General features: G+C 44.0%; 1 protein-coding gene and 2 long non-coding RNA genes across 3 annotated transcripts; 1 reads left to right on the top strand and 2 right to left on the bottom strand.

Annotated features, from left to right (window-relative positions):
- Positions 1-15474: 15474 nt before the first annotated feature.
- Positions 15475-168625, bottom strand: LOC143998208 (uncharacterized). The gene is made up of 5 exons (XR_013277783.1): positions 168430-168625; positions 114565-114636; positions 102446-102558; positions 29067-29205; positions 15475-15657 (listed from the first exon to the last, which is right to left on the bottom strand). It is a non-coding gene; the product is annotated as an uncharacterized LOC143998208 (long non-coding RNA).
- A 6568-nt stretch (positions 168626-175193) lies between these two features.
- MAP3K8 (mitogen-activated protein kinase kinase kinase 8) lies at positions 175194-223692 on the bottom strand. Its single transcript, XM_077491047.1, has 8 exons — positions 223391-223692; positions 208021-208376; positions 200379-200546; positions 191971-192232; positions 188226-188332; positions 186434-186586; positions 184519-184762; positions 175194-179773 (listed from the first exon to the last, which is right to left on the bottom strand). The coding sequence occupies exons 1-8, from the start codon at positions 223413-223415 to the stop codon at positions 179643-179645; spliced, it is 1446 nt and encodes a 481-aa protein (XP_077347173.1). The 5' UTR covers positions 223416-223692; the 3' UTR covers positions 175194-179642.
- Positions 177038-185094, top strand: LOC143996157 (uncharacterized). Its single transcript, XR_013277510.1, has 2 exons — positions 177038-177171; positions 184574-185094. It is a non-coding gene; the product is annotated as an uncharacterized LOC143996157 (long non-coding RNA).
- Positions 223693-288358: the final 64666 nt, after the last annotated feature.

A 288358-nucleotide genomic window follows, 5' to 3' on the forward strand; every position in this document is an offset into this window, starting at 1 on the left:
GCCGCAGAACGAGCCAATCAGTCCTTGGAGCAATTCCTACGTTGCTATATTTCTGACCATAGTAACAACTGGTCTGACCTATTACCTTGGGCAGAGTTTGCTCAATACAGTGCCTTGAATTCTGCCTCCCGATTGTCTCTATTTATGGCGAATTATGGTTTCCAACCTTCCATGTTGCCTGACTCGTTTGTTCCGCAGAGTATTCCTGCGTTAGAGGAGAATCTCCATGGTCTTCGTTCCATTTGGATACAAGTCCAGGAGGCTTTACATCATGCTAATGATAGGTACAGACTCCATGCTGACCGCAGACGCCTGCCTGCGCCTTCCTACCAGGTTGGGGACAGGGTCTGGCTGTCATCTCGCAACCTCCGGCTTCGTGTTCCCTCACTGAAGTTTGCACCTCGGTTTATTGGGCCTTTCCTTATCCTTCGCAGGATTAACCCAGTGGCTTACGCGTTGGACCTTCCTCCTAGTATGCGCATCTCAAATGTGTTTCATGTCTCCTTATTGAAACCGTTGGTCTGTAACTGATTTACCACCTCGGTGCCACGTCCTCATCCTATTCAGGTTGAGAACCATGAGGAGTATGAGGTACAATCCATTGTTGACTCCCGTAGGTTCCATGGGCGCATACAGTACCTGGTGCATTGGAAGGGGTACGGTCCGGAGGAACACTCCTGGGTTTCATCCTCTGACGTACATGCCCCTGTCCTCCTCCGCGAGTTCCATAGACGTTTGCCTTCAAGCCTGGTGGCCCTCCGAGGGAGAGGGGTCATTGAAGAGGGGGCTGGCTTAGCCCTTCCTTCTCTGGGCTGGCGCTCAGCTGTCGGATAATTGCCAGCTCTCATCTCTCTTCACAGTTACCAGCTGTTCCCGATGATGCTCGTCTGACCTGCCTACTTAAAGCATTCCAGCTCAGTTCACCTCTGCCTTCACTTTGGTCACATCACAAGGAACCATCTCCTGCAGTTTGTTTCAAGACTGGCTTGCTGACATCCCTCCTGGCTCCTTATCCTGCTTGCAGTTGCTCTACTTGGATTCCTGACTTCAGGCCTAGCTGATTACCCCGATCTGGTTATTGAAATTTGGACTGGCTGACTACCCGATCTGGTTACTGGACTCTGGCTATGCTTGAATACACTTTTTCTATTTACCTTTTTGTTTTTTATTAATAAACAAGTGTGATTTAATTGTACTTCTGTCTCAGTCTGATTCATGGTTTCTGACAACACCACAGAGGATCAGATGACAGCAGATCAGGTGAGTATAAAGGGGGGTAGTTTCTTCCAGTTTTTTGTTCCAAGTTTGTGAATGGGTGGGAGGGACTAAGGCAATTGATTTTGTTCTGAGCTTTAAAACCTTTGGTGGTCATAGATTGGAAATTGAATTTCTGAAGCTGATTTTGCTGTTTACATTTATTATAGTTCACTTGAGAAACATTAGAGAACTTTTCAAACACACTTTGCTCTGACCTCTTCTGAAATGCAATGATGAATTTTTAGTGAGAACACATGGAACAAGACCTATTGATTTTATTATATTTTATTGCCATAAAAAAGACAAAGACTGCACTTTTAAAATACCATTCAAACCCTTTAGGCATGACATATTTCACCCAACCTTATGATACAATATTCTTAGTCATTTCTTAACGCACAATTTATGATCAAAGGAAAATAATTACTATTTTTGTGGGTACACATTTGGATTATTACTATTACGTTTACTTGGAAGTAGTTGTGATATGCATTTTACTAGCTTGCTACACCATATCTTCATGTTCATTCAATAGCTTCATACACTTTATTAAAATGAATAGTGAATTTGTGAATGTTTTATTTATTATAGCCATGACCAAACAAATAAAAATTGTAAAAATATTTAGCATTTGTTTTTGTCAGATAAAAATGAAATATTTCCTGAATATTATATAGTCTGCTTACAACCTGTAAAAAAAAAAAGCCTGTTTTTTGCACAAAAAGATCCAAACACAAATATAACAACTTCAATCAAACCACCTCAAGGTATCTCGCATCCCAATGATGAATATTATCAATAAAATAAATTCAGTATAAAATACTAAAAAAAAAAAAAAATACAAACATACAAATGAAATATATGTGTTAAATAAAGTGCATCAGTAGTGCTACCATCTATATATATTCATGATACAAATAAACACCTCACTGGGGTACAAAAACGCCTTTTGCCTAACAACAGTTTATAACAAAGTGAAAAAATAGAGAAAAAATAACATAAACCAATATGTGTTATTACATGTGTATGCAACGATAAATAAACACACCATTGGGGTGTAAACCGCTCAAGGCTACCAAAGATTCCAACAAACTGAATCAAATGAAATTATGAATAATAATAATGTGTTGAAGAATAAGTGACAAAGAAAAGTCCCAATTATCATTCGACTCCTAAACGGTTCAATCAGGTAATCCACTTCCCCAATTCTAAGTGTTCCTTAAAACATTCACCAATGTGTCTTTCCGGCATGGAAGCTCACCTTCATATCGGACCTATGTAGAACATGTCTGTAATCACTTATTTAGATTAGTAATCAGGATCCTAGGTATAGCATATCCCCAAGGGTAGGCAATGTATGTCCCCTTCTGTGTCTTACTCAGATGGATCAGCATTCCAAAATAGGAAAATAAAAATGGCTTTCCATAGAGCAATATATTAATTTATTATCAAAAAAAGGCAAGGTAAAAACTCAATCGCAAGTGCTCCAAAGCCCATAAACAGCATGTATCATGAAGTCAGCCATCCTGGTGCACACAAACTGGGTGTACCAGGATGGCTGACTTCCAAAAGTGACTGGAAGTGACATCACTACATGTTACATCATGCCCCAAGTGACTTCCTCTGATTTTTTTATTAAAAAATTCTTATATTTGATGCATATTGATGCACTTTATTTAACACATACATTTAGTTTGAATGTGTATTTATGTATTTTTAATCTTTCCTAATGAATTTATATTCGTCATCATTCGTCAATTTTAGTCATCATTGGGACGTGAGATACCTTGAGGTGGTTTGATTGAAGTTGGTTAGATTTTTGTTTGGATTGGAGCAGCGCTACACTATCTTTTCACTTGGTTTTTGTTTTAGTGTGGGAACACATTGAGGAGTTAGAAGCAGCAACCTTTACCATTATTAATATTATTATTGTTGGCAGCACATGAGAATCTTCTTTATCTGTTATTTGCACAAGTCAATCTGAAATTCAAACAGAGAGGTGGATTTAGGAAAGGGATAGAGACAAAATCAGGACCAGCAGCAGCATAAGACTACTTAGGCACCAGGATGGGGGTGGGGCAGAAAAATCAGAATCCCCAACCACTTGCTGGGGATTCTGATTTTTAACCCTTTTACTGCCAGGTCTGTGCATTGTACAGATCTGATAGCGGGAGGTTTTACACATAACCAGGAGTATGTACAGTATCTCACAAACGTTAGTACACCCCTCACGTTTTTGTAAATATTTTATTATATCTTTTCATTTGACAACACTGAAGAAATTAAACTTTGCTACAACGTAAAGTAGTGAGTGTACAGCTTGTATAACCCTCTTGGACATGGAGTTCACCAGAGCTTCACAGGTTGCCAATGGAGTCCTCTTCTACTCCTCCATGACGGCATCACTGACCTTGCACTCCTCCACCTTCCATTTGAGGATGCCCCACAGATGAGGTTAAGGCAGTGCTGGAAAATAATGGTGGCCACACAAAATATTGGCACTTTGGACCCAATTTGGACATTTTCACTTAGGGGTGTACTCACTTTTGTTGCCAGCGGTGTAGACATTAATGGCTGTGTGTTGAGTTATTTTGAGGGGACAGCAAATTTACACTGTTATATAAGCTATACACTCACTACTTTACATTGTAGAAAAGTGTAATTTCTTCAGTGTTGTCACATTAAAAGATATAATAAAAAATTTACAAAAATGTGAGGGGTGTACTCACTTTTTTGAGATACTGTATAACTGACAAGCAGATTTTTGGCAGATGGAAGAAATCATGGCCACCAGTGTGTGTCATGACTCTACAGTAGTGTTCTTGTCTGCTCACTTTTCTGCTGTGTTCAGCTTAGAGGCCAGTCCCTGTTCACCTGTATGCTTAAGTAATCTTCCCTCAAGCATGGCTCCACCCCAGCCTCTAATTAGGAACACTATATTACCTGTGCACTGCAAGTCAAGCCTTGCTCATCAATATTGTGTGTTTGACTTCCATGTGCTCAATGCTTTGTGTCCTACGTTTGATCCTGTTTACCGACCTTGGCTTGTTCTTGACTGTCCTCATCTGTTTCATATCCCGACCTTTGATGTGTTTTTTGACTATCCCTATCTGCTTGTTGCCCTGACCTTTTGGCTTATCTCCTGACTATCCTTGTTGTCCCAGGCTTCTGATTCCTTTCTATCCTCCAGTAGTCCACCGTGAGCGTGTGCTGGGAGACCCTGGGGGCCGTAACCTGCAGCCAGATTGCTGCGAATTCCATCCCCACCATCAGGGGACCTGATGGTGGGGGCCCCCACCATGGTCGCACAAAATCCGATCGAGGTGACGTAAAACACGCACGATGGGACTATAAAGAGGCCAGTAGCTATTAGCTTTCATCTCGTAATTTATTCTGAGCATGCGTGGCACTTTGTGCGTCAGAATTGTCTACACACGATCGGAATTGAAACAATCGGATTTTATTGTCGGAAAAATTTAGATCCAGATCTCAAACTTTGTGTGTCACAAATTCCGACAGAAAAAGTCAGATGGAGCCCACACACGATTGGAATTTCCGACAACACAGTCCGATCGCACATTGTCTGTCGGAAAGTCCAACCGTGTGTACAGGGCATTTGATTCCGCACCCTCAGAAGCCTCATGCTTTAGCTCCCAGTCTGATCCGTGTTGGTGCTCCAGAGTACTTGCTTTCCTGAAATACCCAGAGCTCCATCCGCAGCGATCAGCTGTAGGGCCATTACCTCAGCGGTGCAGTCCTGACCCCAATGGGGTGCATCTGTCACCTGGCCTCAGGTGACCTGACAGTGTGCTTCCAAAACCCCCAGTAATGGGCTCCCCCTCATGTGTGAACTCCGGCCACGTATTCTGTACTCCGCTTGCCCATCTGCGGGACCGTCATGGCGGATGCCACCAGGTAAAGGGGAGGGAGCTGAGCGGACATCTGTTCTCCCCCCATCTCCCTGCTGACCCAGAAGCAACATGTAAAACATCACTTCTGGGTCCTTCTTTCACTTTCCCTAGCTAGTATGGCCTGGAAATAGTCAAATGCAGTGCGATCTGCACTGCATTGGATTCACTGGAGCACAGGTGAGCCAGTCAGGGTCTTTTAGACCCTAAGGCTGGGTTCACACGTGTATGACAAATGCTCCAATATTGGGAGCTCATGTCAAATGACATGTGAAAATCAATGTTTCCCTATGAGAGCCGTCTTAACTCGTCCGACACAAGTCAGTCCGACTTTGAAAATGCGCCCTGCACTACTTTGGTCACACATGGGTCCTACTTCAGCGTATTGAATATCATTGAAGTCAGATCAAAGTAGGATCCTTGTCCTAACCATTCAACTTGTGGCATCTGACATGGTGATTACAGCAGCAGTAAAAGGAATTTATGTCACATTGAGATTGTTTTCATTGGTCAAAGGACAAGTCTACTATCACAAAGTCAGATCAAAGTAGTATCCTGTTCATTCAAGTCGGATGGTTGTAGGACCAATGTAGGACCAATGTGGGACTGATGTCGCAGAGCAAAGTAGAATGACAGTGGTATGACTGTCCTGCATGTGAACGCAGCCTGAATTTCATTTCAGTCTCATTGAATTTCAGTCTCATTTAGGAGAACCTATCACAAAAAAAATCTGACTTTTTGCCTCCCATGTGAAAAAATTATTATTTTAAATTGTAAAAAAAGAAAGTTTCATCCAAACACATAAAATCCTCCCTACATTTTTTGAGTCCCTACACCCCTGCATACATGCATGTACAAACGTAAATACTGTTTTGGGGAGGTGGTAGGAGAACAGCGGAGGAGGACAGCACCTTCCTTACACTGGCCCCGCTCACAATGTAAAATTATATTTTGCCAAGGGAATAGGGTGAGCTATAATTACCCAATCATGTGTTAGGAAAGATACAGGACTTTTGCTAGTACTTGAGTGTTTGATTGATTGATCGATTGAATTGAACAAAGCTTCATTCTATTTATTAGGCTCAGTAAGAATTCACTTTGAACAGTCTGTATCCCTTTACTAATTGCAAACTCAGAGCCTAAGCCTTGAGTCATCTTTAGTGTATCAGTAAATAATCCTTTATCGAACAGCCTGGAAGGCTTGCCATACATGCAAAGATTGGCCATGAGGCTGAATGAGACAAATCTATAGATTTTCCCATCCACACAAAACATGAATGGAGGAATCTCAATTGCTGGCTACTGTGTTCTGACAGCTGTCAGAATACCCAAACAGTGAAAGCTAGGCTTCTGAAGGCTAACCATACATGCAAAGATCACCCTTGGGACTGAAGAAAAGAAATCTACAGATTCGACCATCCACGCAAAACAGCGTGAATGAATAATATCCCCTGCTCTTATACTGATGATGTGAAAAGGCATTTAAAGCGTTGCCTATTGATAATTCAGGGTACAGTCATTTTTCACTATTTTGTGGCGGCACACATTTTTGAGGCCATTTAGTATCTATTTACTTGACAAAACCTCATCTTTCATTTTTGAGACAAACATGCAGATTTTAAGCGATAATAAACTGGAAAGCAAACATTTATTATATTGCAATTTACCATATCTTTGATGTGATGGCTGAATTATTTTTTTTTTTTTGCCTTTCTTTCTTTCATTTTCATCTAGTGATAAAGTCAGTAAGTCTGTTGTTTTTCAAAAGAACACGCTATCCAGTAGATGTGTAGGATGAGAGTGATATCCGCGCTTAGTAAAAACAGAAAACGAAGCAGCTAAGCACTATAAAAAGTGCAGCGTTAGAAGTTATCAGATGCAAATATATTCAACTAAATGTAAAGTGCAAAAATGCACATGTAAACCGTAATTATTATGCAATAATTCATGTGAATAAACAACAAAAATAGTGAATAGTGCAACAAAAATTATGACTAAGTTACAAACAAAAAATTTAAAATGTATCTGCAAAAAAAAGAGTTCATTGGTGATAAAAGTTCATAAGAAGGGATCCTCATAAAGCATGGATCCCATAGGTGAAATAATGTGAAATATTGCCAAGTCACAGAACAGCCTGCTGGGTAAACAGATAAAAGGACAGACGTGGCCTGCTTTTGGGCTGTTTGGATGCCATTGAATGACCAGCAAAAAGGCCTGTGTGTGCGTGACCAAAAGACAGTGGCCTACATGGCACCTCTGAGGGACTTCAGAGTACAGCCCTGTCAGTTCAGCAAGCGGATAGGTGTGCAGTGCCAGGATATCTGGAGGTTTCCTGCATCCCAGCCATCCGGAGGAGTGATACAGCGCAGCGGCGCCATCTCTTATCAGACTGAGAAATCAGAAGGAGAGACTGGACGGAGCCTCACAACCTCTGGGTCTATTGTGGTGAGAGGGCACCTGCCCATTTCAGTAAAGTACACCAATTGCTGAGTGAGTTATTTACAGACTGCTGGTGAGACTTGTAGTCCCATGGAAGTGATCCTACATATTCACAGGCTGCATACAGCTGAACTCTAGGGTCTTTTATTCCCTGTGCTATAAAGTCAGTACTGTATTACACTCACAGATAAGGAGGGAGTGTTACAAGTGCCCTATTTCTTCAGCCAAACAGTTATCAACACATCATTTATTCTACAGTTTGCTTTCTCTTTGTTTCCCTGTTGGTTTACAAATACTGCAGTATAAAATACAGGCTAGCTGAAGATACTTGGAGAAATAAGGAACTTTCATCCTCTTCTGCAAAGCATCACAGCCCTAAATTGAAGTTGGGACATTGAATTACAACCTAGGGGGAGCCCTTGAGTACAGTTTAATTATTGCATTGTGTTATTAATTGTGAGAAACATTACCTTGCAATTTGGTGTGTGTGCTAGGGCTTTAGTGGAAAGGTGTTCAATATAGATCTTGAGAATATTGAGCATTTGTCCACTTTGTCCACTCCAGCATTTGTCCAGAAAGAAATCTTTATTGTCATTCAGAGGATTAATTCAAGCCTCTCTCTCAGCATTCATCACATTGTTGTCCATTGTTGGAGAATGATCTGCTGGGGGCCATAATCAGTGGGTAGGAGGCAAGCTCATAGTCTCCTCCAAAAAGCCCCTGTCCCGGTTGGTGTCACAATATCAGTTTCGGGTATTGGAGCATGTGCATGAGTACTCGGTATTGGTGTAACCCTAAAAAAAGCCCCAAAAATTAACACTAATGCAACTGTTACATCTAAGTAATGGTAAATTGAAATGTATTGCTATTTTATATACACTTTATTTATTTTTAGTTTTTTTTGCTCCATGTATCTATTTTTTATGGAGGGGTGTGGGTAAAGACAAATCAGACCCAGCATTTTGATGCAAAGTAATTTTTTATGCACAAACATTTTGTTTTTACTTTGATTGAGAAAATTTTTTAAGTATTATCTTTCTGGGAACAGTACAAACTAGCCTTCTCCTAGGAAGCTTAGGACAACAGGAACTAACAACATATACTTCCCACATACTATATTTAAAGCCAGCGATATTGTCTTTATTCTCTGAATTTTCACAGCAGTAAACATTGTTTAGAAATAGTCACTAAAATTGAGCTTAGTTTTCTATGTCCTGTGAGTGATCGGGGATGGGATTTTTTTCAGCAGCAGTTATCTATTGTTCAATGTCAAATGCCCTTTGACCAGTGTGGGAACAAAATCTTGTTTCTTAAACAATATCCACAAGATAGATAGCTAAACTGCTATCAATATTACATAAAATAATCAGTGAATTGCTTCTTTTATTCAGTAAACCTTGCAGCTGTGCTAAATCTAGAATCTCCATTTGCTTCCCCATTCTAAGTTTTATGCACTCCATTGTAGGCATGTTAAGCAGGTTTCTAACAGTGCTTCTGGGAGACACAGCAGCTGTATGATTGTGTGCTGCTCAGATTTTTTTTCCTTATACGGAATGAACATGTAGTCTTAAAGCGGTAGTTTAACCAGAGGTGCACCGATAGGGGTATAGGTGCAGATACTAAGCATTTACACGAGTATCAGTACTTGTGCAAATGCTTTGATACCTGGAAGCGATATGTTCACTGACAGTTCTTTCAGATGTCAGTGGGATTCCCCTATTGGCAGCTGAAATGTAAAAAAAAAAAAAAAAAAAGTCGGCAATTACGGGTTTTTAGCCGCTTATGGGGGGCGCTTAAACCCCCTCCTTTCCAGACCAATTTTCAGCTTTCAGCTATGTCGTACTTTGAATGACAATTGCGCAGTCATAAAACACTGTACCCAAATGACTTTTTTATCATTTTTTTTCCCCACAAACAGATCTTTCTTTTGGTGGTATTTGATCACCTCTGCGGTTTTTATTTTTTGTTAAAAAATGGAAAAAGCCATAATTAAAAAAAAATATGTTTTTTTTTATATTTTGTTATACAATTTTGCAAACAGGTCATTTTTCTCCTTCATTGATGTATGCTGATGAGGCGGCAGTGATGGGCACCGATAGGTGGCAGTGATGGGCACTGATGGGTGGCAGTGATGGGCACTGATTGCTTACACTGATAGGCAGCACTGCTAGGTGGCACTGATTGGCACCACTGGTGGGCATTGATAGGTGGCCCTTGTGGGTATTGATAGGTGGCACTCATGGGCATTGATAGGGTCACTATGGGCACTGGCAGGTAACAATGACAGGTGGCACTGGCAGGGGGTACTGAATGGCACAGAGACAGATGTGCCTCTTTCCTCTTCGGGACCGATGTCCCTTTAACAAAAGCCGGTGATTGGCTTTTTTTTCTCCTCACGCTGTCAGAAGAGACAATCACCGAGCTTTTGTTTACATCATGTGATCAGCTGTCATTGGCTGACAGCTGATCACATGGTAAGGGGATGGGATCAGCCCCTTACTAGGATCGGTGATCAGCCGAATCTCCGTGACTCAGTGATCACAGAGTACCCAGGGCACGCGGGGGGGCGTGTGCACAGGGGAAAACGTCCTATGACGGCCTCTCGAAAATTGAGGTCCATGCTGTCGCGTCATCAAGTGGTTAAAGAGCGGGGCTGCTGCCTCCTTAATAACCGATGACTCATTCAGCAGTCAGTGGGGTCCCCCTGTTGACAGATGAATTGTAAATAAAGTTATGGCAATTGGAGCTGTCAAAAAAACAAAAACAAAGCAGCAGGGCAATGTTTATCAACAACATTGCTCTGATACAGAAAGATAAATTGGGGTTGATTTACTAAAACGAAAGAGCTCAAAATCTGGTGCAACTCTGCATAGAAACCAATCAGCTTCCAGATTTTATTGTCAAAAGTAAATTGAACAAGCTGAAGTTAGAAGCTGATTGGCTACCATGCACAGCTGCACCAGTTTCTGAGTGCACCTGTTTTAGTTAATCTTCCCCACAGTTTCTTTTTTATCTTTCTGTTTATTCATCTGTAGATCAAAGCGATGAATTTCCATCTGCAGATGAAGTCAGTTTAGAGCAACCTGTCAAGTAAAAAAAAAAAGCATTATTTTTTTATTTTTTTATTAAATGTTCTTCTGCTTACCCCTTTTTTAACCCATAATTTACTCTAACCAGCCTTAATTAACTGCTTATTCTCCTTTTCCATTTAATTATTAATTCCCTGCTAATTTTTGTTCACTTGCATCACCTTACCATCCACACTGGGGTCCCACAAAACGTGCTGCAACCAATTTTTTGTTTTACATCTGGTCTATTTACCTATGTGAGTTAAAGTTGGTGGCCTTGTAGTTTGTGGCTATTTTTATTGCTTTGTAATATGTTTGGATCTATAGATCTATATATTTGGCCAGACTGCTGGTTGGAAGCAAAACAGTAGGGACCTTGAGTGGAGAGTGAAAAAGTTTTGCATTTTGACTGCTGGTGATTGCTGGGTTGCATTTTTAGGTATCTTTTTGGGGCTTTTCCTTGTAGCTTTTAAACACCTTTTTCTGACACTTTTTAAAACTTTTTTTTTTCGTTGCTTCCTTCAGCCTACTAATTAAGGGGAGTGGTTAATTGGTTACAGGTGGTTGAGGCCTATATAACCTTGTGTAGAACTCATTGTGAGCCTGCTCATCTTTGAGCTTGCTGTACCTCTGTTCAAGTGGACTGATTGGGACATGTAAGGATGTTCTTCTGTTTATGCTTTTTTAACCCATAATTTACTCAAACCAGTCTTAGTAGGTCTGCGAGTGCATGTGGGTCTGCGGTGCACGTGGGTCTGCGAGTAAACATGGGTCTGCACGTAGGTCTGCGGGTGCACGTAGGTTTGCACGTAGGTCTGTGAGTGCACATAGGTCTACGAGTGCACGTAGGTCTGCACGTAGGTCTATGAGTGCACATAGGGCTGTGGGTACCTGTGTATTGTCTTGTTGAGTACCTCAGTATTGTCTTGTTGAGTATTAGTGTCAGGAAGCTAGTTGTTAGGTAATTTGGACAGGGTGTGGAGAGGCGACTTGTACATCTTGCGGCATATATGTGCTCCTTGATCATCCGATCGAGGGCGAATACTGCTGTGCAAAATGTAAGCACATTGTTTCCCTGGAAGCCCAGGTTCTGAATCTTGGGAAGCAACTGTCAGCACTGAGAAGTCCCTCCATACTTAAAGAGAACCAGGAATGTACACAGCAGATGTCGGCAGGGGCCAGCACAGAGGCTGGTGGAAACAAAGAGGTGCAGGCCCTAGGAAAGAGTGACAGTCAGGAAGGGTAGAGGGGGAAGTGCCAGGGAGGCCGATCCAGGGCTGGAGCATCCCAATGAGTACGCTCCATTGAGTGACATTGGTGAAATGAGTCAGAGACCAGCACTGCTGGAGCTGTGGGACTCTCCTAGCTGCCTGGGGAAGAACTCCTCCAGTGGGAGTGGGGGAGAAGAGATTCTGGTGGTAGGGGACTCAATTCCTAGGACAAAGAGGCCAATCTGTAACAAAGACCTGAAGCGCGAACTGTATGTTGTCTACCGGGCACTTGGATTTGGTACATAACGGATCTGGTGGACAGATTACTGGGAGGGGCTGGGGAAGACCCAACTGTCATGGTGCACGTTGGCACCGATGACAAAGTCAGAGGCAGATGGAGTGTCCTAAAGAACGATTTTAGGGACTTGGGAGCTAAATTGAGGAAAAGGACCTCCAAGGTAGAATTCTCAGGAATACCAACGGTACATCGAGCCATACCAGAAAAGCAGAGGGAGATTAGGGAAGTAAACAAGTGGCTGAAGAGCTGGTGTAGTAAGGAGGGGTTTGTGTTCCTGGAGGACTGGGCCTACTTCTCAGTCGACAACCAGTACTATAGAAGGGATGGACTGCGCCTAAATGAGGAGGGTGCAGATCAGCTGGGAATGAAGATGGCCAGTTTTTAAACTAGGCAATGGGGGGGGGGGGGGTCCAGAGGTAGAGATAGTCAGTGTGGAACATATTCCAGAGGGTAGTATTGGGAGCATTAGTGATAGGTTGACCAAAGCACATAAACCCAAGGTAAGTATAGTAGCAAGTCCTAGCTGCAATCTAGGAACACCCAATAAGAGGATAACATGTGACCGGTCTAAACTACGTGGCATGTTCACCAATGCCAGGAGCCTGGTGGACAAGATGGGTGAACTAGAGATACTGTTGTATGAGGAGGATTTGGATTTTGTGGGAATTTCAGAGACCTGGTTCAACAGCTCTCGTGATTGGCTGGCAACCATTCAAGGTATACCCTTTATCGCAAGGATAGAGAGGGTAAAAGAGGGGGAGGGGTGTGCCTATTTATCAAGAATAATGTACAAGTGAATGTGAGACATCACTAAGGAAGGGAGGTCAATTGGTTTCAGTATAAATCACACCAACAGGAAACATAAGGGGAATACACAGACACTGAATTTCAAAAGGGCCAACTTCCCTAAACTACAAACCTTGCTAGAAGGCATAAATTGGGATAAAATCTTAGGAACAAAGAAAATGGATGAGAGATAGGTTTGCTTTAAGAGCATATTAAATAAGGGCATTAGCCAATGCATCCCATTGGGTAATAAATTTAAAAGAGCGAACAAAAGTCCTGGATGGCTAAACTCCAAGGTAAAAATGCATATAAAAGCAAAGGAGAAGGCATTCAAAAAATACAAAGTTGAGGGATTATCCTCAGCATTCAGACTTCATAAAGAATACAACAAGAAATGTAAGGGTGCAATAAGGACGGCTAAGATAGGACATGAAAGACACATTGCGGAGGAGAACAAAAAAAATCCCAAGAAATTCTTTAAGTATGAAAACAGTAAAAAAGGGAGGATAGACCATATTGGCCCCATAAAGAATGAGGAAGGACATTTTGTTACAAATGATGGGGAGATGGCAAAGGTATTGAATTTATTCTTCTCCTCAGTCTTCACAAGGGAATCGGGGGGCTTCAGTAACCAAAACTGCAGTGTTTATCCTCATGACACATCACAGGAAGCACCTCCATGGTTAACAGAGGACAGAATTAAAATTAGACTTGGGAAATCTAACATTAAGAGTACTTAGGGAACTTAGTCAAGTATTTGCCAAACCATTGTTCCTAATTTTTACTGACAGTCTACTGACTGGAATGGTACCAGCTGATTGGAGAAAATCCAATGTAGCACCAATATTAATAAAGGGCCCAAAATACATCCCTGGGAATTGACAGACCAGTTAGCCTAACATCAATAGTATATAAACTCATGGAGGGGATAATAAGGGACTATATGCAAGATTAGAGTAATGAGAACGGTATCATTAGCAGTAATCAGTATGGATTCATGAAGAATCGTTCTTGCCAAACCAATCTATTAACCTTCTATGAGGAGGTGAGTTGCCATCTAGATAAAGGAAGGCCCGTATATGGGGTATATCTGGATTTTTTCTAAAGCATTTGACACAGTTCCTCATAAAAGTTTACTTACAAAATAAAGTCCGTTGGCATGGACCATAGGGTGAGTACATGGATTGAAAACTGGCTTCAAGGGTGAGTTCAGAGGGTGGTGATAAATGGGGAGTACTCGGTCAGGGGTGGGTAGTGGGGTCCCCCAGGGTTCTGTGCTGGGACCAATCCTGCTTAATTTGTTCATAAACGACCTGGAGGATGGGGTAAACAGTTCAATCTCTGTATTTGCGGATGATACTAAGCTAATCAGAGCAATAACATCTCTGCAGGATGTGGAAACCTTCAAAAAGATCTGAACAAATTAATGGGGTGGGCAACTACATGGCAAATGAAGTTCAATGTAGAAAAATGTAAAATAATGCATTTGAGGGGCAAAAATATGAATGCAATCTATACTCTGGGGGGGAGAACCTCTGGGGGAATCTAGGATGGAAAAGGACCTGGGGGTCCTAGTAGATGATAGGCTCAGCAATGGCATGCAATGACAAGCTGCTGCTAACAAAGCAAACAGAATATTGGCATGCATTAAAAAGGGGATCAACTCCAGAGATAAAACAATAATTCTCCCACTCTATAAGACTCTACAAGGCACCTGGAGTATGCTGTCCAGTTCTGGGCACCAGTCCTCAGGAAGGATGTACTGGAAATGGAGCGAGTACAAAGAAGGGCAACAAAGCTAATAAAGGGTCTGGAGGATATTAGTTACAAGGAAAGGTTACGAGCACTGAACTTATTCTCTCTGGAGAAGAGATGCTTGAGAGGAGATATGATTTCAATATACAAATACCGTACTGGTGACCCCACAATAGGGATAAAACTTTTTTGCAAAAGGGAGTTTAACAAGTCTCGTGGCCACTCATTAAAATTAGAAGAAAAGAGGTTTAACCTTAGACTATGTAGAGGGTTCTTTACTGTAAGAGCGGCAAGGATGTGAAATTTCCTTCCACAGGCGGTGGTCTCAGCCGGGAGCATCGATAGTTTCAAGAAACTATTAGATAAGCACTTGAACGACCACAACATACAGGGATATACAAGGTAATACGGACATATAATCACACACATAGGTTGGACTTGATGGATTTGTGTCTTTTTTCAACCTCACCTACTATGTAACTATGTAACTATATACTTGTTGTTATTTCTCTATCTATTTAGGAATTTTCCCACCTCACTTATTCCACTGAGGAAGACTGAATACAGTCAAAACGCATTGGGACAGTTTGGTGGTTACTCAACTATCAGACTATGTATATGGTATCTCCACTCCCTGTTAGGAGAGTAGGAGAATATTCAAATACAAGACCAGGAATTTGATTGTATAGAAGACATTTTAATTTTGTTGTACAGTAAACATTTTTTACTTTTACACATAAATATCTACCGTATTTGGGGGCGCATGCGCACGATCGCAGGAGATGGCTGCTTAATCCCCGTGCTCCGCGCCACCGGCCGCTTCACCTTCGGCTGATTGAGCACCACTGCCGAGCTACCGCAGACCACACAGCTCCTGGAACGGCGGACACCATCTGGGGTATCTGATAGACTGTTGGGGGTCCATATAAGCTCCACTGGGGCAGGAGAGATAACAATCACCAGAACCGGTTAGTTTTATATAAATTAAGAAATATTTTCATTTTAAAAATCTATTATTTCAAAGTAATAATTTTAAAGTGAAAGGAGGATGAAAGGGGTTCTATCTGATGCACTCTCTATGCATAGCACAGCTGTGTTTCCTAAATACAGCCAGATATTTCCACCTAATTTAATGGAATCAAAGTTCTCTATGATGGGGTTTCAGCTGTACCAATCTGGCACAAAGTGGGTTAAGAGCTTGAGATGTAAATCACTTTATAAAGCCCCCAAAATGTTAATTGCACCTATTAAGCTCCTCAGGGCTTTCCCAGAGTTTACATTTCTCTTGAGTGCTGGGGAAGAGTTCAGGCCGAAGTCCATTAGGCCAAATTAAAGAGAAGCAGAAAAATAAACAGAGATAAAGGCTAACATTTTATGACTGAGAAAGAGCTCTGAGTTGTGTTTGCCCTGTGCATTGGAAATATCATTATCTGGATTGCAGCCAGCTTCGTTTAGAATGACTTTCAGGACGTTTCCTCGGAGCGGTAAAATCGGCTGAGCTAAATTTCTTCTGACAATGTAATAGTAAGGAATTCTCCTAATGTTTCATTGGATGGTATGACGTACTTTGACTTACAAGAAAGTGACCTCACACTAAAGATCATAGGAGTGTTGGCAACCGTTGTTTTTATACATACTGTATACAGGTGAGATACAGCAATTACACCTTCATATAGCCCAACTTACCTAAAGCAGGGACCCTTCACATTATCAAAGGGCCACACAGAATATTTAGTGAATGTAATGCTAAAAAAAGTTGTCAGACTGCAGATATGTAACAGGAGATGGTCAGAGACTGCAGACATTTAACAGTAGATGGTCAGAGACTGAGGACATGCTACAGGCTATGGTCACAGACTGCAGACATGTAACAGTAAATGGGCAGAGGTAGCCAACATGTAACAGAAGATGCTTAGGTACTGCAGATGTGCTAGAGGAGATGATCAAAGATTGCACACATATAACAGAAGAAGGTCAACGACTACAGAATGTAACAGAGGATGCAGAAATTGGAGTACATGCTAGAGTATATGGTCAGAAACTGCAGACACCTAACAGCAGATAGTCAGGGATGGCCCTCAAATAACAGGAGATAGTCAGAGACTGCAGATATGCAACAAGAGATGGCCAAAGACTGCAGACATGTAAAAGGAGATGGTCAAAGACTGGGAAACGTTACAGGATAAAGTGAGAGACTGAAGACATGTAACAGAAGATGGTCAGATACTGTGGACATGCTACAGGAGATGGTCAGTGACTGCAGAGATGTAACAGAAGATGGTGAGAGACTGCAAACATGCTACAGGAGATAGTTAGACTGTAACAGAAGAGGGTCAGAGGCTTCAGAATGTAACAGTGGATGCAGAAACTGAGGACATGCTAGAGTATATGGTCAGAGACTGTAGACAGGTAACAGTAGGTGGTCAAAGATGGCTGACATGTAACAGGAGATAGTCAGAGAATATGGACATGCTATAGGAGATGGTCAGATACTGTGGACATGCTTTCCTATAGGACAGGGGTAATGAATTAAAATTCAAGGAGGTCCGATCGCCAAAATTTTCTTTGGGCCGAGGTCTGAATCTCAAGTCTGTGCTATGACTCAGAAATATTGTAGTAACTGTATATCTATCAAAAACATGAGAAATGTACAATTTCCTTAGCATTTCAACAATATTTATTGTCAAGTTACATCTAGTGTCCCCAGATAAAGTTAAATCTGGTGTCCCCATCACACTGCCCCTTTACATCAGGTGTCCCCATTACAGTGCCCCTTTACATCAGGTGTCCCCATTACAGTGCCCCTTTACATCAGGTGTCCCCATCACAGTGCTTCTTTAAATCAGGTGTCCCCATCAAAGTGCCCCTTTACATCAGGATGTCCCCCCTCACAGTGCTTCTTTAAATCAGGTGTCCCCATCACAGTGCCCCTTTACATCATGTGTCCCCATTACAGTGCCCCTTTACATCATGTGTCCCCATTACAGTGCCCCTTTACATCAGGTGTCCCCATCACAGTGCTTCTTTAAATCAGGTGTCCCCATCACAGTGCCCCTTTACATCAGGTGTCCCCATTACAGTGCCCCTTTACATCAGGTGTCCCCATCACAGTGCTTCTTTAAATCAGGTGTCCCCATCACAGTGCTTCTTTAAATCAGGTGTCCCCATCACAGTGCCCCTTTACATCAGGTGTCCCCATCACAGTGCCCCTTTACATCAGCTGTCCCCATCACAGTGCCCCTTTACATCAGGTGTCCCCATCACAGTGCCCCTTTACATCGGGTGTCCCCATCACAGTGCCCCTTTACATCGGGTGTCCCCATCACAGTGCGTCTTTACATCGGGTGTCCCCATCACAGTGCCCCTTTACATCGGGTGTCCCCATCACAGTGCCCCTTTACATCAGACATTCCTGTCAGAGTGTCCCCTTACATCAGATGTCCCCATCAGAGTCCCCCTTAACATAAAATGTGCACATCAGGGTGTACCTTAACATAAAATCAGGGTCACACTGATGGGTAAATTTTATGTTAAGGGTCACGCTGATGGGCACATTTCATATTAAGGGGCACTCTGATGGACACAACCAAACGTGCCTCTTAACTTAAAATTTGCCCATCAGAGTGCCTCTTTAATATAAAATGTGTCCATCAGTGTTGCTTTTAAAATAAAATATGCCCATCAGCGTACCCCCATCACAGCGCACCTTTAAATCGGGTGTCCCCATAACAGTGGCCCTTTACATCAGGTTCCTCCATCACAGTGCCCCTTTACATCAGGTGCCTCCATCACAGTGCCCCTTTACATCAGGTGTCCCCACCACAGTGCCCCTTTACATCAGGTGTCCCCACCACAGTGCCCCTTTACATCAGGTGTCCCCACCACAGTGCCCCTTTACATCAGGTGTCCCCACCACAGTGCCCCTTTACATCAGGTGTCCCCACCACAGTGCCCCTTTACATCAGGTGTCCCCACCACAGTGCCCCTTTACATCAGGTGTCCCCACCACAGTGCCCCTTTACATCAGGTGTCCCCACCACAGTGCCCCTTTACATCAGGTGTCCCCACCACAGCGCCCCTTTACATCAGGTGTCCCCATCACAGCGCCCCTTTACATCAGGTGTCCCCATCACAGCGCCCCTTTACATCAGGTGTCCCCATCACAGTGCCCCTTTACATCAGGTGTCCCCATCACAGCGCCCCTTTACATCAGGTGTCCCCATCACAGTGCCCCTTTACATCAGGTGTCCCCATCACAGTGTCCCTTAACATAAAATGTGCACATCAGGATTTCCCTTAACATAAAATAAGTGTCATGCTTAAGGGGCACTCTGATGGACACAACAAAACGTGCCCCTTAACTTAAAATTTGCCCATCAAAGTGCCCCTTTTAATATAAAATGTACCCATCAGTGTTGCTCTTAAAATAAAATCTGGCCATCAGCGTGCCCCTTAACATAAAATAAGGGTCACACTGATGGGCACCTATTATGTTAGGAGGCATTCTGATGGACAAATTTTATTTTAAGGGGCATGCTGATGGGTATATTTTTAATGTGCACATTGATGGGCATATTTTGTAGGGCACATTTTGCTGTACCCATCTGCGTGCCCCTTAACAAAATATGCCCATCAGCGTGCCCCGTAAAATAAAATGTGTCCATCGGATTACCTCTTAACATAAAACCTGTCCCTGTCTACTAACCGTGCCCCTGCATTATCACCTTGTCACACAGCTAGTGATGAAAACTACAAGTTGCTGTTTCAAAACACATTACTTATGTAACAATGTACATTAATACTGTAATGTGACTTTTTGTGACTTCTCTATCTGAGGGTCGCATGCACTCTGGTAAGACTTATGCCACGTACACACGACCGGACTTTCCAGCAGAATAGTCCAATCATGTGTGGGATAGTCTGATAGTTTTTCTTTAAAAAATCGGACATAGAAACAGAACATGTTTCAAATCTGTCCGACGGACTCAATTTCTATCGGGAAAACCGTTCGTCTGTATGCTGGTCCAATGGACCAAATACGACGCAAGGGCAGCTGTTGGCTACTGGCTACTGAACTTCCTTTTCTAGTCCCATCGTACGTCATCACATTCAAAACAAGTCCGACGTAACTCCGTCGAAAGTCCGTCAGGAAGACCGTCAGACCTTTTCTGCCGGAAAGTCCAATTGTGTGTACGCAGCATCAGAGTGATTCTTGGTGGAGGACACGTGTTTTTTTTTTTTTTGGGTTATCTTTTTGCAGATAAAGTTCTGACACTGAAGTTTTAATACAGGAGTGCAGGATGTTGAAAGCAAAATCTTTTGTACAGTTTAGCTGAGATCTAAATTACACAACCCAGGAGCCTGTGCCAGGGTGCGGGAGCATATAAAAGAAAAAGCTCATTAACGGGAGGGGGAGGGAGAGAGAGAGAGACTTGGGTGCTGGAAGGACATGTGGAGGACAGTTTTGTGGAGTCAGGTGGGCCCAGACCGGACCGCGCTGGGCGAGAAAGCCAGAGAGTGCCATCGGAAAGCCGGGTGACCTGAGGAGGCAGACCAGTCAACACTTATCCATTGCAGTCTACCACTCTGAATTGGCTTCTACCCAATACTGCAGGTTATCTGACTGAGTTAACCCAACTATCTACTAGGCAGAACTTGTGTTTACTTTAGCCCAAGTTTAAGCCACCTAAGGAAGGAACTAGTTGCTCAATATCAACTTCTGCATTTAAAGGGACATACATCTTACAATCCTCCCCCTCGCTTTTCTTAAAGTGACCGTTACCAGCAATTTAACAACCAAAGTGTCTCTTGCCTACATATTAACATTCTTCTTGTTTGATCACGTGGTTTTTGATCTTTTAGTTCTCGGTCTGCTCTGAGCAAAGAGTGGTGACTGTCAGTCACCACTCTCTGCTCTGCCCCTCTAGCACTCAGGCTCTCAGTGGTATGCTGAGAGGCTATGCCAGCTGCTTGTAAGGAATCTGGGTGTATCCTAACAGCACGAGTCTGGAGCTGCTCTGTAACTTTAACTCACTGTTGGCTGATAGCAGAAATAAGTGCACTTCTGTGGCCCACATGGAAAGTATGGCCAAAACAGCATTGACCATAATTTTTTTAACGTATTACCTTACCTTTAGTTGAAATTTTGCAAAAATTCCCCTTGGCTTTTAGTGTCTCTCTTCTTGAATTTCTACAAAGCTGCAACGAAGATTATATTGAGTTCAGCCTCAGGTTTGTAGCTATTTAAAGCCATGACAGCCATAAAGCATACCAATTTTAATGGTAGATTAAAAGAATCATAAGCTGGAGGAGCACACAGCTTTCTATTTTATTATACAGTTGGTGCATCTGTTTATCTTACTGGTTTTATGACTTGTCTTCGCCAGCAGTTATCTAAAGAGGTCTTCACATAAGAGTTTCAGATGATTTCAGCCACCATGAGACATCCTTTTCTTTATTATATAAATCCTGTATAATAATAATATTATAGGCCTCATTTTTCATGCAACTAAAGGAAGAATTGTCTCAGTTTACACTGTTCATAGCAACCGATCGTACTTTTCTTTTTCTTCCGCTAATACATTATTAAAGAGTCAAAGGCTGCATGCAACTATATGATACAGACACTGTCAGAAATAATTCATACCTTAGACCAGGGTTTCCCAACTAGGGTTCCTCCTGAGTTTGCTAGGGGTTCCTTTAGCAAATAGACATGTGAGATTAGTTTCGTACAAAATGAAAAAAGGAAATTCGTATGAATCCGAAATACAAATTTTTATATGCATACGAATTCCGTACGAAATACGAAATTTCGTTTACGAATTTCGGATCCAAATTCAATGAAAATTCGTAATTAACGAAAAGTTAACGAATCTAAAAGTTAAAAACCCTAGGAAGTCAGCACAGGGATGGTGGGAACCCTATGGGAATTTCTAGGCTTACAAATTTCATACGAAATTTCGTAAACAAATTTCACAATGGTGTTTTGTTCACCAATCAAAGGAAGTCAGCACAGGGATGGTGGGAACCCCTCATAATGGGCACAGCGGGTGTACACTCAGACTCGGGAACTCAGCACAGGGATCGTGGGATCCCCTCATAATGAACACACAGCAGGTGTACAGACCTGGGAACCTAGCACAGGGATGGTGGGAACCCTATAGGAATTTCTATGCTCACGAATTTCATACAAAATATGAAATTTTGTTAACGACTTTCGGATCCAAATTAACAGAAACATGACTGGTGTTTTGCTCACCAATCAGAGGAAGTCAGCACAGCACAGGGATGGTGGGAACACCTCATAATGATAAATTCATCATAACGAACTTTTGTTATTTTAACGAAAAGTTTACAAATCTAATGAAAATTAAATACGATTTTTTTTCGTATGGAACGAAACGGAACGAAACAAAACAAATTTTTTGACAGCGCCCATATCTATTAGCAATGAGCAATTTCTGCCTCTCAGATAAATTCCCACTGACACCATTGATCTTTTTAGCTATCTGTAGGCCCTTGTACACACGGTCGGACATTCCGACAACCAAATCCGTTGGATTTTGTTCCGACGGATTTTGTCCAAAACTGTTGCATACACACAGTCGGACAAAGTTGTCAGAAAATTCGATCGTACTTAACGTGATGACGTTATTTCGTTAGGACGGGACTACGTTCAGGCTAGTAGCCAATAGCTTTGGTCTAGGAATTTGATCTGAGCATGCGTGGCACTTTGTCCGATCGGAATTCTCTACACATGATCGGACAAAGTCCGATCGGATCATGTTGTCGGAAAATTTTATAGCCCAGCTGGAAAACTTGGTCCGTCGGATACTCCGACAGAAACAATCCAGTGGAGCCCACACACTGTCGGATTATCCGATAACACGGTCCTATCGGACATTGTCCATCGGAATGTCCGACCGTGTGTACAAGGGCTTAGAGGTATAACCTTCATCCCAATGATCACAAGTGCGATAAGCTTTCTTCTCACTGTCCATCACACTAATATATCATGAGTTGTAGATATAGACATTTTTAGTAGGGGTTGCCTGAGACCGGAAAGTTATTTCAAGGATCTCTCTGTGTTTAAAAGTTTGAGAAAGGCTGCCTTAGAAACATAAGGAATGCGGCCTGTGTACTGAGTTAAAAGAAAAATGTAGTGAGTTTTTGTTTATCATAGTGTTGAAGAACTCATGGCAACCAATAAAACTCAAAATTTGGAAATTCAAAAGGACATAACTAAGTGTAGATAATAAGAATGTACAGTTTATTTATCTGGCTACAATAACCTGAAATCTTATTGGGTGATGTAGGCCACTTCTATTAGGCTAAGTGAGCTTTTGTGAGTAAAGTGGAATTAAACCTCTGCATACAAAAAAACAAAAGTGGCCCAGGGAGCTTTGCCATAATGTACTATGTAATATTAGCACATTGCGGTAGACTTAGCTGTAAAACTATCCCGTCAAGCGCTGCAATGTCTCCACTTTTAAGGGTGGTTCCATATTCTCCCGGTCTTTCTTCTGGTTTTGGAGTCTTCAGTTGCTTGATTGGCTGGCCCACGACGATGTCACTCCTGCCAATGCACACAGGAGTCACATCATCACAGCACAGAGGGGGTGTCATAAATATACTCTACTTTTTTTAGTTTAATTCTACTTTAAATAATATTGGTATAGCTAAGGGCTACCCCTACTAAACCCTCAGCATATGGAAAATGAACTAGCTCAGTACACAGAAAATAACATAAATTTATATTAAAAACTTTTTATATTTTATTTTTACAAAGATTGATTAAAAAATATGCATATCCATACACATAGTGCAAGCGACAACATTTATATTGTATATATATTTGCTGGTGTTATGGTATCCCCAGGTAAGTCCTCAGGACCAATCCTCTACATGTTTCGTGGTTAAAACCGTTTCCTCAGGAGGAAATAATTACTACCATTTGTAGTGAAGACAATGCAACAAATAATCAATTGACAAATACATGGTGAACCAGCAGCCAAATGGGGTAAAATGGGGTGTTTGTTCTATGTGTATGCATTTTTTAATCAATCTTTTTACAAATAAAATGTAAAAACTGTTTTATATAAATTTGTGTTACTTTCTGGGTACAAAATAGTAAATTTTCCATATTCTGAGGGTTTAGTGGTAGTAACCCTTAGCTATATCAATATTGCTATCAACAGGATAAGGGTTCCCCTTTACTTTGAAGAGACTTAATCAGCTTGAGGCATACATTTACCTAAAGTAGAAATAGTCTGGAAATAAAAATTTCTGGGAGGTAGAGCATCAGGAATTTCTATTGCCTAAAACCCAGAGAGACTCTACAGCCTAAAAACATTGTCCCCTGGCTAGTAGAAATTATTTACCTTGTGTACACTGCTGTACAGAATATACTCCTCAGGCCATTCCCAGTATCTGTAAAATGCCCAGAATGAATTGGTGGGACAATGGAACTCTGTTGTATATGGATCATTGGTGGCCACTCAATGATCAAAGAGGAGAGACACAGGTTGCCAACCTCCCGCAGCATTTTTTACTGACAAAACATGGAAAATTTACTGGCGGAGCACATTTTTTACACGCAACCTGAGAAATTACAGAACTTCTATTGAAAATGATGAATATTTGAACAGTATAAACATGATATGGAAACACTGAAAATACCTATAACAATGTAATTTGCTTGATTTACACTTAAAAAGCCAACACAGCATGAAATTATCAGCTCCTGATATTTACTGGCAGTTGTAAAAAAAATCACAGATTTTTGAAAACTGTGAGTAAATTTACTGGCAGTTGGCAACCCTGCACCTAACATAAAAGAAGTGGGGAAATGGGGAAGTTTGTAGTGGCAGGGGACAGAGTGACTTCAGCTAACCTGGACCTCACAGCGCTAAAGAAAAGCACACAAATAGCTAGACCCACTATAATGTTTAATTATGTTGTGTATACATGAACATGGACACGTGGAACGTGGAAAAAACCCATACCGAGCTTCAGATTGAAGGGGGAGAATCTGTAATGCTCCTCCACCTTAACCCAATTAGCTTAAAAAAAAAAATCTACAACAGAGGTTTTTCTCCCATTTGTTTCAGGTGATCACTAGGCACCAAAAAGGCCCTCTGATTATGATGGGAGACTCCAACTCTGTTTTTAACTACTCTTTGGACAGGCGTAGTCTCAGGGAAGTGCCTCCGTCCCGTGATGTCTCCCAAGAACAAATATTGCATGATCTCTTCCAGTCATATGGCATGGTGGACGTGTGGCGCGAGCAACATCCGTCACAGGAATTTACCTTTTTCTCTAACCCCCACCAGAGTTTTTGTAGAATAGATCACGTGTTTCTGCAACTTAGCTCCCTGCCGTTGGTACATAAGATCATTATTGCTACCTCTCCCTGGTCTGATCATGATCCCCTGATCCTCGGAATATCCTTGGCGGGATTCTCCCGCCCGGCCTATTTCTGGCGGCTTAATGAATCCCTCCTGAGTACGCAAGCTACATCCTCTCAGAAAGAAACACATATCCAAACCTATTTCACAGAAAATGTAGGCTCAGTTGATTCTCCAGTTGCCTTGTGGGAAGCCCACAAACCGACGGTCAGGGGACACCTAATCCAGATCGCTTCCCGTACAAAGCGGGCCAGGGAGCAGTGGATACGGGAGTTGACCTCTTTGTTAGAAGCGGCAGATGCGACGTGGAAGGCGTGTCCTACGGTAGCCCATAGGCGGACGCGCGACAACTTGGCCACTGAGTTGGACCTGCTCGCCTCTGCTCAGGCGGAGAAAGCTCTGCGCTGGTCCAAATATAAATTTTACAGTTGCTCGAACAAACCTGGTCCTATGTTGGCTAGGAAACTTAATTCAGTGGGATGTCAGGGCAGGCCGGTTCGATTACAGGTGACAGGTGGGGGATTCACGTCAAATTCATCCAAGGTAGCTGCTGGCTTTGCCTCCTTCCTCTCCTCCCTCTATAGTGGACCAGCTGCCTTCAACCGAGACAGGGCCGAGAGTTTCTTCCAATCAATTGGTCTTCCTTTATTGTCCTCAGCGGCACAGGCTAATTTGAATGCTCCCATAACTGAAATGGAGGTCGCCCAAGCCCTAAAGTCCCTTAAGCCATCCAAGGCCCCGGGTCCGGACGGCTTTACCGGTCTATACTATAGGACATTTGCATCCCTGCTCACGCCCCATTTAACGTCTTATTTCAACGCCTTGCGGGAAGGTGCGAGACCCTCGCCGGACTCGCTGAAAGCCCATATTTCTATGATCCCTAAGTCATCCGAGGAAGCCACAGACTCACAGTCCTTTCGTCCCATCTCCCTGTTGAATGTTGACCTGAAGGTTCTGGGAAAGGTTCTGAGCACGCGAGTCAACAGATATCTTCAGGCCCTCATTCACAGGGATCAGGTGGGCTTTGTGCCCGGTCGCCAGGCGGGGGACAATGTCTGCAAGGTGATCCATCTCCTTCATATACTTTGTCAGCGTAAAATACCAGGACTTTTGCTATCCCTAGATATTTATAAAGCGTTTGATTCGCTCTCCTGGGACTACCTTTACTTTCTTCTAACCAAATGGGGATTTGGACCACATTTTCTACAATGGATCCAGGCCCTCTATTCCGCACCGTTGGCGTCGGTAAAATATTCGGGTTTCCTTTCTGAACCTTTCCCGATACTCCGGGGGACTAGACAGGGATGCCCCCTGTCCCCGGCACTATTTATCCTGGCATTGGAGCTGCTGGCGGCGGCGATCAGGGCCAATGGTGATATCTCGGGAATCCCTTACGCGGGCACTTAATACAAAGTGAACCTCTTCGCGGACGACGCCCTTTTGACCCTGTCCAACCCGCTTATCTCCCTGCCCAACCTGCAACTAGTATTAGACCGATTTTCGGCCTTCTCAGGTCTTCAAATTAACCCCTCCAAGACCACAGTGATGAATGTTAACCTCCCTCTGGAACTGGTGCAGCGCCTTCAGGACCATTTTCCATCCCGTTGGGCATCCCACTCGATTGATTATTTAGGTGTCAAATTGACGCCGTCTTATTCTTCCCTTTTTTTGGCCAATTATTATCCCCTGTTGCGAACGGTGTCCACCCTTATGCAAGCCTGGCAATTCCCCACACTCTCATGGGTAGGCAGGATCTCGGCGGCGAAGATGACGATCCTCCCTAAAGTCCTTTATTATTTTTGTACTTTGCCTGTCCGGGTACCCACTTTTTTTCTTCGACTCCTGCAGAATAGGATCCTCCAATTTATATGGGCGCGCAAATGCCCCAGGGTACCTAGAGCAACCCTTTATACCCATAGGCTCCGGGGAGGCTTGGGGGTCCCCAATATCTCTAAATACTACACAGCGGCCCAGATCGCTCCGTTGACTATGCTCCATGCAACCACGGATGTTCCTCTGTGGGTGCTCCTGGAGGTGCCTGGCTGTGACCCTTGTGCACTTCAGGCACTCCTCTGGCTCCCCAGAAATCTGCGCCCTCCCTCCCTAAGCCCCATGCTCCTACATAGTCTGCAGGTGTGGGACTCAGTTCGCTTTTCCAGCAATCTGATGTCCCCCTTTCTACCCCTACTCCCCATCACCCATAACCCTCTTTTCCCCCCGGGTCTGGAGGAGCCCCAGGCATTTTCCTGGTGGTTCTCACGTGGCTACCCATGAGTCCAAAATTTTCTTTCCTCACGCTTATTCCCCTCCTGGGAGAGTATCCGGGAAACAAAAGGGGCGCCGGCTAACGAGCATTATCACTTTATTCAATTAAAGCACTGGATTGCAACGTTGCGCCGCATGTCCACCTACCCCTTCCAAAAAACTTTTTTTGAACATTCATGCCAACACGCCCCAGGGTCCCCAGGCCTTATTTCGGCCATTTATGCCTCCCTGAATAGTCGCCCGCCATCAGCACCCCTCTCTTATATGACTCAATGGGAAAAGGACCTTCAGGCCCCAGTAGACCCAGAGGACTGGAGCAGGGCCTGGAAAACAATCGTCAAATGCTCGTTCAACGCAAATACCCTAGAGGCTGCATATAAAGTAATGCTCTGTTAGTATTGGGTACCTGCCCGCACAGCTCGGGCTTTCCTTGGGTGTACGGACAGATGCTTCTGCAACTGTGGACAGCGAGGTGTTATTATGCATACATGGTGGGCTTGCCCAAGGCTGGTGGGGTTCTGGTCTAGGATTTTTGGTTTGCTGCAGACACTTTTCCACCTAACCATCCGAAGGGACGCTAAGCTAGCTCTCCTACATTGCCCGGTACCTGGTTTGCGGGGCCCTCAACAGAAGTTGGCTACTTATTTATTTATAGCGGCCAAGCGGACCATTGCCCAAGCCTGGAAGTCCCAACGGGTAGATTTTCAAGGTATTAAAACCCGCATGACTGCAATGTTACTTCAGGAACGTATGTCCAGTATTGTTCATGATTCTCATGCTAAATTTCTAAAAATCTGGGAGCCGTGGATCTCCTATGAGTTCCCCGCGCTCCAAGCTGCATGCCTGGGCTTGGTCTAACTCCTCTTGGCGAGGCGACCACACCCGAACTTTCCCCCTCCTTCCTTCCCCCTCTTTTCTATCTTTTCTTCTTTTGTTCCCTATCTCTCTTCACTCTTCTTTGTAATTTCTCCCATTGCTAACGAATACTACTGCCCCCCGTAGGAGGGGGTAGTGGAAGAAGGGCCTGCCCTCCGGAAACGACAAGGGAACAAGTTGCCTGGTTCTGGAGCCAGTCTGGATACCATCCCCTACTCATTTTCCCTCCTTTCCTTGTGTTTATTATAAGTATAATGTGATGGTTGGCCCTTTGGTTTCATATTCATGCTTTGTAGCCCCTGCGAGGGCGCACAAGGAGCAGATTGTAGTCTCTTGTTTATTCCTGTTTATTCAAATTTTCATTAAACATATTGAAACAGAAAAAAAAAAATCTAGCTGTTCTTTCTTTAGGCCATTATTGGGCAAACCAAAAAATATAGTAAAGATGATATAAAATTCCCCGCTGTAGATATCCCAAATCAGAGTAAATAATCACTATATATATATATATATATATATATATATATATATATATATATATATATAGTGATTATATCTATATCATAATCACTATCGATACACCTATAAATTTATAAATAAATAACAATGTAACCACTAACAATATGTCACAACAAGTGAAAATTAAAAATAAAAATGACTGTGTGCTTGGTGCAACATTAAGGGCTCTTTCAGAAATTCTCACACATGAGAACCAGAATAAATAAATTGCATGGTGTGGGTCCTCCAGCAAGATAACCATATCATATTTTAATTTGTGTACTGAAAGACAAACTTACCAGCTCAGTAACTGGGAATCACATACTGGTCTGTAGTCATCACCAAGCAGAAAGACACTGATTGACTGGGGCACGTTACTTTTCTTCCCAAGCTTTCATGGTAGCAAGAATCAATTCCTTTCATTCATTTCTCAGCAACCTTTCAACAAAATTATAGAACAGAAGGAAGACTTTGTATCTTTATCTATTAAATGCACCTTCCCGATGATACTAATCAATATCAATCACATACTCAATACTGTATAAAACAATCGAAACATTCTAAAATCCTTGGCTTATTTTTCTTCAAATTATTTTAAAGTTTTGGACAGGTGTTACCTGGCAAATCTCTAATCCAACATCGGAGAATACCATTGCCTAACTGCCTGCAGTAATGTTATTTCTGGGAAACACGATTCTGGGTATGAGGCTGCAGAGCTAATTTTACATTATACATACTTGTTATACATCAGGCACTTTGAACATTTCAGTAACCTATCAGAAGTTAGCTTTGTTTGGTCTGCCGTTTTAGCTACAAAAAGATTTAGCTGGGTTACCATATATATATATATATATATATATATATATATATATATATATATATATATATATATATATATATATATATATATATATTAGGATAGGATATATTGTAATATACACTATATACAATCACCTGACACTAGTTAGTTGCCACAATCCATGACTTAACTTCACAGTTCACACAAATACGTTTTAAATTCAAACTGTAACACTGACGTAAGTCATTTTTTTTCCACGGTAGCGTGACAATCCCTCCACCTCCGGTCTAACCAATCACTCTCACTGCATGGCATGGACCCCTGTGCAAACAGGTGGTCATGCAAGTGGGTATCAAAAAGGTTAACACGGTTAACAAAGGAGTCTGCCTTAAAATTGTCAGCCAAACAGCAACTGTATCCAATCAAATGCAGCTGCTGTTCGAATATTCTGACAGCTTCTGAGACCAGCCAAAAGATTCATCAATCCATACAATACAGTGTGGATAAAGCCCACAGACTGAGTGAAAAAAAATATCTAACAGTGTATTTTTAACAACATTAATTTTTGCAATCATTAGTTGGGTCAAATTGATGTTTGTTTTAAACTGCAGTGACGAGAAAGTAAAAGAAGCAGAATGGAAATCCTTTTTTCTATGTATGTATTTCTAACAGTGTATGTGGTTTTTCAGTCTGTAAATTTGAGTAAATTCGAATTCGGTAAATTTGATTTATTTCAAAATTAAATGTTGAAAGCAAACACAATCTTTCAAATGACATTTGAATGTTCTAAGAATTTTTGTATGAATTTTCCTGTGAATATTCGTACACATTTTTGTTAAAAAATCTACTAGTGTATACCGCTACTTTAGAGGATCCGAAAAATACAAGAGCCTGCATATGTAACAAATATGGCTGCCCTTATGTAAAGTTATAATTGCACTACAAAAATGTTGACATAAATCTGATATCTTTCACATTCCATAGTATTAAAATCTATTGAAAAAAATAACCAGAAAATAGAAAACACCTTGCAACTTCTTACCTTAGATATGTTCATATTAAATTTCTGTATTACTGTATATAATTAAACCCCATAGTCTGTGTTGCCAAAAGCTACCAGATCTCATCTGGCGCTCTGCATGGCAGCTGAAATCTGATTGGCTGCAATGAATAACAAAAAATATTTTTCTTTACCCACTTTTGCTCAGCTGTGTATTTTTCATGACCTAAATTTTAGAGTTATATACGCATTGGCTGGGCTGGCCAAATGCCAGACTCTGTCCTGTGCGGAAAATAAAAAGTTTACTTTACCATGTAAATCGTTAAAATCAACATAATAATGAGAAGCAGACCACAAAGTGAAATACAAATCATTCTTGTTTTTAGGCGAGCACTGTTTATTCTGCAGAGTTTGCTCAACAGATGTCATTGATGGAAAGTAAGAACATCAGATGTCAGGAGTGCTAGTAAATAGGTTTCGTCCAGAGATCTACTGTGTCTTCTAATCAACATAGACATCAACACCCCCTCTGGGTAATTCACATAGAAAGGAAACTTCATATTCACAGAAGGCCTTCATTACACAGACTTTTAAATGAAGCACTTGGTGTGCACTTCTAAAATCCTCTAGTGCCCCGTACACACGATCGGACTTTCTGACAACAAAACCATGGATTTTTGTTCGAAGGTTGTTGGCTCAAACTTGTCTTGCATACACACAGTCACACAAATGTTGGCCAACAATTACGAAAGAGGCAACGTGGTGATGTACAAGACGTACGACGAGCCGAGAATAAGGAAGTTCGATAGCCAGTGTGCCACCCTTTTGGCACCTTCTGCTAAAAATTATGGAGGTCAAAAAATAAGAATAAATATTATTCAGGAGATCACTATAAATATAAAAAAATCAGTTTGTCAGAACTCTGTGAATATCAGCAGCAAAGCAACTTCATTAGTATAGCATTATAAGGAAGAAGAGAATGTGCTGCATTGAGAGAGTTCATTTCCGCGTGACGAATGTGATATCTCCATTATGAACGCTAGCTTTACAAGACCGAGTGCTTCTGGCTCGTACTTGGTTCCGAGCATGCGTGGACTTTTGCATGCGGACTTGTGGACACACGATTGGACTTTCCAACAATAAACTTTAGTTGGTGGAAAATTTGGGAACCTGCTAGCCAACATTTGTTGCTGGAAAGTCTGACAGCAAATGTTTCCATGGAGCATACACACGGTCAGACTTTCAGTCAACAAGATCACAGCCAACATTTCCGTCGGAAAATTAGTCCGTGTGTACACGGCATAAAGGCCCATACACACAATCGGACTTTTTGACAACAAACATGCAAATTACCTGTTTTAAGGAGAAATCTGACCGTGTGTATGATCCAAACTTTTTCGGGTTTCATTGGACAAATGTTCGCTGTGCAAACAGACAAACTTTCCGGTCTGTCCTATGGTGCAAAATCCTATCCTGTGTACACAAGTCCATAGGACTTTAGTCCAAAGTACAAACACACATGCTCAGAACCGATGCAAAAGATCAGACAACAATATACAGAAGTTGACCAAAGGGTGGTGGTAAAGAGCTGAAAAACCACGTGATTTGGAGAAAGTTGGCTGAAAAAGTCCTGCCGCGTGTATGCATACTAAGTTCACGGCCAGAAATTGGACAGATTGGAAATTTGGACAAAAATCCACAGAAAAATTTGTTTGAAGTCAGATCGTGTGTATGAGGCTTAAGACTTGATTTCAGGGCTGCTGCAGGTCCATCCATTTTAGGCATGCATGTAAGGGGGCTTGTGACTGGCTAAGTGTTGGCGCTAAACTGTGCAAGTCCCTGCCCCATTTTTTCTGGATATGACAACAATCCACCTTCTGTTGATGGAACCTTCCACCATATTGTGTCATATTCCTGGCTATAGGTTCCATGACCTTTCAACATCCTTTGCCATAGGTCTTAAAGCGGGAGTGCACCGGGACTCCGCGTTTTTTTTTTTTTTTTTTAAAAGCCAGCAGCTACAAATACTGCAGCTGCTGACTTTTAAAATAGTGACACTTACCTGTCCAGCGCGCCCGCGATGTCGGCACCCGAAGCCGATCTGTAGATCGTTTCTCGGGTGCTGCCGCCGCCATCTTGGGTATGGGAATCAGGAAATGGAGCCTTTCGGCTTCATTTCCTGGTTCCCTACTGCGCATGCGCGAGTCGCGCTGTGCAATAAGGACAGTCCCTGCTGCCTCTGGGATCCGTGTGTTTCCCAGCAGGCAGCGGGGCACTTGCGGGAAGGGACGGGCACTTGCGGAAAGGGGCGTAATCTACGCCCCTTTCCCGCAGAGAGCTATCCCGGAAGTGGGTGCAGATACCTGTACTGTACAGGTACCTGCACCCCCCTCCCCCCTGAAAGGTGCCAATTGTGGCGCCGGAGGGGGGGAGGGTTCCGATGAGCGGAGGTCCACTTTAGGGTGGACCTCCGCTTTAAGGGAAAGGCCACCCATAAAATGCATACAATGCAATTTACTGTAACTTTGCAAAAGTTCGAAAGCCTTTTGACATATTCTTTACTATGGGAACACCATACACAAGAGTAGACATTCTGTAGCTGTCATTTAAGTGTGGAAAACCACATATTAGTAAGCCTTCCCTTTGCCCCTCCTCTCCTAGGGACCACTTACTCCTTGTACACTAGGTCCATGGCATTCAGCTTCCTTCACCCAGCAGAACCAAGGTGCCATCATTAGTATACCAGTCTTTCCCAATGTCCCTTCTATAATTCTGCCCAGATGGTCACACTCCAGTGTGGCACACTAATTCCCAGGCTTCACCACTACTCAGATCAGAGTACTCTTGCCTGGCCTAAAGGGCTTTTTGCACCCCACTACAAGTCTGTGGTTGCTCTGTCTCCTATGACCTTCTTCTACAGGTCCTAGATGAAGGTCAGTGGAGACAGGGCAACTACAGGCTTCCTTTTATGTTCTGTTCCACCTCACCTGAGACTTCAGCCCTGCAAAGGGCCTTTAGATACGCTCTGCAGGGGACTACATCTTAGCAACTCTGGGGTATGTTGTTCCAATGCCCAGGACTGCTGCGTCCCTCCAACAGCTGTGGGCACTCACTACATCCCTGACATCACAAACAGGAGGGACATCTATAAAAGGGAAGTAAACATCTGCTTTATAACTTTTCCCTTTATCATGCTATAATGGGAAAAGAGCCATCCAGTGGCAGTCAAGCTAACTGCATCTGCTAACATGCAGACAGGCGGGTAAGTTTAGTTGAGAAAGCCCCTCCTCCCCTCTCTAGTTGATAGTAAAAAAATGCCCATGAAGACTCCTGGGATGTATGACATCATTCCATAAACCAGGACGTATCTCTCTCGCCTCCCCCCTCACCCCCGAAAACCTGTGCAAGGTAGCCTCTAAGATGTATTAGCCCTCGCCTCACTAGACAATTATGGTGGTAGTTAGAGGTGGGTGGGGACAGGACAGAGGAAGATTTTCATTAAAAAGAAGAGGAATCAGCACAAGGGATACATCCTACTAACTGTAAGTTATGTCCCTTATGCTGATTTTTTTTTGTTTGTCATTTTGGCTGTACTTAGGCTTTAAACTGTGTTAAAGTGTAATTAGTGGGAATCCTCTCTCAGTGTGAAAGCCACCCTTTTCTGTGTCAGGAGTACTATCCTGCTGTCAAAATGAAAGGGGATCCCCACATTTACACTGGGAGAGCCATTATCCCAGTGCAATCTGCAGAATGCAGAATCTGCTGGGTTGTCCATGCCCTGATCTTCATCCTTTTCATTGTTAATAAATGCTTGGCTATGTTTTACAGTTCTCATTATGACTAAATCACACTTACTCAACCATGTCACAATACTCACCCCCACTTATTTAGTTTTCCATAGACCGAAATGTGGAAACCTAGGAGCCATGAAAAGCAGCTGTCATTTCTGCACCATGCACTGAACTGGCCATCACATGTGAGAGCACACAAACCCATGGGGAGGAGGGGGGTGTGCACTTCGACATCTTCACCTATGTGCAGAGGACCTGGTCCCACATAACGTGGTCTGTACCTGTACTTAATTGTGCTATGGCATTATCTGGTTCTGTACCTCATGGCACTTCCCCTACTCACCTGCTGCATGGTCTTTTCCTGTACTTCATGGAGCTTCACCCATTAACTACTGCATGGTCTGTACCTGTACCTCATGGCAATCCACTCACTTTGTCGTACTCTAGTCAGTGATGCATGATCAGTACCTCATAGTACTCTGTGCAATCACTACTGCATGGTCTACAGCTCTACCTCATGGTATTCCACCAGGTCTCCACTGTGTTGTCTCTACATCGCACTACTCCTCTCACTCACTACTGTGTAGCCATACCTGTAACTCATGGAACTCCTCTTACTCACTAAGTATCTCATGGTACTCAACCAACCAACTCATTCACTCCCTCGTTATCTATTGCCTTGACTATTGCAAATCCCTTCTCATAGGCCTACCTGTTCATAAGCTATCCTTTCTTTTTAGTCTATCATGAATGCTGCTGCCAGACTCATTTATCTTACCAGGTGCTCAGTGTCTGTTACCCCTCTCTGCCAATCCCCACGCTGGCTTCCGATTGCAAATGAAATTCAAAATACTAACAACAACATACAAAGCCATTCACAATTCTGCCCCGAGCTACATCACTAATCTTCTCTCCAAATATCACTAAAACTGTCCTCTCTGCTTTTCTCAAGCTCTGTTGTCTCCTCCTCTCATGCTCATCTCCAGGACTTCTCCAGAGCCTCTCCCATCCTCTGGAACTCTCTACCTCAATTTATCTCCTACTTTGACTGCCTTTAGGCGATCCCTGAAAACACATCTCTTCAGGGAAGACTATCACACTTCCAGCTAATCTTTTATTACTTCCATCAGCTCATATCCCAACCTTTTGTACCAGTTGCCCCACCCTATTAGATTGTAAGGTCTTAGGTAGGGATGAGCTTCGTGTTCGAGTCGAACATACGTTCGACTCGAACATCGGCTGTTCGCCCGTTCGGCGAATTCCGAACGTTATGGGCCGTTCGTGCCAAATTCGTGTGGCGCTCATGGCCCACAATGCACTGCATCATCGCAGTGCATTGCTGGCTCATGATTGGCCAAGCATGCACTGTGACCCTACATGCTTGGCCAATCACAGTGCCAGCAGCGAGGAGAGCCATGATTGGCCACAGGCAGGATGCCTGTGGCCAATCATAGCTCAGGCTGTGTAGTACACGCCCCACACTATATAAGGCCGCCAGCGCGGCGGCTTTGTGTAGTGTGTTGGCGTCTGAAGCAGTTAGTGGGTGTTCTGTGTACCTTCAACACAGTACACACCGATCGTTATCGGCCGATTTTCGATCTTGCTCTTCTGTAGTGGTTGTTGTCTGCTTGCCCTGACCGCAGTATACACCGCTATATTCACCTCACCTATATAGCTAGTGATCTATCTTTTATAATAGAGCTTGCAGTCAGTAGTGTTAGGAGCTTGTGCGTGCTGTCTGCGTGCTCTGTACCCAGTACACACCACTATATCCACCTACATAGCTCTTCTCTATTTGAGCCCACTTGCCATCTGCAGGAGTTATTGGAAGTTGTGTGTGCCTCCAGCACAGCACAGTATACATCTGTATCTACCCCTTTATCTCTGGTGTTCTATAATAAAGGCATCTGCAGGAGTTAGTGGGTTTTTGTGCCTCCAGCACAATATACACCTGTATCTACCATTTATTGCTGTTCTCTAATAGAGCCATCTGCAGGGCTTAGTGGGTGTTGTGTGACTCAATTACAGTATACCCCTTTCTCTCTGGTGTTCTATAATAAATGCATCTGCAGGAGTTAGTGGGTGTTGTGTGACTCCAGCACAATATACACCTGTATCTATCGTTTATTGCTGTTCTCTAATAGAGCCATCTGCAGGGCTTAGTGGGTGTTGTGTGTCTCCATTACAGTATACCCCTTTATCTCTGGTGTTCTATAATAAAGGCATCTGCAGGAGTTAGTGGGTGTTGTGTGACTCCAGCACAATATACACCTGTATCTACCGTTTATTGCTGTTCTCTAATAGAGCCATCTGCAGGGCTTAGTGGGTGTTGTGTGACTCCATTACAGTATACCCCTTTATCTCTGGTGTTCTATAATAAAGGCATCTGCAGGAGTTAGTGGGTGTTGTGTGCCTCCAGCACAATATACACTACCCAACTGCTGTTTTACCCAACTCCCTTCAGGCCATTACCATGTCTGGAAGGCCAGCAAGGAGAGGCAGACAGGCGCGAGCCGATAAAAGAGGGCAAGCAGGCTCTGTGTCTAGAGACAACAGTGCTGGTCGTGGACGCGGTGCATTGTCATCAGCACGTGGCCATGGGACACGCTTGTCCTTCTTTTCGGCAGCTGGACATGTTGAACCGCAACATGCCAATGACTTGGTAGAGTGGATGACCAAGCCCTCTTCATCCTCCTCATCCTCTCTCACCCAGTCTCAGGGTACTAGCAAAGCAGCTGCCAACGCATCGTCTTCCCTCGTCTCAATGTCATCATCAGTGACTCCTTCCCTAGACCCACCACGTCCTCCTGAGGAGTCTCCTGAACTCTTTGAGCACAGTGTTGGGTACATGCTCCAGGAGGATGCCCAGTGTTTTGTAGCCTCTGATGATGACACTCAGCTAGAGGAAGGCAGTAGCGTGAATGCAGAGAGAGGGGATGCTCAAGAAGGACAGCAATCTGGCAGTCATGTTCCACAAGCTGCAGCATATTGCCAGGTTTGCTACAGTGATGAAGAGGGAGGGGATGATGAGGGCGCTGACTCCACGTGGGTGCCTGGTAGGAGAGAGGAGGAGAAGGAGGTGGAGGAGGAGGCACATGTCCAACGAGGCAGGATGCCCTCCGGGGGCCAGCTTAGGGGCAGCACACCGACTGAATCACACCGCAGAGCTCCGCCTGTGCAGGGCGCTGCCTCTGCGCGTTATTCTAAAAGTTCTTTGGTGTGGGCCTTTTTTGAGACGAGTGCATCAGATCGCACCGCTGCTATTTGCAACATATGTCTCAAGCGTATCTCGCGTGGCCAAAACATCAGCCGCTTGGGCACCACATGCTTGACCAGACATATGTTGACCTGCCATGCAGCTCGTTGGCAAGCGTACCTCAAAAACCCACACCAAAGAACAAAGCGGACCTCTCCTTGCTCCTCATCAGCTGGCATCTCCAACCCCACTAGACCTTCAGTCCTCTCTGAAACCTGCTCTGAGAGGAATGAAGGTGTAGAATTAGGTGTGTCACAGCCAAGTGCTTCCAGGCACTCTGCTAGCAGTACACCCACGTCCGATTATAGCAGGCAAATGTCCCTGCCCCAGCTGCTGGACCGGCGAAAGAAGTTCACTCCCAGCCATTCACATGCCCAGCGGTTGAATGCTAGCTTGGCTAAATTGCTAGCACTTCAACTGCTGCCTTTTCAGTTGGTAGACTCGGCCCCCTTCCGTGAGTTTGTACAATGTGCGGTTCCTCAGTGGCAGGTCCCCAAACGCCACTTTTTCTCACAGAAGGCAATTCCGGCTCTCTACCGGCATGTGGAAGGCAATGTCCTTGCCTCGCTGGACAGGGCGGTCAGCGGTAAGGTGCACATTACCGCTGACTCATGGTCTAGCAGGCATGGACAGGGACGTTACCTGTCTTTCACAGCCCATTGGGTCACTCTTCTGGCAGCTGGGAAGGATGCAGGACAAGGTGCAGTAGTGTTGGAGGTTGTTCCGCCACCACGCCTCCAAAATGCTACTATTAGTTGTGACACACCTCTCTCCTCCACCCCCTCCTCTTCTTCTTCCTCCATGGCCTCTTCCAGTGCTCTGTCCTCAGAACCAGCGGTGCTTCGTAGGCGTTCCAGGGGCTACGCAAGTACGCAGGCAAAACGATGCCATGCCGTGCTTGCGCTGGTTTGTTTGGGGGACAGGAGCCACACTGGGGCGGATGTTTTGTCAGCTCTGCAGGGGCAGGCTGAGAGGTGGTTGACGCCACGCCAGCTTAAGCCAGGAATGGTGGTTTGCGACAATGGCACCAACCTCCTCTCCGCCCTCCGACAGGGACAACTGACCCATGTGCCCTGTGTAGCTCACGTCCTTAACCTGGTGGGGCAGCGGTTCTTGGGCAGGTACCCCGGCTTACAGGATGTCCTGAAGCAGGCCAGGAAAGTCTGTGTGCATTTCCGCCGATCATTTAATGCCTGTGCTCGGCTGGCTGAGCTCCAAAAGGAGTTGAACCTGCCCAAGAACGGCCTTATATGTGACATGCCCACCAGGTGGAACTCAACGTTGGCCATGCTGCAGCGGCTGCACACGCAGCAGAGGGCCATCAATGAGTACCTGTGCGACTACGGCACCAGGACAGGGTCAGGGGAGCTTGGTTTTTTCTCACCACGCCAGTGGGGCATGATCAGGGATGCATGCACTGTCCTGTCACCGTTTGAGGAGGCCACAAGGATGGTGAGCAGTGACAGTGCATGCATCAGTGACACTGTACCTCTTGTCCACCTCTTGGAGCATACGCTGTGTGGAATAATGGACAGGGCACTTGAGGCAGAACAGAGGCAGGAAGAGGAGGACTTCCTTGCCTCTCAAGGCCCCCTTTATCCAGACAGTGTTCCTGCTGTGCCACCCATCACACAGGAAGAGGATGAGGAGGAGGAAGAGGAGGAGGAGGATGATTGTGTCAGCATGGAGGTGGAGGCTGGCACTCAGCATCAGCAGCAGCAGTCTTGTAGGGATGATTTACAATCCCAAGAAACACGTGGACTTGTACGTGGCTGGGAGGAGGTAGCTGCGGATCATGTTGCCCTCAGTGACCCAGAGGACTCCGGACCGAATGCCTCAGCTAACCTACGCTGCATGGCCTCCCTGATCCTGCAAAGCCTGCGGAAGGATCCTCGTATTCTTCGGATCAAGGAGCGGGACCATTACTGGCTGGCCACTCTCCTTGATCCACGGTACAAGGGTAAGGTTGCCGACCTTATCTTGCCATCGCAGAGGGAGCAGAGGATGAGACACCTCCAGGAGGCCTTGCAGAAAGGTCTGTGCAACGCGTTCCCAGAGACTGGGAGGCTACAAACTCCTGGTCCTGGACAACGTGTTGCTGAGGCATCGGTCAGAAGGAGCGGTGGAGAAGGTGGCCGTCTGACTGATGCTTTCAGACAATTTTTTAGTCCGCAGCCCCAAGGTATGATCGGTTACAGCAACCATCGCCAGTGTCTGATTTACATGGTGCAGGAATACCTAGGGGCAAGGTCAGACTTGGACACCCTTCCCACCGAAAATCCTCTGGCTTACTGGGTCTTGAGGATGGATCACTGGCCAGAGCTTGCACAGTATGCAATTGAGCTACTGGCCTGTCCTGCATCCAGCGTTCTTTCGGAACGCACCTTCAGTGCTGCTGGTGGCTTTGTTACCGATCACAAGGTGCGCCTGTCCACCTTCATCAAGATGAATCAGTCTTGGATCACCCACAGCTACCAAGCACCTGAAGCTGATGTAACCAAATAATTTTTTTTGAAATATCACATCCCTTCAAGATTGCCTATGCTGATGCTGAGTGACTGTCCTGTTATGTTGATTGTCTATCCTCTTCCTCCTCCGCTGATATGTTGGAAGAACATTTCTGGCTCTGGGTGATGCCATCAGCCCAATTTTTCTGCCCCTGTTTAACAGGGGCGTTTAATTACAATTTTTGATGCAATGCTTTGCAGCAGGGCTAATTCCTGCAATAAAACTAGAGTATATGGGAGAGGTTGCAGTATGGTGGCATCAGCACCAGTGCCTAAGGCCCATTTTTTCTGCCCCTGTTTAACAGGGGCGTTTAATTACAATTTTTGATGCAATGCTTTGCAGCAGGGCTAATTCCTGCAATAAAACTAGAGTATATGGGAGAGGTTGCAGTTTGGTGGCACCAGCACCAGTGCCTAAGGCCTAATTTCTCTGCCCCTGTTTAACAGGGGCGTTTAATTACAATTTTTGATGCAATGCTTTGCAGCAGGGCTAATTCCTGCAATAAAACTAGAGTATATGGGAGAGGTTGCAGTTTGGTGGCATCAGCACCAGTGCCTAAGGCCCATTTTTTCTGCCCCTGTTTAACAGGGGCATTTAATTACAATTTTTGATGCAATGCTTTGCAGCAGGGCTAATTCCTGCAATAAAACTAGAGTATATGGGAGAGGTTTCAGTGTGGTGGCACCAGCACCAGTGCCTAAGGCCCAATTTTTCTGCCCCTGTTCAACAGGGGCATTTAATTACAATTTTTGATGCAATGCTTTGCAGCAGGGCTAATTCCTGCAATAAAACAAGAGTATATGGGAGAGGTTGCAGTGTTGTGGCACCAGCACCAGTGCCTAAGGCCCAATTTTTCTGCCCCTGTTCAACAGGGGCGTTTAATTACAATTTTTGATGCAATGCTTTGCAGCCCGGCTAATTCCTGCAATAAAACAAGAGTATATGGGAGAGGTTGCAGTGTCGTGGCACCAGCACCAGTGCCTAAGGCCCAATTTTTCTGCCCCTGTTTAACAGGGACATGTAATTACAATTCTTGATATAATATTTCACAGGAGGGCCCGTTCCTGTGCCCACCCAGAGTAACTGTGAGGACTTATAGTGTTGTGGCACCAGCACCACAACCACCAAAGGTAAATTTTTCTACCACTGTTCAACAATGGCATGTAATTACAATTCTTGATATAATCGTTCACAGCAGGGCGCTCCAGCGCCCACCAAGAGTCACTTTGAAGGCTTACAATGTTGTGGCAAAACCAACACCTTGTTCCGCCATTTCTGCAGAGCATATAGGGCAGGCCCCTACTTTCAAACATCCAATTTACAAACATCTTCTACTTGCAAACGGAAGGAGACAACAGCAAGTGAGATGAAAAAAGATGGACGACAAAACAAATTATACAGGGGTGATAACCCTTCCCTATGTTTTCCAAAAAGCTTAAAAATAGTTTTTTTGACTGGAGCTACACTTTAAAAATGTACCAGTTGAAAATTACAAACAGATTCAACTTAACACAACAAACCTACACAGTCCCTGTCTTGTTTGCACCGCCTGTATACTGCTGTTCTGAGTATATAGGGCCTGGGGGCCACACGCATTTCCTTTTTTTAATATGGGTACTGGGTTCCCCTTAATATGCGTACAAGACCCAAAGGGGCTGGTAATAGGCAGGGAGGGCTACCCATGCCATTTTTCTCAATGATTTTCAACCATATTGCAGGAACCAGATATAACATTAAAACCGCAAGCAGTTTTAAATGGTGTTATTTCCGTTTAATGTCATTTTGTGCAGGGACTGTTCTAAACACGGGAAACACGTGGCACTTCACAGGCATACTACAGACACCCCCCAGGCACCATATTTAAAGGAATATTTCTTTTTTTTTTCACTTTAATCATCATTAAAATCAGTGCTCCCGCCAAAACTGCCATTTTTAAAAACATTTTAGGCATTGACCCATGTCCCCTGGGGCAGGGGCCAGGTCCCCAAACCCTTTTTAGGACAGTATCTTGCATATTAGCCATTAAAATTAGCACTTTTAATTTCAAACGTTCGAGTCCCATAGACTTCAATGGGGTTCTAAAGTTAGTTCGAATTTGGGGTCCGTTCGAAAGTTCTGGTGCGAACCGGGGGGTGTTCGGCTCATCCCTAGTCTTAGGAGCAGGGCCCTTTTACCCCTCTTTTTATTTTATTGTATTGCAACTGTACTGTCTCCCTTTTTATATTGTAATGCTTTGCACAAACTGTTGGCGCTATATAAATCCTGTATAAAAATAATAATAATAATGCCCTGTACACACGGTCTGACTTTTTGACGGAAAGTGTGCGATCGGATTGTGTTGTTGGAACTTCCGATGGTGTGTGGGTTCCATCAGACTTTTTCCGTCGGAATTTCCGACTCACAAAGTTTGAGAGCTGGATCTAAAATTTTCCAACAACAAAATCCGATCATTTAAATTCCGATCGCGTGTAGACAAATGTGGGGCGCGGCCCCCCTTCCCCAAGGCACCCCCCCATGTTGAGGGCACACGGCCTGGTACGGCTCAGGAGGGGGGGCACTCGCTCGCCCCCCTTTCCTGGCCGGCCGGGTAGCGTGCTCGGACAAGGGTCGGATGTGGACCTGGGGGGACCCTCATGCCGATTTTTTTCGGTGTTGGGGTTCCCCTTTAAGTTCATACCAGGTGGCAGGGCCAGCGACGTCTCCTTCGCGGGCCCCGCCTACCTGGAGACCCGCTCGAATGAGCGGACTTTTCTCCGGGCAGGAAAAGTCTGTTCATTTCAAAAGTACAGCGGACTGGCATACACACGGCCAGATTGTCCGCCGAAATGCGAGTCCGGCGGGAAGATTGGAGTGCAAAACTACTTTCTAAGTCCGCCGTACTTTCGGGTCAAAGAAGTATGCCGGTGGCTACACACGGGGGGGATTGTCCGGAGGACTTGAGTTTGCCGGACTTTTCCACCCGATTATTTGATCGTGTGTACGCGGCATTAGGAATGTCCGACCGTGTGTACAGGGCATAATAATAATAACTCTCTATGGCAAGGTCTCTAGCTGTACTTCATAATACCTCATCCACATGGTCTGTACCTAATTTTTTTCTATTTCTGTTATGACTGAAGTTGCAAAATATCCATAAATGTATATCAAAATCATTTTAGCCCCCTCACCTTACCATAAGAATTGTCCCAGTAATTACCAGAAGTCTGAGTTTCTCATCAAAATATGTTTTTCAAAACACCATTCCCAAAAATAGAACCTTTAATTAAATGCATTCCATTGCATTAGCTGAGGCCTAACCAAATATATTTCTTCATTAAGTATTTCTCTTCATGCTAAATTCCCTATTATTATTATTTTTTATACAAAACTTCCAAATTTTTGCAATTATATTTTTGGATCACATAAAAATTTATAAAAATAAAAAGCTGGACTTTGTTACAAGTTAAAACAAACACGGCGGTTAAAGCCACATGATCTTACAGGAAGATTGTTGGAGATTAAATATTTGTCTAAAAGGAAAGAATTTTGACACAGAGAAGCACCAGACGGAGATGAAAAAAAAAAGGTTTCGAAAAAAAAAGGAAGAAGTATTATCTTCTCTTCGGAATAATGAGCCTCAGATAGGAAAGGAGGAAGTTGGTCATACTGCCCAAGTTACAGAGATCTTGTCGCACCAGTCTGGTGTGATAAACCACGGCAGGGACGAGTTAGCTGTCGCCAGTCTCTAAAACGTGCACTTTTGAACTGTGTAGTTGAGTCTGGCCATAGGAACCCACGGGAAGATGGAATAACTAGGCCTTTGATGTTGCTGGGGTGTAAATAGAAAAGGAGGGGGGGTAAGCGTTCACAGTACTCCACTGTCTTCTGTACTACATCAGCTTGCAACACTGACCCAGCAAATGAAAAAAAATAAAAATCAAAAAACCTTGATAGAGATGACACAAGAGTGGATGAGAGACTGGAGAAAATTGGTTAAAATTACAGCATTCAGGTTTTTGTTGACACTATATCAAAGGTGAATTCAACCTTTTTGATATCTGACGTCTGCGCCATGGAAAAAAGGGCCTTTGATACAAAGGCAACATTATGTAGCCAGTCCTCTGTAATAAGGATTATTTTAGAACTCAAAACACTGTGTGGCCTTTGGAAGACCTGCAAGACCAGTAACATTTGTACAACTTTGTTTCATCTCTACAACTAAAGAGAAAATAAGGGAACATTGATGTGTGCTGACGTTATTTATTAAGAAAATATTCCAGGCACTAAATTGTAGGTAGGCAAGCATGAATGTATACATTTACCTGTATAGATTTCCATAATGAACTAAAAGGGATCCCTAATGGGTTTTCATACTTTAGATGTCAAACATATCTTAACGACTTTATAACAGGGGTTATTAAAGCCTAGATGTCTAGACTACACTTAGCATTATTAGTATGATTAACAATAACTGACTAATTTGCTTACCTAAACCTGGGTTTACATTTTTTTTTTAAAGAATTTATAAGACTTTTGCTTGGTATACTGTTTTAATAAATTCCAAGCTCATGTTTTTAATAGAAGCTGACAATTGTTTGTTAAAAAAAAGCATTTTACACTTAATCGCTTATAAACTATATTTAACCTTGTGCTGCTGTAATTGCACTGTACCAACTGCAGCCTGTGTTACTGTGCCTCTCACAGGTGCACGCTCCTAGTTCTACGGTGGAATCTAGGTTAAATTGGAATTCCAGGATAGCCCTAATTACTCTCAAAACTGTCTTCTCCCCCCTCCTAACATCTATGTTTACTAACCTGTGTAAGAAAGATGTACCAGTATATACTTACCTATTTTCAGCCCACTCCAGTCCAGTCGCATATCCCATTCCCCTGTTTCAGCCAGAGGGGATGCAGGGAGAGCCAGGAGCACCGACAACGGATGGGCCATTGCAGCATATGGCTAAGCCTAGCCATTGTTGGAGCTCTCACTCCTCTCTACTGCAGTCACAGCTGGCTGACACAAAAGATCACGTGATCAGACCAGAGGGATCTAAAAATAGGTAAGTATGCACAATTTGCATAGCGAATGCATTAAGGTAGAAAAAAACATCTACATTTACAATTACTTTAATGTTGATAATTTTATTGGCATTTTTTTTATATTTTTCTGTACAAATGTAGAAATTGACATTCAATGTACAGTACTAGGTTGCTGAATATATATCACATGAAGGATCCAAAGTGATTGTTTTTTTTTTATAATAAAAAATTTAAATTTTTGGAGGTGCCACTTAGTGAGTCTATGCAAATACTAGCTCTCAGGAAGTCAGGGTTGGTATTTTATCTTCTAGTAGCCCACTACAGAAATGCACAGTTCACCTTCCTTAGCCAAGTATCCAGGGGGAGGCTACCAAAGTACTACAGGCTCACCTGCTGGTGGAATGGTGGTTCCCAGAGCTGAAGGGCACAGTTCCAGTGGCGACCGATGTGTGTCTCCCAGCTGCAAGCAGATCCCAGTAATTAAGTTCCACCTGATGCTGGATGCTGAGATGGTATTTAATCTCTCTCTTGATTTGCTTTAGCGTTTTGCATTTTATTCATATACTGTACCTGTTCGCTGATTATCCTGATTCCTGCCTTATCCTATACCTTGCATCCAGATCCCTGTATCCTGTTACCCCATCCCTGTTCCCCTTGTTCCCAGTCCAAGTCCTGGTCATTCCCTGTTTATGTCAGCTTCCTTCCATTTGTATATAGTGTAATATAGTTATGGTGTTGGTTTGGTTTTGCTTAATGGTCATGTTTATTTTTCACTTTTACTTTACTTATGGTTTGTTGGTGATGGATAGGTGTTATATGCATTAATAAACTTTATTTTAATCATACTTAGTCTGATTCCAGATGCCTAAGTACAGCTACACTGAACTGGTCCTTCCCGCTGCCACTGGATATCTGCATTCGATATCCCTTACACTAGTCTTCAGATGCGGTGACTACATTGGGTTTTCTTTTCAGGCCAAAAACAATTTTTGTAAGTACATAAAATACCTATTGATCTTACCGGAGTTCCAGTGTAACTGTAGCTGGAGGTGCAGCGTGGTGTGGCATAAATAACTCACACAGCCAGTTGCAATCGAAGACTTCTATTGAAGTAAGGCAGCAATAGTTCCCAATAACCTGGTGCGACAACTACCCAATCGGGCACACTCACAGTTTCCAGTAATGTGAAGAAATAGGTTCCAGCTGAACCAATAGCATCCCTTGAGAGGGAACAGAATTAGGCCTGGCCTTCTTGGTTCCAATCAGGAAGGTATCCAGAGAGATGCGACCCTACGCTTTCCCTCCTAGTCAGCAAACTTTCCCTACTGCTAGTACTTCCATATTCCATACATACACACTTGCATAGAGTGCTCCAAACCAAAGGTCATAAATAGACTCTGCCACACCTAAGATGGCCACCAGAGTCACATGGGAGGCCAGCATCCAATCAGATCCCTGCCCCAATGACTCAGGGAACCATAGAGGAACCCTGTTCCTCATGACTTCCTCCCAACCTGCATTGTCGCTCCGGTTGAGCTCCACCTGCAGTGGAGACAGCAGACTGCTCCAACATTCCCATAACTGTCCGCTATTTAAACCACAATTCAAACAGTGGTAGTTTTTTCTCCAGCTATCCTCTTTCTGCTTCAACCCCCCCCCCCCCCATGTAATAAAGATAAGGAGAGGTGGAGGTGTTTTGTAGATACTAATACAGTGCAGTAAGTGAGCATTGCCAACCTAAAACAGGAAGTGTTTTACTGGCAGGATCACCAGGTAGAAATAAACGGAAAAAAACAGGGCTGGTTAAAAAAAGTTTAGTTTTGGGTTTGAATATACTTTAAAACATGGAATACTGTAGGTGCCCATGTGTTTTTTAAAGCCTATAGAGACGTGGCCTGAACATACATGGATCACCTATTCTGAGAATTAAGTGGGGGTCCAAACTTTCTCTTTAGACCAGAATCCTTTACAATGTGTGTCCCTGACCTTCCAAGATAATACTATGATCCAAATATGTGCCTGCGTGACTTCTCATCAAACGAGAGATACTTTCATTTCAAGGAATTAGCCAAATCTCATAACATCTTAATAGAAATTTATTTTGCTTGCAAAAAGTATGTTGGGTTGATGACATTTCATCACTCTTGATTCACAGCTCTCAATAAAAGCTTTAATAGACTTCATTCTTGTGGTTTAATGTATGTAAACGTTGCCTAATCCCGGGCTCCATTTATTTATTGTGCTGTGTTTAAAATCCCTCTAAAATATGGATAGGCCTGTTTTATGAAGAAAAGGAGAATAGGAGAAAACAGTGCTAAACTGCTAAAGTATTTTAAGAGATCTAAAGGAACTTGCCTAGTTTATAGGAAGTCTAGGTAGATTTTTAACTAGGCAATTATTTGCTAGCACAAGCTTCCTTGGTGGGTGGCCCTAAGCCATTGGGAAGATGGGATTGTCTCATTAGGGCCTCACAAAACCTGAAGGGAATTTCCTGGGGAAATATTTTGTTTGTGAATCAAGTTATGGCACATAATATACTGTAAGCTCCCGTATTTAAAAGGAACGCCAATGCTAGACTCCAAAAAAGTATACTTAATTGTAAACTATAGAAAAAAACACTAATTCATATGGGTATGTGTCCAATACAAAATTATTAATTGCTTGTATTTTATAAAGCAACCTCAAGTTGACTAAGTATTAGCCTCTTGAATTCCCCTGTTCAGCAGATGACAAACTCAGGTGTGGTTATTGACGAGCACCCAGTAAAAAAAGTTCATATCACTCAGAGGTTTTTTAAAAATGTTTATTGGTGAGGACCATCAAGTAAAGCCAACGCGTTTCAGGGAGAAAGGCCTCCCCTTCCTCAAGGCTGGAGCAGTAGATTCTATTAGAATCACAATGAGATGCAATTGGAAACCTATATTAGGGATTAATAAAGACTGTCAAATCTTAACAACATTACGAACTTCAGGCATGGGTTTACAGCAACACTGGTAGAAGGCAGGGAAGTGCTACAAGCCAATCAGATGCTTCTCAATGCTCATGTGCTAACAAGGAACATGTTCACAGAAGGAGAAGGAAGAGTGACAGACTGATTAGTTGGGGAGGGAGAAGAGCTAGTTGTATTATTTAAAGTAATTTAAATTAAGTTATTTAAAGGTAAAACTTTCTTTTTTTTAGCTTTGTGTCAGGAAAGACAAAATATACCCAGGCGCATAGTTATCCTATTAGCCAGACCCATTTTCAGGAAAGGCCAAATGTGCATAGGCACATAGTTATGCGCAGATGGAGAATTCCTGTTAGCCAGACCTGTGCTCGTACAAATTTGCATGCATGCATATGTATGCGCGCCAACGCGCGTGCCCACCACTAGATTAGCACCAATTGAGTTATTTAAACACCTCTGCTGCACTAGGACTTTGCCTTAACATCTACAGAGTTTTGACACCTGCTACTTGTTCCTGCGCTTGATCTCCTGTTGCCGTTCTGCTATCTGTCTGACCATGCTTGAACTCTGCCTGAACAGACCGATGGTTTGCTCTTTGACCATGTCCCTGCCTGATCCTTCTGCCTATCTGCTTACTATTGCCAACTCCAGCCTGAACCTGACCACTCTTGTGCCTGCTGCTCTCGTCCTGATGTGCCTGCTAGTTACTGACCTGGCTTGCCTGACCCTGCTCTCTGTCCAGCCTGTGGAGGCCATCTTTACTCCTGTAGCCTGCCAAGTACCAGCCGTTTGCCACCTGCCGAGCGATTGCTGCCTGTGACCTGCCAGTTGCCAAGTGCCTGCTGACTGTCTTCCATCCTGCTGTGCCTGCTGCCCTGTGTCACGATCCAGCCTACATCCAAGTGTGCACAGTCCTCTCATCTGCAATCACCAGAACTGCCAGGCACTCGTTCCTCTCCAGGCTCTTGTGCCTCCTGTTACCTTATCAGGGGTACAGAGCCAGAGGTGTAAGAGATCGTCTTCCTGTCCACGTCAGGCTCCATCACTAGGTACGTGACACTTTGGATAGAGTGGAGAGAGATTAGAACACCTGTCCGTTTAATTGCTGTGTGCTCATTAGTCAGATTCGCCCTCTTCAGTTCAAGTTTACCATTACCACTGAAAGTGAAATACAATACCACATTTTGGGATGTCCTCAAAACAGGAAAAGATGAGAAATGTTCCAATGGGTACAAGTTCTGGTAACAACCAGGGATTCCCTCACTTCATGTTTTTGCTCTGGGACAGGAAGTGAACAGAAATCTCACCAAGGGGATACAGACAGTAAAAAAAAACCTGACGGGATTATAACCCTACCTTACTCCATTCAGAAGGGAAAGGGAGTTTTGCCTTTAGTTCTACATTAACTGTAGTAGAGAAAACAGGCTGTCTGTGCTGTTTGGCAGAGTTATGTAAATCAGTAGAGGGAATGGACAAAAATACAAGCCATTTGGCAGATATTACCACTGTCATATATGTATTTCATCTCTGTATTTAGCTGTTTGACTGGAGTTCAGCTGTAACAACTGGTCCTCAGTGTCAATTTTGACGTCAAATTCCGATTAAGTTTTAGTTATAGTCTTTTGACTCAAATGCCATTTTAGTTTTAGTCGCATTTTAGTCGACTAAAATCTCCAGTACATTTTAAGCAACTAAAATGTAATAAGTGTGCACAGGGAAGGACGTCCTATGATGGCCTCCCAGAAATTGAGGTCCACGCTGTAGCCGTCATTCGGCTATGGCCCGGACCTCAAGTGGTTAAACAAATCCTCCTTCATAAGTTGTGCCTGTTTATTGTCAGTCTTCCCTCCTTTATAGCAGTTCAAATTCCAGAATTTATAAAGCTTATCTGAGCTTAAGAGAGTTTGTAGAATAACATATATTCATCTTTACTTTTAATGATCTTACTCTAATGTTAACTGGTGTAGAAAGGATGCGTAGTCTGCAATGATCTCTCTGCAGGTGAAGAGAAAATGGAGAGGAAGGGTGTAGAATAGGGATGAGCCAGTGGTTTGAGTTGAACGTAAGTTCAACGACTGACTCAAAAAAGACGTCAATTTTGTTTGGGTACAGCGTTGCCCGACTGCGCAATTGTCAGTTAAAATGGGGCAGTGCCGTATCGCAAAAAATGGCCTGGTCATCAAGGGGAATAATCTTCCGGTCCATAAGTGGTTAAAGTGTGCAAAGTTCATACGTTTCCTTAGAACCTTGGCTGTTTGGCATTCAGGCAAACACTCAAATATTTAGCTGTTTGCTGGGAGATGAACATCATGTAAAACAGTGGTGATAGGGGGAGGTATCTAGGTGCCCCTATTGGTAAAATGAGCTTCCATATTCTGAGAAGGCCCCCACTCGCAGACTCCTACAACCACTGGACCAGGATTGTGGGGAAGAGGCCCTTGTCATTGACATCAACATGGTGACAAGGTGCTTTGCCTGAGGGATCCTCCTTTGCAAGATATCCCCCCATGTTGTTCAGTAGGGGGGCTGCACGCTTGTCACGCCCCCCTTTTTTTGTCTTGTCACTCCCCCCTTTGTGGATTTTTAGGGGAAATCCATGTCTATTTTTATACAGTAATTGATTGGGGTTCCCACTTAAAATACAAATTAGACCCTTTGGGCATTTTTTTGGCCTTTTTGCGTAAGAGGCCCTTAAAATTTTTAGCGGGGGCTGGCCATTTAAACCAATTTTTATTATTTGTAAATGTCAGTGTTTCTGTGGTAGGCAGTATACATTGCACAGATGCACCACTTCACATGCAGGGTGAGTGCATCCCCCAGGCATCTCATTTTATAGAATTTTGCAATTCTATTGTTTTACTTTAATTATTATTATTAAAATTGCTGCTCCCTGTCAAATTAAATGTTTAACTTTTTTTTTTTGCTTTAGTACATGTCCCCCAGGGCAGTGCTCAGCACCCATATCATTTGTTTGACAATTACTAGCATATTGGCCTGGAAAAGGTCATTACTTTTTTTTTTTTATTCAGCTCCCATTGAATTTAGGAATATACGCTGAGCCTGCCCTGAACTGAACCTAGGTACGTTCAGCTCATCACTTGTTCGGAGATTTACAGAGCTCTGCTACACAGTACAATCTATCTGGAAGGGGAAGGGACCTGTTTTTTTTTCTCTGCTGCTGTTTACTAACACTTACAGGCCTTGCCCCTCCCCTACCCAGTGACTGGACAGTAAAAGAAGAAGTAGCAGGCTGATGAGATCATCTGTCTGTCACCTTGCTTTCTCTGCCTATTCGCATGTTCCTTGCACTGCAGCACTAATGATTGGCTCCTTTTTCTGGTTTCCCTCCCCTATTCTGAGTGCTCTTGTACAGTGGACTGCAAGTCAAAATCAGGTACTTACTCATGTGTATTTAAAGTGATATTAAAGTCTTGTTTTTTATTTAAAATTAACAAACATGTTATACTTACCTGCTCTGTGTAATGGTTTTGCACAGAGCAGCCCAGATCCTCTTCTTCTCCTCCCTCATCGGTGCTCCTGGTCCCTCCCTTCTGCAGCTTGCTATAGGAACACCCAAGCCGAACTGCTGCTCTGTGTGTTCACTCAGACACAGAGCCACAGCTCAGCTCCGCCTCCTTTCTCTCCTCATTGGCTTTGATTGACAGCAGTGGGAGTCAATGGTGCCCCACTGCTGTCTCAGCCAATGACTCTGCTGCAACATTCATGGATTGAGATGGGGCTCAGGTAAGTATAAGGAGGGCTGAGGGGGGCTGCTGAACACAGAAGGTGTTTTATCTTAATGCATAGAATGCATTAAGATGAAAAACCTTCTGACTTTAGAACCACTTTAAAAAAAAAAACATTTAGGGCTATATCATTGCACATACATTAACCACTTAAACGAATTAACCGCTTCAGCCCCGGAAGATTTTACCCCCTTCTTGACCAGAGCACTTTTTGCGATTCTGCACTACGTCGCTTTAACTGAAAAATGCGACATTCTACCCAAACAAAATTGACGTCCTTTTTTCCCCACAAATAGCTTTCTTTTGGCAGTATTTGATCACCTCTGCGGTTTTTATTTTTTGCACTATAAACAAAGAAAGAGTGTAAATTTTGAAAAAAAACACAATTTTTTTTAACTTTTTGCTATATTAAATATCCCCCAAAAATATATAAAAAAAAAGTGTTTTTCCTCAGTTTAGGCCGATATGTATTCTTCTACATATTTTTGGTAAAAAAAAATCGCAATAAGCGTGTATTGATTGGTTTGCGCAAAAGTTATAGCGTCTACAAAATAGAGCCACAGGGCGAAGCGATGTTACATAACGTCGTAGTAAAACTGCGGCAGCTGGTCGACAAGTGATTAAGGACCGCCCCACGAACATTTACTGCAGTAGGGTGGCCTTTAAGCGCAAAACCACGTACTTATATGTGATTTCTGTTGTCGGCCCTGAGGTGGGTGTGCACGCCGCCAGTGTCAAGCTCCCGCTGTGATTGGATGCAGTGGGAGCCAATCAGCGGGTCTGGTGGCCTCGATGGCTGCTGGGACCTTCCAAGCATTCGTGAGAGAGACAGAACGCCGGTCTGCCTATGTAAACAAGGCAGACCGCTGTTCTGTCACAGAGAGAGATCTTGTGTTTCTGCTAATCAGGAACACAGATGTCTCTCTTCCTCCACTCAGTCCATCCCCCACACAATAAGAAAGCACACACAGGGAGCACAGTTAACCCTTTGATTGCCCCTGATCTTAACGCCTTTCCTGCCAGTGTCATTTATACAGTGACACTGCATTTTCTTTTAGCACTGATCACTGTATTGATGTCACTGGTCCCCAAAAGTGTCAGATGTGTCTGCAACAATGTCGCAGTCCTGCTAAAAATTGCTGATTGCCGCCATTACTAGTAAAAAAAAGTCCATAAATCTATCCCATAGTTTATAGATGCAGAACTTTTGCGCAAACCAATCAATATATGCTTTTTGGGATTCTTTTTTTTACCAACAATATATAGCAGAATGCAAATTGGCCTAAATTGATGCAGAAGTTTGATTCTTTACATTTTTTATTGGATATGTTTTATAGCAGAAATTAAAAAATATTAGTTTTTTATTTCAAAATTGACAGTCTTTTTTTATTTAATAGCGCAAAAAATAACAAATAACAAAATGCCACCAAAAGACAGCTCTATTTGTGGGAAAAAAAGGAAATCTATTTTATTTGGCTACAGCGTTGCACGTCCGTACAATTGTCAGTTAAAGCAACACAGTGCCATATCGCAAAAAAAAAAATGGCCTGGTCAGGAAGGGGGTAAAACCTTCAGGAGCTGAAGTGGTTAAATATGTGTCTTTTAAATATGCCTGGAATTCATCTTTCTGTATAGATTCACATTAATCATATGTCAGATTCCAATGAATTATGGTATTTAAATTAGTCCTATGTAGGTTAATGTACTCCATTGAGAATGTCTATTAATTGTACATATCACTCTCTAAAGCATTACAGTGAAAGAACCCATCAAAATAAATTCCAACCGACAGTCCACTGTTTCCTTTTTATTACATAGAAATCCTTGTGAATGTCTCCCAAGACTGATGTGATATGACTGTACAACTGAGACATTTGTTGTGGTTTTGTGGGATGTACGTTGGAGACAAAAAAAGCAATAAAGCTTATTTCCCCTCAGTCCGTGGGAACTGAACACAAAAGATTTTCAACAAATACAATTCTATTCGTTATATCATAAAGAATATGTAACAACTATGTATTTAAAGTGGTTGTATACTCATTTTTGGGACTTTTACCTACAGGAAAGCCTATAATAAGGCTTACCTGTAGGTAAAAAAAATATCTCCTAAACCTGTACGGTTTAGGAGATACTCCCCTCGGTATGCGCCGCTGACTGCAGTGGCGCATGCGCACAAGGGGATTCTCGGCCTGAAAATCCGGCAGTGGCCGACCGGCCGGAATGAAATCTCCCGCGCGCATGCGCGGGAGTGACGATATCGCGGCTCCGGCCACTCACAGCGCCGGAGCCGCGATACCCGGAAGAAACGCCGAGGGAGCATATCGGCTCCCTCGGCGTGGATCGGGCCAGATGTCGGGACATCGTTCTAAGGTAAGTATTTCATAATGAGCTAGTATGCGGTGCATACTAGTTCATTATGCCTTTTGCTTTGCAGGTGTAAAAAAATAAAAAAATAGCGGGTTTACTACCGCTTTAAGGCATTGTTTGTCATCGAGTCATTGGATAAATCGTTAAAATTAATAAATGAAATTTGCATTAAATTAAGCGCCGTGATTCCAGAGACATCTGTGCAGCTTTCTGCAAAAAGTGGTACAGAAATGACTTTTTTTAAATCAGTGCAGCGATGCAGATGTGGCGCCGCACCAATTAGAACGGTGCTATTGACGGCAATTGCTGCCGATTTGACATGACAAAATGCTCCAGTGTGAACCAGGGCTAAATGCAGCTTATTCGTTTTGATAGATTATATCCCATACATAACCAGACACATTAGCCACTACACAGAGAGAATAAATGAGACAATCTTCCCTTTTTTTAGACACTTTAAAAAAAAAAATCCATATTTATTTGAACTTATTCAACGAGGCTTTGGCAAAACAATTGTGATGAGCAAAATCCAGTATTTCTACCAGATTGCCATTTAACATGAATGTATGGCGAAACAACTTTTCTTTATTTAATATGGTAAAACAAACACATAAATAAATAAATAAAAATCAAATACATTTTAGTTTTCTTTTCAAGTCAAGTCAAGTCAAACCTTATTGTCAGATAGGCAGATATACTGTATATTACATATTGCATATGCATTGCATCTTGCATTACTGATTTGTATTTTTTAAGCTTTTTCTATGCTTTTTATGCTTTTCCAGAGATTAATTTGCCCATCTGTTGAAAAAAAGTCTGTAATTCCAGAGCTCAATAGCTCAAACTGAAATTTACACTCACACATTAATTAATCAGAGTGACTACACCCTCTCAACACTCCCTCTAAATGAATTCATCATGCAGTGCTAGTTTGACCAGATATGTGGAAACTACACAGAGAGAAGCAGACTCAAGCCAAAATAAGTTAATACAATTTATCATAAACAAAAGAACAAAAGTGGCATAAGGCATTATCACAGCAATCTGTACACAACCCAGTAAACATAAGAAACCAACCTAACTAATTATGTACAGCAGGGCCGTCTTTAAGGCAGGGCAAAGGGGGAAGCTGCCCTGGGCCCTGCCATTGTTGTGGGGCCCAAAGCAGCTGCCTCATACTTGCCAACTATCCCAGTTAACATTCCCTTGTCCCTTGAAGTTTTAGTCCTGTGCTGCGACTAATGCTGCCCAGCTCTGCCCTATTGTTGTGTACAGATGACTTACCTGCAGACCTGTGTTTACATGTAAATACCAGCATTCATATGTAAATAGCAGTCACATGCATATGTAAATAGCTGAGGTCAACTACATTGATATGTAAATAAAGGCAGCATTCATATGTATATCATGCCCCCCTGCAGTGAGGAGAAAATGTGCTGTAACCTATAGCAACCACTGAGCAGTATTACTTCTCTAGCAGCCAATCAACAAGCAGAAATGTGCTGTAACCTCTAGCAACTAATCAGTGAGCCTTAAGGAGTGCTGTAACCTCTAGCAATCAGTCAGTAAGCAGTAATGATATGCTGTAACATCTGACAACCAATCGCAATCGCTGCCTGATCTGATACAGTAAACTGATTTTAAGTCTAGCTGCTATTTATTGTCTCAGAGAAGGTGGAGAGCGAAATTGCATGGGGGGAGGGGGGCCCTAAGAAAATTTTTGCTCAGGGTCCAATCAATATTAAAGACGGCCCTGATGTACAGAGAAAGGGGAAGGGGAATTAGATTATTCAGCTAGAGCAGAATAAAATAACAGAGTGCAAGAAGGGGGCGCAAAAATGGGGGCAAGACAATGTAGCCGTTTCATGGAGTAACAGATTCTGAGTATACAAATACATAGGTAATATATTGAGGCACTGTGTAACTCCTGAGGTGCGTTTAATACCCTCCCAGCAGCCAGCATCAAGTGGTGATCAATTGCTGGGACCTGCTGACTGCCGGGATACCCCCCTCTGGTAGAACCTAGAACCACAATATTCAAGTCCAGAGACCACAGTGGCACCAGCAGGTGTTCTAGTCCCTGACAGTGTCCCCCCCCCCCCCATCTCCCCCTTTTATGAAGCAGCCTCAGGTTGCTCCAATAAGTTTTGTCCAAATAAGTCCATGTTGCTCCCTGGCACTCCTGTACAACTGATAGTTGCAAAACAGACAGTCTGTAGGAAGTTACTCTCATAAAACAAATCAGTGGTCTATGTCAATATTGCATCTTTTTTCTTCTTCATCCCTATTTCCATGTAGAATATTTATTTCTGTAGGACAGGATATTGCTGGGAAGTCTTGGCTTCAAACCTGTCTGCTGAGATGACAGTAACAGGCAAGTTGCCCAGCTTCCAGGATCCAGTAACAGGCTAGGTTTACAATCACCAGGGTCCAGTAACAGACTGGATGCCCCACCACCATTGTCCAGTAGAAGGCTAATTACCTTACCACTGGAGTTTGATAACAGGCTAAATCCCCATGCTGTACACTGTAGTACACACGTTTGAACGAGAACTTACCCCTTCTTACACTGTGACAAAGCACCCTACTGCCACACCAGTCATTCCTATAGCTATTCAATACAAAAGTGTAGCGCTAAAAAACAAAACTAAGTGACATATCTCATGTGCCACCTATCGAAAATTCAACGTCGTCTATGAGGACGAAACGCGTCAGGACTCTACTGCAGCCGAATTTTTATTGAAACATGGCTTGATTCATTGTATAAATGTGAGTTTATTACTATTCTTTTATTAATATTTTTTTTAAATGAAATTACTCTATAGGGCCCCATTTTCTTATTACATGTATCCAACAATCTTAGCTGGATCATATAGCGGGAGATAACCTATTGTTCAGTATATGAGTGGAATGATCGTTTTTGAAGTTTTCCTGGGGAGTCCAACCTTGTGAATGTGAATCCATTTAAACTACACAAGCCTGTTTGATCCTTCGAATGTACATTCGTTTGGGTCAAATACGTCTGGTAAGCTCACATTGCAAACCGTGGTGGAACTGTCACGTAGTGTCTGCATGTTTTCCATATTCAAGGATGGTGGAATGTGAATTCGACTACACACGTTGGAATTTGATTGTCTTACACAAAGAGACTGTGTTAATTTTTACTTTGATCATTGAACATTCTCATTTTTTGGTTCACATATTAACACAATTATATATATGAATCGTTTTTATTTGTTATGATTTCCAATGATTGGTTTATATAACATAATCCTGGTGTTTATCTAGTTTTATGTTCTTATCACAAAGAACACCGTCGAATTTTCGATAGGTGGCACATGAGATATGTCACTTAGTTTTGTTTTTTAGCGCTACACTTTTGCATTGAATGTTTATGTTTTTCACCTTGAAATATCCTTTTGGGCGTGTTAGCAGCTCTTTCGATTTTATTTTTTTGGATAGCGCAGTGTTCGCTGTTTTTTATTTTTAGATACATATTCCTATAGCTATAAAGTAAGTAATCCTTTAATAAAGTGTAGCAATGATAACAAACGTTCCATAGGAATAAGGGCTTGTGTATATGGCACTGAGCTCCATTGTCAGGGCTGGGCTCAACCCTTCCTTCTCTGAGCTGGCCGCTCAGCTGTCGGCTAATTGCCAGTTCCCATCTCTCTCCACAGTTACTCAGCTATTGATGATATCCTGCTCGTCAGTCCTTCCTACTTAAGCCGTCCAGTCCAGAGGAGCTCTTCCTTCACCTTGGTCAACATCACAAGAAACATCTTGTCAGGGAAATAGGCGCATCCCTATGCACAATTCCGCAAGGTTAGTGAACCAGCATAGGCAAGGTCGTGCTAACGCTCATCAGCACACACGGATGCGCAATGTCTTTACTAAGCGAATGCCTGCCGGCGCGATAGGGCGAATGCACGTGCGCGACAATCCTGCGGTCATGCGAATGTGTGTGCGCAACAACGTCGCGGTCATGCGACGTTGGCGCCTTGTCTATTTAAACACTCCTCTGACAGTGCTGCTTTGCTGGATTATCATCAGCTTCTCCTGTATACCTGTGTTCGTGATTCCTGTTACCTGATCTCCTGTGTATCGACCCAGCTTGTTTGACCTGCTCCTGCTGACCTCCTGGCTCTTCTTACCGGCTTGCATCCGACCCCTCCTTGTCTGCTGCTCCCTGCATCTGACCCGGCTTGGCTAACGGACTCCAAATATTCCTGTCTCCTGTTCCTGGACTTGTGATTCCGATCTGTGGACTGACTTACCGTGTTTGACCCCTGGCCTGGCCTTGACTCTGCTATTGGACTTCCGTTTGTCCTCTCCTTGTACATCCTTAAAGAGGAGGGCCGGTTAAAAAAAAAAAAAATTAAAAGTCAGCAGCTGCGAACACTGTAGCTGCTGACTTAATAAGCCGACTTACCTGTCCAGGGCGCCCGCGATGCCGACCCCCCAAGGCCAACCCGTCCCTTGGCTCTCGGGTCCCGGCGCCGCCATTCGATCTAAGGTAAACAGGCAGTGAAGCCTTGCGGCTTCACTGCCCGTTTCCTACTGCGCATGTGCGAGTCACGCAGCGCTTTGTGAATGGGACGCGCTGTGTTCTGGGACACACGGTTCCCAGAACACAGCGCGACCCATTACCCAGAAGACACCGCATGGAGGAGAGAAGAAAGAAGATCTCCGCGGAGGAGGAAGAGGCAGATTAGGATGATGTGCCTAGCAACAGGCATTTCTGGTAAGTAAAAAAAAAAATTTTCTTCATTTTTTTTTTTTTATGATTTTTTTCTAATTTTTAATGTATTTTTTTTTCAGGGTGGCCTATGATTGACTATGTTTGTTCTTTTACTTTTATTATTAAACAAGTGTGATTTAATTGTACTTCTGTCTTGGTCTGTTTTCATTGTTTCTGACACCCATACAGTGTGGAGCATGAGTCTTCAAACTATGGCCCTCCAGTTGTTCAGGAACAACAATTTCCATCATACCCAGTCATGTCTGTGAATGTCAGAGTTTTACAATGCCTCATGGGATGTGTAGTTTAGCAACAGCTGGAGGGCCGTAGTTTGAGGATCCCTGGGTAGAGAGTCAAGTATTTAACTTTTTGTACCTGTGTGCAGGCAGCTCATATAAGTTATGCAACAGCTGTGCATACTCTCCCCCTTAGCCACGTCTGACAGGTAGGCAGGGATAGGTGCACAGAGCATGTGCATCTGGAGCCATGCACCTATCCCTGCTTACCTGTCAAACCTGTGTGAATGAGTCTGTACAACCAATGCAGATGCATTCACGTAAATGGGCCGCCTGCATGCAGCTCAATAAGAGCACAAAAGGATAAACAAATTGCTCTTCACCCTGTATGGGCTCTATGGCCTTGTGGATGAGCCCTACATATTTTCTTGCAGCAAAGTTCTAGTTAGAATATGTAGAATATGTAATTAAAGAGTGTTTTTTCCTTCTTTATGTACTCCTTCCTTCGTAAAATAATTTTGTACCCTATGAAGTAATATAATGCCTAATCTGCTTGAAGCAAGTAACTTTCACTGGTACTATATACAAAGTGATTTTAATAACACAGAGAACAAGCTAGCACAGTAATAAAAAGTAGAAAAAAAAGTTCAAATATCGACCTTATCTGATCTGCACTCCTCGTCCCTCACAAGCCTTAAACATTTATTATATCCTGAAAAACGATACGCCTCTCAGCCTAAAGAATCTAACATAAATAGATATGTTGAACAAAGCTAAATTCTACAGCATAGTGTTTCTGTTGGCACGAGGTAACGGCATGTGGTATTCTTCAGATAAAGTACAGATTGCTTTAAATCCGAAGTACAATTTATGCGGCCAAAAAGATTTTTATCACCGGCTGAGTGATGTTTTGACTCGGGAGGGCATTGGTTTTCTAATTGCAAGGCAAGTCTCGGAATAACTGTGTCCTCTCTGTGCTTTGTTTCCATACATGCGTATAACTGGTATGTATACACCATGGGAGAAGATCTGATTGTATGAGCTGTCTGAACTACACAGGCGATGTCAGTCGCATGGACCCCACACTTGTATTCCACCAACTATTACTTCAATCAATCCCTGAAAGCCGAGAAGCGATTTTCAGGTGTTTTTACTTGATTGTTTTTGAAAGCATTTTTTATGTGTATTCAAACTTGAGGCAATGTTGTTTTATCCAATGGAAAGCACTAGAGCAGCCTTTCTCAACCTTTTCAACACAGAGGAACCCTTGAAATAGTTCTCCGGTCTCGGGAACCCATGCTAAAAATTAGAAGTCTACAACTCATGATACAAAAGTGTGATGGCCAGTGGGAAGAATGGTCCTTACACTTGTGGTCATTGGGGAGAATAACCTTCTTATGCCGCGTACACACGACCAGACTTATGTCCGACAGACTTTCGAAGGAGTTCTGCCGGAGTTCTGACAGAGTTCTGACGGACTTTCCGAATGAGCGGACTTGGCCACACACAATCACACCAAACTCCGACGGATTCGAACGTGATGACGTACGACTGGACTCGAATAAGGAAGTTCATAGCCAGTAGCCAATAGCTGCCCTAGCGTCGGTTTTAGTCCGTCGGAATAGCACACACACGACCAAATTTTTCGGTAGGAACTGGGTCCGGCAGAGTTCTGGCGGAAAAATTTGAAGCATGTTCCATTTCTAAAGTCTGTCAGACTTTTGCGAATCAAAAGTCCGTTGCAGCCCACACGCGATCGAATAGTCTGCCGGAATCATTCCGTCTGACTTTTGATGTTGAAAAGTCCGCTCGTGTGTACGGGGCTTTACAGATAGCTAAAAAGATCAATGGTGTCAGTGGGAACTTATCAGACAGGCAGAAATTGGCCAATGCTGAAGGAACCCCTAGCAACCTCTGGAGGAACCCTGGTTGAGAATCACTGCACTAGAGGAAGAAGAATAGTTCTTACAGGTGGAGTGTTGAGGTGATTATACTCATGTGGCAGATGCGTTTTTTTCAAGGAGGAGTGCTAATCCAAACTGCACTTTAGGGTGTGGCAATCCACTTTCATTAAACACAAGGGAACAGTTCGCATAGAAATCAGTTGCCCACCATCAACATGAAAAGTCAACTGAAAATGCTGAGCCACCTGGCTTCCTTGTCAGCAGTACCACTGATCTCCTTACCACTCCCTCATTTAAAGTCCCCACCCCCTCTTTCTTTTTGCGTTGCCCAGCTTTCCTGGTTAGCTTGGCTCACTCAGCCTTTAGTCGCAGCGCCCTGCTGCATGGCCCACTCCTGGCCTCTGGATAGGGAATTACCAGACTCCTGAAACAAGACCTTCTGTCTCCTGGTTACTGGCTGAGGCATCTTTGACCATTGGTTGAGATCTCCTTTCTCTTGACTCCTGGCTGGGGCTCCTCTGACCCAAGATTGAGACCTCCTGTCTGCAATATGGGAGCTGTCTCCACATTAGGAGCCCTGAACTACCCTCAGGCTTGAGTATATAATGCATACTTCCCAACGTTCTGAGATGGGAATGAGGGACATCAGCAAAAGTATGCAGGCATAGGACACACTCCTTGCCACACACCCTTAAAGAAGAATTTTACATTGGTTAAACCAACAAGTCTTTTTTTTACCACTACTATTCCTTTATTTTGCCTTTTAAAAATTACAAATGCAGCAATTTAGAAATCAAATGAAAGGTTTAGCACTGGGAAACACTTTTGATAGATAAAAAGTGCATTTTATATACATCTATATAGATCAGACCAAAATGAGGGACAAATCGGGAGGAATGAGGGCCAGAGGGACATTGCTCCGAATCAGGGACAGTCCCTCAAAATTAGGGACAATTGGGAGGTATGTATAATGACCCTGCACACCTGTGTACTCACAGAGGCAAGCATCCAGTAACATCCAGACACACGATTGAAGGTTCCATCCCACCCAAGACACTTTGGAAACTTCAAGCTCCAGGCTCCAATCCAGTTTTACAGAATCCAGAGAAAACTAAAAATACAGCTTTATCTGCTCAGAAACAATAGTCAGGAACCTTGCTTTAAAGTGGTTCTAAAAGTTGGGTTTTTAAAAAGAAAAAAACAAAACATGTTATACTTACCTGCTCTGTGCAATAGTTTTTCACAGAGTAGCCCCGGTTTTCTTCTTTTTGGATCCTTTGCCTTCAGTCCTGGCTCCCACCATATGCCAAGTGCCCCCAATAGCAAGCCGCTTGCTAGGGGGGCACTCGAGCAGGCTTGATCCCAAGCCTAGAATGCATTAAGGTAAATAAACTTCTGCCTTTAGAACCACTTTAAGCCTTAATCACTGATAGAACTCATATACCATAAAAATATAAAACAGTGCCTGATTGGATACAGAGTAATTGGATAGATGGTGTGTCATCCTATTATTTAGTTATGGTAAGTCTAAAGGAGATTGTACAGAGATTGTACAATCAGATTGTTTAGTGTATGTCCACATTTATACACCTAAAATTACCTAGTTTCGCTTTCAGTATCATTAAAGTAGAGGTAAACCTAGGTGGGTTTTTCTTCCTTTCTTTTTCCCTGCAAAGTAAAGGCATAATATACTAGTATGCATCGCATACTAGCACAATTATATGACACTTACCTGCAAATGAAGCCCACATCGTCCACGCTGCAGCCCGCATCCATCTTAGCCCGTCTTCCTTCCAGGGCCGTGGACTCTGGCTCTGTGACTGGCCAGAGCCGCACCACATCACTCCCACGCATGCGCATAGAAGCCGCCGGTCACAGCACATGCTCCTGAAGAAATGGCACGGGGCGGCCATTCATTAAGAGCGCATGCGCCGATTACATCATTGGCGCAGTATACAGTAAATATTTCCTGAATGGTGCACATATAGGAGATATTTGCAGTACCTATAGATACTGTAAGTCTTATTCTAGGCTTACCTATAGGTGAAACTTACACCGGGAGGTTTACAACCTCTTTAATGGTTAACGCCACACCAAACACAGAAGCAAACACACATTTTGCCACAGGTGACAAATGCGGTAAAAAACTAATTACAAAAATGTCCCACGAGCTACTTTTCCGCATGTAGCGCAGCCCATTAAAATCAATGGGCTGCCCTATGTGTGTCACTTGAAAAATGAGCAAAAAACATGCCCTCTCGCTACATTAGGTGTAAATGGGGCCTGAAAGTGAAATTGGTGCATTTACACAAGAACAATGAGGCTCCATTCACATCTGTGTGTTTCCAACTGCATGGAAAACTGCATAGACAATGCGCACTTTGCCATGCATTTCAGAAATGGTACAAAAGTGCATCATGTTTGTGTTTTCATTACATGTTAAAGGCTCACCAAATGCAGCAAACGCACTGAAAACTGCGGTAACGCACCATACGCTGCTCCAAAAAAAAGTTCTGGAGCGCCTCATGAGCAATGTTGGCATAGGGCAGCTCATTCAAGTGAATGGGCTGCTCTATGTGTGGTGAGTGAAAATACTCCAAAACCCCCAAAACAAGCACATGTGGCCTGTCCATTAGGGGCGCACAGGCGCAACCAGCCCCCTGATCTTTATGCTGGATGCATGGATTCCAATGGCGGGGGTGTGTGTTTTTGGAGCACGTGATTAGAGCCAGAGGCTCTAATAACCTTCAAAAAAGGGTGGGTTTAGAGCGCAAAACCCACCCAGTTGTGTGACAATAGCGAATAAATATTTGCTATCGCCACACTGATTCTCCTTCCGGCCAATCAGTGTTGAGACCTGTCACCCAATTGGCTGAAAGGACAGGCAATCCTATTGGACGCCTAGGAGGAGGAGGGAGGAGCCGCACTGAGGAAGCCACCGTGATGCAGAAAAGGAGGTGAGGACACAGGAGACACTGCCTGCCACCCATAAAAGCCCAAAACCCACCTGCCGCCCATAGGAGCCCACAACCCACCAGCAGGAGCCCGCAACCTGCTCGCGCCCATTGCAGTCCGAAACATGCCCGCAGGAGCCCTCAACCCACCTGAGGGAGCCTGCAACCCGGCCACTTCCCGATGCCCGTAGAAGCCCGTGACCTGCCCGCCTGCAACATAGATGGGGTAAGGAGTGGTAGTTTGCCACCCCATCCCAAAAAAAAACACCAGCCACCACTGGAGCCTTCACTACATGAAGATGTGGACAAGACCTGACAACTGAGTGTCTCTGTCCACTCCCTCCTATGTACTTGTATAAAGATAGCCATACACTATGCAATCTGAATGTTCAATCTCTGTACAATTTTATTTAGATTTACCAAAACAATGAAATAGAAGATACACCTGAACAATCCATTCAATTTGTATCAATTCAGACAGGCCCATGAACTACATAGCTGATGGGAGATCTAAAGGCAATTGTACAATCAGATTGTATAGGAAGTGGATGGAAGGTAGTATAGTAATAAGGGAGGTGTTGTCCACAGTGGCTAACAGACACTATCATGCCTTCTTCTGTGATGCAACAAGGAAGTGAAGGCTTCTGGGAGATGACCTAACAAGAAGTGAATGCTGATACAAGCTACAGGAAGTGATGGAATCTGAAAATCCATTCAAAGATACAAAAAGACTGACAAGATTCTAAATATCATGTGAATGAGATAAGTGAGAGAAAAGCACATTGGAGTGACTGGGCCAGTAATGGCATTAGCTTCTATTTATTATGAAAAGTAAAAGTCTGCCTGAATAGGTGAACTTATCCTTTAAAGTGTGAATGTTTTTAAAATGTTGTTGCCAGGGGCGGACTGACGATTCGGGCACTGCCCGAGGGACCCATGCCACTAAGGGGCCCCATCAGGGTTGCCAGCCTCAATAAAACAAGGGACAGTATATAAAAATCTGCGTTTTTTTTTTTTAAATCCCAAGATTATAGCTGCACCACCTCTCACCTGTGTGTGTGTTTATTTCCCGGGGGCCCCATAATCTCCTATTGCCTGGGGGCCCCATAATCTCCTATTGCCCGGGGGCCCTATGACTTGTCAGTCCGCCCCTGGTTGTTGCTATGTATCATTTATAATTACATATATAAAGCTATATTTTTTTCTATATACACAGCTTCGCCGTGCTTCATAATGCTTGAGCTTTACAGATTCATCCGACAAAACAGGTCAGCGAGTCACCCCACTTAATGCATTCAACAGTTGATAAGTAAAAAGGTTAACCGCTTGCAGATCAGTACACACCGATATACATCGGCAGAATGGTGCTGGTAGACAAAAGGGAGTACAGGTACGTCCCCTTTAAGAAGCTGTGTCGCGGGTCCATGCCCCGTGACTGCAGGTCCAGCAGACTCAATGTCCACTGTGTGCCCGCAATCGCGTCACGGAGAGGAAGTGCGGGAAGATGCTTTTGTAATCAAAGCATTTCCCCATTCTGCCTAGTGACAGGACAGAGATCACAGCTCTCCGTCATTGAGAGCATTGATCACTGTCCTGTGTGTTGAAGTCCAACCCCCTAACAGTTAGAATCACTCCCTAGGACACACTTAACCCCTTCACTGGCCCCTAGTGTTTAACCCCTTTTCTGCCAGTGTCATTTACACAGTAATCAGTGCATTTTTATAGCATTGATCACTGTATAAATGGCAATGGTCCCAAAACAGTGTCAAAATGTCCGATGTGTCCGCCATAATGTCGAAGTCCCGAAAAAAAAATCGCACATCGCCGCCATTACTAATAAAAAAATGTTTTAATAAAAATGCCATAAAACTATCCCCTGCTTTGTAGACGCTATAAATTTTGCGCAAACCAATCAATATACGTTTATTGCAATTTTTTTTTTTTTTACCAAAAATATGTAGTAGAATACATATCGGCCTAAACTGAGGAAACACATTTTTTTTTAGATATTTTTGGGTGATATTTACTATAACAAAAAGTTAAAAATATTGTGCTTTTTTTTCAAAATTGACACTATTTTTTGTTTATAGCGCAAAGAATAAAAACCGCAGAGGCGATCAAAAACCACCAAAAGAAAGCTCTATTTGTGGGGGAAAAAAAAGGTCAATTGTGTTTGGGTACAATGTTGCAATTGCCATTTAAAGCGACGCAGTGCCGCTTCGCAAAAAGTGTTCTGGTCAGGAAGGGGGTAAAATCCTCCGGGGCTGAAGTGGTTAAACAAGTGCGAGCCAAATATATAAAATACATATCTAAAGCCATTTTTTTGTTTGTTTGTTTGTTTTGTAACCAGTGGTGAGGGGTTAGAGCCATTGGCAGGTGTTTATTGCTGTTCTCTCTATTTGTACAGGTGACCACTGAAAGGGGCTGAAAGTCAAGTCCAAAATGTTGAGTTCACCAGAACAGGAAAAGTGGGGAAGTATTGCAATGAGGACATTTTTTGGTGACCATTAAAAAGACACTTTCCTTGTTTTTTGTTGTCCTTAGGAGTAGGACAAGAAGTGAAAGAAAATTCCCCATTAGGACACAGTTGCAACTCCCGCTATGTGCAGTATCATTTACTGGAGTACAATGCTGCCATCTGCTGTACATATTTAGTATTTGCTGCCTGCTTTGCCCTTTCTACTCCTTTTTCATTAAATGTCCTGACAATTGTTTTACCATATTAAGGATACACAACATTTTTTTTTTTTTTTTGTTAATTGCAAATGTGTCTGTTTACTGTTTTACATATAGAACATGATTTTAATTTATATAACCCATAACATCACCATAAGAATTAGCAGTGGGCATTGCAGTCTCCAGCTAGTCTGTTAATTTGGAGAAGGGAGGAGGGAGGAGCAGGAGAGTGCATGCCATCCTAGGCTATGGGGCTGTGTGTTTCTTTTGATGTACACAGTATAGGGTGACACAACTCTAGTCCCCACATGTAAGGGTGGCTCCAAAGGATGGTGCAAAAGAAAGGCCACACCCTAAAACAGGAAACCTAGCTTAAACTGGAACATAGGCAAGGATTAAAAGATAAATACGTTGCATACCTATTCAGGGCACAGTGACAGTGTCTGCCCAAAGCGCCCAATGCCCCTGGCATGTATACTTGCTCAGCCACACTCGCTTGCTGCTTCCCTGCTGTTTGAGGACATTGCTAGCCCCTGGCACCTACAGCATGTGCTCCAGGTCTTTTACTGGGTGCCCTGATTCTCTTTTGAGATATGGAATTGATACATTCTATTATTGTACAGTTTTTAATATTATAACTACTTATCAATCCATCTATTGTCTTTTTAAAGTGATTGTAAATCAAACATATTATACTTACCTGCTCTGCACTGCAGGTAATTGCACAGAGTGGCTCCAATCCTGCTCATCTGGGGTCCCCTGTTGGTACTCCTGGCACCAGATTTTCTTGGTGTATCACCATAGGAAGCCGCAACTTATTGTGGCCTACCTACAGGCTCAATCTCTAGCTGTGGTGCCTGTGTCTATAGACACAGACAGTGCAGCTTGGCCTCCGTCAAGAATCTGGCTGATAGCAGCAGGAGCCAATGGCTCCCGCTGCCTCAGCAAAGCCCATGAGAGCCGCTTTATACAAGCACATAGCTGGATCAAGTGAGGGCTCAGTTAAGTAAGGGAGGGAATGCATTAAGGTAAAATACATTTAGGCTTTACAAATTCTTTAAGTTTCACAATGGACACAGTGGTCACAGTTGACCTGCCTAGGGCTTATTTTTCTCATTTAAGTAATAATAAAAGTATTTTTTTTTTTTTTAAATAACAAACATGATACACATATCTGCTCTGTGTAATGGTTTTGCACAGAGCAGCCCTGATCTTTCCTCTTCTCAGGTCCCTGCGGATGCTCTTCCTCTTCTCCAAGTGCTTCCATAGCAAGCCGCTTTCTATGATGGCACTTGTGCATGCTTGCTCACGAGCCCCACTCTGTGCGTCCATAAGACACACAGAACAGAGCTCACCCCTGACCCCCCGCTCCCTCCTCACCGACTGTGATTGACCACAGAGAGAGCCAATAGGATATCTAGAATTTTAAAGTTTTTGCCAAAAAAAGAGGTGCGGGGGAAATCTTCCAATGGAGACACCTGGAGCTGAACATTCCTGCAGTCCAGTCATCCTATTCCAGCCTGGTACATAGCTCCCAACTGTCCCTGATTTCGAGGGACTGTCCCTGAATTGGAGCTTCCCATAGTGTGCATTAGAAGCTGCAGTTCGTCAGATAGACTGTGCCTCATTTCACGGCCGTAGGACAACCAGCATCATCTAAGCCCTTGTACACACGGTCGGATATTCTGATGGAAAATGTCCGATCGGACCGTGTTATCGGATAATCCGACTGTGTGTGGGCTCCATCGTTTCCGTCTAAATATCCGACCGACAAAGTTTTAGAGCTGGGCTATAAAATTTTCTGACAACATGATCCGATCAGACTTTGTCCGATTGTGTGTAGAGAATTCCGATCGGACAAAGTGCCATGCATGCTCAGATCAAATTCCTAGACCAAAGCTATTGGCTACTAGCGTGAACGTAGTCCCATCTCAACAAAATAACATCATCACGTTTCTAATGATCGGATTTTCCAACAACTATGTCCGACCGTGTGTATGCACCAGTTTCGGACAACTGTCGGACAAAATCCGATGGATTTTGTTGTCGGAATGTCCGACCGTGTGTACAAGGGCTAACGCTTTCCTCCCCAGCCTGACAGTCCCTGGTTCATCCCTTTCATATACTGGTTTTCAGTTCCTTCATTCATGGATGGTCCGCAACATAAATAGTGCAAAAATGTCCCTGATTTGGAACAAAGTCCCTCTTTCCTCCTTTTGGTCTGATCTATATACTTGTATATAAAAATGCACTTTTTACCTATCAAAAAGTGTTTTCCAGATCTAAAATTTTCATCTGATTTCTAATTCTGATTTTTAAATTGCTGCATTTGTAAATTCCAAAAACCAATATAAAGAATAGTAGTGGTAAAAAAAAAAAAAGCACTTGTGGGTTTAACCAATCTTGTTTGTTGTACAATTCTACTTTAAGGGGGCGTGACAAGGGGTGTGTCCTATGCCTGCATACTTTTGCTGATAGGTGTCCCTCATTCCCATCTCAAAAAGTTGGGAGGTATGCTGGTATCTTCTTTATTATAGCAGAGCTGAAGTGTGAGATGAAGAAACAGTACAAACAGCCAATCAGTGCATGTGATGACAAGAAGAAAAAAGCATAGTGACAGAGAAATCTAAGCATTACTCTACTGCTTCTCTTTCACTGTCCAATCACAGTCTGAGCTCAAAGTAAATGGATTGAATGATGATGGCCATCAGACTGAGGACATCTAGAGGAAGAAAAAAGCACTGCAGGGAAAATCTAACTATCAGAGCTATCTATATATTGCACCCAAATCTGGTTATATTTTTAATTGTTTATTGATTTTTTTTTTTTTTGTTTTAAGTTCTGCTTTAAAGCGGGATTCCGCTCTTTTTCTATTTTTTTCTTACCTGTCTCACTGGTGGGCGAGTGCTACCTTCGATTGGCATCCATGTCCGGCGTTTATTTGACCCCCGGCGCGACGAATCTTTTCCTCAGGATGACTTATAAAAATCTGCACTGGTGATTTCCATTTTAACTGTGGGCGTCTGAAGCCCACAGGCATTTACTTCCTGGTATATGATGACGTCTGGCTCCCAGCATGCTCTGCTCCATCTTGCACATGCTCAGTGAGAGCAGTGACAAGGAAAGAAAAACTTTCATTGTCCCCCATGGATTCTTGGGAAATTTCCCAGGGACCATTGCGAGGACGATAGCCACGCCTACTCCCACGGGAGGACAACCCGGAAGTCAGCTGAAACATCAGAAATAAAAGGTAAGTAAATAATATTTTTTTTTTTCAGGGTTCGTTTAGGTAAGTATGCTATCTGTTGATTTTAATAACATGAACTTTCATTTTTAGGTACCAAACCACTTTAAGTCAAAAGGCTCTTTTTTACTCTATCCAAAATTAAGAAATATCTGTCTGAAGTTTGTCTTTAAATACTGATAACTGCTATTAGCTGCATCTAAACTCCATTTAGCCGCCCCAATGTATAAATGATATCTCACTGGAAGTGTCACATGACCTCCACAATACATTGTGAGCTTTGTCACACGATCGTGCCATTAATAATGGAATCTAAATACTGGCATTAAAATGGCTCACACTTGAAACTGTTAAAAGTTACTGTTCTCTCATGACCCCACATTCTCCAAAACGTCACATTCCAGGCTGGAGACAGGCTCACGATAAAAGAAGGTTGGGGAGAATTGTAGATTACTATTCATCCACTTGATATACTGGACACTACCCAGCACAGTAAATCTGCATTCCAATCATAGACTCTCACTTATTATATTCTACTGCCACAGGCAAGGCCCCTGTGTGTCATACTTTTCACAGGAACAACAGCCTGGGAAAAAGTTTTTTTTTATTTTTTTTAAGCTTTTAATGTTACAAGAACTTTCATTTAACTATATTCCGCAATAGCCACAAAAGATAAATCTACTTCATGGTCACCAAATGTATTTGCAAACTCAGATATTACCCTATAAAAGTAGCAGTGACATCATCATTGTGCTGTACATAGAGAGCAGAGCTGTGGGAGGGGTCTAGCAGGCTCCACCCATTACAGGCGGCTGGCAGAAAACTACAGGAGGGGGAGGAGACAAGACCAGTCACCCTGCACAAGGAGAGAGAGCAGCAGTGATCGGTCTTTATTACAGGCAGAACCTGAAGAGAGGTAGAGAGTTTCACACTAGATTACTGCACAGATCTGCAAGAAATACACAAAGCACATAGAGATTCAAGTTCAGCTTTGAATATTTAATTCCCCCTTCCCATATAATTTAAACAATGAAAGACTAACATTTAGGACTTATTCACTATGCATTGTATGAATACACATGTATTACCACAATGACATATGATGCTTAAGGGGGAATTGTTTTAAATGTGATGGAAGCCCACTTTAATGCACTAAGGCCTCATTCACACCTATACATTTTTAGAGCATTTTGCAGATTTGCGCTACAGAACGCCTTCCATAGGAAACCATGTTAAATGGACTTTACTGCTAATATGCAAAATGCAAAAGGCACAAAAATATTTATACTGTAGGTGTGACTCGGGTCCAAGGCCTCGTTCACAGGTGCTTTGAGGTGATCCTCATTTTGATCTCTCTTCAGGGAGCATTTGACAGGCTGTAAGAACGTGTCGTATTGCCTCCTTACTAAGACAAGTGTGATGGGGGGTGTTGGATTACTACATTAATATTTGCATAATTCAATTATGAGTAACCATATTCATACAAAAAAAAAAAATGAAATTTTTACCTTAAATAGGTCTATGCCACCTAAGGGACCTATGTGCATCTATATTACATACTGTGTAAAAATAGTGCATACATCAAAAAATAATTCATCAAACATATATTCACTGCTGGACAAAACTATTTTTAAAAGAAAAAAACACAAAAAACAGTCTAATGTGCAAAAAAACAAACATCAAGGAGTGCTTCTTCCACTGTAAAGATGAACCACCTTCACCGACTGTACTGCACACCCAAAGGTGCTCTGTAAGTGGATGTCTGCTTACCAGAAGTTGTTGACCTTATTATTTGGAAAAGGTCAAATACAGCCTTTAGCAAGAGATAACTTGCTGCAATTAGATGGGTGAGCCTTGTGGGAAAACCTTTCCTCTCCCCAAAAAATGGATACCAGGAAATACATATAAGAAGGATACAAAAAAACTGGAATAGTGTAATCCCGTTTATTGAAAAAATGAGTAAAAACAGAGGCCAAATGGCTGCTTACATTTAAAAATGCCTTCGTCCGGCACTGAGGCTGTTCTGCACGTCTATGTATAAAAACTCCGCTCTGCGCGTGTTGTCTCAGCCCTTGTACACACAGTCGGAGAATCCGTCGGAATGTGTCCTATCGGACCGTGTTGTCGGATAATCCGACTGTGTGTGGTATGCAAATATTCGTCGGACCCAATTTTCCAACTTGTTGGAAATATTTCCCGACCAACTGGGCCGATCGGACATACTCCAAAGAATTTTGATCGGACCAAGTGCCACGCATGCTCAGATCAAATTCCTACATCAAAGCTATTGGCTACTAGCCTGAACGTAGTCCCATCGTAACGAAATTACATCATCACGTTCTGAAAGATCGGATTTTTCACCAACTTTGTCCGACTGTGTGTATGCAACAGTTTCGGACAAAATCCGACGGATTTGGTTGTCGAAATCTCTGACCGTGTGTACAGGGGCTTAGCGTGCGTTCCACCGCCAACTGCCAACAACCAGAGGGACCGGAAGTGATCAGAACGCGTAACCAGGCGCGCATCGACGTACGGTTCATATCACGTCTTCAGGAGGTCTCCTTACTGCCTTTTTTTAACCCCCTCAATGCCGGACTGCTCTGCCATAATCGCCTGCATTACACGTGGTTGCAGGATGCTTCCAGAGCGGGTCCATTCACTTCAATTGGTGGTGCTCAGTGGGCGTTATACCACCGAAAGTGACAGGGAGTGTAGTTCCTGCAGCGGCATCGTGGCTGTGGCATGTGTACACCCCCTGCCTCTGCAGCTAAAGGTTGTAGCAGTTGGGGGGCAGTAAACTATGACAGTAACTGATGCTGGGAGGGGGACTGACTAACTGCCACTGACATCACCAGTGTCATTAAAAGGGCATTCCGGTCGCGTTTTTTTGGGTAAAGTCAGCAGCTACATACACCGTAGCTGCTGACTTTTAATAGGAACACTTACCTGTCCAGCAAGCCCGCGATGTCGGCCTCCTGAGGCTGATCCGTCCATCGGATCGACTGCTGGTGCCTCCATCTTAACGAAGGGAAACAGGCAGTGGAGCCTTGTGGCTTAACTGCCTGTTTCCTACTGCGCATGCGCATGCCGCCTGGTGCTTTGTGACTGGCCCCATTGTTTTCTGGGACACACACATATCCCAGAAGGCAACAGGGCCGCTCGCCGAAGAGGAGGAAGCGCCACGGAATAGGAAGAGGCAGATTAGGAAGACTGCCTAGCAACAGCGGTTTCAGGTAAGCTAAAAAAAAGATTTTTTATTTTTATTTTTTTTAAGAATTTTAATGACATTTTTTATTTTAGGGTAGCCCTCCACTTTAATAAGTGATCAGTGCTAATACTATACGGTGTCAATGTACTAATGACACTGACTGGGGCTAACATCCAGGGCGATTAAGGAGTTAAATATGTGCCTAACTATGCATAATGTATGTACTGTTTTTTACTAATGATCTCTACATTTCTCATCCCTGCTTATCAGAGATGAGAAACAGAGATGTTTTCCTGTGTACAGAGCTCTTTGTTGAATGTCAACACAGAGCTCTGGGCTGTGAATGTACACAGGGGATCAGCATGTCCCGGGCCGTTAATCATTGACAGGGGTTGCCAAAAGGCTTCCTCTATGCACAATCACAGTGAGAGTCAGACAGCGGGCGCACATGGGCACGCATTAAACCTGGAAGTAGGCGGCAACAAACCAGTGCGTTACTTTGCAAACAGCAGGCGGCAACAAACCACCTAACTTTTTGAGAAGGGAACCAGCGGCAGCTTAATATTTGGAGGGGGAGGGGGGCGAACAGTGCCCCAAGCCCACCCATTTTTTAAGTCAGTTAGAGCCTCAGCCACACCCCCTTAACCGCTTCAGCCCCGGAAGATTTTACCCCCTTCCTGACCAGAGCACTTTTTGCGATTCGGCACTGTGACGCTTTAACTGACAATTGCGCGGTAGTGCGGCGTTGCACCCAAACAAAATGTTCCCACAAATAGAGCTTTCTTTTGATGGTATGTGATCATCTCTTTGTTTTTTTGTTGTTTTTTTCGTTATAAACAAAAAAAGAGCATACATTTTGAAAAAAAAAAGCAATATTCTTTACTTTTTGCTATAATAAATATCCCCCAAAAATATATAAAAACAAATTTCTTCCTCAGCGCAAAAGTTATAGCATCTACAAAATAGGGGATAATTTTATGGCATTTTTATTATTATTATTTTTTTACTTATAATGGCGTGATCAGAGATTTTTATCAGGACTGCGACATTATGGCGGACACATCGGACACTTTTGACACATTTTTGGGACCATTGGCATTTATACAGCGATCAGCGTTATAAAAATGCACTGATTACTGTAAAAATGTCACTGGCGGGGAAGGGGTTAAAAACTAGGGGGCGATCAAGGGGTTAATTTTGTTCCCTAGTGTGTGTTCTAACTGAAGGGGGGAGGGGACTGTGTAGGGGAGATGACAGATCGCTGTTCATACTCTGTATGAACAGACGATCAGTCTCTTCTCCTCTCAGAGAATAGGAAACTGTGTGTGTACACACACAGATCCTGGTTCTCCTTGTGTCACCAGCGATCGCGGGAGCCCGGCGGTTATTGTGACCACCGGGCACTCGCATTGGCTCCGCGCGCGCTTCTAGTGGCCACAGGGCGAAGCAACATAACAAAACGTTGTTTCACCCAGCCGTGCCATTCTGCCGCAGTAAAACTGCGGCGGCTGGTCAACAAGTGGTTAAAGAAGAATTATACCAAAAAAAATAATAGATTAGTTAAACCCACAAGTCCTTTTTTTCATTTTTACATTTTTTTTTACCACTGCTATTCCTTTTATACTGGCATTTGAAAATTACAAATGCAGCAATTTAGAATTTGGATGAAAGGTTTATCACTGGGAAACACTTTTTGAAAGATAAATAGTGCATTTTATATACATCTATATAGATCAGATCAAAATGAGGGACAAATGAGGAAGAAAGAGGGACCACAGGGACTTTGTTCCAAATCAGGGACAGTTTCAAGCTATGTATGTTGCGGACCATTTGTATATGAAAGGGACGGACCAGGGACTGTCAGGCTGGGGAGGAAAGGGTTGGATGATGCTGAATGTCCTACAGCCGTGAAATGAGGCATAGCCTATCTGACTAACTGTAGCTTCAAATGCACACTATGGGAAGCTCACAGTGTGCGGGGAAATCAGAGTAAGGATTTGAGTACAGGAGAGGAGCCTGTATAACTGTACAAGACTGAAGGTAAGTCTGGAGTTCAGCTTTAAAGAATGGGTAGATGCATAAACTGGCAATTTTTTCTATATGTTTTGTAAATATATACACCTTCCATACTGGTTTGGAATAGGAATGTCAGCAGGCATAAACAAGGAACACTAGTATTACTGTAGCGGAATGTTACAATAACACACATTGTAGGAGAAAACTATGAGCCGTACATTTAGAAAAGCATATGGGCATTTGTATCTCAGAGTTTATATATGGCAGGGGAAAATAAGGATTTTATTTTTCTAAACCCGGAGAACGTTCACTACCTGGAGACTTCTGAGTTCACAAGTTCACTGCGGGCAGTTATCCCTCCAAGTTTCCTTTTTAAATTTTGATATTATTTTAACCTGAAACATCTTCGGGGAAGAGGAAAAGGAGGAGAGCCAAGCACAGCTTAAAGAGGTCCCAAGCTGTCACCAATACTACAGACACACTTAGGGGAGTATTTATCAAATATTCACATAGCAATTCTGCCAGTTAAAACATGCATGTACATTTGTTCTGTGAAAACTGGGCATACAAACAAATGTTAGGCTATTTCCTGTGCTAGTCGAATGTCTTTCGTTGATTTAACATGGAAAATATTGAATTTGGCCACTAGATGGTGCCAAGTACCATATAGAATTCTCATTCTAGTTATCGCCATCAAGTGGCTAAATGCAGTATTTTTTATTGTAAAATGCTGAAAAACCTCCGACCAGCGCGAGCAGAAGCTTAATAACATTTAAAAATAAACAATTGCAGCGCTATGTGATTTATCACTCACCCAGGTGAAAAAATATATATAATTGCCGTGGACAATGCACAAGTGAATGTTGGAGCAACTTGAATTCCAAAACAAAGAATATAAATGGTGCAAAATTTTATAAATTAAATACTTGTTGTCAAGCAAGTGCACAGTAAAAGAAATATAAAAATATTGAAGTAAACATCAAAATATCAAAAAAATTCTTAATTTCAGCAAGTCCACAGTGAAATATATATATATATATATATATATATATATATATATTTATAACTTATTTTCAGCAAGTCCACAGTGAAAAAATATATACACAGTGGAACCTTGGTTAACAAGTAACGCGATTAACAAGTGTTTTGAAAGACGTGCAACGCGCAAGTGGTGTCTCGCAAAACGAGCAGAATTCAAGCTAATGTGGTGTGCAGTACCGCATTTGGGCAGAGGTGAGGGGACACCGGGGAAACTCGGAATAGTTCGGAGCCGTTCGTAAATACTCAGTTACCGATTGTTTCCAAGCCTCTCCAAGGGTTTCCGCGTTCAGCTGAGGTGTCCCCGAGTATTTCGGAGGATCTCCGGCGCCCCTCCCACCTCTGGCCACATGCAGTATTGCATGCAATAGAATTTAATGAATTATTTTTGTTTCCATTGACTTCTATGGGAAAACTCACTTTGATATGCGAGTGCTTTGGTTTACAAACATTCTCCTGGAACGGATTATGCTCATAATCCAAAGTTCCACTGTAATATAATGCCCCATAAAGGGATCCCCGTGACTGCGCTCACCTCCAATTGTGTGACCGCACAATTAAGTTTGGTCCACAGCAGCAACTAAACTACCTCTGGGCTCTAAGTAGCAGCATTTACAGGCTCCCCCCAGGTGTAATCCAAAGATGGTATCCTCAATTTAAAATACAAAAGAAGCCAGATAGTGCATTATCGTTTAAATACAGAAATTTATTGTAGGTAATCAGGGTACTCACACTTTATGGGTGCTTGCAGCGCACCAGGCCATAGAAAACATACAGTGTTAAAATGGTTTGCAGGCATGTGTGAATCAGGCTAGCTCAGCTAGCTCAGAGAGCAGGTCTTCTCCACCATCCTGGCCCCTCCCCTAAGCGTGACGACACAGAGCAATCACGTGTCTTCCTCAGGGGGATTGATGGTGGAAGCTGCTGAACTATATACTGCACCGGCAGCCATTAAAGTGAAGCCACAAAAACACCGACCACGGCTATGATATTGGAGTCGTTCATGCCAATAGTAACACTGGTCACAGGCTCCAAGTGTATATCACGGCGGCCATGATATTGAAGCCCCAACATGCGCCATATTACTGTGGGCAAAAGAAAACCCTAAGCAAACTACTATTCTTTCCTTTAATGAGTACAAGATGGGGAGGACAGATTATGGGAGTGTGAATATGCTTAGCGGCTGTGAATTGGTTCTCTTACGTTTAAAACTTTCTTTGGACACTCTTCATTGGTAGCTCACAAGACATCTATCTGTATCACATAGCTTAATAACATTTGTTTTTTCACACAGAATGAATGTACTAGCACTTTCACTGGGTCCATTGCTAAGCAGATTTTTTTTATAAATACACGTCTGAGGTCTTATTTACATGTGCTTTGCTCTTTGAAGTGCGATCTGCGTTTGGATCCCTCTCTGGAAATCAGTTTTACACGTGACGAGGAGGCGTTGTATCCTGCCTCTTTTAACCAGCTAAATGCCAGACCACCAAGCCATGTGCATTGCAGGGGGTACAATTCCTACCACAGTCATGCCACATGTCCACCCCCAGTAACTGCAGCGAAAGGGGGAGGAGTTGGGGGTTGGCTTTTCGAAAATGCGGCTCAATTGCGTGGTTTTATTGACCCTCAACCACACGTGTGGAGAAGCACCTTTTTCTAGTTTTGTATAGTGTTTTAGGGGGTTAGAACCCTTGTGGGATTTTTATTGCTACCTGTGCCCCCAGTCGGAAGATTCACCCTCCCTATGTGTGTTGGTGACCATTGTCGTTCAGACTGAATATCTGAATACAAAAATGCAAAATCTGATTTGTTATAAGAATAGAAATAGAGGGGGAAATCTTACAACGGGGGGCACTTCTGCTTCAAAGGGAATTGTCCTCTCATTTCCTGTTTTATCCACAGAGCGAAGGAAATCTCTCCAATGAGATACAGATGGCAAATAGAACCTGACACAAGGGTTCTAACCATTTCCTACTCTATTTTAAATGAAAAAAAACAAACACTGGTTTTATATATACTTTAAAATAAATAGAAACAAACACTGTGCTCAATGTGTATTCACCAAAAGATATCAATATATCAAAAGCTGCTCCCATATCTAAAAAAAAATAGAAAAACAATTATAAGTCATCAATAAAGGAAGTGCTTAAAATGTCCAATAATGTTAAATTAATATAATCTAATATCTAATATACAATTGTATGTGTGTGTGTGTCTGTGTGTATATATATATAGAATATATATAAATATAGAATAAATATATATATATATATATATATATATATATATATATATATATATATATATATATATAATGTAGCACTGACCCCCGAAGGAGCGGCTGAATTTAATGGGCTTACCGTTACCTTCTTTCGCTCGCTCCTCGTGTCTAGGTGTTTCCCATGGTAGATGGCCAACAGGGTGTTTGAGTCAAGAACAAGTCCCTGCCACAGACTTTGTTGTAGAACATGAACAAGGAAACTAGAAACTTGTAGAACACTCGCATGGTACCAGTATCTTGCAGCCGGTCCGGCGATACTGCGCAAGATTGTATTCACTTAGGTCCTGCAGCTTTACCAGGCTCTTGCTAAGAAGCCAACCCTTGCGTGGCCTTCTTCCGAAGAGTCTTCCCCTGGATAACTACGAAGTTGCTGGGCTTCTCCACAACTTGAGATGGCACCGGACCACCTTCCGAACCCTTTCTTTAGTTTCCCTGCCTCGGGCTAGCCAGCCCCGAGGCGTAAAATTGGATTGATCCACATCCCAGGCCATACGCCTCTTGGGGGCTGGTCAGGAGGACCAGGACCATGGATTCAGAACATACTTCTGGACTGGAACCCCCGAAACACCTGACATCCGCATCTTAAGTACCCTCTCCCAGAAAGCACAGAAAGAGTGACACTCCAACTGGGCAGGCTCAGAGAGAAAGTAACCTTAAAGCACCCAACCAGACTGTGTTTCCATGCCTGCCAGAAGAGACAGTGCCCCCTATGGCCGGGCCGAACACACTATAGTCCAGTCAGACTGATGCTGAGGTCAAAATTTAGAATAATTATACCCAAACCAAACCGCAGTTAAGTTTCAAAAACACATAGCGCGTGCTCTTCAGGAGCCGGCGCTACATATGATTGAATCGTGCATTTTTCACATGAATTGTTTATATATTGTATGCACCTTTAAGAAATTATGAAATTCTGACTATATGTATTATAGGTTTGTGTAATAAAACAAACACACATATATATATATAGCTATATATATATATGTGTGTGTGTTTTATTACACAAACCCATAATACATATAGTCAGAATTTCATAATTTCTTAAAGGTGCATACAATATATAAACAATTCATGTGAAAAATGCACAATTCAATCATTAAAATCTATTCCATGTGAAGAAAGCTCTTCATCCATCACACAAGAAATGCATCCAAAATATTAGATTTTAACCACTTGCTGACTGCTGCATGCCGATATACGTTGGCACAATGGCAGTGGGCAAATGGGCGTACCTGTACGTCCCCTTTAATTGGTAGGGCTAGCGGGTAAGAGCGCATGGCCGCATACAGCGTGACAGTGCCCACGGGACCAGCGGACTCAATGCCCGCTGGTTTCCCGGCGATCGTGTCACGGAACCGCAGAACGGGTAGCTGTCTATATAAACAAGGCATTTCCCCGTTCTGCCTTTTGGCATGACAGAGATCACTGCTCCCTGTCATCAGAAGCAATGATCGCTGTCATGTGAGTTGAAGCCCATTCCCCCCACGGTTAGAATCACTCCCTAGGACACACTTAACACCATGAGTGGTTAACCCCTTCCCTGCCAGTGTCATTTACACAGTAATCAGTGCATTTTTATGGCATTGATCACTGTATAAATGACAGTGGTCCCAAAATAGTGTGAAAAGTGTCCGCCATAATGTCGCAGTCACAATAAATTTCACTTGGGTCGCCGAGGCGATCTGGGTGAAAATGGGAGCAGATACCTGTCAATACCAAGTAACCACTCCTCCCAAAAACATTTTTAACCACTTCCCACCCGGCCAATGCATATATACGGCCGGGTGGGAGCCGTCTACTCCTGATAGGACGTTCAGGAACGTCCTTCAGGATTAGCGGGATCGCGCGCGCGCGCGCCCGCGCAGCGGCGCGATCCCGATGTGCTCGTGTCACCCGGACGCGACACATCTCAGATCGGCAGGAGGGCTCTGTGATTGGCCCTCCTGATCACATGACGGCCGTGTCCAATCACGGCCGTCATGTGATGTAAACAAACAGCCGGTTGCTAGGCAATCGGCTCTCCTCTCCTCACACGGAAGTCACCGCTGAGGAGAGGAGAGCAGAACGCTGCAGCCGGCTGATGATCAGTGAGTATGGGCTGCTTTTTACAGCTTTTTACTCACTGATCATCAGTGTAGTGTAAACACACAACACACCACACAGTACAAACACAGTCCCCACATATGTCCCCAAAACACACATGTCCCCAAAACATACATGTCCCCAAATAATAAAAACACATGTGCCTAATAATAAAAACATGTCCCCCACATATGTCCCACTAAAATCACATGTCCCAATGATTATCTGCACACATATGTACGTGATCACCTGCACACATATGTACATGATCATTTGCGTACATATGTCCGTGATCACACAAACCAATTATTATACACAAAAAAAACGGAGTCGTGAATAAATAACACCAAAATAAAGCTCTATTTGTGCGAACAAAATGATAACAATTTCATTTGGGTACAGTGTAGCATGACCGCGCAATTGTCACTGAAAGCGCTAGAGTGCTGAAAGCTGAAAATTGGGCTGGGAAGGAAGGGGGTGAAAGTGCCCTGTATTGTAGTGGTTAAAGTGCCTAAAGTAAAGGGGGAGGCAGAAAAGTGGAACATCCCTTTTTGGGTGAAGTTCTACTTAAGTAACAATGACTTCCTCAGGGGCTAAAGTAATTATGACGAGACGTGTTGGGTGGGTCTTTGTCACCACATACACAGATGGACGTTGAGGGATACTCTGTATGACAGACGACTATGTTTTAAATGCTTTTTGAGTTCTTGGTCATGTGACTGCACTCATTTTAAATTATTATAATAAAGTCTCAGATGGCATTTCATTATTGTGAGTTTCACATTTTCCCTGGATGTGATTGTATGAATCCTGACCTATGATATCTGATCGTGTTATCTATGGTCTGCTGAAGGAAGCAGTTTTCCCTTGGATTTATAGTGAAGTGCTGTGAGACCTTCTGTTCTGGGCATAGGTGTGCGCAGCCTATTGCATTAGGGTGTGCACCCCAAAGCTAAAAAGAACATAGCTTTCTCTGCAGCCTCAGCTGCACGGGGCAGTGAACGAAAGGGAAGTGCTCCTGTGTTGAGTGGCTTCCTGTTCATTCACAAACTGAAGCACAGTAAACAGTTTACTATGCTTCCGTTATGAATGGACACAGTGAGTGAGTGTGTTCACTGTGCTCATTTAGAAAAGGAGGGTGGTTTGTAAATTACATATTTACTAGCCCCTTTCCCCTGTTCTCCATCCTGAAACATCCCCCACAGCAGCCAGGAGGAGTGGAGGGAAGCCAAGAGCACTGCAGGGCTGGAGGGCCAATAAGAGGTGAAGCCCAGGCAGTAGGAGGAATCTTCACCACACATAGCGATTCAGGGTGTGCCCAGGCACACCTGGCACACCCCCCTTCACACGCCTATGGTTCTGGGAATTAAGATTAAGGCTGAGCTGCTGTCTTTGGCCGCGTACACACGGGCGGACTGTCCGCCCAACTAGGTTCGTCAAACAGTTTGACAAACAGTCCGTTCAAAATTTGCATGAGCGGACTTGACCACACACGACGAACGAACAGTCCGCTGAAAACTTGCGCGATGACGTGAACGGCACGTACGACGGGACGAGAGATTCGAAGTCCTATACACTGCAATGCAACCTTCGGGGTGTAAATCCTTTCTGAGCATGCGCGGAACTTAGTTTGACGAACAAGCCTACACATGAGCGGACTGTCCGCTCAAACCAAGTTTTAGCAGACAGTCTTACGGAAATTCCGAAAAACTTTGTTCGTAAGACTGTCCGCTGAAACTGTCCGCTGAAGCCCACACACGAGCGGACTGTCCGCTGAAACACTGTTCAGCGGACAAAGTTGGACGAACAGTCCGCCCGTGTGTACGCGGCCTTTAGGTTATGTGCACAAGGTGCTCAATATCACTTTAAATATCAGTTGTGGGTGGACTGGCCCTTGCAGTCAGAACTCCTGACTTCCATGCCGTTTCCATAAAATAAATGTCATTTTTTGGTGCGCTTATCCTCTAAATTTACAGCGATGCACAGCAGGGTTGCAATAACAGTCCTGCTGAACAAAGTCTAATATTTGTAGGAGATTCCACTTAAAGCTCCCCATTCATTCTTGTTCCGTTATTGGAACAGGCTTCTTGCTCACCACTGTGTCTTTGTTGATTATTGTGAAGTCCAGTTCAACACAAAATACTTCCTTTCATGTATCCCAAACCCTTTATTTGCAGAAGCACTTAAACCCAGCTAGAAAGTGGGAAACATTTGAAGTTTGACTTCCTGCTTCTTGTCAAAATGTTTTTCATTTTTAACAGATTGGGCTCCTTCCCAGCCATTGCTGGAGCCGTGCGTTGCTTAATCAAACAAACTCAACCACAGAAGCCCCATTCTGCCGTCTCGGCTGCAGGAAGCTAGCAGGGATCTAAATCTGACCAACAAACACCATGAACTGTGTCTCCTACATTAAACACATTCGACGGGGATACCAGCCTCAGAGCAAAGACTTCATGATAGGAAAGCATAAAAGAAATATACATTCTTCAAGGCAGACACCATTCAGCCGAGCATATACATTAAAGAAATGAACCCTCACGTGTTGCTGAGCTCAAAGCGGAACTAAACTGCTGAATAACCCCTGCCCCTCTTCTGCATCGCCATCTTTAAATCTCTTGTGCATGCGCATATGTGCCGCCGGTGTTTTCCAGGTATCAAGGACCTGGCCAGTGGCAACGGCGGGGGGGGGGGGGGGGGGGGTTGACAGTGGCTGAAGCCCCGACTTCAGGCTGAAGCCCCTGTTTTTTTTGCCACCTAGCAACTCCCCTGGACCTGGCAGAGACAGGCAGCACATATGCGCATGACGTGAAGTCCATCATAGGCGCTGCAGGCTCCAGAAGGAGGGAATTACAATGCGGCCCCACTCGGCGCTTGGGCAAGCAGTTGGCTCTCCTCTCCTCATCATGGTGCTCTCTGGCTGCCTGGACTCTGGGTGCACCACTGAGCTGCAGGAGGACACCTGAAGTCTGGTCAGGTAGGTTGGTGTATGTCAGGTAGGTCAGTGTATGTCGGGTACACTGCCCCCCCCCCCCCCCACCCCGGTGCTAGGATCAGACTTCGGGCTGAAGCCCCTGTTTTTTTTGCCACCTAGCAACTCCCCTGGACCTGGCAGAGACAGGCAGCACATATGCGCATGCATGCCAGGATTTCTGCACATGCGCATAAATGCTGCCAGATTGCCACTATACTGCTGGTGGCATTTGTATGTCCATGCCCATCATGCATGCACACACAGTTGCAGCTTAGTAACATGCTGGGATAGCTGTGAAGTAGCTATCACAGGACGCAGCAGGGCCCAGCCTAGATCAGGAACCCGGAAGTGCTGCTTTACAGGATAAAAAGATATAAAACAGTACATTTATTTTACATTTTTTGTGTGTAAGAGGGAGGGGGGTGTATAAAAAAATTTTTTTTCAATTGTTGGAGTGATTTTAATTCCACTTTAATACATTGAGTGCTATGAATTAAACATTCCTTAGTAAACTATGTGTTAGTTATTACCCCAACACTTGCAATTTGCAGCTTTCAATGCTGCTGGGTCCTGATCTCTCAGTGCTGCTTCCCTGAAATTCCTGTCTTCTTGCAAAAGCGTCAATAGTGGACAATGCAATCACCAAACAATCTGTTAACTTGGAGAAAAAAGGAGATGGGAGGAGGGAGAAGCAGGTGAGTGCTTTGCCATCCTAGGCTATGGGGCTGTGTATTTCTATTGGAGCACACAATTTAGGGTAGGGTCTCCAAACTCTCTAAACCAAGGGCCTGTTTACTGTCCTTCAGGCTTTAGGGCTGCCAGACTGTGCTCTGTGGGAGTAGAAACATCCCTGGCATCAGGGTCAGTGCCCCATTGATGGTGTCAGGGCAAGGGATCGTGCCCCTTCATTGGTGTCGGTTGGAGGAATAGAGCCTCATCGATTATGTCAATGGGGGGAATGGTGCCCCATCATTGGTCTCACTTGGAGGAATAAAACCCCATTGATGTTGTCAGTGGAAAGAATGATGCCTCATTATTGGTGTCAGTTGGAGGAGAAAAGCCCCATTGATAGTGTCAATAGGAGGAATGGTGTCCTATCATTGGTATCAGTGAGAGGAATGGGGTCCCATCATTGGTATCCGATGGAAGGATAGTGCACCAAAGTCCAGATAAAGGCAAGCAAAGGGTAGCATTTGGCCCCCAGCCACAGTCTGGAGACCACTGGTATAGGGTGACACAACTGTAGTCCCTGTGTGCAAGGGTCGCTTCATAGCTTCAACTGGAATATAAATTTATAAAGAAGAAAAAACCTGCAGAGTCAGAAAGTTATTAAATCACCTGCTTAAAGTGCTTAAAAACTTTTAATATCAATTTAAATTCCAGTGCTTCCATATTTATTTATTTATTTATTTATTTTAACTATGAGCAACACAATGGCTTGGTGGTTAGCACTTTTGCATTGCAGCTCTAAGGTCCCTAGCTTAAATCTCAGGCAGGACCTACCTGCATGGAGTTTGCATGCTCTATCTGTGTTTTTCTGAGTTTCCTCCCACAGTCCAAGACATGATGGTAAGTAAGTAATCCAAACCAGCCCAAGTATGCGAGTAAGTAGTGACTGTAGATTGTAAACTCCTCAAGGGCAGGGACTGATGTAAATGTAAAGTGCTATGTAAATTGTTGGTGCTATTTAAATACCTGTAATATATATGGGCAATATCAAAAATTACTTAGATGATGCAATCGGTCACTGGCATTAACACAGTTTTATTTTTTGTCTCCATTATAACAAAGTTTGATTACCTGTTAATCCTGCCAGTAGCTCAGTTATTTTTTCCACTTTCTGTAAGAGGCCAAGCTCTCCAACAAAAGTGACAGTTACAGGGTTTGGGCAAACTGTATAATGCCAACAGTGATGCTTGCCAATATGAGATTTTATTCATACGGCTTAAACTCTTTTTACAAAAGAAAGAAAAAAAATGTAGCTGCCTAAAACCTGTTATCTAGAGTTGGGCTTAATTTGTTTGCCTTGTAATTAAAGTAGACCCAGCATATCTAATTATGCAGTAAATTAAGGTGACCAGATTTTTAAAATGAAATCCGGGGACATATTTACTCTCTGGGCCCTGGCTGCTACTGGGTGGGGAGCAGAGGAAAATCACTCCGCCAGGGAAGGCAAGGAGATAAGCTTGCGGTTATCCGGTTATCCCGGCCAACCGCGGCCAAGCCGGCGGTTGGCCGGGACTTAAGCCAAGGCAGATAAACATGCGAGCAGAGCTGGATGGGCATGCACCCGAAACTAAAGAAACATTCCCTCCGCTCCCATCAGCACATGATCATCAAAAAGGGGCACAGATAATGGAAAAAAATACACTCCATTAATTCTGCACTGACTGTCTTTGAAATTGCCCGAGCCCCTGTCCAAATCCAATCCGGGTACAAAACCGGGGACAGATTTGGTCTGGGGACAGTGTCCTCAATCCGGGGACTGTCCCCGGAAACCGGGGATGTCTGGTCACCCTATAGTAAAGGCATGGTAATTAGGGTGCAGGCATAATACATCCAAGTATGTATTGCCTCCCCTTGACAATGCCTTCATCTGCTTTTCTCTTCAGAAGGATGGCACCATCTTTGTTCAGGCATCATCCAGGGTCACCATTTGCTTTCCGTACTGAGATGCTGGATCAGTGATGACACAATCATATAAATCCTAGTGCACGTGAGAGTCTTGGCAGTGTTCACAAATGTCTGACAGTATGGTCACTTACTGACTTGGCAAAATCTACTGGCAGCTTAAAGTGGTTGTAAACATTTACAGACCACTTTTTGCTACAGGTAAGCCTATAATAAGGCTTACCTGTAGCTACACTGGATATCTCCTAAACCTGCACAGTTTAGGAGATATCCCTGTATTTGCATGTGCCGACATCATCGGCACATGCGCACGGAAGCAAACTGAAGCAATGACACGTAGGTGCCACTGCTTCAGTTAGACTGTGCTGTACTGACTGTGCTGTACTGGTGGCTCCCGCGCGCATGAACGAGGACCGCTGCGGGGGCTTCGACCGAAGGTAAGTAATACATAATAAGCTAGTATGCTATGCATACTAGCTCATTATGCCTTTGTCTTGCAGTTTTTTTTTAATTTATTGTTTATTGGGTTTACAACCACTTTAACTCTCAATAAGACACAAAGGTTGAATCCAACACAATTTTACTATAGCTAATTGCATTAAAGATGAAATTTTTCCAGTCTTCTGAAGTGGCCCTATCTCTGCAAAGAACTAACACTGAATAAAGGAAAATGTAAGAAACAGGGAGGGTCTAGCTAGGACTGAACTAATACTAAACCAGAGGGGAGGACAGAGGGAGAAACCAAAATTACACAAGTAAACAAGCTGTAGTGGTGCAAAACCACTACTAAAGGTCAGCATACAACTGAATAATAATAACCTGATGTAGTGTGCTGCCACTGAAGCACGGTGGTTAAGTGGTTAGCACTTCTGCCTGGCAGTACTAGGCACTACCTGCCTGGAGTCTGCATGTTCTCGCTGTGACTGCGTGGGTTTCCTCCCATGCTCCAAAGACATTCTGGTAGGTTAATTCGCTCCTGTTTAAAATTGGCCCTAATATTTGTGTGTATGTGAGTTGGGGACCTTAGATTGTAAGCTCCTTGAGGGCAGGGACTGATGTAAATGTACAATTTATATGTGTAATGCACTAAATAAATTGATTGCGCTAGTATTTGTAATAAATAAATGTAGTTAAATAAAATACATAAAAGTGGGGCAGAAGTCAGAAAAGGTTACCAACTGGAGCCCAAGGATGGATTTCCAATGATAAAAGATTGAGCTTTTCTGAAAAACCTTACTGTTGGAGTTTATTGTGACATGACAATAATGTATTCATGTAGACTTATAAAGCTACTGAAGTGTGCTGGGTAAAACTACATGTCTTTTTAAGATTACCTTGTCCACAGAGAGGCAATGCGGCTAGGCAGAACAGTGTTGTCATCAGTTACAGGAAGTGTAAAATAAAGGATCTACTGGCAGGATCAGCTGGCAGTTGTAGCAATACACCATAGGAACAGCTAGAAAGATTCCTAGGGTTGCCCCCGCAGCCAGGTACATGATCACAGTCACTCTTCAGCTCAAAGAACAGTCCAGGGGTTTTCTTTTTGATGTTTTTAATTTTGGAAATCTGGGATGGGGGTAGGGAATTGAGTGGAATATGCCAAAAACGATATACAAATGAGGACATCTATCTTCTATAGAACTATGCACCTGTAGCAAACTCGAGAAGAGTCATCTTCCTCTGGTGAACAGTCCAAGCAAAGTCCTTTCATTGGGAATTAATTAGACCAAGCTCTTCAGGACATTGGACACTTTGGGGTTGACTTGCTAAATCTGGTGAACCTGTGCATGGTATCCAATCAGTTTCTAACTTCAGCTTGTTCAATTAAGCTTTGACGAGAAACCTGGAAGCTGACTGGTTTCTATTCAGAGCTGCACCAGATTTTGCATTCTCCAGTTTTAGTAAGTCAACCTCAAAGTGTCCTGAAGAGCTTAGTCCGCCTTACACACAGAGCTGACTCTAACACACGAGGGAAGGCCTCAGCCCAAAGTCTCTAGGATCTCTGTCCAGTCTGTACTCACAAATGTCCTTGGAAAACTGGTAGCCTCCATCCAATATCCTCACAACACTCTCTCATGTGATACCAGACTAGATCCTCAGACGGCAGTCTCTCAGTCAAATCTCTGTATCTTCCAGCAAAGCAGGCCTCCAGGTTGCACTGAGGCCTCGGCACCCTGCAGGCACATGGCAGGGTAAACTAAGGTGCAAGCAGCCCACCCCTTATGCTGTGATCTCCTTTTTGGGGAAAAAGACCTGGAAGCTCTGTGTCCCATAGCATTTATACAGACTCCCAGCAGCCATCTGGGTCAACCTCCCAGGGAATAGCCAGGGTTGTATAAATATCCATGCAGGCATTTGGCTTTCTCCTGACCTATGTTCCAGAACAACCCACAATTCTACAGAAAGCAGAGAGAGCAATCAAACCTGCAGCAGGTGAAACACTGAACAGACCGGAATAAGTAACACAGCCACACTGGTTACAGTGAATCAAAACGACATCTGCCTAACAACAAACTGCGGCTCCACTGGATTCAGTGAGCCAGAATAAAATGTACCTAATCCTAGAATGTATTTAGGAGGGTGCAACATAATGAAACAATGTTACAGGGGGACTTACTTAAAAAAAATAGAATTGTTCTGTGATAATACTAATGACAGACTGCAGCATAAAGTATATGTAATTTTGTATTTTGCCCATATTTGCACTCTATTGTTCCTAAACATGGATGACTGCCTAATGCATAGAACAGAGAGTGTGTGTGTGCGTGTGTGTACACCTCCAGGTATGGAAAGGAAACATTAGCCAATGGTTAGAAAAATGCAGCCTAGCTGAATGACGCTTATTCCAAGCATGCTTGGTTGGGGTTGTTCTACCTACAGAAGAGGCATTCATTTTCAGATATGGCTGAGAATCATTACGCTTTTAGCTGTATTTATCACAAGGTCACAAGGAAGATCTGGAAATCTTTTTCTCCACTGGTGTGAACTCTCCTGCCCTATGACCAAGAGTTTTTAGAACATTACATTAGTGACTGGAGGCCATTGTGGTGAACTGGAGGTGGCAAGTTGAGTAAGCTGAAGAAGCATTGTTCTTTAAGCCTGCAAGCAACCAAGGGGTACCATGGTGTGATCATGTGGAAGAGTAAGATACCAGAGACTCCTGTAAAGGCAGTGTGCAAGCTCCTGAAAATAACCAGTGGAAGAGTGCTATCCTCTGTGAGAACAAAATGCTTGCTGTCAAGGTCAGGGGTCAGGCTCGGAGGCCAGCGGCTATAGCAATAGACAGGCTCCCACCAACCGGCTGGATAAATGCAGCAGCAAGCTACCCTGGCAGATGACACAAGCTCACCCAAAGTGAGGAGTCTAATCACTAACTGGTGTTAATTAGAGCCCCTGATGGTGGAGATGTGTTTTGCTGCATGTCAGTACCAGGTAATGGTCCTCAGGATCGCCCCACCAAGAGGTAAGCAAGCCGGGATCCAGTAGCAGATATAGCAGGTAGGGATCAAGCAGAAGCATGGTCAGTAAGCAAGCCAAAGTTTGGTAACAAGTGGTCGTAGGTTGGTATTAAGCAGAAGTGCAGTTGAGGGACAAGCCAAAAGTCGGTAACAAGTGGTAGCAAAGATATGGACAGCAGTAGAAGTGACACGAGCAAGATATTGACTGGAGAGCACAATAATCTGGCAAATGGGAAGTGCAAGGTGTGGCTTAAAAAGGAAGTTCATGGGAGGAGCAATTAGTTCAAGGTTAAGCATAAACAAGGCACAAGGTGGGACTGTCCAGTAGGTCAGACAGGGTGCTATCTAGCATCTCAAGTTGCTTAGCATAAAGAGACAAGTGTCAGACTTGGGTCTTGACACTTGTAGTCAATCTGTGTGTTGGGTAGGGAGAATCTCATACAAAGTCATGAGATCATGTGTTCACATTCTAAAGCCTTAGCCAAGTAGTACAATACAACCCATGCAATTTGGGATCCATGTAACCATGTCTTCTTGGCTGTTACCCTAATGTAGTACTGTACTTTGGGAGTGTCTTAAATGCTTATCTCCTATAAATACATTAAGTGATTGAATCTTTCTGTCTAGCTTTCTCTATTCTCCTCAGCCTGTTCACAACTTTCCATGCAAAAACAGTTCAGCCTTCACAAGTTGAGCAGCCCAGGTTCAACTAACTGACCCAACAGACATTCCTTCTCTGAACCCTTCAACCTTGGGTTTGAACCTTTCAGTACCGCAGTAATTAATATTTAAATAATATTAATATATATTCTTTATGTGAAAATTGTTTCTAATGGACTGTTTGTTGTGAAGTCAAGTTTGAGGGCTTGAAAATTAGGAAAGGAAACATGATGACATTCATCTTATGAGGATCCAATTATTTGGTGCAATCTACTTAACTTGTGGTTACCTTATGGGCCCCAACTGAGTTATTTATTGCTTACTTATTTAATCTGGTTGAAAAAAAGACACCAAGTCCATCCAGTTAAACCAACGGAGTGTTTGACTTAGATCTGTACACCCCCTTACTAGAATCTAAAGTTGAGAGCTAATTGGGATTTGCATATAAAATATTGGTCTCTTCGGGTATCTGGAAAAAATGGATGCCAAGTTCTGGCATCTGGAGATCCCTGTCATAGGGTCCTGGCAGCATTTTAACAACCTTAAATTGATACTAAACACACAGTTTTTTTGTGAAAAAAAACACACACTGTTTAATTTACATTGTCCCTTCTATTTACCTTCGATTTCTGTATATGGTTGATGGCACTGTAATCATTTTAATAAAAAAAAAAAAAACACCTAGTACCTTTTTCCTCATCAATATATTGCTGTCACGTGACTCAGCTCTTTCCCAGTCTGTCGGGAAACATAAGCAAGAGGAGCTTCTAGTCTTTTGCTGCTGATCACATGTTCAAAAAAAACAGCCTTATATACAGATACAGAGTAAAAATAAATAATTAGTTTTAATAAGTCGTTTTAAATTGTCATACAAATATATATATATATATATATATATATATATATATATACGGTATATATATATATATATATATATATAAATATATATATATATATATATATATATATATATATATATATATATATATATACATTTTTTTAAAATCTTTATTATTTTGTAGAAATGACATGGCATGAGCAAATTTCTGCTAGTCACAGGCTTTGTCACGCCCCTCCATCCTGTTTCTTAGAATAAGAGGGAGATGAAGCCTCCATCAAGCTACATGTATTATCCCACCCCCCATTGTGTTTAGCTGATTAGTGGACATGGAGGAGGAGCAGGAAGGGCATGGGCTGTCATTTACCACTGTGTATAAGCCTACACATGCGTCACTCTATAGTAGCTGAATTGGGGACTTGGACAGGAGGAGGAGACAGAACAGCAGGTTCAACCAGGTTTTTTGCAGAATACAAAAAATAAATGCCATAGTGACTGAGTAAGTATGAATGGCATGTAATACACCATTTATTGATTATATTTATTTAAAATATAATATATTTATTATATTAATGTCTCCTCAAACTTGGTTTAAATCTCATTGTGATTCTTGTATCTGTCCTATTAGAAATCCCAACTCTCAACCTATCAACTTTGAATTCTTATTGGTCTTCCTGCAAAAGGCATGTTCCTATTCCCTCCCGCTACATTCTTCATAATGTACAACATTTTATTTATTTGTAACATTTATTAACCACTTCCTGACTGGCGCACGCCAATGTACGTCGGCAGAATGGCATGGGCAGGCAAACGGGCGTACCTGTACGTCCCTTTAAACATGCCGCCCTGCCCTCGCGAGTGCGCCGCCGGCGGCGAGCTCGCGTGCTGGTCGAGACACCCGTGAGTCCGGTCGCGGGTGCCGTGGACTCGATCGCCGCGGTCATACCCTTGATCGTCTCACGGGGCGGCTGAACTAGGAGATGCCGTTGTAAACAGCATCTCCCAGTTCTGCCTAGCAACAAGTGAGGCTGATCTCTGTTCCATGTGATTGGAGCAGAGATCAGTGTTCACTAAAAGAAAGCCCAGCCCCCAACAGTTAGTAACACACCCCTAGGAACGCTTAACCCCTACACTGCCACCCACTGGTTAACCCCTTCACTGCCAGTGTAATTTACACAGGAATCACTGCATTTCTATAGCAGTGATTGCTGTATAAATGACAATGGTCCCAAAAATGTGTCAAAAGTGTCCACCATAATATCACAGTCACAATAAAAATCGCTGATCACGCCATTACTAGGAAAAGAATATTATTAATAAAAATGCCATAAAACTATCCCCTATTTTGTAAACGCTATAACTTTTGCTCAAACCAATCAATAATCGCTTATTGCTATTTTTTTACCAAAAATATGTAGAAGAATACGTATCGGCCTAAACTGAGGGAAAAAAATGTTTTTTATATATTTTTGGGGGATATTTATTATAACAAAAAGTAAAAAATAATGCTTTTTTTTCAAAATTGTCGCTCTCGATTTTTGTTTATAGCGCAAAAAATAAAAACCGCAGGGGTGATCAAATACCACCAAAAGAAAGCTCTATTTTGGGAAAAAAAGGACGTCAATTTTGTTTGGGAGCTACGTCGCATGACCGCGCAATTGTCAGTTAAAACGACGGAGTGCCAAATCGCAAAAAGTGGTCTGGGTCTTAAGCCAGCAAAATGGTCTGGGGCTGAAGTGGTTAAATGCACAAATTTGGGAACTCATTTGAAAAAATCATCATCACCACCAACAAACTACCCTAGAAATATATAAAAAAGATTTCTAGATGGTTTAACTCTCCAACATCTGTCAATAATTAAAATGTATTTTTCTTTCAAATTGACCCGTTTAAATTTACTGCAAAACAACAATGAATTTTTCTTCCTACGTGTTCTCATGATACTCCAGCCACCTACACGCTGCCTTCCAATTTACAAACCTCCATCTTCAAGGATCTTATCTTCTTTATAAGCTGGTTTTATAAGGTTTTTGGCTTATGTTTTATTTGAATCAGCCATGACTTGTTTAAGGTTGGTCACAATCATAAATTAATGCTTTTGTAGTTCTCTTCTTCATGAGTCTACTGGGAGTCACCCACTCGCAGTCCTACAACTCCTAAAAAAACGTCTAGATATTTAGTCATTTTACAATATTTTCTCATTCTCGGTACACAGGGAATTCAGCCAAAGTTACACAATAAGTTCTTTTTCTTTTAAACTATTAAATAACATCGACCCACGTAATGAGAGGTCACCTTCCAGGATGGGTGTGGAGAGATAATGTGGGTAGCCTTGTGATAGTTGTTGATTGAATCAACCTTTGGAATACTGGTGTCACTAAGTGGGAGTGGGAGTATATATTTTTTTTTTCTCTGCTGTTTTTGACTTTTCCGGTTATCTTCTGAATGAAGCAGGTTGTCGATTATTATATATCCGAGGGGAGGAATGGGTCAAGCTTGGAATTCTTTGTCTGCAGAACATAGGTTTAGCGTTCTATATTCTCAGTACATGGGCTTACTAGTAATCAAAGGATAGACCAGCTTTTCTCAACCTTTTCAACACAGAGGAACCCTTGAAATAGTTTGCCAGTCTTGGGGAACCCCTGCTAAAAATGAGAAATCTACAACTCTGATACATTAGTGTGATAGTCAGTGGGAAGAATGGTCACATTCACTTCACTTGTGGTCATTGGAAAGTATTACCTCCTTACAGATAGCTAAAAAGATCAAAGGTGTCAGTGGGAACTTATCTGAGAGGTAGAAATGGCCCAATGCTGAGGGAACCCCTAGCAATCTCTGTAGGAACCCTAGTTGAGAATCACTGGGATAGGCTATAGCAGTGTGGCTTTACCTGGTGTGCTCAAGCAATGCCAGAATGTGGGCATGTACACTGTGTCCCCTGCAGTGTTGCCAACCTACCAGATTGAAATTTACTGACATGACAACCAAAATTTAATGGCATAGCCAAGTTTTTACTGGAATTTGCAAAAGTTACAAAATTACAGTTTTAAGTGCAAATTTCAGTATTTAGGCTACAAACAGTATAATACATACATTATGCAATTAGCAATGTGATTTAAGGGAGATAGTAAGTAAGTATCTCAGGGACAGGATTCAGCTCAGAAGGGCAAGAAATTTAGAATGGTCAGGCACACACATGAAATCACTCGTACATTGACAGCAGTAGCAGTGTGCAGCAGCACAGATGCTGATGACACCTCGCCGACAAGGCACACCCCCTTCTGAGTCACAATGACAGTCTCTCTCCACGCCAGGTAGTCCCTTCCATCCCCTCCAGTCCAGACAGCACTGACAGTCCCATGCCTGGCTTGCCTTGCTCCTGTCCTGCAGACCCACACACAAGGCTCTGGCTGCTCTGCTCAGCTCCCTTGCATCAGGACATTGCACAACCTGCTTAGGCACCACCTTCACCAGACCCTTCCCCACCAGTGCCACACTGCAGCAGGCATTCGGATGGTCTTGCGTTGCAGCCATATTTATTTTTAGTCTGTTTATTGGAAATTACATGAGTATATAGTAAACCACAATTGAAATAAGAGGGCTACATCTGCATATTTAAAGGTGCGTCTCACAACAATATATTAAATAACCCCTAGAACAATTAAAAGGCATAATTTAGGCAGATGTGCACTAAAGAGAAGGGATGTCACTCACACAGCTACAAAAAAAAAATGTCAGGTATCACTCTGTGGGCATAACGGAAGCAGTAGAGGGTTCAGCTAGCCATTTAGACCATACCTTGTTCATATGTGTGTTCATATATACAGCAGTAAGCTATTATTCACCAATAATTTACAAAATGTAATAGATGGAGGAGTGTTTTTTTTCCAATATAATGTTATAGCTTTTCTAGCATAAAAGAGCAGTAAACCAACAGTGGTGTGTTCTGCCACTGTAGATATGTTTTCAATCAGGCCTAGCAGACATACAGACATGGATGGAAGATGGTACGATAACAGATGATAAATGGTTTATCATAGACACTTAGACAGTACTTCCTCCCGGTATTCAGTGATAGTGGGACATGTCTAGAAAATGTGAGGAAAAATCATCTGATGCCCTCCCACACCACCAGCATTCCTGGAGTAAAAAATACACCGGTGGACAATTTTAAATTGTCATGTAAAGAGACCAAGGTTCAGAAGGGGAGATCCCAAATATCTTCCCAATCATCATTATCTAGGTTCGGTATGTCCTGAAGCCATTGGGCCCTGAGTCCCTCCAAAGTAGGTAGTGATACGATTACCGGGTAGGAGTATGAGTGCAAGGTGGGTTTTTCCACACAGTCTGTTTAGGGAACCTGTTCAAAAGCAGATTGGACAAGCATTGGGGGGACTTGTGAGAACTGGCATTGGAAAGCATGGGAGAGTAGTAAATAATGAAACTGGTGGTGTGCAGGGACATTTTAATTGGAAGGAAGTTGGGTGAATGGAATCAATGATTGATTGGAGTTGATTTGAGAGGTCAGCTTTATGTTGTATTTGGTCCAAGCTTGTGGCTTTAGTAAAATATAAAAGTGGGGCAGAGAAGGATTGCGCCACAGGGGAACGTTCAGAGACACTAACAACTTTGAGTACCGTTCACACTCAAGGTCATCCCTCCAAGCCCTTAGAGTAGTAATCATGGAAGGCGTTAAAGGATAAGGGGTGTGAGGGCCTCTACATAATAGAGATTTTGCAGGGGTTTGCAAAGAATTGACCACTGCACCCTCTAGAAGTGGCAGCCATTATTTTTTTACAATAACAATTTTATTGATAGTTTTTGTCAGGTACACTTGCAATGCTTAGTTATCAAAACATGAAAACAATAGTTTTTCCTATACAGCATGGCCTTTCTTACTGCCTTTCTAACCTTGTGGTTTCTAACCTTCAGGTAGCCGTGGTCTTTCATCTTATATTATCATAACTTTGCAGTTGCATGAGGATTAGTATCAACCAAACATTGTAACTTGTATATAGGAGTCACAAGAGGACTCTTAGTAAGAGAAAAGGGAAGAGAGAAAGGGGTGGGTCGTCGTCAGGCTGGGCCAGTCTCTGGATCGTGTTGGTCCTCCCAGCGGTGCCACAGCTCCCGGACCTTATCGTGGGCATCCAGTCTGTCTTGTATTCTCGCTGTCATCTTTTTCATCAATTCAACATCTTTGATCCTAGTGTAAAGAGCCTCAGTAGAGGGAGGGGAGCGACGTTTCCAATTCAGCGCCACCAGGCAGTGTGCCGCTGTGAGGATGTGTCAGGCCAATTTCTATGTGGGACTGGGGCTCTCAGCGGCGAGAGGCCCAGTAGAAAAAATCCGGGGGTGGCGGGGACCGGCTTCTCAAGAAGACGGGCCAGTAACTACTGGACTGAGTTCCAGAAGGGAGCAATCTGCAGGCATTCCCAGTATATGTGTATGAGAGTTCCCTTAGCCCCCATGCAGCGCCAGGCAGCCATAACTTTTATTGGCAACCTTTTCCTATCACTGGCATTTACTGGCAGGAGAAAAATGCATGTTTTTTTAATATCTGCCAGTAAAAATACTGACGGTTGTTAACACTGATCCCCGTATGGATATGAATTTCCCAGACAGATTATTAAAGCCCAACTGAACTTTTTAAATCAGCAAAACTGTTTCCAGGTATGTCAAACCAAAAGCCATGCAAGTTCTGTCTCTTTAAAATGCAGCAACAGTCTGAATTGAATGCCCAGCATTCTTTAGAGAGGAACCCTAGTTCTCTGTGTGGAAGCAGTAGCCTCTGCAGATGTGTGAAACACCCCCGCCAAGTCAGAATGAGAGCTCTCGTATCAGCGAAAAAAGCATGAGCCTTATTGGTTGAGGAGCTATAGGTCTAACTCAGCAGGGAGCACATTAGACATCTGCAGAGACGAGAGACCACTTCTTCCACACAGAGGAAACATGGTGACAGGGGACAAGTTTTTCTACTCAGATTGCGGCTGTTTGTTTTTTTAGCTGATTAAAGCTAACAGTTCAGTTGGGATTTAAAAGTTCTGCTTAAATTTTATGTGGCCATTAATATTATATTATTTTTTCTTGGCTGAAGACATTAGTAAAACTGCATGCCCTGACTTTGCAAGACACAAGCAAATAAAACAGCGTGGTTATTATCTTCATGTGGTAGATGCATTTTCCAATGAGTTATACCAGTCCAAACTGCATTTTAAAAATCAAGGGTTGTAGCTCGGTGACCTTAGGTCACAGAGACCCCAAATCTGGGGCTCCTACAACCTATGGTTCCAGAGATACGGGGCTCCTTGTGCAGCCTGTCAGAAGCTACATATAGAGCAGCCACTTTAAATACAAGCTGGCACACTCTGTTTGCAGCAGACTGAAAGGATGAGCTAACAGTGCATCTCCTCATTTCTTGTTAGAGGCACTGAGCTCAATGGAAAGCTTGGAGTCTTGGACCAATGGTAAAGTACCATTATCCCCAGCTGTCCAATAAAATTGCTGCAGTGGAAGCACGCCTCTCACTGGAGTGTCATAGAAGGGGCATGTGTCTAAAAGACAATTGCTCCCTTCCAGCCCAGCCCTCTTAACTACAAGGAAAAAACATGTTTATGGGTATAGGATTTACCCATAATCCCATGTTTTTCTCACACAGTTAAGAGGGAGAACGAGAATCTGCTGCTGTTGAAAAGGTATTGCTAAATCATATATTATTATGCTATATGTTATAACATAATAATTTATTATTTATCTATTTACTGTGAAATTACTGGTTGGAAATTATAACTTCAAACTTCAGTAATTTGTCCGTTAAGCCATCTGCTTGAGTACAGTATTTGAAAATATAGTAAATTACCTTAACCACTTTCAGACCGGAACATTTTGCTGGCTTAAGAGCAGACTACTCTTTGCAATTCGGCACTGCATCGCTTTAACTGACAATTGCGCTGTCGTGTGACGTGGCTCCCAAACAAAATTGACTTCCTTTTTTTCCCACAAATAGAGCTTTCTTTTGGTGGTATTTATTTTTTGCGCTATAAACAAAAATAGAGCGGCAATTTTGAAAAAAAACACATAATTTTTAACTTTTTGCTATAATAAATATCCCCCAAAAATATATAAAAAAACATTTTTTTTCCTTAGTTTAGGCCATTATCTATTCTTCTACATATTTTTGGTAAAAAAAAATAAAAAATCGCAATAAGCAATTATTGATTGGGTTGCACAAAATTTAGAGCGTTTACAAAATAGGGGATAGTTTTATGGCATTTTTATTAATATTTTTTTTTTTACTAGTAATGGCGGCGATCAGCGATTTTTATTGTGACTGCGACATTATAGCGGACACATTGTCATTTATACAGCAATCAGTGCTATACAAATGCACTGATTCCTGTGTAAATGACACTGGCAGTGAAGGGGTTAACCAGGGGGTGGCAGTGTAGGGGTTAAGTGTGTCCTAGGGGTGAGTTACTAACTGTGGGGGGCTGGGCTGTGTGCTAGTGAACACTAATCTCTGCTCCAATCACAGGGAGCAGAGATCAGTGTCACTTGTTGCTAGGCAGAATGGGAATATGCTGTTTACATCGGCATCTCCCCGTTCAGCCTCCCCGTGAGACGATCACGGGAATCCCCGCGGCGAACGAGTCCGCGGGACCCGCAACCGGACTCACGGGGGTCCCGACCGGCGGCACGCACGCAATGGCAGGGGGCAGCAATTTCAACTGGATGTACTGGTACTCCAGTTTGCCTGCCCGTGCCATTCTGCCGACGTACATCGGCGTGTGCCGGTCGGGAACTGGTTAAAAACAATATATATTTGTACATTACTTATGGCAATTAACCCCTTGCCACCCAGGCCAATTCTGACACTTCTCTCCTACATGTAATAATCATAATTTTTGTGCTAGAAAATTACTCAAAATATAAAAATATATATATATATATATATATATATATATATATATATATATATATATATATATATATATATATATATATATATATATATATATATATATATATAGAGAGAGAGAGAGAGAGAGAGAGAGAGAGAGAGAGAGAGAGTTTTAGCAGACACTCAGAGAATAAACTGGTGGTCATTGCAACTTTTTATGTTACACCGTATTTGTGCAGCAATTTTTCAAATGCCTTAAAAAAAGAATGAATATAAAAAAACACTAAAGATAACCCAAATTTTTTTTTTATAATGTGAAAGATGATGTTACGCCGAGTAAATAGATACTTAACATGTCACACTTTAAAATTAGACACACTCGTGGAATGGCGCCAAATATCATAGGCGACGCTTTAAATTATTTTTTACAGATGACATGTTTAGAGTTACAGGTGGTGGTCTAGTGCTAGAATTATTGCTCTCGCTCTAACATTTGCAGCGTATGTAACCTGTGTGTATCTGATTCTGATACTAGCCAATGCCTCACCGGCCACTGACATCATCGCATGTCCCTGCTCCTGACACCCCTGCTCACTTGCAGCTCTCCCTTGCTCTGTCACCACCTGCACTCTGCAGACATACACTCTCTGACTCTCTGGCTGCCCCTTGCAGCCTCCCTGACTCCTGAGGAAAGGAGACTTCTAGTCTCTCAGGTGGGGCCCTGAGCTATGCCCAGCCTTGATTATAAGGGCTGCATGCACCTGGACGCATACCCTGCTGGTGGTTGACAAAACCTGGACACTGGGTTGGAGACTTCTTCCCAACCAAGCTACTTTGAAGTCTCCGAGCTCCAGACCCTGATCTGGGAATAATAAAACCTGACAAAAAAAAAACACCTTTCTCTTCTCAGAATTGACATTTTGGAGTCTCACGCTCTGCATATTTGCGAACTCTCTGTCAATTTCCCTTACATTTTCACAGTGGTAGGGCATCGCACTGTCCAAGGGTTATATGGGGCGTGAGAGGATGAGGCTCTGTCACTATAGAGATAGCCAAGAAAAAGAGTTTGCATGCCTGCTGACTGCAGGGCTACAGAGCATACGTTTTAGGTGGATAATAGTGCTTTTTCAGCTTTCTCCACATCTTGGTAATTCGGATGGGGCTTTGGAGTCTTGGGTGGAATTGAATCTACAACCCAGTGTCCAGGTGTTGTGGACAACCAGCATGGTGTGTGCCCAGGTACACACACCTCTTAAAACAATGGGCTGGTGAGAGCAGTAGGTGGTTGAAAACAAAACCCTGGCTTTTTTCCATGGGGTTGCCCAGAAGGTGGGCATCACGATGCTGTACAAATTGTTTGTTTACACGTCTACAAAATTGCTGTATATGGTGGCATGGGAGCAGGACTTAGGGGAGAAGATTGATTTGAGCGCCTGGTGAAAGTGGTCTCCTCGTATATACAAGGGTATCATGAACACAGCCCTGATGGAGAGAGGATATAAGGTGCTTTCTAGATGGTACCTGGTGCCTGACCGCCTCTCAAAAATGTATCAGGGGGCTTCCTCTCTGTGTATTTTTTGGGATGTGGTCAACCTGGTACACTGTTTCATGTATGGTGGACCTGTGCCAAGGTTTGCCAGTTTTGGATTAGAGTTTACTCCCTGATCTATTTTGTGACCATGGTGAATATAGTTAAAAGCCCTAAGGTTGCTCTTCTAGCCTGTTGTTGATATTCCCAAGCACGTTCAAACTTTAATCCACTTTATGTTTCTCGTGGCGAAAATCGCTATAGCGACCGCTTGGAAGAAACCAGTGGTAGATTTAGCTGGTATGAAAAATAAACTGTCATGAATCATGCTCAACGAAAAGTTGGTCAGTATTTTACAGGTAAAACTGCTAAGTTTGACCATGTTTGGGATCCTTGGATTAAGTATCTCCAACTTCTGGCTGATTGTGGGTGGTGGAGGCGGGCATTTGGACAGTCCTTTTCCTTTTGCTTTGTCTCATTGTTTTTCCCATGCTTCCCTTCTTTCATTCCTTTTCTTTGTCTTTCTTCCTTTTATTTCCTCTTCCCCCCCCCCTTTTTTTCTTGGATTTTCACTTCCCCTTTTTATCTAGTTATGTTACTACCAATTGTGGTTGAGCATTTTGTTTATTCACAGCCCATTCCGGCATGCTGGTGGGTGGTGGCGAAGCTTTGGGTTCTACTGTTTTTCCCTGGGGGGAGGTTTGGCTGTTTGCTCCCTAAGACCCTTTTCTTTATGTTGAATTCCTACTTTATTTGGCATCCTCTTGGGTCGGGAGTAGCTGGTGGTATAATATTTGATTTCCCTTTTTAGACCTGTTCTTAATGTTTTGATATGCACCATCTGCGTTGTGGATCCTATTCTTGGAATATTTTTCAATAAAAATATTGAAACAGAAAACAAACCCCTGTTAGCATAAGTGGGTGGGCCTGTTGGAGACTGCAAACAGTGTGAGGGGGATTCTGGGTCCAAGGACTGGGGAAGTCTGGAAGACACAGAGTCTGGGAGACCAAGAAAGGGTCTAGGAGACTGGAGGAAGCTGCAGAGGCCAGTGAGTCCAGGGGAGGTGGAGAATCCAAAAGTCTCTGGTGAGTGCAATCTGGAGATACTTGTTAAAACCCAATCAAGAGCCCATGTGAATGAATTAATGGAGTGACTTGTATAGCGCTACCTATGCGAACTGAATCGCCTCAGGGCACTTTTCTTGCCACCGGTGTCCATCTGCAGCTTTTATGCGGTCCTTTAACCTGTAGGGTCCCGACACACTTACAACATTGACATACACATACACATATTATGGCCATTTTTTTTGGACGGGGGTCTAATTAACCTACCAGCATTTCTTTGGAGCTATGTGGGGCTGAATAGCAAGGTGCTGTCACCTAGGCTGAGAAAGAGCCTGAATAGCAAGTGGTATTGAAACCCCTGCATGGGAATCTTGGATAGACTTTTGTTGTGGTTTTTCCCCTGCTAATAAAAGTGGGCTATCAGTCCCTTAACTATGATGCCCGTGTGACATAGACTCACTGTACAAAAATTGCACCAACCACTGAGATAAACATTCCCAATACCATAGGGGGGATGGGCTGGTATTATGAAGGTCACATGGTAAGGCAACTAAGGTGAACATAAAAGGCCCAATTCCATCCCCAATTTTTGATCTGACGCTTGAGTGAGGAATAAGCCATTTAGGAAAATTGAAGTGGCAGATTTCCTATTTATTCATAAGTGACATTTGGCTTGTTAGAAAATCTATAAGCAGTTGGACATTATCTTTTTAAAAAAACATTTTTAGTAAAGGACAACTGTACACTGTAAGGACCAACTAAATCGCCTCTTCCATCCTTCACATTAAAAAAATCAAAATTTCCTAGGTACCTAAATGTTCCTTGTGGAGACTCCATGGCCACATCTAGCACCATTCCTTGCACTGTAAACACCAGATCACACCAATCAGGTCCGGCACATGCTCTGTCTGTAGATAGGAATTTCTGCAAAAGGTAATAGTAATTCATCATCAATTTTGTACAATGATTACAATGAAAAATGCTGATAATGGCGCTCTAATACTAATAAAAAAAAAATTGTGTCAGAAAGAACCACAAAATGTGCAACTGAGCTCCCAAACTACAAAAACAAATGACCCGGCCCATATTGCATTGCCGGAAATCCAGATCCATGCTTGCCATATATATTTCTGTGCTAAGTAAAGGTTAAATTTTATAGCCAGTAACTCAGCTGGAACCAATTTACTACATATATTAACAATAGTGACCGCTGACCCTGAGTACTTTTCATCTATGTTTCACCATATTAAAATAGAAGCTATAAAAGATTTCCCAGTGAAATCTGATCGCAATGCTAAATTAAAAGTGACAACAATTAATTTTAAATGTATGTATTTGGGGAAAGTGTAGGTTTTCAAAATTTCTTCAAAATATTCCTTTTGGATATGGAATATAGTTAAGATTTTAAGGGTATAAATATTTCTTGTATGTATCATTACCATTATCAATGCATTAAAGAAGATCTTTCAGTAACTTTACTAGTCTGCATTAACAGATTGTTGACACGCACAATGTACAGCAACAGTATCATTTTTCAAAAATAATCTGTTTATCAGTGAAATGCAATCACTGAACCCCAGCCTATGCTAAACTGATATCATCAGACTGCTGCAGACAGTACTATCATCTACAGTACTGTGCATTTGTTTTAGACAAGTGTGAAGAAATGCTGTAAAGTAAGAATACTTTCAAAAATATATATTTTAATTGTTTATTTTTATCAATGCAAAATGAACGAACAGAAGAAAAATCGAAATTAGATTATTATTTGATGTGACTACTCTTTGGCTTCAAATCATCATAAATTCTTGCACACTCTGTTCACTTGCACAAAGTCAGGGATTTTGTAGGATTATAGTCTGATTATAGTATGATTAATCAATTATACCAAGTGGGTGCTAATAATCATACATTTCATATGTAGGTTGAAATGCAGTCATTAACTGAAACAGAAACAGCTATGGGGGGCAAGGTGAGCTTGTGGAAAACTGTTTCATGCCACATGCCACAGGGAAGCCATCAGTCGATTCCCTGGTATCACAGGGTGGGAGGGCTGTGATACCAGCGAATTGGCTTCCGGGTTCCTGGCCAATAAGGACAGAAAGACCCGGAAACAAGACTGGGTCAAGACAGAAGCCATGGGGCTGGACACCAGGGGAGCCATGACAGCTGGAGGGCTCCCCGTTATGGTGAGTGTGGACCTGGAGGGCAGAGCCAGACTGGCCTACCGGGATACCGGGACACCGCTGCATGCCCTGGGGCTGCATTAAGCTGTGGCTGCAGCGTAGAGCAGCGCTCTGCTCTGCTCCCTCCTCCGCTCTCCACTACATGTCATACACTGTCTGCGGGCATCTCCCACTGTGTGTCTTGGAGCGGAGTGTGAAAACGTTGGGGGCACTGTGAGAAAAGTCCCGCCCTCCTCCTAGATCAGCTCATGTGATAGACGCAGTGTTCTGTCTATCAAATGAGCTGACCTAGGAGGAGAGTGGCCAAAGTTTTCACACTCAGCTCCAAGACACACAGCGGGAGATGTCCGCAGACTGTGTAATCCAGGCACAGGCACTGACTGCAGTGAGGCTGAGATTATGGGCATGGTGAGACTGCATTATGGGCACGGTTAGACTGCATTATGGGCCCGGTGAGGCTGTGATTATGAGCACAGTGAGGCTGAGATTATGGGCACGGTGAGGCTGAGATTATAGGCATGGTGAGGCTGCGATTATGGGCACGGTGAGGCTGCGATTATGAGCAGGGTGAGACTGCATTATGGGCACAGTGAGGCTGCGATTATAGGCATGGTGAGGCTGCGATTATAGGCACAGTGAGACTGCATTATGGGCACGGTGAGGCTGGGATTTTGGGCATGGTGAGGCTGGGATTATAGGCACAGCGAGGCTGCGATTATGGGCATGGGGAGGCTGTGATTATGGGGACGGTAAGTTTGAGATTATGGGCACGGTGAGGCTGTGGTTATGGGCATGGTAAGGCTGCGATTATGGGCGAGGTGAGACTGCATTATGAGCATGGTGAGGCTGTGATTATGGGCACAGTAAGGCTGAGATTATGGGCATGGTGAGGCTGCAATTATGGGCATGGTGAGGCTGCGATTATGGGCATGGTGAGACTGCATTATGGGCACGGTAAGGCTGCAATTATGGGCACGTGAGACTGCGTTATGGACATTGTGAGACTGCATTATGGTCATGGTGAGGCTGCGATTATGGGCACGGTGAGACTGCGTTATGGGCATTGTGAGGCTGCGATTATGGGCGCGGTGAGACTGCATTATGGGAGCAGTGAGGCTGCGATTATGGGCACGGTAAGTCTGAGATTATGGGCATGGTGAGGCTGCAATAATGGGCACGGTAGGGCTGCAATGATGGGCACGGTCAGGCTGCATTCATGGGCACAGCGAGGTTTCATTTGATGGGCACTGGTGAGGCTGCATTGATCGCTTGTACCATGCCTGCAGTCTCTGACCATCTCCTGTATCATGTCTACATATCTTACCATCTTTAGAATCATGTCCTCAATCTCTAACCATCTCCTGTACCATGCCCGAAGCCTCTGCCATCTTGACATCTTCTGTACCATGCCCACAGCCTCTGACATCTCCTGTACCATGCCCACAACCTCTGACATCTCCTGTACCATGAACGCAGCCTCTGACATCTCCTGTACCATGCCTGCAGCCTCTGACATCTCCTGTACCATGCCTACAGCCTCTGACATCTCCTGTAACATGCCCACAGCCTCTGACATCTTGACATCTTCTGTACCATGCCCGCAGCCTCTAACATCTCCTGTATCATACCCACAGCCTCTGACAACTCTTGTACCATGCCTGCAGCCTCTGACATCTCCTGTATCATGTCTGCAACCTTTGACCATCTCCTGTTTTATATCATGTCTGCAGTCTAGAGAGGAGTCAACAGTGGGAACACCGCCGGGATGGGGGTCATGGGAGAAGTCAGACTTGTGTGGACTGCGGAGAGGAGATTATAGGACTATAGGAAACCAGAGCCACATCTCCTGTAACATGCCCACAGCCTCTGGAGCTAACTGACTGAGCCCTGCATGGTGAACCTGAGAGGAGGTCAGTGACAGGCCAGTCTGGGGGGGGGGCGGTCACTGATATACAGGTTTCCCCCTTATATCAGTACACCTTACCTTATATATCTATATTATATATTTTATATATATATATATATATATATATATATATATATATATATATATATATATATATATATATATATATATATATGTATATATATCCCTAGGCCTATGTGCTTTCATATCTGTCTTATCTTAGATCTTATATAATACGCTTTTCAAATGTGCTTTAAAATGCATGGTTTTCCCTTTTATGAACAAGAAAATAATGAGGTTATACTGGTATAATAATGCTATGGGGCTGGTATGAAATTTTTCCAGGGCTGGTTTTTACCCCCAGTCCGGCCCTGCCGGCCTCACTATCACTTCCAGGACTTTTTGTTCTTCTTTATGCTGAAGATCGAAAAGCAGAAGTAAATCACAGCATTTAAAAAAAAAATCCTCTGCAAGCCAATGGCATAATGTGCTAGTATGCAGCGCATGCTAGCACATTATGAAATACTTACCTTAGAATGAAGCCCCCCAACGGTGCGCTGACAAGGTTTCCTTCTTCCCCTGGTCTTTCTTCCGGATTTACAGGGTCCCGCTGTATGAGTGGCTGGGACCGCAATGACGTCACTCCTGCGCATGCACGTGGGAACACTCTACTTGTGCATGGAGTTCTGAAGGTAATGAGCCACTGACGTCACTGGCTGCTTCCAGTGTGAATATCTCCTTCCAGTGCTGGACCAACAGGTCTCTACCAGTTCCGTCACCCCCTTACAGGCATGTGACTACATCCCGAGGCCCCAAATGGCCAGTTTCATATTGTCCTCATACCACTGGTATCATGCCATAACAGTGGTGGCTGGTGTTGGATGATTTTGGGGAGGCAGGGCTGGCGAGGCGCTGGGGGGCTTCATTCTAAGGTAAGTATTTCATAATGTGCTAGCATGCGATGCATACGAGCACATTATGCCATTGACTTGCAGAGGATTTTTTTTTTGAATGCTGTGATTTACTTCTGCTTTTCGGATTTATCTTCAGCATAAAGAAGAACAAAAAGTCCTGGAAGTGACGGTTTGACCCCCACAAAGCCCCAATCTCAACATCGAGTCTGTCTGGAATTACATGAAGAAACAGAAGAATTTGAAGCAGCCAACATCCACAGAAGATCTGTGGTTAGTTCCCCAAGATGTTTGGAACAACCTACCTCTCCCGGGTTCCTTCAAAAAGAATTGAAGAATGGATGCTGTTTTGAAGGCAAAGGGTGGTCAAACCAAATATTATTATTATTATTATTATACAGGATTTATATAGCACCGACAGTTTACGCAGCGCTTTACAACATTGGGGTAGACATTACAATACAATACAATTCAAGACAATCTAGGAGGGAGGGTCAAGTTATACAAAAGGGTAATAGCTGTGGGGGATGAGCTAATGGAGACAATAGTGCAGTTAGATGGAGGCAGGATAGGCTTCTCTGAAGAGGAAAGTTTTCAGGGATCGCCTAAAAGTGGATAAATTTGGAGAAAGTCTGACAGATTGGGGTAGTGAGTTCCAGAGAATGGGTGAGGCTCGGGAGAAGTCCTGTAGGCGGATATGGGAGGAGATAATGAGGGAGCTAAAGAGCAGGAGGTCTTGGGAGGAAGGAAGTGGGCGATTAGTTTGGTATTTTGAGACTAGGCTAGTGATGTAGCTGGGGGCAGAGTTGTGGATGGCTTTGTAAGTAAGTGGTAGTATTTTGAATTTAATTCATTGGGCAAGTGGCAGCCAATGGAGGGATTGGCAGAGAGGGGTAGCAGACACTGTGCGGTTTGTAAGGTGTATAAGTCTGGCAGCAGCATTCATGATGGACTGAAGGGGGGTTAGTCTATTTAAAGGTGAACCAATGAGGAGGGAGTTGCAGTAGTCAAGGCGAGAGATAACCAGGGAGAGAAACAGGAGCTTTGTGGTTTCATTGGTTAGAAAGGGACGTAGTTTAGAGATGCTGCGGAGGTTCAGACGGCAAGCTTTGGAAAGTGATTGGATGTGGGGCTGAAAGGAGAGTTCAGAGTCCAGGATAACACCTAGCACCCTGACATGTGGGGATGGGTGGAGGCACATGGGGGAGGAAATATTATAAGTTCGGTTTTGGACACGTTGAGTTTAAGGAAGTGTTGTGACATCCATACAGATATGTCTGTTAGGCCCCTTTCACACATGCGGATGATATGTCCGTATTTCATCCATCCGTTTGCGGATGAAATACGGGCATACATTCATCCCTATGGGATAGCGGGTGTCTGCGGATGAACATCCGCAGACACCCGATTTCCTCCGCCTCCGCAACAGTCCGATTCTGCAGACGGAGGAAAATCCTATTTTTCTATCCGTCTGCAGAGCGGATCGGACGATCCGTGCTCATCCGATCCCCATAGAGAAGAGCGGAGAGCTGACAGGGCGGTCCCTGCACAGTGTGCGGAGACCGCCCTGTCCACAGCCGGCTCAGCGGGGACAACGGAGCGATCCCCGCTGAGCGAGCGGATCATCATGGGGCGGATCATTACTGATCCGCCCCGTGTGAAAGAGGCCTTAGTAAGTTAGTGATGCGTGAGGAGACTGATGGAGTGAGTTGAGGGGTGGAGAGATAGATTTGAGTGTCGTCAGCGTAGAAATGATATTGAAAGCCGTGAGAGGCTATCAGCTGACCCAGGGAAGAGGTGTAGATTGAAAATAAAAGAGGTCCAAGAACAGAACCTTGGGGGGACTCCGACAGAGAAGGGAAGAGGAGTGGAGGAAGTAGAATTGTAAGTGACACTGAAGGTGCGTTGGGATAGATAGGATGAGAGCCACTGAAGACCACAGTCACGGAGACCAAGGGAGTAAAGTTTTTTGAGGAGGAGAGGGTGGTCAACCGTGTCAAAGGCAGCTGAAAGGTCCAGAAGTAGGAGTACCGAATAGTGTCTGTTGGATTTTGCAGTTAGTAGGTAATTTGTGAGTTTTAAAAGAGCAGTTTCTGTTGAGTGTTGAGGGCGAAATCCAGATTGAAGGGGATCAAGAAGGTTGTTTTCGATGAGGTAGTCAATCAGTTGGTTGTAAACCAGGCGCTCAAGGAGTTTAGAGGAAAATGGGAGCAAGGAGATAAGGCATAGTTTGTTAGGATTGGTAGGGTCCAAGGATGGCTTTTTAAGTATGGGGGTGACCAGTGCATGTTTTAGAGCATTGGGGAAAATGCCAGAGGTGAGGGAGAGATTGAAGATGTGGGTTAGAGAGTATAGTATAGAGTCAGATGGCGACCGTAGTGTTTGAGAGGGAATAGGATCCAGGGGGCAGGTGGTTAGGTGGGCGTTAGAAAGGAGTTTAGCAACTTCGTCTGTAGTAGCAGTTTTGAATAAGGGGAGTGTTGAGAGTACCTGGTATAGTGGGGTCTTAACTGGGGGAGATACCTGTAGAGTGGAGATTTCATCACGGATTGTATCAATCTTGTTTTTGCAGTGATTAGCAATCTCCTGGGCAGTGAGTGAGTCAGTGGGTGGAGGCGGCGGAGGACGGAGTACTGGACGAGAAGGTGTTAATAAGAGTTGTAAAGTAGGTCTACTTGGCAGTGTGGAGGAAAGAATAGTATTTTTGGAGGGCAGATTTGTATTGGTTGAAGTCTTTGAGAGACTTGATCTTGTGCCACAGACGCTCAAGAGCGAGACTACGTTTTTTGAGAATTCTAGTGTCATCTGTTTGCGAGGGTTGTAGGGGTTGAGGTCTGATTCTACGTGTAGTGATTGGAGCGAGCGAGGCCAGGGTGGAGGACAGGGTTTTACTATAGATGGAAGTGGCTTGGTTGGGGCAGGACAGGGGAGAGATTTTGTCATAGAGGTGGTCAGCAGAAGAATAGAGGAGAGATGGTTAGGCGATTGGAGGGAAAGGTGTTGGAAGACAGAGAGAGAGAGAAATTAATTAGGTGATGGTTGGAAAGAGGAGAAGGATTATTTGAGAAGTTGCATGGAGTGCAAAGGTAGGAGAATACAAGGTCAAGGGTGTTGCCATCAGAATGAGTAGAAGCCTGTACTCATTGCTTCAGGTCAAATGAAGAGATTAGACTAAGAAGTTTACAAGTAGCAGGAGTGTTTGTATTAGCAGGGATGTTGAAATCACCAAGAAGGATTGTGGGAATTTCTGAAGACAGAAAGTAGGGTAGCCAGGCAGAGAACTCATCAAGGAAAGTTGATAATGGTCCAGGGGGCCGGTAGATCACAGCAATTCTTAGGGAAGTAGGAGAGAATAGACGAATACAGTGAGCTTCAAATGATGAAAGGGAAAGAGATGGAGGGGAGTGAATAACCTGGAAGGTGCATTGGGGGGATAAATATTGGCTTGATTTGGATTTCTCTTCTGTTCACTTACTTTACATTTTATCAATTTATAAAAAATAAACTATTAACACTTATATTTCTGAACGCGTTCTTAATTTACAGCATTTTTTTCACACCTGCATAAACTTTTGCACAGTAGGGTATGTGAGAGCCAAGTACCTGGAAGACATATACTTTACTTAGCATCCATGCACCAAATATCAAAAATAGGGATGAGCCGAACACCCCCCCGGTTCAGTTTGTACCAGAACCTTCGAACGGACCTTAGAAGCCTATTAAAGTCTATGGGACTCGAACGTTTGAAATCAAAAGTGCTAATTTTAAAGGATAATATGCAAGATATGCAACAGACAACACCAGCAATAAGGGGTATATTCAGGTGTATACTGTGCTGGAGGCACACAACACCCACTTTAACTCCTGCAGATGCCTGTATTAGAGAACACCAGCAATAAAGGGTAGATACGGGTGTATACTGCGCTGGAGGCACACAACACCCACTAACTCCTGTAGATGGCTGTATTAGGCCCCTTTCACACTGGGGCGGTGCGGGCGTTGGCGGTAAAGTGCCGCTATTTTTAGCGGCGCTTTACCGTCGCTTTAGCGGTGGTATGCGGCCGCTAGCGGGGCAATTTTAACCCCGCTAACGGGCGAAAAAAGGGTTAAAACCACCGCAAAGCGCTGCTGCAGCTCCATTTCGCTGGCGGTATAGGCGCGCTGCCCCATTGATTTCAATGGGTAGGAGCGGTTTAGGAGCGGTAAATACACCGCTCCTTCACCGCTCCAAATATGCGGCTAGCAGGACTTTTTTCACCGTCCTGCTAGCGCACCGCTCCAGTGTGAAAGCCCTCCGGCTTTCACACTGGAGTGAAAGGGGTTGGTTTTTTCAGGCTCTACACAGGCGCTATTTTTAGCGCTGTAGCGCCTGAAAACCACCCCAGTGTGAAAGGGGCCTTAGAGAGCAACAGCAATAAAGGGTAGATACAGGTGTATACTGCGCTGGAGGCACACAACACCCACTAACTCCTGCAGATGACTGAGAAAAGAACACACTGTCGCTGCCTATCTAGCTCTTTCCCTGCACGCCAACACACTACACAAGGCCGCCCCGCTGGTGGCCTTATATAGTGTGGGGCGTGTACTAAACCCCCTGAGCTATAATTATGGCTCTCCTTGCTGCCGGCACTGTGATTGGCCAAGCATGCGGCGTCACAGTGTATGCTTGGCCAATCATTAGCCAGCAATGCACTGCGATAGCGTAGTGCATTGTGGACTGTTCGTGCCACACGAATTTGTTGCGAACGGTCCACAAAGTTCTGAATTCACCGAACAGATGAATGGCCAATGTTCGAGTCGAAACATGTGTTCTAATCGAACTCATCCCTAATCAAAAACTTACTGTATCTGATGGTGGATCCACTTTATGTAGCCCAGACACGGTAGATGATGGCCATGTTTGGCTTGATTTGGGTGGCATTCTCTGCTTAGGCCAAAATTCAACCAATCTTGCAAGCTAAGGCACAACTCTGAAATTCTACATTATTTTCTGCCATACGGGTGGAGTGCACCTGCGTGTCTTTTAAAGCAGTAGTTCTCAACCTTTATTGAGACCAGGACCTGATAAATTCTTCCAAAACCTTCTATATAAAAAAGAAAAAAAAAAGTTTATACTCGCACAATAAAAGTATTGGAATACCAAATATGTATTTAAATGCTGGAAAGCTCTGGACAGGGCTGAGTGTCACTGTGTGGGGATGGGGATTCTGGAGGGGGCTAGGGGACTCTGCAACAGACTTGGTAGCCTTGTAGAGTATGAGATTTTTGGATGGAGCTGGGGGAAACTGTAGGGGCTGGGGTCTCTGGAGGAAGCTGGGGTCAGTTCAGGGGCACTATGGGAAACAGGATGGTTTGTGTGGGTTGGGGGATGCGCCATAGGAGGTTGGAGGGCACTATAACACTACAGGAGGTTCAGGGCCACTATGGGGGCTGAAGGCTCTGTAGCAAGTCAGGGTGCCCTGCAAGGGGCTGGGTGTCACTCTGGGAGGGTGGGGGGTACCATGGACCTGGAGTGCTAAGAGGGCCTGGGGGTACTGCAGTCCCCTATGGGAGGTATGGTGGCCCAATAGGAGCTGGGAGGCACAGTGGAAGGTTGGGAAATCTGCAGCTGACTGGGAGCCTGGGAGGAGGGGGGGGCACTACCTGATGATTGAGAACCACTGTTCCAAAGCAAATTGACAACCTATCATACCTAGAAACATAAGTGGAAGGTCTATTGATCCAAATGAAAATGGTGACCATTTAATATTTGTGGCACTGTCGGATAGCACCAACTGTTCTGCATTGGACAGGATGTAAAAAGCCTTGTCAAATCACAAAACGATGTCATCCTATGGCACCCTTGTCCTGTACCCTCTCTAATCCAAAGACTTTGAAGCAGGATTCTATTTAAAAAAAAACACACAAACAAAACAGCAGCTTAACAGACTACCTTCTTGGACCCTTAAAGTGTAACTGCAACCTCGGTACAGGTGTGATTGGTAGCAGTGTGATTTTAACCACTTAAAGACCAGGTTGGCTCTCCTAGATGAAAAGCCGCCTTTGTATGTCAGCCACTAGAGGGCATGCGCGCCTGCGGCTGGACGCCAAAGCATGTGCGCGGCCACCTGCAATTGCTCCTGAGAGACAGAACAGGGATCTGTCAATATAAACAGATAGATCTTTGTTCTGTCAGGGGAGGAGAGACAGATCTGCTATTCCAAGTGATCAGGAACAGCAATCTGTCTCCTCCTCCAGTCACTACACTGCCCCCCCCACAGTTAGAAACGCTTCCCTAGGGAACACTTAACCCCTTGATCGCCCCCTAGTGTTAACCTCTTCCTAGTGTATACGCTTCTTGTGATTTTTTTATTTTTTTTAACCAAAAATATGTAGAAGAATACATATTGGCTTAAATTGATAAAGAAATTAGTTTGTAACGTTTTTTATTGGATATTTATTATAGCAAAAAGTAAAAATGATTGGGTTTTTTCCAAAATTGTCTTTTTTGTTTATAGCGCATCAAAAATGCAGAGGTGGTCAAATACCAGCAAAAGAAAGCTCTATTTATGGGAAAAATTGACATAAATTTTGTTTGGGTACAGCATCACATGACCACGCAATTGTGAGTTAAAGTGACGCAGTGCTGTATCGCAAAAAATGGCCTGGTCATTAAGGGGCAAATCCTTCCGATCTCTAATTGTAGAGCTGCGCGATTAATCGTTAAGAATTGAAATTGTGATCTTTTTCCCTTCCTGATCTTCAAAACAGCATGTCATGATTCTTTCTAACAAGGGCAGAGAGTTCTCACAGCTGGAAGAAAAAAAATCCAGACAGCCTGCCAAGTTTTATCACAACACAAATAAGTAGAAACAAAGTATCTTTTCCTTCTTTTATCAAAGGAAAGAACTCCGTAAATGAGGGAAGTTTAACCGTTTAAAGACCAAACCTTTTCTGACATTTATTGCTTACAAGTAAAATCATTATTTTCTGCTAGAAAATTACTTGGAACACCCAAACATGATATATATATATATATATATATATATATATATATATATATATATTTTTTTTTTTAGCAGAGACCCTAGAGAATAAAATGGTGGTTGTTGCAATATTTTATGTCACTCCGGATTTGCGCAGTGGTTGTTCAAACGCAATTTTTTCCTAAAAAATTACACGTTAATGAATTAACAAAAAACTAAACAATAAAGTTAGCCCGATTTTTTTGTACAATGTGAAAGAAGATGTTATACCACGAGAACCATGAGAGAATAGTGATCTTTAGTCTAAGCAAAAAAAAAAAATGTGATTCTCATTTTAGCCAGAATCGTGCAGCTCTACTTAAGTGGTTAAAATGTCTGGGAATATTCTTACTTTTTTTAACACTTTTTTGTAAGTATTTTTTTATACATATTTTTCTGTAAAAAGGGTGGTGCTTATTATTGTGGGATACTGACAAGCTAGACAACCCTATGAAATCTGGACGGACGGAGACCGTGACCTGGAAATATGGACTGATGGGAAGAGAGATAGGAGATAGAAGAGACAGTAACCATGTTATATGTATACATATAACTTTTGTTAACACTATACATTTACCATTTTATTGTTATATATGTGTATATTAATACATTTATTTTTTTAAAACAATTTACAATTTTCTTTCACAAATTCCATAAAATTCCAGGTATTTACATACACAGGCTACAATTCTACATCATGCAATACTTGATCATATCTGAACGATGTGTAGTCAACACAAAAAGTACAAGAGCTTTTTTGGGGGAAGTTAGTGTGTTTTTGGCCCCAATGGAGTACCTGAAAAAATTGTGTTTTTTACACCTAGCAACCGTCTTCCTCTTCTAGTAACAAGCTTTCCATTAGCTTAAACAAAATGAGAGTCTGATAATACTGCAATGCAAAAAAAATCACATGAAATGCTCACCCTTCAATGTGAATCCTGGCTTTAAAAGAATTTGGAAGTTTGTAGATATCTGTGTTGCGCTACTGCCATCTGCTGGAAAAATAGGGTCTTTTTAATCAGCAATTTCAAGGAATTTGAGAAAACCAAGCTCAACAAAAATGACAGCCACCCTAATTTACAACCAGCTTTTAGAGTAATGCCCAGTATACACACTACAAGAAATTCGTATGAACGATCTTCTGGTTTTCCTCGATGTTTCACAGCAGGTCAAAACCGAGGATGTTACTAATTGTACGAAAATTCTTGAATGAAAAAAGGCTTTTCTTTTGAAGTTTATTGTTTCATGCGCAGTCTTTCGTATCTGATTTTTCTCGTACGATAACTATACAAAGGAAACGAAAATCATTGGTTCTGTTCACATATAGGAAAAAAAATTGGAGTTTGTGCCTTTGGAAATGTTTTTTGAAAGCCTGAAATGGATGTGGAAAGTTGTGTACACACAATACAAAAATTGAACGATCGTGCCTTGTACGGAAATTTTCTTCCAATGTTCCCATAGTGTGTACTCCACTTAAGCAGCACATGGAGGGGCTTTGCACAGAGTATTTCCCAGCACACTTACCAACTAGCTAGAAAAAGAGAACAAAGAACGAATTACTCAATAAAAAATATTGGTAATTGCCCACGGGAATTTTTGGGGGTTCATAAAAAAAAATTCTTAAAAAATGTTTTATGGTAAACAACACAATATGGCCCCTTTCACACGATAAGCTCGCTCGAATCTGCCTGTCTGTTTTTCAGGTGGATCCGAGCGGGCCACCCATTGACTCCTATGGGCAGGTGGATGTCAGCGGAGATGTGTCTGCTGACACCCGTCTGCCATCCGATCTGCAAAACACAGATGTGTAGTGATATGTTCAGCCATCCGTCTGGCAGATCAGATTGGATGAGATCTGATGAAAACAGACATGCTGTCCGTTTTCGTCTGATCTCCCCACAGAAATCAGTGGGGCTCTGACAGGCTCCTCCCTACTCCATGAGCAGAGACGGACCTGTCATCTGCCGCTCAGCGGAGATCAACAGGGCGATCTCCTGCTGGGCTGGCGGACTCCGGTGAGCAGATTCGCCCCGTGTGAAAGGGGCCTAAAATATCTTCCCAGTTTAAAACAAAAAACAAATTTACTATGAACAGTTCATAGTCTGTTTTCAAACTTACGACTCCACAAAGTATCAATTAAATCCAGAAATAAAGGTGTATCATAAATCTCTACATGTTTTGTGAATACTGATTTACTTAAAGCGGTAGTAAACCTGCTGAAAAATGTTCAGACCTGTAAGGGAAAAGGCATAATGAACTAGTATGCACCTCATACTAGCTCATTATGAAATACTTACCTTAGAAGGAGGCCCCGACATCTCGCCCGATACACGCAGAGGAAGCTGCCATGTTCCCTCGGTGTGTCTTCTGCATATCGCGGCTCTGGCGATGTGAGTGGCCGGAGCAGCGATATCGTCACTCCCGCGCATGCGCGGGAGGTTTCTTTCTGGCAGGGTCTGGTGTCTGCCGGGCTTCCAGCCGAGAATCCCCTGTGCGCATGAGCCGCTGCAGTCAGCAGCTCATTGAGAGGGGAATATCTCCTAAACCATACAGGTTTAGGAGATATTTTTTTACCTAAAGGTAAGCCTTATTATAGGCTTATCTGTAGGTAAAAGTAAAAAAAAAAAGACTATACAACTGCTTTAATCAGGAGTAGATACTACTGACATGCTATCTACAGATTAACCCAAATCTATACACCCCCTGACCCTCCCTCCACCATCTACAACATGACCCAAATCTATACACCACCCCCCCAGACCTTCCCTTCACCATCTACAACATGATCCAAATCTATACATCCCCAACCCCAGACCCTCCCTCCACCATCTACAACATGACACAAATCTATACACCCCCGAGACATTCCCTCCAACATCTACAACAAGATCCAAATCTATACACCCCCCCCCACCCTCCCTCCACCACCTACAACATGACCCAAATCTATACACCCCCCCCCCCCCCCAGACCCTCCCTCCACCATCTACAACATGACCCAAATCTATACACCCCTGAGACATTCCCTCCTACATCTACAACATGACCCAAATCTACACCCCCCCCCCCCCAGACCTTCCCTCCATCTACAACATGACACAAGTCTATACACCCCCCCCCCCCCCCCCCCCACACACACACACACACACACACACACACACACCTTCCCTCCACCATCTATAACATGACCCAAATCTATACACCCCCCCCCCCCCCCACACACACACACACCTTCCCTCCACCATCTACAACATGACCCAAATCTATAAACCCCCCGAGACCTTCCCTTCAACATCTACAACATGATCCAAATCTATATAACCCCTCCAGACCCTCCCTCCACCATCTACAACATGTCCCGAGACTACAGTGCCTTGCGAAAGTATTCGGCCCACTTGAACTTTTCAACCTTTTGCCACATTTCAGGCTTCAAACATAAAGATATAAAATTTTTATTTTTTGTGACGAATCACCAACAAGTGGGACACAATTGTGAAGTGGAACGAAATCTATTGGATTTTTGAAACTTTTTTAACTAATAAAAAAATGAAAAGTGGGGCGTGCAAAATTATTCGGCCCCCTTGTGTTAATACTTTGTAGAGACACCTTTTGCTGCGATTACAGCTGCAAGTCGCTTGGGGTATGTCTCTATCAGTTTTGCACGTCGAGAGACTGAAATTCTTGCCCATTCTTCCTTGCAAAACAGCTCGAGCTCAGTGAGGTTGGATGGAGAGCGTTTGTGAACAGCAGTTTTCAGCTCTTTCCACGGATTCTCGATTGGATTCAGGTCTGGACTTTGACTTGGCCATTCTAACACCTGGATACGTTTATTTGTGAACCATTCCTTTGTAGATTTTGCTGTATGTTTGGGATCATTGTCTTGTTGGAAGATAAATCTCCGTCCCAGTTTCAGGTCTTTTGCAGACTCCAACAGGTTTTCATCCAGAATGGTCCTGTATTTGGCTGCATCCATCTTCCCCTCAATTTTAACCATCTTCCCTGTCCCTGCTGAAGAAAAGCAGGCCCAAACCATGATGCTGCCACCACCATGTTTGACAGTGGGGATGGTGTGTTGAGGGTGATGAGCTGTGTTGCTTTTACGCCAAACATATCGTTTTGCATTGTGGGCAAAAAGTTCGATTTTGGTTTCATCTGACCAGAGCACCTTCTTCCACATGTTTGGTGTGTCTCCCAGGTGGCTTGTGGCAAACTTTAGACGAGACTTTTTATGGATATCTTTGAGAAATGGCTTTCTTCTTGCCACTCTTCCATAAAGGCCAGATTTGTGCAGTGTACGACTGATGTTGTCCTATGGACAGACTCTCCCACCTCATCTGTAGTTCTCTCCAGTCCATCCATCACGGGCCTCTTGGCTGCATCTCTGATCAGTCTTCTTGTCTGAGCTGAAAGTTTAGAGGGACGTCCAGGTCTTGGTAGATTTGCAGTGGTCTGATACTCCTTCCATTTCAAAATGATCGCTTGCACTGTGATCCTTGGGATGTTTAAAGCTTGGGAAATCTTTTTGTATCCAAATCCGGCTTTAAACTTCTCCACAACAGTATTACGGACCTGCCTGGTGTGTTCCTTGGTCTTCATGATGCTCTCTGCGCTTTCAACAGAACCCTGAGACTATCACAGTGCAGGTGCATTTATACAGAGACTTGATTACACACAGGTGGATTCTATTTATCACCATCAGTCATTTAGGACAACATTGGATCATTCAGAGATCCTCGCTGAACTTCTGGAGTGAGTTTGCTGCACTGAAAGTAAAGGGGCCGAATAATTTTGCACGCACCACTTTTCAGTTTTTTATTTGCTAAAAAAGTTTAAAATATCCAATAGATTTCGTTCCACTTCACAATTGTGTCCCACTTGTTGGTGATTCTTCACAAAAAATTAAAATTTTATATCTTTATGTTTGAAGCCTGAAATGTGGCAAAAGGTTGAAATGTTCAAGGGGGCCGAATACTTTCGCAAGGCACTGTATACACCCCCAGACGTTCCCTGCACCATCTACAAATTGACCCAAATCTATACACCTCCCAGACCCTACCTCCACCATCTGCAACATGATCCAAATACTGCATATGGCCTATGGACTGACTTTTTGACATGGTGGGAACCTCTCTTCTCTTCAAATACTCTATATACACCCACCAGACCCTCCCTCCATCATCTACCAATGCCCCAAATCTATACACCCCCCAAACCTTCCCTCCAATATCTACAACATGACCCAAATCTATATACACCCCAGAACTTTCCTCTACCATTTAAAACATGATCCATATCTATATATCCCCCAGCTCTTCCCTCCACCATCCAAACTACAATATAATCCAAATCTTTACACCCCCCCCCCCCCCCCGACCAGTGGAGGCTCGTCCATAGGGGTTTCTGGGGCATCGCCCCACCAGGTTTGTTGCAGGAAAAAAAAAATAGAAAAAAAAGTAAACAAATAAAAATAAAAAAATATATTTTTTTATTATTATTATTAAATTTTTATATAATAAACTATAGTGATTTTTTCTTTGGAGTTTCTCTGTAGCTGTGCTGCTGTTCCTACTTGCTAGGTAGATTCGAAAAAAAAAGTCTAATCTGCCTAGCAACAGGACGTCCGACCGAAAAATCATTAAAAAGTTGTACTGAGCCCTCCTTGGGGGGTGCCAAGATCTTCCCTGCCTACTTGGCTTGATGCCCAGCAATGTCATTCCCCCCTCTCTCCCCCCCCCCTCCCCCTGCAAGTCGCACTCTGACATATGGTCTCTCCCGCTCTCAGAAGTGGGTGTTGACTGAGGGTCAGTCAGAGTTTGGTCAGCCAAAGAGAAACTTTTGCCTCCCTCTCCTATTGGTTACTGTTAAATCAAGTTATTTTTCTGTTGTGGGCGGTGGAGTTCCTTTGGTCACGATATTGGCGTATGGTTATAGCAGTGTCATAGCAGGGGTTTCAGGCTTTTGAAGGTGGGCATGGTCAGAATTGTCTGTGGAGAATGATGGGTTTGGCCCATCTTTGGTATGGGTACCTTCCTGTAGATGTTACCTCAGTATGGCGATATCGGTATTGGGGCTATATCGGGTGGTAATGTGGTAACTTATTGGCTTAGAGTCAGTGTAATTGTGTCTGGGAGGCCGTGGCAAGGAACTTGGTGCTTGATACAGCTGATTCGGTAGACCAAGCTTGCCTCCAAATACCTGGATTTAAGAGAGTCGGTATTATACATTTAGTAGGTAAATTTTATCTTTCATGGAATGTAATAAAATATATATTTGATGAACTGTGTTTTGTTAATAAAAAGGCTGCTATGGCCATTTAAAATCCATTTTAAGGCGGTCGTATCTTATTTACCTAAGGTGGGTAAGGTGGGAAGTATGGTTTGGTCTTAGCAGCCAAAAAATCAGCAATACATCAGTCTTATATTGTGCTGTTCCTGCACTGTTTTAAACACATACCGTATTTATCGGCATATAACACGCACTTTTTTCCCCCTAAAATCAGGGGGGATCGGGGGTACGTGTTATATGCAGATACCCCGCTGTTTCTAAGACTTTATTCCGTTCTCGGAAAGCCAAAAGCCGCCGAGAACGGCCGAGTGTGGCCGAAAATAGCCGAGAACGGCCGAAGATAGCCGAGAACGGCCGAAAATACCCGGAAGGCACCATTTTTAAATGGAAAACACACAGACAATGCTGAAAACACACAGACAACGCTGACAAGGCTAAATGGATGGCTGCAAATGACACTGACAAGGCTAAATGGATGGCTGCAAATGACACTGACAAGGCTGCATTGATGGGCATTTAAATGTAAGGTTTTTTTTCCTTAAACTTTCCTCCTAAAAGTTTTTTTCTTTTAAATTCCCTCCTAAACTTGCGGTGCGTGTTTTACTGGTTTACGCCAATAAATACGGTATCTGCTTTAGAGTGATATAGCCTACCATGCCCTGTTACCTCCAGTTTATTGCTACAAATGAATTATTCTGCCCTTGTGCTTGGTAAAATCTTATGTAGCCGGACATACTATAGCTTTAGGAAAGTAAAAATGTAGGCAATACCTTTCTTGTGACTAACCTAATTTATTTAGGGGGCAATATTTCAAAAGCACTTACTTTCCTTCTTCGGGCCTTAGCTACAGTAAACCCTGCATTCATCGTTTTCTGCTGCTCTTGGTCTTCTATGTGATTTCCCATGTTTCTGATCCCCTTCTGTTCTAGCAACAAATAACCTACCTTTGTATACACACAATAAGTACTATATGTAGGTTCATTAACACATTCTTGGCTTACAATGCTTTACTTTATTCCTGACAGCAACCAGTCCCTGCTGTAGTTTATATAAAAGCTACTGCTACAGCAATCTTATTATTTGGCTCGTGTGGGCTTAGTGCCCAGTACAGGTCCCTGCATTATATACCTACAGTAATCTCTGCATTAAGGTTGTTGAATATAATCGTAGCATCGTGATTCGGAGGTTTGCGATGCTGCACCGATGATGTGAGTTGGCCGAATCGATTGTTGATGACGTCATCCGTCGCTCGGTGCAGTGCTCTACCTTTCAGGGAGAAACACAAAGGCAGAGCCTGCATAGTAGCTAAAGCCCCCTCCCCTTCACTGGAGAAGAAAGTCAACTGATGAGCTGGCAGCCAGCACAGTGCGGGGGGGGGGGGGGGCTCAAGGAGACCCGACATGAGAAGAGGCTTCACTGGAGGCACCAGAAGGGTGAAAACAAACTGAGCATCATGGAGGAGGGAGAATGGAATGTCACTGAGAGGAGGTAAGTGCCAGTGTCACTGATCCCATTCCTTCACTACTATCACCCTGATCACACCATCCTTCTGCCTCTGATCCCACCATCCGTCTGCCTCTAATCCCATCCATTCCCTCTGCCACTGATCCCACCAACCCTCTGCCTGATCCCATCCATCCCTCTGCCACTGATCCCACCACCCCTCTGCCTGATCCCATCCATCCCTCTGCCACTGATCCCACCATACCTCTGCCTGATCCCAGCCATCCCTCTGCCTCTACCCCTCTCCCTGATCCCAGCCACCCCTCTGCCTCTGATCCCACCCCCCCTCTGCCTCATCCCAGCCATTCCTCTGCCTCTGATCCCACCCCCCCTCTGCCTCATCCCAGCCATTCCTCTGCCTCTGATCCCACCCCCCCTCTGCCTCATCCCAGCCATTCCTCTGCCACTGATTCCACCATCCCCCTGCCACTGATCCCACCACCCCTCTGCCACTGATCCCATCTATCCCTCTGCCACTGATCCCATCTATCCCTCTGCCACTGATCCCATCTATCCCTCTGCCACTGATCACATCTATCCCTCTGCTACTGATCACATCTATCCCTCTGCCACTGATCCCAGCCATCCCTCTGCCACTGATCCCAGCCATCCCTCTGCCACTGATCCCAGCCATCCCTCTGCCACTGATCCCAGCCATCCCTCTGCCACTGATCCCAGCCATCCCTCTGCCACTGATCCAAGCCACCCCTCTGCCTGATCCCATCCATCCCTCTGCCACTGATCCCACCATACCTCTGCCTGATCCCAGCCATCCCTCTGCCTCTACCCCTCTGCCTGATCCCAGCCACCCCTCTGTCTCTGATCCCACCCCCCCTCTGCCTCATCCCAGCCATTCCTCTGCCTCTGATCCCACCCCCCCTCTGCCTCATCCCAGCCATTCCTCTGCCACTGATTACACCACCCCCCTGCCACTGATCCCACCACCCCTCTGCCACTGATCCCATCTATCTCTCTGCCACTGATCCCATCTATCCCTCTGCCACTGATCCCATCTATCCCTCTGCTACTGATCCCACCACCCCTCTGACTCATCCCATCTATCCCTCTGCTACTGATCACATCTATCCCTCTGCCACTGATCCCAGCCATCCCTCTGCCACTGATCCCAGCCATCCCTCTGCCACTGATCCAAGCCACCCCTCTGCCACTGATCCAAGCCACCCCTCTGCCACTGATCCAAGCCACCCCTCTGCCACTGATCCAAGCCACCCCTCTGCCACTGATCCCATCATCCGTCTGCCTGATCCCACCATCCGTCTGCCTGATCCCATCATCCGTCTGCCTGATCCCACCATCCGTCTGCCTGATCCCACCATCCGTCTGCCTGATCCCAGCCATCCCTCTGCCAGATTCCAGCCATCCACCCCTCTGCCTTATGCCAGCTATATCTCTGCTACTGATCCCACCACCCCCTGCCTGATCCCATTCTTCCCTCTGCCTCTGATCCCAGCCATTCCTCTGCCACTGAATCCAGCCATCCCTCTGCCTCTGAACCCAATCACCCTTCTGCCACTGATCCCAGCCGTCCCTCTGCCACTGATCCCAGCCCTCCCTCTGCCACTGATCCCAGCCCTCCCTCTGCCACTGATCCCAGCCATCCACCCCTCTGCCTTATGCCAGCTATCTCTCTGCTACTGATCCCACCACCCCCTGCCTGATCCCATTCTTCCCTCTGCCTCTGATCCCAGCCATTCCTCTGTCACTGAATCCAGCCATCCCTCTGCCTCTGAACCCAATCATCCTTCTGCCACTGATCCCAGCCGTCCCCCTGCCACTGATCCCAGCCCTCCCCCTGCCTCTGAATCCAGCCCCTCCCCCTGCCTCTGAATCCAGCCCCTCCCCCTGCCTCTGAATCCAGCCCTCCCCCTGCCTCTGAATCCAGCCCTCCCCCTGAATCCAGCCCTCCCGCTGAATCCAGCCCTCCCCCTGCCTCTGAATCCAGCCCTCCCCCTGCCTCTGAATCCAGCCCTCCCCCAGCCTCTGAATCCAGCCCTCCCCCAGCCTCTGAATCCAGCCCTCCCCCAGCCTCTGAATCCAGCCCTCCCCCAGCCTCTGATCCCAGCCCTCCCCCAGCCTCTGATCCCAGCCATCCCTCTGCCTCTGATCCCAGCCATCCCTCTGCCTCTGATCCCAGCCATCCCTCTGCCTCTGATCCCAGCCATCCCTCTGCCTCTGATCCCAGCCATCCCTCTGCCTCTGATCCCAGCCATCCCTCTGCCTCTGATCCCAGCCATCCCTCTGCCTCTGATCCCAGCCATCCCTCTGCCTCTGATCCCAGCCATCCCTCTGCCTCTGATCCCAGCCATCCCTCTGCCTCTGATCCCAGCCATCCCTCTGCCTCTGATGCCAGCCATCCCTCTGCCTCTGATGCCAGCCATCCCTCTGCCTCTGATGCCAGCCATCCCTCTGCCTCTGATGCCAGCCATCCCTCTGCCTCTGATGCCAGCCATCCCTCTGCCTCTGATGCCAGCCATCCCTCTGCCTCTGATCCCAACTATCCCTCTACCTCTGATCCCAACTATCCCTCTGCCTCTGATGTAGAAAAGATGTAGCTGGATAGCCGCACTCCGAATTATTCAACTTTATTTCAAAAATCATAGCATCTAGGCTGGTAAACAGACTGACTGCACAGCAGCTGACATGTTTCACACCGAACACGGTGCTTAGTCATAGCTAATGAGCAAAATATACATACAGAGCTATATACACACACACACAAGCAATTAGACAAATGAATAAAATACGTGTATGACAAGATAGCAATTAAGGAAACACCTGTGAACATCCAAAGTCTGAAGATTAACATTTAGGCCGGGTTCACACTGCTGCGATGCGGGAACGCCGCAAATCCGCTGCGTTTTCCCGCATCACATTACTCCTGCCGGCAGTTCACACTGCCTTATGCGAACGGCTGGGAGTGTCAATGATATGTTAATGACACCCCCACATCCATCCGCATATCGCAGTGCGATCTGCCGACTCGCACAGGAATCGGATCGCATGGTGTGAACACCCATGCGATCCGATTCTGTTGCGGACCAAAAAAAGGGTCCCGTGCGAGTTTGCTGCGGGAGCGATGCGAATTCAGCCATACTATCTGTATGGCTGTACTCGCATCGCTACGGAGATCGGATGTGATTTGCACTGCAGTGCGGTGCGAATCACATCCGGATCTCCCCCCGCAGCAGTGTGAACCCGGCCTTAAATGGATGAAAGGAAAAAGCCTTTTTCACCTAAAACACCATAATCAAGCTGACATGTTGAAAGCATACTTAATGGTAATAAATGAATGACACGATAAATCTTATCCTTAGGTGAAGAGGTATAGGTGTAACCTAAAGAAATAAAAAATGACGTAAATGAAGTAAAAACATTTTTCATTTTGTATGTAAAAAAAATATTATATATTTTCACACGCATTGGCAGACACACAAAAAAAAGAGAGAAAGAAACAAACTCTCAATGTGTGTGCATGCCGATGCATGGGGCTCATTGAATGTCAAAACCACCAGAGAAAAAAATATTCCCTAAAAATATTCCCTAAAAAAGACACATCCCAAAAAAGGTTTCATAATAGAAAGATTGCAAATATCTCATTATTGGATGTGTCTACTTAGGTCTTCTCCTATGATACAATACATAGATATCAAAAATAAAAGTAAATATAGGAATAGACCAAATAAACGATCGATATCGAATGTTCTAAAACCAAGGGCAAGTTCAATGTGAATATCATTATACCAACAGGTATAAGGAGCTGATACAAAAACCCTGTTGATTGATCACACACCCAATATAATATATCAGCTGTGTGATCATCAAACGAATGACAAACATGTCTAATAGGATATTAATTAACATAAAAAATACTGATATTCATAATCACTGCAGAGAAAAATGCTGCTATATATGCATACAGCCCTATTCAATCGAATAATTGGCCTGTCCTCAATGTAAAGCAATTATAATAAATGGAAAATAGTGAATAAACTCTGGCAGAAACATAATAAAATGAGCCCAGCAGAACCAGGTGAAAAAACCTGTCAGCACCAGACCGACAACCAATGAAATGGGAGCCATACACATTAGCTTAGTAAATACTGGGCAATCAATATGTGGAAAATTCACTCATAAAAGAATGAAATGTCCCACTCAAAGTTAAGGCCCATAGGCTGCCTCGTATGGAGATGGAATATCCAATAAACCTCCCTTTTGCATAACAGACTAAACCTATCACCCCCTCTTTTAGATAAAGTGACTTTTTCCACCCCCTGAATGCGTAAGCCACTGACATCCTTATCATGGCAAAGATTCCAATGCTTTGCCACATTAGTGGGGTGTTTTTTGGAAATGTCATAGAGGTGGTCATATAATCTGTCTCTCAGTCTTCGTGTTGTGCGTCCAACATACTGTATGCGACATTGTTCACAGGTAACCACGTAAACAACAAATTTAGTGTTACAGTTAATGAAGGCCATGGCTTTAAAATCCCTATTTAGAGACCTAGAAAGGATGGTATCGCTTCGTAAAATGTGGGGGCAACATGGACAATTATTGCCCCCACATCGAAACAATCCCTTAAACTGTAACCAATTGGGGCGTTGAATGCTACTCGAATAGAGGCTGGGGGACAACATGCCACCAATAGTTGGGGCCCTGCGGGAGACTGATCTAATACCCTTAGATAGAATTTGAGCATAGACAGGATCGTTGTAGAGAATAGGTAAATATTTCTCCACGATCCCTTTAATTTTACTAAACTCGAAACTATAAGGTGTGGAGAATTTTTATGGATTTGTCAGATACCCGCCTTCTCCCATCTCCATTCTTGACCTTATCACGAAGGAGATGACATCTATCCGTATTAAGGGCTATATTGAACGCCCTATCAAGTACAGGGGCTGAATAACCTCTTTGTATGAAACGCTTTTTCATAGCAGAGGCTTCTTTCAAAATAGAGGATTCATCACTACATACCCGTTTTAACCTCAAAAACTGGCCCACAGGGATGCCCTTAATAGTATGCCTTGGATGGCCTTAATCAGCCCTTAACAAGGAATTACCAGCAGAAGGCTTCCTGAAAAGTTTGGAGGAAATAGATTCCCCATCACCCATCAGAACAACATCCAGAAATGCAATTTGCTTAGGGTCCATAACACCTGTAAATTTAAGATTGAGGGTGTTGTCATTAGGATACAGAAGCCATTCATCTAATTCACCAACACTCCTGGTGCACACAAAGATTAAGTCGTCTATATAGCGACGGAAAAACTTAATCTCAGAACGATGGGGACAACCAGCGCCGAAAATGCGGGACCTCTCCCACCAACCCATGTACAAATTAGCAAGGGAGGGGGAGAATTTAGCGCCCATCGAGGCCCCGCACTTCTGGAGATAGTAGTCCCCATCGAACATAAAAAAATTGTGAGTTAATAAATACTCTAAACAACATAAAACAAACTCTTGGTGCACCAAGGAGTGTTGGCTATGATGTCCAAGAAAAAAAGGCTACGGCCTGAATCCCTAGAGAGTGGGGGATAGATGAATAAAGGCTAGCCACATCACAAGTAATCCACACAAAATCCAAATCCCATTTAATAGGTTGAATATCAGACAAAAGCTGCTTAGTATCTCTCAAAAAAACAGGTAAATCAGAAACCAGTGGCTGTAACTGGTAATCAACCCACTCCCCCAAGCGCTCATTCAGTGACCCAATGCCTGCCACTATAGGTCTACCCAACAAGGGTTGACAACCCTTGTGCAGCTTGGGTAAATGATGAAAAATGGGCATGATCGGGGAATCAGGGATAAACATATCTCTCTCAACTTGAGTGAAAATGCCTGCTGTGACTGCTCTATCCAAAAGTGCATGAAGATCCTTCCTAAAGGTAGACGTAGGATCCCCCTTTAACTTCAAATAAGTTTTGTCATCCGACAATTGGCGGATTGCTTCATCCCTATACGTACATGAATCTAGCACTACAACAGAGCCCCCCTTATCGGCATTTTTTATCACAATACATTTGTTGGCCTCTTTTTCAACACTAGATAAATTATTGGGTCTGGAGCGACTTCTGCAAATGCAAGCCAGATGAGTCAGGTCCTTCTCCACTAACTTTTGAAAAAGGTCCATGTCCTTGCCCCTGGAGCCAATCGGGTAGAAGTCTGACCTTAATCGAAAGGGGATGGAAGTGCGACCACCCAACATCTCCATAGGGGCAGGTGCAGACTCAATAGCCAAATCTTCCAAATCGCAAAGAGCACATTGCTCAGAAAAGCTAGAAGGAGGGGGAACAAGACTCACCCAGGATCGCAATCTCCAGAATCCACAGCTGACCCATCATCAGTACCACCAAAATAATGTTTTTTTAAAGGTGAGAGAACGCACAAATTTATTCATATCTAAAACGGTCCTGAATAAATCAAAATGCCTATCTGGACAAAAATTCAGTCCTTTAGACAACAGCAATATTTCAGCAGAATTCAGGACAGTGCTTGACAAATTCACCACGTTTGATACTATTTCCGGAACCGATCTCTCAGTTTGTAACGATCTTTGGCCGCCCCTTCTTGTTTTCTTGAAGGTTTCAACTTTTTCTTTTTGGTGGAACTCTGTGCACCCATGTTAAAACAGGGTGTTTTAATGACACCCAGCTGATGCTTAACATTTGTTGACCGATCAGGTGGATCCGGAGAGGAATCGGAAGCGGTGGCCGCCATGGTGTCATTCATGCTGTCGTTATCCAAATCGAAGAAACTTACCCATTTCTGTGAATGATGTTTACAGGAATGCTTTGGATAGGTAGATTTCTTCCATACATACACATTGCTATTTTCATAATCCATATGATCTCTAGCAAGCTTGTCATTTTTTACAGAGATGACACTTTTTTCCAATCTATCCAGGTTTTTGTTTAGACGGGTGTCTAAACCAGTAAAGTCCTTATGTTGTTGTAAAGGTGTCAAGCTCTGTTGGATGACAGAAATATCGTCCTGTAATCGGGTGAGTTCCTCAGTCCTTGAGTCAATAATGATCTGGATAAGTTTAAAAGAGCAATCAGACAAAGCATTGGTCCAGTCAGTTTTGTACTTATCATTGTGCAGATCAAATGTAGGGAATTTTTTGATTCGTAACCCACGGGGAATCTGTTGTCGCTGACCATATTCGGTTAGGGTATTGATATCCCAAAATGATCGTATTTCCTTAGCCATGAGATTCTCCAGGCATCGAAAAAGCATTTTCATAGAAACATCATCACTGTGGGACGGTAACACGGTGTGTGATAGCTGAGATGATCGCAATGGATTGTCGGCCGGTGCTGTAAGGGTTCTGCTGAAATGTAAGTCTGTAGCCGAAGATGCAATGATGCGGTCTTCCATGACAGAAAATGATGAATAAAAGTGAATATGGTGGAGATAAGATATAAAATCCTTCACACAGAAGCTGAGGGGGTAGTATACCTGAGCAGGTAGAGAAGCAAATGTCCAGACTGATATAAATACAAAGAATTACCGCTCTAAGGTAATGACTTCTCCCAAAACAGCTCCAAAGTCCCACAGGGTGCTGGCTCTGTTTGCAACAAGAACTGAAGTAGAAAAGATGTAGCTGGATAGCCGCACTCCGAATTATTCAACTTTATTTCAAAAATATAATTAAAATCATAGCATCTAGGCTGGTAAACAGACTAACTGCACAGCCGCTGACATGTTTCACACCGAACACGGTGCTTAGTCATAGCTAATGAGCAGAATATACATGCAGAGCTATATACACACACACACACACACACAATTAGACAAATGAATAAAATATGTGTATGACAAGATAGCAATTAAGGAAACACCTGTGAACATCCAAAGTCTGAAGATTAACATAAAAATGGATGAAAGGAAAAAGCCTTTTTCACCTAAAAACACCATAATCAAGCTGACACGTTGAAAGCATACATAATGGTAATAAATGAATGACACGATAAATCTTATCCTTAGGTGAAGAGGTATAGGTGTAACCTAAAGAAATAAAAAATGACATAAGTAAAAACATTTTTCATTTTGTATGTAAAAAAAATATTATATATTTTCACACGCATTGGCAGACACACAAAAAAAAAAAAGAGAGAAAGAAACAAACTCTCAATGTGTGTGCATGCCGATGCATGGGGCTCATTGAATGTCAAAACCACCAGAGAAAAAACGCACAAAAAATATTCCCTAAAAATATCCCTCTGCCTCTGATGCCAGCCATCCCTCTGTCTCTGATGCCAGCCATCTCTCTGCTATTGATCCCATCTATCCCTCTGCCACTGATCCCATCTATCCCCTGGACACTGATCCCATCTATCCCTCGGCCACTGATCTCACCACCCCTCTGACTGATCCCATCTATCTCCCCAGCCACCCCTCTGCCTCTGATCCAAGCCACCCCTCTGCCTCTGTTCTCACCATCGGCCTGTCTGATCCCACCATCCGTCTGCCTGATCCCTCTGCCTCTGATCCCACCATCCGTCTGCCTTATCCCTCCATCTCTCTGCCCGATCCGAGCCATCCCTCTGCTTCTGATCCCACCACCCCTCTGCCTTATGCCAGCCATCTCTCTGCCTCTAATCCCACCACTCCTGTCTAATCCTATCCATCCCTCTGCTACTGATCCCAATGCCCCTCTGCCTGATCCCAGTCTTCCCTCTGCCTCTGATCCCAACCATCCCTCTGCCACTGATCCCAACCATCCCTCTGCCACTGATCTCAACCATCCCTCTGCCACTGATCCCAACCATCCCTCTGCCACTGATCCCAACCATCCCTCTGCCACTGATCCCAACCATCCCTCTGCCACTGATCCCAACCATCCTTCTGCCCCTGATCCCAACTATCCCTCTGCCACTGATCCCATCCATCCCTCTGCCACTGATCCCATCCATCCCTCTGCCACTGATCCCATCTATCCTTCTGCCACTGATCCCAGCCATTTCTCTGACACTGATCCCTCTGCCACTGATCCTCACCAGTCCCACTGCCCCTGACCCTCCCTCCACCATCTACAACTTCACCCAAATCTATACCCCCCCAGACCCTTCCTCCACCATCCAATATGACACAAATCTATAAACCTCCCATCTATACTCTCACCACCATCTACAACATGATCCACATATATCCCCTCCCTCCACCATCTACAACGTGACACAAATCTATACACCCCCCAGACCTTCCCTCCATCATCTACAACATGAGCAAAATCTATACACCCCCAGTCATTCCCGCCGCCATCTACAACATTGTCACGTATCAGATAAGACCAGAACTGTGTGGACTGCAACAGAGGAAACCCAAACGTGTATAAGTGAAATATGATTTATTAAAGAAAGTGAATAATATAAATACAACCACACAGTGCAATAAACCAACCAACAAGACCCCCAAACAACAACAGACAGATATGTACAATAAATGGGAAATGGAAGGACCGTAAACGATAGGCAGGCCAGGGTCATACACAGAGGATCAGCAAATAAACAAGGGCAGTCCAGAATCAGAGTCACAAGCCAGGCCAAGGTCATACACGGGGAGATCAGCAAATGGGGTAAGGAACACAGGACAGGGAGAGGATGGACGGATCAGACTGCAGGACAGGGATAATGGTAACAGGTGGGACAGGGTAGGGACCAGGACAGGGAAACAGGATCAGAACCACAGGGCACAGGAATAGGTTCAGAATCAGGATCGCCAGCAGCAGGTCAGGGCACAAGGAACAATACCAAGGCGAGGTGTGTGTGCACCTGCCGGGTATTTATAATGGCTGCTGTCAGTCATGTGACGCCTGACTGTAGAAGGCAAAACCTGCTCCACACTGCCAGGATCCCTCCGCTGGTGGACACCAGTACTGCGGACCAAAGATTACATAATTCCAGCAGGAGACACCTGCTGGTGGATCGCAGTACTGCATGCCAAATGATTGATATTACCAGCGGAGGGAACCTTTCCTGACAAACATGATCCAAATACAGATCCAGTGACAAACTGCATACATCAGGTATGTCCAAAGTCCGGCCCGCAGGCCAATCGCGGCCCACGTTCTAGTTTCGGACAGCCCGCCTGGTAATTTTGACATGTATATCTTTTGTGTCCCCCCACGAATCCTCGACCACTGGGGGCCACAAAAGATATATATGCTGGCTACCTTGGAGGGACAGGGAAAGGGTGGGACGAGTTCCGTACATACAGGAGAATTTCCTGTTTACACGGCAGCCTCTGTAAAAGGAAGTCCCATCTCCTGCTCTGCCATTGGATGACTGTTCTGTCCATCATAGGAGGTGGGACTTTCTATTAAAGAGGCCGCTGAGAAAACAGGCATTTTTCCTGTATGTCTGTTGGTGCTCGTCCCACCCCCTCCCTGTCCTCTCCAAGGCTACAGATGGGCATGAATCAGGCTGCACTGATGGCAATGTTGATTCCGCATTAAGGTCAATAGGGATTCTGCATTCATGACAATGGGGGTGGTGCATTCATGGCAATGTGGGTGCTGCATTCATGACAATAGGGGTAGTGCATTCATGACAATGGGGGTGCTGCATTCATGGCAATGGGGGTGCTGCATTCATGGAAACGTGGGTGCTGCATTCATGGCAACAGGGGTGCTGCATTCATGGCAAAGGTGAGTTTGCATTCATGTCAATGGGGGTTCTGCATTCATGGCAATGGTGGGGCTGCATTCATGGCACTTGTGAGGCTGCAGATGGGCACTGATTAGGCTGCATTGATGGGAAATGACCCTTATTTTGCTTCACAGTTCTTTATTTAAAATTTTAGACTCGAGCATATGGGAGGGGGGGGGGGGGGGGGGAGAGGGTTGGACAGTACGCTTTAAATTATCTTTAACATTAATTGATTTTTTAATTTTTACACTGTACCTTTTACATTTATTTTTTTAACTTCAACAAGCTATCACAAGGGTTATGCTAGTATGGGCCGTGACGGGTCCTCTTTACTGAGAGATCTGGGGTCTATAAGACCCCAGATCTCTCCCCTGCCTATGATCTGAAGCTTTTTTTCAAACCAGTTGGTTTGTTCACAACTGGCGAAACTGGAAGAGATTAAATACTCGTCACTTCTGTTTTTTTAGATCATAGAAATGATTAAGACTGCTACAGGCCCCGATCAGCTCTATTATCAGCTGGTGTAACCAATAGCTGCAGTCACAGGTTCACTGGTGGCACAGGAGAGCATGGGGAGGCTTTGGGGGGGGGCGCCCTTCCAGATGCCTATAGCTGCAGGCATCCTCCTGGTATATCCATTTAAAGGCCAGCAACATATGGGTACGTCGCTGGTCTTCAAGTGGTTAATTTACCTCAAGAAAAACAGGATGAATATTCAGGTACATTGGGACATACATACACAGTCCAAGTCATGGATGGGCAACAGAGCAAAACAAAGCTAACAGGTTCATTATAACCAACAGGTTAACTGAGATGGTTCAACAAAGTCACCTGAAGAACTTTGTGAACTCACCCTTCAGAGGACTATTGTTTTTATTTTGCATGGGGCTCAATTTTCAGAGGACTTTGTGCTATTGCATACTGATTATATATTTATAGTGGTCACTAAATTGTCTCTTCAGAGGATTGGTTTCACCCTTCAGAGGTATACTAGTTATTCACTATTGCGCTAATCAGCATTGTTCAGAGAGGTTTAGGGGTTTAGGGGTCTTGCAGTCCAAGGCTTCATTCACACTACAGTGTTTTGAATCAGCAAATCTGCCTGTGAATTGACAGAGCTGAGGTATGAATGACAAAATGCGAAACTCACATTCAAGATACCATTCATTTGAATGACCCCTTAAAATTGCGGTGCGGGTCTGCCGCGATTGTCGCACGATAAATCATTCTGTAATCGCGGCAACCCACTTCGCGGGACGCATGTCGCTCCGTAAAATATTTTTGGCTGACATGCAATGCAGGTTGCCGCGATTGCAGTACGGCACCACAATTTCAGATGGCTTTTAAAATGAATGGCATCTTGAATGTGTGTCCCACATTTTATCATTCACACCTCGACGTTTGTCAAATCACGGGCAGATTCGCAACATTTTTTCCGGCGATTCAAAACGCTGTAGTGTGAATGCAGCCTCATAGGACAGCCAGAAAACTCCTCTCAGCTTTAACCAGTGCTTGGCTCGACACTGATAAAAGTCACAAGACTGCTATATACTGCTGAAGAGAAAACTTATTTAGCCGTTTATATTTTCTAAAATTTCCATATCCTGTGTACTGTGGGAGACCAGATATAGTGAATGCAGGGTCCGGGGTTTAGTAATACTTTGTCACGTCTATCCTAACGCAAGTGGTCAGGCACTATAGCTGAAAAACAATCAAACAGGTTAACTTTGAGCTCTGGCTCCTGTGTTACTGCTGGGGGTGCATTTACGCGCACAGACAGTTCCTGGACTTGGCGTGTTAGTTTTCAAATTTCCTCGGCAAATAAACAAGTCTGAGTGCATCGTCACAGAATTTTTTATTTATTTTTTGTTAAAGGCTTGTGATAATGTAACGTCTACCCCAATGCAGGTGGTCAGGCATTGTAGCTGGCTACTGTGTTCTTCACTTATAGAAGCACCCCTTTCCCATAAGGAACCAGACATACATCTTATAGAGGTAATACTCGAGGCGGGTGCCTGCACAGAGACTGGCACAGCAGCAGGGACGGCCTGCGACTCAGGTTGTACCGGAGCAGCCACAGTGGGAGATTCCAGGTGAGCCGTGTGACTCAGGAGTGTTTGTAATGCCATAGCAGCGCCATTCATTCTGATCCATGCAGTGATCTTGTTCATCCAATCTGGAAAAAATATTACCAACAAGTGGAATGACTGTATCTTCTGAATTCATGGCCTTCGCCTACTGTCAGAAACCATGAATCAGACCGAGACAGAAGTACAGTTAAATGACACTTGTTTAATAATAAAAGTATTCTGTAAGTTCTGTACGCATCGATATGTTGTTTATGTCGTAGCAAGGGTCCATGGACCTCTCCCTTTGATTAAATAAATAAAAGATTTGTAAAAAAAATAATAAAAGTAAATAGAACAAACATAGTCAGAGTTCAAGAATCGGAACGGATAGTCAGACAAGCCAAACGTCAGGGAGCCAGAGATGAGCGTAGTAAAACAGCAAGCAGGATCTGGGGCCAGAAGGGATGTCAGCCAAGCAAGTCTTTTAAAAGGAATGCAGGACAGCGTCTCTGTGATGTTGACCAAGGCAAAGGCAGAGATCCTCTTGGCTGGACGGCTTAAGTAGGCAGGACTGATGAGCAGGATATCACCAACAGCTGAGTACCTGTGGAGAGATAGGAGCTGGCAATTAGCTGAGCGGCCAGCTCAGAGAAGGAAGGGCTGAGCCCAGCCCTGACACCTTGCATCTTTCATCCAGTGCTCCACTGACGTTTCTGGATTCTGAGTCAGGGGGAAAGCAAAATAATTGTTAAAGGACCTGCAGGAAAAGGTGGCTGAACTGTAGGAAAGGGATACAAAAAGATATCCAAGGAATTGAAAATGCCAATCAGCAGTGTTCAAACTCTAATCAAGAAGTGGAAAATGAGAGGTTCTGTTGAAACCAAACCACGGTCAGGTAGACCAACTAAAATTTCAGCCACAACTGTCAGGAAAATTGTTCAGAATCCAAAGAAAAACTCACAAATAACTTCAGGTGAAATACAGGACTCTCTGAAAACATGTGTTGTGGCTGTTTCAAGATGCATATTAAGGGGACACTTGAAGAAAGTTGGGCTCCATGGTCGAGTCGTCAGAAGAAAGCCATTACTATGCAAATGCCACAAAGTATCCCACTTATAATACGCCAAACAGCACAGAGACAAGCCTCAAACCTTCTGGCTTAAAGTTATTTGGAGTGATGAGACCAAAATTTAGATTTTTGGCCACAACCATAAATGCTACATTATTATAATAAAATATTTACAAAAATGTGAGGGGTGTACTCACTCTTGTGAGATACTGTACGGACTTGTGCTACCTTAAACTGGACTCTGTTATGGAGTATTTCTACCTCTTGTGCAGGGGCGTTGCTAGGTGGCAAAAGGGCCAGGGGCTTCAGCCCGGAGTCCAAGGCCTGAAGGGGCCCTCCCCCCGGGTGTTGTATGCAACTTTTTTTTGCCTGGGCTGTGACACTGACGGTAGTGACTTACATACACTAACCTACCTACACTGACGGTAGTGGTCTACCTACCTACACTGACGATAGTGATCTACCTACCTACACTGACGATAGTGACCTACCTACACTAACGATAGTGATCTACCTACCTACACTGATGATAGTGACCTACCTACACTCACCTGCCTGACCTACATACACTGGACACATATACATACACTGACGGTAGTGACCTACCTACACCGACTGACCTACACATACACTGACCTACCTACACTGACATTACCACACACTGACATTAAACACACACTGACCTACCTACACTGACATTAAACACACACTGGCCTACCTACACTTACATTACCCCACACTGACCTACCTACACTGACATTAACACACACTGACCTACCTACACTGACATTAAACACACACTGACCTACCTACACTGACATTAACACACACTGACATTACCACACACTAACCTACCTACACTGACATTAACACACACTGACCTACCTACAATGACCTTTACCTACACTGACCTACCTACACTGACATTAAATACACACTGACCTACCTACACTGACATTAAACACACACTGACCTACCTACACTGACCCTAACACACACTGACCTGTCACAGACAGCAGGCAGTCCGATGAGGAGAGGAGAGCGGCTTGCCCGAGCGCCAATCGGGTATGTGGCGCGGCAGCCGCTTTGTAAATTCCCGCCTTCTGGAGCCAACAGCACCTATGATGGATGTCACACATTCCGCGGTCCCGGCATTGGACCAGTGGGACTTCCAACATAGACGTGCAGGCTCCAGAAGGCGGGACCTGCTCTGGCACTCGGCCACACAATCAGGTTTGTCCCGGCGCTCGCCACAGCACTCGGGGCTAACAAGAAGACCCTGCAGAGCTGACACTCGGGGCTTTAAGGGGTCTAATTCAGGGCTCCCGACGCCCCTGCTCTTGTGGCTTTACTGCTTATTATGAACTCTTGAAAAAGGACTCTTTGTGGATTTAACCTTCTGTCTAAGGTATGACTACCTCATAGGACACCATTTAGGGGCACTAGAGAACTTTGGACAGGAAGGTGATTGGAAGAAGTCTTATGCCCTGTACACACAATGATGGGAAATTCCCCCAGCAAAAGTCTGATGTGAGCGCTTGGTTGGAAATTCCGACCGTGTGTATGCTCCAATCGTTATTTGCTGGTGGAATTCGTGCCAGCAAAAGATTGAGAGCAGGTTCTCTATTTTTGGGTTGGAAATTCTGATCGTCTGTACAAATTCTGATGTGCAAAATTCCTACGCATGCTCGGAAACAATTCAATGCATGTTTGGAACCATTAAACTTCATTTTCTCAGCTCGTCGTAGTGTTGTATGTCACCGCGTTCCTGAAGGTCAAAAGTTCAGAGAACTTTTGTGTGACCGTGTGTATGCAAGCCAAGCTTGAGCTGAAGTCCGTCGGAAAAACCCATCCAAGTTTTTCCCGACAGAAAATATGCTCATGTGTACCCGGCATTATAGAACTGTTTACTTATTACATGTAACTCCAAATAACACACTATTGTGCATTGTGATACACTGCATTGTTAAAAATAGTGCATGTACCATTCCTGCTCCTTCTCCTTTTCTGGGGGCGGGACTGAGAGCTACAGAGTGCACTGGGAGAACGGTCTCTGTGCATCATGGGAAACAGGAAGACACTGACAGCATAAGCATATTCTAATGCCGCGTACACACGACCGGACTTTCCGGCAGAGTAGGTCCGACGGACTATCGGTGGAGTCCCGACGGACTTCCTAACAATTGGACTTGACCACCCACGAACGGACTAAGTCCGTTCGAATGTCTGCTCATTTTGAAACGTGATGACGTAAGACGGGACTAAAAAAGGAAGTTCAATAGCCAATAGCTTCCCTAGCATCGTATTTGGTCCGTCGCAACAGCATACAGACGAACGGTTTTCCCGATAGGAATTAAGTCTGTCAGACAGATTCGAAAAATGTTCCATTTCTAGGTCCGTCTGATTTTTTTAATGAAAAACAATCCGATTAGCCCACACACGATCGGATTGTCTGACGGACTGATTCCATCTGACCTAGTCTGCCGAAAAATCCGGTCATGTGTACGCGGCATGAGCCGTACCTTCTGAGAGAGGTACGGATGTGGGGAAGCAATGTGCCCCTTTTTTTAAATTCAGGAAACCAGAACTAGCAGCTTTGCAGGATCCAAATGGTAAGAAAGAAACAACTATTTACCATTCTGCACAGTGCTTTATAGTTATATAGGCATCCTTCAGAAAAACATAACCAGTGCTGTAAAGGTGAACTAACCATTTGAGTGCTCATTAATCTAAGGAGTACAGGAAGAGGCTGTGATTGTAAACACATATTTTCTTTTTAACCACTTGACCTCCAGAACAACCCTCCAGGATCCCTGTGACCGTTTGGTTTAATATTATATTTCACATTTGTTTCATTACTTTACTTTAGTGATTTATACACATTTCACTGGTTTAATTATTTAGCGCTACACTTATACCCACATTCCTTTTCAGTGCCAATGTGGCATTTTTTCCCCCTGAGAAGCCGCTGCATCCCAATTGACATGAATGGGACTGCATACAGGCAGATGCATGAAACACCTGTGCAGAAAAAAAACACGGGCCATACACAGGTGTATGTTTACAGAGTAACTAAAGGCAAAACTTTATTCTTTCATTTTAGATAGAGCAAGGGATCTGCGTCCCCATAGGGGAGATTTCCCTTCACTTCCTGTCCCATAGCCAAACAGGAAGTGTGAGGAAATCACTCCAGAGTGTGGGAATTCTGGGGGGTCACTGGGGGCATCAGAACTAGTGTCTCCATATAGTGTCTCCTTATAAACAAAAAACTATTTTGGTAGAATTGGGAACGTGGCACCAATGATCACCCAATGAGGCCAATTTATAGACATTGCTACTGGAACTCCCCTTAGCAGCCAGCTAGGTGTACTCTATCGTTGCTATGGTAACCATTCTACAGTTGCTCGCCATGTGTTAAACAAGCCTATGAATACAATTACAGCCCTCTATGAAGCGCCCATCTAGCCCTGTGTTTTACTAAGGGTGGCCATACACAATACAATCTGATTGCATTAATGCATTTACCAAAACTGTGTAATATGCTGACAAACCTATACAATCCAATCAACTTCTATACATTCTTAAAGGCATTTATATTTTATAGTTGTTAGTAGATCTAATGAAGATTGCACAGATTGTATAGTGTATAGTCAGGTACAATACTAATAAATAAGAAAATATATTTAAATCAGAACTGCATTGGGACGTGTTTACATCAGTCTGTACGCTATAAAGCATGTGTGCTGGTGTGTGTTTTGTTAAGGTGGTGCGATGAGCTGTAGTTTTAACGTTATTCAAGTGTCACAAAACGACACGCCATTCCACTCTATGCATGGCAGCACACTGCGACACACCGAGGTCTGTTGTGCTGCAAAGAAAATGCAGAAATGCTGCATATTTAGTGAAGGAATCTCAATGTACATAGATGACGGTAGTTTTCTGTGTGCTCTTGCATCAAGCCTGTATCGCCATAGCAACAGCAGCAGTTATTTTTCTGGCCAGGTGCCAAGACCACTATGATGTCATCAGATCATGTGACCAGCAGGCTCTTGCATCAAGCCTGTATCGCCATAGCAACAGCAGCAGTTATTTTTCTGGCCAGGTGCCCAGACCACTGTGATGTCATCATAGTGGGATCAGCAGGCTACAAATAGGAACGTCAGAGCAGAGAAAGCTCAGTGTGTGAGTTGCTTCTGTGAAGAGAACACCTGTTTTGTGTGTGCTACATAGTGTGCATTACCTCACATTAGTTCTTATACGTTTATTCGTATATTTAATTGCACGTTTTCTCGTGCTTTCAATCGCGTGTGCAAGTTTGCGTTTTCGATAGCGATTTGCTTTTCTCCAAGATGTTATTACGTAGATTTTCCGCCCACAAGCGTCGTGAGCCCTGGACGGATACAGCAAAGGAACGAGCTTACATGAAAAAGCTTGTCCAAAAACTGGAAAATGAAGTGGCACTGAAAAAAAAGATTAAAGAAGAGAGAGAAACCGACATCTATGCTTTTGTCAAGAGCCGTTTCCCATCGGTCCGCAAATCCCTCTACAAGCCGGAGAAAGTTTTAGCCCGCGATTTACAGCAGTATGTTGTAGCTCCTCCTCCGCAGATCTCAGAAGAGGAGCGCCGCCGCAGGAAGTGTGAGAAACGCCATTATGTTGTAAATTCAGGAGTTCGAACCCCACCTGGTGAACCCTGCCGATTATTTGGATCTCCACTCCCTGAAGAATTCGACCTTCAGGCTATCCTGCTGAATGATGAAGATCTAAAGGCATTAAAGGAATTCCTCCATGAGAAATATGGGAAATATGAGGAAAAAACAGAACCAGAGGGCGTAGTGACAACGGAGACGACTCGTCTGCCTCAAATCGGGAGTGATAGGGTTAAGGTTAGTGATAGACACAGAGAGGTAAAAGCCATGGAGGGCACACAGCCCCAACCAGTGGATGTGGAGCAGAAAGCGTTCACAGGGTACCGCAAAGAAAAGTATGAATATTTGAAGGAACTATGCAGAGTGAAGAGAGAAGAGTTCCAAAGGTACCATATGAAACCATCAGCTGTACCCACAATTCCAAGCCTGGCAACAAAAGACGCAACGTCTGAAAATAAAAAGCCACTTGGTAGAGAATTAAATGTCCCGGAGCACACAAAGCCCACAGCCGGGTATTTGGTGCAGACGGCCAACACAGGGTACAGCAAAGCAAAGTATGAACGTTTGCAGGAGTTATGCAGAGTAAAGAGGGAACAGTCCGTAAAATCCTCCAGGACAACGTTCACTTTACCCACAATTCCAAACGTGGCAAAACAAGGAGCAGCTTCTGAAGATACATCCATTCCATGGTGGCAAAAGTGTAATCAAGTGATGCTGCCTAAACCACCTCCACCAAGGGACGGCGGCAAAACTCCTCTCGTAGCTACGCACCGAAGATTTACTAAATGTCAAGATATTCTCAGAGACCAGGCTCAGATGAAGATTACTGAAAGCAAGACGGTGGCTGCAGCCCGGCTAGACAGACTAATGAGGGATCCCAACCGTGAATAATAATTCTCTCTTAATAAGACTTTGAAAATACATCATTTCTTATAAACACAATGCTTGGGGGTTTTAAGGGAGAACCCAACAAACCAACCAAGCCTGCCAGCACTTCAGTCTATTACCCCAAGCTTGCTGTATATCCAGTTGTTCTTCCTTAAGTGAGATTTTCATTTTAGCTAGACAGCCTCTATGCAGGAGCTGATCAGATACCTGATCCTGTCTGCTCTTCTACTTCAGAAATCAGCAGAACATCCAGCTCCTTTACTCCTCATGGTAAAATAATTGCTTGCCAAAACATATGTAAGCCCACTAGGGAGGGTTAGGGGTAGTGTGGGGCGGTATACCGGTGGTATAGGGGTGGTATACCGGCGCGTTTGGGGCGGTATACCGGCGCGTTTGGGGCGGTATACGGCGCGTTTGGGGCGGTATACGGCGTGTTTGGGGCGGTATACGGCGTGTTTGGGGGGTTATACCAGCGCGTTAGGGGGTTATACCGATGCGTTTGGGGGTTATACCGGCACGTTTGGGGGGGTTATACCGGCGCGTTTGGGGGGTTATACCGGCGCGTTTGGGGGGTTATACCGGCGCGTTTGGGGGGTTATACCGGCGCGTTTGGGGCGGTATAAGGGCAGATGAATGATTACTGTAACTGCAGGCATCATTCAGATATCACCGCTCAATGTCATACGACGTTGGGTGGGCGGTAAATGGTTAAAGTAGTTTTTTCCATTTTGGAAAGCGCAAGTATATACTATTAGAGGAGAGATTTTGGGCAGCACAGTGGTGTAGTGGTTAGCACTCTCACCTAGCAGTAAAACGGGTCGCTGGTTCAAATCCCAACAACGACACTACCTGCCTGGAGTTTGCATGTTCTCCCTGTGCCTGCGTGGGTTTCCTCCGGGTACTCCGGTTTCCTCCCACACTCCAAAAACATGCTGGTAGGTTAATTGGCTTCTGTCTTTATTCAACTTTACTAACTATGCAACTATATACTGTGTATACTATTAGAGAATCAAATTTTGTGGGGGTGGGGGTGGGGGGGTTGAGAAATAAGAGCAGGTATAAATATTTGAAGATGTAATTGAACGCTGTGTATATTTGTATGAATAATTTTCCTAATAAATATTTAAAAAAATATATATATATATACCGTATATATGTTTTTATTTTTTTTAAAAATGTAATTTTAAGAACGTTCCTTTTGATTTTCTAATCGTTGGTGGGGTCAAAGTGACGTTTATTTTCAACCAGTGATGGGACAATTCGGAAATAGAAAACTTCTTGGTCAAAGGAATTTTCAGACAATATATGTGGTTTTCATTCAGAAATGACATTCATTTTAAGAAAACAGAATGTTAAAAACAAGTAAAAATTTCAAACATTTTTTCATTCAGCAAATGTACAAAAATATTTTCATGAATCTTCTAGTCTGAAAATTGATCCGTGTGGCCAGTGTTTTTGCATTTTTTTTTTTTGGCCAATTTGTTTTTGGGCAGATGAAAAAACACAAATTGCTGCAAAAACACATGACATGCTTTTCTGCAGCTTCTCCATTGAAGTACCGTATATACTCGAGTATAGGCCGACCCGAGTATAAGCCGAGGCCCCCAATTTACCCCCAAAAAACTGGGAAACCTATTGACTCGTGTATAAGCCGAGGGTGAGATATGCCTGTCCATCCCTGTGTGTGTGTCCATCCATCCATCCATCCCTGTGTGTGTGTGTGTCCATCCATCCATCCATCCCTGTGTGTGTGTGTGTCCATCCATCCATCCATCCATCCCTGTGTGTGTGTGTGTCCATCCATCCATCCATCCATCCCTGTGTGTGTGTGTGTGTCCATCCATCCATCCATCCCTGTGTGTGTGTCCGTCCATCCATCCATCCATCCATCCATCCCTGTGTGTGTGTCCATCCATGTGTGTGTGTGTGTGTGTGTGTGTGTGTGTGTGTGTGTGTGTGTGTGTGTGTGTGTGTGTGTGTGTGTGGCCTTGTGTGTCCAGCCTACCTGTGTCCCCAGCCTCCGTCCGGTCCCGAGCCTCCGTCCGGTCCCGTCCCGTCCCGAGCCGAGCCTCCGTCCGGTCCGGTCCCGTCCCGTCCCGAGACTCCGTCTGGTCCCGTCCCGTCCCGAGCCGAGCCGAGCCGAGCCTCCGTCCGGTCCCGTCCCAGGATCACCGCTCTTCGTCGGCGCCCATTTTCCTGTTCAAATGCCGCGCCTCCCTGTCTGTGATAGGCGGAACACAATTTCCCAGCAGTCTGTGTTCCGCCTATCACGGCCATCCTTTCATCCTCGTCCGTAGTACGAGGATGAGCGGATGTCCGTGATAGGCGGAACACAGGCTGCTGGGAAATTCAGTGTTCCGCCTATCACAGGCGAAGGCGGAGCCGGAGGCGCGGCTTTTGAATTAGAATAGAATGGCCGCTGTCTGTCTGCTCGACACGCTGATCGAGCGGGCAGACAGCGATGACTCGAGTATAAGCCGAGGGGGGCACTTTCAGCCTCAAAAAAGAGGCTGAAAATCTCGGCTTATACTCGAGTATATACGGTATATTGAACCACAAAAATGCTGTTTTGTGTTTAAATAAAAAGTCCTTGATATGCAGCTGCTGAAAAAAGCATAGATGTGACCGGATGTGTCCCATAGGAGACCATGTAAATGAACTGTAGTGCATTTTTGCAAAGAGCACAAAAGAAAACACATAGATGTGAACCAGGCCTAACACGTTTTGAAATATAATGTTTTAAAAAAATCTGAAATCGGCCCTTTATAGTACAAAAAAAGCAAATTGCTACTGTAAGGGGTTAATTTTTTTTAACTGTAGAACAGTGAAAGTAATATTTACAGTAGCCATTATTTGCTCTTTTTGTACTATCAATGGCTCATTTTTTTTTTTAACCTCATTATGTTACTGACCGATTGGTTATAAAAATAGTAATCGATTCATTTCATAATCGATAAGTTGTTTCAGCCCTACTGTCGGCTAATGTGCGCAGGCGCTTTCGCGCCTTAACAAAAGCTGATTATAAAATCAGCTGTTCCATATGGCGCATGCGTCATTCCTCCCAGGCACTTCTCAACACAACACCGGTGTAACGACATATTCGGCGACCAATCGCAGTTTGCTAAGGAAGTGACGTTCTGCCGCCGCCATCTTGCTACACCCTACACTGGTCCACAGTAAGGACACACTAAGAAGGGGGAAAGCGGACATGTTGTTACACCCACTGGAGTTTTACATTTTACACGTATATTTATAACAGTAAAGTGAGTTTATATAGTGAAATACAGGACTTACAACTCCGTCTGACTACTTAGATGTTGAATTTTAAAAGCAGCGGCAACACTGCTCATCTCACAGGTTTGATAATCTGACAGAAGTTTGCTGCTTTTAAAATTCAACATCTAAGCAGTCAGACGGAGTTCTAGGTCCTGTATTTCACTATAGAAACTGACTTTACTGTTATAAATACATGTAAAATGTAAACCGTAAAATCCATTTCTCTATAATTCACCGACCGACAAAGCTCCTCTCAACCATTGGGTTGTTATGCCCTATTACTAGGAGATACTAGGCATTCGTTGTAACAACACTCAGAACTCTTAGTTCCGCCCAGGGGGCAGTCCCTTGGGCTACAACCCTCCAGTCTGCCAGACAGACCTCAGTACGTCAACAAGCAGTATAACGTAAGATAAAAAAGGAGGGGTGGGTGCTGTGTCGGTCGGTGAATAGGATTTTACGGTGAGTACAAAAAATCCTATTTTCTCTTATATTCACTGCAGAATGTAATGCAACGGCACATTAATTTAACGGTAGTGTGTTTTTATACAAAAAATACAAATTTAAAATAAAAAACAGGAAAAAAATATATATTGCATATCCATTGCAACTACACGGCCGCCTGCAAAACTTTGTGGCCAAAACAGGCATCAGCCGATGCACTGACGTCTACCTTATAGAACTTGGTAATTGTGTGGACAGACGACCAGGTCGCCGCTTTATACACCTGAGCGACAGACGCTTGGTGTCGGAAGGCCCAAGACGTTCCGATTGCCCTCGTGGAGTGGGCCGTGACCGGAAAGGGGGGCACCTGCCCCTTCAAGGCGTAGGCTTGTACTACAATCTGTCTGATCCACCTAGAAATGGTGGCAGACGAGACCACCATGCCTTTCTTTGGACCAGCCACTGAAACAAACAGTGAGTCTGATTTCTGAAAAGGAGCCGTGGCAGACAAATACACCTTCAGAGCCCGAACCACGTCCAGAGCGTGAAAGGCCACCTCCTTGGGGTGCTTCGGGTTAAGGACACAGAGATGGTAATACAATGTCCTCATTGATATGAAAAGCCGAGACCACTTTCGGTAGAAAAGACGGTTGCGGACGCAACACCAACTTATCCTTGTGGATAACCAGATAAGGTGACTTGCAGGACAAGGCCGCCAGTTCCGAAACCCTCCTGGCCGATGTGATGGCCACTAGAAAGACCAGGGGAACAGGGGAATCTCACTGATATTTTCAAACAGCGGTTTTTGAAGCACCGGCAACACCAGGTTCAAATCCCAAGGGGGCAACAGAGGGACTACATGTCGTACCCCCTGAACAAAGGTACTCAATAAGGAGTGAGATGCCAGGGGTCGCTGAGAAAAGACAGCCAAGGCTGAACTTTGCCCCTTAACCACCTCAATACAGTGCAGTTACACCCCCTTCCTGACCAGACCAATTTTCAGCTTTCAGCGCTCTCACAGTTTGAATGACAATTACTCAGTCATCCAACACTGTATCCATATGAAACTTGCGTCCTTTTTTCCACACAAATAGAGCTTTCCTTTAGTGGTATTTAATCACTAGTGGGTTTTTTATTTTTTGTGCTATAAATAAAATAAAACGTAAATTTTGTGAAAAAAATGCCTTTTTCTTTGTTTCTGTCATAAAGTTTTGCTAATTAGTAATTTTTCTTCATACATTTTGGCCAAAATTTATACTGCTACCTATCTTTGGTAAAAATAACCCACATTAGTATATATTATTTAGTCTTTGTGAAAGTTATAGAGTCTACAAACTATGGTGCCAATCACTGAAAATTGATCACGTCTGATCAGGCCTTCAGTACATCAGGTGTACCTCATTTCTTGAGACACTAACAAGTCAGGAAAGTACAAATGACCCCTTTTTACAAAGTAGACATTCCAAGGTATTAAGTAGCATGGTGAGTTTTTTTAAGTTGTCATTTTTTCCCACAATTCTTTGCAAAATGAAGATTTTTTTTTTTAATTATTATTTTTTTTTACAAAATTGTCATATTATCAGGTTATTTCTCACACACAGCATATGCATACAACAAATTACACCCCAAAATACATTCTGCTACTCTTCCCGAGTACGGCGATACCACATGTGTGAGACTTTTACACAGCATGACCACATACAGAACACCAACATTGATGTAGTACCTTCAGACGTTCTACAAGCAAAAATGACGCATCTCATTTCTCAACCACCTATTACACTTTTGAAGGCCCTGGAGTACCAGGAAAATTTAATTTCCCATAAAATTACCCCATTTTGGAAAGCAAACACCCCAACGTATAATCTGTGAGGCATAATGAGTCTTTTGAATGGTTAATTTTTTTCCAGAAGTTTTTGGAATATGTGGAAAAAAATTAAAACGCATTTTTTTTTTTACACAAAATTGTCAATTTATAAGATATTTCTAACACATAGCATGTATATAGCAAAAATTACACCCCAAAATACATTCTGCTACTCCTCCCGAGTATGGCGATACCACATGTGTAGGACTTTTACACAGCCTGGCCACATAGAGAGGCCGAACATTGAAGTAGTACGTTCAGGCGTTCTAGGAGCATAAATGACACATCTCATTTCATTCCTACCTATCACACTTTTGAAGGTCCTGGACCACCAGGAAAGTGAAATTACCCACAAAATGACCCCATTTTGGAAAGAAAACACCCCAACGTATGTTCTATGAGACATGGGCTGCAAATAGGTACTCGGGTACTCTGATGGCCTGGTGACAGGTACTTGGGTACTCTGATGGCCTGGTGACAGGTACTCGGGTACTCTGATGGCCTGGTGACAGGTACTCGGGTACTCTGATGGCTTAGGGACTGGTATTTGGGTACTCTGAAGGGCGGTGACAGGTACTCATATGGACTGTGACAGGTTCTTGGGTACTAAGATGAACTGTGACAGGTACTCGGGTACCCATATGGACTGGGACAGGTACTCGGGTACTCAGATGGACTGGGACAGGTACTCGGGTACTCAGATGGGCTGTGACAGGTACTCGGGTACTCGGATGAACCATGACAGGTACTCGGGTACTTTGATGGGCTGCGACAGCTACTCGGGTACTTTGATGAACCGTGACAGGTACTCGGGTACTCTGATGGACTGTGACAGATACTCGGGTACCCTGATGGGCCGTGACAGGTACTCGGGTACTCTGATGGGCCGGGACAGGTACTCGGGTACTCTGATGGGCCGGGACAGGTACTCGGGTACTCTGATGGGCCGGGACAGGTACTCGGGTACTCTGATGGGCCGGGACAGGTACTCGGGTACTCTGATGGGCCGGGACAGGTACTCGGGTACTCTGATGGGCCGGGACAGGTACTCGGGTACTCAGATGAACTGTGACAGGTACTCGGGTACTCTGATGAACTGTGACAGGTACTCGGGTACTCTGATGGGCTGTGACAGGTACTCGGGTACTCTGATGGGCTGTGACAGGTACTCGGGTACTCTGATGGACTGTGACAGTTACTCAAATACTCTGATGGACTGTGACAGGTACTCTGATGGACTGTGACAGGTACTCTTATTGACTGTGATTGACAGGTACTATGAGGGGTGGTGACAGGTCCTCTTTATTGGGGGGGGGCAATCAGTGTGATTGGTGTACACTGTAGGCGGTAACGAGATGTTATCGCAATCTCCTCCTCACACATGATCGGTGTGTGAGGAGGAGAACCCGGTAACATCTCGTTACCGCGGTTTGTTTACATTTTAGTGATCGGCTGTGAAAGGATCACAGCCGATCACGTGGGTAAACAGCCGGCCAATGGCTGTTTACCAGCGTCGGTGACGAGCAGTGTTCCCGGGGAACACGCCGCCACCGACACGCAGCGCGCTCACGATCACGCGCATGCGCCGTGCAAAGTCAGGGTGTGACCATCTGTGATCGGCCATGACTTCATCACGGCCGATCACGTGGTAAACAGCCATAACCAATGGCTGTTCACCCCCTTCGGTGGCGAGCGGTGTCTCCGTGACACACCGCCACTGAAGAAACAGGGAATGCGCGCACACGATCGCACGCATTCCCTGTTTAAACGGGAGGCCATCAAATGACGGCCTCCCGCCACAATAGGTGCGCCGCCTGGCCGTCATTTGACAGCCGGCGGTCAGCATCTAGTTAATGGTGCTGAACGCCAATTTCTGGTCTTCTCCTTGCTGAAGAAACAGCAGGAACCTGGATATAGAAAAGAGCGTGGATGCCATCCTTTCTCCTCACACATGGAGATGTAGGCCTTCCAAGTATGATGCTATATCTTCCAAGAAGAAGATTTCCATGTTCTCAACATACAGTGCCTTGCGAAAGTATTCGGCCCCCTTGAACTTTTCAACCTTTTGCCACATTTCAGGCTTCAAACATAAAGATATAAAAAAAATTTTTTTTGTGAAGAATCACCAAGTGGGACACAATTGTGGAGTGGAACGAAATCTATTGGATTTTTTAAACTTTTTTAACTAATAAAAAAATGAAAAGTGGGGCGTGCAAAATTATTCGGCCCCCTTGCGTTAATACTTTGTAGAGCCACCTTTTGCTGCGATTACAGCTGCAAGTCGCTTGGGGTATGTCTCTATCAGTTTTGCACATCGAGAGACTGAAATTCTTGCCCATTCTTCCTTGCAAAACAGCTCGAGCTCAGTGAGGTTGGATGGAGAGCGTTTGTGAACAGCAGTTTTCAGCTCTTTCCACAGATTCTCGATTGGATTCAGGTCTGGACTTTGACTTGGCCATTCTAACACCTGGATACGTTTATTTGTGAACCATTTCTTTGTAGATTTTGCTGTATGTTTGGGATCATTGTCTTGTTGGAAGATAAATCTCTGTCCCAGTTTCAGGTCTTTTGCAGACTCCAACAGGTTTTCATCCAGAATGGTCCTGTATTTGGCTGCATCCATCTTCCCCTCAATTTTAACCATCTTCCCTGTCCCTGCTGAAGAAAAGCAGGCCCAAACCATGATGCTGCCACCACCATGTTTGACAGTGGGGATGGTGTGTTGAGGGTGATGAGCTGTGTTGCTTTTACGCCAAACATATAGTTTTGCATTGTGGGCAAAAAGTTCGATTTTGGTTTCATCTGACCAGAGCACCTTCTTCCACATGTTTGGTGTGTCTCCCAGGTGGCTTGTGGCAAACTATAGACAAGACCTTTTATGGATATCTTTGAGAAATGGCTTTCTTCTTGCCACTCTTCCATAAAGGCCAGATTTGTGCAGTGTACGACTGATTGCTGTCCTATGGACAGACTCTCCCACCTCAGCTGTAGTTCTCTGCAGTTCATCCAGAGTGATCATGGGCCTCTTGGCTGTATCTCTGATCAGTCTTCTCCTTGTCTGAGCTGAAAGTTTAGAGGGACGGCCAGGTCTTGGTAGATTTGCAGTGGTCTGATACTCCTTCCATTTCAAAATGATCGTTTGCACGGTGCTCCTTGGGATGTTTAAAGCTTGGGAAATCTTTTTGTATCCAAATCCGGCTTTAAACTTCTTCACAACAGTATTACGGACCTGCCTGGTGTGTTCCTTGGTCTTCATGATGCTCTCCCTGCGCTTTCAACAGAACCCTGAGACTATCACAGAGCAGGTGCACTTATACAGAGACTTCAGTCATTTAGGACAACATTGGATCATTCAGAGATCCTCGCTAAACTTCTGGAGTGAGTTTGCTGCACTGAAAATAAAGGGGCCGAATAATTTTGCACGCACCACTTTTCAGTTTTTTATTTGCTAAAAAAGTTTAAATTATCCAATAGATTTCGTTCCACTTCACAATTGTGTCCCACTTGTTGGCGATTCTTCACAAAAAAATTTAAATTTTATATCTTTATGTTTGAAGCCTGAAATGTGGAAAAAGGTTGAAAAGTTCAAGGGGGCCGAATACTTTCCCAAGGCACTGTAGTTGGGATCACCGAGTCCGACAGACCCCGGATCCTCAACACCTGGCTCTCAATAGCCATGCCATTAAAGCCAGCGACAGTAAAGCATGCTGGAGAATCGGACCTCGAGACAGAAGGTCTTCTCGCAACGGCAGTCGCCAGGGAGCGTCTGCCACCAGAGGCAGCAGGTCTGCGTACCAAGGACGCTGAGGCCAATCTGGGGCAACCAGTATCACTGGGATCCCCTCGGCTTCCACTCTGCGAAGCAGACGTGGTAACAGTCTCAGTGGAGGAAAGGCGTAGATCAGCTGGTACTGATACCATGGAGCCACCAGCGCATCGGACGCGTCTGGCCACGGATCCCTTGTCCTGGACACAAATCTTGGCACCTTCCGATTGAGACGGGAGGCCAGAAGATCCACGTCAGGTGTGCCCCACTTCAGGCACAGTAACCTGAATATCTATGGATGCAATGCCCATTCTCCTGGGTCCAGCATCTGTCGACTCAGTCCGTCTGCCAGTTCTCCACTCCCAGGATGTAAATGGCTGACAGGGCCGGTACGTGTCGCTCTGCCCACCGAAGTATGTGAGCGACCTCCTGTGCAGCGGCTGAGCTTCTTGGTCCCCCTTGGTGATTGACGTATGCCACAGCCGTGGCGTTGTTTGACTGGATCCTGATCGGACGCCCTTTCAGTCTCATCAACCATGTGGAGAGGCACAGCCTGATCGCTCTCATTTCGAACAGATTGATCGGCAACTTGGATTCTTCCGTCGACCAGTGACCCTGAGCCGACTGAACCCCCATCACTCCACCCCAGCTGGATAGATGGCGTCCGTTATAACTGTCCACTTCAGAGGAAGGAACGATTTCCCGGACTGAATCACCGGTGACCTTAACCATCAGATCAGTAAACCTCTGACTGACTGGCTCACCTGGATCTGTCAATCAAGGGACAACTGAGATTTGTCCCATTTTGTCAAAATCTCCTTCTGCAGGACTCTGGTGTGGAACTGGGCATAAGGTACTGCCTCGAAGGAGGCTACCATGAGTCCCAGTACTCGCATGCAGAAGCGCAGTGACGACCACTTGTGGTTCATCAGCAGTTTTACCGCAGCTCTGAGTCTGCAGTTTGTCTGAAGGGAAAAACACTCTTGCTTCCCTGGAGTCCAGCAGCAAGCCTAGGTACTCCAGATGCTGGGTCGGTACAATCACCGACTTCTTCAGGTTCAACAGTCACCCAAATTCTTGCAGGGTCTGTATGGTGATCACCACATCTTCTTCTAACTCTGAGGTGGAAGATGCCCTCAGGAGGAGAATGTCTAGGTATCCCACGATCGCGATCCCACGCTGCCGTAGCAACGCCAAAACCGGAGCCAATACCTTGGTAAAGACTCGGGGGGCTGATGTCAGACCAAAAGGAAGAGCCACAAACTGGTAGTGGGCTTCCCCGACTGCAAACCGCAGAAATTTTTTATGCCAAAGGCATATGGGTATGTGCAGATACGCATCCTGGATGTCTAAGGACGCCAGGGAGTCCCCTTGATGGAGTGCAGCGACTACTGAGCGAACTGATTCCATTCTGAACCTCTGCACTTTTACAAAGCGATTGAGGGCTTTTAGGTCCAAGATTGGACGTACCCCTTCCTTCTTGGGAACCACAAACAGATTTGAGTAGAATCCCTGGACGCGTTCCGATTCTGGAACTGGTACATTCACCCTGCGATTCAGCAGGTCCCTTACTGCCCCCAAGAGGGCCTCCTGGTGAGCCGGGGATACAGGTATGCTGGAGGGGAAGAATCTGTTTGGTGGCCAAGAGAAAAACTCTATCTTGTAGCCTGTGGAAATCAGATTGCAGACCCATTGGTTGGATAACCGAGAGGACCACCAGGCTGCAAACTCCCGAAGGTGACCTCACACCCTAGACATGGGTGGGGACAAACTTTCATGCAGTAGCACTTTTATTCACAGGCTTGGTAGGCTTGTGGTTCCAGGGACGTTTTTGTCCATCTGTGGTCGTCCCGTCGGGCTGGGGATGTTTTGTCGAAGCTCCGGACAGACGAAAAAACTGTTTGCGAGTGGAAAAAAGAGGGCCCTTTCCTACGGCGTGGCTCCTTCGTCTTCCTGGCCTGTGGGAGTAAGGTACTCTTACCACCTGTGGCATTTTTAATAATGTCATCCAAGGAGGTTCCAAAGAGTCGGTCGCCAAGGAAGGGAAGATCCGTCTGGGCTTTTTTGGATGCCTAGTCAGCAGACCAGCATTTTAGCCAAATCAGGCACCTCAGCACCACAGCTGACACTGAAGCCCTGGATAACAGAGGGAGAGTATCCAGGGCCCTGTCACAGACGTACGTATGGTCTTGCACTAGTTGGTCTGCTAGTTCTACGCAGACAGGAGAAGCCTGTTGCTCCCCCAATTCGTGGTGCAAATGTTTTGCCCACTCAGTGAGTGTCTGCGACACAAGTGCAGATGCCAGTACTGGGGACTGGGGAGACTCACCCAGCCGCCTGTTGATAGTAGATCACAGGATCATTAATCTTGTGCAAAAAGCTAAGCTTCTGCATAAAAAAGCAGAGACCGATGGGCCCGCAGGGTACCTAGGTCCTTCTCCTTCTTTCACTAGGCAAAATAAAACTGAGGTCTGTCTGGCAGACTGGAGGGTTGTAGCCCAAGGGACTGCCCCCTGTGCGGATCGAAGAGTTCAGAGTGTTGTGTTACAACTAATGCCTAGGATCTCCTAGTAATAGGGCATAACAACCCAATGGCTAAGAGAGGAGCTGTTTCGGTCGGTGAATATAAGAGAAATCTGTTATTTATTATGACCTTGAGGTATGAACATGCACTACAGACCAATGTTCATTTTCAAGTCAAATTTCATTATAGCTTTAGTCTGTCTGACATTTCATGATTATGTCACTAGGTAATTCACAAGGGCTCCTGGGGTAGCCGCGTCATGTATCCCAGGAGACCTTGCAAACCACCTGACAAATTCTAGCGTTATTTGTAGGCAGTAAATGACACAAACATGTCTGATTGACAGGGTGCTGTAGCAATGGAGCTGGAACTTCCGCCGAAGCAATATGGGGAATGGTGTACCTGGCCCTAATATTCCCCATATTGCTTTTATTTGAACTGTGATCACTTTTATTCATGTATGTCGGTTTTTATCAATTAAAACCTACCATTTTTGACCTGCACTATCAGAGCCCCATTTTTTCTCTTTTTTCAATCTTCTGTGAATGAAAGCCATTTTTGGGTTCCTGTATCGAGTTTGGTTTACTCCATACTTTCCCTTTAGATTCCTCGCCGACACCTCTGGCTACCTGATCCATCCACATGATTGGAGATCAACATTTGATTGATTGCGAGCGGTCCAGTGGTTCTCTTGCCCTTTACAGCATTGGGAGATCAGCGGGCCGTACCCCCAACTAGGGCTGCAACTAACGATTATTTTCATAATCGATTAGTTGGCCGATTATTGTTTCGATTAATCAATTAATCAGTTAATAACCTTAAAAAAAAAAAAAAAAGTGGGTCAAATTGACGTTCATTTTCAACCACAGTGACGAGAAAATATAGAAATAATAGAAAACTTCTTAGTCAAAGAAATTTTCAGACAGTGTATGTGGTTTTTGTTCAGATATTACGTTCATTTTAAAAACACGTGAAAATTTCAAACAAAATTCTTTCATCCAGCGAATGTACAAAGATTATTCGTCTGAATATTCTCATCCGAAAATTGATCTGTATGGCCAGCATAAGGCTCAGTACACACCTATGCAGTTTGCTTTTTATCTGTTTCTGCAGTACCTTTTGCTGTGCGTTTTGATTTTTGCACACATGATTTTACTGCAATTTGCATTTTTGCTTTTTTTTGGGCAGATTAAAAAACACAAATTGCTGCAAAAACGCATTACCTGCTTTTCTGCAGCTTCTCCATTGAAGTATATTGAACCAATAAAGCACTATTTTACGTTAAAAGTCCCTGACCCTTTCAGATGTGAACTTCTCCCATAGGAAACCATGTAAATGAACTGTAGTGCATTTCTGCAAAAAGCACCAAAACACACAGATGTGAACCAGGCCTAAGGCGTTTAGTAACATACCCTTTATGGTAGAAAAATCAGATAATCGCTACTGAAAGGGGTTCATTTTTTTACTGTAGAACAGTGAAAGTAATATTTACAGTAGCAATTATTTGCTATTTTCTTATTATAAAGGGCTCATTTCAGTTTTTTTTAGCCCATTATGTTACTGGCCGATTAATCGATTATGAAAATAGTAATCGATTAATTTCATAATCGATTAGTTGTCGATTAATCGATTAGTTGTTTCAGCCCTAGTTTTACCCCATTCATGACCAGGCCATTTTTTTTCTATTGGACACTGCGCTACCTTAACCCCTTCAGATCTGCTCTATAGCTGAATGACGGTTACAGCGTGGACCTACTTGACTGGGGGGCCGTCAATAGACATCCTCCCCTTTGCATGCTGTGAAGTCAATGAGACTTGGGTGATCACGGCCCCTTACCATGTGATCAGCTGTCAGCCACTGAAAAAAAATGAAAAAACAGCCAATAAACCACTTTACAGAAATGAGATGCAGGGTGCTGTGGTGGAATCATGGACCTGGACTTATACATTACTTACCTGACCCCTCACGCTTCTTCCCTGAAGCTCCAGTCTGTGGCCAGTCTCTCAGCCTCGTCTAGTACAATTCAGGGCTATGAACCTGGTATAGTGTGTAGCCCTGGCCCTGACTTCAGGGAGCGCAATGGTGACTACTGTGGGTAAGGATGGCTGACATACATCCTCAGAGTGCAGGTTCATGGGCATGGTGGGTGATGAACAAGAAAAAAGTTGGGTGCCAGTCACTGTTATGCTTTAACAACTTCAGCCCCGGAGGATTTTACCCACTTCCTTACCAAAGCACTTTTTGCGATTTTTTAACTGACAATTGCGCGGTCATGTGACATTGCACCCAAACAAAATTAGGTCCTTTTTTTCCTACAAATAGAGCTTTATTTTGGTGGTATTTGATCACCTATGCAGTTTTTATTTTTTAAACAAAAAAAAAAGAAGAGCACAAATTTTTTTTGAAAACACAATATTTTTTACTTTTGCTATAATAAATATCCAATTTTTTTTTTTAAAAATACGAATTTTTTCCTTAGTTTAGGCCGATACGTATTGTTCTACATATTTTTGGTAAAAAAAAAAAAATCACAATTAGCGATTATTGATTGGTTTGCGCAAAAGTTATAGCATTTACAAAATATGGGATAGATTTATGGCTTTTTTTTAATTTTATTTTTTTACTAGTATGGGGGCGATCTGCGATTTTTTTTTTTCGTGACTGCGACATTATGGAGGACACATCAGACACTTTTGACCCAATTTTGAGACCATTCACATTTACACAGCGATCGTGCTATAAAATTGCACTGATTACTGTGTAAATGTGACTGGCAGGGAAGGGGTTAACATCAGGGGGCGCTGCAGGGGTTAATATGTTCCCTATGGGAGTGATTCTAACTGTGGGGGAGGGGACTCACAAGGGGAGGAGACCGATCCCTGTTCCTCTGTACTGGGAACACACCATCGGTTTCCTCTCCACTGACAGGGCGTGGATTTGTGTGTTTACATACCGTATATACTCGAGTATAGGCCGACCCGAGTATAAGCCGAGGCCCCCAATTTACCCCCAAAAAACTGGGAAACCTATTGACTCGTGTATAAGCCGAGGGTGAGATATGCCTGTCCATCCATCCCTGTGTGTCCGTCCATCCCTGTGTGTCCGTCCATCCCTGTGTGTGTGTCCATCCATCCATCCCTGTGTGTGTGTGTGTGCGTCCATCCATCCATCCATCCCTGTGTGTGTGTGTGTGTGTGTGTGTGTGTGTCCATCCATCCATCCATCCCTGTGTGTGTGTGTGTCCATCCATCCATCCATCCCTGTGTGTGTGTGTGTCCATCCATCCATCCCTCCCTGTGTGTGTGTGTGTGTGTGTGTCCGTGTGTGTGTGTGTGTGTGTGTGTGTGTGTGTGTGTGTGTCCGTGCAGCCTTGTGTGTCCAGCCTACCTGTGTCCCAAGCCTCCGTCCGGTCCCGTCCCGAGCCTCCGTGTCGTCCCGTCCCGAGCCTCCGTGTCGTCCCGTCCCGAGCCTCCGTGTCGTCCCGTCCCGAGCCTCCGTGTCGTTCCGTCCCGAGCCTCCGTGTCGTCCCGTCCCGAGCCTCCGTGTCGTCCCATGCCAGGATCGCCGCTCTTCGTCGGCGCCCTGGCGGCCATTCCCCTGTTCAAAAGCCGCGCCTCCCGCCTCCGCCTGTGATAGGCGGAACACTCAATTTCCCAGCAGTCTGTGTTCCGCCTATCACAGACATCGTCTCATCCTCGTCCGTAGTACGAGGATGAGCCGATGTCCGTGATAGGCGGAACACTGACTGCTGGGAAATTGAGTGTTCCGCCTATCACAGGCGGAGGCGGAGCCGGAGGCGCGGCTTTTGAAAGTTAGAATGGCCGCTGTCTGTCTGCTCGACACGCTGTTCGGGCAGTCAGACAGCGGTGACTCGAGTATAATCCGAGGGGGCACTTTCAGCCTCAAAAAAGAGGCTGAAAATCTCGGCTTATACTCGAGTATATACGGTACACAGATCCACGGTCCTGCTGTGTACCCGGGCAATCGCAGGTGCCCAGCGGACATCGCGGCCGCTGGGCACACGCACCGGGTCCCAAACGATGCCACGGCCGGGAATCAGAAGACGTCATATGACGCCCACCCAGGATGGGAGATCCCATCTGTGGGCGCCATATGACTATAGACCGGGGCTGAAGTGGTTAAACAACAGAGAAGTTTATTTCTCAAACAGGCAAAATGTGGGAGAGAGGGAATAGGGCACAGGACACCCTTAGTACCGACCTGCAATAGGGGGATTGGCAGACTCCTTAGACAAACATTGGTGAAGTAGGGCAGACAGCAGTACAGGAATAGGAGCCTTTAAGGTGGACTAGAACATGTGTACTTTGTAGGACAAGTAGGGTTGCCACCTTTTCTTCAAGTCAAACCCGAACACTTTAGCGGCGCACAGCAATTTTTTTTTTTTATAGTATAAACTGTACATATTTTGCTATTAAATAACATTTCTAATCATATGAAGTTAATAACAAGAGTTCCCCTTTACATCAGAGTCCACAGAGTTCCCCTTTTACATCTGAACTCGCAGAGTTCCCTTTCACTGTAAGGGGGGACTCTGCAGACTCTGATGTGAGGGAGAACTCTGTGGACTCTGACATAAGGGATGCTCTGGGAACCCTGATCTAAGGGGGAATACTGAGAACTCTGATGTACGGAGAGGACTCTGATATAAGAGGGAACACTGTGGCCTCTGGTGTAAAGGGGAACTCTGATGTAAGAGGTGCACTGAGAACCCCGATTTGCCTTAGTGTACTTACTCAGAGGCAGGAGAGAGAAGGGGGGAGACTTCAGTCACAGACAGGGATGGATGGTGAGCTCACTCAATACTTGGCAGTCAGCATCTAGATGTATCTGAGGCTGCTGGAATTTTAATTTCTGGCCCCCCTTTCCTTTTCTGAGGAAAAGCGCCAGAGATTGAAGTGTGGGCAGACACAGAGGGGTGGGGTGGGAGGAAGAGGAGCAGATCGAGCCCTCTCTCGTCTCCTGCATGTGTGTGTGTGTGGGGGGGGGGGGGATTGTTAGGTTAATGCTAACTTTGGGCAGTCAGCAACCCTGCTGGGAAGTCATAGTCCGGTCTGAATAATGTGTCTGGGTTTCAGGCAGTCTGAAACCCGGACACCTGATTCCAAACCAGAACTGTCCTGGTGAATCCCGGACAGGTGGTAACCGTAAGGACAAGATGTCTCCTCTAAAGACTTTACTCACTGCTTCATGCACTGATTCCCTTGGATGAGTTCTCTTTGAAATCGTCCCAGACACTTCATAGCCTCCTGCTCATGGAGGGTTCTCTCCATGGTGCTTCCTTAGAACTCCATTCCTCTAGATCTTTGGCAGGCTTTCCTCTGCATAAACTTGAACACCCAGATAGGCCTTGGTCAGGCCTAGCAGCCGGAAGCCTCCTGGATAGGCCTCGCACTTTGGGCCTAGCCGCCAGGAACTTTACATACACCATCCACAGTCCGCAGCCCTGGGCAGGACTACTCTGCCTGATCACCTGACTTCATTCCATTAAATACCTTTTCCCAGCATGCTTAGCAGCAAATATGATTGACTGAGAAAAGTATGTTTATTATAACCTGAACTTTAGCTCATCACTCTATTGTCAGGTGGCAACAGCACCACCTACTGACAGAAGGGAGAAGCCATACTTAGAATGGAATTAACAAAAGTCATTTAATCAGTGAATACTACAAATTGGGCAGGATAACGAGCACCTGACACAGTAAATTTACCTGTAGCCCTGTTCTAGGGACAAGGGCACTATATGTGCATGGAGGGAAAGCATGCATCCATGGTCGAAAGCTGCTTAAGTTGGCCCTGTCGGCTGCTTCCTACCCGACATCCCTTGACAAAAAAGGTTTAAAGAGCCATACAGCATATTTTTGGCTGAAAAGCGGCTTCATCCAATGTCAAAATACAATAGCTGCAGCCGGAGATTTATTCATCTTTGCCAAGTTGGACTTTAGAGTCCTTTAACCACTTGTTGCCGCCCACCGTCAAATGACGGCGTCCCAGCGGGGGTGTGCGTGGCGATCGCAGCTGTACTGTGTTGCTAGGACACGGCATGACCCTGATCTCTGTAAAGAGCTGCGTCCGTGGCTCTTTAACTATGTGATCAGCTGTGTCCAATCACAGCCGGTCACATGTAAACACGGAGATGCAGGTAATCGGCGCTCCTTGCCTCACACTGTTAGAGTGTGTGGTGAGGAGAGTCGATCAATAGCATCTCCTTGCAGGGGACAACAAAACATGTAATCAGGGCACTGATCATCAATGCCCTGATTACATTATAGCTCCACCAGTGTCACCAATCAGTGCCAGCAATCAGTGCCCACTATTGCCCATCAGTGCCAGCAATCAGTGCCCATCAGTGTCAGCAATCAGTGCCCAAAAGTGCCACCAATCAGTGCCCATTAGTGATGCTAGTCAGTGCTGGCTATCAGTGCCACCTATTAGTGCTGCCCATCAATGCCCATCAGTGTCGCCCATCAGAGGCGCCTATTCATACTGCCTATCAGTGCCGCCCATCAGTGCCACCTCATCATTGCCCACCTGTTCAGCCTATTAGTGCCCATCAGTGCCGCCTCATTAGCGCACATCAGTGAAGGAGAAAAATAACTTATTTACAAAATTTACCGACAGAAACTAAGTAAAAATGTTGTTTTCAAAGTTATATATATATATATATATATATATATATATATATATATATATATATATATTATTATTATTATTATTATTATTATTATTATTATAATAAAAAAAAAAACAGCAGTGATTAAATACCAAAAAGAGAAAGCTTGATTTGTGTGAAGAAAATGATAAAAATGTCATTTGGGCACAGTGTAGTATGACCGTGCAATTGTCATTCAAAGTGCGACATCGCAAAAAATGGCCTGGACAGGAAGGGGGTGTAAGTGCCCTGTAGGCAAGTGGTTAATAAATCAATCTCATTCTATTTCACAGAACAAATATAGAAACATCTCAGTCACCACACACCATACAAGCCCAGCATGTAATAAGTCATAGCAGCTTCAGCCTAACTCCACCCTGACATGTTTCGCTCCACCCACGGGGGGCTTAGTCATGGAGGACTTCTATAGGGGGTGTGGCCTAGATGGAGTTAGGCTGAGGTTTCTATAATTTATTACACGCTGGGCTTGTATGGTGTGCGGTAGCTGAGATTTTTCTCTATTTGTTCTATGGATTTACATGAAGTCAGGGTGGACTCCTAGCCTGACCTGCACCCACAGTGGAACACACCCCGAATGGGGGACATATATGCCGGAGTGGAGACCCTAAAGTTGGTTTAGGTTCCCATTCTATTTCAGTTCCACAAAATAATCTTTTTTTAATGACCCAGAAAGAAGCAATAAGGTTTGTTCATGCTTGCTAGCATTTAAAAGGTAGTGAGGCAGCATTGTATCACCTTCTCAACGTACGCTTTGCCCCTTGAACCCCACACTAGTGTGCCTCAACCACATGCATTGCACATGGTTGCGGGGTGCTTGCAGAGGAGTCCTATTCACTATGACTGCCAAAAGCGTCAGGTGGTATAATTCCTGCCACTGGTGTGAAGCAAAGCATTGTGGTTTTAGCACGTGTATCCCACTGGCCCCTGCAGCTAAAGGCTGGGGGGGGGGGTGTAAAAACATGGCTTGACCATGCGTAGTGTAAAGAAGCCCTTAGGCTCGATTCACATCTATGCATGTTCCCTTTGAGCATTTTTGCGGTGCTTGTCGCGTTTTTACCGCGATTTTGGCGCGATTTTTTTTACACTGTGGTTGCTTAGCAACCAGATATATACAGTGAAAAAAAATGAAAAAAATGAAAGGAAAAAAAAAAGCGCAAAATGCAAGTCGCAGCAAAATCGCTGCAAAAACTTGGTAAAAAAGCGGTACTTGCGTTTTTGATGCAGGTCCATTGACTTCTATTACATGCAAAACGCTGCATTTTGCATGAAAAAAAGTCCCTGACCCTTTCCAAAAACGCAGAGGCACAAAAATGCATTGATGTGAACATGTTCCATAGGAACCCATGTTAAAAAATTTCCTTGCATTTCTGCAAAATGCATCAAAAAACGCGCTAGTGTGAATCAAGCCTAAGGGTGTATTTCCAGCCAAAACAATCCTCTCACTTGCAGAGATTCTAAGCCACAAAAATTGGCTAGGCAAGCACCTAAGGCTACAAAAGCCAAAGTATTATAGTCCGGTTCAATTCCATACTTTGCCATCGTGTGCTGACCTTGGCACATCCTCACCTCCTTGCCTCAAAGAAGTCCAGCCTGAGCTTTTTAGGCTGATCTTCTCCTAAGGGTGACAGGAGTGCAGGTCTGAAGTCCACTCTCCGCTGATGTCCCCAGGATCAGTGGAGGCAGCGCGTCATCCCGACTTCTGAAGTCTGGATCCACCAGCTGCCTTGACTGATGGCAGTCTCAACGAGCCGATCAGACGCTCCCCGCCCCTCCACAGCTCAGCGCTCAAATAAGCATGGAGGATCAGAGCAGGAGAGATGCTGACTGACAGGCAGCAGCTCTCTGCTCTGGGAGGTGAGAGAACCGAGCGATCGGTGGTGTTTGATGGCTTGGTTCTCAGTGAAGAGATGGCAGTTGGACAGATACAGCATCGGTCAGATGCTGCATCCACCCATGTAAGTATGAATAGCAAAAAAACAAAACAAAACATACCTCTCTTTTAAAAAGGAATATACAAAATGTTGTGTCCGCAGAATGTGGAAGGGCAGCTCACACTTTACATGCTGTGTACTGGGATGGCCATGTTCAATCTGAGGTCTCTGGAATTTCCCAGTTTTCCCCAACCATAACATTTTGATTGTTGTATCTTCTCTGTCATTTCGTAACTGACCTGTAACCATTTCTTCCTCTATCTATTGCTGGTAGTCGGCGTTAAAGTGCACCTATGACAATGCTGTTTGCATCTTTGCTACACAATTGCTGATGTACAACCTTATTATGGCTTAAAGAGGAAGTAAACCCTGATGGGTTTACTTCTTCTTTGTCTCCCTGCAAAGGTAAAGCATAGTAGCCAATTATGTGCCACTTACCTGACACAGGAGCCAGCGATGTCCCCTGTAGTACGGAGCGTCCATCTTCTTCCGGGTATCGCTGCTCCGGCCACTCACAGTGCCGGAGCAGAGATGACGTCACTCCCACGCATGCGCATGGGAGCCGCCACTAACAGCATATCGGCGTTAGCAGTGGCATGCTGCTAACGGTGATAGTGCGCCTGTGTGCCGCTGTCTATGGCGCATGCGCTGTAGACAGCGGTGACTGCCTTTTAGTAAATATCTCCTAAACCGTGTAGGTTTAGGAGATATTTCTTGGACCTACAGGTAAATAATCTAGGCTTACCTGTAGGTCAAAGGTTTACAACCACTTTAATGACCAGGCCATTTTTTGTGATATGGCACTGCGTCACCTTAAAGCAATTCTCCACCCTAAAGGGGAAGTTCCGCTAATCTGATCCCTCCGGTGCCACAATCGGCACCTTTCAGGGGGGAGGGGGGTGCAGTTACCTGGATAATCCAGGTATCTGCACCCACTTCCGGGACAAACCGCCGCAGAACCCCGCAGATGCCCTGCCCCCCCCCCCCCGTTGTGTTCTGGGAAACACACAGTTCCCAGGACACAGCGCGGACCAGAAGAGACGCGCAGGGAACCGGGCAGTGAAGCCGCAACGCTTCACTTCCCGATTCCCTGACAGAGGATGGTGGCGGAGGGAAGCAGAGAGATGAGCGATCACTCGTCATCTGCCGCCAACATCGCTGGACCCTGGGACAGGTAAATGTCAATTTATTAAAAGTCAGCAGCTGCAATATTAGTAGCTGCTGGCTTTTAATATTTTTTTTTAGGTGCAGAACCGCTTTAACTGACAATTTCACGGTCGTGCGATACTGTACCCAAACAAATTGATCTCCTCACCCCACCCCACGTAGAGCTTTCTTTTGGTGGTATTTGATCACCTATTTTTTGCGCTATAAACAAAAAAAGAGCAAGAATTTTGAAAAAAAATAACAATATTTTTTACTTTTTGTTATAGTACATATCCCCCCCCCCCCCCCCAAAAAAAAACAAAAAAACAAATTTCTTCCACAGTTTAGGCTGATATGTATTCTACATATTTTTGGGGAATTTTTATTTCAATAAGTGTATATTGATTGGTTTGTGCTAAAGTAATAGCGTCTACAAAATAGGGGATATATTTATGGAATTTTTATTATTATTATTTTTTTTTTACTAGTGACATTATGTCATTGTGGTGGACAAATCTGACACTTTTTTTGGAACCATTGACATTTATACAGCGATCAGAGGTAAAAATAGCCACTGATTACTGTATAAATGTCATTGGCAGGGATGAGGTTAACACTAGGGGGTGATCAAGGGGATAAATGTATGTCCTAGGGAGTGATTCTAACTGTGGGGAGATGGGACTGCCTGGGGGAGGAGCACGATCGTTATTCATATTTAGTAGGAACAACAGCTCAGTCTCCTCATCCCTCACAGAATGGAGGTCTGTCTGTTTACATTGACAAATCTCCATTTTTTTCTCTCTCAGGAGCTATCTTGGGTGCCTGGCGGACATTGCGGCCGCTGGGCACACGCATCAGCTCCGTCAGCACGCCACCTAGTGGTCTTAAAGCGGCCGACGTATAGCTTGCCCAGGAGAGCCAACCTGCCGCAGTTTAACTGCGGCGGCTGGTCCTCTAGTGGTTAAGGGTTACTTACCTGAACATGATTGTTCCAGCAATGGGGATGAGTAGAGCAGCTCCAGCTGCTGTCTTGGATCCTCATTGGCTGGATTGATAGAAGCGGGAGCATTGGCTGCTGTCAATCAAAGTCAGTGACACAAGAGCCAGGGGTGGGGCCAAGTCCTGCTGTCTGTGTCAACGGACTCAGTGGCAGGACTCGGAAGCACGCTCGCACGAGTGTCCCCAGGGAATGCGGATCTTCGCGGGGGCATTCGAGAAGAGGAGGAGCCAGGAGAGCCACTGGGGGAGCCCAGAAGAGGAGGATCGGGCCACTCTGTGCAAAATGCTTGCAAAGTATGACATGTTTGTTATTTTAAACCTTTCCAACCCCTTTAATGAGTACTAAAAGCAAACCTGTTAGGTAAAAAAAAAAAAAAAAAAAGTTTGGCTACAAAGTGGTTCCTGCAAACTAAGAGAATAAATACTTCCACTGCTGAGAAACTGATACTTCCAGCAATGTCGATCTCTTACATTCCCCATTGCACTCAGTGGTTCCTCCCGCTGACCCCTAAGCTTCTACAGGAGACAGTAGTTGGTTGGTGGGAGGAACTATTGAGCATCATGGTGGGGGGGACAGGAGATCGACATCCCTGAAAGTGTTGGTTTATTAGTAGACTTTAGAGGAAGCTTCTTGTGGTAACATCACCTGTACTAAGAAGCTCAGGCATTGGTGCACAGCTTGTGCTTAAGCCAGCCATACATGGATCGAAATTCGGCCCGTTCAGCGGGACAGGCTGAGATTCGATCCATTTGTGGGCAGGCTGATTGTACCCAAGTTGATCCATCAACCGACTTGGGTACAACCAGCCTGTTGGATTTTTTACATGAGATTCTGTGAAATAGTGCAGATCATCGGATAATGCCTACCAGTCAGCTAGCGTTAAGTCAACACTGCGCATGCGCAGATCATCGATGGCATTATCCAATGCAGGCATCGACAGAACACCAGAGGCAGTCTGATATGTCTTGTATTGAATCTCCTCATGTACCTCACTCAGTCACACTTTGACTTCAGGCTGAGCCACTTAGGGGAGGATTAGTCCCGGGCTGCCAGTCATGTGCCGCCCCCGGGACGGGTGAGGGAGGCTGGGCAGGGGACTCAGTGAGGAGAGCACCCACCGGCTGGTGTTAACGTGCAGGTGTTCTGTCGATGACTGCATTTGCTGATTGTCGGTCAATGCCCCCGACGATCTGCGCACGCGCAGTGCTGACCACGCCAGCTGAACGGCAGAGTGACGCCACTACTGAGCATGCGCAGATCGTTGGAGGCCTTATCCGATGATCTGCACTAATCGATAGAATACTGCCAGCTATAGCTCAGTAATTGTGTTCTGGCAGGGGAGGCTCCCTCGCCACCCCCGCCGCTGGCAGAACATAATATTTCTGCGGGAGGAGTTCATCAACACTGACTGTGTTGCAGTGAATGGAATTCAGACAGTGTTGATGGGGGAATCCTTCCCACAGAGCCATTGTGTTCTACCGGTGGGGGAAGATGTCCCTGCTGTGAGAACACAGTGATTATTGCTAACCACTATCAATATTTGTATGTAAAATCTGGCAGGCTGGTTATACCCAAGTTGATCAATCGGTCAACATGGGTACATTCAGCCTGCCCTGCCCATACATGGTTTGAATCTCAGCTGTTTCTTGCTAAACCAAATTCGAATCTATGGTCATCTTAATTTATACACACTGTGCCCCAAACATCACAGTGCTCAGCAGTGATTGACTTATAAAGTAATATTGACTTTTTACAGGTATTTATTTAGCATCATTCCTATCCTCGAGGAGCTACAATCTATCTCTCATACTAGTACAATTCAGACAGGAACCAATTATGCTACAAATATTCTAAATGGTGCAAGGAAACCACGCAAACTCCATGCAGCAACTGCATACCTCCCAACATTTTGAGATGGGAATGAGGGACACCTACTAACAAATGTATGTTGCCATAGGACACGCCCCCTGCCACACCCCCTTAAATGAGAGTTAACCCCAAAAAAAAGGTTAATTAAATCCACAAGGACTTTTTTTTAACTAATATTCCTTTATAATGGCTTTTAAAATGTACAAATGCAGCAATTTAGAATTTGGATGAAAGGTTTAGCACTGGGGAACACTTTTTTAAAGATAAAAAGTGCATTTTATATACAACTAAAAATGAGGGACAAATGAGGAGGAAAGAGGGACAGAGGGACATTGTTCCAAATCAGGGACAGTCCCTCGAAATCAGGAACAGTTGGGAGCTATGCTAGTGTTCTGGCCAGGATTCAAACCAAGGACCCAAGTGCTAACCACTAAGCTACTGTGCTGCTCAACAAGGTCTTCTGAATTGTGGAAGGAAACCACACAAGCACAAGGAGAACACACACAAGCTACATGCAGCAAGGGTTCTGCCCATGATTTGAACCAAGTACCCAAGTGCTGCAAGGAAGAAGTGCTAATCATTAAAGTGGTTGTAAACCCTTACAAACCACTTTGACCTACAGGTAAGCCTAGATTAAGGCTTACCTGTAGGTCCAAGAAATATCTCCTAAACCTATACGGTTTAGGAGATATTTGCCCGAAGACAGGCACCGCTGTCGACGGCGCATGCGCCGTCGACAGCGGCGCGCAGGCGCACTGAGCGCGGCATTTCCAACAATGGAGCTGCCGCGCGTGTCGGCTCCCGTGCGCATGCACGGGAGTGACGTAATCGCGGCTCCGCCGAATGACAGAGGCGGAGCTGCGAGACCCCACCGAAAAGATGGATGTGCCGGACTACAGGGGACAGCGGTGACATTGCTGGCTCCTGTGTCAGGTAAGTGACACATAAATGGCTACTATGCGATGCATAGTAGTCCATTATGCTTTGCCTTTGCGGTGAATGAAAGAGGAAGTAAACCCATCAGGGTTTACTTCCTCTTTAAGGGGGAACATCGTTCCGGGGCTGAAGTGGTTAATGCATAGAATGCATTAAGGTGAAAAACCTTGAGGGTTTACAAATCCTTTAATATCTGCACCTACTACTGGCTGCTATTTTTAGCAGAGCTGAAACTGATACTCCACACCCTTCTTCCTTCTCTGCCTCCAGCTGTTGGTGCAATATTTGTATTGTGTAATCACTATCTGCATTCTAATCTATTATTCTTCATTGTAGTAGTTGTGCAATAAGGTTAACATAAAGGTCAACACAGAAAACACAATGGCAAACTCTTGCAGCTGGAGGAAAAGGTAAAGTGTTTATCATCATCTGCAGAAATCATCTTCACTATAAAGCTGGCCATGCAATGACAGATTTTAATTTTGTTCAGCATGCAGGCTGAAAAAAAAAAAAAAAAGAACCAATTCCTCTATTAACCACTTAAGCCCCGGACCATTTTGCTGGCCAAAGACCAGACCACTTTTTGCGATTTTGGCACTGCGTCGCTTTAACTGACTTGGCTCCCAAACAAAACTGACATCTTTTTTTCCCACAAAATAGAGCTTTCTTTTGGTGGTATTTGATCACCCCTGTAGTTTTTATTTTTTGCGCTATAAACAAAAAAAAGAGCAACAATTTTCAAAAAAACGCATTATTTGGAACTTTTTGCTATAATAAATATCCCCACAAATATATAAAAAAAATGTTTTTTTCCTCAGTTTAGGCTGATACGTATTTTTCTACATATTTTTGGTAAATACACTTTTTTTAAAAATCGCAATAAGCGTATATATATTGATTGTTTTGCGCAAAAGTTATATCGTCTACAAAATAGGGGATAGTTTTATGGCATTTTTATTAATATATATTTTTTTATTATTAGTAATGGCGGCGATCAGTGATTTTTATCGTGACTGTGACATTATGGCGGACACGGACAATTTTGACACATTTTTGGAACCATTGTCATTAATACAGCGATCAGTGTGATTAAAATGGCACTGATTACTGTAAAAATGTCACTGGCAGTGAAGGGGTTAACACTAGGGGTATGTGTTCTAACTGAAGGGGGGATGGGACTGTGCAGGGAAACTAAGAGTCGGTTCACACTGAGCCAGCACGACTTGCAGCGCAACTGCCTCAGGCGACCTGCATCCGACTTCAGCCTGAAGTCTCCCCAAAAGTAGTACAGGAACCTTTTTCTAAGTCGGAGCAACTTGTGTCGCTCCTATTAGAACGGTTCCATTGTACAGAACGGGATGCGACTTGTCAGGCGGCTAAGTCGCCTGACGAGTCTCCCCTGTGTGAACCGGCTCTAACAGATTGCTGTTCATACTCTGTATGAACAGACGATCTGTCAGTTCACTGTTCAGAGTGTTTACACACACAGCTCCCGAGTTCTCCGTGTGCCCCGAGTGATCCCAGGAGCCCGGTGGCGATTGAGAACGACGTAGCATAACGGCGATTCGTGCAGCCGAGCCATGCTGCTGCAGTACAAATGCGGCGGCTGGTCGGCATGCGATTAATGTAGCACAGGAGGGAGAATCTACAGTGCTGTTTATTCTATTCTGACAGACAGCACTTGTGGCTGTCAGAATACCTGAACAGTGGCTGCATCTGATTAGATGTAGATGCTGTTTGGCTATCAAATTTCCTCACGGCTCTTTTGATTTTTCAATTAAAGGTTGTAGGATGGGAGGTGGTCCAACAGTGTGACTCAGTGAGCAAATCTCAGATGGCTCATCAAGGACAGGCCACAATTTGCTCAGTGTATGGCCAGCTTAAGATATAGAAGTAACAGGATTAGTATGCGCTAGCATGTTTTACCCACAAAACAAACTAAAAAGGTTACATACTTGCAACTGCAGCAATACTTAAAGATTTTATTTGTTACCTTTAGAAGTCTGTGTAAAAGAAAATGTTAAAGAGTAACTGAAGGCAAAACTTTTTCCTGGTGCCTCCATGGCAGTATACCTGTGACAAGCTCCGCCTTGGCTCCTCCCTCAGAACCAGTGAATATTATAAAAGAAAAGGATTAGCGCACCCCCAGCATTCTCCTTTTTTTTCTCATGGTCAGTGAATGGTGGTTGTACGTCCCTTACCTCTGCAGTCGGCAGCTTCCAGCTGGGTTTAAGCCTCTCCCAGGTGCAGTCCCTATTATTGGGCAGCTAAATGCACTGATAAGATAGGGAGTTCCTTCTGTGGGTCTTTTGGGACGGCAGTTGTCTCTTAACTAAGAACTCCTATCTGCATTTATATACTGGCATTTGCTCAAGCCTGCAGCAGAGAAAGCAGCTATATCCATTTTTCACTAATGCCGCCTACACACGACTGGATTTTCCGGCAGACTAGGTCCGACGGTCTTCCCGAACTGACTTTCGGCTGAGTTCCGATGGACTTTCCAAATGAATGGACTTGGCCACACACGAACTGACGTTTCGAAAGTCCGTTCATTTTGAAAGTGATGACGTAAACGGGACTAAACAAGGAAGTTCAATAGCCAGTAGCCAATAGCTTCCCTTGTGTCGTATTTGGTCGCCGATAGACAGTAGAGCTGCAATATCATACATATATCACCAAGGAGGAACCAACAACAGCTCCTTATTAAAGGGGTTCTGCACTCATAATAATACATTTGCCCATTCTGTTGCCTCTAGACCGTACATTTGATAATGCCACATGTTTTTTTTTTTTTTATTAATCTACCTTTTGTAATTCGTAGTTTTTTATTTTCCTCCCCTGCGGCGATGGGCGGTCTCTTGCGGGGATTAGCATCATATTCCTGCTGAAGCCCGCACTGTCTCCTGGGATCTCGTCCAAGTAATCCCAGGAGACATTGCGGCTAATGCACCCGAAATCTCGCGTGTAATAGCCGAAATCACGTGAGATTTCGGCTGTATTAGCCGAAATCTCTCGAGATTTCGGGTGCATTAGCCGCAATGTCTCCTGGGATTACTTGGACGAGATCCCAGGAGACAGTGCGGGCTTCAGCAGGAATATGATGCTGATCCCCGCAAGAGACCGCCCATCGCCGCAGGGGAGGAAAATAAAAAACTACGAATTACAAAAGGTAGATTAATAAAAAAAAAAAAACATGTGGCATTATCAAATGTACGGTCTAGAGGCAACAGAATGGGCAAATGTATTATTATGAGTGCAGAACCGCTTTAAGGGAAGTGGATCCCATCTTCATTTGGGAAGAGGGGAATCTGAAGGACCTAAGGGTAGTCTATCTTCCTCAAATCTTCCGGCCTCCTACCTCAAATTATCTCGAGACTTGTGTAGCACTGACCCCTCCTTTGGAGCTGCTGGTTTTGTTGGGCTTACCGTTACCTTCTTTACCTCGCCTCCATCTAGGGGTTCCCGTGGTAGATGGCCCAAAGAAATGCACAAACTGACACTGGATTCTCTTTTGGGTTATTTATTTTAGAAGATAACACAGTTTCTTAATAAAAGGTAGAGAGTTAGAAAGGAAGTTCAGGTACTTTTATGGAACTGCAAAATCCAGAGAATAAACATTTCACAGCTGGATTCTCACAACCTCTGGATAGACCTCCTCTCACTAGGCCTAGCAACCAGCAGGGTGTTAAGTAAAGCAAAGTCTCTGCCACAGACTTGGATGTAACTGAGGGACGTAGATAAATTAGAAAATAGAAGAGAACTATGATACGGTACCAGTATCTCTCAGCCGGTCCGGCGATACTGTATGAATATAGATCCACAAAGTGTCCTTCAACTGAGCCTCCAGGCTCCTTCTGAGAAACCAGCCTTACGCATGGCCTTCTCCCAAAGAGTCCTCCCCTGGATACTTCTCCAGTTGCTGGGCCTCTCCCTAGATGAGACTGCACCAGACCACCTTTGAATCATTATGGCCTCATATCCATTCAGGCCTGTCCCTGCAGTTGCTTCGCCTCGGGCTATCCAGCCCCGAGGCTCTGAACCACATGGATCCACACCCCATGCCAGGAGGGCCATGGGGGCTGGTCAAGAGGACCAGTCCTGAACAGACAGAAAATCTCTTCTGGACCGAAACCCAGAAACACGTGATCACAGTACCTTAAATACCACCTCCCAGAATGCACAGCAGGACAACACTCCCACTGGGCTGGTTCGGAGACAAGAATGGTACTCAATACACCCAACTAGACTGCGTTCTACCACTTGGTGGCGGTGACAGCGACACCTGCAGCCAAGGAGAACCCAGTGCAATCCAGCTAGACTGGTACTGAAACCATAATTTGGCAAAATTAGCCCTAAAACCCAAATGTGGCTTTAGGAAGATTAATTTTCAAAAACATATAGCCCGTGCTCGTCAGGAGCCGGCGATACACTTGCAGTATCAACAATAAATGGTGATAACAGTCTTGCCATATTTGCATGGAGACCCATGATTCCCCTAGGGCAATATTTTTTAGTGCCCAGCCTCCGATAAATACCTTTTCTTCTGGCTTGAGGCATCACACCCATCAGAATCCTCACAGATTGAACCTTTGCATTAGAATGTTGAAACAGAGGCTTTAATCATTAAGATGTTCCTCCAGAGTTGTTTCAACTCTGCTCAAAGCACAGGAGCCTTCAATGAACAATACGTGTGACAAGTTTAGATCTTTTGTGAACTGCAAAACTTCAATCATGATGTACCTCTTCCTCCCAACTCCTTGACTTCCTGCAAGCAGACCTTGAATTAGGATTAGGATTAAGCAATTTAAAGGTACAGCTGGTAGCAATCTCTGCTGTGACGACAAGAGATGGGCTGAAGATCCTATAAAGCGGGAGTCCGCCGGGAATCCGCATTTTTTTTTTTTTTAAAGCCAGCAGCTACAAATACTGCAGCTGCTGACTTTTACAATAGTGACACTTACCTGTCCAGCGCGCCCGCGATGTCGGCACCCGAAGCCGATCTCTCGATCGTCTCTCGGGTGCTGCCGCCGCCATCTTGGGTATGGGAATCAGGAAGTGGAGCCTTTCGGCTTCATTTCCCGGTTCCCTACTGCGCATGCGCGAGTCGCGCTGCGCAATAAGGATGGACCCGCTGCCTCTGGGATCTGTGTGTTTCCCAGCAGGCAGCGGGGCACTTGCGGAAAGGGGCGTAATCTACGCCTCTTTCCGCAGAGAGCTATCCCGGAAGTGGGTGCAGATACCTGTACTGTACAGGTACCTGCACCCCCCTCCCCCCTGAAAGGTGCCAATTGTGGCGCCGGAGGGGGGGAGGGTTCCGATGAGCGGAAGGTCCACTTTAGGGTGGACCTCCGCTTTAATAATCAAATTCTTCAAGACAGTCAAGGAAATAAGCCCACCCATTAAAACAAATCTTTCCCACTTGGGCTCTCTCTGGAGCCATTATCCAAACAGCATTTTGCCCCATCTGATTAAGCATCCTTGTGGAATCTTACTTGGAACTATTTTTCTTTGTGGCGTTGGCATCGGGCTGGGGAATATCAGAACTACAGCCTCTGGGATCAGAAGATAATAATATACATTTTTTTGGACTTGGATAAAGTGGAACTTGGAACTGTACTTAGATTCATCCCCAAGTTCTCCTCTTCCTCTACTATCGGGGGGGTCTTGGGCCCTGCCAGTCTTTTCAGATCCAATTTTGACCTTCACAAAGACGATATTACTTTGGTACTAAGACACTATCTTCAAGTCACAACTCCCTTCAGACTTTGATCTAACCTATTAGTAATACTCCATTCCGGAACTGCACTATCCATGCCTAGTCATGTCTGTGAATATCAGAGCTTTACAATACCTCATGGGATATGTGGTTCTGCGGCAGCTGGGGAACCATAGTTCTCAGATCCCTGCTCTAGTACAATAGTTTCATGGATAATCAAGTTGGTTAAGAAGGTGTACAGGGATAGGGGACTGTAACCTCCTCTTCGGTTGGGCTGTATGACACCCGGTTGTTTTCTGCTTCTTGGATGGCCAGGGCAGACATATCCATCAAAACTATCTAAAGGGTAGCATCATGGTCATCTCAACATGCGTTTAGGTGACGTTAGAGAAGACCCGGCAGCTTTCTCATCTGTAGAAACTGACAGACAGGCTATCAGGCCGGAATTTGCCTATTTTCAATTATTTTTCAAATAAATCTTTTACTATGCATTATCCCACCCATTTCAGCTAGTTATTTGTCACAGGTATGCTGCCATGGTGGCACCAGGAAAACAGAAAATTGTTTCATACTTACAGTAATCTACTTTTCCTGGTGCCTATCCATGGCAGCATACAATCCAAGCCTTGGTATGCTATATTAAGTAGAATGCTGGGAGTGCACTAATACTTTTCTTTTATAATATTCACTAGTCCTGAGGGAGGAGCCAAGGCGGAGCTTGTCACAGGTATGCTGCCATGGATAGGCACCAGGAAAATAAAATCACTGTAAGTATGAAACAATTTTCTGTTTTTTTTCTGTGTTGGACAGAGTGGAGAAGTATTAGAACACCTGTCAGGTTTTTATTGATGTCTGTTGCCCCATTAGGGAGATTCACCCTCTCTATGTGTCCTGTTTACCATATACTTTGAAATTTGAAAATTAAAAAAAAAATCAAAAAATTTTGAGATGACCTAAGAACACCATTCACACTTTTTTGACTACAAAGTCGGGCGACTTTGAAGTGCAATTTTGGAAGGGTGCAACTTGGATGTGCATTGTTATCCTTCTGTAAAGGTGGACCCACTGTTGCATGTAAGGCTAGGTTTCCACAATTGCGACCCCAAAGTCGCAAGATTTACAGTATGACTTTGCAATGCGGTGTCATGTGACCAGTAAGAACCATGCGAGAAAAAGTCGCACCGAAGTCGGAACACAGTAATGCAAATTGGAGTCGCTGAGACATGAGTCGCATCAATTATCAGACCATTGAAATACATGGATTTTGACTTGTCATGCAGCTTCAATCCTAAAACATTCAGGTATGACTTTTACAACTTTTGAGGGTTAACTGAAGTCTATGGCCCTCAAGTTGCATGAAAGTCGGACCTAAGTAGTGCATGAACTACTTTGAAGTAGCTGCAATTTTAGGTTGCCTATATATCAATGGTTATCATTGGAAAACATGGGGTACGACTTGTCATGAGACTGATGTCCAAAGTGGTATGACAAGTCGCACAAGTGTGAATGAGGTAAAATAGAGGGGAAATCTTCCAATGGGGACACTAGTTCTGGCAGTTGTGGCTGTTTTTTTTTGGGGGGGGGGGTGCTGGCGGCACCTCAAGCCCAGACGCGCCCCCTGCTCGTTGTCTGCCACTCAGTCCAGCACCTACCCCATCTAGGTATCGGGCAGCTGCTCCTGTTTCTTTTCCTCCATCATGGCGGGTTCCACCGTGCGTCTCTTCCCCTCCTCATAGGCATCCAATAGAATCGCCTGTCCTTTCAGCCAATTGGGGTTATAACCTTCCTCACTCCACTTCTTTTTTTTTTCCCATTATGGATTAAAAAGTTTTGCCTTTAGTTACTTTATGTGCATGGCCTGAACACAGATTCACTTTATTGGGGTAATGCAATTTCTTTTGTTGCCTTTTGTTGGCATAACATGAATGAGATTCCTAACACAGATTCATTATTTTATTATCTGTTACTGTTATGCCGCGTACACACGACCAGACTTAGGTCCGACAGACTTTCGACGGAGTTCTGACGGAGTTCTGACAGAGTTCTGACGGACTTTCCGAATGAACGGACTTGGCCACACACAATCACACCAAAGTCCGATGGATTCGAATGTGATGACGTACGACCGGACTAGAATAAGGAAGTTCATAGCCAGTAGCCAATAGCTGCTCTCGCATCGGTTTTTGTCCGTCGGACTAGCACACACACGAGCGGATTTCTCGGTAGGAACTGGGTCCGGCGGAGTTCTGGTGGAAAAATTTGAAACATGTTCCATTTCTAAAGTCTGTCAGACTTTTACAAATCTAAAGTCTGCTGCAGCCCACACACGATCGAATAGTCTGCCGGAATCATTCCGTCAGACTTTTGATGTTGAAAAGTCTGGTCGTGTGTACGCGGCATTAGGGTAATCACATGTGATTGTGATCCTATATGGATGCCACACCTTCTCTAGGAGTAGTACTCATACTGATAATCCTAAGGAACTGGCCAACATTTGCTCAGTGAATGGCCCTGTCGGCCTTCTTCCACTCCACATCTCGACTGAAAAAAAATTGAAGAAGCTGGGTGGAAAATGGTTTGAGAAAAAGCATCTGTGTCCAATCAGATGCAGCCACTCTTCAGGTATTTTGACAGTGGGTGGGGCTAGCTGTCCAAATAGGCAAAGCAGTAGATTCACTTTATGGCATAGGCAGAAAAAAAAAGCAGTGAAAGGCCTGACACGAGTTGCAGGAAAGAAACTTGCTTGATTCCCTCATCAACACAGACAATGTTGATGCGGGAATCCCTCCTGCCACACCATTGTCTACTGGCAGCGTCGGGACAGTGATTATTGCTAGAGGCTATAGCAGCCACTAGCGATAATCGCAGGTAAGACCCAGCATGCTGGTTGTACCAAATCAATTGATCGACTTGGTACATTCAGCCTGCCCATACACGGTTCGAATCTTTGCCAGTTCCTGCTGAACCTGCCGAGATTTGAACCGTGTATGGCCTGCCTAAGGCAGGTTTAGCAGTACATTTATAAAACTGTGAATGTGGCATTCAACAAACATTCACTTAAAGTCTGTCTTTCTGTTATATGTAATTTAGTTATGTATTCACCTGAAGAGAATGTTTGGTGAATGCCACGTTCACTGCTTTCTAAATATACATAGGCAATTTTTTTTTTCGTTTTTTTATGGTAGGGAGCTTGCGCTTAGTTGTGTAAATGTCTTGCAGATGTTGAAAAAACAAGAATGAGAAACAATACTGTTTTGTGATAATATTTATTACTTTATCTTGTACACCTACTGTAAGATACAGATCACAGCGGCACTCTAGAACGAATGCTAATTGACAAGCCATCTAAGTCATCATGAAATGTCCTCATATATCATACACAGTATGATCTACTTAATCCACGGTGCGATGAGAACAAGCACTATTAACCCTTTGGGTGACAGAGGTGCGATCAACGCTCTGTGGGCCCGAGGGTTGCTTCGTCGTCTCTCCCGCCCATCCATCAGGATGTACTAAATGTCTTGTCAAAACATTAAATATTCACATCGTTTATAACCATGAACTTTGCATTCCATAGGAATGTGCTCTTTATCTACAAAAACATTTCTTGTTCATTTAAAACATAAAACATCTGCACACAGAATTGATAATACAAGACAGTGCTAATGATTATTTGTGCAATTAGATCATCAATAAATATAGGGTGAATCAGGAGCGTTACTCTAAGGGCCGGTTCACACTGCGACGCGAGGCGAGGCGACACGGCTCGCCTCGCCTCGCTCCCGCAAGTCGCCCCCATTCAGTGCTATGGAACCGTTCTGAGAGGAGCGACTCGAGTCGCTCCGACTCAGAAAAAAGGTTCCTGTACTACTTCGGGGCGACTTCGGGGGCGACTTGCATTGACTTCTATGCAGAAGTCCTCTGCAAGTCGCCGCTGAGGTCCGTGCAGGTCGCGGCGAGGCAAGTCGGAGACGCCTCGCCGCGCATCGCTGTGTGAACCGGCCCTAATTTGTGGAAAACCGTAATATAAACATAATATAAATGTAACATTTAAAGATTACATTCACCCAAATCTGACATTTTAATTTTGGGTATGGTGTATTAGATAACTAGGCAATTTGCAACATTTAGGATTATAGCAATGAGACTTCAAGTCCAAAAAATTATGCCTGACAGCTAGTATGCTAAGCTTCACTTATTTTTATAAGGGGAATGCAGCAAAAGAAAGGAGACACACTTGGCAAGGATATTTTATGACAGAACTCTGCTGCTGGTGCAGTCTCCGACAGCTTTAAGAGACCCTTGGGTCAAAAAGGGCCACCCAATTCTGCAACTGGGGGGGGGGGGGAACTGCAAAAATTCAGAGGAGAAAAACTAAAATACTGAGCAGGGAGGCTCTGCACCCTCCTTAGGCCCCTTTCACATGGGACAGATCAGTAATGATCCACCCCGTAATGATCCGCTTGCTCAGCGGGGATCGCTCCGTTGTCCCCGCTGAGCCGGCGGCGGACAGGGCGGTCTCCGCACACTGTGCAGGGACCTCCCTGTCAGCTCTCCGCTCTCTTCTATGGGGGAATCGGATGAGCACGGACCGTCTGTCCGTGTTCATCCAATCTGCTCTGCAGATGGATAGAAAAATAGGATTTTCCTCCGTCTGCAGAATCGGACAATAGCGGAGGCGGACGATAGCGGGTGTCTGCGGATGTTATCCCATAGGAATGCATGTATGTCCGTATTTCATCCGCAAACAGATGGATGAAATACGGATATACTGTCCGCATGTGTGAAAGGGGCCTTATTTATTGTTTTAATGATTGTTCTGTTAAGATATGTAAAATAATCAAAGGGATGAATGTGTAATGCAATTGCCCAAGTATAACTAAAACTGTTTTGGTTGGGATGACCTATTCAAGCTAGATCTACCGAAAAGCTGTTGAAGTTAAACACGTACCCAGTGCAGTGACTGGCCTCAGGTGATACACAGAGATGAAAAAGTCTCCTACATACTGAAAGGTATATCTGTCTATTTGCAGTCGTCTCTTTGCTACATCTGTTCACATTCCATTTTTTTTTTTTTGTTTTTATTAAGAGTTCAGAAGAAAAAAAAAGATGGATATCTGAAGTTACACTCTGCAGAGCTCATTGAGGAGATGTCTGACAGCTGATTGGAAGAAAAAGACACACCCCCTACACACAGCACCCAGGAACAGAGCTGAAGCTGCTGGAGGTCACTCCCTTGTCACCATTGTTCTCTTGGTGTCAGGAAAACTTGTCAGAAGTGATTCATTTCATGCTGATTTCATGCTGATAGAGGAAAGAAGCAACAGACAGGTATGACACTGAGGGGGTTATTCACGAAAGGCAAATCCACTTTGCACTACAAGTGCACTTGGAAGTGCAGTCACTGTAAAGCTGAGGGGTAGATCTAAAATGAAAGGAGGCTCTGCTGATTTTATAATCCACTCATGTGCAAGCTAAAATGCTGTTTTTTATTTCCCTTGCATGTCTTAGATCTACAGCGACTGCACTTCCAAATGCACTTTCAAGTGCACTTTGCACTTGTAGTTTGCACTTGTAGTGCAAAGTGGATTTGCCTTTAGTAAATAACCCCCTTAGTGCTCTTTAGCCCCCGTTCACACCAGAGACAGGTCAAATCGCATGACAAGTCAAACCTTATTGTCGGCAATGACACTGTTCAAATCGGTGCGACGCCGACTTTGCTGCAATAATTTGAAAAAGTAGTTCCTACTTTTGGCGATTTCAGGCACGACTTGGATAGACATCTATGCATGAAGCTGCACAGATGTCTTCCAAGTCACACTTGAAGTTGCACTGACATGCAGCTTTGAAATTGTGTGATTTCAGATGAAGGCGCACAATTGCAAAGCCGCATTCAATGTGAACGAGGGCTAATTGAGACAAGTACACATTATAGAGGGATATGCTTTGTTCATATTTCAGGTCTGAGGTTTACAACCACTTTGGGCTGATGGAAGCCTTATATCTCTCATGAACCCCCGGAAATAGGATTTCCCTTAGCACAATCCTGACTCTCACACGGTGTCACACTGCTGTGGAACAAAGGAGTAAGGCCATACATTATACAATTTTCTTTAGATTTACCTTGAACTATGCAGTGCAAGGGCCTGCCTGATTGGATACAAATTGAAAGTGTTGTTTAGGGTTGACCTCGTATTAAATGTTTTTTGGTAAATCTAAAAGAAAATTGTATAATGTATGGCCAGACCAAATGTCGCATTCCAGGGGCAACATTATGAGATTCATAAGGGTGCAGACATAGCAAACTTGGCTGGTATATCCTGCCATTGGTGAGCCAAACTGATGGTCGATCCAAAGCTGAAATATTGGCTTCTTACAACTTAAAATACTAATTAATTGAAGTAATACCTTAAAAAAAAATTACCCACCTTTAAAAATTACAGTAAAACCTTGGTTTGAGAGCGTTTTGCAAGACAAGCAATTTTTTTAAATAAATTTTGATATACAAGTGATGTCTTGATATACAAGTAGCGTCATGTTACATCTGATTATAAAAGAGAAGAGAGGCGCTCCTAAGTGTAGCAATATGGTTACATTTAATGACGGTACAACATTTAGCAACATATTGCTACACTTAGAGGCGCCTCTCTTCTCTTTTAGCCTGGGCTCACACATGTGCGGTGCGAACTGAAGCTCATGTTTCCCTGAGAAGAGAAAAACTCAGTTGTTCAGCATTTCATGTCAGTTTTTGATCAGTATCAGCTCAGGATTGCATCATTATTTTATCCTGTTCACAACGGAACACATCTGCGAATCAGATGCGCGCCCATAGAAGATAATGGGCCTGAATTCGCACCTGAGCTGGACTGCACTGCCTAGAAAAATGCACACGTTTTTTGTGCAATGTGGAGTGCGAATGCACCGCAGATATGTGAACCCGCCTCATTAAAATGAATGTATTTTGAAATGTCCTGCGAATTGGATGCGGTGTAATTCGCATAGGTGTGAACGGGCCCTTGTGGAGGCTTCCATTTGTGAATGGACATTTTATGGTTAGACAACCAAATCACATTACTATATTCTTTTTATATAGAATATAAACTGAAGGATTTATGCATAAATGGTTGTGGAACGAATCATTTCAATTTCCAATATTTCTTATGGGGAAATTTGCTTTGATATACGAATGCTTTGGATTACAAACATGTTTCTGGAACAAATTATGTTCGGAATCCAAGGTTTTACTGTACTCCTATTTATACCCAAAGCAGCCTCTTAAAAAGGAGGCCCAATTGATCCTTAAACCACCATTATTAATGAGGCAGACATAACTATTTCCCTACTTACTGAGTTTTAAACACTATCAATTGTGACCGTCGATCGGAAAGGAGAACAATCATTTAGTCAACTGAGTAATATAAGCAGTTGCCGCAAGCTTGCATCTGATTCAAGAGGCAACTTTGTAAATGTAAAAGGTGATCTGTAACTCCGTAGAGAAAAATGCTAAAAAAGAAACATCAAATGTGAAGTATACACTGTGCAGTTCATATTACTGCTATATACTGTACACATCCTTCAGTCATTACAGGTACTCTTTGTTTTTCCTTCTTCAAAGTAGCTTTTCTCAACTGTCTATTAATAATGCTTGAGAATACAAGTCCACAGAAGTCCCTTGTGCTCATCAATGAATACATATTATCAGCATTCATATTCCCCAGTCGGAGGGCCCCGGACCAGGTTGAAGTAACCAGCAAGAGCACCAAGATCGATCGAAAGTGTCCGCTGCCTCTTCTGCATCTCTGACTCCTCACTGGTGTACAATGAAGAATCTGAAAGGGAACAAAGGGTGTCAGAAGGCGTCTCGTTTTCAGGCTTATTTAGAAAAGTTCTATAGACTGTATATATAATAATAGCCATAATAATGAAAGCTTAAATCTGGTTAAGGAAAGATATAATCTGACTGCTCGAAATGGGTTACCCCACTTTCCAGATCATCACTGCATAAATGCTGAGCTAAACTGACACACTGTATGTGGACGATTTCAAAAACATAAAATTTACATGTGGTCACTGATCCTCCTTAGAAAATTCACATACACTATTAAGGTGACCAGATTTTTAAAATTAAATCCGGGGACATTTTTTTTTACTAGTAATGGCAGCAATCAGCGACTCGTAACAGGACTGCGATATTGCGGTGGACAAATCGGACACTAATGGCACGTATACACGTCGGAATACATTTTTTTTCCGATGAGTTCCGCTGAAACTGTCTTGCCTACACACCATCACACCAAAGTGCAACGGTCTAGAACGCGGTAACATACAACACATATGATGGGACTAGAAAAAGGAAGTTCAATAGCCAATAGCTGCCGTCTCGTACTTGCTTCAGAGCATGCATCGTTTTTGGTGCGTCGGAACAGCAAACAGACGAGCGGTTTTCCCGTCAGGAATTGGTTCCGTCGGAAATATTTAGAACATGCTCTATTTCTAGGTCCGTCAGAATTTTTCTGTCGGACATTACGCTCGTGTGTACGCGGCATTAGTGACACAAGGAGATATGCAGGCAGGCGGCTGGCCGGGATTTGAGCCAAGGCAGAAGAACATGTGAGCGGAGCTGAATGGGCATGTGCCAGAAACTGAAGAAATAGTCCATCCGCTCCGACCAGCACATCATCATCATCAGAAAGGGGCACAGATAATGGAAAAAATACACCCCCTTAAGCTAGGAGCGGGGGTGTGTAATTCAGATTTTGTTTTTATTCTGCACTGACTGTCTTTGAAAATTGCCCCAGCTCCTGCTGAAGTCAAATCCGGGGACAGACTTGGTCCGGGGACAGTGTCCTCAATCCGGGGACTGTCCCCTGAAACCGGGGACACCTGGTCACCCTAACACTATATAACAGAGTACGTCTGATCCAGGAAAAAGACTCTGCACCCGTGATGCTCTAGAACTTCCCGTTTTGATCTTTTTCTGCATGATGGGATATGTTTGCAGCCATGGCTGATGTCAACTTCTGAAATGCTTGTCATGCTGATTTAGTGACTTCTTGTAATACCTCAATCAGTGATGTCAAACAAGCATGTTGATTGCTATATTGATTTCAGCAGCTGTAGTGTTTTGACTCGCTTATGGTTGCCACCTCATCCCTTTAGGCTGGGTTCACACTGCTGCGGTGACGAGATCGGATGTGATTCGCACCGCACTGCAGTGCAAATCACATCCAATCTCTGTGCGATGTGAGTTTAGCCATACAGATAGTATGGCTGAATTTGCATCGCATCCGGCCCAAACTCGCACAGGACCTTTTTTTGGTCCACAGTAGAATCGGATCACATGGGTGTTCACACCATGCGATCCGATTCCTGTCCGAGTTTGCAGATCGCACTGCGATATGCGAACTGAACTGGGGGTGTCATTAACTTTTCACTGACACTCCCAGCAGTTCGCATAGGGCAGTGTGAACTGCCGCCGGGAGGCATGCGATGCGGGAACCTGCAGCAGATTCGCAGCGTTCCAGCATCGCAGCAGTGTGAACCCAGCCTTAAACCCGAGCACATATTAATTACACAGGATCTGTGGCTGATTAAGGTAGTAATTGAACTCACTTGGTGCCGTATCTGCATTTAATTAGCCTGAGAACCTGTGTAATGTTAATAATACAATTTTCTTCCATAGATTTACCAAAACCATATAATATGAGGTCAAATCTAAACACTTTCAATTTGTGTGAAATCAGACGGGCCCTTGTACCACACACTTGAAGGTAAATCTAAAAGGAAATTGAATAAGAAAATTGTATGGTGTATGGCCAGCTTAATTCATATGTGTTCAGGTTTAAAGGGATTAGGTGGTAACTCAAGACTCATGGGCTAAAAGTTTTGAAGCCACTAGCATGACAGCAAATATAGAAGAGCGACAGCAGAAAAAAGACCAAGTGGTCCATCCATTGGTCTGCCCATTTAAAAAAAAAATATATATATTTGGTTCATGGCGGGTGAGGCTCTGCCTATATAGAGGAATCAGGACCTCCTTCCTCCTGCTGGTGATCCCTCTAGTGATAGCTAAAAGATTTATATAGTGAAATCAGGACTTCCTTCCTCCTGCTGGTGGTCCCTCCAGTAATATCTAAAGGTCTATATAGGAGGAGTCAAGAACTCATTCCTCCTGCTGGTGATCCCTCTAGTGATAACTAAGGATGAGATCCGGCGTGTTCGCACACCCCACGTGCAGAGCCCACCAGGAAGTCAGCATTGTGCTGCACTAATCACAGGCAGTCTTGATGCACGGCTCCAGAGATCGGGAAATGTCTCACTGCCTGTGATTAGGTCATTGCGGTGCCGACTTCCTGGCGTGCTCTGCACGTGGGGTGTGCGAACACGCCGGAGCTTATCCTTAGCGATAACTAAAGATCTATATAGAGAAATCAGGACTTCCTATCTCTGCTGTTGATCCCTCCAGTGATATCTATCACTACTTTCACTCTGGGGCGGGGGGTCCTTAGTGGTAAAGCGCAGCTAATTTTAGCAGCAATTTACTGCTTTAATAGGGATACTATAAAAGCACCCTGCTAGCAGCTGAATAAAGGGTTAATATCGCCCACAAAGCGACACTGGCGAAGCGCTTTGCAGACGATTCAACAATGGTGCCCATTGATTCCAATACACCGCTCCTCCATCTCCCGAAAGATGCTGCTTGCAGGACTTTTTTCCTGCAGTTCCTGCAAGTGCACCGCCCCAGTGTGAAAGCACTTGGGCTCTCACACTGGGGCTGCAGGGGAGGCGTTTTACAGGCGTTATTTTTAGCCCAAAAGCACCCAGTATACTAAGGGTCCAAATAGGAGGCGTCAGGATCTCCTTCCTCCTGCTGGTGATCCCTCAAGTGATAACTAAAGATCCATATTGGGGAATCAGGACCTCCTGCTGGTGATAATATTATATTATATTATATATAATCTTTTTTTTATGCACGCACACTATATATGTAATAGACACCTCCAAATGTCCATCTTACCCACCTAACCTCCAGTTGCATCACTTACACAACAGATCAAATATAACAGCACCTAGTACAGAGACTTGTGGTACACCACTAGGACTGGTCTCTGTTCCGAATGACTAACCACACTCCGATATCCATCTTTTAGCATTTTCAGAAAAAGGTTTGAAATGACAGTTTATATATTTATCTCAGCAAAAATTTCCTTTATGTTGATATTGTTAGCATACTGTGGTGAAGTGGGCGGACACTTAGTTGTAAAACAGCACAAACTCAGCTTTTTTTTCCCTGAGTTTTCTTCTAAACCTAGTCATTAATCATTGTAATGTTTCCCTTGATGCTGTTGCTATATAATATTAGCCTCAATAAACATGAATGGAAAAAGAAAACCTAGACATGATAAGAGCAGAGGAAGCTGCGTATTGTAACTTCCCTTTTTTACTCAACACAATTTCCACCCACAGTTATCTTTCCATAGTGGGAGGAGAACAGAAAAAAAAAAAAGACTGCCGGGATAATCTATTCATTATCATTGACATTCCAAAGAGTGATAGTGATGGTTATGCGCAAACAAGTAAGTGGCCAATCAGAAATCGCGTAACTGGTTTGATGTTAGTCTGTGAGCTTAAAGGCATTTACTTTGATGCAACTTTGATGTGACTTAGAGTCCCATAGACGTCACAAGCAAGTCACACTACATAATCGCACTGCTAATCGCACAATAATGGGTTTGCAGCAGTGTGAACCAAGGCTAAAAGGAACTTTATCACCAATTTGAAAAACTGATACCAGCAGCTCTCTCTGCATGTAGGACTTTTGGTTTGCTTTCAGAATGCGCAACAAAACCGCGGGACATAATAGAAGTCTATGCCAAAGTGCAGCTAACCCACATGGGCCTCAGAGCATCAGGGACACTGTGAAAGCGCCCTTACCTGTCCTGCTACCCGTTAGCCAAACCAAACCAAACTCTCATTGAAGAGAGAATCTTGCTGAAAGATCTGGCAATTTTATCACTTCAGTGAGTTTCAGATTCCATCTTCCCCCATGTCACTCTGTGGTTCCATCTACAATCCCTATGTCACTACAGGATAAAGTAATGTATGGGCCAGTGTAGAGAAAGATGGGGTCACAGAGAAAAGGGGGGGAGGGTTCAGACATCTGGCACAGCTAGAAGGGTGGTAAATGCTTTTTCAATGTAAATTTGTTCAGCAGTGCAAGTCAGGTAAGAATGAACTGTTTGCCTTGCATGGAACTTCTGGTTTCAGCTTTGAAAAATATTGACAATTTATTGAAAGGGAACCTATCAGAATTGAAATATGGAGGGCTGCCACTGCTGTCTTGGTTTTAAGGTTGCTGCCATCCTCATCCATATTGCTCTACTTAGTGATCAAGTGTTTTGGTCCGCCTGACATACGCACGCGTTCTCCAAGTCAGCAAAGAAGCAAAAAAAAAAATAATAAAAAAAAAAAGGACCAGGATCACAGCATGGCATCCTGCCCCTTCAGAAACTAGTCTGCTATGGCAGCTCCAAAAATGTTATCTCAGCTGGTTTCTTTTAATATGCCGCCATACCTGCAATGTTTTCCGGCAACTCAAGTTCCTTTTTCATTTGTCTCTTGCGTTCCAGGAGGGCCGTATCCAGGCTCTGGCAGCGCGGCTGGTCCTCCGGAGGAGGGTTGAGGGCCTCGTGTTTCAGAAGCTCTGCTGCAGAAGGACGCTGGTTTGGGTTCTTGTCCAATACTGAGACCAGCAGATCTCTCATGACGGGACTGCAATCTTCTCCAATGTCTTCTAGTGGGGGTGCTTGCTTGTGTATCTATGGGACATGAAGATTTGTTTTTCGTATTACAATTATTGTAGACTGTCCTAATAAGATTTTATGAGGCAAGACTCAATTTTAATGGATGTGCTTACAGATATTTGTCGCCTCAAGGCAGATTGTGGTGTGACTGTTCAATGTGGGTTATTTTCTTGTATACTCCAACTGTACCGGAGCTTCCACATGATCTTATATTACATTTGGATTTTGCCTGGCACCTTCTGAAGAAATGTTTGCTGATTTATTTCACTGCTATATTGTACAAGTAACAATTATTACATGGGTGGAAGCTTCCTTGTATTTTATAAATGCATGTGATTGTGCTCACATTTTGAACCTTTCTTTCCTGTATATTATCGGTTTACGTTGGCACTTTGTCTGTCGGAATTGTCTGCACATGATCAGAATTTAAACGATCGGATTTTGTTGTCGGAAAATGTTAGATCCAGCTGTTAAACTTAGTGTGTCAGAAATTCCGATGGAGCCCACACACGATTCCATTTTCCAACAACACGATCCGATCGCACATTTACCGTCGGAAAGTCTGACCGTGTGTACAGGGCATTCAATTTCTCTAGTTCAGTCCTGTGGGCTGAAAAAGAGAAATCAGTCGATATCCCCCAACCATATTAAACAGCATGGATGGAGGAATCCATGTGCCCCTGTGCTTCTGAATCCAGAGTGGGGGGCACTCTAATATAGGAGGTGTGTTACTGGCCAGATCACCAGGTGAAAACTATGGGGGGGGGGGGGGGGGGGTAAAAAAATAAAATAATGCAGCCACCACATCAAAGGAATGGTATGCTACAATATATTACATTTTTGGATTTGAGTTTAATACCGCTTTACCAGCTTGTGTTTTTTATCTAAAACTGCATCACATACAAAATTAATGGTATTGCATGTAAAAAACACATGTAATGCAGTATCCCACCTCTTCCTCCTATATAGAGTGTACTATACCCCCAAGAAGATGTGCATGTTTGGCCGCTGGGCAGATGATAAATGTCCCAGATGTGCTGGGACAGGAGACCTAATACACATGTTTTGGAGATGCCCGAAGTTGCATCGATATTGGACCGAGATTGTAAATGTAATTAATATCACGTTTAAGGTGAATATCGATTTGAAACCTGGAACATGTGTATTGGGCCTCGTCGGGAAAGAAGCAGGTCCAGCATGCATATTGACAGCGGTAATAAGAGGCTTGTTTCGGGTAAGAAAATTAATAGCATAAAAGTGGCAATCCCCGAGCTCCCCAACCCCGGAAGACTGGGGGAAAGCTATGAATGAGGTAGCATGGTTAGAAAAAGAAATTTTAACTAAACAAGGAAACTATTGTAAGTTAACCAAAATGTGGAGCCTGTGGTTGCAAAAGATGAAAGACCCATAATTGAAGCAAAATCCCCAAATAATATTTAAATAGTGAGTTCAAGCTAGTGGAAATATAGCTTAATGACAATTAATAGGGGTGGAGGGATGGGAGGGTGGAAAAGGGAGTGGGTGCGATAAAAGGAAAAATGAGAAAGAGGAATATTTGTTTGATTTATAATGAGAATAATTGTAAGATTTTACTGTAAGTTGTTTTGTATAATTGATGGTGGAAAAAAAAAAGAAATAAAAAAAAAAAAGTTGCCAACTCTGCATTACAAAAGTAACCCAACTTACAATGTAGAGGTAAGAGGGATATGCTGATCGCGGGTATCGTTTCACCCAGGGTGGATTTCCGGTCTGCATGTGAATGATGGTGGTTCCCATGCTGTATATATCTGCCTTTGTAGAGTGTCCTCTGCACAGAACCACTTCTGGGCTCATGTACATCTGTCAAAAAGCACATAAAGAAATGGTTTATTTTACCATATCAGCACTATTGTAATTGTACAGTATTTTGTATTATTTCACCTTACTGCACAGTCAAGACTTAAAAGATAAGTTCACTTTTTAGAAAAAATAAATAAATGCAAATTTTTTTTTGTAGGTAAAAACTTGCATTTCTTTCTGTTTTTTGAAGCCTGTAAAGGGCTGCACCAGCGATGAGCAGATCGCTGGTACCATGCAAATCCCCCCAGATCTGTCCATATATCTGTGTGCCCATACATCCCATATGGGCAAGCAAATACAATCAAATAGAATCAATGAAATACCATGGTGCTCCACGGCACCATGGTAGTTCATGGAGAACTACAAGCCAACAGCCGCAAAGGATGTTGAAGCCTGTAGTTCATTCACACACACAGCTGTGTGAATGAATAACACGACAGCTAGTACGGGGAACCTCTCCCCATACTGCTGTCACAGGGAGGGGGCAGGGAAATTGGTCAGCGGCTGCAGCATTGGGAACACGTTATATGTAACACGTTCCCGAAGGTGATCTTATCCTTTAAAAATATAAGAAACACACACATTATATATATATATATATATATATATATATATATATATATATATATATATATATAAAAAAATTAAATAACAAACATATTATGCTACCTGCTCTATGCCATAGTTTTGCACAAAGCAACCGGATGTTTGTCTTCCCTTGCTGAGACTCCTGGATCCTCCCCCTTCTGAGCCCTGGAAAACAGACCCACCCACAGAATCTGCAGTTTTTCAGGTCTCATAGCAGACAGAGGGGAGACATTTGACAGATAAGTATACATGCAGGAGTCATGAATATCCTTCTGGATAACCAATATTGCAGTAGTTTAGAAAGCATGAGAGCGGGTTTACATCCAATTTAATGCAGAGAATGCATTAAGTCCCAATAGAGAGGAATGGGATGCCAGCAGGGGGATCCTGCAACACCTGTGCATCCCTGTGATGGGAAAACATGGGCCTGCATGGGGCCCCTCAGCAAAGCACCTCATGTGAATGGAACCTTAGGCTGGATTCACACCTATGCATTTTTAGTGCTTTTTGCATTTTACAGATTTGCACTACAGAACATGTTCCATAGGAAACTATGTTAAATGGACTGTAGTGCAAATCTGAAAAATGCAAAAAGCACGCAAACTGCATAGGTGTGAATCCAGCCTAACACAGCCCTCGTACAGGTCTATGCTGTAGTACGCCCGTGTGAACAAGGCCATAGCCTTTAAGCCAAAGCATGCAGTAAAGAAAGTCAGAACGAAGTCATAACTCAGCATGACAATCCAGCAACAAGATTCCTCAGAATGACCAATCATCAGAACAAGTGGAAATAAACAGCTTGTTTTTCAGATGAGGAAGTGAGACAGCAACGTGGATTTTTCACGACTTTTTCCTGTCCGTTCTCATTTACAGGAGGCACAAACACACTGCAGAGCTGGAAAAGAGGAAGAAAGGAGCGGCCGGAAGCGGCAGACATTTCTTCCCTCTTTCCACAATGTGATTCCCCATCTGAGGATTACTGCTAGGCCCCAACTATGAATAGGCCGAGTGTTCCCAGCCACAAGTCACAGGACACATCGCCGACAATTACCTCAGTTCCCCTCAAATCCTTTGGATAATACATGTCACCAGTCATCTGAATGCTGAGGCCAAAATCCACCAGGACGGCTTTTGTGGACATGAAGACAATGTTGCTCGCTGCAATAATAAGAACAATAAGCAGACATTACGCTGGGCTCACCTTACATGAACATATCAATGTACACAGGCTTATTTAGCAACACATAAAAGTACAAAGTTCCAAAAACCTACAACAACCCACTTACTTCAGAGCAATAAATACAGAAGAGTCCTCAGGCCATCCTAAATTATTCATTTTCATAAAATTCTGAGTTTCAGTGGCTGCTGATCGGGTGATGGGGATGCGTTTACATGCATTCAGAGTATCTATTCTGCTGATGAATGCACAGAATTCTAAATTTCTCTAAATAATTTCACATAAATGCACGGTGTGAATTATACCTTTTAGAGTGATTACATGCATTTACAGGCCCGATGCATAGTGTCACATTGGTGGTACAATGTAAAATTCAGGCCCAGGAACCACGGGTGCTGCATACAGTTTCCCATGGAAATCAATGGCTGTAAGCAGGTAAACCCTACTACTGCACCCATAAGCATGACCCTGGATGCAGACTGTGTGCGTCTAGAAGCATATGTCCACACGCATGCACATGTTTATGCAAGTACCTGCATAACTACCAGCAGCTTTACGCAGTACCTGAAAATGCTACTTGTGTGTGTCATACTGATCCTCTTACTTCAATACCTTCTGAATCAACAACGTGGAACATTTAATGACGCTATAACAGCCAGGCAACTAGTATTTTCACAAGGAGATGGCAGCCTTAGTGTGATGGGTTTTCTTGAAGAAACTAAACCGAGGATTGTTTGGTTTGACACTGACAATGTAAAACTCACGTGTTCAACATAAGTCTGCAGAGTAAATTTATGTGCTTCGGCTGATCACATCATGAAAGGATCAAAGGAAATATTATGACATTTTTTACCTGTATAGAATGCTAAATAAAGAACACACAGTACTACAGTATCTAACTAAAGTGAGTACACCCCTCACATTTTGTAAATATTTTATTATATCTTTTCATGTGACACTGAAGAAATTACACTTTGCTATAGTGTAAAGTAGTGAGTGTACAGCTTGTATAACAGTGTATATTTGTTGCCCCCAACAGACTCAACAGACAGCCATTAATTAGCGAAAATTTCCAAATTGGGCCCAATTAGCCATTTTCCCTCCCCCAGAGTCATGTGGCTCGTTAGTGTTACAAGGTCTCAGGTGTGAATGTGGAGCAGGTGTGTTAAATTTGGTGTTATCGCTCTCACTCTCTCATACTGGTCACTGGAAGTTCAACATGGCACCTCATGGCAAAGAACTCTCTGAGGATCTAAAAAAGGATTCTTGCTCTACATAAAGATGGCCTAGGCTACAAGAAGATTGCCAAGACCCTGAAACTGAGCTGCAGCACAGTGGCCAAGACCATACAGAGGTTTAACAGGACAGGTTCCACTCAGAACAAGCCTCACCACGATCAACAAAAATAATTGAGTGCATGTGCTCAGCATCATATCCAGGGGTTATCTTTGGGAAATATACGTATGAGTGCTGCCAGCATTGCAATAGAGGTTGAAGGGGTGGGGGTCAGCCTGTCAGTGCTCAGACCATACGCTGCACACTGCATCAAATTGGTCTGCATGGCTGTCGTCCCAGAAGGTAGACTCTTCTAAAGATGATGCACAAGAAAGCCTGCAAAACAGTTTGCTGAAGACAAGCAGACTGAGGACACGGATTACTGGAACCATGTCCTGCGGTCTGATGAGACCAAGATAAACGGATTTGGTTCAGATGGAGTCAAGCGTGTGTGGTGGCAACCAGGCGGGGAGTACAAAGACAAGTGTGTCTTGCCTACTGTCAAACATGGTGGTGGGAGACCCCAAACACACCTCCAAGACGACCACTGCCTTGCTAAAGAAGCTGAGGGTAAAGGTGATGGACTGGCTAAGCATGTCTCCAGACCTAAACCCTATTGAGCATCTGTGGGGCATCCTCACATGGAAGGTGAAGGTCTCTAACATCCACCAGCTCTGTAATGTCATCATGGAGGAGTGGAAGAGGACTATAGTGGCAACCTGTGAAGCTCTTGTGAACTCCATGCCCAAGAGCAGTGGTTCTCAACTCCTGTCCCCAGGACCCACTAACAGGCCAGGTTTGCAAGATAATTGAAATCCATCACAGGTGATATAATTTGCTGCTCATTGATCACAGTATTTTAGTCTGCATCTCCGCAAGGTAATACTTAAAATCTGGCCTGTTAGTGGGCCCTGAGGACAGGAGTTGAGAACCACTGCCCAAGAGGGTTAAAGCAGTGCTGGGAAATAATGGTGGCCACACAAAATATTGACAATTTGGGCCCAATTTGGACATTTTCACTTAGGGGTGTACTCACTTTTGTTGCCAGCGGTTTAGACATTAATGGCTGTGTGTTGAGTTATTTTGCGGAGACAAGTAATTTACACTGTTATACAAGCTGTACACTACTTTACATTGTAGCAAAGTGTCATTTCTTCAGTATTGTCACATGAAAAGATATAATAAAATATTTACAAAAATGTGAGGGGTGTACTCACTTTTGTGAGATACTGTATGTGTTACCATGTCATTTCCTAGATTTCATAGGAACAGTTTAGATCTGATTTTTTATATCTGTTCTGTGTAATGATTTTTTCCGACATGTTTTGTCTGAAACTGGTGTTGCATACACACCGTCGGACAAAGTTGTCGGAAAATCCGATCGTTCAGAACGCGATGACATTCGTTCATTACGACGGGACTATGTTCAGGCTAGTAGCCAATAGCTTTGGTCTCATAATTTGATCTGAGCATGTGTGACAGGATCAGATCATGTTATCGGAAAATTTTATATCCAGCTCTCAAACTTTGTTGGTTGGACATTCCAACGGAAAAAGTCAGATGGATCCCACACACAGTAGGATTATCCGACAACGCGGTCTTTTTCCGTCGGAATGTCCGACCGTGTGTACAAGGGCTTAGAGTGACTACATTCATTCTCCATGATCCTGCTGTATGCAGGTATGTAGCCACCCTCTTTTGTTCACTCCAGATATGATCTAGGGACTATGGACTTTGTAGTTTGCACAGAGCAGTGCACATGACCACAACTAATGTGCACTGCTTGTTCCAAACAAATGAAAATGGGGGGAAAAGGACATTACAAAAAAAACAAAAAACAGTAAGGGCTTATTTTAACTTGTGATTGAGGGGTGGTAAAACCCTGCAGTTGAGCTGCAATTTTAATGTCCCTCAACCACTCCCCCTATTGCTGCAGAGGCTGAAGACATACACATGCTGCAGCAATAATTATACCCTCTGCCACGTTACCGCTTGCCAAGCACAACCCATTCAAGAGAATGGGTTGCTCTGCAACCGCCCCACAAACCTGTACAATGCACGTAGATACGCGGTGGTGGTCTGGTATTTAGAAGGTTAAAGCAGGAAGTGAGGAGGCTGTCTTTTGCTGTCTGAAGAGTGATACAAATGCAGATCCATGCTTCAAACAGCAAGGCAAGTGTAAATGAGACCTAAGAAACAAATTTCATGAAAAATAGATTACAGGGCCATTAGGGAGTGGATGTGTATGGAGTACTGTGGTAGAATAAGGATGTCATTCAGCGTCACTTTAAAACATTTTACAACAAAATGCCAAGCAGCGGATCCAGAAGGATGGCACACTTACGTTTGATGTCATGGTGAATGACATTTTTGGAGTGTAGAAAGTCGAGCCCCTTTAGGATATGTTTGGTCACCCAAATGATTTCGAACTCGCGCAGAGGGCCGCAGCTCTCCAGCTTCTCCAGGACGGACCCTCCTTCCCCGGCCTCCATGTACAGGTGAACCATGTTGTTGCATAATACGGCTCCATATAACTCAGCGATGTTCTCGTGCTGAAATTGCACCTGAAACTCCACGTCAGCCGGCTTGAAGTGCTCCACCGGGATCTTTAGTAGAGAGAGAGAGAGAGAGAGAGAGAGGGAAACGTGAGTGGTGAAAATGGCATGTGATGAAGACAGTCGGGCATTGCTCATTGCTGGATTAATTAGGTATCATCCACCCTGCTTTTAAGGTGTGGTTATCTTTCTACAAGGAACGCCTATGGAGCTCATATCATCACACTGTATTCACAGCTCTATTACATAACTCCTTAGAGCAACAACAATCCTCCGCAAGTAAACATAGAAATGTGTTACATGAATTGAATAATTATATCAACTCATTAGGCCTTTACTCATCAAGAGCAATGTCCTGTAACCTAAAAGTAGCATCTTGCTTTATCTTACTCTGTTCCAAATGATCTCAACTGATCAAAGAGGATTCTGCTTAAAGCGGAATTTTATCCATAACAACTTGATTAAAAAAAATAATAAAAATAATGTTCTTTAGCAAGAAATATACATTCCACATTAATAATTATGCTACCAAAATGTGTGTGTGCTATAAACTGCCTCCAGCATTGGTCCTGTTTCTTCTTGCTGGAGGCTGCCATTTTGCTGAAGCCCAAAGCCCCCTGAGCAGCAGTAAATCTTTAGGCCATCAACAGATCAGCAGCTGTATAGTGCCCGCGAGCCGTGGGATCTCCCTGGGGCTAGTAGTTCTCTCTCCGAATGTATACAGTGGAGAGGGGAGGGGCCCCTGACCTGGGCATGTATCGGCTTCACTCTTTAGTGAGTTGGTTCTGCTTGTACACTGTAGCTGATACATGCCTGGGTCAGAGGCCCCTCCCTTCTCCACTGTATACAGTTGGGAAGAGAACTACAAGCCCCAGGGAGATTCCGCAGCCCATGGACATAATAGAGCTGCCGATCGCCACCTCCCCCCAGGTGGGGGGCACAAAGATGTGCTGGCGGTTGGAGGTGCACAGCGGAGACCAGCCAAGTACAGGGAAACCTCTGGAAGGGGGGGGGGCTGTCTGGGGACCCTGATGTAAGGGGGATCCACACACTGAGATATGTAACAAGATAGAGAAAAAAAAAAAAAAAAAAAATATATATATATATATATATATATATATATATATATATATATATATATATATATATATATATATATATATATATATATATATATATATATATATATTCAAAGTTAACTTTCCTGAAACCACAGTTGGATTTTGGAGCTAATTTTCTAAATTTATGGTTTCAGTGCCAGTCTAGCTGGGTTGCACTGGGTTCTCCTTGACCGCAGGTGTTGCTGTCACCGCTGGCAAGGTTGAGAATGCAATCTAGCTGGGTGTATTGAATGCCACCATTCTTTTGGAACCAGCCCAGTGGGAGTGTTCTCCTGAGGTGCTTTCTAGGAAGTGGTATTTAAAAGTTACTGACATCACACGCTCCAGGGTTCTGTTCTGCTCTGTTGGAGAGAATATTTTCTGTCTGTTTGGTTCTGGTCCTCCTGACCAGCCCCATGGCCCTCCTGGCCTGGGGTGCAGAGCCATGCATTACAAGTCTCGGGCTGGCTAACCCGAGGCAACGCAACTGCAGGGACAGGCCTGAATGGATTTCAGGGTCTATTGATCCAAAGGTGGTCCAGTGCCTCATCCAAGGGAGTGGCCCAGCAACTGGAGAAACCCCAGTGGAGGACTCTTCAGGAGAAAGCCGTGTGCAAGGCTGGCTTCTCTGAAGGAGCCTGGAAACTTAATTAAAGGACACTACATGGGTCTATATGGGTCATACAGTATCGCCGGATCGGCCGAGAGATACTGGTACCGTATGATAGCTCTTTAAATTTGTCTAATGTCCCTCAGTAATGCTCAAGTCTGTGGCAGAGACTTTCTCAAATATTCTACAATCAAGTCTGTGGCAGAGACTTTGCGTAACACCCTACTGGCTGCTAGGCCTAGTGAGAGGAGGTCTATCCAGGAGTTGTAAAATCCAGCTGTGAAACGGTCGATATTTCTCTGGATTTTTCCTATAAGAGACTTTCCATTTTCGCAGTCTAAAGTACCTGAGCTTAATCCTAACCCTCTACCCTTATCTAAGGACTCTGTTTTTGGTTCAAATAAATAACCCAAAAGATTCAGTGTCAGTTTCCACATTTCTTTGGGCCATCTTCCACGGGAACCCCTAGACGGAGAAGAGGTCAAGAAGGTAACGGTAAGCCCAATAAAACCAGCAGCTCCTTCGGGGGTCAGTGCTACATACATACATACATACATACATACACACACACATACAATCAGATATACACACACATACACATATATATATCTAATAAATACAATATTATATACACATGTATGCACGCCCAAGCGTATGAGTTTCTTTACTTCACTGCTATGGGCTCGAGCCTGAGATCTTTTGTAGACCTAGCAAAGACCCTGGTGGGGTCCATTCATGTTTTTTTTGCACCGGGGCCCTGAACATTCTAGTTACGCCTCTGCAGGACTTTATTTTCTGACTAAAGTTCCACTGTAATATCTGCTGAGATTTTTGGTGCACCTTTAATCTTGGAACCCTACTCTTCCACGGCTCCATGCCTGTGTATGTGTAGAGATCCATGTACTCATACTGTGTAAACACATAATATGCAGACACTATTTAAATTCTGAAAACAAATATAGATAGCTCAAGTTTTTATTGCCATCTGATCTCTGCTGTTTTCCCAGTGATTAGTCATCAAGACATTCCATAAACTCTGTATATAATGATATTGATTTACAAAGGGCAATTTGATTGTGCACTTTGCAAAGTGTACTTGCACTCTGCAAGTGCAATTGGTCCAGAGCTTAGTAAATAAGGTAAAGCTTTGCAAAAAATACCCAATTTGCAAAGTGTCTATTTGCATTTAGTAAATCAACCCCAATGAGTGTTTTAAAACATACAGCTTTTCATTGCATGCTATTATTAGGTCTATGATCTACCAGAACACCCAGATCCTTCTTCACCACTGGCTCCCCCAGCTGTTCTCCTCCTAGAATGTATAATTTATGTATGTTTTTATCCCCTAAGTCAGGGGTGTACAAACTTTTTTCAAAGAGGGCCAGATTTGAAGAAGTGAATATGCTTGAGGGCTGACCATTTTTCCTGACATTCTTTAAACCATTAAAATTTGGTCTAAGTGTGTTAGTCCGAGCACTAATACACGGCCCAACAAGATTTCTCTTGCCTTTGTGCTGTGTGTGATGAATAGATGAGCTTGGGTGTGTTATTTGGATATACCGTATTTATCGGCTTCTAACACACACCTTAACTTTAAAAAGGAAGTTTCAAGAAAAAAATCTTGCATTTTAAATAAAGAACTGTGAAGCAAAATAAGGGTCAGTGCCCATCAATGCACCCACTCCATTGCCATGAATGCAGCCCCCACACTGACATGAATGCAGACTCACTATTGCCATCAGTGCAGCCTGATTCATGTCCATCTGCAGCCTTGGAGAAGACAGGGAGGGGGGGGGGGGGCGGGACAAGCACCAAGAGACATACTGGAGAAACTCCTGTTTTTATCAGCGGCCTCTTTAATTGTCCTATGATGGACAAAACAGTAGCAGCGCATCCCCTCCAAGGCAGCCAGCATATCTATCTTTTGTGGCCCTCAGCGCTCGGGGATTCATTGGAGGCCACAAAAGATATATATGTCAAAATTACCAGGCTGGCCGTCCGAAACCAGAACGAGGGCCACGATTGGCCCGCGGGCCAGACTTTGGACATGCCTACCCTAAGTGCATAACTTTACATTTATCAATATTCAATCTCATTTGCCACATAGTTCCCAATTAACCCCTTGGTGCATGACAATAACTATTGGCAGGATTAGGCATCAATCATCCTATGTCCCTGAACTTCTAAAGTTGGGATAGTAAGCAAATGTGCTGCATCATTGTTCTGCATTTCATGAGCATTTACATACTACTAATCTGTCACCTATTTTCTGAACACTCATCTTCAGAAACATTTATTATGACAGTGCAAGGAGCGATAGAAAGTAATAGCGATGGGGAGTAAAACATAATAGTAACCTATACAATTAAGGCTACACTCACACTTGTGTGACTTGTCATGCAACTTTGGACATCAAAGTTGCAGGACAAGTTGTTCCTCATGTTTTCCGATGATAACCATTCATATATAGTAGTTCATGCACTACTTTGGTCCGACTTTCATGCAACGTGAGGGCCAAAGACGTCAATCTTAACCCTCAAAGTTGCATGAAAGCTGTACCCGAATGTTACACAATGCAACAGTTGACCATTATCATTGGTTAAAGCCAAAGTCGTATCCAAGTTGCACCGATCCAAAGTTGCGTCAAAGTTGCACTCCAAAGTTGGCGCAACCTTGGAGTCCTACAAGTGTGAATGGAACCTAAAGCTAAACTCCAGACACAACTCCTCTCAAATATATTCCTCAATAGCAATGAAAGATAAACAAACATTTACTTTGTGTGCATCAAATGCTTTTGCATACCCAGTTATTACCCTGTAAAAATAGTGATGACATCATCACTGTGTTGTACATAGCCTGTGCAGAAAGCAGACCAGTGGGAGGGACCAGGCTCCACCAACTACAGACTGCCTGCAGAAAACTACAGGAGGGGGTGGAGACAAGACCAGTCACCCTGCACAAGAGGAGAGATAAGCAGTGACTGGTCTATATTACAGGAAGCCCTGCACAGGGGAAAGTCTCACACTGGATTACTGCTCAGATCTGGAAGAAATACACAAAGCACACCAAGATTAAAATATGAATAATATACTACTCTTATATTTACACTATTTTCCTTTTACCAGAGTTCAGCTTTAAATAAATCCCAGCTATAACAGACATTTGCTGATTGATTTATATGGACTCATTCACCTTGATCTGTGCTCTTTGCCGATATGCCTAATATACTGTGCTATATGCATTGTACTGCTACAATGGAAAGAACTGTATTTGAGCAATCATATGATGAGGAAGTTTGCAGCAAACTTCCTTGTACGGAAAGGTCAACAAAAAAATACAGTATTATTTGTTTAATCGTATGAAGAGGAAGAAGGTGAAGAAATAAATAAAGTTACTATTAAACCACTGATATGATCTTAGGAAAGTTGTGATATTTTGGGTTGGATTATATACATAGCTACTGTATATCAAAGCTCTAGGTGTTTGTTTCCTCAAGTGGGCAAAAGGAGGAGAGCAGTTGTATAGGAGAGAAGTTCTTAGTATAGCATTTGGTGAAGATTCAGAAAATCACGTGATTCAGCATGCATTTATGAAATGCACAAAAAACACGCTTGAAGTGCCATTCATTGTTAAGGGAGAAGTATGGTCAAAGCTACTTTGGTTGTATTTCTCCTATGAATCACAGGAGTGCAGTTCATTCTGCACTCCTGTGACCAGTTTTCAGCCAACAGCAGGCTAAAGTCCCCTGTCGGCTGATGTCACTCAGGTGGTCCAGGCTCTGGATCGATCCTGACTTTAATGTTGGGGTCCACCCAGAGGCCTGGACCAACAGCTGGCTCAGCCTCTCAGTGAGCAACTGGAAGACTGAGCCTGCCATGCCTGCCCCCTCCACAGCCCAGTGCTCTAGTGAGTGCTGGAGGGGCACAGCAGAGAGCCGGTCATTGACAGTCACTGACTCTTAAGAACTGAGCGATCAGCTGTCTTTAAATCATTCAGTTCCTCAGTCTTAGATGCAGCTGGGATCGGTGCTGCATCCACCTAGGTGAGTATAAATGTTTTTGTAACCCTGAAACTTCTCTTTTAACACATTTCAAACTCAACAAGGAGATGTGCATTTAAAAAAAAAAAAAATAATTGACATCTGCTTGAAGCTAAAAAAGTTGCGTGAGCTATGTCACTGCATTTATCACACATAGGGCAGCCCGTTGAAATAAAGGAGTGACCTATTAGTGTGACAACGCACAAACAAAAAGGGCAGAGATGCACATATGCAAGACACCTACTATCTTACACCATAGTCTGAAGGGGGCCTAAGGCATAAAAGTGCTAAAAAAAATAAAAATAAAAAATAAAAAAGCATAAAGTGAGCAGGAACATTTAGAAAGAATGGGATTTTGCATTGCTACACGATTCTGAGCAAAATTTAGAATCAGGATTGTTTTTTGCTTAGGATACAGATCACGATTCTCTCACGATTCTTGCGGCATAACATCATCTTTCACATTATAAAAAAAATAAAATAATAATAATAATATCGGGCTAACTTTACAGTTTTTAATTCTTTTTTTTAATTAGTGTATTTTTTTCCCACAAAAATTGCATTTGAAAGGGCGCTGCGCAAATACAGTGTGAAAAAAAAGAAAATGCGGTAACTATTTTATTGTCTAGGATCTCTGCTAAAAATATAAATATAATATAATATAAATAATATGTTTGGGAGTTCTAAGTAATTTTCTAGTGAAAAATAATGATTTGAACTTGAAACCAACAAGTGTCAGAAAAAGGTTTAGTCTTTAAGTGGTTAAACTTCCCTCATTTACAGATGGAAGTTCATTCCTTTGATCTAAAGCAGTAATCATCAACCCTGTTCTCAGGACCCACTAACAGGCCAGGGTTGCAAGATAACTGAAATACATCACAAGTGATATCATTTGTTGCTCAGTGATTGCTGTATTCTAGTCTGCATCTCCCCCAAGGTAATACTTAAAACCTGGCCTGTTAGTGGGCCCTGAGAACAGGGTTGATGATCACTGCTCTAAAGAACAAAAAACTTTACTTTAAAATGTTTATAGCAAGCTCAGCAGTTGAGGAATGTTGTGATACTTGGCAGACTGGCTGCTTTTTTTTTCTTTTTTACAGCTGTCAGCTTGAGCAGAGAATTCTTTGCATAGAAAGAATGTGAAAATGCTTTGTTACGATCGCGGGGGGGGGGGGGGGGTTGCGATAATGATTCTTAACGATTAATTGCGCAGCTCTAATATGAAGTGTAGTGTGTTTTTGGAGAAACAAGAAGTAAACCCTGAATTGTAAATTGGGGGGGGGGTGGGGTGTTAGGGTAGGGGACAATGTATGGCCAGGGGTCTCCAAACTTTCTAAACAAAGGGCCAGTTTATGGCTGCATCAGGGGAAGTAATAGTGACCCATCCTTGGTGTCAGGAATTATGCCCCACTTTTGATGCCAGTCTGAGAAATACTGCCCCATTGTTAATGTCAGTGGGAGGAATATTGCCCCCAGGGCCAGATAAAGGCAAGCAAAGGGTGCAGTTTGGAGACCACTGTTCTACACCAAAAGCACACAGAAGAGGGTGACAATGCTACCACAGTAATAGAAGCTTGTATTTAGTTTTGTCACCTTACTGCAGGAAGTGTATAGGGACCACAGAAACTGTCAGGATCAACAGGTAAATACTATATCTTTACTTCTAATATGTTTAAAGGACATGCACTACTACTGCATATAAATACTGCAAAAGGAACTATTAATGAATAATCATTTTTCAGTGTACAAACCTGTTATGAAATTTTTAGCCTCCAGCATTAAAAACACCTAAAATGTATTCTCTCTTTTTGATTGTTGAAGTGGTGTCAGTTACTGCATGAAACTTCATTTTAACTTAAAGTGGTTGTATAGTCAAAATTTGAACTTTTACCTACAGGTAAGCCTATAATAAGGCTTAAATGTAGGTAAAAAAAAAAAATATCTCCTAAACCCTCGCAATGAGCCGCTGACCGCAGTGGAGCATGCGCACAGGGGATTCTTGGTTGAAAGCCTGGCAGACGCTGGACCTTGCCGGAAAGAAGGCATGAGTGCGGGAGTGACGACATCGCAGCGCCGGAGCCGCGAAACCCGGAAGACACGCTGAGGGAACATGTCAGCTCCCTCGGCGTGGATCGGGCGAGATGTCAGGGCCTCGTTCCAAGGTAAGTATTTCATAATGAGCTAGTGTGCAGTGCATACTAGCTCATTATGCCTTTTGCCTTACAGGGGTATACAAAAAAAAAAAAAAAAAAGTGTCAGCGGGTATACAACCGCTTTAATGTACGATAAGGCCGCTTGCTCTATCTGGCTCTCAGTAGTTAGCATTTTGCTGCGCTACCACTTGAGTTTTCAGTAAAAATCATTTTTTATGCAAAAAAAAAAATAAAAGGAAAAAAAATGGGGAGGACAAGCATCCAGTTTGATGAAAACATGATTACAGCAACCTACCAGCTTACACGCCATCCTCTTTCTGGTCACTGTATCCTGTGCCAAGTGGACTTTCCCGAAAGCCCCCCTGGGGATAAGCTCTGAGCCATGACTCTGGTATGTCATCTTCCATGGAAATAGCAGCACGTCTGTGTCTGTCTGGTACCGCCCATCCTTGATGGTGAGCATCTAGAGGAGAGAGATTAAATATTCATTTCTGCCTCCTACCTATTCATCTTTGGTAATATATTAACACCTACTGTGCATACTTCTCTGTTAGAACCGAGAAAGAGACTTTATACATATAATGATAGAAACACTGTCACAGTAACAATTATAATAAAAAATGCATAACTAAAAAAAGGACAACGGAAGTATTTTCTTTTTTCCATATATCAAGAAGGTCAAGATAAAATACAATTACATCATAAATATTGATACATGAGTGTTGTGTATAGAGGTATACAAGGTTCAGAATCAAAACAGTGTCATGGAGTTCTAAATACTGCATTCCATTATATAAGCTGTTTACTGGTAAAAATAAGTGAGAAATGCAAGACTTCGGTGGGTGTAAAAAAGATGTCCGCTTGGCGACTTCAGACTGTAGGCTTACTGCAGCTGAGTGCGGGGTGTACTAAGATGGCCGTTACAGAACGTCACTTCCGTTATAAGATTTGATGGGTCGCCTAATCTGACAGAACACCGCCCATCAGTGCTGCAAAATAGTGCCTCCTCATCAGTGCCCATCAGTGAAGGAGAAAACTTAAGTAGCACCCTGATGTTTAGGCAGGGTTGCTAGTAAATTTACCTGCCAGGTATAGTTGACTTGGCCAATTGATAGAAGATCAATTGATTCCACCCTAATTCTGGAATTGCTGCACTTCTCTCTACTGTCACTAGATGCCGGGACAAGACAAGGGCATTGCAAGGACAGGTTAGGAATAGATGGAGTATCTCCGCTAATGGGCAGGGATCTTCTTGGGTCCATTGGCCTGCTGGGAGAGCCTATTTATTTGGGAGAGGACAGGTGATCATGGTTCTGTGCCACCTGTACAGCTGTCTGGGTGGACGTGTGTTGTGCTGCCCCGGGCTGCTAGGCCAAAGCCTGAGGCCTATCCCAGGGGACATCTGGCTGCTAGGCTGTCTGAGGGCCTATCCAGAAGCAAGAGAGCAGCGTAGGGTTGGGATTGTGGCTTGCAGTCCAACCAGAAGTAACGATTCTGCCAGCCAGAGAACCTGACGTGGTCGGAGGTAGAGGGGAAGCTGTCGCCACTAAGGGACCATCCACCTTATTACCAGGGACCACTGAGTAGCTGAAGCAAGTACCGGGCAGTATTCTCACCATCTGCAGATGATGAAGGATTGGAAAACTTCAGCAGATGTCAAGCCAGGGACCTAGCCAGCGGAGGTGACGCTTGCAGAGCCAAGCCAGGGACTGAGCAGGCCAGTGGGGTGACGCTTGAGGAGTATCTTGGATGCCAAGCTAGGGAAGTGGGGTGATGCTTGAGGAAGATACTGAGAGAGAAGGTTGGAAGAGCTCAGGAGATCCAGTGGCAGTGCATCAGCAAGTTTAGTGAGTGAGACTGGGAGCTCAGTTGAGTGAAGATCTACAATAGGAGATTGTAGAGGAAATGTAGAGAAAGTGAAAGAGTTCATTGTAACCATTGTTAGAAACTGTTCAAGATTGTTGACATAGGAGACGTGTCTACACATGCAGCTGTGGTCCCTGGCTTGGTGCCTTTCCCTGCATGGCTGTCCACCTACAGAAGGCTCAGAGTCTGCCAATTAACATTGCAACTACTAAAGGGTGGCCCTAAACCCTCTCTCCCACAGTTCTGTTAAGAGAAAATAAATCTCTTTGCATTCAAGAAGTGTCTGGCGCCCATGAATCTACCTTGCATTACACCCACCATGCCTCGTAACCCACTCTACACAGAAGGATGTCAGCTGTCCCTAACGCTGGAGGTTCTCATTAGACCAAAGGGGACCCGGGACTTGGATAAACTTACACAGGAAGGGGTGAAAGTGCCCAGTATTGAAATGGTTAAGGGAGGTTCCGTGGCAGCGGGTTTATTTGTCTCAAGCCGCGTACACACGGGCGGACTGTCTGGCCAACTTAGTCCGTCGAAACACATTTCAGCAGACAGTCCGCTCGTGTGTGGGCTTCAGCGGACTTTTTCAGCGTGCAGTCTGGCGGACTAAGTATTTCGGAATTTCCGTAATATTGTCCGTCGTACTTTGGTTTCAGCGGACAATCCGCTCGTGAGTAGGCTAGTTCGACGGACTAAGTATGGCGCATGCTCAGAAAGGATTTACACGGCGAAAGGTTGCATTGCTGTGTATTGGACTTCCTATTTCTAGTCCCGTCGTACGTGCTGTACACGTCATCGCGCTAACTTTCGACGGACTGTTTGTGCATCCGTGTGTGGTCAAGTCCGTTCATTCGAAAGTAGGACAGACTGTCCGTCGGATTGTCTGACGGACTAAGTTGGCCATACAGTCCGCCCGTATGTACGCGGCTTCAGAAGGCATAGTTGTGGAGCTCCTCGCCCTCCTGTCCTGTTTTATGTCCCAGCTTTTATTTTGTGACCTTTTAACTAAGGGAGAAAAAAAATAATCTAATTTTATTTTATCTGGATTTTAGTGACTATATTGATTTATTTATTAAATATGACGTTGTGTTTATTCATGATAGGAAAACTGCACAGGATTTCACTTGCAGAGACATGAACTTACATCCGTTTTCATGTGCATTTCAGTGAGTTTTTATGCACACTGACATCAGTTTTCATGTGCATCAGTTATGTGCCCTGTTCATACACCTTGCAGATCCCTGCGCAGAAAAAATCCATGCGGTGTGGTGTGAACGGGGCACATAGAGAACCATTGTTTTCTTTGAGCCCTTGCAGAAAAACAGATGTCTCTGCACCACGGTGTGAATGAGGCCTTAAGAATTTTGACAGCTATAGCAGGCAATGAGTGCAGAGCCCCTTCAGATATGTGCCTGAGCAGATCCCTGTTCTATAAATCTCTATATAAAAGGAAACATGTAATGGAAGGAACTTCCTATACATAGGATGCAGCGTGGTTTATGTCAAGAGCCTGAAAAGTTAAGTCCAGGGAAGCTAATAAGCTGGCTAATTATGATGCAATTGGAAAATAAACACACAGCAATCATTAGCATTGACGCATTAAACCGCCAGCAGATGAGGTGAGATATGCCGTGTGAAGCAACAAACACGAATGCTAGTACTAGGTGTGGTGAGTATACAATTTAGCCCACGGCAAGACAGCAGTTTCCGATTGTAAACACTACTCTGTGTGTAGAAACTCTTTCAACAGAAAGCTCAGTGCTAACTTCATAATGGGATTTACTAAAGCTGGAGAGTGCAAAATCAGTCTCACTTCCGCACAGAAACCAATCAGCTTCTAACTTCAGCTTGTTCAGTTAAGCTTTGGCAATAAAACCTGGAATCCGATTGGTTCCTATGCAGAAGTCAAACTGATTTTGCACTCTCCAGCTTTAGTAAATAAACCCCTATGTGTTATTTATCAGTGCAGGCAGTGGTTGTTAAAGTAGGACAGCTAGATTAAAATAAAGATTACTGGTATATCAGTGAGGGGCTTCATGGGGGCTGATGTTTGCACGACTATTTTTCTAAGAATTTCAGTAGCTGAATTATGACAAGTTTTACCACTAATTGGGGCAAACATTCTATTGTGGTTTCTTAAAGCCCTTGTAATTGCAAAATTAAAAAGTGATTTTTAATTTTTTTTTAAATAACAGCCTTTACAAACATGTTATGCTTACCTGCTCTGTGCAATGGTTTAGCACAGAGCAGCCCCGTTCCTGATTTTTTTTTTTTAGGTCCCCAGCTGGCGCTCCTGTCTCTCCCCCCACCTTGCGCAGACTGCCCCCATAGCAAGCCACTTCTGGGGCACGTGTGTGTGCTCGCTCCTGAGCCCTGCTGTGTGTCCATAAGACACACAGAGCTGGCCTCAACCTCACCAACTTCCTCCTCATCACTGGCTGTGATTGACAGCAGCAGGAGCCATTGGCTCCCGCCACTGTATCTAAGCCAATGAGGAGGGAGAGAGCCTCCGCTATACTGTACATCACTGGATTGAGGTATGTATTTAGGGGGATGTGGGGGGGGGGCGCTGCATGGGGAAGGTTTTCTAACCTCACTGAATAGACTGCAGTAAAGCAAAAACACCTTCAATATTTACAACCACTTTAACAGTGTGACAGGAACATCAATGTAACTGAATTTAATAAATTTGTCTATGTAGCCTATTTAAGGAGCTTGACCGTATCATCCACAATCTGTTTACTATAATGACACTAAATGATGCCCTTTTTTGAAAGGTAGAAGAGAGAGACTATGCAGGAAAAGCCTGCGTGAAAAGCCAAGACATCAGTAGTCCGCGGGGTCCTATGTAAGTTCACCCTTTTCTGTAAAGGTGAACTTACACTTTAAAGAATATGTGAACCCTCACCTTGTTAAAAAACCCATTCAGTTTAAAACAGAAATGAAAAGGCAAAACATCTATTTGTTATACTTTTTTTCCCCTTTTTCTGCAAGTAAGGGTGCAGGAATTGGGACTGATCGGAGGTGTAAAGGTGCAGAAATTGGGACTGATTGAAGGTGTAAAGGTGCAGGAATTGGGACTGATCGAAGGTGTAAAGGTGCAGGAATTGGGACTGATTGAAGGTGTAAAGGTGCAGGAATTGGGACTGATCGTGGTGTAAAGGAGCAGGAATTGGGACAGATCGGAGGTGTAAGGCCGCATACACACGGGCGGACTGTCTGTCCAACTAAGTCCGTCAGACAATCCGACAGACAGTCCGTCCTACTTTTGAATGAACGGACTTGACCACACACGATGAACAGACAGTCCGCTGAAAGCTTGAGCGATGACGTGTACAGCACGTACGACGGGACTAGAAATACGACGTCCAATACACTGCAATGCAACCTTCGGCCGTGTAAATCCTTTCTGAGCATGCGCCATACTTAGTCCGTCCAACTTGCCTACTCACGAGCGGACTGTCCGCTGAAACCAAAGTTGGACGGACTGTATTACGGAAATTCCGAAAGACTTAGTCCGCCAGACAGTCCGCTGAAAAAGTCCGCTGAAGCCCACACACGAGCGGACTGTCCGCTGAAACACGTTTCAGCGGACTAAGTTGGACAGACAGTCCGCCCGTGTGTACGCGGCCTAAAGGTGCAGGAATTGGGACTAATTGAAGGTGCAAAGGTGCAAGAATTGGGACTGATCGGAGATGTAAAGGTGCAGGAATTGGGACTGATCGGAGATGTAAAGGTGCAGGAATTGGGACTGATCGGAGATGTAAAGGTGCAGGAATTGGGACTGATCTGTGGTGTGGAGGTGCAGGAATTGGGGTTATCTGGGGTGTGGCGGATCAGGAAGTTGGGACTGATCTGAGGTGTAAGACCCAGTTCACACCTATACATTTTTTAGTGCGTTTTCAGTTTTGCAGAAACACACTACAGTCCATTTAACATCATTTTCTATGGATGTAATTCACATTTGTGCCTTTTATGGAAAGGGCCAGGGATTTGCAAACAGCAACCTGCATAGGTGTGAATCAGGCCTAAAGATACAGGAATTTAGGTGATCTGAGGTGTAAAGATATGGCAAATTGGGACTGAACTGAGGTGTAAATGTGCAGGAATTGGGACTGATGAGAGTTGTGAAGGTGCAGGAATTGGGGTGATCTGAGGTGTAAAGGTGCAGGAATTGAGGTGATCAGAAATGTAAAGCTGCAGAAAACTGGGACTGAACTGAGGTCTAAAGGTGCAGGAATTGGGACTGATCTGAGGTGTGATGGTAGAGGAAATTGAGACTGAACTGAGGTGTGAAGGTGCAGGAATTGGAACTAATTTGAGGTGAAAAGATATTGGAATTGGGGTGATCTGAGGTGTGAAGGTGCAGGAAGTTGGGACTGATCTGAGGTGTAAGGCCCAGTTCATACCTATGCATTTTTTTGTGTTTTTAGTTTTGCAGAAACACATTACAGTCCATTTAACATTTTCTATGGATGTAATTCACATTTTTGCATTTTATAGAAAGGGCCAGGGATTTTTTTTTTCTGGTTTTTGGTTCCATAGACTTCAATGGATCAAAAATGTGTCTTGAAAAATGAAAAATGCACCAGGAATATGAAAACTGCAACCTGCATAGGTGTGAACCAGGCCTAAAGATGCAGGAATTTAGGTGTAAAGATATAGGAATTTGGACCGACCTGAGGTGTAAAGATGCAGGAATTGGGGTGATCTGGAGAAGTCCTTGGCTGGCATATTAATTTCTACCTTACCGTACACGCCTTGTATCACATGTCTTTTGAAACAAGTGTAGCGCCGTTTCCTGACGAGCATGCGTTATAAGTTTTGAAAATTAATATTCCTGAAACCACAGTTGGGTTTTAGGGCTAATTTTGCTAAATTATGGTTTCAGTACCAGTCTGGCTGGATTGCACTGAGTTCTCCTTGACTGCAGGTGACGCTGTCACCGCCGGTAAGTGGTTAGAACGCAGTCTAGTTGGGTGTATTGAGTTCTCCTACTGTGCACTCTGGGAGGTGGTATTTAAGGTACTGAGATCACGTGCTTTGGGGTTCCGCTCCAGAAGATATTTTCTGTCTGCTTGGTCCTGGTCCTCTTGACCAGCCCCCATGGCCCTCCTGGCCTGGGGTCCGGATCCATGCAATTCAGAGTCTCAGGGCTGGATAGCCTGAGGCAAAGAAAACTGCAGGGACAGGCCTGAATGGATGTCAAGGCCGGAGGAGTCAAAGGTGGTCCAGTGCAGTTTCATCTAAGGAGAAGCCCAGCAACTGGAGAAGCATCCAGGGGAGGACTCATGAGGAGGAAGCCATGCACAAGGCTGGTTTCTCTGAAGGGGTCTGGAGGCTCAGTTGAAGGACACTTCATGGACTTACAATCTTAGGGTATACTGGTACCGTATGATAGTTCTATGACCCTCGGTTACGCTCAAGTAATTCATATTCAAGTCTGTGGCAGAGACTTTTCTCAAGCAATTCCTATCCAAGTCTGTGGCAGAGACTTTGCTTTACTTAACACCCTTCCGGCTGCTAGGCCTAGTAAGAGGAGGTCTATCCGGAGGTTGTGAGAATCCAGCTGCGAAATGGTTAATCTCTGGATTTCTTCTATAAGAGACTATTTTTGCAGTTCCAAAAGTACCTGAATGTTCTCCTATCTCTCTACCCTTTATTAAGAGACTGTTTTATCTTCTAAATAAACAACTCAAAAGGAGATCCAGTGTCAGTTTCTGCATTTCTTTGGGCCATCTACCTCGGGAAACCTTAGACAGAGACGAGGTCAAGAAGGAAACGGTAAGCCCAATAAAACCAGCAGCTCCTTCGGGGGTCAGTGCTACACAAGAGTAAGTGATCACTGATTTTTGGAAGCGCAAATGTTAGTTTCTATTATTCAAGTATTTTTTCTTTTTCGTCATTGAAAGTGCAAAGTTCTTTTTTAATTTTTTATTTTTTTTTATAACTGTCACTCTCAATTTCATTAAAAAAATTCTTGGCACACGGGGCTCAAAAGGTTGCTAACCCTTGGTTTACTATCTACTTGGAGTTCAACAATAAGAGGTGCTGTAGGTACATTGTCTTACCTTGTTCAGTATGATTCCACATGCCTGCTGCAAACACTGGTGTAAATGCTTTGCATCTGCCAGCTGATTGGCGAATCTGAGTAACTCTTTAGTAGTCCCATATCTAACAGAAGACAGCAGAGAGGTTTCCTGCCCACTGAGGAATAAAGAGTCCGTCCTCTCCTCGTAGTAAGTCTCTTGACATGCTTTTACTTTGCTCTTGCCCACGGCACATACTTCCCCATCTCGATAGAGGTTTTCCATTATCGTGACCACATCAGACACATTGAAATAGGGGAGCAACAGCTCCATTTCCTCCTTCTGGTCGCTGTTTGTACTAATAAAATCCATGACGGCACTGCTTTCCACAGCAATACCTAAAAAAAAAAAAAATCACAATTGCTTTAACATGCTTTGGATTGATAACTTGTTTCCTAGAATTTTGGAGTGATCTGAGGTGTTAAGGTGCAAGGGTGATCTTTATGAATGATTGAAGTGTTGATAGAGAAACCCCAGGGGGTCAGGGTGCAGAGGAGAAACTGCTTGCACAGAACCTGAAAGATTGTGGCTATGACTATCATACCACAGCTATTATAGGGATTTCCAGCTTCTCCATCGGCCCCTCAGGTAAATTTTACTTACGTACTCATACTCAGCCTTATCATACGCATCACAGGCACATTTTGCTTACATACACATTATACTGAGACCCATCATACTTACATAGTTATCACACTGAGACTCATCATGCCCATAGGTTTAATTCTGCTTGCACCACTTCAGCTCCAAAAGATTTACTTCCTTTCCTGACCAGGTCATTTTTTTGCGATACGGCACTGCATTATGTTAACTGACAATTGCACGTGTGACACTGTACCCAAAAAATACATTTTTTGTTCTGTTTTCCCATAAATAGAGCTTTCTTTTGGTTATATTTAATCACCATTACGTTTTTATTTTTTGCACTATAAACAAAAAACGACCAACAATTTTGAAAAAAAAAAAAAAATTATATTATATATATATATATATATATATATATATATATATATATATATATACACGTTTTACTTTCTGCTATAAGGGCACTTTCACACTCACAGTGCCCAGGCGTCGGCGGTATTTTTAACAGCGCTTTACTGTCATTCTAGCGGTGCTCTTCAGCCGCAAGTGGGGCGCTTTTAACCCCCGCTAGCAGGCAAAAAAGGGTTAAAATCACGGGCAAATCGCTGCGTCACTTTGGCGGGGGCAGGGGTGCTTTAGGAGTATACACCGCTCCTAAAGCGTCTCAAAGCAGCTGCTAGCAGGACTTTTTGTTTTGACATCCTGCCAGCGCACAGCTCCAGTGTGAAAGTATCCAGGAGTGATAGGAGAGGCGCTATTTTTAGCTCTATAGTGCCTGTAAAGCACCTCAGTGCGAAAGAGGTCTTTAACATATCCAATAAAATAATGTAAAAAATATATATATATATATTTATTTCTTCTTTAAATTAAGGCCAGCATATTGATTGGTTTGCGCAAAAGTTGTAACGTCTACAAACTATGGGATATTTTTATTTATTTTTACTAGTAATGGCGGCGATTATTGAATTATAACGGGGCTGTGATATTGCAGTGGACAAATTGGACATTAACTGACACTTTTGTGGGGATCAGTGACACTAATACAGTGATCAGTGCTAAAACTATGTCCCTGGCTTTGCAGGAACACAGGATCAATGCCTTCCCTACTGACAGAACAGTGATCTGCCTTGTTTGCATAGGCAGATCGCCATTCTGCCTGTGTACAAAATGACCGGCGGGTACTGGTGGGACATCTGTGTACAATCACGGCAGGAGCGAGCAGCCACAGGCGTGCACTCATGCCCGCTACCTATAGGTGCAAGATCACACATACATATATTTATACACTATATATATATATATATATATATATATATATATATATATATATATACACATACATACACACACACACACACACACACACACACACACACACACACACACACACATACACACATACACACATACACACATACACACATACACACATACACACATACACACATACACACATACACACATACACACATACACACATACACACATACATACACACATACACACATACACACATACATACATATATATATATATATATATATATATATTACATACACATACATACATACACACACACGTCATCTTTCACAGCACGGCTGCCCTGTAGCAGTAAAGCTGCCATAGAGTGGTCTGCAAGTGGTTAAAGTGGAAGAAAAGCCTAAGTCTAAGGCCATTTTCACACTGGGGTGTGTTTCATGTGCTTTTGGGCTAAAAAATAGCACCTGAAAAAGACCCCTCCCCCCTTTTTTTGCTTTCACACTGGGGCGGTGCACTTGCAGGATGGGAAAAAAGTCCTGCAAGCAGCATCTTTGGGGTGTTGCAGGAACGGTGAATATACAGCTCCTAAAATGCCCCTGCCATTGAAATCAATGGCCAGTGCTTCCAAAGCGCCTGCAAAGCACTTTGGCAGTGGTGCCTTGTGGGCGCTTTTAACCCTTTTTCAGCCGCTAGCAGGAGTTAAGAGCACCCTGCTAGCGGCTGAAAAGCTCCCCTAAAACGACAGTGATGCCCCTCCGCAGTGTGAAAATAGCCTTACTATTCTTAAAAATGCTCCAACCATGGATGGGCTGTGGGAAGCTATGGTTGACATCATTGCTCCTGAAATTCCCAACCACTGTTGAGCATTCGCTGAGCCGGAGCTTCAGGATCAGGTAAGCAGATTAAAAATAGGTAAGTATACAGATCTTTTTTATACAGGTTAGGTAGTCTAGATAGACTTGGGCTTTTCTTCCACTTGAAGCTCTTCACCGAGGAGGTGCAGACGGCGATAGCTTTGTCAATGCACTGAATGGATTATTTGCTATGGATTTTATAATGGAGAGCGTCTCACTTTCCTTCAAGTAGTGATTCTGATGAGGGCTGCGGACCACTACAGAACCTGCACCCATTTGCTGAAAGTGCTGAATCCATAAAAAGATAAACTGGTTCTAAACTTTGCCTAAATGCTTTTATATATTCTACTTCCCCTTCGTCACGCCCTAACCTGGAACAACAGGACAATTATTTTATTCCAAGTCACCCAGATTTCTTTCCTAGCTGAAACAAAGCACAAAGCAGAAGTTGTCACCATTAGCTGCAGCTGGGGCTTGACAGGAAGGAACCAGTCTGTTCAATCTGTCACTTTCCTATGCTTGTGACACTCAGGAAGTGGTCACAATTAGCAAAAAATAAGTGGTGCAAGCAGCAACTTTCCTAAAGCACTTACTGAAAATGTGTATAAGGGGCTGGGCAGCTGGAAGGCCTATCCTGCTTGGGAGAGGACGCCGGGACATAGAGATCGCTGCCTGCTCCAGGGAAACGATGAAAGATGGATTAAATACCTTGAATCATGGATGTCCAGTATGTTGCGTCCAAATCAGGCATATTAGGGTAGGTTCCCACTGCACAGGTTCAATAAAGTGTGTGCGTGTTTCTGCACATTGCGTGTGGGGCAGCCCTTTGATTTCAATGGGGTGCCCCACACGCCAGAAACACGTAAAAGTCCCTGAACCTTTTTTAATTCACGCTGCTGCAGCACCAAGCGGTTTGGCGCACCTGTTGGCAAATGCATGAGAGTGCCATTAACAATTATTGACAGCATCACTAATCTGCTAGAGGGCAGTGCTTTCATGTGCATGTTGGGTAAACGCAGAATTTTCATACATCTCTGACACGTACAAGATCTGAATCTGAGAAGTTGGAGGGGGAAGGAAGTTACTATGATATTTGCCCAGTCTAATCCAGATGATCTTTTAAAGGAGAAGTAAGGCCATAGGTCACTCCTGTGACCCTGATTTCCCATAGGCCACTCCTGTGACCCTGATTCCCCCCCCCCTCCCGACAGCTGCTGTCGGCTGAGGTCACTCAGTCAGTCCAGGCTCTGCAAAAAGTGAACAGCCTTTTTGCCGTAAAGTGTCACTAAAGGCAAAACATTTTTTTTTGTATTTTGGATAGAGTAAGGGAGGATCAAAACGCCTGTCAGTTTTTGCCATCTGTGTCCCATGGGGGAGAAGTCCCCTAACTTCCTGTCCTGCAGGCAAAACAGGATGTGAGGGCAAATCCCTCCAAAGTGAGGAATGCCCAGGGTGTGACCAGAACTGGTGTTCCCATTAGAAGATTTCCCCTCTATTCCTGTTCTGATGTCAACCCAAAATTTGAGGATTTTTCTTTTACTTTCAATGATATACAGCAAACAGAACAAATAGAGATGGTGGATCGCCGTAACGGGGGAACTGACAAAAAAAATTGTTTTCCTTTAGTTTAGTTTAGTTGAGTACATCAACCCCCTTATATTTTGAAACCTGACATGCCTAACTTACCAAGCACTAAAAGGATATGCCTGGCAGCCCTGGGTCAAGGACCTTCAAAAACAAGTGGACAACGGCAGTTCCCACATTTCTATATGAATAAATTCCTTTAAAAGGTCACAAGAGTTTCAAAGCTAAACGTGTGGGTTTACTTTCACTTTCCTTTCCTTTCCCTTTTACTGCAAAGAATGCAAAGCCAGAAACAGAGAACAAAAAGCTCTGAAAACAAGAACTTCAGTTCTGGGCACCAGTCCTCAGGAAGGATATACTGGAAATGGAGAGAGTACAAAGAAGGGCAACTAAGCTAATAAAGCAGGGGTCTCAAACTGGTAGCCCTCCAGCTGTTGTGAAACTACAATTCCCATGAGGCATTGCAAGGCTGACAGTTACAAGCATGACTCCTAAAAGCAGAGGCATGATGGGACTTGTAGTTTTGCAACAGCTGGAGGGCCACCAGTTTGAGACCCCTGTAATAAAGGGTCTGGAGAATATTAGTTATGAGGAAAGGTTATGAGCACTGAACTTATTCTCTCTGGAGAAGAGATGCTTGAGAGGGGATATGATTTCAATGATAAATAACTGACCCCACAATAGGGATAAAACTTTTTTGCAGAAGGGAGTTTAACAAGACATGTGGCTACTCATTAAAGAGGAAGTAAAGGCACTTTTAAAAAAAGATGCAACCTGCAAGGCAAAGGCATAATGAGCCAGTATGCATAGCATACTAGCTCATTATGAATAACTTACCCAAGAACGAAGCCCCCGAAGCGGTCCTCCTCCTTTATCTTCACCGCTGCCATGTATCCCGGAGTGACTTCTGGGTCTTGCTGCTCCGGCGCTGTGATTCGTCGGAGCCGCAATGACATTACTCCTGCGCATGCGCACGGGAGCCGACATGAGCGGCATATCGCAGGGGCCTAGACAGCGGTGCCTGTCTTTTTGTAAATATCTCTTAAACTATATAGGTTTAGGAGATATTTATTGGACCTACAGGTAAGCCTTAATCTAGGCTTACTTGTAGGTCAAAGTGGTTTGTAAGGGTTTACAACCACTTTAAAATTAGAAGAAAAGAGGTTTAACCTTAAACTACGTAGAGGGTTCTTTACTGTAAGAGCGGCAAAAAAATGTGGAATTCCCTTCCACAGGCGGTGATCTCAGCGGGGAGCATCGATAGTTTCAAAAAACTGTTAGATAAGCACCTGAACAACCGCAACATACAGGGATATACAATGTAATATTGACATATAATCACACACATAGGTTGGACTTGATGTGTCTTTTTTCAACCTCACCTACTATGTAAGATATTAGGGTTAAACTTTGTGCAGAAACTACTGATTATTCACACACGTTCAATTGTGTGTCATCTGTATATAAACAGAAAATTGGCTCACAAATCCACCCAGAGAAAATTAAATGAAATTATTCATGGACTTGTGAAATGACATCATTGCATGCTGAGGTCTTGGGCAAGGTATATTTATGCGTATGTGACCTAAAAAAAAAAAGGTTTAGGATGCTCGAAGTTGAGCATTCACGTGTTACTGGCCTGTTATTGGAGCTGCCTTTTGTTCGACTTTGACAGCAGTGAGCGATAATGACACCGCTGCTGTGCAGCCAATCAGGAATGAGAATCTTGGATGGCTGAGACTCTCATGGACATCGCTGGACAGAGAGGGACCTCAGGTAGTTGTTAGGGGGTGCTGGGGAGGCTGCTGCACACAAAAGACTTTTTATCTTAATGCATAGCAAAGGTAACCTTCTACCTTTACAACCCCTTTAAGGCTTACTAAGGCCGACCACAGACAGATTTTACATACGATTATTGCTAGCGCATAGTGTAGCCGCTAGCAATAATAACTATCTTCTCCCAGCGGGAGATCTGTGTGCAGGAAATAAATTTGCTCCGCGTATGGGCTGCTTAAAGGCTAATAGAATGTTCACTTTGCAAGGGAAGTTGCACTTTGCATGAGAATTCTTCCCATGGCTTAGTGAATAAGGTAAAGCTCTGCTGACTTCCATTATCCTATCATGTTCATACGAAAATTCCTTTTTTTTTTTTTGTTTTCCTTTTACATGATTGAGTATTCTTTACAAAAGGAAATTTCACTACATTCACTAAGCTCCCGGAAAAATTCCCTTGCAAAATAAACAGTCTGCATTGTTCTAGGTCTTCCAGAGCAGTGAGCAGCTTCCCATGCCTTTTTATTAGGCCAGAATTTAACAAAATCCGCACCGCAAGGACTTCAGCAGGATTCTCCTGTAAATTCCGGTTTACTTCATTTTAAACAAAATTCATGAAACCATTGGTGAATTAAACCTGGGTAGATCCACCCATCTCTACTAGGCCCGGTTAACACCTATGCATTTTTTATTGCTTTTGCAGAAACGCACTACAGTCCTTTAACATGGTTTCCTATGGGTATAGATTAAAAGGAAGTTGGGACTTTAGATGAAGCGCTTGAATAGTGGAGGTGAGTTACAATGTAAAAGGTTTATTGAATAACATTAATCCAAAGACATTAAACCATTGTTGATTTCATCTATATACATAGAATGTACACAGGGCCTGAACATGATGAATAGAAAGATACATGTATAACAACAAGCGTTCCAAGAGGTAGATATGTAGATTTATACGGCCTGCTAATGCCACTGGCAACATGCCCAGGTGCTGGCACATGCGCCCACATGGTAAATATTCATCCACCAAATGCTGTGTAAACAATGTCATAGAGTCTAATGGTAATAAAAAAGTCAAATCGGTCCGTATAAAGTGTTGCTGTGGTATCAAGTAAAGCTTGACACGTTTCATGGGTAATTCCCATTCATCAGGAGCGGATGCGACAGACCTTCCTATGGAATATAGCTAATATATTATATAATAGATATATTCCATAGGATGTTCTGTCGCATCCGTATCAAAACGCGCATCAAAACGCATATGAAAAAAAAAAAACACAGGAAAAAGCACTGCAGAAACAGATCAAAAGCAAACTGTACAGGTGTGAACTGAACCTGTGTGGCTTTAATTCATTTTCTTTTTTACCCTTTTATTTTCACCTGACAATGCTATGAATGTCTGCCTTTGTTTATCTCTATTACATTGTGGATTGATGGGATTAGTAGTTTACAAAAGAAAGATACGTTATTTTTACTGTCTTTTCACCTCCCACAAGGACATTGCATTTCTGGCAACAAGTATTTTCTGTACTTGCAGAAAATGTTCTTAACCTGAAAAATTAAAACCAATGCAGCCATCCCATCAAAGTATGGTAAATTGCAATATATATTCTATTTTTTTTTTGGATGGGGGGGGGGTGGCGGTGGTTAGATACACCATAATTACTGTTGGGATAACAGTAGACACTACAAAGACATTTGTAAAGCAAAGCACAACTATTGTCTTGCATTGGAAAGCATGAAGCAGAGCCCAAATATGTCCCCCATGTACATACATAAAACTGGATCAGTAAACTAAAACTTATCTTTCAAATGATCATTGTTTTAGTAAAAAAAAAAAAATTCTATATTTTGACCATTATCTTGGGTGGTCCTTTGAAACACCACATCGTTCCATAACACATCTATCATTTCATTAAAAACAAAAAAACTGTAATAGCAAAGACTGTCTGCCTAAAGGCCTGTATACTTCAACTTCTTTTGAAATAAAATAAAAAAAATATTAAAAACGTAAAAAATTAATAAAAAAAATAGCGGCAAAAAAAAAAAAAAAAAACTCAGCATAGATATATAAAGTACAATAGGTTATGAAAACCAAAGTAAAAAATTAAATGTGATTAAATTAAACGTTCCTGCCCTTGTTATGCCTTGCAGAGCTGTGATTATCTCCACCCTGCAGCTTTAAAAAAAAAAAAAAAACACATTACTATGCTAAAGGTCAAGAGGGAAAGTCCCAATTGCCAAAGAGAAAAAAAAAAATTTTTTAAAAAGGAGCTAAAAAAAAAAAAAAAAAAGACTCTTCACTTTTTTTCTTTTTCTTTGTAACTTGAAACAGTACCAATTTAGAAAAAGTGACAATGGTAGTCAATTAGAGTCCATATGCTCAGGTCACTATGCTATAAACCCAATAGATGTCAGATGGCTGAAAAGAATTGTTTTGGCAAATAACACAATCGTTAACATTTAGCAATCCAAGCTTTGTGTGTTCATTTTCCAGGGCAGGAGTAAAGGAATGACTTATTGGGGGAGATTTACTAAAACTGGAACACATATAATCTGGTGCAGTTGTGCATAGCTCAAAAAAAAAATAATAATAATATGGAGATTTGGAGGAAGCTGAGAACAGAAGGTACTTTTTATTTTAGATAAGAATACTTACTTGAGTCGTTTTTTTTTTTTTTTAAGCGGTAGTAAATACCACTTTGTGATTGTTATCTATAGGTAAGCTGATAAGAAAGCTTACCTGTAGGTAAAATTAATATCTCCTAAACATGCACCTCTCAGGCTGGATTCACACCTATGCAGTTTTAGTGCTTTTTGCATTTTGCAGATTTGCACTGCAGTCCATTTAACATGGATTCCTATGGAACACATTCTGTAGTGCAAATCTGCAAAATGCAAAAAGCACTAAAAATGCATAGGTGTGAATCCAGCCTTAGGCTTGATTCACACTAATGCGTTTTTTGATACATTTTGCATTTTGCAGAAATGCAGGGACATTTTTTAACATGGGTTTCTATGGAACATGTTCACATGCATTTTTGTGCCTCTGCGTTTTTGGAAAGGGTCAGGGACTTTTTTTTCATGCAAAAAGCAGCGTTTTGCATGTCAGGCTGGATTCACACCTATGCAGTTTTAGTGCTTTTTGCATTTTGCAGATTTGCACTACAGTCCATTTAACATTGTTTCCTATGGAATAAAATCTGCAAAATGCAAAAAGCACTAAACTGCATAGGTGTGAATCCAGCCTAATAGAAGTCAATGCGTATCCAAAACGCAAGTACCGTGTTTTTACAGTGTTTTTGCAGCGATTTGCGTTTTTTGTTTTTTTTCTTCGTTTTTTTAAATTTTTTTACACTGTATATAGCTGGTTGCTAAGCAACCACACTGTTAAAAAAGAAAAAAAAATGCGAAACGTTGCAAAAACACAGTAAAAACGCATGTCCAAAAACGCGGCAAGCACCACAAAAAGCACTGCAGAAACGCTCAAAAGCAACATGCATAGATGTGAACCGAGCCTTAGGAGATATTCACTTGTTTGGTAGCCGGTGACTTCACTGGTGCATGCTCTCTGAAGGAACAGAGCCCTGTGCCATGACCGTGACTCCCACATGCATGCGCGGGAGCAACGCCATTGCGTCTTAGACATTCAAGCGGCCTGCAAACCAGGAGGTGAAAATGGAAGCCCTGTCAGCGGTGACAGCACTCCACTGGAGGGCTTTGTTTCAAGGTACGTTTTTCATAATGTGCCTGTAAGAGATACATACTAGCACATGCTGACATTACCTTACAGGAGGAATTTTTTTATTTTATTTTATAAACTTTATTACAGCTTTATACCAGAGTTTAGTGTCACTAGAAATACCTTGAAGAATTACAAAATCAATAAAACGTCAGGACACCTGATATGGACACACCCGGTCCAGGTCAAAAGCCCAGTAAGTAGTAAAGGAAAAATGCATTCACCTCCGAAGCCAAGTCAGCAATGGCAGCCTTCATATCTATGTCCTGACAGTATCGTTTTAAACAAATCTCCTCAAGTCTCATTATTCTGCAGACTTCTTATCTTTATGACATTAGGTGATTGGAATGTAGTTGTTATGCATACCGGGTGATCTCATGGGTTCATTCATGGCTCTGCATTCCCAGCTAAGGGATCCCACAAATGTGATTGTCCATATTTGGCCATTAGTAGACCGGATGAGCTGGACCACCTTGCAGCCACCAGGACCTGAACTGCATGCTTAGTACCAGCAGTGCTTTTTTTCAGGGGGAACTTGGTGGAACTCAGTTCCACCACCTCTGGCTCAGACCCTTGGGGGGGGCCTGCTCACCACAATCACTTGTAAACACAGAAGTCTGGTTTCTGTGTTTACAAGTGATAGCTGTGCACTCTGTGTGTAACCCCCCTGAACTCTGCACTCTGTATGTAATGCAATCCTGATATTTAATGCCCCTTTAAGACCCTTCTACTGTTTGTGAAATATGACCACACCCACTATTTCATGTGATTTGGAGGTTGTGTGTGTGTGTGTGTGGGGGGGGGGGGGGGGGGTTTGGGGGGTCGTGGATGAGTTCCAGCACCTATTGCTTGAGAAGAAAAAGCACTGAGTACCAGGGCCTGGCTATTTATGTTCCATAATTACTATTCAAGCCTCTCCATTTGACAACAACACCCTGACGGGCTCTGCATTAAATAGCAGCACCGGGAAGGTTGATATAGTTTCCTAGGTGACAGACCTCTCCAGACGCCTCGGTCTGGTCCTCTGGGATCATATACAAAGTGCAGCCACCTCCAACATGCAGATCACTGGCTGGGAATTCATTCATATTAAAATAAACTCTCTATACATTCCCAGCCAGAGCTGAATGTGGGTAAACTATACAATCATTCAGCGCTCCTTTGATCACCTAGTGCTCACAGTCACTTTACAACAGAGGAGCAGACGTGGAGTTTATTCTACAAGCCAGCAGGAAAAACTTCAGTCTTGGAAAAATGTTTGACGTAATATATACCACTTATAGACAAGCCATCTTGTATCACCATCCGATGCAGGGAGTTGTGGAGGAACCCCATTTACTTGAATAGGTTGCAATGGGTGGACAGTACAGCAGGTCACAATCATTGGTCCCATTTTTGGAACAACATGTGTACATATGGGAGTAAACCCCGCTGCCTTTTTTTTTTTCACCCAATCCACGTCGAGGGAGCTGACATGTTGCCTCGGCGTGTCTTCTGGGTATTGCAGCTCTGGCGCTGTGAGTGGCTGGAGCCATGATATTGTCACTCCCGGAAATGCGCGCGGGAGATTTCTTTCCGGCAGGGTCCGGCGTCTGCCGGGCTTTCAGACGAAAATCCCCTGTGCACATGCGCCGCTGCAGTCAGCGGCTAATTGCGAGGGAAATATCTCCTAAACCATAAAGGTTTAGGAGATATTTTTTTACCTACTGGTGAGCCTTATTATAGGCTTACCTGTAGGTAAAAGTAAAAAAAAAAAAGACAACACAACCGCTTTAAGTGGGTGGTTGGGGAGTAGTGGCAGAGTGGTGGTAAGACCAATGCTCAACTGTCTGCATTTACGACCCCTTGGATGCACATCTAAACAAAACCTGAGGGATAACATCACAGTTTGATACAAATTGTCACCATAAGCAATGCCTGTATACAGAACATCAATTGACACTTGGGGCCCTTTCAGACGGAGTGGACTCCGTCAAGCGGATTCACCTGCTCAGTGAGGAATCTCTCCACTGATCCATGTCTGCTCCGCTTTGCAGAATGGATATGGCCACAGCCTGCTCTTCTCTATGGGGCAGTAGGATGAGAACAGATCGACCCGGATCCCCATCTCTCTGTTTTTGGTGTCCCAGATTGGATCGGATGCCGGGAGGATGTGAGGGACACATGTCCACTGACATCCACCACTCCATAGAGAACTATGAATGGTCCGATCGGTCCTTCACTGTAAAAGGGGCCTAAGGAGGTAGAGTAATAATAAATCAAGCCCATATGTGTCCAATTTCGGGAGGCAGAGGTGCAGCATCCAGCCCTGGAAGGCCGAAATGCACTACCCAGGGATGAACACTGTACCTAGGGCTACTCTCAATTAGCACCACATGTGTTCATATGCCTGGAATGCAGATACTCTGCTCTCCAGGCAAATGTCCTTGAATGCATAGGGCCCTAAGCCCCATACACACTAGCAGTTTTTCTGCTGAGTTTTTCCTTCAGATTTACCAAAACCATGTAATATGAGGTCAAACCTTAGGAGTTTCAATGTGTATGCAATCAGGCAGGCCCTTGAACTACATGGTTTTGGTAAATCTGAAGGAAAAACTCAGCAGAAAAACTGATCGTGTGTATGGGGCTTAAAAACGAGTTCCACTTAGTACAGTGTCCAGCCACATATTTCAGCCTGTCAGACTTTGACAGGCTTCAGGCAGTGTAGCTGGAAGTTCCGCCTGTGCCTCCTGGGCACACTACAATGCCAGGATTGGATGCACAGGGGCCAGACACCCATTGTGCAAGGGTAAGGGGCCTAAATCAATGTGAAGCTGAGACATTAACATGGATCAGTCCTTGGACTGCACCCAGGACCAGTGACTAGTGATCAGCTGGAAGAGTCATAATTTCCCCAAGGACCATACCCAAACATATTTAAGTTTTTTTCCCCAACAATCACTTATTACACACAATTTACGGTGACTATCTGGGCTTATCAGTTACAGTTTATTAACTACCAGTTTTTCCAATTATAAAGCACTTGTATCCCATTTTAATAAACATGCCATGACGCATGATGCGTTCTCGTTTGGATATTAAAGGGCTGACAGATGTTGGTGTACACCTGGCTCGCCCGTCTCCATGTTGCTCCATTCCTGGTTAGATAAGGTTCACAATGCAGGCCCTTCATAGGTTTTGTTCCTGGTTATACCAAATAATGGTAATACTGATAACACTTATCTGAATGTTGAAGGCACATTTCCAGCACTTCATACACACACACACACACACACACACGACTCTTTAATTTACCTTTTAAAATGTGTTTTATAATGAGTCACTATGTGCATTTTGCAGATTTTCAGTGTAATTAAATACGTGTTTTCCAGGCCAAAAGAACTTTTCTTTGTATCTTTATGTATGAAAAATAAATAAATGAATGTGTGCGTGTTATATCATAATCTGCCAATTCCTAAATAAAATGTCATTCCTGGAACCTGAAGAGAGGCAAGCTGGATTTTCTTGGAAAAGCTCAGTACAAAATGTATAAGCAAAATTGCTACTATTGAAGATACTGGGCTTTTTACAAAAAAGATAGAGCCGCTTCACTAAGGCTCACCATACATGTTACAATCTGAGCATTCAATTTGTGCAATCAACTTTAGACCTACGGAGACTATGCAATATGGGGACTTCTCCAAATTATCCAAAAAATTTGTTTAGAATCAGACAGGCCCTTGTACTCACGCGGATTGGTAGATCTAAAGAAAATTGTACAATCAGGTTTTCCAGCATGCACGTTCGACAGGAGCTGGCCGAACAGCCAGCTTCTGTCAGACAGGCTGACAGGCACACGAGCAGAATGTCAGGCGGTATTTCTTGTATCGGCAAATGTCTCCCGACATTCTGCCCGTGTGTACGGGACTTTAGAAAAGATGAACCTGAGTTCACTTAGAATACCCCATTCATGTACAGGGAAAATATTTTTTTTAAATATATATATATATATATATAAATATTTTGTACTGTGCATGATGAGCCCTAAGCACTTCTAATCATCATGTCCTTTAGGTGAAGTCTAAAATGTACCTAAAGTTCATAGGCTTAAAAAAAACCCCCCAAAAAACCTAATAAGTATTCTAATACTACAGACAAAAAGCAGAAATTGTGTTCTAATGATCAACTCTGACCCCCTTCTTCTACTCCTTGACTGCCAAGGGTCTTCCTCAACACTCCTTAACCGGCAAGGGTCAACCCATCATAGAAGACTGACAGCAGGAGAAGACCAAGTTGTCCACCTATTTTTTTTAAACATTTTTGTATAACAGATCTATGCTTATCCCTTGTAAGTTTGCTTACCATTTATTGATTCTCTACCTCTGCTGGAAGACTAAACTTTCAGTAAAATAGTCTTTTCTATTGATCATCTTTTTCTATTGTTGCCAGGTCTGTCCTAATCCTTAGTTGGGGGCATACTAGTCTACAGCATCCTTTCTCAACCAGCGTTCTGTGAAATCCTAGGGTTCCTCCAGCGGTCATTAGGGGTTCCTTGAGCAAAGAACAATTTCTGCTTCTTAGATAAGTAACCACTGACACCAATTGATCTTTTTAGCTATCTGCAAGGGGGGGATTCTTCCAAATGACCACAAATGTAAGGACCATTGTTCCCAGTGACCATAAAGTCAACCATAGACAGTTTGAATCTCAGCCGGTGCAGCAGGAACCTAGATTCAAACCACGTATGGGCAAGCTGATTGTACCATCGCTCAACTTGGGTGCAACCAGCATGTTGAATTTTTGCCAGCTGCTAATAATCAATAGGGGTTATTTACTAAAACAAAAGAGAGCAATATCTGGTGAAACTCTGCATAGAAAAGAATCAGCTTCCAGGTTTTATTACCAAAAAATTATTGAACAATGTGATATTAGAAGCCGATTGGCTACCATGCACAGCTGCACCAGATTCTGAGTGCTCCCGCTTTAGTAAATCAACCTGTGATCTCCAGGCAGAGACGGCTCCCCGGGAAAACACAATGGCTCCGTGGGAGGCATACCCCCATCAATACTGACTGTGTTGATGAGGGAATCAAGCAAGTTTCTTTATTGCAAGCTGTGGTTGCAGGAAAGAAAATCATATTATCTATGTCCAGCTTTACAAAAACATAACATGAGCTGCAGATAGAGTCATCATTAGCCGGGGATTCCCCCGAGACCGAAAAGTTATCTCCAGGGTTGCCCCATGTTACAAGGCGAGAACAGCTGCTCTACAGTCCCACTTATGATAGTATTATCCCATATAAGAATAACTTCTACGACCATCGCCAGTGGGACAATGTTGCTCTGGATATACGTATGTTCCACGTGCACTCGATGGGGGCGCCAAGTCTGCCACAACCCTTCATTTGCGGCGAGGGAAGATACAAATGTCCGGGAAGTTGCTAAGTTTGGAATAGTTGGCCAATAAAATAAAGAAAAAGAAAAGTGTGGCTCCTTTGTAAAAATCTACTGCGCAGAATGGTTTCTATTTAGAAAGTATGGATTGTAAGCTCTTCGTTCCAGAGCTGCATCTTACCTGCGTACTCCATCATTCCAGGCATGGCTGGGGCAGTGTGGAGGTCACTTGCTGCCCATGGGGAGAGCAGGATAGGCAGCGCAGGCGGCACCCATGTCCTGTGTTGTGTGCTGATCCCAGCAGCTCAATGCTGGAAAGTCCAGACAGGAAGTTTTTCTCGAGAAGCAGGCTGGACTCTTCCAGGAAATGATGAGAATGAAGCAGCAGGAGCTACGATTAACCCCTCCAGTCCCAACGAAGCAGACAGAGACGAAGGCAGTGTGCTCATCCTACGAGACACAAAACAGGTCTGATCAGCAGCATTAGACAGTCAGAAGTAAACCCCCCTCTTCTCATGACACAAGCAGGGGGAGGGCCTTCCCAATCTACATATTCATACAACCAGAGTTCATGATGAAAGGAAACTAGAGCCACAGCAAAGGGTATTTCTGTGATATTCATGCCTTGTGTATGACTAAAAGATTATATCATTTTATCACAGAGACGTAATCAGGGCTAAAGGTTAGCAGCATTTATGTTATGATGAAAAACCTAAAACAGGTTTAGACCAAAAATGGAATATATTGCATTTCACCAATCATTAGATGTGATGGCTGCATTTGTTTTCTTCTTTTAGGCTTTTTTTTCTGTGTTTTCACCTGGTGATCTGGCCAGTAACACACCTCCTATATTAGAGTGCCTCCACTCTGGATAAGGGGCACAAGGGGCAGATTTGGACAGCAGTCTGGGGAACAGTGGCCGCCAGTCCATAAGGGGCACATGAGAGCCCCCCCCCCCCCAAAAGGAAAGCTAAGTACAGAAAGATTTATTTTTAAATAAATTATAACATGACCAACATTTGTTCTATGTGTGTGCAGTGTACACTGTCTGGGGTCACCGGACTAATAGGTGTCTATTAGATCCATAATTTTTTAACAAACATGATTAGAGCCTGAGGCCGCGTACACACGGGCGGATTGTCTGCCCAACTAAGTTCGTCAGACAATCCGACAGACAGTCCGTTCAACTTTTGAATGAACGGACTTGACCACACACGATGAACAGACAGTCCGCTGAAAGCTTGCGCGATGACGTGTACAGCACGTACGACGGGACTAGAAAAACGACGTCCAATACACTGCAATGCAACCTTCGGTCGTGTAAATCCTTTCTGAGCATGCGCCATACTTAGTCCGTCCAACTTGCCTGCACACAAGCGGACTGTCCGCTGAAACCAAGTTTGGACAGACAAAACCAAGTTTGGACGGACAAAATTACGGAAATTCCGAAAGACTAAGTCCGTCAGACTGTCCGCTGAAGCCCACACACGAGCGGATTGTCCGCTGAAACACGGTTCAGCGGACTAAGTTGGGCAGACAATCCGCCCGTGTGTACACGGCCTGAGGCTCTAAGAGCCCTTTTACACTGGGGCATCGTTTTCATCATTTTAGTTAGTGGGCCACATTCAACCCCCGCTAGCGGCCGAAAAAAGGGTTAAAAGCACCTGCAAAGCTTCGGCGGCGCTGCCCATCGCTTTAGGAGCTGCTTGCAGAACTTTTTTTGATGTCCTACCAGCGTACCGCTCCAATGTGAAAGCATTCGGCTTTCACATTGGAGTGACAGGAGAGGAGCTTTACAGCCGATTTGCAACCGCTATTTTTAGCGATATAGCACCCGTAACGCACCTCGGTGTGAAAGGGTTTTAATTGGCTTGTTTTATGTTGTCCTCAGGGGCGCAAAACTCTCCCACTTTGAATTTAGCAAATCAGAATTCGCCAGCGAGTCACTCCCGGTTTCTAGTGTTCTGTCAGAATAGCAAACCCGTCAGATTAGGTAATGTAAGTGATGTTCTGTCAGCTGAACATGCGTTCTACCGCTACCAGGTTAGCTAATCTGACAGAACACCTGCAGGCAGAAGACGGCAGCAGACATCTTACTACACTCAGCTACATCTTGAATTTCAGTGTAATTTTAGCAATAAAGTGAGCGTATATAAATAAATATAGTATATTGACATCTGTGATGCTATTTGGATGAAAGCCTAAAGTTTTGACAGCCTAAAAAGGTTTAGTGCTAACCAGTGCTTCACCACCGTCCTAATGCTGGCGTCCAGCTTCTTTCAAAATGTAACATCCAAACAGTATCACAGATGTCAATATACTATATTTATTGATATACGTTCAGTTTATTGCTAAAATTACTCAAGACGTAGCTGGGTGTAGTAAGATGTCCACTGCCTTCTGACTTTGGGTTTGGCTTGAAGAAAAGGTGGCAACCCTAACACCTTAGTGGCACACGGCAAACATTTTTGTTTGTAGTATACAGAACAAATGAAAAACAAAATGCAATACAAATAGATTTAAAACCTGTATAACATTTTTAAAAATTGTGTTGCACCAAAACGCATGGTACTTTATTACCACATGTTTTTCTGCAAGTGAAACAGTACAAAAGTAAGGTGTGTGCCATCAGAGTGCTTCTTTACATCTGGTTTCCCCATCAGAGTGCCTCCGTACATCTGGTGTCCCCATCAGAGTGCCTCCGTACATCTGGTGTCCCCATTACAGTGCCTCCTTACCTCTGGTGTCCACAGCAGAGTGCCTCCTTACATCTGGTGTCCACAGCAGAGTGCCTCCTTACATCTGGTGTCCACAGCAGAGTGCCTCCTTACATCTGGTGTTCCCATCAGAGTGCCTCCTTACATCTGGTGTTCCCATCAGAGTGCCTCCTTACATCTGGTGTCCCCATCAGAGTGCCCCCTTACATCTGGTGTCCACAGCAGAGTGCCTCCTTACATCTGGTGTCCACAGCAGAGTGCCTCCTTACATCTGGTGTCCCCAGCAGAGTAAATCCTTATATCAGGAGTCCCTCCACACATCAGAGTTGTCCCCCCTGTACTCACAGATCAAACTCTGTATAGATTGCAGCTCCTCCTTCCTCTCTCCAGTCATATAAGTCACATGACAAGGGGAGAGAAGAAGAAGAGCAGACTGTCTTCATTCTTTAGCAGTCCCATTCTCCAGTGTCTCTCTATCACCACCTGCAGGCTGGAGGAAGTCTTAGGAAGCTACAGTCTGGTCTAGATAATGTGTCCGGTTTTCAGGCGGACTGAAAACCGGACACATGATTCAAAACCCGGACTGTCCGGGTGAATCCCAGACAGGTGGCAACTCTATTCTGACTGCAGGTGCTATGTCAGATTAATAAACCTGGTAGTGGTGGAACCCATTAACAGCTTATGGAACGTAACTTCTGTTACCTAATCTGATGGGTTTGCTATTCTGACAGAACACTGGCCAATCGGGAGGCTGAAGATTTGGAATACGGAAACCGCCGGGTATCAGGGGAGCCGTGGCAGCCCAGGCTGAAGGTTCCGTTTGCAGGTAAAGACCAGGGGGGATTTGGTTGTCCCCCCCCCCCCCAAAGATTTTTATCACTGGTCGCCAGTGCTGGCGGGAGGGGAGTGTTTAGCCTGGTACACACAGTGAGATTATCGGACGAATAGTCAGTTTTTTTTTTTTTTTTCCATGCTAGTCTCATATCGAACGTGAACAGGTTATTCAACGTACAAAAATGCTCCTATGACAGAATACAACTTCAGATGTGATGTAATTTGTTGAATTGTTTTGTAATGCATTCTTTAGTTTCCGAGCATGCGTAGTCTTGCTCTTGTGATTTTTTCAGACGAAAGCTGTACTAATTAAATGAAAATCGGACGTCGCGTTCACTTATGATAACAATCTTATAGCCAGCACCTTCATGTTTTGTCATCCGAAAAGTCAGAATCGGCTTTTGAAAGCACCATGCTAACGATCACATAATCGGTCGATTGTTGGTCTTAAGAAATGTAGCTTCTGATTTTCTTATCCTGTGTACTAGCCTTTAGATGTACTAGCTGCTTTAGGTAGCCCGTACAAAAAAATATGACCCAATTCCCCCAGCCACACACTGGAGAAGGAGAGGAGATAATTCCTTAATGAGATTGGGTTCTGACAGAAGGTATTCCATCAGAGCCCACTATAGACCGTGGCGCTGGCTGATCGAGTAGCGTTTATCCGACAGGCTTGTTGTATAGAAGTCGATCGGTAAGGCTCCTTTCACATGGGCGATCCGATCAGGTCTGCCTGTTAGTTTTTCAGACGGACCTGATAGGACCTTCCAGTCCCTTCTATGGAGTGGCGGATGTCGGAGGACACGTCTGCTGGCACTTGCCGCCATCCGATCTGATCCTCTCCCCCAAAAATAGGCGACCAGTGGTGCAGTGTGTCAGTCTGACAGACTGCTACACCGATCTCGGTAAAGAGCACATTATCAGCCGCGTCCAATCATGGTTGATCACGATGTAAACAGGAAGAGCCGTTGATCGGCTTTTCCTCACTCGCGCCTGACAAATCGGCTGCTCTCCTGATGGGGGGGGAGATGGCCACCACACTGGACCAGGGAAATGCCAATCAGTGCCAAGGCAGCTGCCAATCAGTGCCCATCCCCAATGCCTGTCAGTGCCATTAGTAATGCCTAACAATGCCATCTATCAGTGCCGCATATCAGTGCCCAGCAGTGCCACCTATCAGTGCCCAGCAGTGATGCCCAACAGTGCCACCCATAAGTACCCATCAGTGCAGCCTTTCGGTGCCCATCAGTGTCACCTATCAGTGCCGCCTATCAATGCCTATCAGTGCTGCATATCAGTGCCACCCATCGGTGCCACCTACCAGTGTCCATCAGTGCAGCCTATCAGTGCTAACTCATTGGTGCCACCTCATTGGTGCCACCTTATCAGTACCCATCAGTGAAGGAGAAAACATACTTATTTACAAAATTGTATAACAGAAACAAAAGAAAAACGTTATTTTTAGGTCTTTTTTCTATTTGTTTAGCAAAAAATAAAAAACACAGAGGTTATCAAATACCACCAAAAGAAAGCTCTATTTGTGGGAACAAAATGATAAAAATTTTGGTTACAGTGTAGCATGACCGCGCAATTGCCATTTAAACAGCGAAAGCGCTGAAAGATGAAAATTGGCTTGGGCGGGAAGGGGGTGTAAGTGCCCGGTATTGAAGTAGTTAAAAAGAGTCAGGTAGGATTTTGAACACAGTTCAGGTAACATTTTCATATGCTTTGACAATTCGCACCTGAACCGCTGAACAAAGTCACACCGGTCTAAAGGTTTCTATATAATTAAATAAAAGCAGATCATTACAAATACCCCTGACAGTGATATAAATGGTTTGCCTCATTTCTCTAACTGCTACATCTGCCGGACACCTTGGTCTGTTAAAGTGGTTGTAAACCCTTACAAACCACTTTGACCTACAGGTAAGCCTAGATTAAGGCTTACCTGTAGGTCCAAGAAATATCTTCATAGTAGCCCATTATGCTTTACCTTTGCAGGGAGACAAAGAGGAAGTAAACCCATAAGGGTTTACTTCCTTTTTAAAAGGGTTTTAAATAACAAACATGTTATACTTACCTCCACTGTGCAGCTCGTTTTGCACAGAGTGGCCCCCGAACCTGCTCTTCTGGGGTCCCTTGCTGGCTGTCTCAGCTCCTCCCCGCAAGAACTAACCACCTTCAAGGCGAGCTCTCTCACATGGTGGTTCGTTCTTGCGGGCGCGCAAAACTGTGATACGGCCGGCGGCTATAGCCGCTCACTGTATCACTCAGCCCCACCTCCCGGCACACCGTGTCATTGGATGTGATTGACAGCAGCGCGAGCCAACGGCTGCGCTGCTTCCAATCCATCGACTCTAGCCAATCAACGGCCAGGCTGAGCGGCGAAGAGGACATCGGGAGCAAGCGCAGCAGATGAAGGGGCTCAGGTAAGTAAAACGGGGGGGGGGGGAGGGGGGCTGGTATTGTCGGATGTTTTTTCAACATAATGCATGGGATGCATTAAGGTGAAACAACGCAAACCTTTACAACCCCTTTAAGCCTAGGTTCACACTAGAATGCGGTGAGGGAAACCCACAATCCATGTGCATTTCCTGCACCTAATTCAAATCGTACTGCCCTTGCAGTCTGCAGTGGTTGTAAGTGCAATCCTAATGACACCCCAAATGCATGTCCAAAATGCAGTGCATTTGCCTGCACCGAATTGCATGGTACTAAATGACCATGTGATCGGGTTGCAGTGCGGGTCCAAAGTTGGTGCATGCACGACTTTAGTGCAATGTGGTGTGATTTGAGGCCATTCAAATGAATGTGCTCAAATCATACCGCTTTGAATCACATGTGAATTTTACAGGAATGTGGTGTGGTTCCTGTGCGATGCGCATGCAGTTCATAGTGTAAACCATGCGTAAAAAAAACAACAGACTTACTGAAAGGCTCACCAAGTGAAAATAAAAGAAAGAAAGTCTAAAAAGAAAACAAATTCATCTTTTACATATAAGAATTGGTAAGCTGCAATACGATAAATGTTTGCTGGGTTTGATACTGCTTTACTCTAGGGTCACATCTACACTGTTGCAGTTGATGCAGTTTTCAGGCATGTTTTGTGTTTTTGAACATGTGTTTTTCATGTGTTTATTTTTTTTTTTTCCTTTTTTAACAAACTGTGTATAAATGGTTGTTAAGAAACAGGCCAGATCAGATCAATCAGCTGTTAGAGGGGTTTCTCACAGACATGTGGATGTAAAAACAAGAATTGCTGCAAAAAAAAAAACAGGAAAAAAAGTCGTTGGGTCCCCCAATCCTTACCAGGCCCATGGTCTGCTATGGATTTTGAGGGGAACCCCACGCAAACATTTGTTCAAAAACAATGGCGTGGGGTCCCCCCCAAAACCAGACCCTTATTCGAGCATGCATCCCAGCAGCTCAGAAAAGGGGTGGGATGAGTGAGTGCCCCCCCCCCGAACCATACCAGACCACATGCCCTCAACATGGGGGGTTGTTGTGGGGCAGGGGGGGGGCCCTGTCCCCCCGAAGCACATTAGCAGGAGACCTCGCCCTTACACCCCTTTCACACCAGGGCATTTTGCAGGCACTATAGCGTTAGAAATAGCGCCTGCAATCCGCCCTAAAGAAGCTGCACCATTGTGTGTAGTGTGAAAGCCCCGAGGGCTTTCACACTACAGTGGTGTGCTGGCAGGACGTCAGAAAAAAGTCAATGGGGCAGCGCTGTAATGCCGCCGGCAAAACGCTGCTATTGCGGCATATTGCCGGCGGTTTTAACCCTTTCGCGGCCGCTGACATTGTGAAAGGGCTCTTAAAGCACTTGGGCTTTCACATTGGGACTGCAGATGAGGCTTCATTCAATCGCTTTTCCGGGCGCTTTTTTTAACGCTAAAGCGCTTGAAAAACGCCTGAAAAACGCCCCAGTGTGAAAGGGGTCTTAGTTAATCAAGAACTGTGAAGCAATGGAGCTGGCAGAAGATGGGAGCCTACTCATTCACATGGCGGGGGCAGGATCTGGAGCCCCTTTGTTAAAGGGGATTCCAAACAAGCCCCCCCGCCCGCGGATCCCCACAACCACTGGCCAGGTTTGTGGGGAAGGGGCCCTTGTCCCATCAACATGGGAACAAGGTGCTTGGAGGAAGGGAACAGAACCCTCCTGCCCCAAAGCTCCCCCTGATTTTGAGGGCATGTGGACTGATATGGTTCAGGAGGGGGGCACTTGCTCGACTCTTCCCTTTCCTGGCCTGCCGGGCTGCATGTTCTAATAAGGGTCTGGTATGGATTATAGGAGGGGGGGGGCATGCAATTTTTTTCAACAATTTTGGGTTCCCCTTAAAATACATACCAGACATGAAGGTCCTGGTATGGATTGATGGACCCCACAACGTCTTCTTGCAGAATCATTTTTGGCCACCAGTTTTTGTTTTAAATTTTTACATTCAGCTGTCAGTGGGGAACCTCGTTGACAGCTGATGACTCACAGGTTGTTAATGGGTCCTTTAGACCCAGCTATACACAGTTTGTAATGGAGAAGAAAATGCAAAACGCAAGTAAAAACGCATCAAAAACACAACACTTGCATTTTAGAGCAGGTCCATTGAAGTCTATTGTACACAAAATGCAGTCTGATGCAGGGAAAAAAAGTCCCTAAACCTTTCCAAAAACGCATGGATATAAACATGTATCATAGGAAACCATGTTAAATGGACTGTAGTGCATTTCTGCAAAATGCAAAACGCACTGAAAAACACATAGGTGTGAACCAAGGGTTAAAGGGCATCTCCTTCCAAAACTGATATTTCAATTTTGTGTGTGTTGTTTCTCGGAAGCTGACTTACGTACTGGCTTCTTATGTCTGTCAGCAGCTCCCGTCACAAGATGTCACCTGCTGAATATTCAGGTCTGGAGGCTGTTTCCATTTTGTGACAACTTTTGTTATGGTCTGCCGGGGTGGGGGGATGGGGGTGGAGACACACACTTGAACGAGGAAGCTTTTATTTTGGTTTGCGCAAAAGTTATAGAGTCTACAAAATAGGGGCTAGATTTATGGCATTTTTATTATTATTATTTTTTTATTAGTAATGGTAGCGATATGCGATTTTTATCGTGACTGCGACATCATGGCAGACATGTTTGACACTATTTTGGGACCTTACAGCGATCAGTGCTATAAAAATGCACTGATTACTGTGTAAATGACACTGGCAGGGAAGGGGTTAAACACACCTCCCAACTTTTTGATACGGGAATGAGGGACACCCATCAGCAAAAGTATGCAGGCATAGGGCACACCCCTTGCCACGCCCCCTTAAAAGAGAAGTGTACGAAAAATAAGATTGGTTAAACCCAGTGCTTTTTTTACCACTATCATTCCATTGGCTTTGTAATGTATTAATGCAGCAATTTAGAAATCAGATGAAAGGTTTAGCACTAGAAAACACCTTTTTATAGATAAAAAGTGCATTGTATATACATCTATATACAGAGGCGGCTCTAGGATTTGTGAGGCCTTAGGCAAATCGTAGACATGAGGCCCCACTCATGCCCATAATGGGAAAAATAATTCAAACATTTTCCTGGCCCCCACCCCTAGCATTTCGCTTCCCATCCCAACATCCCAAAAAAACAAATGCACATAGACTTATCTAAAAAAAACTTTAATAATGTAAACATAACAATCTAGTTCACACTCACTGATTACTCCAGGTTCACTGATTGGTTGCTAGAGGTCACTGCACATCCTTTCTTCTTACTGATTGGTTGCTAGAAGGTATTGCACATTATTACAGCTCACTGATGGATTGCTAGAGGTTACTACACCTTTGCTACCGCTCACTGATGGGTTGCTAGAGGTTACTGCACATCATTACAGCCTACTCATTGGTTGGTAGAGGTTACTGCATGTCATTACCGCTTAATCATTGGTTGCTAGATGTTACTGCACATTATTGGCACTCACTGGTGGATTGCTAGAGGTTACTGCACATTATTACTGCTCACTGATTGGTTGCTGTGGGTTACTGCTTATTATTATCACTCACTGTTTGCTCACTGGGTGGCAGGGCAGTATTATGGTGTGTGATGCAACTGTTGGAGTACAGTTGGTTGGACGACAGGATGTAGTTTGGGGTGATGATGGCAGTATTGGAGAGAGGCTGAGATCATATCTCCCCTATAATGATAGGGGGTAGAGTGATAGGATGCCAGAGGTGGGGTACAGAAGGAATGAAGATGATAATGACAGAATGTAGGGTGGTAGTATGCCAGAGGTGGGGTACAGGGATGATGAGGATGTTGATGACATGAGGTGGTGGTAGGATGTCAACAGTGGGGTACAGGGGGGATGATGATGAGGTGGGGTGGTAGGCAGCTGACAGTGGGGTACAGGGGATGAAGATGATGATGATAACAGGGGTAGGGTGATGGATGCTAGAGGTGGATTATATGGGGATGATGATGACAGGAGGCAAGGTGGAAGGCAGCTAACAGTGGGGTACAGGGGGGATGATGATAACATGGGGTAGTAGGCAGCTGACAGTGGGGTACAGGGAGGGGATGATGATGACATGGGGTGGTAGGCAGCTGACAGTGGGGTTCAGGGGGGTTGATGATGACATGGGGTGTAGGCAGCTGACAGTGGGGTACAGGGAGGGGATGATGATGACGTGGGGTGGTAGGCCGCTGACAGTGGGGTACAGGGGGATGAAGATAAGGATAACAGGGGCAGGGTGGTGGATGCTAGAGGTGGGGTACATGGCGATGATAATGACAGGAGGCAGGGTGGTAGGATGTCAGAGGTGGGGTAGGTGAGGTGGTAGTCAGTTGGCAGTGGGGTACAGCAGAGATGATGGTAGGGTGGTGGGATTAGAACAGGGGGATTGGGATAAGGATGGAGATGAAGACAGGGTAAATTGGTAGGAAGCTGACAGTGGGAAGTATTACAGGAGGTAGGATGCCAGGAACAGGGGGATGAGGAGGATAATGATGATAGCATGGGGTCAGCAGGTGGCATCATATGCCGGATTGCATGCATATCATCACTCAGAGCAGTGTGTGTGAGGTCACAGGGGCGGAAGGCAGCGGTAATTCTCCGGGGGGGGGGCATCAGTCAGGAGGTGATGTCACGGGTAGGGATGTGTCAGTGTTGGGCATGGGCAGGACTGTACCTTTGAGGCTGTTAGTTGCAGACTGGCTCCTGGATGATCGCCGGGCTCTGACAACAGGTCCTCCTCCATTTCAGATAGTCCACCCTGTAGAGGAGATCGCGGAGCCGGGGGAGCTGCTCAGCTACTGCAAGTATTATCCAAGCTCTGCACATAGCCGGAGGCAGAGATCCGCGGTGCACGGCAGGAAGGAGGAGCCAGGGGAGAGGAGTACATGGCTCCACCCACTGATGTTCCGACCTTGGGCAGTGGTCAGTGACAGTCCGCCCCTGGGTGGGAAAAACGAGTTGCGGCCCCGGAAGCAAGTCAGGGACACCGACCGGGGGACATTCTCTGCAACTCCCACTCGCTCGTTAGGCATATTGGGCGGCCGCGAGGCCCCTGAAAGTGCGAGGCCTTAGGCACCTGCCTTAGTGGCCTAATTAGAGAGCCGCCTCTGTCTATATAGATCAGACCAAAATGAGGGACAAATGAGGAGGAATGAGGGACAGAGGGACATTGCTCCAAATCAGGGACAGTCCCTCGAAATCAGGGACAGTTGGGAGCTATGGGTTAAATACTAGGGGGTGATCAAGAGGTTAAGTGTGTCCTAGAGAGGTCTTCTAACTGTAGGGGGGATGGGCTACTACTGACATTACCGGGATCACTGTTCCCGATCACAGGGAGCAGTGGATCTCTGTCATGTCACTAGGCAGAGCGGTCACGAAAGCACGCAGCAGGCAAGCGCGCCCACAATACCGCATCTTAAAGGGGACGTACCTGTATGCCCATTTGCCCAGCCTTGCCATTACCTCTGGTACCGCAGATTCGATGTCCACCGGCACCCGCCGATCACCAGGCAGAGAGGCAAAATAGTAGTCTGACAGGAGGGAAGGGATGGAATTTGGGAGCCTGCAAAGCAAGGAATAATTTCCATCTCTTCCTCTAGTAAAAGCAGCACACAGTGTACACAAAAACACAGGCTAGGCACACAGTTAACCCTTTTATCGCCCTGATGTTAACTCATTCTCAGCCAGTGTTACTAGTACAGTGACAGTGCATATTTTTAGCACTGATCACTATATTGGTGTCACTGGCCCCCAATAAAGTGTCAGAATGTCCACCGCAAAATATTGCAGTCCCGCTATAAGTCGCTGATCAACGCCATTTACAGTAAAAAAAAAAAAATATATATATATATATATATATCCCATAGTTTGTAGACACTATAACTTTTGCACAATCCAATCACAATCCAATGAATATACGCTTATTTTTTATTTATTTTTTGCCAAAACAGATATTGGCCTCAATTTATAAAGAAATGTTTTCATCTTTTTTTTATTGGATATGTTTTATAGCAGAAATGTAAAAATATTGTTTTTTTTTTTACCTGTAGATACATCTTTAACCACTTAGCAACTGGCCCATAGCCGATTGACGGCTACAGGGCGGTTGCTTAACTCTGGGAGGACGTACTATGACGTCCTCCCAGAATTCTGCTCTCGCGCACCCCCCTGGGGCGCACACCCGAGAACTTCTGTGACTGCCGGGTCCTCTGGAGCATCTTGGATCATGATGAAAGGCCGCTGATTGCGGCCGTTTACCACGTGATCTCTACGTCAAATGCAGGAGCGATCACATGTTCCTCCCTCCCCTCTCCGTCCAGTGTGAGCGGAGAGGGGAGAGATCGGTGGCAGCAGCGCTGTGGACTGCATGTGTAGTGCCCACAGCGCTGCTCAGTGACAGATCCATCGATCCATCCATTCATGCTCAACCATCCATACTCTACATACCCAGCCATACCCTGCATACCCAGCCATACCCATCCATACTCAGCATGCTCTGCATACCCAGCCATACTCTGCATACCCAGCCATACTCTGCATACCCAGCCATACTCTGCATACCCAGCCATACTCTGCATACCCAGCCATACTCAGCATGCTCTGCATACCCAGCCAATCGTACTCAGTCATACCCAGCCGTACTCAGTCATACTCAATCGTACTCGGCCATACCCAGCCATACTCAATCGTACTCAGTCATACCCAGCCATACTCAATTGTACTCAGTCATATCCAGCCTTACCCAGCCATCCTCAGCCATACCCAGCCTTCCTCAGCCATATCCAGCCACACTCAATCGTGCTCAGTCATACCCAGCCATACCCAGCCATACCCATCCACGGCTCATCCATCCCCATTCATGCTCATCCATACCCCTACAATGCCTCACAAAAGTGTAATAAGTAGTCAAATTAGATTTGAAACTTATGTCCCTAGAACACCTGATGGTGCTCCCTGCATATTGGTCATCTGTATGTGGCCACGCTGTGGAAAAGTCTCACACATGTGGTATCACCATACTCAGGAGGAGTAGGAGAATCTATTTGGGGTGTAATTTTTGGTATGTACCTGTTATGTGTTAGAAATATTGCGTAAATGGACAACGTTGTGTAAAAAAAAATGCGTTCTCATTTTCTTTACCCATTTTCCAAAAACTTGTAGAAAAAAATGACATGTTCAAAAGACTCGATATGCCTCATAGAGTATGAATTGGGTTGTTTTCTTTCCAAAATTGGGTCATTTTTGGGGCGTTTCCATTGTTCTGGTTCTCCAGGGCCTTCAAAAATGTAAGAGGTAGTCAAGAAATTATATGTGTAATTTATGCTCCAAGAACAAATGATGGTGCTCCCTGCATGTTGGGCCCCTGTATGTGGCCATGCTATGTAAAAGTCTCACACATGTGGTATTGCCATACTCAGGAGCAGTAGTAGAATGTGTTTTGGGGTCTAATTTGTGGTATGCATATGCTGTGTCTGAGAAATAACCCGCTAATATAACAATTTTGTGAAAAAAAGAAAAGAAAATCTTAATTTTGCAAAGAATTGTGGGAAAAAATGACAACTTCAAAAAACTCACCATGCCTCTTACTAAATACCTTAGGATGTCTACTTTCAGTGGTCATTTGGGGGGTATTTGTACATTCCTGGCTTGTTAGAGTCTCAAGAAATTAGATAAGCCATCAGTACTTCAGGTGTGATCAATTTTCAGTGATTGGCACCACAGCTTGTGGACTCTATAACTTTCACAAAGACCAAATAATATACACCGATTTGGGTTATTTTTACCAAATATATGTAGTGGTATAAATTTTGGCCAAAATATATGAAGAAAAATTACTAATTTGCAAACTTTATAACAGAAACAAAGAAAAAATAATTTTTTACTGAATTTGTCGGTCTTTTTTCTTTTATAGCGCAAAAAATAAAAAACCCAGCGGTGATTAAATACCAGCAAAAGAAAGCTCTAATTGTGTGAAAAAAAGGACAAAAATTTCAAATAGGTACAGTGTTGTATGACTGAGTAATTGTCCTTCAAAATGTGAGAGCACCAAAAGCTGAAAATTGGTCTGGTTATTAAGGGGGTTTAAGTGCCCAGTGGTGAAGTGGTAAAACAAAGGGTTTACTTCCACTTTAAGCGGGCCATAGATGGATCAAATTGTGGCCGTTTCAGTAGGGATTGGCTGAATTTTGAACCATGTATGGGCTAGCTGGTTGTATAAAAAGCCGATCTATCAACTGACATCAGTACAACCAGCCTGTAATTTTTTTCAAGTTTATTCACTGCCAGCGACTATAGCCAGAAGCAATAATTGTATTCTGAGGGCTGGGAAACCTCCTGCTTATGTTGATTGGGGAATCTAGCAATTTGCTTTCCTTCAATCCATGGTTAAAGAAAAAAAAATTTCATAATGTATAGACTACCTAAGGCTGGCAATACATGATTTTTTATTTTTTTCAGCCAGTGGATTTAAAAAAAAAAAAGTATGATTCCCCCCATCATACTTACCTAGGTGGATGCTGCATCTGTCCCTCCACCGCCTCTGCACTGAGAACCGAGCGATCGAACATCGCTGATGGCTCGGTTCTCACAGCTCCCCAAGCAGAGAGCTGCTGACTATCAATCAGCAACTCTCGGCTCTGCCCCCCTCACGCTCATTGGAGCGCTGAGCTGTGGAGGGGCAGGGAGCAGCCATCTTAGCCATCTCAGGCTTTCAGTGGCTCGCTGAGAGGCTGAGACAGGCATCAGTCCAGATACCTGGCGGATCCAGACTCCATTGTCAGGATGACGCGGTGCCTGGACTGATTCCTGTGTCGTCAGACCACTCTCTGCTGAAAACGGGTCACAGGATTCCAAACGAATTGCACTCCTGTGACCCATAGGAGAAGCCCAGTCAAACAAGCTCAGGCTGGACTTCTCCTTTCACAAAAAAAAATTTAACTGATTACTCCATCCATACACTTGATGTGATTGAAAGAATCACTCCCACTGAGCTATTGTATTCTGTCAGTGGTGACCCTTCCTGGCCGGCAGAACACAATGATTATTGCTAGCAGCTTTAGCCACAGGCAGAAATTGCATGCAAAAAATCCAAAATGCTTGTTGTACCCACGCCAATTGACAGATCATCTTGGGTACAATCAGCCTGCCCATAGATGGATCCTGTTTACCTGCTTACACCTTGCCAGAAACATTACACATTTTTGGAATCTTTCCAGCTGTTGGAGTTTTATACTTGAGACCTAGTCCACCCCAAGATAGTGAGATTCACTCTCCTTTTTCTTTTCTTTGTTACGTCTTTGAACCTTGATCCTGTCCTGAAGAAGCCCAATGGTGAAACGCATAAACGCACAAGCTGTATCATTTCATATGATTTTTAATCTCTTTGAACACTGTGATTGTATCGTGTGTTTTTTTTCAATAAACGTTATTTGTGTCACTTCTCCATTGTTTTCCCTGGCTCCAAAGTCCGACCCTTGGTTACTTTATTAACATCCCCCTTTTTCCTTGCTGAACCGGCCAAATTTCGTTCCATGTATGCCTGGCTTTATATTTTTCTCATTCAGTCTGAACACAAAAAAGAAAAGAAAAAAGTGCTGGATGTTGAATTCTAACAACCCTCACCAGCAGGTGGCAGAATCCCCGAACAATGGCTGCATCTGATTGGATAAATAAAATGTCTGTTCAGCTCCTTGGTTCAGACTGGACCAACCTTTATATTCTGTTTTTTATAATTATGTGGATAGTGGATGGAGATCCATAGGTTGTGTTACTTATGTCATGTTTGTTATGTCATCTACCAAATCCTGCTATTCTAGATATTTTGTTATGTAAATATTTATGTCAGCCATTGTAATCTATGGAAACCAAAGAGTACATAGCAGCATAGATTTGTTCTTTGTAATCTGTTTTACCTACAAATCTAATTGAAGTTGGGCTGGCATGTATTTACACTGTATTACATACACTACTATTGATTTTAGATATATGACTCACTATGTGTACTTGTCACTGCCAATAACATGCAATACCAGACTTTGATGTGTAATTTAAATGCCATACATTTTTCTTCCTGTATATGACATGCCATCGTCTAACCTAAAGTGCCCTGGGTCCACCCAATGACTAAATTTGACATTGACTGTCCCAATCCAAAATGAAAATGCCAGATTTGGGAGGAATTGTTTTTTAACCTCCTGTCAGCTGCTCACAGTAAAGGAAGGTACATATAAGTCGCAAACTTGCTTGCTTTCCGGTTTGGGGGGACCACGCGCATGCCCCATGCCGACCCAGGCTGTGATTGGACACAGCACATGTTTGCCAGCTGATTTCAGCCAATGATTTTGGCTGAAACCTGCTGATCAGCTGTGTCCAATCGTACATAGAGGTCTGTGTTTACAAACACACAGAACTCTGTGTACAGAGAACATCGATCTGGCTGTTTCTTTTCCATGAAAAGCAGGGAGGAAAAAAAAAAAAACAGCCAGATCTGTGAGTAAAGGCAGCACACATTTCACATGTTAGGCACACAGTTAACCCCATGATGGCCCCTTGATGTTACCCCTTCCCAGCCAGTGTCATTAGTACAATGTCAGTGTATAGTATCATCACTGTATTAGTGTCACTAGCAATGTCAGTGTCAGTTTTTGACCCTCCCAGCCAGTGTCTGTTAGCACCAGATTGCTCAGCACACTATCACAGTCACACTACGTCACTGATCACCGCCATTAAAGTGTAGCATCTATAACTGTGTAAATTCCAGTATATATACTATATACTGTACATCAGGGGTGCCCAACCAGTGGCACAGGGCCACATGTGGCCTGCAGAGCCCTCTTTTGTGGCCCACGACTTCCTGCTCTGGGACAGAATAGAAAGAATATGGTTATTAATGGTCAGTTTATTACTAAAACCACAGTGTATTTATGGGCATATCCTTTCTGCACTGGTTACTGGACTGCTTTTAAACTGATCTGCAGGTGCAGAGCAGTTTACCTGTGGGTTACCTGCAATGAGCCATAGACTTCTATTATTACCTGCGAGGTTGGTGCTCTTTCTGAAAGTGCACCAAACCTGCAGAATATAATAGAAGTCTATTTGAAACTGTAGGAAAGCCAAAGATACACTGCGTTGCACACATAGTGCGGGTAAACTGCAGCGCATAAGTATGAAAGCAGCCTTGGACCCCTTCCACACGGTCAGTCTGACAGTCCGACCAATTGGACCCTCCATTCACCTCTGAGTAGTGGCAGACATAAACCAACTTGTGTTTTACATCCAATACGATCCGCTAAAAAGTATTGTGGGCTGCATCCGTGTCCGCTCTGCTAATGCAGAGCGAACACAGACATGCCATCCACCTGCTCCACTCATTGCGGCCCACAACCGGTTACCAAGTCGCTTAACCACTTAATGACCAGCGCACGCCGATGTACGTCCTATTTTTGAAGAGGGATATCTCGGTAACGGCAGCAGCCGCTGCCACATCTCTTTAGGCACTGGTCGTCTGTACGAAAATAGTGGTCTTCACGGCGGGTTCACCGCGAGATCCCCGCTATCGGTAGCAGGAGAGGTGCCACCCCCCTTCCGCCGCCCTCCCGCACCTTCTGCCTCTTACCGGAGCCGTCGGTAGCAGTGAAGGCGATCGGGTCCTCTTCCTAGCTGAGTATAGAGACGAGTGAGGCTAAGATGGCCCCTACTCGTCTCTATACCATAGGAGGGCGGAAGCGACGTCAAAACATCACTTCCGCCCATACCTCTTAAAGGTATATTTTTTTTTTGCATTTAAGTCCAAATAGGACTTTTTGATCCCAGATCTCATATTTAAGAGGACCTGTCATGCTTTTTTCTATTACAAGGGATGTTTACATTCCTTGTAATAGGAATAAAAGTGATCAATTTTTTTTAAAAAAAACTGTGTAAAAATAAATAAAATCAATTAAAATAAATAAGTTCTAAGTAATAAGTAATTTTCTAGCAAAAAAAACTGTTTTAAACATGTAAACACCGAATCTGAAAAAGAGGCCTGGTCCTTAAGTGGTTAAGTGGCCCTCGCTCAAAAGGTTGGGCACCCCTGCTGTACATAGTTTGTAGATGCTATACATTTTACATAAACCAATTAATATACACTTATTAGGAATTTTGGCCTAAATGTATGAAGAAATTTTATTTATTTATTTATTTATTTTCATTGGATATGTTTTATAGTAGAAAGCAAAAAACTTTTTTTTTCAAAATGTGCAATTTTTTGTTTATATTATAAAAAAACCCCAGTGATCAAATAGCACCAAAAGAAAGCTTGTTTTGCGTAAAAAAAAAAAATAGATTTAATTTGCGTACAGTGTTGTATGCCAGTTAAAGTAGCACAGTGTCCAATAACAAAAAATGGCCTGGTCATGAAGAGGGTAAAACCTTCCGGAGGTCAAGTGGTTAACAATTTCCCACCTGGCCGTCATTTTGCTATAGGCCGGACGGGAAGTGGATAACAGCTGCTGCCCGCCCGTGGGGGCATGCATCGCGGCGATCAGTGGTGCGGTGTGTTGGAGGCTCTTTAACACGTGATCAGCCGTGTCCAATCACGGCTGATCACAATGTAAACACGAAAAGCTGTTGATCGGCTTTTCCTCACTCGCGTCTGACAGATGCGAGTAGAGGAGAGCTGGTCGGCGGCTCTCCTGACAGGGGGAGGGGGAGGTCGGCGCTGATGGTTTATCAGCCCCCCCCGTGGGTGCCCACACTGGACCACCAGGGAAACCACCAGGACCACCTGTATGTACATCATGGCCATCTACATGTGCAAATTAATGCCCAATCTGTGCAAATCAGTGCCCACAAATGGGCACCGACTGGCACCATTATGTAACAAATGACCCAGCGATGCCACCCATCAGTGTCCATCAGTGCTATCTATCAGTGCCCATCCATGCCCATCAGTTATTAAAGAAGAAAACTTACTTATTTACAAAACAATTTAACAGAAACAAAGAAAAACTGTTTTTTTTTTGTTTTGTTTTTCCGTTTTTTTTTATTTGTTGCACAAAAAATAAAAACTGCAGAGGTGATCAAATACCACCAAAAGAAAGCTCTATTTGTGGGAACAAAATGATAAAAAATTTGTTTGGGTACAGTGTTGTATGACCGTGCAATTTTTATTCAAATTGCTACAGCGCTGAAAGCTGAAAACTGCCTGGTATTGAAGTGGTTAAACAAGTTCTATGGTCACAGGACACACTTTCATTTTAAAACATCAGCATTGTAATAACAATACAGACAATAGTTATATTTGACAAAGCAAAATAAGCTTACTTTCACCACTTGCCTTCTGGGCACTTTTACTCCCTTCCTGGCCAGGCCATTTTTCAGCTTTCAGCACTGTCACACTTTGAATGACAATTGTGCAGTCATGCAACACTGCACCCATATGAAATTTTTATAATTTTTTTCACACAAATAGAGCTTTCTTTTGGCAGTATTTAATCACTGCTGGGCTTTTTTATTTTTAGTTAAATAAACAAAAAAAATGACAATTTTAAAGAAAAAAAAGGACGTTTTCATATTTAGATATAACATTTTGCACACAGATAATTTTTCTCCTTCACTGATGCGGCTGAACTGATGAGGCTGCACTGATGGGCACTAATAGGCTGCATTGATGGACACTGATGAGGTGGCACTGGTGGGCACTGATGAGGAGGCACTGATATGCAGCACTGAAGGACACTGATAGGGGGCACTTACTGGCAGCACTGAAGGGTACTGATAGGCGGCACTGGTGGGCACGCACTGATGTCCCTTTCACACAAGCCGGTTCTCAGAGTGAGGAAAGGAATGCCGATAACCAGCTTGTGTTTACATTATGATCAGCTGTGATTGGACACCACTTATCACGTGGTAAAGAGCCGATGTGATTGGCTCTTTACCCTGTTCTGTGATCAGCTGTGTCCGCCGGGCAGCGCGATCACGGGAGGATGTCAAATGATGCCCCCCCAACTGTAGCCGTCATTCAGCTACAGCGCAATCAGAAACTCTTTCCATAAATATATATATATATATATATCAGACTTTACTTCCACTTTAATCTGTGTTCTTCATAGACAGTATCACACTAGGGCGGATATGTGCTCCCTCCCTTTTTCTATTTATGTAAATACACAGTAAGGCTAGGTTCACACGTATGCATGTTGCGATTGATGCATTTACTGGTGTGTTTTGGATTTTTAAACACTTTTTCGTGCGTTTTGCTTTTTTTATACGGGGGAGGGGTTAGCCAACAGGAAAGTATGAGTTTTGTTCATGGAGTGCGACTTTGATGCGTCTTGAGTGTGCCAGAGTGTAAAGTCGCATCACAGTTGTACTCCATGAACAGAACTGTCATACTTTCCTATGAGCCAATGAAAAATGCAGAGCTAAAGCTATTATGTTTGCATTTGTTTTGCAAAGGGTTGCAGAGACTAATTTTCATACGTTGAGATGCATTATTTTATGTGTTTTTTTTTGCTATTTATTTGAACAGAATCTGCAAGTTTTTTTGGAGTGAGCTGCCTTCACATGTGTTCGCATTAAAAATGTAGCCTGCCCTACTTTATTTAAATATATGTAATCACAACACAATGATGTGACGTACACTCATTGAGAAACACAAATTTGTATGGTCGTTGCATTTGGATTGCGTTTCTGAAGGCATCTGATGTGAAAAGGCCCTTTGTCACAGCTACTTCAGCGGTTGTTGCATCTTCTGGGTACTGTGCCAAGTGACTGGCCTTCTGCACAGTGGCCACCAGGGTCACAATGCAGTTCATAAAACACTCTGTATTCTTTTTTTTGTTTTCACTCCAATGAATGTAAGGTGCTCTCTGATTGCACAAGGTGGAGATTGTGATGTCACCACCCTATCTCATCCAATCATAGAATGCATTGTATTGAAAAAATACATAGTGTTCTATGAATAGCAGCAGTGCCCAGCAAGTAACCCCTTATGGTCAATATGTAAAAGGACAGCTGCTTTACATTGGACCCGGAAGATCACAGTCATCTCTGTAGTAGTGGCAACTACTACAGTGATTGTCAGCTTCCTCCAGTGGTGCAACAGATATGAAATATGCATATTTATATATAACTACGCAATAGAGAGCATACCTGGAGTTCAGCCATCCATGTAAACTATTCTATATTGCCAAGTATTTCTGCTGAATCATTTATATGACTTGGTACTCCTGCCAGCACAGCCAGGTCCTGCACTCCCCGAGAACACTCTGCAGATGGCAAAGCATACAGCCTGGTCTAGCTCCCATCTGGAACTAAGGATTGCAAATAACAATAATGGAGTTATAATTTAAAGTAAAACTTTAGAAAAAAAATCATTTTGGACAGAGTAAGGCTGGCCATACATAATACAATTTGCTTATTCAATCTTCTTTAGATTAACCTTTAACTATGTAGTGCAAGGGCCTGCCTCATTGCATACAAATTGTGTTTGTATGCAATGTTTAGTCGGTGTATTGTGCCCCCTGCACAGTGTATACCTGAAGCTACCCCAATTGCTGGTGTTCTGGTCCTATACCATAGGCAGCTGCAGTAGTTACAGTTGGTGTATTGTGCCCCCTGCACAGTGTACACTTGAAGCTACTCCAATTGCTCGTGTTCTTCAGATCCTATACAACAGGCAGGCAGCTGCAGTAATTACAGTGAGTGTACTGTGTCATCTGCACAGGCAAATGCCTCAGCTAACCTACGCTGCATGGCCTCCCTGATCCTGCAAAACCAGCGGAAGGATCCTCATATTCTTCGGATCAAGGAGAAGGATCATTACTGGCTGGCAGCTATCCTTGATCCGCGGTAAGGTTGCAGACCTTATCTTGCCGTCACAGAGGGAGCAGAGGATGAGACATCTCCGGGAGGCCTTGCAGCAAGGTCTGTGCAACGCGTTCCCAGAGACTGGGAGGTTACAAATTCCTGGTCCTGGACAACGTGCTGCTGAGGCTTCGGTCAGTCACAGAAGGAGCGGTGGACAAGTTGGCCGTCTGACCAATGCGTTCAGACAATTTTTTAGCCCCAAGTATGATCGGCTCCAGCAGCCATCGCCAGCGTCTGATTTACATGGTACAGGAATACCTAGGGGCAAGGTCAGACTTGGACACCTTTCCCACAGAAAATCCTCTGAGTTACTGGGTCTTGAGGATGGATCAATGGCCAGAGCTTGCACAGTATGCAATTGAGCTACTGTCCTGTCCTGCATCCAGCGTTCTTTCGGAACTGCTGCTGGAGGCTTGGTAACCGATCACAGGGTGCGCCTGTCCACCAACTCGGTTGATCAACTGACCTTCATAAAGATGAATCAGTCTTGGATCTCCACCAGTTACCAAGCACCTGAAGTTGATGTAACCGAATCCTTTTTTTTTTTTTAAATGTCACATCCCCTCAATGATCCTGTTGATAGCTTGGAAGAACATTTTTGGTTCTGGGCACCGCCACCAGTGGCCCAATTTTTCAGCCCCTGTTTAACAGGGGCATTTAATTACAATTTTTGATGCAATACTTTGCAGTAGGGCTAATTCCTGCTCTCCAACTAGAGTTTCTGTGAGGTGTTGCAGTGTTGTGGCACCAGTGCCTAAGGCCCATTTTTTCAGGCCCTGTTTAACAGGTGCATGTAATTACAATTCTTGATATAATATTTCACAGCAGGGCCCGTTCCAGCGCCCACCGAGAGTAACTGTGAGGACTTACAGTGTTGTGGCACCAGCACCACCACCACCACCACCACAACCACCAAAGGCCCAATTTTTCTACCACTGTTCAACAATGGCATGTAATTACAATTCTTGATATAATAGTTCACAGCAGGGCGTTCCAGCGCCCACCAAGAGTCACTTTGAGGGCTTACAGTGTTGTGGCAACACCAACACCTTAGGCCCAAATTTCTGCAGAGCATATAGGGCAGGCCCCTACTTTCAAACATCCAACTTACAATCGTCTCCTACTTGCAAAGGAGACAACAGCAAGTGAGATGAAAAATGATGGACGGCAAAAACAATTATACAGGGGTGATAACCCTTCCCTAAGTTTTCCAAAAAGCTGAAAAATAGATTTTTTGATTGGAGCTACACTTTAAAAATGTACCAGTTCAAAAGTACAAACAGATTCTACTTGACACAACAAATCTACACAGTCCCTGTCTTGTTTGCACCGCCTGTATACTGCTGTTCAGAGTATATAGGGCCTGGGGGCCCCACGCCTTTCCTTTTTTTAATTTGGGTACGGGGTTCCCCTTAATATCCGTACAAGTCCCAAAGTGACTGGTAATGGGCAGGGGGGCTACCCATGCCATTTTTCTCAATCATTTTCATCCATATTGCCGGAACCAGACATTATATTAAAACCGCAAGCAGTTTTAAATAACTTTTTTCCATTAAATTTTGTGTAGGGACTGTTCTAAACACGTGGCACTTCACAGGCATACTATAGACACCCCCCAGGCACGATATTTAAAGGAATATTTCACTTTTTTTTTTCACTTTAAGCGTTATTAAAATCTGTGCTCCCGAAAAAACTGCATTTTTTTTTAAAGAAATTTGCATTGATACATGTCCCCTGGGGCAGGAGCCAGGTCCCCAACCCCTTTTTAGGACAATAACTAGCATATTAGCATTTAAAATTAGTACTTTTGATTTTGAACGTTCGAGTCCCATAGACTTCAATGGGGTTCTAAAATTTGCGTGAATTTTCGGTTCGTTTGCAGGTTCTGGTGCGAACCGAACCGGGGAGTGTTCGGCTCATCCCTAATGGCCAGCCTAAGGGAGGGTTATAATCCCTATCAGATTTTTTTTTTTTTTTTTTTGCCATCTGTGTCCCATTGTCAAGATTTCCCTTCACTTCCTGTCCCATAGCCAAGCAGGAAATCCCTGTAAATTAAGGGAATTTCCTGGAGACCCATTTGGAGATTTCCCTTCTATTACTTTTCTGGGGACAACCCAAAATTTGGGATTTTCTTTTACTTTTACTTGCAATGATAATAGTAAATAGGACAAATAGAGAGTGTGAATCTCCCTAACGGGGGCACCGACAACAATAAAAACTGACAGATGCTCTAATCCCTCTCCACTATATCCAAAACTAAAATAAAATAGTTATACTATAATTTTTTTTTTTATATAACTAACATACATATCTGAATATATTTTGATATTATCTTCCTATAATCCCATACCTCCCAATTGTCCCTCATTTGGAACAATGTCCCTCTGTCCCTCATTCCACCTCATTTATCTTTCAAAAAGTGTTTCCCAGTGCTAAACCTTTCATCCAATTTAAAATTGCTGCCTTTGTACATTTTAAAAGCAAATATAAAGGAATATTAGTTGTAAAAAATGTCCTTGTGGATTTAATTAACCTTTTTTTTTGGTTAATTCTTCTTTAAAGCGGTAGTAAACCTGCTGACACGTTTTCTACTTTTTTCTACACCTGTAAGGCAAAAGGCATAATGAGCTAGTATGCACCGCATACTAGCTTATTATGAGATACTCACCTTAGAACGAGGTGTCGGTCTCTCACCTGGTCCACGCCGAGGTAGCTCAGCATGTCTACCGGGTATTGCGGCTCCAGCGCTATGAGTGGGTGGAGCTGCGATGTCGTTGACTTGAATGACTTCTTTCCGGCAAAGTCCATTGTCTGCCAGGCTTTCAGGCGGGAATCCCCTGTGTGCGTGTGCCGCTGCAGTCAGCGGCTCATTGCAGGGGGAATATCTCCTAAACTGTACAGGTAAACCTTATTATAGCCTTACCTGTAGGTTAAAATTTTGACTATACAACCGCTTTAAGGAGGTGTGACAGGGGGCGTGTCCTATGCCTACATACATTTGTTAGTAGATGTCCCTCATTCCCATCTCAAAATGTTGGGAGGTATGTAATCCTCTGCACAGCAGCACTCACACTGGGAGAGGTTGGGACAGCCTTGTGATCCTATTAGGTTTGCTTACTTGAGCAGTGGAGTGATCTTATCAACAGGCTGCTGTACTTTCATTGTCCAATCACAGGCTGCTGTACTTTCATTGTCCAATCACAGGCTGCTGTACTTTCATTGTTCAATCACAGGCTGCTGTACTTTCATTGTCCAATCACAGGCTGCTGTACTTTCATTGTCCAATCACAGGCTGCTGTACTTTTATTGTCCAATCACAGGCTGCTGTACTTTCATTGTCCAATCACAGGCTGTGTTGTACGCAGGAACAATATGCTGTCCGGTAAGGGGCCTGCATCACAGTACTGGCTAAACAAAAGGAAAAACATTTCCCATATGTATTTCAAGCATGTAGTTGTTGGTCTGCAAACCAATTTTAAATAGAAGGTGCAAAAAGGACTGGTTTTCCACTGTTTATTATAAGGCAATATGGAAGTAAAATGTCAGAGTGATTTCTACACGGTTTCCCAATGCTGTGTAATAATATGATTTAGCATCACACATGACTGAACCTTCTTAAGAACTGCTAAATTTAGACTGTAAACCATTGGGGGACGTGTCCAGATAAAAATGCATTCTTCATGGGAGTCAAGGAGTCTATGATTCCACAGTCAGATTATCTTCCTGAGATATTTATAATTGGAGAATTGCAACATTTCCAACATTCACCAGCCTCTTCCAGGACCTTTACGTGTTTTATTTCTAGTAAATTGTGTTTCTGCACTCCATCTGTTAAATAAAAGAACCCTGCCATATTGGCATACTATACAGTAACAGGAGAATTTAAAGAGAATATGTCACTTTATCATCAGGGCAGGTTTCTCTGAAAGCCCACTGTCACTTTACCCCCAATGCTCCAGATGTCTATCAAGCAATGGGTCTAAAGCAAAACTTAAAGCAGAGCTCCACCCAAAAGGGGAAGCTCCGCTTTCTTGTTCCCCCCCTCCTCCGTTGCCACATTTGGAACCTTTTTTGGGGGGGTAGGGTACCTGTTTTTGACAGGTACCTGTCCCCACTTCCGTGAGACCTCACTGCGGCGAGGTCCCCCAGAAGTTCGACCCCCCATCCACCTTTCCCCACCGCTGGGCCATTCACAAAGCACAGTGCACTTCACACATGCTCAAGGATTCACTGCTGGTTTCCCTTAAAAGGAATGGCGGTGGCAGCACCCAAGAGCTGACTGAAAAATTGGCTGGGGTGCCGACATCGTTGGATACCTGGACAGGTAAGTGTCCTAATATAAAAAGTCAGTAGCTACAAGTATTTGTAGATGCTGACTTTTAATTTTTGGTAGAGGGGTGCTGGAGCTCCCCTTTAAGGGACAAATACTCACCCAGGCTTTAATGGTCTGACACACGCAAGGTCTTTTGATAGCACTGGTATTTTCTCCCTGGCTTCTTCTGGGTGCCAGTCTTCAGCCACTTTGATTGATTGAAACTGGATGATGTCACTCCCAAGCATGCGTGACAGTGCAGTCATCCCAGTTATTGGCTACTGGCTATTGAACTTCCTTTTTCTAGTCCTGTCGTACATCATCACGTTAAACGATCGGACTTTGGTGTGATCGTGTGTAGGCAAGTCCGTTTCAGCGGAACTCCATTGAAAAGTCAGTTGAAAAGTCCGTCAGAGTTCATTCTGACGGAAAGTCCAGTCATGTGCACGCGGCATAACGCATTGATGCATGTTTCTGATGTGATTGCAATGCATTTACGTGCGGTCTGAGTGCAATTTTGCATTGCATTGAGCTGTGTTATCTTACAGTGTGTCATGCGCTTATTTTCTGTGGCATGGCTGCCTTTAAAGTTCCTGATTGAGTGTAGTATAAAAAAATGAGATGGCGGCAGAGGGGAAACTTTTTTTTTTTTTTTGTTAAACATCATCGCAATGCAGTGGGATGTTCTGTATTGTGTTGCTACAGCAATGTGTTGCACAAAAATGATGCAGTGCAATTGCATAGGAAAGGCAATGTAGCGCATAGGTGTGAACGACACCAATTGCCACCAATGTTATTTCCATGATGATACATTATGGTTGCCTTGGGCCGTTCAATGCATCACAACAACGGTTCTGGTGTGAACTGGCCTGAAATGAGCAGAAGGAATGGGAAGCTCTTTAATTCCGCGTACACACAGGCGGATTGTCTCCCCAACTTAGTCCGCTGAACCGTGTTTCAGCGGACAATCCGCTCGTGTGTGGGCTTCAGCGGACTTTTTCAGCGGACAGTCTGACGGACTTTGTCTTTCGGAATTTCCGTAATTTTGTCCGCTGAAACTTGGTTTTGTCCGTCCAAACTTGGTTTCAGCGGACAGTCCGCTCGTGTGTAGGAAAGTTGGACGGACTAAGTATGGCGCATGCTCAGAAAGGATTTACACGGCTGAAGGTTGCATTGCAGTGTATTGGACGTCGTTTTTCTAGTTCCGTCGTACGTGCTGTACACGTCATCGTGCAAGTTTTCAGCGGACTGTCTGTTCATCGTGTGTGGTCAAGTCCGTTCATTCAAAATTTGGACGGACTGTCTGTCGGATTGTCTGACGAACTTAGTTGGGCAGACAATCCGCCCGTGTGTACGCGGCCTAAGACAGTCTTTGTGCTTTCCCCTTGAATTGAGATGGAAAAGTATGAAATTTGCACTTTCCAGTTGACATTAAGTTCCATCATAATTGCAAATAACTCATTACAAACATGTATGCTAATCTAAGTGGAGGATTAATATTATTTTTTCAGTTACATCCTAAATGTCTGGGAACACCTCTGCCTGGGGAGTTTCCTTTATAGTCAAAGAGCACTCAGATTGTTTCCAGGTAAAAATGATGATTTATAACACAAACTGTCACCTCATTATTTTGGCTGAGATAGCTGGCTCATGTTTTTATAAATTTTTCTGATATAGAATTCAAGTTGTAACTATTTCTCTCTTTTGTTTTACGTTCCACAAAATGTCAACAGTTAAAATGTTCCCAAAAAGAGGGGTCTTCAAAATGTTTCCAAATTTTTTTTACATTTAATAGAGTTAAAAAAAGTGTGGAAACTTTTTGCATAATCCTCGTATTAGCAAATATCTACAACCATTAAAATGTATCTGGTATCCATGTTAAAGCCTAATGCCCCGTACACATAATCAGAAATTTTGCCAGCAAAAGTCTGATGAGAGCTTTTGTTCAGAAATTCCGACCGTGTGTATGCTCCATTGGACTGTTGCTGGCGGAATTCCAGCCAGCAAAAGATTGAGAGCGAGTTCTCTATTCTTCAGTCATAAAAAGTTCCGATAGGAAATTCTGATCGTCTGTAAAAATTCCGACGCACAAAGTTCCTACGCATGCTCGGAAAGAATTTGACGCATGCTCGGAAGCATTGAACTTTATTTTCTCATGTCGTCGTAGTTTTGTACGTCACGCGTTCTTGATGGTCGAAAGTTCCGAGAATTTTTGTGTGACCGTGTGTATGCAAGCCAAGCTTGAGCGGAATTCCGTCGGAAAAAACATCCAAGTTTTTTCCAACTGAAAATCCGCTCATGTGTATGGGGCATAAGTTTAGCTGAAAACGCAAACAGAGAAATCAGCACAAGGGACATCATTTACAGTTAGAATGATATGTCCCTTTTGTTGATTCTTCTTGTTTTAGGAGAAATCTTCACCTTTCCTAACATAATATTCTAGTGTGGTGAAGATTAATACAGCTAAATAAAAAGATGAAGATTTCTCCTAAAACAACAATTGACCCAATGGACACATCATATTAATTGTAAATTATGCCCCTTGTGCTGATTTTTCCATTTATGTTTTTAGCCTTGAAGGTAGTAGTAAAATCTTTTATTTTTTTTATCCAAGCCCCCTGCAGCTTTATGCCATAATGTGCTGGTATGCACCCCATGACAGACTTACCTGTGAAAGGATGCCCTCCAATGCTGCACTGTCAGTGCGAGATTGCATTCCTCATCACCCGGTCTTCATTCTGGTGGTACTTTTTGAAGCACCTGATTAGAGCTAGAGGCTCTAATAGGCGTCAAAATAGGCATACGCCCTTATTCCACCCAACAGTGTGTCGATAGCGAATTCATTTTTGCTATTTTCACACTAACCTTCCTCCCTGCAAATCTGGAGGCAGGGCGTCTGACCTGTTTCCTGTTTGACCAAAGTGCCAGGCCACTTTATTGGATGCCTGGCGCTTAGGAAGAGGAGTGGAGGAGACATGTGCTGGAGCGAAGGTCGCCGTCACTCTGGTGCACTGAGCTGCTGCCTGGCGGTAAATGTCAGGGGTCTGTAAGAGTCATGCGCGGGGGGTTGCGGGTGCCGCCAGAGCCGTGGGGGGGTGCTGCCAGAGCTGCAAGCCCCGCAAGTGGGGGGGTGGTTGGTGGGCACAGTGGCTGCATATGATAGGCACAAGTGGTTGCATTTGACAGGTACAAGTGGCTGCATTTGACTGGCACAAGTGACTACATATGACTGGCACAAGTGGCTGCATATGACGGGCACAAGTGGCTGCATATGACGGGCACAAGTGGCTGCATATGACGGGCACAAGTGGCTGCATATGACGGGCACAAGTGGCTGCATATGACGGGCCCAAGTGGCTGCATATGACGGGCCCAAGTGGCTGCATTTGATGGGCACAAATGGCTATGTTTGACAGGCACAAATGGCTGCGTATGACGGGCACAAGTGGCTGCATCTGATGGGCACAAGTGGCTGCATCTGATGGGCACAAGTGGCTGCATATGACGGGCACAAGTGGCTGCATCTGACAGGCACAAGTGGCTGCAATTGATGGGGGTTTAATATTTTTCAGTTTGTTTGCGCCCCCTCAAAAAATGTGAACATCAGCCACCACTGGGTCACTCTGTTCAGTCGCTTGAATAGCTGGGTGTTAGAAATATTGTATATAGCCCTACAGAACACAGTGCACAGTCCACATGGGATTTGCCGTTTAACTGCAGACAGGAAACAGGAACTTTATTCAGAAAAAAAGACATAGAGTATACCAATGTTTCTCAACTCCAGACCTCAAGTACCCCCAAAAGGTCATGCTTTCAGGCTTCCCATTATTTTGCACAGGTGATTTGATCAGTTTCACTGCCTTAGTAATTATCACAGCCCTTTCATCTGAAGAAAATCCTGAAAACATGACCTGTTGGGGGTACTTGAGGACTGGCGTTGAGAAACATTGAAGTATACAATAGATGCAGCCACAAACTTTTAAACACCACGTCATCTACTGGTTGAAGAATATATCTCTACTAAATACTGATGTACAGTAGTTGTCTCACAAAATGCAATTCTGTATTACAACACTGGGCCACAATGAGTGGTGCGCATGCACAGTTCAGTATACATTCCTGTTGACAGGTATGTGGAAGCAATTTTGTCAGAAGAGACCTATAGAGTCTTTTCTGCCATGAAAAACTCTGCCTGTCATCATTCTTTGTTAAGTTGAATATCACTTTCAGGTCTTGCATGCTACAGTGCCTTGAAAAGGTATTCATACCCGTGGAAATTTTCCACATTTTTTCACGTTACCACCAAAAACGTAAATGTATTTTATTGGGATTTTACGTTATAGACCAACACAAGTGGCACATAATTGTGAAGTGGCAGGAAAACGATAAATGGTTTTCCAAATTTTTTTACAAATAAATATCTGAAAAGTGTGGTGTGCATTTGTATTCAGGCCCCTTTACTCTGATTCCCCTAATTAAAATCTTGTGGAACCAATTGCCTTCAGAAGTCACCTAATTCATAAATAAAGTCATACTGTGTGTGTAATTTAATCTCAATATAAATACAGCTGTGCTGTGAAGCCCTTAGAAGTATGTTGGAGAAACTTAGTGAACAAACCGCATCATGAAGACCAAGGAACACACCAGACAGGTCAGGGATAAAGTTGGAGAGAAGCTTAAAGTGGTTGTAAACCCTTACAACCAACTTTGACCTACAGGTAAGCCTAGATTAAGGCTCCAATCAATATCTCCTAAACCTACACGGTTTAGGAGATATTTGCCGAAAGACAGGCACTGTTGTCTACGGCACAGCAGCGCACAGGTGCACTGAGCTCGCCGCGGTCAACGGCGATGCTGCGAGTGGCGGCTCCCGTGTGCATGCACGGGAGTGACGTCATCGTGGCTTCGCCGAATGACAGTGGCGGAGCAGCGAGACCCACCGAGAAGATGGATGCAGCAGACTACAGGGGACAGCGGTGACTTCGCTGGCTCCTGTGTCAGGTAAGTGACACATAATGGACTACTATGCGATGTATAGTAGTCCATTATGCTTTACCTTTGCAGGGAATGAAAGAGGAAGTAAACTCATCAGGGTTTACTTCCTCTTTAAAGCAGGGTTAGGTTATAAAAAAAAATATCCCAAGCTTTGAACATCTCATGGAGCACAGTTCAATCCATCATCCGAAAATGAAAAGAGTATGGCACAACTGCAAACCTACCAAAACATGGCCGTCCACCAAACTGACAAGCCAGGCAAGGAGAGCATTAAACAGAGAAGCAGCCAAGAGGCCCATGGTAACTCTGGTGGAGCTCCAGAGATCCAGAGCTCAGGTGGGAGAATCTGTCCACAGGACAACTATTACTCGTGCTCTCCACAAATCTGGCCTTTATGAAGAGTGGCAAGAAGAAAGCATTGTTGAACGAAAGCCATAAGAAGTCCTTTTTGCAGTTAGTGAAAAGCCATGTGAGGGACACAGCAAACATGTGGAAGAAGGTGCTCTGGTCAGAAGAGACCAAAGCTGAATTTTTGGCATAAAAGCAAAACCCTATGTGTAGTGGAAAGCTAACACTGCACATCACCCTGAACACACCATCCCCACCGTGAAACATGGTGGTGGCAGCATCATGTTGTGGGGATGCTTTTCTTCAGCAGGGACAGGTAAGTTGGTCAGAGTTGATGGGAAGATGGATGGAGCCAAATACAGGGCAATCTTAGAACAAAACCTGTAAAGAGTCTACGAAAGACTTGAGACTTTGGCAGAGGTTCACCTTCCAGCAGGACAACGACCCTAAACATATAGCCATTGATGCAGACTTGTGAAGTTATGTACAGTTATGTTATGGCCATTTAAAAAAAAATTGTGATAAGACATCAGCCACACATGAAGTGCATTGTTTACAGTAAGTCAATCAGTTCATAGACTTGTGCTGTGAGAAGTATAACCACTGTGCTTCTTCATACAGTATACTGTGCTTATGCTATGGCTATAAACAGAAACCGACTTTTTGAAACATTTTGGCCTCATGCACGCAGAATATTTTTTTTTCCTCCGCTCGACACCCCTTGCACAAGCGCAGGAAAAAAAAATACACCTAAAGCTCCATTTTGCAAGCATATTAAAGTGGTTGTAAAACCCTTACAAACCACTTTGATCTATAGGTAAGCCTAGATTAAGGCTTACCTGTAGGTCCAAGAAATATCTCCTAAACCTACATGGTTTAGGAGATATTTGCCAAAATACATGCGCCGTAGACAGCGGCGTGCAGGCGCACTGAGCGTGCCGCTGTCAATGGCGATATGCCGCGAGTGGCGGCTCCCGTGCGTATGCGTGGGAGTGACGTAATCGCGGCTTTGTCGAATGACAGCGGCAGAGCAGCGAGACCCACGGAGACCCACCGAGAAGATGGATGCTCCGGACTACAGGGGACAGCGGTGACATCGCTGGTTCCCGTGTCAGGTAAGTGACACATAATGGACTACTATGCGATGCATAGTAGTCCATTATGCTTTACCTTTGCAGGGAATCAAATGTGCATGTACATTTGGGCATTTGCCATTAAAGTGATACTAAACACAGACTGCTTCATTTACATTGTCCCTTCTATTTCTGTATATAGATGATGGCTCTATAATTATTGTAATACATATTTTTTTTACTTTTTCCGAATTGATATACAGCTGTCACATGACCCAGATCTCCCCCAGCCTGTCTGCAGGAAAACATGAGCAGGAGGAGCTTCTAGTCCTCTGCTGCTGGTCACATGTTCAAAATAAAAAAAAACAGCCTTTGGAATACAGAGTAAAAAATAAATAATATATATATCAATAAACTGTTTTAAATTATCATACAAATATATATTTGAAATCAAATTATTATTTTTTATTTTTGCAACAACATGGTGTGGGCAGATTTCTGCCAATCACATGCTGTGTCATGCCCCTCCAGCCTGTGTCTTAGAATAAGAGGGAGGAGAAGTCTCCATTAATCTACATGTAATATCCCACCCTTAGGCCGCGTACACACGGGCGGACTGTTCGCCCAACTATGTTCGTCAAACAATCCGACAAACAGTCCGCTCAAAATTTTCATGAACGGACTTGACCACACACGATGAACGAACAGTCCGCTGAAAGCGTGCGCGATGACGTGAACGGCACGTACGACGGGACGAGAAATTCGACGTCCAATACACTGCAATGCAACCTTCGCCGTGTAAATCCTTTCTGAGCATGCGCGAAACTTAGTTTGTCGAACAAGCCTACACACGAGCGGACTGTCCGCTCAAACCAAGTTTCAGCGGACTGTCTTACGGGAATTCCGAAAAACTTTGTTCGTCAGACTGTCCGCTGAAACTGTCCGCTGAAGCCCACACACGAGCGGACTGTCCGCTGAAACACTGTTCAGCAGACAAAGTTGGGCGAACAGTCCGCCCGTGTGTACGCGGCCTTATTGTGTTTAGCTGGTTAGTGGAGGGGGAGGGAGGGAGTGGGCTGTCATTTACCACTGTGTATACACCCACATGTGTGACTCTATAATCACATGGGCTGCTCAGATGTGATGGGACAGAAATGCTGAGCATAGAATCTCACTGAAAACTGAGCATGTGCAGAGTTGCCACTACAGCTGCAAAACCCCTAACAGGAATTGGGGACATGAACAGAAGGGGGAGATAGAGAACAGCCGGATCAACCAGTTTTTTTTTACAGAATACAGAATACAAATCTCATAGTGACTGAGTATGAACTGCATGTAATACACCATTTATCAATAGCTGGTCATTAGAATGCATTAGTCCACAAAAGCTCCTAAACATCCCAGAGGTAATGCACGTTTATGCATGTTTTGCATTTTTCTGCCCAAACGCGTTGGTGGTTCGTTTCTTTTTCTGTCTCTAAATGCCTGTAAGGGCCTATGTGTGCATGGACACATAGGTTAACATGGAGGGGCGTTTAGAAGCAGAAAAGAAAAGTCATATACCTGTAAAAGTAGCTTTTTTTGATGTCCTGTGTGCATGAGGGCTAACAGTTCTTCAAGCAGACGTCTTTTACACATTTATCAAAAAAGAGATATTTACATATGGCTTTCTGATTAAAGCGGGAGTAAACCCGCTGACTTTTTTTTTTTTCAGACCTGCAAGGGAAAAGGCATAATGAGCTAGTATGCACGCATGCTAGCTCTTTGTGAAATACTTACCTTAGAACGAGGCCCAAAATCTCACCCGATCCACGCCAAGGGAGCTGACATGTTCCCTCGGCGTGTCTTCCGGGTATCGCGGCTCCTGCGGTGTGAGTGGCTGGAGCAGCAATATCCTCACTCCCGTGCAGCAGATTTCCTTCCAGCAGGGTCCGGCGTCTGCCGAGCTTTCAGCCGGGAATCCCATGTGTGCATGCCCCGCTGCAGTCAGCAGCTTATTGCCAGGGGAATATCTCCTAAACCATACAGGTTTCAGGAGATATTTTTTTTACCTACAGGTAAGCCTTATTATAGGCTTACCTGTAGGTAAAAGTAAAAAAAAAAGAGACTATACAACCGCTTTAAAGTGGTAGCAAAGGCAATTTTTTTATTTTTTTTTATCTTAACCACTTTCGGACTGCCCACCATCGTTATACATCTGTACTTTGAAGAGGATTATCGTTGTTATGGCAGCAGCTAGCTGCCATAACCCCTGTATCCTCTTCTTCAGCGGGCGGTCCACTTCAAGATAAAAGTGGTCTCTGCAGCGGATTGGTGGCAAGATCACTTTTATTGGCGGCGGGAGAGGGGGCCCCCCCGCTCCTGCCTCGCTCGGTGCCCTCCACCGCTTACGGGAGCCACCGGCAGAGACGGCGGCAATCGGATGTTGTCCCTTGTGTAACGAGGGGAAGTTGGCCCCCGCACGTCTCCATATCTTTGCAGGGCGGAAGCAAAGTCAAAACGTCACTTCTGCCCATAGCTCTTAAAAGGGCCATTTAAAAAATAAATAATTTAAATGACAAAATTATTATTATTTTTTTTTTATTGCATTGACCCCAGATCTCATATTTAAGAGGACCTGTCATGCTTTTTTTCTATTACAAGGGACGTTTACATTCCTTGTAATAGGAATAAAAGTGACACTTTTTTTTTTTTTTTTAAAAGAACTGTGTAAAAATAAAAGGTAAAATAAATAAGAAGAAACATTTTTTTAAATGTGCCCCGTCCTGACGAGTTTGTGTGCAGAAGCGAACGCATGCGTGAGTAGCGCCCACATACGAAAACGGTGTTCAAACCACAAATGTGAGGTATCGCCGTGTGATCGGTAGAGCAAGAGCAATAATTCTAGCCTTGACCTCCTCTGTAACTCAAAACATGCAACCTGTAGAATTTTTTAAACGTTGCCAATGGAGATTTTTAAAAGTAAAATGTTTGTCGCCATTCCACGAGCGGGCACAATTTTGAAGGCCGACAGGTTGGGTATCAATTTACTCAGTGTAACGTTATCTTTCGCAGTATAAGAAAAATGGGCTAACTTTACTGTTGTATTATTTTTTAATTCAAAAAGTGTATTTTTTCCCCAAAAAGTGCGCTTGTAAGACCGCTGCGCAAATACGGTGTGACAGAAAGTATTGCAACGACTGCCATTTTATTCTCTAGGGTGTTAGAAAAAAAAATGCATAATGTTTGGGGGTTTTTCTAGCAAAAAAAAAAGTTTTTAGCGTGTAAACAACAAATCTCAAAAAGAGGCTCGGTCCTTAAGTGGTTAATGCATAAAGATAAAAATCCCTCTGTGTGCAGCATCCTCCCTGAGCCTCCCCTACTACTTACCTGAGGTCCATCTAGATCCATGGATGTGCACGAGAGACTTGGCTGTCCGGGACTTCCCTCCTCATTTACTGAGACAGCAGCGCTGTGCCATTGGCTCCTGCTGCTGTCAAAGTCAGTGAGCCAATGAGGAGAGAAATGGGACAAGGCCGGGACTCGGCTCCGTTTCTGAATGGACTGCGGCTCGGTCACCCCCATAGCAAGCTGCCAACTATGGCGGCACTCAGCAAGAGGGAGGGGTCAGGAGCGCCAAAGTGGGACCAGAGAAGAGGAGGATCTGGGCTGCTCTGTGCAAAACCACTACACAGAGCAGGTAAGTATACACATTTTTTTTATTATTGAAAAAAAGAAACAAGACTTTAGTATCACTTTAAATGAATAGGCTTTTATCTCTCTTTTCTTTAAATGGGTAGAGTAGCTCTAAATCATTGTTATATTCTCCTGCAGCCAGCCGCGCAAATGATCTTCAAACTCCAACTTTAAAGTTTCCTATTGATGACAGTTTGTTATATGGGGTTTTAATGAAGGGGTACATGTAGGGATGAGGTTTGGGTTTGCTGCTAGCAGGGATTTGAGTTAAATCCTTTGGGTCCTACATTTGCTCGGGAGAGTTTTTTAAATCAGAATGCACTGCATGGCCTTTGAACTACAGTTGTGGCTGGCTTCCTGCCATATTATATGCCTGTGTCCTACGTTATTATTTATGTTTCTTTAACCACTTCCCACCCGGCCAATGCATATATACGGCCGGGTGGGAGCCGTCTACTCCTGATAGGACGTTCAGGAACGTCCTTCAGGAGTAGCGGGATCGCGCGCGCGCGTGCCTGCGCAGCGGCGCGATCCCGATGTGCTCGTGTCACCCGGACACGGCACATCTCAGATCGGCAGGAGGGCTCTGTGATTGGCCCTCCTGATCACATGATGGCCGTGTCCAATCACGGCCGTCATGTGATGTAAACAAACAGCCGGTTGCTAGGCAATCGGCTCTCCTCTCCTCACACGGAAGTCACCGCTGAGGAGAGGAGAGCAGAACGCTGCAGCCGGCTGATGATCAGTGAGTATGGGCTGCTTTTTACAGCTTTTTACTCACTGATCATCAGTGTAGTGTAAACACACAACACACCACACAGTACAAACACAGTCCCCACATATGTCCCCAAAACACACATGTCCCCAAAACATACATGTCCCCAAATAATAAAAACACATGTCCCTAATAATAAAAACATGTCCCCCACATATGTCCCACTAAAATCACATGTCCCAATGATTATCTGCACACATATGTACGTGATCACCTGCACACATATGTACATGATCATTTGCGTACATATGTCCGTGATCACACAAACCAATTATTATACACTTAACGGAATTTTTTTTACCAAAAACATGTAGCAGAATACATTTTGGCTTAAATTTATGACAAAATTTGATTTTATTGGATTTCTTTTCAAATAGAAAAAAGAAAATATTGTTTTTTTTCCAAATTTCCGCTATTTTTGCGCTTATATCGCAAAAAAAAAAAAAACGGAGTCGTGAATAAATAACACCAAAATAAAGCTCTATTTGTGCGAACATAACAATTTAATTTGGGTACAGTGTAGCATGACCGCGCAATTGTCACTGAAAGCGCTAGAGCGCTGAAAGCTGAAAATTGGGCTGGGAAGGAAGGGGGTGAAAGTGCCCTGTATTGTAGTGGTTAAAGGGTTTGTAAAGCCTCTTTTTTAATAACATATCATACTTACCTCACTGTGCAGTTAGTTTTGCACATCATGGCCTCATCTGGGGTGCCCCGGGAGCTCTGCGGCTCCTTCCCATATCGGGTTAACCCCCTGGGAGAAGCGCTGTCCCAGGGGGTTACCTTGCAGGTGTGCTCCCGAGTCCAGCATTTGCATCTATTGACACAGAATGCCCCCAGGGCATTAAATTCAATTGACAGCAGCGGGAGCCAATGGCTGTGCTGCTATCAATCTATCCAATCAAGAGCAGAGAACCCCGGACAGAGAGGCAGAGCGCGTCTCTGCCGAGGGATCGAAGGGTTTAGGTGAGTAAAATGGGAGGGGGGCAAGGGGTCCGGTCACTGTCAGAAGTTTTCTCACCTTAATGCATAGGATGCCCACGTTTTTTTTTAAATTTCCATATCTTTTGTTTTTAATGGATATTTAAAGCACTCACATTTTTGTTAATAATCGCCGCTCGATTGCCGATTTTAGAAGGGAATATATCTTATATTCCTGTTTTGTACAAGTCTCCATAGTGCTTGTGGGCCTGTGAACCCCACAAGCACTGTCTTCCAGGCTCTGGTGCAGCTGAGCTACCAGCATGCCCACCCGTTCTCATGCATGCACAGTATGTACGGCGCAGAGCTGTACACCTCTGACATTGCCATCACAACGGCCGTCGGCAGGGCCCGCCCCATTTGTGATGGCAACATTGTGATGGGAAATTACGTGAGGCAGATTACGAGGGATCCCCTAGCAACAGACCAGAAAAGGTGAGTCATTTTTTTTTTTTCCCAAAGGTTGTTATTTAGATTTAATGCTGCTGATTAATGTATATAAAAAAAAAAATTATGACTGTAACTCCACTTTAAGGTGAAAAAACATGAGGGTTTATAACCCCTTTAATACATAAGCTTATTATTATTTTTCTAGTTAGGGTAGCTACCTGTCCAGGATTCACCCGAACAGTCTGAGTTTTGAATAATGTGTCTGGGTTTCAGACCCCTTGAAACCCAGACACATTATTCAGACATGAATGTAGCTCAGAACAGGGCCTGACAGGAGGGTGAAGGGGCACTATGCGCGCCACATTATTATTCTCTTTGGAGCACCCAAAGGTGTCTCAGGTCTGTTATCCTATAGTGTATACTAAAAATAAAAAAAATAAAAATTTCTTTGGCTTGAATAAAAAGTGGCAACCCTACTCACAGTCTCCTGAGCAGCAAAAAATCTTGGGAACTTCAATAACTTGAACAGTAGCCAAGGAGGGATTTTATGTTCTAGATGTCGACTGAGTCAAAAAAAACTCCTGCCGTGACAAATCAGTTCAGCCATACAATCAGTCCTTCTTGCTGAAATATTGTACTTTTCTATTTTTCTCTTTATGTATGGAGCAGGCTGTGAACTACGTTACCAATTGGATTGGAATTTCTAAACCATGCCATCATTTATTGCTAAAATGTAGCACAATAAATTGCACTGTAGATTTGCCCCAGGTTTCAGTTCTCTGTATAGATTTCTGAAGAATTTTCACTAGGTTTTGTTTTCCCATCTGTAAAAAAAGAAGTCTCAGTTCTGCATAGATTTCAGAAGTTTTGCATTCACCTGTAAAAAAAAAAAGAAAAAAAAAAAAAAAAAAGAAGTTTTAATAGGGCTCTCAAAATATGCAAACAAAACCTTTTTGGACTGCAATCTATGGACTTTATGGGTGCCACAACAATCTATTTATAAAAAGTACAAACTTTATTAATACACATTTAAAATCATAAAAACGTAACCACTTGAGATCCGGAAGGTTTCACCCCCTTCATGACCAGGCCATTTTTTGCTATTTAGCACTGCACTACTTTAACCATTAAACCCCCTTCCTGCCGAGGCCAATTTTCAGCCTTCAGCGCTCACACTTTGAATGACAATTGCGCAGTCATACAACACTATGCCCAAATTAAATGATTTTTTTCCCACACAAATAGCTTTCTTTTGGTGGTATTTAATCACTGCTGGGGGGGGGGGGTTTGTTAAAAAAAACTAAATAAAATACCAAAAATTTGGAAAAATAAAAAAAGTTTCATAGCTCATTATAAAATGTTGAAAACAGGTAATTTCTCTTCTTCATTGATGTGCGCTGATGAGGCAGCACTGATGGGCTCTAATAGATGGCACTGTGCCTCTCCCTGTTCGGGACCAATGCCCCTCAGAATCCGGTGATTGGCTTTTTCTTTCCGTCGCGCTATCAGCGTGAGGGGGGAAAAAAGCAGATTACCGATCTTCTGTGTACATCGCATGATCAGCTGTCATTGGCTGACAGCTGATCACATGGTAAGGGGCCGGGATCTGTGATCAGCCGAGTTTCGTTGACTCTGATCACAGAGCTTGCCACGTGTGCCCTGCAGGGGGCGCGCAGGCAGCTCATGCACGGGAGGACGTCTATTGACATCCTCCCGGCAATTAAGGCCCACGTTGTAGCTGTCATTCGGCTATAGCGTGGGCGGGAGGTGGTTAAACAAGAAGTTCAGCTTTTCAGGAAAAATAATAAATGCACCTTTTGCAGTTAAGAAAAATTGCATTTATTATTATTTTTTTTACAGGAGCCTGGAAAGCATTGCACCAGGGACCAGCAGATCACTGGTGCCATGCAGGTCTTCTGCACACCTGTCAGTGTATCTGCTTCCTTGTACCTTGTACGAGGAAGCCGATAAATGCTGACAGGAAGAATGAATAAACTACCATGGCGCTCATAGCTTGGTCAGAAGTTATTATGCTGATAACAGAGGAACGGACCAGCAAAAAGACACTGCACTCAGAGCTTTGGAGAGAGATAATTAAAGACTACAGATATATTTCATGAATGGGGTTTACAACCACTTTAAGCAAGTATATTATTATGTCCTTTTATAGGCATTAAAAGTACTCCATATGGTAATTCACTTTGAGCCAAATCCAATTACAGTCATTAAGTTACTGCATCAAGCACCACAAGGGTCATAAACATGGACCGAAAGTACAAAAACATGTATCTACAAGTGCCAATGTGTTGATCCACCAAAAACACCATCATGCAGAAATCAGATGCAATTTCATCTATAGAGGGTCTCCATGCATCCACGTTTCACCTAGGGTCCCAAATCTACAGACTAAAAACAATTTAGCCAGAGTTAATTTGTTTAAAGTTAGTTTGGCAGAGCTCCAAGGGATGAGTCTCTGCTGCCTTCCCCTGGTGAGTTCTAGAACTTAGAGGGTGTAGGGGCACATATGAGGCCTGAATATTTATGAAGTCTCCTCCAATCCCTGGATGAGGAAGGCCCAGAAGGTGGAGAGATCCCATAAATATTCTGGAGCCTGGCCATGTGGGAGCAGAGTCCAAGGGCCAGTGGGTTGTACTTGGGGGCTCTGCCTCCAGGAAGGGGGGAGCCAGAAGGCAGGAGCCAGAGAGGAACTGAGAGAACATGCAGCAGAGGAAGCCTCACACACTTTCAGCCTCACCTAGGCTTAGCTGAGTCACCCTAGAAGACTTGTTCAGCAATCACCACATGAGCTACAGTATGTTTAGAAGACACTGCCAGAATATTTCTATATTAAATAATAAAAACAAATGAACTATGATTTTGCAATAACTAAATTCACCCTTCTCATGAACCATTTTAAGACAAGGACAAGAAGGAAGGCCTCGAGACACTGGTTCTTCAGACAGTCATGTTAACCAAATTTCATCAGTACAAATGTAATGTTAGGTTTACGCAACTACTCGACCCCAGTTGACAATGCTGGGAGGACCTGAAGTTTGAGCAGTTCCGGCCCGTCCATAGGGGGCACGCGGGTGTCGCCCCCCCCCCCCCCCAAGCAGTAAAAAAAAAAAAAAAAATAGAAAAAAATTCCTTTAAGTGCAATGTGTTCGGGCGCTGGACATCCTTGGAACAATGAGGGTTCACTATCTCTTCAATAGAAACCTGGTGTTGACTTAAATGGTTGTCCAAAACAATGGGAGAAACACCCAGTTAATTATATACCAAGTGAAATCCAGTTTAATTTCAAAACAGAATATACAACATGTGTATATATTAAATTATTATGTTGCTCTATACAAAAATCAATGTATGCCGGAAATTATCCATCAAAAACAACAAGACGACACCATCAGACAAGGAGTTATAAAAAGCAAAAGATAAATAATGGAAAGCTGCCAGCACCATAAAGTTCGATACTAAACTCAAATAAAATAAATTAAAATAAAGATACAGCGCTTAATATGTTAAAATAAGTGAAAGGATATTAGTAAAAATTCTCAATAAATCAACACAGAGCAAAATATTACACTAAAGGTACTAAAGGTGACATCTTACTCATCATAATAAAACAAATGTGTTCTAAACGTGAGCAACCAATAATAAAAGAAATGGTGAAAAAACTCTTACAGAAAAAAGAAAGTGAATTAAATTACCATAAAAGTGACACATTAATTAAAATTGCTAGACCAATCACTGAAGAGAAAAACAAAAAAGTCCCAATTGCAAATAGTGCAAATAATCCGTCAAAAAAATAAATAAAATTCCATAAAGTGTAAAGTGCCGCTTTAAAAAAAGTAATGGTGGAAAAACAAATCCCGCATCCAGGATAATTCACACCCAAGTGAGTATTAAGGCTCCTTACCGACTGCAGACAACCACCATAGAGGTAGTCTCACCAGGCACAGGGAAATTCAGGTCTCCCACAAAACCTATACTGGCTTCCGCAGCTGAAGTTGTGACTATAATACTCATAAAACAAAAACAGAAAATGCTCCCATGGTGTAGTATTTCTTAAAAGATTTAATATACCAAACGAATTACACTTACAGAATATTCCATCCGTTAAAAGCGTAGCAACAATCGTATAATGATATCAAAGTTTGCGGTGTCTCCACAGGCTTCTTCCCCCCTACTATCTGTGTCTCATCAATCTTCGAATAGAAAACGTAATGACCTCACCACCACAGGCTCCTCCCTACACGTATTGTGTTGCCCAGGGCTGAGTGAAGTTTGCAAGGCTCGAGATGTTCAGGAAAAACTAGGCGGACTCGCGCTCCAGACTCCGGAGAAACTGTTATACTTACAAAAAACGTATTGCGTATTGAGGAGCCTGTGGGACTATTCAGTTGGTTGTATTGGAACACAGCCTTGTTCTGGAAGCCAGAGACAGTTTGTTGCATGTCCTTAAGTTTTATTATACTACAGTTCTGGGCATCCCATACCACCCTTTCCCCATCCAAGTTGATTCCCCTAATAAACTAAAAACAAAACAAAGCACTTGGACTGGTTTCTGTCTACATAGTGCATGCTGAAAATACCTGTTGCCTGTATGTGCATGTAAAGGGGGACCAAAAATCCAGCAGCCCCTAAGTGGGTAGCGCTACAGTATCATTAATCATATGTGAGGGGTTAGCTCGGCAGCGGGTGTGTGTGACCCCCTGGATGGGTTCACAACACAAAATCAGGCACAGCAGACAGCGTTGTAGGTGCAAAAAACAAAAGATGCGGTTTATTTATGCTACATGCAGTGAAACATATAACAGCCAAACAAAAATAAAACATGAAAATAAATCCAGGTCAGCTTGACCTCTAATTACACACTTAGATTCCCTATCTAACAACTGAGTGCAGCCTTGTGCTGCACCAGTCCCTGTCTCTGTTGTAGAGGTTTGCCACACAGGCGTTAACTCACCGCACAGAACAGGTGTCACACTCCCCAGTCTATACAACACAAAACTGGTTCCAGGATGGAGCATCTCCCTAAGCATGCTGGGGTTTTTTGTAGAGGTCTTAATGAGCCCACTTACTTCAGCTGGGCTCATTAACTCTTCCCCTCTAGTTGTACAAGTCTGCATAAAGCCTGAATCTAGGGCACACATATTTCCCATCCTGGATACAACCAGGTGACTTTACCTGCCTGCTGCCACACATATGAAGAGCAATGTTTGTTGTTAGTTCAAGTGCTGCATAATGAGTGACTGCAAACTCTGTGCAAGTAGTGCCGTAGTTGGCATTCAAACCAACAACCCTAGTGCTGCTAGGCAGAGGTGCTAACCACTTAGCATTTGAATTAGCAATGGGCAGCACAGTGGCTATCTTGGAAACTTCACCAACGAGAAATTTCTGACGCACATACCAGATCAAACAGTAATGGCCATTCCAGGGCCAAAGGTTGATGTCAAAATTCCCAGATTCTCCAAAATATATAGAGCAAATAAGCAGTGATAAGCTAGCTGCAAGAGTGACATTTTGTGGTGTTTTTTGGGTGACAAAACAAACTTTTCAGAGAAATCTCTCCATCAGAGTGACAAAAGATATGTCGAAGAGTAATTTAAGCCACCAGCGGCCAAATTCTGGATGAAGAGGGCCTTTACAATGCATCTGATAACTCTCCTGTACGTGACCACACTTAGGTCTGAACATAGTAGGGGAATGCTACAACAGAAAAAAAAAATGATTTATAAAGATGAAGTTTTTTAAGAAGCAATGGTGTGAAAGGTGTGGTGATGTTACAAGATTCACGACTTTCTAAAACTTTGGAGAAATTCCTTCTGTGTACCATCTAGGTAGGAAAAGGTCAGAAATGTAATGTGTATTAACAACAAAAGGGTGTACTTTCCTTGATATGAATGTGCTGTAAACATTAAAAGATCTTTAAATTAAAAAAGAGGTCTAATTACAAAACCCCCATGCAAAGTGCTTTAAAAATGACTACTCTTTTTAGAAAATGGCAAAGAGGTACACAACACAGTATGCGAGTTGTGTCTAGCACATGGGATAACACCTCGCCCGAAGGCATGCTCACCAATGCCCAGGACCAAGCGGAGGATGCGGTCATGTGAAGAATCAAACATTAAAGTGGTTGTAAACCCTTACAAACCACTTTGACCTACAGGTAAGTCTAGATTAAGGCTTACCTGTAGGTCCAAGAAATATCTCCTAAACCTACACGGTTTAGGAGATATTTGCCGCGAGTGGTGGCTCCCGTGTGCATGCGCAGAAGTGACATCTTTGCGGCTTCGTCGAATGACAGTGCCGGAGCAGCAAGACCCACCGAGAAGATGGAGGCTCCGTACACAAGGGGACAGCGGTGACTTCGCTGGCTCCTGTGTCAGGTAAGTGACACATAATGGACTACTATGCAATGCATAGTAGTCCATTATCAAATCAAAGAGGAAGTAAACCCATCAGGGTTTACTTCCTCTTTAAGGCAGCTTCCAGAGATGAGCCTCTTGTGTGCAGCAATAATGTACAGAGTTCCTTATTAAAGTGGAGGTCCTGACAATTTTTTTTATTTTTTTTTTAAAGTCAGCAGCTACAAATACTGCAGCCGCTGATTTTTAAAATATGGACACTTACCTGTCCAAAGCGCCCGTGGTGTCGGCACCTGAAGTCGATCTGTCCCTCGGCTCTCCAGTGGAGGCACCTTGCGTCTTCACAGCCTCGTTCCCTACTGCGCATGCACAAGTCGGGCTGTGCGATCACAAAGGTCCCTGCTGTCTTCCGGGACCTGTGTTTCTTCCAGAAGAAGGTGGGGGGGGGGGAGGTGCCGGATATGGCATAGATATCTGCAGGTACCCGTGGATATCTATGCCCGGAAGTGGGAGAAAATACCTGGATTATACAGGTATCTGCTCTCCCCTCCCCCCTTAAAGGTGCCAAATGTGACGACACCGGGGAGGGGGAGGGGTTAACAAAAAGTGGAAGTTCCATTTTTGGGTGGAACTCCGCTTTCAGATTTTTCATCCCATAACACTACACACTTACTGATGTATATGTTGCATTCAGAGGGAAATGCAGAGCCATTGCCCACTCCATCAGTCCAGCGTACCTCCGCTACCTTACTCAGAGTAACGAAATGAACCCCATGGGACACCTAGCGTGTCCTCAGTTAACTCTCTCCTCTTCTGTACCCAGTGATCAGGCCTAAGACCTCCATAACGCTAGTCTGCTACTGGTGATCAAAGGAGATGGACAGCTAGGGAGGGAGGTAGAGCACCAGCTTTCTTGCTACCAGAGGACCTGTCACTTAACCAGGTACCACGCCAATGACAGGTTCCTGTAGCTGTTCTTCATTTTGGTTACCTATGGCAACTACCTTCTTCTTAGCCTTGCAGGTTAACCTATTGCAGTAGTGTTACAAATACCCCATAGTGCTATTGCAGACCCAAGTTCTTCAGGAATATGCCAAGACCCAACATGCAGCCCTGGAATAACTTCAGAGCAGGCTAATAGCAGTTGAAACAGCTTTTGCTGAAAACTTGGCACAGCATGTATAAACATCTTTCTCCTAACTACGGCCTCCCCTTGCATACCTGCACAGGTGCAGACCTTAAGGGAAAAGTTCATACTTGGCAAAATTGGAATGGAGATGTCCATGGTCTTGGGTATCCCAATGAGTTGGCGCTCTGAAGGTGGACTACATGTCCCAGTAAGCCTCTGCACATGCTCCCTACTCTCTGTCCCTGAGTCCCAAGCGTTAGGACACAAACCTTCCTGCCTTAACATGGGAGGAAGGCTGGACCCCAGATAAAGCCTGCGAATGTACTCAGGGAAGGTAGCAAGAAATTATGTCAAACTATGTGCAAATATGCAAGTAAAAATTTCTAATTTCATCACTGCAGAACCTCTTGTGCTTACTTTAGCTTTATTATCTATATTTCAGAGAGGAAGGGCATCTATGTAGCAAAAGGCAGGTAGAGGGGTCTGTCCTGGAAAGGTAACAATCAAGCAATGGGCATCATCTCAACTCAACTGCTCCATCCCTAGCAGCCTGTCCCTCCTGTAGGTAGCAGAATCTGAGCCAGTGTAAATGGTGCCCGATTGTATATAGAGACAAGTAGAATGACGGGCATTTGGTGAACTAGACTAGGGAGTTTTGTGAAGTCATTTCCCAGATGCATTTGATCTATTGCAGTACTGCAATTTTACTATACTTTAAAGTGAACCCTTTTAACTACAATGAACAGGACCTTTATGTCAAAACAAGTAATGTCTAGCTCTGTTATGTAATGTTGAAGTGATTTGGGCAGCCAATCTATTCTACAGAGTCCAGAGGTCATTCAATTTTCTTTGTTTTACTACTTTTTGAAGTTTGACCGAAAACGCAAAGTCCCTCCCTTTACCATTAAATAACTTCAAAATACAAATGTATTGCCACATCAGCATGCATATATCTAGAACGTAAGTCAAGGGCTAAGCAACTGGTAGTCTTGGGGGCCCTTTGAGCTCAGTTGAGGTAACCTTGATAATTTCTAGGTTTAAATTTGAGAAATGGGGTTCCTTTTCGGGCATTCGCATAAACTGGTCCAAGTCGATTCTCTTCCCCCTGGATGCTCGAGGTCCCCCGTCGTCTGGTGCCTCACTACTACAATGGGCTACTGAATTTAAATATCTAGGGGTGACGGTGAATCGCGACTCGGCGAAATATTATGCCCTAAATGTGCTTCCCCTGCTCCGCCTACTGAAGGAAAAATGTCGGGCGTGGTCGGGGCTCCCGTTAAATTTGGTGGGACGCATAAATATACTTAAAATGATCATTCTGCCCAAATTCACTTATATTTTCCGGAACTGCCCGGTCTGTATACCGGGTTCGTTCTTTCAAGAGGCTCCTTTATATGGAACGGCTCCGGCCCCCGGCTGGCTAAATCCGCGCTGCAGGCACCAGTGAGTTTGGGGGGTCTTGCTCTCCCCAATCTGCGAGTTTATTACTGTGCGGCAATGTTGGTCACTGTTTCCTGGTGGTTTGCGGCGCAGAGGTCTAATGCAGCGGTGTGCCTTGAGGCTGCCCTTCTGGGCTCCATGCAGGATCTGAGAAATTTGGTCTACAGGGGGGTGAAGGCGTATGATACCGTCCCCGGGCCAACGAGGGCGACAATCAAAACCTGGACTGCGGCCAAGCGACGGTTTCGGAGGTCGGGGTGCTGGTCTCCGGCCCAGCCCCTATGGGGTAACCCTAGTCTGCCACACTTCGGACCGATTCCAGACCCGCAGGTATGGGCTCATTTCGGTATTACGACTCTGGGGGATGTTATGCCCTTGGGTGAAGTGGTGTCGTTCCAACAACTGACCCTTTCACGTGCCCTTCCTGGTTGGATGTATTTTCGGTATGCACAATTGCGTCATGCAGCCAGGGCTCAATTTCCCGAGCCCCCGGTTGTGCAGTATAGTCCGTTGGAGGAGCTGTTTGCAGGGGATGGCCCACGTAAACCGTTGTCCGAACTGTACCGCACTGTTCTCCCAATTGATTCTTGTAAGCTGAATCTGCTATGGGAAAGGTGGAAGGCTGATATTCCCACTCTGGAGAGGGAAGACTGGGAGGATTGTTTGGAGCAGGGTCCTAAGTTGGTTGTCTCGGCGGGGGATAAACTTATTCAAACGAAATTTCTTCACAGAGTGTATCATACCCCAGTGCGCTTGGCCAGGATCTTCCCTGCTAGGGATCCACATTGCCCCCGTTGTAGGTCAGACTTAGGGACATACCTCCACATGTTTTGGGACTGCCGTAAGCTAGATAGATTTTGGTCAGGGATCTTTGATCACTTAAATGTCCGGCTTAACCTGGATGTCCCCAGGACCCCTGCATTAGCATTGTTGGGAATTCATGAGGATGAACAAAGGCCGCATCACACTAGGTTACTAGTCTCATATCTCCTTTTTTACGCTAAAAAAGAAATCTTGTGTAAATGGATCTCCTCTACTCCGCCTAATGTTGCCTCTTGGGAAAAAAGTGTGAATAATGTTCTGCCGCTATATAAGCTAACTTACCTCAATAGAGGTTGTCCATGGAAATTTGATAAGGTTTGGCTCCCGTGGACGTCTAACTAGCCGGGTTGTCGCGACCCGTACACCCAAATGTGTTCAAATCTGTAAATGTGTACTGTACTGTGATATGTTCCGATATCGATGTATGTAGTATAACTGTACTCAGAATTGTTCTCTTGTCTGATTGTTTGACAATAAAGCACTCCTGTTCCTTTAAAAAAAAAAATTGAGAAATGGATACAGTTATAGTGGATTGAAAATAATTTTATATGTAAAGGAAGGAGTTGTGCTTTTATTTACCATTGGTATGGGAAAGGACACAATACCCTTGAGAGGTTCCAGGGTACTGATAAGTTACCAGAATGCACTTGGGGCATATTTTATGAATCCTGGATTTTGCAGTAAGTATTACCAGTTGGCGTGTGTTAGGTGTGACCTCAACAAGTCACCTATTTGTCAGGTTATGTTACCGTTTCCCAATTGTTAGTTAGAGTTCTTATCTGAGCAAAGAGACACAGAAGTATTCAGTATTTCTGCTCAGAAGTCCGTTGTTAACTCTAACTGTCTCTGACTGACTGTGGCTCTGAGGCTTCTTTATTACATCTTTTATAGACAGAAAAGGGCAAACATCAGCAAATGTAAAAAAAACAACATTTTTGCAAAGGAAAGACAATTCTCCGGGTGTTATCAGCTGATAAGACAATCTTCTGGGCGTAGACTGCTTTTTAGGGCTGATGCGGCCTCTCCTTATGCGTACGTGACTAAAGATGACAAGTCCTTATTTTACAGAGAAGGATAGAGAAATACAAGTAATTAGTAAGACATAAGGTCAACCATTTTGTTTCAACATATACCTTAATCCTTACATTTCCCCCTTTGACATCACCCCTCCCTCTTGCCCTGGGTCCACCTGAACAAGTTCTAGTCGGCCTATATCCAGAGTACTCTCCCTGACCGCGAGTTGTCAGAGGGGTATACACCCATCCCCCTGGACAGTACCAACATCTAAAATTCAGGAAGAGTGGCTTTTCTGACAGATGGGTGATGTCAAGAAACTAAATCTACCTATCTTCACAAAAGTTCCATCTTTTCCGCATCATTTACCTTGGCTTTCTTGCAAAAGCATATGAGCAGTTTAAAGCATGCATAAAAGAAAAATACGAATAAGAGCACCACTATAATCGTCATTGCTGCCTTCTTAACCCAAGAGAATAACCCTGAGAAACTAAAAGTTCCACCAAACGGATCCCAGTCGCGACCAATATTTCGGGCCTTCTCTTGTAAATTCTTTACTTCCGTACGGTGTTGTGCAATGATGTCATAATAATCAGGTACCTCAATGCTGGTGTTATGTATCCAAGTACAGCACTCATAGTCCTCAGTAGTTTCACAGAGTCCTGTCAATGCTGCACTCATACTTTCAATTGCTAATTCATGTAATTCTAATTGTTGTCTGATGGCTCTGGTCTCCAGATTTAACTTAGTAATGTCATCAGAGTTTTTCTCCAAAACATCATTAATAATTCCTGTATAATTATTTAGTCGTTTCATTAAGTCTATACCCCATCCTGTCCAGGACGGGAACCAAGCCCATGCCATGTCCTTCTTCAGGAATATTTCTCTTTTACTACGATACCTGAGGGGATATCTAGGATGCATGCTAGCTTCTAATAGGTGATCACCTCGTTCATCACCTACTACTCCCATTACTGGTACTAAACTTGCGAGGTAGCACCATCCCTGAGCTCTTCTAGGTATCCAAGTATAACATTTATCCTCACAACAGATATATATATTATTTCCCAGTGCTACTGATCTTGAACTGATATCATTTCTATAACGAGAGGTGTATCCATAGAGGGATAAGTTGGATACTAACCACCTAACATTATTATCCACAATGTTAGTGAGGAAGTCAGATAATGTCTGGTGTGTGCTGGAATTACTGGGATAGAAGCTTCCATTTAATACGACAATGGACAAATTAAACTTGCTGTCTTGGCATTCTCCATTTCCTCCCGTTGTGTTCCCTAAGTTGAAACACCAGGCAGGGGAAAAGGCGAGACCATTTGACTTAAACATTACTGTCTCGCTGGTATTTGTTCTAATTATGTTAATGCTACTGTTAGCAAGATCAGTATAGTTTATAGGAACTGCCATCAGTGGTATACTTGCTGTGCTGGGGTGTAATTTGCTACAAATCCAACATTTCTCATATCCTGACTTCTGGGCATAAGCATATTTAAACTTCAGTAATAACATTTTTTTAGAAAATCCTTCATCCTTGTGTATTTTATTCTGTGAGGTAACCAAACTATTAGCCAGAATTACTGAAACAATAAAAAGATACATGTTGTCATTTGCCAACTGGCTCCTTTTTACAATGAGAAGCGTGGATCCAGGTAGGTTTCCCTTCCAATTTCACTGAGGTTGCTGTAATCAATAGCACCTGGAAAGGACCTTCAAACCTTGGTTCCAGTGTCTTTCTGGTATGTTTCTTTACATACACATAGTCTCCTGGTTGTAGATCGTGTGTACCTGTGACAGAATTAGGGTCTGGAAGAGAAGAATACACACTCTTGTGGATTTTAGTCAGACGTTGTTGCAACTGTATTACATACGTAGTTAAACTATCACATTGTAATTGCATACTTTGAGGAAAATATAAACCTAATCTAGGTGCACTTCCAAACAGTATTTCATATGGGGATAACCCAGTTTTTCCTGTTGGGGTGTACCTAATAGAGAACAAAGCTAAGGGTAGGCACTCAGGCCATGGTTTGTTCAACTCCTGCATAGCTTTTTGTATTTTCAGCTTGATTGTACCATTTACTCTTTCTACTGATCCTGAACTCTGTGGGTGGTAAGGAGTATGAAAACTTTGTTGAACCCCTAACATTGCCATCACATTTTGCATTATTTCTCCCGTGAAATGTGTCCCCCTATCTGATTCTATTGTTTCTGGGAGACCAAACCTAGGTATCAGCTCAGTAATCAGTTTCTTGGCGGTGGCTTTTGCCGTAGCTGATTTCACAGGATAACTTTCGGGCCAGCCTGAAAATAGGCAGATGCACACGAGAACAAATTCAAAGGGGCCGCTCTTAGGCATTTGTATGTAGTCAATCTGCAGTCTCTGAAAGGGATATTGGGCCCGGACCTGATGTTTACGTGGGGTTTTCACTCTCTGTCCTGGGTTATTAATCAGACAGATTTGGCATGCAGCACAGTAGTTCCTTGCAGTACTACTGAATCCAGGGGCTAGCCATCCTTGGCTTACAATCCTATACATAGAATTGGAGCTGACATGAGTGGGTAAGTGAACAGCCGCTGCCATTGCGGGGTATAGAGAACCGGGTAGACATATTTTGTCTCCTTCTCTCCATACATTGTCAAGGCCTGGTGCAGCTCCCTCTTTAACCCAACGGTCCTTCTCAATAGCCCCTGCTTGTTCCTGTAGTTCCATTAGCTGCTGCCATGTGGTTTCGGGCATACTCACCTGTACCGTGGCTAAGGTCTCAGGGCTTACTTCCCCTAGAGCTGCCTTCTTTGCAGTTAAATCTGCAAATGCGTTTCCTTTTGCCTCAGTTGTTTTTGCGCTCGTGTGTGCCGCTATCTTCATGATGGCTACTCTTATAACCTTTTGAAGATTGTTCAGGACTCTTTTGATTCCTTCACCATGTTTAACAGGTGTGCCTGCTGCTGTAAGGTAACCTCTAGCTTTCCATATGTGGCCATAATCATGTGCCACACCGTAGGCGTATGCGGAATCAGTGTAAATGTTCCCTTCTTGTCCCTCCAAGTGTTCTAGGGCTTTCTCTAGAGCGGTTAGTTCCGCTTCTTGTGCCGACATGTGTGCTGGTAGTGACTTTGCCTCAATTACCTGTGTGTCCGTTACCACAGCATAACCTGTGTGATATTTACCTTTGTCATCGGCAAATCTACTACCATCTATGTACAGTGTGTGTTCTGCATTTGCAATGGGTATGTCTGTGACATGTGGGAACCCCGTGGTTTCTTGTTCCATAAGTTGGAAACAATCGTGTTCATCAGATGTTATGTCATGAAACGAAAGTGTGTCAGAATCCTGAGTATCTTGTGCTGTGTCTACACCATTATCATCATTACTCCCCCCTGTCAAATCTGTCTGTAATGGTAAAAGCTGTGCTAAGTTAAAAGAAGTGCATCGCTGAAAGGTAACATTGGGGGGTAGGAGCAAAGTGCATTGTAGACGCAGCTGCCTTGCCATTGATATGTGTTTTGGTTGGACCTGTGATAAGATGGCGTGTATGTCATGTGTGGTATGTACCACTACAGGATTGTCTAAGACAATTTCTGAGGATTTGTCAATGATAATTGACACTGCTGCAACTGCTCGTACACAGGACGGTGATCCTCTAGAGACAGGATCGAGAGCCGCCGAGAAGTATGCTACCGGCCTTTGTTTGATGTGTTGTTGTGTCAACACCCCTGTTGCGTGTCCCGTGATTTCAGCAATGTACAAATGAAATGTTTTGGTATAATCAGGGATCCCGATCGCAGGTGCCGAAATCAGTAACCTTTTTAAGGTGCTAAAAGATTCATGACCTGCTTCTGTGAGTACATAGGGTACTATTTTCAAGCAATCATATAATGGCTGCATCAGAGAACTGGCATGTGGTATCCATTGTCTACAATATGATACCATTCCCAGAAACATACGAAGTTGCTTAAAATTGCGTGGGATATTCATTTGTCTTATGGCCTGGACTCGGTCTTCAGTGAGATGTCGAGTACCCTGGGATATACAGTGGCCCAAAAAGACAACCTTTTTCTGACATACCTGTAACTTAGTTCTATTCACCTTGCACCCTTTTTCAGCCAGGAATTGTAACAATGATAGAGTGGCTTTTAAACAAGTATCGTTATCCAGACAACATAACAATAGGTCATCTACATATTGCAACAATACACAAGTGTCAGGCGGTAGCCATTCTCCTAACACTGTCTGCAGGGCTTGTGAGTATAGAGTTGGCGAATGCGCCATTCCTTGAGGTAGGCGTGTCCAGGTTAGCTGACGGTTTCGAAGGCGGAACGCGAACCATGGTTGACATTCCTCCGCCAGGGGTACAGAAAAGAAAGCATTTGCCAAGTCTACAACTGTAAATGAGGAGCTATCTGATGGTATTTCTGACAGTAAGGTATGCGGGTTCGGTACTAATGGCGTTATTGGGGCCAATATTTTGTTTATTGCCCTTAAGTCCTGTACCATCCTATACCTTATTGGGCCATCCCCCAATGTCTTTTTCTTAACTGGATACAATGGGGTATTGGCTGGTGATTGTATTTCTTTTAATGCTCCACTTTTAAGTAGAGCCTCCACTTGTAGTTCTATAGCTGCTTCCTGGGGCGCACTGAGTGGGTACTGTTTCTGCTGAGGGAGAACTGCTCCTGGAATCAGCTGTAGAGTAACCGGGGGTATGGGCAGAAGCCCAACGTCTGCTGGATGTGTTTCCCATAACCCTTCCGGAAGGCTAGACAGAATTTGGTCTATTTCCGGTGAGGGCGTATTGGACGGTTCTGGTTCTTCTTCCAAGCATTGTATTTTACTACAGATTTCTATACCCTCTGGGTCATCTCCTATTGCTAGGGTGACCATGCCATCTGGGTGATAAGTAATGTTCGCTCCTATTTTCTGAAGAATGTCTGCTCCTAATAAATTAGTGGGAGCTCCTCTGGAAATCAAAAAGCGTGACAAAAACATGTGATTTCCTATCTTTACTTTTAAAGGTTTAGTCAGTGGGGCATCAGTCAGGAGTCCGTCATAACCACTTATGGGTATGGTGTCACGGGATGTCATGTGTGGAGGGACTACTGAATCAGACAACAGACTGCGTGACGCTCCTGTGTCAACCAAACAAGGAATATGTTTACCTTCCACCTTCATCAACATGTGGAGCATTTTGTTCTCTGATTCAGCTAGGACTGGGGCAAGTCATGCGGTCGGATCGTCCCTATCATTGGTACGCCTCTGTCTGTAGTCCCTCGTGTCTCTGTCCGTGTTTCCTTCCTGTTCGTCTTTTATCCTTTTCCTACAGTCTCTTTTTATATGTCCCACCTTGTTGCAGTAATAACAGGTAAGAGGTTTACGGGAGGAATTCCCTCCTTCATTGACCCGGGCAACAGTGTTAACTCCCGGTGTCCTTCTGGGTTTAGTTTCTGCTAAATCAGCCTCTATGCCTTGTGCTTTCTGCAACAATGTTCCTCTGTCCCGTATGGCTCTCCATTCGGGAGTACATGCCTTCAGTTTGTCACCTATTTGGGGTACTAGTCCTTCCATAAACTGTCGATTGAAAGCCCTAATGGTGACGGGTAAGGCTAAATCTAGACCTTCGTCAGCCATCATGCTTTCCATGTTGAGGTAAAATTCTGTAACAGTCTGACCTGGGGCCTGTTTTATGGGCGCTGTCGAACCCCTTTCCTGCTGTTTCCCTTGGCAAAATTCTCGTAACTGAGCTATAAACAGGGGTCTAGAGTCTATATGACGGGGATGTACTCCTGGCGGATCTGCCGCTGGATCCCCATTCGGTCTAAGTGGGGTAATTTCATTCATAAATTGATTAAACATCGTTAGTGTCATTTTATGTCTACACAAATCTTCCCCATCTTGCCAAGTTGCTTCATGTGTGTCTAGTAATTGTGTCACGAATCTACAGAATGCGGCAGGTTTTGCTACGGGATCAGGAGCATTCTGTATTAATGCCATAAGAGTGTCAGCCGACCAAGGTGTCCATGTCCTCAGAACGACTTGTCGGGTCACTGTAGGTGGCTGTCCTGCTTGACCCGCATTTGGATTATTTACTTGTATTACCCTAGTCCGACTATGGACTGGAGCTACGGGCTCTGGTCTTTGAGCGCCGCAATGTACACATTCCTGTGCCCAGTCTGGGTTCTGGATACCGCATACTCGGCATACCCATCCTCTTCCTCTTAAGGAAGGATAAAGTTTTGGTCTTTCATTACCTGGTGTGGTGGTGTTATAAGGAGGTGGAGTATCTCCCGTATTTACCCTATCGCCGGGAGCAGAAGGAAGACTTTTGTGTCGGACCTTCATATCCCATCCACCCTTTTCCTGACAATACTTCCATCCCTCCTCTTCAGCCCTGTTGGAAACCTTAATTAAACATTGTATTTGTGATACCCATCCGTTTTTCAATATCTCTCCCTGTCTGTCTCTCTTTATTTCTTCCCAACCTTCTACACTTAGCCCATTTTCTCCATCCATCCCCAATTTCTTGAGAATCCTATTTGTGCCCTGTGCCTTATCCTTCCCATACAACATTGTAATTATGTCTTTAACAGCATAACATTTCTGAGATTCCTCCTGGGGTTTACCATGTGTCTGGCCCATTTTGACAGTCCTGCCTAGGTGGCGTTTGGATCACTTACTAAGTGTCTCGTTGCCTTCTCCTCCTAGGGTGCCAAAATACTAAAAACCTCTCCTATATGAGATCGAATTACTTTATATGCTAGCCAACTGACAAATATTATGACCAGACTGACAGCTACAACATATACAAGCATTCCCTTTTGGTGGCCAAACACATATGACTAGGTCTCCGGGACTTTGTGGAGACCTTATTTCCGTCCCATTACCATGGAATCTCTCAGCATTCGTTTCTTATTCCTGCTTTATTGAGGCAGTCAGGACTTATACTTTCAACCCGTTTTTAGGCTCATGAATCAAAAAGCGTATATCAAACTTAAGTGTCGGACCCCCAAAGTACTCTTACGAGTTAAGGGCGCATTCCGTTACCCATTGGGATGATATATGTTTCAATTCACACCATACAAACAGGGCTTATCTCATTCACAACAGACAGATGACAAGTAGACAGACAAGAAACAACGGTAACATAAGCCAAAATATTAAGTTCAAGACCCGCCTACTACAGAGGTTGGTGTTTACCTGAAGAACAATTCAGACAGATCAGGTGGGCACAAATCTAAGAAGCACAGAGTTTATAAGAAAATAAAGCTTTTCTTACCTGCGCAGGATTTGTCTGTGGTTCTTTGATGTGCCCGACCATTTCGTTCCGTCCTTATGTTCGTTCGCCTCTTGTAGTTTCTTCAGCGAGTCCCTATTCGCGGCGCCAGAAATGTTAGGTGTGACCTCAACAAGTCACCTATTTGTCAGGTTATGTTACCGTTTCCCAATTGTTAGTTAGAGTTCTTATCTGAGCAAAGAGACACAGAAGTATTCAGTATTTCTGCTCAGAAGTCCGTTGTTAACTCTAACTGTCTCTGACTGACTGTGGCTCTGAGGCTTCTTTATTACATCTTTTATAGACAGAAAAGGGCAAACATCAGCAAATGTAAAAAAAACAACATTTTTGCAAAGGAAAGACAATTCTCCGGGTGTTATCAGCTGATAAGACAATCTTCTGGGCGTAGACTGCTTTTTAGGGCTGATGCGGCCTCTCCTTATGCGTACGTGACTAAAGATGACAAGTCCTTATTTTACAGAGAAGGATAGAGAAATACAAGTAATTAGTAAGACATAAGGTCAACCATTTTGTTTCAACATATACCTTAATCCTTACACGTGTGTTGAGGCCCATTATGCATTTCTAGGCTTAGTGACAGGTGCACTTTAATTAAGCCAAAAGCAAATAACAGGGGCCCAGCAAGGTCAAAATGTGGACTTATGCCCTGTACACACGGTCAGACTTTCCGATGGAAAATGTGCTATCGGATTGCGTCGTCGGAAAATCCGATCATGTGTGGGCTCCATCTGACTTTTTCCGTCGGAATTTCCGACTCACAAAGTTTGAGAGCTGGATCTAAAATTTTCCAGCAACAAAATCTGATTGTTTAACCGCTTCCTGCCCGCCCTATAGCCGAATGCCGGCCTTAGGGCGGGCGGCTTCCTACGCCTGGCCGTCCCTGGACGGCCTGGTGTTTACTTCCGCAATGCGCGCCGCCGCGGGCGCGCATCGCGGAAGTTCTGTGTTTGCCGTGTCCCCCGGGGACAGGCAAACACAGATCGCTGTAAACGGCCAATCACAGCGGCCGTTTACAGCGTGATCGGCGTGTCCAATGGGAGATGATCTCATATGTAAACATATGAGATCATCTCTCAGCGCCGCTCTCCCTCCTCACACAGACAGCGTGTGAGAGGGGAGAGAAGAACGGCTGCAGCAGCCGTCAGTGTAAAAAAGAAAAAAAAAGTAAAAAAAAAGTTTAATAAAAAGTGCCATCCTCCCCCAGAGCCATCCTCCCCCAGTGCCACCCCCCCCCCCCAGTGCCATGCCCCCCCCCCAGTGCCATCCTGCCCCAGTGCCATCCTGCCCCAGTGCCATCCGCCCCAGTGCCATCCGCCCCAGTGCCATCCTGCCCCAGTGCCATCCGCCCCAGTGCCATCCGCCCCAGTGCCATCCACCCCAGTGCAATCCACCCCACCCCAGTGCCACCTGCCCGCAGTGCTATCTGTCCCCAGTGCCACCTGTTGTCAGTGCCATTTGTCCCCAGTGCCATCTGTCATCAGTGCCACGTATAAGTGGCATCTGTCATCAGTGCCACGTGTTATTAGTGCCACATAGTGCCATCTGTCATCAGTGCCACGTATTAGTGCCATCTGTCATCAGTGCCACGTATCAGTGCCATTTGTCATCAGTGCCACCTGTCAGTGTCACGTGCCATCTGTTGTCAGTGTCACGTGTCATCAATGCCACTTATCAGTGCCATCTGTCATCAGTGTCACGTGTCATTGGTGCCACGTATTAGTGCCATCTGTCACCGGTGGCACGTATTAGTGCCACGTATTAGTGCCACATGTCATCAGTGCCACGTATTAGTGCCACGTGTCATCAGTGCCACATATTAGTGCCACGTGTCATCAGTGCCACGTATTAGTGCCACGTGTCATCAGTGCCACGTATTAGTGCCACGTGTCATCAGTGCCACATATTAGTGTCATCTGTCATCAGTGCCACGTGTCATCAGTGCCACGTATAAGTGTCATCATTGCCACGTATCAGTGCCATCTGTCATCAGTGTCACGTGTCATTGTCCTGGTATTTCAAAAGTGTAATAAGTAGTCAACAAGTTAGATGTTTAATTTATGCTCCTAGAACACGTGATGGCGCTCCCTGCATGTTGGGCCTCTCTATGTGGCCAGGCTGCGAAAAAGTCCCACACATGTGGTATTGTAATACTCAGGAGGAGTAGCAGAATTTTTTGGGGGGTGTCATTTGTGGTATACACATGCCACGTGAGAGAAATAACCTATTACAATGACAATTTTGTGGAGAAAAATAAAGAAAATGAAAAATCTTCATTTTGCAAAGAATTGTGGGAAAAAAATGACAACATCAAAAAGCTCACCATGCCTCTTACTAAATACCTTGGAATGTCTACTTTCCAAAAAGGGGTCATTTGGGGGGTATTTGTACTTTCCTGACTTGTTTGGGTCACAAGAAGCGAGATAGGCCACCAGTACATCAGATGTGATCAATTTTGTGCGATTCGCACCACAGCTTGTAGACTCTCTAACTTTCACAAAGACCAAATAATATCCACTAATTTGGGTTATTTTTACCAAAGACATGTAGCAGTATAAATTGTGGCCAAAATTTATGAAGAAAAATTAATAATTTGCATAATTCTGTCACAGAAACAAAGAAATATGCGTTTTTTTTCAAAATTTTCGGTCTTTTTTCATTTATAGCGCAAAAAATAAAAACCCCAGAGGTGATCAAATACCACCAAAAGAAAGCTCTATTTGTGGGAAAAAAAGGACACAAAATTCATTTGGGTACAGTGTTGCATGACTGAGTAATTGTCATTCAAAGTGTGAGAGCACCGAAAGCTGAAAATTGGTCTGGGCAGGAAGGGTGTTTAAGTGCCCAGTAAGCAAGTGGTTAAATTCCGATCGTGTGTAGACAATTCCGACGTACAAAATGCCACGCATGCTCAGAATAAATTACCAGATGAAAGCTATTGGCTACTGGCCCGTTTATAGTCCTGTCGTACGTGTTCTATGCCACCGCGTTCAGAACGATCAGATTTTCCGACAACTTTGTGTGACCGTGTGTATGCTAGACAGGTTTGGGCCAAAATCCGTCTGGAAAAAATCTGACGGATTTTGTCGTCAGAAAGTCTGACCGTGTGTACAGGGCATTATTGTACGTATTGTTTTTACCTTTTGTTATTTTGATCCAGCTAAAATAAATTCTAATAATTAGTGTGGGGCCAGGCTATGGGGTGAGATACCTTTTTAAAAAGAGGAAATTTATTGTAGATGAATTTACGGTTATGCCAGTGAAGCAGACATAGGGAGGTCCCGCACTAGATTACTGAAGCATGCTGGTGGTTTGTCAACTTCCTCTTTATTTACTGCTGCAGATGAAAGAGCTTATTACAAACATTAAATAGTGCCAATCCCACCTCGCTACAGGGCCACTGGGAAATAACTAATGTAAATAGCTTACATGATGGTTTAGGGGCAGCACTATGGCCTTGCAGCCCCGGTTCAAAAGTTCAGCGTCAGCTGTATTACCCCTATGATTGTGTGCACTTCTTGCAGGATGCAGAAAAAAAGTCAAGAATGGGGTACAAATCAGGGCTGATGCAAGGATTTTTGACACCCTAGGCGAAACCTCATTTTGCCGCCCCTTTGGCTCCACCATTGACTCCACCTCCTTTGCCCTGCCCATGTATACCCCACCTTTTTAATGAAGTGCCCATCAAATGCAGTCTCACCAGTGCCCATAAATGCAGCCTACCAGTGCCCATCAATTAATTTTTGCTTGCTTCCATTCATTCAGGAGTCAGGACACAGACACCATCCTCTGCCACCGCTGCGCCTCTGACACTATGGGGGTTATTTACGAAAGGCAAATCCACTTTGCACTGAAAATGCACTTGGGAGTTTAGTTGCTCTAAATCTAGGGGGTAGATCTGAAATGAGTGGAAGCTCTGCTGATTTTATCATCCAATCATGTGCAAGCTAAAATACTGTTTTTTATTTTCCTTGCATGTCCTTCTCAGATCTACAGCGACTTTACATTCAAGTGCACTTGGGATTTTCCTTTAGTAAAATAAGCCCCTATGTGCGAACGGAGCAGTGGCTGCCTGCTGATGCTGAAACTTAGCTGCTTGCTGCAGAGAGTAGAGTGTAGGCTCACTAGTGGCCGGCAGTCCTAGGCAGCTGCCTAGTTTGCCTAGTGGTAGCACCGGCCCTGCTTAAAATACATCAGAAAAAACAATGAAGGAAAATATCTTTAAAGCGGAGGTCCACCCTAAAGTGGACCTTCCGCTCACCGGAACCCTCCCCCCCTCCGGCGCCACAATTGGCACCTTTCAGGGGGGAGGGGGGTGCAGATACCTGTACAGTACAGGTATCTGCACCCACTTCCGGGATAGCTCTCTGCGGAAAGGGGCGTAGATTACGCCCCTTTCCGCAAGTGCCCGCCCCTTTCCGCAAGTGCCCCGCTGCCTGCTGGGAAACACACAGATCCCAGAGGCAGCGGGGACCGTCCTTATTGCGCAGCGCAACTCGCGCATGCGCAGTAGGGAACCGGGAAATGAAGCCGAAAGGCTCCATTCCCTGATTCCCATACCCAAGATGGCGGCGGCAGGACCCGAGAGACGATCTAGAGATCGGCTTCGGGTGCCGACATCGCGGGCGCGCTGGACAGGTAAGTGTCACTATTTTAAAAGTCAGCAGCTGCAGTATTTGTAGCTGCTGGCTTTAAAAAAAAAAAAAAACGCGGAGTCCCGGCGGACTCCCGCTTCAAGTACAGTACTTACAAAAACTGGAATATAAGTGTCCTTATGAGCCTCCTTTTCCCTTCCAGGATCCTCAAAATCCAGGAGGCTGATGGAGGTGTGGATTAGCCTCCAAAACGTGTTTCTGATTGGTCACAGTGTCCTGGCACTTGGCAGCTCCTGTGAGCCTCCCACGGCGGTGGCTCTCTATTGGCTTTCTGGATTCCTGTGTTGGCTTCTGCCATTCTTCAGTGATCCCAGCGGCTCCTGTCAGGACTGGACTGTTTCCCTGTCAGCTCAAGCCTGAGTTGTTCTTATCACCTACCACACTGAGATGTTTGAGAGTGCATAATTATTTGTTTTTACCTTATTTATGAATAAAATCCTACTGTACCATTGGCGGCTTGGTGCCTCCATCTCCCCTTCCCTCTCTCTTTTGAAAAATACTGACCATTTTATGGTGGCAGAGTGAAGATGCCACTGATCTGACCTTTGGCTCCATAGACAATCACTGAACACAGCATTGTGGGTTGGGGGTGTACTTATCTTTCACTGTGCAGGAGAAGGCATTGTAGGTCAAATTCATGGGGGATCAAAATTGGGATTGTCTGGATTTTGATAAATAAATGCTGTTTATGGTAACCCAGGAGATTGGAGTGCCAGAGCTTAAAGTGGTTCTAAAGCCTAACATTTTTTTACCTAAACCTATATCTGGTCTAACACAGTACACAGAACATGGAAATGCAATTGTTTTAGTAAACAGAAACTGATAAGCACCTTTCTCATCAGGAGTATATAGCAGTTTTGTGACCTCTTAGTGTCTTGTTAAAGCTTGTAGGAGGAGTTTTCATTCTCCTTTGACTGCCCTATAAGTCTGCAGGACCCCCGCCCCCCGGCTTTCTGGACAGTGCTGATTGGCCCTGTGCTTATCACATGCACCTTCCCATGAAAAAAATACATTTTAGACACATGCCCCTTCTATGACACTGCAGTGAGAGACAACCCTTCCCTGCAGCATTTTTATTGGACAGCTGGGGCCAATGGTACTTTACCATTGGTCCAGGGCTCCAAGCTGTCCATTGAGCTGACAAGAAGTGAGAGGCACTGGGAGCTCATCCTCTCAGTCTGCAGACAGTCTGCTGAAACCATAGGTCATAGGAGCCCCAAATTTTGACCAGTTGTGGGGTAGGTTTTCGACTACTTACCTTCAACCCAACCCCCCTCCTCCTCCTCCCCACAAAGCAATCGTATTTTTTTGGTTATTTTTTTTTTGTGCAAATGGGCTCATCTTAAGGCAAGGGGCTCATGGGCGTCCGCAGAACTTTTTTCAAGGGGGGGCATAATTTTAGGGTCACCCATGAGCCGCCCCTTTTCGACAATGTCATTATCAGATTATCATGGTCAGAGACTGCAGACTTAGTACAATCCCTAGGATAAGTAATGGATAATGGCCAACAGGCCCTCTTACCAGACCCAGCGAAACAACACCAGTGATCCCTCCGGCTGGACGATCGCTGACGCGTCCCGGGGGCGACTCTGGTCAGTAGTGTAGCATGTCTGTACCCTGGCAGTGACTTAGTCTTTCTCTCTCTGGCGGTGCTGGGCAGCATGGCTCTCTCTGGTGGTGCTGGGCAGCATGGCTCTCTCTGGCGGTGTGGGGCAGTGTAGTTCTCTCTCTGGTGGTGCTGGGCAGCGTGTTTCTCTCTCTCTGGCTTCTGCCCAGCACAATCCTTGTTCTTTTTCCTGTAGCACTCTCTCCCTCAGCTTTTTTTTCCCAGGCTACAGTCTCTCAATCTCTCGATCGAGCTGTATCCTCCTCCCTGTGGAAAATGGGTCCGCCAATCTTTGGGACTACATGTCCTATGATTCTCTCCTCTCCTAGTCTCCTTTGATTGGCCCTCAGTTATGGCCAATAGGGAAGGAACAGAGCTGGCAGGAAGCTGGGCGAGGAACCTGGTGAGAGCCGGCGTCTCTTCTCCCTGACAGGAGAAAGGGGGGGGGGGGGGTGACCGGGGGAAACCTGATAGCACCGCCGCCGAGTTCTCTGCTGGACTGAGCACGGAAAAGAGCCCGCAGTCACACTACACTGATAGGGGGGCTTGGCAGAACCTTGATGGTGTCACCCCACTGGCGGGTTGCACATGGGTGTGGGCTGCCCGCACCCCGATAGGGATGGTACTGTGTTGAATTTGAGATCTCATCCCTGATTCCAGGGGGGGGCACTTGACCCCCCTTGCCCCTACCTGCGGACGCCCATGAAGGGGCTTGAAGCTGCAGCTCCAATAGCCCCTATGTTAACCTGGCCCTATCATCAGCAATTAGAGCAGTCTTGTGGCTTCTATCAGTGTCTGGTTAAAGCTTGTAGGTGTAGTTTTTCATTCCCCTCTGACTATCCTATGAGGCTGCATGACCCCTGACCCTCTGTCTGGACAGAGCTGATTGGTCCTGTGCTGATCACATGCACCCTCCCATTAAAAGAAAAAAAAACACCCTCTAGCACAGGGATATGCAATTAGCGGACCTCCAGCTGTTGCAGAACTACAAGTCCCATCATGCCTCTGGGTGTCATGCTTATGGCTGCCAGAGTCATGCTATGCCTCATGGGACTTGTAGTTCTGCAACAGCTGGAGGTCCGCTAATTGCATATCCCTGCTCTAGCATAACACACGCACCAAACTGAGCATGTGCAGGGTGACTCCTAGGGCTCTGTACTATTAGGAGATAGATTGGGGACAGTAAAAGAAGGGGAGGAGGATCAGAGAAGGCAGGACCAAACAGCCTTTTTACACAGTGCAGAGGATTAACCCCTTAGGTTTCACAGTGAGTATAACAAGCATGCTTTACTGCATATACAGACTGATTTTACTGTTGTGGGTTTAGTAACACTAACTCTAAACTGGTGACCTGTAGGGGCTTTTTAAAGCATCTCCTGGAAATTATAGGGTATCAAAATTTGTTGCTGCTTCGCAAGCGCATACAAATTTAAGACTTGACATGCTGAGTATCTATTTATGCGGCACAATCTCATCTTTTATATTTTACAAAAACAATTGGGTAATATATTGCATTTATTGCCCAATAGCAAAAACAGTTCTGCATGTTACAGCATTTCTGATTATACACATTATACACATTTCTGATTATACACAGAGCCCCATAAACAGTGATAAATGAATGTTATATAAATACGTATAAACTTGATCTTGATGTGACTTGGCTAAGTCATAATTGGAGGCTTAGGGACAAGGTGCAACTGTCATCTCACTATAGCATAATAGACCTCCCTAGCCACATCGGGTACTACATATTAGCAGTTCTCCAAGTGTCAGCAGTCTCTTTAGACCACATTACAGCTTTGTGATCTGATACTGATTTTGAAAGTATTTTGTTGTGTTTTTTTCCTAGAAATGTTTGTTGTTTCTCGAAAAAATATTTAGGGTATAATTATGTGGCCAGCTCTTCATATAAAAGGCTTATAGCTAAACATTGGGGCAAACAAAGAAAAAGCACAGCTGAAATACACATATGTGAGCTGTATTATCTTCCCTATGAACATTTGTAATTCATATACCTCTGCAAGACAGTACAGCCAGGATGATGACAACCGTTTATCTAAAATACAATGGTGGCACTTTGCAGCCACCAACCTACTGATCATACAATGCAACATTCTGAACATTCTGCTAATGTAGCAACCCTGCTTACTCTGATCTCTCCTCCTATCAGCATGTTTTCTGTTCATGCAGCAGAACCTGATTGGTTCTCAGTGCTGCCCTCTACCAACTTGAATGCTGCCTTGCAGGGGATATGAGCAGGCTGATATCAGGACAGAGTTTGATTCTTGTAGTTGTGTGTACATATATAGTACATGTAATGATAAGAAAATAAAGAAGCCCCTGCATAGAAGCATTGATAAGC

This window comes from Lithobates pipiens, unplaced genomic scaffold (genome assembly GCF_037356315.1).
Source record: "Lithobates pipiens isolate NorthernLeopardFrog02 unplaced genomic scaffold, aLitPip1_a1.2 Scaffold_19, whole genome shotgun sequence".
NCBI classification, from domain to species: domain Eukaryota; kingdom Metazoa; phylum Chordata; class Amphibia; order Anura; family Ranidae; genus Lithobates; species Lithobates pipiens.

What these genes read in the sequence shown, in the direction of transcription:
- MAP3K8 (XM_077491047.1), bottom strand. Translation starts at nt 223,415, where the DNA reads ATGCCTGGAATGATGGAGTACGCAG. An exon ending in TGGAATGATGGAGTACGCAG is followed by an intron (nt 208,377 to 223,390) that starts GTAAGATGCAGC and finishes TTTTTTTTTTAG; the next exon opens with GTATTGCTGTGGAAAGCAGT. An exon ending in ATCCCTCTTACCTCTACATT is followed by an intron (nt 184,763 to 186,433) that starts GTAAGTTGGGTT and finishes CATGTCCCATAG; the next exon opens with ATACACAAGCAAGCACCCCC.